Source organism: Oncorhynchus kisutch, linkage group LG6 (genome assembly GCF_002021735.2).
Source record: "Oncorhynchus kisutch isolate 150728-3 linkage group LG6, Okis_V2, whole genome shotgun sequence".
Lineage (NCBI taxonomy): Eukaryota > Metazoa > Chordata > Actinopteri > Salmoniformes > Salmonidae > Oncorhynchus > Oncorhynchus kisutch.
In genome coordinates this window covers 45,003,009-45,242,941 of record NC_034179.2, presented here as the reverse complement: position 1 = coordinate 45,242,941, position 239,933 = coordinate 45,003,009, and the positions used below count along the sequence as shown (strand labels likewise).

At 42.2% G+C, this 239,933-nt stretch overlaps 5 protein-coding genes and 1 pseudogene across 13 annotated transcripts; 3 read left to right on the top strand and 3 right to left on the bottom strand.

Moving 5' to 3' along the window:
• Positions 1–10,855: 10,855 nt before the first annotated feature.
• LOC109892895 (F-BAR and double SH3 domains protein 2) lies at positions 10,856–60,497 on the bottom strand. Its single transcript, XM_031826791.1, has 20 exons — positions 60,210–60,497; positions 53,290–53,387; positions 49,607–49,652; positions 38,368–38,444; positions 37,873–38,017; positions 27,733–27,866; positions 27,446–27,500; positions 27,191–27,319; positions 26,672–26,794; positions 23,769–23,864; positions 19,055–19,171; positions 18,186–18,287; positions 17,405–17,557; positions 16,842–16,967; positions 14,960–15,043; positions 14,440–14,644; positions 13,905–14,149; positions 13,143–13,359; positions 12,689–12,759; positions 10,856–12,577 (listed from the first exon to the last, which is right to left on the bottom strand). Exons 1-20 carry the CDS (start codon positions 60,228–60,230, stop codon positions 12,491–12,493), a joined length of 2,331 nt encoding a protein of 776 aa, XP_031682651.1. The 5' UTR covers positions 60,231–60,497; the 3' UTR covers positions 10,856–12,490.
• A 622-nt stretch (positions 60,498–61,119) lies between these two features.
• On the bottom strand, positions 61,120–158,062 carry LOC109887560 (protein FAM168A). Of its 6 annotated transcripts, none has more exons than XM_031826797.1 (9): positions 157,956–158,062; positions 156,293–156,439; positions 102,821–102,912; positions 85,292–85,369; positions 82,643–82,768; positions 71,312–71,454; positions 70,706–70,883; positions 70,275–70,414; positions 61,120–65,999 (listed from the first exon to the last, which is right to left on the bottom strand). In XM_031826797.1, the coding sequence occupies exons 3-8, from the start codon at positions 102,888–102,890 to the stop codon at positions 70,296–70,298; spliced, it is 714 nt and encodes a 237-aa protein (XP_031682657.1). In that variant the 5' UTR covers positions 102,891–102,912; positions 156,293–156,439; positions 157,956–158,062; the 3' UTR covers positions 61,120–65,999; positions 70,275–70,295. The 6 variants fall into 6 exon arrangements, with proteins under 6 accessions (XP_031682657.1, XP_031682654.1, XP_031682655.1 ...); XM_031826794.1 differs by lacking the exons at positions 156,293–156,439; positions 157,956–158,062 and adding exons at positions 118,100–118,220; positions 130,210–130,558; XM_031826795.1 differs by lacking the exons at positions 156,293–156,439; positions 157,956–158,062 and adding exons at positions 118,100–118,220; positions 119,906–120,069.
• Positions 150,785–156,254, top strand: LOC109891830 (pleckstrin homology domain-containing family B member 1-like). Of its 3 annotated transcripts, none has more exons than XM_031826801.1 (7): positions 150,785–151,010; positions 151,879–152,031; positions 152,169–152,249; positions 152,359–152,461; positions 152,668–152,692; positions 152,874–152,955; positions 153,305–153,726. In XM_031826801.1, exons 1-7 carry the CDS (start codon positions 150,974–150,976, stop codon positions 153,436–153,438), a joined length of 615 nt encoding a protein of 204 aa, XP_031682661.1. In that variant the 5' UTR covers positions 150,785–150,973; the 3' UTR covers positions 153,439–153,726. The 3 variants fall into 3 exon arrangements, with proteins under 3 accessions (XP_031682661.1, XP_031682660.1, XP_031682662.1); XM_031826800.1 differs by having other exon boundaries at positions 150,793–151,010; positions 152,668–152,707; positions 153,305–156,254; XM_031826802.1 differs by lacking the exon at positions 152,169–152,249 and having other exon boundaries at positions 150,803–151,010; positions 152,668–152,707; positions 153,305–156,254.
• A 711-nt stretch (positions 158,063–158,773) lies between the features above and the next one.
• On the top strand, positions 158,774–163,990 carry LOC109892903 (histone H3.3). Its single transcript, XM_020485769.2, has 4 exons — positions 158,774–159,146; positions 161,580–161,722; positions 162,179–162,332; positions 162,478–163,990. Exons 2-4 carry the CDS (start codon positions 161,595–161,597, stop codon positions 162,604–162,606), a joined length of 411 nt encoding a protein of 136 aa, XP_020341358.1. The 5' UTR covers positions 158,774–159,146; positions 161,580–161,594; the 3' UTR covers positions 162,607–163,990.
• Positions 163,991–168,588: 4,598 nt separating this feature from the next.
• Positions 168,589–175,673, bottom strand: LOC109892897 (homeobox protein otx5-like). 2 transcript variants are annotated; one of them, XM_020485764.2, is made up of 3 exons: positions 175,195–175,673; positions 172,298–172,449; positions 168,589–169,968 (listed from the first exon to the last, which is right to left on the bottom strand). In XM_020485764.2, exons 1-3 carry the CDS (start codon positions 175,274–175,276, stop codon positions 169,324–169,326), a joined length of 879 nt encoding a protein of 292 aa, XP_020341353.1. In that variant the 5' UTR covers positions 175,277–175,673; the 3' UTR covers positions 168,589–169,323. The 2 variants fall into 2 exon arrangements, with proteins under 2 accessions (XP_020341353.1, XP_020341352.1); XM_020485763.2 differs by having other exon boundaries at positions 172,298–172,473; positions 175,195–175,660.
• A 13,001-nt stretch (positions 175,674–188,674) lies between these two features.
• LOC109891829 (KICSTOR complex protein kaptin-like) lies at positions 188,675–197,132 on the top strand (annotated as a pseudogene).
• Positions 197,133–239,933: the final 42,801 nt, after the last annotated feature.

Genomic DNA, 239,933 nt, shown 5'->3' with positions numbered 1-239,933 from the left:
TGTACAGTACTAATGCAATTAGTAACATCAGTCACACTACGAAATGCTACCAAATAAACCACAATTCTTTCATAATACTGTATAGTTTCATAGACATATTGTTGCGTTTTTCCTGGTTTGTGCAAAATTGTTAAGAATAATATAAAACCAGTCTGCACCACCAACAAAGTGAATTGGTTGAGTCTTGCGTGTTGGGGGATGGGTAATGTATTGATGCTCAAGTGTAGCCAAATACATTTAAACTACATTTTTCACCATTCCTGACATTTAATCCTAGTAAGAATTCCCTGTCTTAGGTCACTTAGGATCACCACTTTATTTTAAGAATGTGAAATGTCAGAATAATAGTAGAGAATGATTTATTTCAGCTTTTAATTCATTCATCACATTCCCAGTGGGTCAGAAGTAGCATTGCCTTTAAATTGTTTAACTTGGGTCAAACGTTTCGGGTAGCCTTCCACAAGCTTCCCACAATAAGTCTGGAGAATATTGGTCCATTCCTCCTGACAGAGCTGGTGTTTTTGTACTTTTGTACAGGTTTCCTCCAGCATCTTCACAAGGTCCTTTGCTGTTGTTCTGGGATTGATTTGCACTTTTCACACAAGTACAATAATCTCTAGGAGATAGAACGTGTCTCCTTCCTGAGCGGTAAGACGGCTGCGAGGTCCCATGGTGTTTATACTTGCGTACTATTGTTTGAACAGATGAACGTGGTACCTTCAGATGTTTGGAAATTGCTCCCAAGGATGAACCAGACTTGTGGAGGTCTACAATTTATTTTCTGAGTTCTTGGCTGATTTGTTTTGTTCCCATGATGTCAAGCAAAGAGGCACTGAATTTGAAGGTAGTCCTTGAAATACATCCACAAGTACACTTCCAATTGACTGACATGATATCAATTAGCCTATCAGAAGCTTCTAAAGCCATGACATGAATTTTCCAAGCTGTTTAAAAGGCACAGTCAACTTAGTGTTTGTAAACTTCTGACCTAATGGAATTGTGATACAGTGAATTGTAAGTGAAATAATCTGTCTGTAAACAATTGTTGGAAAAATTACTTGTGTCATGCAAAGTAGATGTCCTAACCGACTTGCCAAAACTATAGTTTAACAAGAAATTTGTGGAGTGGTTGAAAAACGAGTTTTCATGATTCCAACCTAAGTGTATGTAAACTTCAGACTTCAACTGTATGTGCGCATTGTGCCTTTTCCATGATTACATTTGTTGATTGTACTACGACTCATGTTGGTTGAGCACTCTCCACCTCTTTCCATTATCAATATTTATATACAGATACTGTAGTAAACTACAGTCTAATTATATTGAAGTTAATTTAATATTCAAATTAACTGCCAAATGCTTCTCCACCCATGTAGGGAGCCTACTCTGTGTGAGATCCAAACACTTAAGACACACCCTCGTCCACTTACCCTCACCTTATGCCCTTGGGGATATCCCCATCGCCATCTTGGAGGGTGGGCCGAATGATTAGTGAAGCAAAGGAAGTTTGCAATGTAAGCCCCTCAGCCCACGTTTTTAGTTGGCTTTGCGAGTGTACAATTATGTTCACTATGGGGCCTGAAACTTCCCATAATTCAATTCTTGACAATTGTACATCCGCTAAAACCGCAAAAACTTAAAAACAACATCAATGGAGAAGTTAACATATAAGTGTAAGTACAAACAAATGCAAATAAGTAGCACATATAAAGCACCCACAAGCTGCCGGTGGCTGAAAACACAATCATCGCAGGATGAACAAGTGACGAATTTCCAGCCAAGGGTGGTCCATTTAAAAATCATTCCTTCTTCCCTCACCCTGCAAGTGTATACTCATCACACGTGTCCACTTAATTTGAGGGCTGAGGGGATAGGGTGTCTTTTAAGTGTTTGGACCGCAACCTCCATTTCAATGAGACCACACATGCTAGGCGGCTTAAACTCTCACGCCCAACTAGGAAAGGTAGGCTACTGAAATTGAATCAGCGAATTCTGTGTGTATAAATGTTTAAAATGTGCTTTTAACACAATAGGGAGGACACCAAATATTTTCATCCCACAGTTGTCTTACCGCCCGCTCCAACCTGCAGCATGAAAAATGCAGACCGCAGTAATGATCTCTGTTGGTCCCTCAGGCATCCCGTGGGATTTCAACTCTAGTGCAGTCAGTACACAACACTATGCTCATCACGTCTTAGCAGGATCAGACAGCCAGGGAAGACCAGTCTACGGAGCTCAGGTGAATTTTGCAGTATATTAACAATATCAGTGAATGGTACAAAGTAGAGGTCGACCGATTATGAGTTTTCAAAGCCGATACCGATTATTGGAGGACCAAAAGTTCTGATTATGAGTTTTCAAAGCCGATACCGATTATTGGAGGACCAAAAAAAAGCAGATACCGATTAAATCAGACAATTTTTAAATATTTTTTATTTGTGATAATGACAATTCCAACAATACTGAATGAACACTTATTTTAACTTAATATAATACATCAATAAAAATCAATTTAGCCTCAAATAAATAATGAAACATGTTCAATTTGGTTTAAATAATGCAAAAACAAAGTGTTGGAGAAGTAAAAGTGCAATATGTGCCATGTAAAAAAGCTAACGTTTGAGTTCCTTGCTCAGAACATGAGAACATATGAAAGTTGGTGGTTCCTTTCAACATGAAACTTCAATGTTTTAGGTTGTAGTTAATTTAGGACGGGCATTCAGCTAGCGGAACCCCACCTCAACATTCCGCTGAAAAGGCAGTGTGTGAAATTCTAAAATATTTTTTATAAATATGTAACTTTCACACATTAACAAGACCAATACAGCAAATGAAAGATAAACATCTTGTTAATCTACCCATGGTGTCCGATTTCAAAAATTATTTACAGCGAAAGCACCACATATGATTGTTAGGTCATAGTCAAGTCACAAAAACGCAGAAATTTCAATCAAATTAATCACTAACCTTTGATGATCTTCATCTGATGACACTCATATGACATCATGTTACACAATACATGTATGTTTTGTTTGATAATGTGCATATTTATATAAAAAAAATCCCAGTTTACATTGGCTTGTTACGTGCAGAAATATTTTGATTCCAAAACATCCGGTGATTTTCCCAGAAATACTCATAATAAACATTGATAAAAGATGCAAGTGTTTTTCACAGAATAAAGATAGACTGATCCTCTATGCAACCGCTGTGCCAGATTTTTTTTAAACTTTACGAAAAAGCATAATCAGACAACGGTGCTCAGTACCTGCTTATAAACAACTAGACAATTCCGCCATCTTGGAGTCAACATTAGTTCGAAAAAACACTATAAATATTCACTTACCTTTTGATAATCTTCATCAGAAGGCACTCCCAGGAATCCCAGTTCGACAATAAATGACTCGTTTGTTCCATATAGCCCATCATTTAACCACCTGTTGTTAGCGTGTTCCGTCCAGTAATCCATCTTCATGGAGGCGGGACCATTTCCTCCATGACAAAAACTCAAACTTCCGTTACAGTTTGTAGAAACAAGTCAAAACATGTCTGCAATCAATCATGAGGATGTTTTTAACAAATATCATTAATAAGGTTCCAACCGGACAATTTCATTGTCTGCATAAAAGCCCTGGAACGAGAGGACACTCTCTCGGGAGCGCGCTTCATGAGACTGAGGCGCCCTGACAGATCACTCACTAAAATGGGTCTCATGAGCCCCTCTTTAATAGTATAATCTTACAACTAGGATGTAAAGACGGTGACATCTAGTGGAAGCCCTGGGAAGTGCAAACACATCCATATCTATCAGGGATTTAAATTGGCTGTATTGAAATTCGACTTCTCACTTCCTGTTTGGATTTCTTCTCAGGTTCTTGCCTGCCATACGAGTTCTGTTATACTCACAGACATCATTCAAACAGTTGTAGAAACTTCAGAGTGTTTTCTATCCAATACTAATAATAATATGCATATATTAGCATCTGGGACAGAGTAGCAGGCGGTTCAGTTTGGGCACTCAAAAAGTGACATATGCTGCCACTTAACCGAACAGGTTAATATAGTATTTATAGGACTATTTCTCTCTATACCATTTATATTTCATATACTTTTGACTATTGGATGTTCTTATAGGCACTATAGTATTGCCAGTTCAACAGTATAGCTTCCGTCCCCTCTCCTCGCCCCTACCTGGACTCAAACCAGGAACAACAGCCACACTTGAAGCAGCATTACCCATCGCTCCACAAAAGCCGCGGCCCTTGCAGAGCAAGGGGAATAACGACTCCAAGTCTCAGAGCGAGTGACGTTTGAAACGCTATTAGAGTGCACCCCGCTAACCATTTCACATCGGGTACACCAGCCGTTAGGCTTGAAGTCATAAACAGCGCTGTGCTTGCGAAGAGCTGCTGGCAAAACGCACTAAAGTGCTGTTTGAATGAATGCTTACGAGCCTGCTGCTGCCTACCATCGCTAAGTCAGACTGCTCTATCACATCATAGACTTAATTACAACATAACACACAGAAATACGAGCCTTTGGTCATTAATATGGTCGAATCCGGAAACTATCATTTAGAAAACAAAACGTTTATTTCAGTGAAATACAGAACCGTTCCGTATTGTATCTAACGGGTGGCATCCTTAAGTCTAAATATTCTTGTTACATTGTACATCCTTCAATGTTATGACATAACTACGTACAATTCTGCCAAATTAGTTCGCAATGAGCCAGGCAGCCCAAACTGCTGCATATACCCTGACTCTGCATGCAATGAACTCAAGAGAAGTGACACAATTTCACCTGGTTAATATTGCCTGCTAACCTGGATTTTTTTATAGCTAAATATGCCGGTTTAAAAATATATACTTCTATGTATTGATGTTAAGAAAGGCATTGGTGTTTAAGGTTAGGTACAGTCGTCCAACGATTGTGCTTTTTTCGCAAATGCGCGTTTGTTAAATCATCCCCCAGCTTTGCATCGATTATATGCAACGCAGGACACGCTAGATAAACTAGAAGGTCATCAACCATGTGTAGTTGTAACTAGTGATTATGATAGATTTTTTTATAAGATCAATTTAATGCTAGCTAGCAACTTACCTTGGCTTCTACTGCATTCGCATAACAGGCTTCCTTGTGGAGTGCAACGAGGCAGGTGGTTATAGCGTTGGACTAGTTAACTGTAAGGTTGCAAGATTGGATCCCCGAGCTGACAAGGTGAAAATCTGTCGTTCTGCCCCTGAACAAGGCAGTTAACCCACCGTTCCTAGGCCGTCATTGAAAATAACAATGTGTTCTTAACTGACTTGCCTAGTTAGATAAAGGTATAAAAAAAACAAAATAAAAATAGGCAAAAATCGACGCCCAAAAATACCGATTTCCGATTGTTATGAAAACTTGAAATCGGCCCTAATTAATCGGTCAACCTCTAGTACAAAGTTCCATCTTGAATTGATGGGTAAACCTAGTCTGGGATATGAGAGTAATGGTAATTTCAATTATTGAACCATTGATTCTATTCTTGGATAATATAATGTATAAATATACACCAAGATAATTCTTTGTCATGCCTAATTTTAGGAGGATCAGATGGTGACAGGTGTCTCAGCAGGGTCAGGCAGCCAGGGAAGACCAGTCTGTGATGGAGGTGAGGTACATTTTTGCAGATACAACACTTTATTCTCTCTGTGCAGCAAACACTGGACAAGCCAGATGTTATTTTAAGGCAGTCTGACAAACCTCCAATGTTGATTTCCAAAATGTGGTTGATAGAGGCTTTTCCAGATGACACAAAACATATCAAACAAAAATGTGAGGAAGACCTGGTAGAAGCTATTGATGATGATGAATGGATACAGATATATTTCAATGCCCAGTCATGTTCATATCATCTCAGACAAAGTACTGCAGTTTAAGACCATCAATAGAATGTACTCTTTGCCAATGAAACGGAATATCATGCACTCAGAGATGTATTTCCTCTGCTGGAGGTGTAAAACACAAAAGGGGACATATATTTGCATATGTTATGGTGTGAAGGCTGGCTGAATTCTAGCAAAGAGTATGTTCTTTAATCCTAGTATGTCTAACGATTCTCCCTTCTCCTGTTTTTGTTTGCTTGGAGATGTTGATACTGGAGACTTATCTGTAGAAACTGTATAACTAAGCATTTATAGCGGCTAAGTAATGCATTGCCATTAATTGGAAGGTTGGTTATCCTCTCACAATGTCACGTTATGTATCACTAGAATTGATTTATTACCAGATTAAGGGTATACTGGGCAACTTTCATACGGTCTGGATGCCTTATTTTGAATAAAGTACGACTAAAGGAGTCTGTATTGACAACATGCCCAGGGGAGATACCTATTTAGCCAAACCCAAGCTGCTGGGCTGCTCAGTCCTGGCCACGGTGGTCTGTCGTGCTATGGGTTGTCTGTACATAAGCATAATAATACAGCCTGTATCACATTTGAACACTTCATCCAACGTGCTTTTACCTTAAGACTTAAAAACAGGTCATGCTAGCTTGAAGTGGTTGGTGAACGCGTTTGGTCAGTAGTGAATAGATACATCTAATTTAGTCTTATATTGTATAAGCTAAAAGCTAACATTTTATTTGATTTTGGATCACAGGTAATATGCTGCAATTACATTTACTTTTATTACTCATCAAGAGAAGGGGAAAGGGAGTTTCTTCAACCAAACCCATCTACAGCCATCTATCCACTCTCCCCCCACATCCCTCCATACAAGTGCCATCTGTCAATGTTACGTAAAAAACCCACTTGAAGCAAATTTAAACATTGAATTAAAGTAATTTAATCAAATAGCAGTTGAACAAGAGTGAGCAAAATTTAGAATTAGGGGGTGCCAACAGCAAAGCAACTCCCCTAATGTATCCTGTAGAGAGAAAGTGCATGTGGCAGTTAAGGGATCATGCAAATTCTATGAGAGGGACTCAGTATTAGAACAAAGTTAACACGTAAATAACTTGATGTGGACAAGCATTCACAGGCAAACAATTTGAAACTGTCTGTCTAAGAGTCATCTATACAGTGCAGTAGGAAAGTATTCAGATCCCCTGACTTATTCCACATTTTATGTTACAGCCTTATTCTAAAATTGATTCAATTAAAACATTACTCATCAATCTACACACAATACCCCATAATGACAAAGAGAAAACACATGTTGAAAATGTTCCAAATCTCTTTTGCTCTCAAAAAAAAGATACCTTATTTACATAACTATTCAGACCCTTTGCTATGAGACTTGAAATTGAGCTCAGGTGCATCCTGTTTCCATTGATCATCCTTGAGATGTTTCTACAACTTGATTGGAGTCAATTCAATTGATTGGACATGACTTGGAAAAGCAAAAACCAAGCCATGAAGTGGAAGGAATTGTCCGTAGAGCACCGAGACAGGATTGTGTCGAGGCACAGATCCGGGGAAGGATACCAAAACATTTCTGCAGCATTGAATGTCCCCAAGAACACAGTGGCCTCCATCAATCTTAAATGGAAGAAGTTTGGAACCACCAAGACTCTTCCCAGAGCTGGCCGTCCTGACAAACTGAGCAATCCTGGGAGCAGGGCCTTGGTCAGGGAGGTGACCGAGAACACAATGGTCAATCTGACAGAGCTCCAGAGTTCCTCTGTGGAGATGGAAGAACCTTCCAGAAGGACAATCATCTCTGCAGCACTCCACTAATCAGGCCTTTGTGGCCAGACGGAAGCCACTCCTCAGTAAAAACACGACAGCCCGCTTGGAGTTTGCCAAAAAGCACCGAAAGACAGACCATGAGAAACAAGATTATCTGGTCTGATGAAACCAAGATTGAACTATTTGGCCTAAATGCCAAGCATCACACAATGTCTGGAGGAAACCTGGCACTATCCATACGGTGAAGCATGGTGGTGGCAGCATCATGCTGTGGGGATGTTTTTCAGCGGCAGGGACTGGGAGACTAGTCAGGATCGAGAGAAAGATGAATGGAGCAAAGTATAGAGATCCTTGATATAAACCTGCTCCAGAGCGCTCAGGACCTCAGACTGGGCTGAAGGTTCACCTTCCAACAGGACAACGACCCCAAGCACACAGCCAAGACAACGCAGGAGTGGCTTCGGGACAAGTCTCTGAATGTCCTTGAGTGGCCCAGCCAGAGCCCGGACTTGAACCTGATTGAACATCTCTGGAGAGACCTGAAAATAGCTGTGCAGAAACGCTCCTCATCTAACATGACAGAGCTTGAGAGGATCTGCAAAGAAGAATGGGAGAAACTTCTCAAATACAGGTGTGCCAAGCTTGTAGCGAGGATGTAATCGCTGCCAAAGGTACATCAACACAGTACTGAGTTAAGTATCTGAATACTTATGTAGATGTTCCTGTTAACATTTATCAGAGAGATATGCTGATTTACAGCCATGGGGCCAGGCTTATTGCTTCGCACCAGGGTGTTGTAGGAGACGGTAGTGCAGGACCATGAGAATATCATGTCCAATGGATAAGGCTGAGTGACTGAACTGTGTGAATGGTCCTGTTGGTTGGGAGAGAGAGAGAGGAGGGAAGAGTCAGTAATCAAGTAATATCAGACTGGCCATGTATCATTAATCATCAGCTCCCCTCCCCCCCCAGACAAGGGGTATACATTCCAAGAAGTAGGCCAATTGTAGTGAGCAGGTAGGATGTTTGAAGTATACCCATAGCAATAAAAAGGCACATTTGAACTTACTGTATCGGCTGATGTAACTACATGAAGTTCATGATTATCTGCTCAGATGCCATACTGTGCCCTTCTCCTGCTGTAACATTCAGGACACACACACCAACTGCTACCCTGTTATTATCTATGCATAGCCACTTTAATAACTCTACCTACATTTACATATTACCTCGACTGGCTGGTGCCTCCGCACATTGGCTCTGTACCGGTACCCTGTATATAGTCTCCCTACTGTTATTTTACTGCTGCTCTTTCACTACTTGTTACTTTTATTTATTATTCATGTTTTTATAACTGCATTGTTGGTTAGGGGCTTGTAAGTAAGCATTTCACTGTAAGGTCTACAGCTGTTGTATTTGGCTAATAAAAGTTGATATATAGCTTCACTGGATATTGTTGCATGTGTAAGCAATAGCAAAGTTAGCGATGCAAAGTGACAGATATTACTGAGTAATAATGAACAGCAGTTACTAAGCACAGCCAGAAGGTCTAGCTAAATTAGCTACAGAAAGAAATGGAGAAATCTCACCTTTCTTCAGCAGGTAGCTCTGGCCTGGCAGCTTAATCTTGTAGCATGTTGAGGGGCTAACTAACTTCTACTTGAACTACTAGTTAGCATCACTATAGCCAGTGATCATGTTGGGCTAGCTAGCCAGCTACTGCAAACCAACTTTGTGCCGATGTAGAGATTGTTCTATTGGCAAGCTATCTTCATGATAAGTTCTGCATTTTAGCTAACATTATCATTTTTATCTTCCTGTCACACAATAAATAATTTGTGCTGTAAACCCCCCCCAAACAACTTGAATATTCTATAAGGGAGTGAGTACTTCCGGGTATGAACAAAACGAAAATCGGAATAAAGTGTTATTTGTTTTGTTATTCCATGTTTTGACCCAATAAAGGAGAAAACAAGTCTATTTCCGAATTTCGTTTTTCAAATTCAGAAACGGGACGTTTTCTTTTTTTTCACGTCGTCTTTTGAATCAATTAACCAATGAATGGTAGATACACAGACCAAACCAGTCTGTCACAATTTTGGTTGTCACTAGTTACCACAGCCACAAAGTCACAAACCACAACTATTTCTACAATTTATCTTATTAATAAGTTTAATATCTAACCTTAAAATATTCATTAAAACAATTTGATTTTTAGTTTATGATCACATACGTGTTTAGCAGATGCTATTGCGGGTGTAGCGAAATGCTTGTGCTTCTAGTTCCCGACAGTGCAGCAATATCTAACAAGTAATATCTAACAATTTCACAACAAATACCTAAATCTAAGTAAAGGAATGTAATTAAGAATATATAAATACATGGACGAGCAATGTCAGAGCGACATAGACTAAGATACAGTAGATAATATAGAATACAGTATACATATGTAAACATTAGTGACATTATAAGTGACTAGTGTTCTATTTATTAAAGTGGCCAATGATTTACGTCTGTATGTTGGCAGCAGCCTCTGTGCTAGTGAATGCTTATTTAGCAGTCTGATGACCTTGAGATAGAAGCTGTTTTTCAATCTCTCAGTCCCAGCTTTGATGCACCTGTACTGACCTCGCCTTCTGGATGATAGCGGGGTGAACAGGCAGTGGCTCGGCTGGTTGTCCTTGATGATCTTTTTGTCTTTCCTGTGACATCGGGTGCTGTAGGTGTCCTGGGGGGCAGGTAGTTTGCCCCCGGTGATGCGTTGTGCAGATCGCACCACCCTCTGGAGAGCCCTGTGGTTGTGGGCGGTGCAGTTGCCGTACCAGGCGGTGATACAGCCCGACAGGATGCTCTCGATTGTTTCATCTATAAAAGTTTGAGGGTTTTAAGAGACAAGCCACATTTCTTCAGCCTCCTGAGGTTGCGCCTTCTTCCCCACACTGTCTGTGTGGATGGACCATTTCAATTTGTACGCTGATGGAACTTACCTTACCACCTTCTCCACCGCTGTCCCATAGATGTGGATAGCGGGGTGCTCGCTCTGTTGTTTCCTGAAGTCCACAATCATCTCCTTTGTTTTGTTGACGTTGAGTGAAAGTTTATAGCCAATGTTGACTTCGTGTCTGTGGCATCTAGTGGAAACCCACGATTATTTTGTGAAATGTTGAATAAAACAGAACAAAATGTGATTTCAGCCAATTTTATTCCATATTTATTTTAACCAAAAAAAATCTTAATATCCAATTAAATAATTTAGATTTTCTGCTATTGCTGCAGAAGCTACATCAGAGTGGGCCGTTTGTTTCTACCGTATCTCTGAAGATACTGAAAATAAATCAGGAACATAATGACAAAAAACGACTTCATGGTTGTGTCAAAGTATTTCACAACCACATGTATTTTTTCAATATAACAGGGTAAACTTCAAAATAAGTTTGACATTCAAATCTCAAGGAGATCAACGAGAACACAGCAACGTGGCTGACAGATTCCTGATTTCCTATGATCAACAATTTATACGTTTCCGTATGTTTTAATCCTTAATGTAAAATTGCTGCACAGCTATCCATCTCAAAGCTCTGTAATCTATTAATATTTAAATGATACAATTAAAAAGCATACATCAAATAAAATCAATCATACCTCCCAACGTAAACAAATATATATTTTTTGGCGACATAAATCAAATGCATTTCACAAGGAGAACAATACTCATACCGATATAGATGGAGCAAAACAAATTAAAGTAGACAAACAATGCAGCAACCACGAGAGAGACCAAGCAGCAATACTGAAAAGAGCATTAACAGAATATCAAAAAAGTGCTTCAGTATTTCAGTCAGTTCACACTTCCTGTAGGGAATTAGGAACTATGGAGTTTCTCTTCCGGGAACTTTAAGGCACGTCTGACTCATGGTCTGACCCAGGAACGCACCGCACAACTGCAAATCACCTTGCGATGCTTTCCGTCTTGAACTGCGACCCAGTCTGCATTCCTGACTGAAAAAACTATTCTCACCAGCAACCATTATTGGCTAGTTTACGCCTAGATTAGTATTGATGACAACATAGTTAGATCCTTGTTTTTACAACAAAAAGTAACAAAAAAATAGTCTACATTTACTCATACATACACTATAGACTGCCCCTGGCAATCTTGAAATGTCCCAAGTTTTAACACAAGGAAGTTGTAGAAATACATTTAGAAGAGTAGTAAATTTACATGTCAGGGGCAGTTTTGTTCTAGTTTCACAGTGTGACCCAGATTTTGCCCTCAATGGGGCTATTCCTATCTTAAACAATTACACCCCTCCAAAATTGCCACTTTTCCCTTGTTTATGAAATGTTGGAAACACTTTTTAAAGACGTATTTCAGGTACAGGAGTGATACCCGCTTTTACCGTGTTGTCAATTTCCCTGAAATGTGCGGAGACAACATTAACACAATCTACCAAGAACCAAACAGAGATCTGGTTTGGAATTTAGCTGTGTTTTAAAAAAAACATTGTGACAGATGTACAATCCTCTCACAAAATTAGTAACACTTTGTTGAATAGTAATCCAATGGCGATATCTTGCTCGAACAACAAGGCAATTGCACAATTATTTGGGTTCTCCGCACCGCACAACGTTTCAGCCCTACTGGCTTTGGACTGTGTGGAGGGAGACAAACCAAATTTCGGGCTACCTCATGGAGCCTCTCCGGTGGGGAGTGGGGATAACCCCTAGTTGGTTCAGGGTCTCTGGAGCCTGTTGTCTCTCCCTGGGGGGGGGGGGGGGTCAGGGACCTGGATCCACCAGGTCTGATCTCGGCGGCGGTGTTACACCAGCGTGATCTCCACTTCCTCCCTCTTCTTCACCTGGCCACGAGGCTGCTGCGGCTTGGGGGGCGGCGGTGCAGCGCGGACCTGTCCATAACATACAAACAAGCTAGGTTATTCCTTTGAGCGCCAAGTGGAACCTCAACAACGAGTCTTTTCAAACCGGACAAGGGTCAGTATCCATACAGTGTGACTTACAGGTCGAATGGTGCCCCCCGCACCACCATCTGTTGGGTACCTGGGGGGCTGGGTGGAGTTCTGGGCAGGACCTGAAGGTGAGGGGGGCAGACAGAGTCATCATCACCACATCTTGGCATATAAATCACAGGGTAGTGACATTGTGCCTTAATGAAAACAACCCAGATGTGTCAAATCTCAGAATGAGGACTCTTAAAATCCATGCTGTTGTTTATTACTTGTCCACGTCCCTACTTTTTTACATGGTCTATTTTGTGTGCATTTATTATGATAAATAACACAGCCTAGTCCCAGATCTGGTTGTGCCGTCTTACCAACTCCTATGCTTGTTGTCATGCCATGGACTATAATACAGCACAAAACAGATCTGGGACCAGGCAATGAATGATATGCATTGCAATAACATTTGAAGTGCAAAATAATAAATAGTCAGCCTTTGAGGAGTGGTTCTTACTTTGCAAGTGGCCTTTGAGTGGTGCGGGCGGTGGCCTATGGTGGCCGTTGATGGAGGGGGGGCGGGGTATGGGGGAGGCGCTGGCACTGGAGGGGCTGGACTGGGGCGAGGGCAGAGTGGGGGTCAGGAGGGGGCTGCTCTGACAGGGGCTGCTATGGAACGGGCCCAGAAGGAAGGGACTCTGTGGAGAGCACTCGGAAAGAGGAGCGGGGGATGCCTGGAAGACAGCGCACACCACAGAATGAAATAAAACAGTAATATATTGATATATTGATACTGTTATAGAGTATCTTTATGACGTATACTGTATGGATGAGAATGTGAGCCGTGAGAACCTTTTTTCTCCATTCATTCACTCATGGATTCATGTGTGTAAATAGATAGATAGAGGACACAACATTGTATCTGTCCCATTATGGCGTCTGTGATAGCATGGGCAGCGCCGTTGAGGCCATCTCCATTTTGTAGTGGTACATTGTCTTCTACTACTTCTATGAGTTGGTAAACAAACTGAAAGAATGCATACTGCCACCTGTAGTGTGTTGTTTGAACAGCTATAAAGCAAAGGTTGGCTCCTGATAAGGAAGGATCATATAATTCCATCCAGGTTAACCCATAGGAAGTCCCACCCAGTTGACTAGTTCAACAAAATGGTGAAAATCCTCAATGGTGCTGCCCATGCTAAAACGGGCTTTTGGGCACTAGTCCTCTATCCATCTGTATGGTAAACAGCTCCTATGGTGATTGCATACATGTGTGTACCTGCGGATTGCTGCTGGCCTCTAAGACGTCGCCATTCTCGCTGTCTCCACCGGCACTACCCGCTGCCAGAAGGTCCTCCACAAGCACAGCAGGGAAGACACCCACGGTGCCATTGAACTCGCCCTCCCAGAAACCGTCATCCTCGTAGGTCTCGCGGCTCAGCACACGGATGATGGCACCCTCAGGGAACGAGAGCTCTTCACCTGTCTGGCCCGCGTAGTCGTACAGGGCCTTGGCGAAGCACACTGAGGGTGGCGACGGGGAGAGAGCAAAGGTGAAAAGGGGAGGTGGAAGAGGGAAGGAGATAGAGGGGAAAGAAATTTTAAAAAGAAATGGTCACAACATCTCAATGACATTGTTTATTCAATGTGGGGCGAATCCTAACTTTGACTTAAATCCAATTTCCTTTCATCTCCCACTGACATCAATGCATGACTATGTGAAAATCGGACTTAAGTGAAGGTCAGGATTCGCCCGTGAGAGAACGTTGAGTCATGCTGCTCCAAACGTTTCGGCCAAATTCACTCTCTCTCACCACCACTGGAATCTCCGTTGGCGATAGGTGTGCCCGGCGTGTGTAGCTCTGACTCGGCCAGCTCGGGCTCGGTAGAGTTACTGGAGGAGTGGGAGCGAGCATCCAGGGCGGCCAGAGACTGGAGCATGCTCATTAGGCTGTTGGACGAGGGCAGCTGCAGGTACTTTTCCGGGACATAGCCCACCTGGCCTGTCTGGTTCCTGGCCTGGAGACAATGTTGGCACACACACACACACACACACACACACACACACACACACACACACACACACACACACACAGGGTTATCGTCAGTGATAGTAGGGCACACTGCAGCAACATGTTTTGTAATGGAAAACAAAACAAAGTTCTTATTGAACAAGTTGAAGTAGTACCTCCCTATTTCAAAAAAGTTCTCCCCCCACTGGACACAACCCCTGATGTGTACAGTAGGAGTATGATATGACTTCAGAGTACCTCTTGCTTTATTCTAGTTAAAACACAAACGGAGGTAGCGTCACTCTTGAAAAGCGCTCTGTACCTTGACCCAGTCCTCCATGTCCCCATCATCGATAACCTCCAGTACCTCCTGTTCCTCGATGGTCAGCTCGTCTGGCTGAGACGCCTGGGAGAGAAGAGAGAGGTCATGTTTCATTACTGCAAGACTGCCCCAGTCAATTCCGTTAATATATTATAGGTTGGAGCTGCGTGCTGCTCACAGGACCTACAGTGGGAAGAACAAGTATTTGATACACAGCCGATTTGGCAGGTTTCCCTACTTACAAAGCATGTAGAGGTCTGTAATTTTTATCATAGGTACACTTCAACGGTGAGAGACGGAATCTAAAACAAAAATCCAGAAAATCACATTGTATGATTTTTAAGTAATTAATTTGCATTTTATTGCATGACATAAGTATTTGATACATCAGAAAAGCAGAACTTAATATTTGGTACAGAAACCTTTATTTGTAATTACAGAGATCATACGTTTCCTGTAGTTCTTGACCAGGTTTGCACACACTGCAGCAGGGATTTTAGCCCACTCCTCCATACAGACCTTCTCCAGATCCTTCAGGTTTCGGGGCTGTCGCTGGGCAGTATGGACTTTCAGCTCCCTCCAAAGATGTTCTATTGGGTTCAGGTCTGGAGACTGGCTAGGCCACTCCAGGACCTTGAGATGCTTCTTACGGAGCCACTCCTTAGTTTCCCTGGCTGTGTGTTTCGGGTCGTTGTCATGCTGGAAGACGCAGCCACGACCCATCTTCAATGCTCTTACTAAGATCCAAGATCTCGCGATACATGGCCCCATCCATCCTCCCCTCAATACGGTGCAGTCGTCCTGTCCCCTTTGCAGAAAAGCATTCCCAAAGAATGATGTTTCCACCTCCATGCTTCACGGTTGGGATGGTGTTCTTGGGGTTGTACTTATCCTTCTTCTTCCTCCAAACACGGCGAGTGGAGTTTAGACCAAAAAGCTCTATTTTTGTCTCATCTGACCACATGACCTTCTCCCATTCCTCCTCTGGATCATCCAGATGGTCATTGGCAAACCTCAGATGGGCCTGGACATGCGCCGGCTTGAGCAGGCGGACCTTGCGTGCGCTGCAGGATTTTAATCCATGACGGCGTAGTGTGTTACTAATGGTTTTCTTTGAGACTGTGGTCCCAGCTCTCTTCAGGTCATTGACCAGGTCCTGCCGTGTAGTTCTGGGCTGATCTCTCACCTTCCTCATGATCATTGATGCCCCACGAGGTGAGATCTTGCATGGAGCTCCAGACAGAGGGTGATTGAACGTCATCTTGAACTTCTTCCATTTTCTAATAATTGTGCCAACAGTTGTTGCCTTCTCACCAAACTGCTTGCCTATTGTCCTGTAGCCCATCCTCGCCTTGTGCAGGTCTACAATTTTACCCCTGATGTCCTTACACAGCTCTCTGGTCTTGGCCATTGTGGAGAGGTTGGAGTCTGTTTGATTGAGTGTGTGTACAGGTGTCTTTTATACAGGTAACAAGTTCAAACAGGTGCAGTTAATACAAGTAATGAGTGGAGAACAGGAGGGCTTCTTAAAGAAAAACTAACAAGTCTGTGAGAGCCAGAATTCTTACTGGTTGGTAGGTGATCAAATACTTATGTCATGCAATAAAATGCAAATTAATTACTTAAAAATCATACAATGTGATTTTCTGGATTTTTGTTTTAGATTCCGTCTCTCACAGTTGAAGTGTACCTATGATAAAAAATTACAGACCTCTACATGCTTTGTAAGTAGGAAAACCTGCAAAATCGGCAGTGTATCAAATACTTGTTCTCCCCACTGTATATGGTACGAGGTACGGTACCATACTGCACCGCATCCAAGGTGCTGAGTTAATTGCCAGCTTAAAGATAATAGGAAAGCACTCTGTGTGTGTGTGGGTACCTTGTATGAGTAGAGCACTTTGCAGGTGAGGGGGTAGTTCCTGAGGGTACTGGAGGGGCTGGAGCTGCTGTCGTCCAACACCTCTCCACTATCTTCATCCTCCTCCCTCTCTAGGTCACCTGTACCCTAAAAACACACACACAGCAAGTTGTAGAGGATCCCTTTGAGCAAGGGAAGCCGCAGAAAACCTGCAGTCACTCGGCCCTCCGTGGAATGAGTTTGAGAAGTGACATAGTGAGAAGGTGGTTTGTAGATCAGTGATCAGTGACTGCAAAATTTGTAGCCTTGTTAAATCATCCTGATCTCGCAAGCTCACATGCTGTTAGCTTGGTTTCACAAGGCTAGTCAATCTCAAAACACAAACACAGCACAGTCTAAGCTAGCACTTTAAGGTTGAGAAACAGTGTCTTAAAGACGCACCTCAGCTCCCTTATGGGATTTACCTGAGACCGGCAAATTCCAATAGGCAGGTATAAAGGGGACAAAATGACAAATCGAGATGCGTTTGTGTGTATGAAATTTTGTCTCGTATTTGAATACATAATGTGTGTTTTGTGACTCACGGAGAGTGAAAGATCATGGGCATTTAGGTTGGCCCACCGCTCGTTCTCCAGCTCCTCCATCACCTGGTTCATGGCGCTCTTCAGCCACGTCTCCACTGTGATACCTGCCTCTCTCAGTAGAGCCAGACGAGCATCTGCCTTCAGCTTCACGGTCTGGAGTTAGTGACATATGAATTTCATGCTTATTTTGTCATATTATGAATTTCATGCTTATTCCCTCCTAATTCCAAGAATCTACGAACTGGGATTTTGCAACCCTAGTAATGACTAATGCTATAATAAAAAGCTCCCTTAGAACTATGTTGGATGTATTCTGCCTTATCCACCAACAGGGGACATCAGAGGCAAGAAAGACTAAGGTGAGACAACCTGCTGGCCCACTGATAAACAAACCTCAGTAAGGGATCACACACACACGTGAGCACTGGTGGAATCATAACCATGGTCTCCTGCTCAGGAAACCAACGTCTCCTTCTTGGGCCAAGGGTGACAGATTTTAAGCCACAGGCAAGGCTACCTCATTGCTCTTGAGTGGCGCAGCGGTCTAAGGCACTGCATCTCAGTGCTAGAGGCAAGACCCTGGTTCGAATCCAGGCTATATCACAACTTGCCGTGATTGGGAGTCCCGTAGGGCGGCACACAATTGGCCCAGCGTTGTCCGGTGTAGGCCGTCATTGAAAATAAGAATTTGTTCTTAACGGACTTGTTGCCTAGTTAAATAAATAAAAAATAAAATCACAACAATCCTACTAAACTTCACTACACACACGCACAAGTTTACCTCTGCTCTCCGCAGGTTCTCCCTGGCCTCCTCCATCTTGAGCTCTAGCTCGCTGCGGTTCTGCTCCGAAAGCCCCTGTTGGGTCCCATAGTCCTCCAGGGCCTGAAAGGTCACAGGTAATAGGTAGAGAACAAACCAATCTTAATGGCTGTGTCTGATATGGCGCCCTATTCCCTGCATAGTACAGTAGGGAATAGGTTTCCATTACAGACAAAACCTATGACAAATCTTAAAAGAAACTACACCACCGCACAATGAAAAGAAGGAACCAAATCACAATCAAAAGCAGGAAATGCTAAAACAATAGAGTAATGAAAATGAGAAACGCTGAAATAATCAAGTAATAAATGGTAGACAACATTACAGTGAATAGAAGAAATTGTAAAACTCTCACAGATAAAGCATGACTCATTTAATATAATTTCAAGTCACGGGGTTGTTAAAGGGCCATGTTACATCCTGGTTTACTGGAAAACACTTGTCAGAGTTTGGCCAAGAACTACCTACATCCGTTATCTTATCACCAAATTTGAACAACAAACCATCAGGCCAGTAGGGCGATGGTTCGAATGTTTCCTAAACGTTATCCCTTCCCTCTGACACAGTGCAAGCACCATAAAACAGATTAATTATTAGTATTTTATATTGGGTTAATGATATCTCCGTGTTGAGTCAGTTGGAAGTGTACTGAAGTTGAACAAATCTGAGCCCGTATTCATAAAGTCTATGAGTCGATGTAATCTTATCTAAAAGGCAGAAAACTTTTCCTAGATCAGCACTCCTACTCTGAGACACGTTGTGAATAGGCGATCCCTCGCTCTCGCTCTTTAAAATTTCCATCCCTTTCTCTTTTCCTCCCTCTCTCTCACCCTCTGACTGTGGATGATGCTCTTGTGTTCTCGTGCCACTCGGGTCGCCCACTTCCGTGCCTCCTTATCCAGACTGTGCTCCTCCACTGTGCCACTCTCCTTCTGCAACTGCCCCACCTAGTGACCAGGGATGATGTATCGGGGAGGAAGAGAGAGAGTTGAATAATAATTGATAATATTCAGCTAAACATATTCAGCATCCGTATCTGTCCGTGCATCTATTAAAATAAGTCAAAAAGACATATATAATATATGGTACATATAAAACAGACATATTCACCTAAATATTTATGGTTGGATATTGGAGCTGATATTTGTTTGAGGGTGAATGTTGGCAAATATTATGAAATTAGATTTTTGAGGAATGAACTCAAGGCGGCATAGTAAAAAACATTCCACTATTGAGGCAGACGAAACAGTGTGTGTTTGTGTCGAAAGGAAAACAACCTAGAGGAAAGCACTTCCTCTATGGATGACCTCACAAGAGGAACACAGCCAATCCACATCCCAATGGGATGAGAGGCAAGGTCTCTAAATCAGGGATGTAAATCAGTACAATGTGAAATGTCTGATATTTGCTCAGGGGTAGGTTGATTCCAATAATATAGGATTAGAAGGCGATCAGAAAAACATAAATTCCAGATTTAAAAATGGAATAATCTTGTTCTTATTTCTCTCCACAACTCATCTACAAGGCCTGAAGTCTCAGTCCAGGCCTCTCTGATGTATAATGGGATATGTTCTGAACACTGCAAAATATAAAGGAATAGAGCTGACACGGTTCTCTAGTCTACATGACCTACAATCATATTCGTTCTACATGATAGACCTATATCAGAACGTTCTGTAACACTAAGTGTTCATTATCCACCAAACAGAAGAAAACGTACTGAAACGGGGAGGGACGTCCCTGGACTTGTCTAATAATCAAACGCTACTTTTTGTTTCCTAATACAAAATGATTTTAAACATTTTCCATTGCACTCGGTAATGGACAGAGATCACTGGCCATCTAATGGACACACGCAACAGGACCACAAAGTTTGGTCTCACCTCTCCTCAGGAGGTGTATAGGTCAACTCCTATGACTGATGAAGACCCCTGGCATGATTCATGCGCACACAGCTGATTAATCTAAGCCCTGACAAAATAATAAACACAGTCCAAATGGCTAAATGTATAATTATGAGTACATTCCGCGAGAGAGCTCTTCGGTCACAATAATATGCGCTTTTATCTATTCTAAAACAGACACCCCTACCATTTGTATTTCAAATATTTGCACATTGTTAAATCACTGTACACAGCTGATAACATTAGAAATGCCTTTATCTTTCAGAAACCTTTGTGTATGCAATATTTAAATCAAATTTTATTGGTCACACAAATAGTTAGCAGATGTTAGTGCGAGTATAGCGAAATGCTTGTGCTTCTAGTTCCGACAGTGCAGTAATATCTAACAATTCCCCAACAACTACCTAATACACACAAATCTAAAGGGGTGAATGAGAATATGTACATATAAATATCTGGATGAGCGATTGCCGAGTGGCATAGGCAAGGTGCCATAAATGGTATAAAATACAGTACAAACATATGAGTAATGTAAGAATTGTAAACATTTTTAAAGTGGCATTGTTTAAAGTGACTAGTGATCCATTTATTAAAGTGACCAGTGATTGGGTCTCAGTGTAGGCAGCAACCTCTGAGTTAGTGATTGCTGTTTACTGTTCATTTCTAGTTTTTGTTTCTTTACATTTTTATGTTTTGAATTACATGTCAATAAAACCCATTTCAATTACATGTCAGTAAAGCCCCTTTGAATTGAGAAAGTGATACCGTGCGAGAAAGAATGAGCCAGAGCAAAAAAGAACAGAAAGCCAGTGAGGGAGCGAGAGAGCGAGAGCCAGCGAGGGAGAGCGAGAGCCAGCGAGGGAGAGCGAGAGCCAGAGCCAGGGAGCGAGAGAGAGAGCGAGAGCCAGCGAGAGAGAGAGCGAGAGCCAGCGAGAGAGAGAGCGAGAGCCAGCGAGAGAGAGAGCGAGAGCCAGCGAGAGAGAGAGAGAGAGCGAGAGCCAGCGAGAGAGAGAGAGAGAGCGAGAGCCAGCGAGAGAGAGAGCGAGAGCCAGCGAGAGCGAGAGCCAGCGAGAGAGAGAGCGAGAGCCAGCGAGGGAGAGAGAGAGAGAGAGCGAGAGCCAGCGAGGGAGAGAGAGAGAGAGAGCGAGAGCCAGCGAGGGAGAGAGAGAGAGAGCGAGAGCCAGCGAGGGAGAGAGAGAGAGCGAGAGCCAGCGAGGGAGAGAGAGAGAGCGAGAGCCAGCGAGGGAGAGAGAGAGAGCGAGAGCCAGCGAGGGAGAGAGAGAGAGCGAGAGCCAGCGAGGGAGAGAGAGAGAGCGAGAGCCAGCGAGGGAGAGAGAGAGAGCGAGAGCCAGCGAGGGAGAGAGAGAGAGCGAGAGCCAGCGAGGGAGAGAGAGAGCGCGAGAGCCCGCGAGGGAGAGAGAGAGAGAGCGAGAGCCCGCGAGGGAGAGAGAGAGCGAGAGCCCGCGAGGGAGAGAGAGAGAGCGAGAGCCAGCGAGGGAGAGAGAGAGCGAGAGCCCGCGAGGGAGAGAGAGAGCGAGAGCCCGCGAGGGAGAAAGAGAGCGAGAGTCAGCGAGGGAGAGAGCGAGGGAGAGAGCGAGAGCCAGCGAGGGAGAGAGCGAGAGCCAGCGAGGGAGAGAGCGAGAGCCAGCGAGGGAGAGCCAGCGAGGGAGAGAGCGAGAGCCAGCGAGGGAGAGAGCGAGCGAGAGCCAGCGAGGGAGAGAGCGAGCGAGAGCCAGCGAGGGAGAGAGCGAGAGCCAGCGAGGGAGAGAGCGAGAGCCAGCGAGGGAGAGAGCGAGAGCCAGCGAGGGAGAGAGCGAGAGCCAGCGAGCCAGAGAGCGAGAGCCAGCGAGCCAGAGAGCGAGAGCCAGCGATCCAGAGAGCGAGAGCCAGCGAGCCAGAGAGCGAGAGCCAGCGAGGGAGAGAGCGAGAGCCAGCGAGGGAGAGAGCGAGAGCCAGCGAGGGAGAGAGCGAGAGCCAGCGAGGGAGAGAGCGAGAGCCAGATACGGATACCTCTGTCACATTGTTTAGGGAGGGGAAAGGGGGGGGTAGGTTTGAGGGAGGTGGAGGGTGCAACTGCATCACTAAATGTTTTCTTTAGGAACAGGCCACCGCTTGTTTCACTACCAACGGAAAACAACGAGGGTCTTGGAGACAAACACCCTCTGCAGGCGGCAGAGGATGCGGAAAAGTGCACTGGTGGGCAGACAGACTGACTGGCAGGCTGGGTCAGTTGAGAACATGTTCCTCTGGGGCTCGCAAACACACCATATACATACACACCATAAACCATACAAACAAACCTGCGTGCAATGAATTGATACGCAAAACAGATTCAAAACTTTGAATTTTTCTATTTAAACTACTATTCAAAATTCTTGCAACTAATAGAATGTTATATATATGGGGGATACAATCTTCCCAGCTCTGCAGATTCTGCTGTGAGGAGGCAGAGTCATTAGATCATTTATTTTGGTATTGTACATATGTAGCTTGTTTTTGGTCACAGGTCCAGGAATGGCTGAAGAATTGCAACATTTGCCTAGAACTAACGCTACAGATAGCAATACTGGGTGATTTGAAAAGCCATAGTCAAATCAATCAATAATATAATTATTATTTTAGCAAAAATGTTTATTTTTAATTTACAATCTGTAGAAGCTATGAAAATAGGAAGGTTCAATTATTTTGTGAAGCATCACAGCACAGTTGAAAAATATATGGCAAATAGAAATCCGAAATGGAAGATGTTGAGAGATAGATGGGAGGGGTTGAATGGAGCTGAAGGGTGGGACTAATAACAAGATAAACATTGTAAAGCATACGGGATCTGTAAAATGTATATTGGTTCGGAACTTTTGTGAAATAGCATAGTTACAAATAGAAATCAAACTGGATAGACATCAGAAATAGAGGAAGGACTAAGAACAAACAAGAGAGCTATTGTAAAGTAGACTGTGTATAAGATGTATAAATTGAAGTTAAAAGCAGAAGTGTTTATTAGTTTACTCCAATTGGGGGATCGGCGGTAGGGTTTGCAGGGAATAATAATAAAGGTATATTTTTTTTTTTAAAGTATGTCTATATAGGTATGTGTATGTATATATGTATGCATGTGTTTATGGATATATATATTTACCCAAAAAATATGGGGGATTGGAAATGCAGACAATTACATTGGAAGCGAACATTCTTTCCGCAATATTAAGCTGATCCACCCCTTAAACATTATTATTTATTTTTTTAACTGCGTGCAACACAAACACACTCACCAAAACACAAGCATTGCATGTAATGGACGTCACTGTCATTTAACAGCTTGCTTCCTCCCTCACAGGTCCACTACTGTGATGGATTTTACAAATCCTAATCCTGTCTCGCAATGCCTTAGCCAGCTACGCCAAAGAAAAGCTAGCAATTCAATGGCATGGGTAGAGGCATTTCAAGTTGAGGAGTGAACCTACAAATTCAACTTGGTTACACATATGCACAAGCATGTACGGTAGAGCAGGTTAGCTAGCCTAGCGGTGAAGAAGGACCAGTGGTTCTACAAGAGGGTAGCTTTAGCATAGCTAGTGTGTAGCGTAGCACTAGCCAACACGTTCCATGAGAGAAGTAGCATTAGCGTAGCACTACTACCCACCGTGTCAGTGTTGATGGGCTGGAAGAGGATGGCTGGGGTACTGTGGAACACTTGGTTCTGCTGTACAAACTGCTGCTGGTGAAAGTCCTGCATCATCTGAAGAGAACACACGAACATACGCAGATGCACACACACATGCAGACCCGCACACATAGCCATTTAGTTAACCTCATAATACAGCACAATAGAAGCAACTGATAATCTGAAAGAGGCATAAAGGGATTAGAATAGATAAAACTCATTATCATGACAGAAGAGGCCTTAAACTCCTTTGACAGTTTATTATGTCATCGGCGAGTGACCACACTGTTCTTATTTAAGCCAGGACCACTGACGGTCAGAGCAGAGCGCAGCATGACCTAAAGTCACAGGGGAGCATTCACGGTCACCTCAAGGGTCATAGGAAGATTACCAGAGAGAGGTCAAAACTATACACCCACACACACAGCCTGCTGTGGCGTCACAGTGAAAGAGGAACTATATGAGTCAGCCGGTAGAAATCTGACCCCTCTGTGGGATCTGGCACCTACAGCTCGCTGCCTCCCTGCATATACACAGTACCAGTCAATAGTTCAGACACACCTACTCATTCCAGGGATTTTCATTATTTTTACTATTTTCTACATTGCAGAATAATAGCGAAGACATCAAAACAATGACATAACAAATATGGAATCATGCAGTGTTCTTCAAAGTAGCCATCCTTTGCCTTGATGACAGCTCTGCACACTATTGACATTCTCTCAACCAGCTTCACAAGGTAGTCACCTAGAAAGCATTTCAATTAACAGGTGTGCCTTGTTAAAAGTTCATTTGTGAAATTTCTTTCCTTCTTAATGCGTTTGAGCCAATCAGTTGTGTTGTGACAAGGTAGAGGTGGGTATACAGAAGATAGCCCTATTTGGTAAAAGACCAAGTCCAAATCATGGCAAGAACAGCTCAAATAAGCAAAGAGAAACAACAGTCCATCATTACTTCAAAGACATGAAGGTTTATCAATCCGGAACATTTCAAGAACTTTGAAGGTTTCTTCAAGTGCAGTCGCAAAAACCATCAAGCGTTGTGTTGAAACTGGCTCTCATGGGGACCGCCATAGGAAAGGAAGACCTAGAGTCACCTCTGTTGCAGAGGATAAGTTCATTAGAGTTACCAGCCTCAGAAATTGCAGCCCAAATAAATGCTTCACAGAGTTTCAAGTAACAGACATCGCAACATCAACTGTTCAGAGAGACTGTGTGAATCAGGTCTTCATGATCAAATTGCTGCAAAGAAACCACTACTAAAATGGAGTTTTTTGGTTCCAACCGCCATGTCTTTGTGAGACGCATAGTAGGTGAACAGATGATCTCTGCATGTGTATTTCCCACCATAAATCATTGAGGAGGAAGTGTGATGGTGTGGGGGTGCTTTGCTGGTGACACTGTCTGTGATTTATTTAGAATTCAAGGAACACTTAACCAGCATGGCTACCACAGCATTCTGCAGCGATACACCATCCCATCTGGTTGGCGCTTAGTGGGACTATCATTTGTTTTTCAACAGGACAATGACCCAACACACCAACAGTCTGTGTAAGGGCTATCTGATCACTCAACCTCAACCCAATTGAGATGGTTTGGGATGAGTTGGACCGCAGAGTGAAGGACAAGCAGCCAACAAGTGCTCAGCATATGGTGGAAACTCCTTCAAGACTGTTGGAAAAACATTCCAGGTGAAGCTGGTTGAGAGAATGCCAAGAGTGTGCAGAGCTGTCATCAAGGCAAAGGTTGACTACTTTGAAGAATCTAAAATATATTTTAATTTGTTTACTACATGATTCCATATGTGTTATTTCAGTTTTGATGTCTTCACTGTTATTCTACAAGGTAGAAAATACTAAAAAGAAAGAAAAACCCTGAATAGGTGTCCAAACTTTTGACTGGTACTGTAGGTTCATGCTGGGTTGAGCGGAAACTAACTGTAAACTACAGTCGGGTTACAGAAACACAAGATGACCCCAAGAGCCCAGGACTAAGATCGCTGAGGGGTAACTGAATAGGTAGGAAGACAACAGCGTATTGGGATAAGTAATCTCTAAATCTTTAAAGCTAGATTCCATAGTTGCTACATACATTTTTGGACTAAAATTATATTATACCCATAGATTTGTCAAGAATATCATTTATAAATGCCTCATGAGCTTTGTTTAATGGTCGTACCCCATCAGAATCCAAAATATAAGCTTGCCTCACTCCACTGTTTGGAAACAACGTAAACAAACACTTGTATAGCTTCAAAACATGGTTAAAGCTATACATTTGATATCATGGAGGGTCAGTTGTTGCATGCATAACTCTCTAGCCCCATCCCTGAGCTTAATAGCAAAACAGGGGTGGGGAGATGCTTTGTTATTGTTTAAATGAACAATTCTAGCTTTAAAAGAAAAATATGGACCTAAACAATGGTATACATGCTAACTTGACCATCTGGGTTTTGAACCTGGGTCTCCTGCACACTGAGCTAAAGCCTAGGCATTAGCTCGGGGGTGTTAATGCAATCCTTCAGCTTTCAGACAAGGTTCTGGACTAACCACCTGTTACATCGACTTCCCAGCATTCTCTGCATAGAAACTCTCTCCCAAAGTAAAAATAAATAAATAGAAAACTCCAATAAAAGCCTGGTTTGTGCTGTATAGCCAATATCATTAGACCATAGGAGTTGGCAAAACAGCACAAACAGATCTCGGTCCAGGCTAGTTCAATGAAGGATAATACCTGGGGCCATTAGTATCAAGCATCTCAAAATTCCCTGTTCAAATTCCATTACCTATACATTTTTTCATCTAAAAGGCAAAACTGATTCTGGATCAGCGCTCCTTCGAGACACTTGACACACAGCTACTGGGCTAGTTTGCGTGCGCTCACCCCGTTGGAGTTCTCCAGGAGGATGTTGAAAGTGTTGTGAACAGCCTGATAGGACTCAAGCTCCATCTGGCACAGAGAGACCAGGTAGTCCTTCACCTGCCCATAGATGCTCCCATCCAGGACCTGAGGAGCGCAGTAAACAGGGAAATAACTTAACTTGTAATTTATCAGTAATGCAGCAATATTTTATTTTACCTTTATTTTACTAGGCAAGTCAGTTAAGAACAAATTCTTATTTTCAATGACGGCCTAGGAACAGTGGGTTAACTGCCTGTTCAGGGGCAGAATGGCAGATTTGTACCTTGTCAGCTCGGGGATTTGAACTTGCAAACTAGTCCAACGCTCTAACCACTAGGCTACCCTAACCCTCCATCTCACACACACGCACACTGGTGGTGGCATTCCAGGTAGCCTGTTTTTGCAGTCATGCTAATTATGACACAGCAATCACCTGAGATGAGGCAACTGCAAAAAAAAAGTACCTGGAATGCCCACATACTTTGTGTGCCAACGCCTCACCTTAATGCACTCGATCAGGTCAGTGTCGTAATAGCGCTGCTGGTGAGCGTTAGCCGCAGCTAGCGTGAGGAGATAGTCATTCCTGGCATGGGTGGCTTTGGAGTTACACTCACTCCTCTTGGCTTTCAGCTGAAAACATGCACGTCAGTAACTTAGTTTGATAGTTGTACTTTTTTTCTCCATTCCCATATGCACTTGAGTTTGTAGTCATGGCCAATTGGCCATACATAAAATGGATTCATTTAATTCTCTCACCTTTACACTTGCCCTCTGCAGACTGGACCTGGATTGGAAGAGACTCAGTTTGGACCTGGACAGAACAGAGGGAGAGATGGAACATATATGTGAACAGAGTCACACAAGACCAATGATTCCCTATAGTCTTTTACATTGTCACTCCTGTACATTCGTGAGGATTGGATAGGTAGCATTACGGCAATAGCTCCACCTTTCCCTCAGATTAGTTACCCATCTGATCCTGTCAAATCTCCACAAGGCCGTAGGGGAAGGATTTTTTAGTTTGTGTGTGTGCGTGCACGTACTTGGCGTCCTGCTCGGCCTTGTCCCTGACGGCCTGGGCCATGGTCTCTGTCTCCTGATACTTCTTCCTGGTCTTAGCCAGCTCCTTCACCGAGTCCTGCAGCTCTGCCTGCACCAGCATCAGCTGGTCAATACACTGGACAAATAACCAGAGGGCATACAGTCAGCTGCTGAGTACACTGGAGAATAGTGCTGAGCAATTAACCAACTTTTCTGGGGTTTTTCTGTTATTAAACAACTAATTGACTGATTTCGGTTCAATTACTTGAATTCCATTTAGACAGACGGCTCAGAGAGGAAGAGGCAAAGTGAGAGGTTTCACTTTGGCCAAGATCTGTCTGAAATAAGCCCAATGCGAAGTCGATTGGCTTAGTTTGGACCTAAGCTTGTCGCCTGCATTCCGGCCTTTGGGACAACAACTCCCATTGTTAGGCGGTAAACGGGAGCATCTCGTCATTATATACAGATCTTTGGACGGATACATTTTACACCTGCTACATTAGGTTAGATACACAGACTGCATAGACCACATGAGAGAGTAATGTACACAATAACAAGAGGGACAGAGACAGTTCGTGAAAGTATGCCGTATCAACTTTGAAGAACTAGTAAAATGATTGTCAGCCAGCTCTGCAGCATAATATGCAGTTTGGCAAAATACGAAGACCGTACAGTATGGGGAGCACATAGGTGTTATATGGCCTGGCTGCCTGCTACTGCCTGAGCAGAGATGATTACTTTAAGGAATGAACAATAATAAAGCCATCAAATAAAAACTAAGTAGCTGAAATATTGCATAGTAATTTCCTATTTTTCTATTGATGTCTACCCAATGTGGACCTGACAGAGACAATGAAATATAATCCATGTTCACTATTTTTGGCTTTGGAATTTCCATTAAAAGCTCTAAAATCAATGTAATGTCATTATCTCATAATGCATTTCATGTTTTAAAAAAATTGTCGCAACCAAAAAACGTGATAATTTGTTAAATAATTTAACCGAAACCTAAATAGACCTAAAAAAGCACTAATAGCTCAGCACTACTGGAGAAACAACCAGAGGACATACAGTCAGCTGGTCAATACACATAGTCAGCTGGCACAGTATGGCTCATGTGGTGAAACATGTCAAATATCCTGACTCATTGCTAATACAGTTACCCGAGCCATGGTTCACTTCCTTCACTCAGACAGTGCAGGACTATCAGGGCGATGACTGGTCAATAGCTTCTACCCCCAGACCATGAATAGCCACTAGGCAGCTACCTGCTCCCCCCACCCTGCAATTACATCTGCGTTCCTGTACATGTGACTAACAACATACCTGGACAAGCATGCCTGTTCCACTGGTAGCCATTCTAAGATGTTTGTACTAAGAATAAATATGATATTCCTATTAGGTCAGTCAGGGTGAACAAGAGGGTGCTAGTTGATGGTAGCCAGCGGAACATGGATAGAGATAAATAGAGAGCAAGTGTTGGCCAAAGCCTGACATACAGTGATCATATGGACAGGGCGGCCATGTGGCCAACTCTTAGCTGATATTGAAGCAAAGCGTCCAGGCTTGGGCATGTTCAGTGGGGCGAAAACGTTTCAAAATGGACTAAAACATGGAGGTAAGGTTTTGCTCCAGTGTGCCAAACTGAACATGACCCAGTATATGAAAAGAGCATACCAAGAAAAACATTGTTTGCTGAAGTGTGAAGGCCCACCTGAACTATGACCAAGTATATATTAATACAGTGTCTTGCAAAAGTATTCAGACCCCCTTGGATGTCTTCACTTTTGTTACAAAGTGGGATTAAAAATGATTTAATTGTATTTTTTTGTTGTCAATTTACACACAATACTCTGTCAGTGGAAGAATTATTATTTAACTAAAATAGTCGTTGCAGAAGTATTCAGCCATTTTGTTTAGGCAAGCCTACATTTGTTTAGAAGACAAATTTGGTATAACAAATCATATAAGTTACATGGACACACTTTTTTGATGACTAACACTTCCTCTGTCCCCCATACATATAACATCTGTAAGGTCCCTCAGTCAAGTATTGAATTTCAAGCATAAATTCAACTACAAACATCAGGGAGCTTTTCGAAAGCCTCAAAGGGCAGTGATTGGTAAATTGATAAAAATAACAAAATCAGACATTGAATCTCTTTAAGCATGGTCAAGGTAATAATTATGCTGTGGAGTATGTATTAAACCACAAAGACACAGAGGTCTTACCATGAGGCCATTGGGGATTTTTAAACAGCTACAGAGTTCAATGGCTGTGATGGGAGAAAACAGAGGATGGATCAACAACATTGTAGTCGACTCCACTCTTAATGACAGAGTGAAAATCTATGGCAAGACTTAAATTGCTGTCTAGTCATGATCCCCAATATGTTGACAGAGCTTAAAGAATGGTTAAAATAATGGGAAAATATTGCACAATGCAGGTGGGCAAAGCTCTTATAGACTTACCCAAGAAGACTCACAGCTGTAATCAATGCCAAAAAGTGTTTCTAACATGTATTCACCCAGGGAGTTGAATATTTATGCAACGACTATATTTTATAGTTATTTCATGGTTATTATTATTTTTTAAATGTTACTATTTTTCCTTCCACTTTGACATTAGAATATTTTGTGTAGATTGTAGACAAAAAAAAGTACAATTCAATAAATTTTAATCCCACTTTGTAACACAATAAATGCAAGGGGTCTGAATACTTTTGCACAGCCCTGTATATACAGTGCATTCGGAAAGTATTCATACCCCTTGACTTTGGGGCGGCAGGTAGCCTAGTGGTTAGAGTGTTGGGCCTGTAACCGAAAGGTTGCTAGATCGAATCCCTGAGCTGTCAAGGTAAAAATGTGTTGTTCTGCCCCTGAACAAGGCAGTTAACCCATTGTTCCTAAGCCGTCATTGTAAATAAGAATTTGTTCGTAACTGACTTGCCTAGTTAAATAAAATATGTCCACATTTTGTTTGATTCATCAAGCTCCGTTCATCAGCCCCTCGATCCTGGCTGTTCTCCCAGTCCCTGCTGAAAAACATCCCCCATCGCAATGCAGCCACCACGCTTCACCGTAGGGATGGTGTCAGGTTTCCTCCAGACGTGATGTTTGGCATTCAGGTCAAAGAGTTCAATATTGTTTTCATCAGACCAGAGAATCTTGTTTCTCATGGTAAGAGTTTTTTATTTAACCTTTATTTAACCAGGTAAGCAAGTTGAGAACAAGTTCTCATTTACAATTGTGACCTGGCCAAGATAAAGCAAAGCAGTTCGACACATACAACGACACAGAGTTACACATGGAGTAAAACAAACATACAGTCAATAATACAGTATAAACAAGTCTATATACGATGTGAGCAAATGAGGTGAGATAAGGGACGTAAAGGCAAAAAAAGGACATGGTGGCAAAGTAAATAGAGTCCTTTAGGTGCCTTTTCAAATCAACTCAAAATGTATTGGTCACATACACGTGTTTACCAGATGTTATTGCGGGTGTAGCGAAATGCTTGTGATTCTAGCTCAGACAGTGCAGTAATATCCAACAGTTTCACAACACAACAACAAAAATACACGTACATCTAAGTCGGGTTGCAAAGGGTCAGAAACTTGTCCTGGAATTTTGGGAATTTTGCATTAATCCATCAAAAAAAGTTAGCTTATCACAGTGAACCTTTTTTTGTGGGATACACATAAGGCAATTCTAGGTCTTGTGGCATATTTTGGTTAAACTATCCCCAATTCAATGGAATTGCAACCCTCTGCATGCACAGTACATTCTTCCATCACATGTACAGCGCACTACTGTGTTATTGACTTGTTAATTGTTTACTCCATGTGTAATGTGAAATAAAATAAATAAAAAACATGTCCAGCTGATTCTCAAGATCTTGCACACTAATGAAATGCTATTGAGCCCAAACTATACACTTTCTGAGCCGAGGACTACATGCTTTCTGGTAAGTTTTGATTACAATACTGAGTGGAGTGAATATAAACTCAGCAAAAAAAGAAATGTCCCCTTTTCAGGACCCTTTTCTGTCAAAGATAATTCGTAAAAATCCATATAACTCCACAGATCTTCATTGTAAAGGGTTTAAACACTGTGTCCTATGCTTGTTCAATGAACCATAAACAATTAATGAACATGCACCTGTGGAACAGTCGTTAAGACACTAACAGCTTACAGACGATAGACAATTAAGGTCACAGTTATGAAAACTTAGGACACTAAAAGAGGCCTTTCTACTGACTCTGAAAAACACCAAAAGAAAGATGCCCAGGGTACCTGCTCATCGGCGTGAACGTGCCTTAGGCATAGTACAAGGAGGCATGAGGACTGCAGATGTAGACTGGGCAATAAATTGCAATGTCCGTACTGTGAGACACCTAAGAGAGTGATACAGGGAGACAGGACGGACAGCTGATCGTCCTCGCAGTGGCAGACCATGTGTAACAACACCTGCACAGGTTCGGTACATCCGAACATCACACCTGCGGGACAGGTACAGGATGGCAACAACAACTGCCAGAGTTACAACAGGAATGCACAGTCCCTCCATCAGTGGTCAGACTGTCCGCAATAGGCTGAGAGAGGCTGGTCTGAGGGCTTGTAGGCCTGTTGTAAGTTAGGTCCCTCACCAGACATCACCGGCAACAATGTCGTCTACGGGCACAAACCCACCGTCGCTGGACCAGACAGGACTGGCAAAAAGTGCTCTTCACTAATGAGTCACGGTTTTGTCTCACCAGGGGTGATGGTCGGATTCGTGTTTATCGTAGAAGGAATGAGCGTTACAGTGAGGCCTGTACTCTGGAGCGGGATCGATTTGGAGGTGGATGGTCCGTCATGGTCTGTGTGTCACAGCAGCATCGGACTGAGCTTGTTGTCATTGCAGGCAATCTCAATGATGTGTGTTACAGGGAAGACATCCCTCATGTGGTACCCTTTCTGCAGGCTCATCCTGACATGACCCTCCAGCATGACAATGCCACCAGCCACACTGCTCGTTCTCTGCATGATTTCCTGCAAGACAGGAATGTCGGTGTTCTGCTATTGCCAGCGAAGAGCCCGGATGTCAATCCCATTGAGCACATCGGGGACCTGTTGGATCGGAGGGTGAGGGCTGTGACCAATCCCCCCAGAAATGTCTGGGAACTTGCAGGTGCCTTGGTGGAAGAGTGGGGTAACATCTCACAGCAAGAACGGGCAAATCTGGTGCAGTCCATGAGGAGGAGATGCACTGCAGTACTTAATGCAGCTGGTGGCCACACCAGATACTGACTGTTACTTTTGATTTTGATCCCCCCTTTGTTCAGGGACACATTATTCCATTTCTGTTAGTCACATGTCTGTGGAACTTGTTCAGTTTGTCGCAGTTGTTGAATTTTATGTTCCTACAAATATTTACACAAGTTTGCTGAAAATAAACGCAGTTGACAGCAAGAGGACGTTTATTTTATATTGCACACATGATTGTGTTAACTAGTAAATAGTAGCCTACAGCAAAGTGTGTTTCAATCATTTTTAACTTGGCACCCATCCCGTTAGCGGGATCATTTTCATCAACACCTGCGGAATTGCAGCGCGTCAAATTCAAATTAAATAACTAAAAATATTTAATTTTTGTGAAATCACAAGTGCAATATAGCAAAACACAGCTTAGCTTGTTGTTGATCCACCTGGCGTGTCAGATTTCAATACAGCTTTTCAGCGAAAGCATAACAAGTGTTTATGTAAGAACATCTCTCTCAGTCGACAAAATATAGCCAAGTAGATTGGTCACGAAATTCAGAAAAGCAATAGATTAAATCGCTTACCTTTGATGATCTTCGGATGTTTGTACTCACGAGACTCCCAGTTACACAATAAATGTTCCTTTTGTTCCATAAAGATTATTTTTATATCCAAAATACCTCCATATGTTTGGCGCATTACGTTCAGAAATCCACAGGCTCGAGCGTTCACGACATCGCAGAAGAAAATTCCAAATAGTATCCGTAATGTCCACAAAAACATGTCAAACGTTGTTTTATAATCAAGCCTCAGGTTGTTTGTAAAATATATAATCAATAATATATCAACTGGGACTGTCGCTTTTTCAATAGGAGAAGGAGAGACAATGGCTGCCCCACTCTGTTGCGCAAGCAAAACTCTGCGAACACCCAGCTATCCACTGACGCGATGTTATCTTTCTCGCTCATTTTTCAAAATAAAAGCCTGAAACTATGTCTAAAGACTGTTGACACCTTGAGGAAGCCACAGGAAAAGGAATCTGGTTAATATCCCTTTAAATGGAGGCAAGGCATCCAATGGAACAGAGAGCTTTCAGGAAAAACAGCACTTCCTGGTTTGATTTTCCTCAGGTTTTCGCCTGCAATATCAGTTCTGTTATACTCACAGACAATATTTTGGAAGTTTGGAAACTTTAGAGTGTATTCTATCCTAATCTGACAATTATATGCATATTCTAGTGGCTGGGCCTGAGAAATAGGCATTTTCAAATGGGTACGTTTTTTTAGCGAAAAAACAAAAATCCTGCCCCCTACACTCAAGACGTTTTATGCTAGTTAGCTTTTGCAAACATGTCGGTTTTTAGCTTGCTTTAGCCAGCTAATTGAGGAGTGTTAAACATGTATGGAAACGGGTGAATTATTTTAAAACATTTATCTTACAAAGGAGTTGTTTAATATAACTGTTTAACGAATTATCTGTACATGGAATTGTAAGTTTCTTTTTACTCATTTTTTTCAAATCTTTACAAGAAAATGGATGCATTCCACTGCAGCTAATGTAGAAAAGCTGTGTACATTCGCAAATACTGTGCCAAGTCATATGTGAAAAATGCAACAAAGATGCAAAATCATCTGGCCAAGTGCCTAAAGTTCCCTCAGCGCTCACAACAAGCAACTTCTGACAAAAGTCCCTCTAAATCTATTCAAGGTGATAATGATGAATCAGACACCTTATCGATAGCAACAGCTCATGGTCCTCCTGGAATCAGAAGGTTGTTTTGACTCAATGGAGGAACGTAGTCAGAGAAATGGTGATGAATGTCTTGCTCAAGTTGTGTATGCAACTGGTTCACCTCTGATGCTCACAGGCAATGTGTATTGAAAGAGATTTCTGAGTATTGTTCGGCCAGCATACACCTCTCCAACCAGACATGCTTTATCTCCTCATTTGCTGGATACAGAGTTCAACAGAGTTAAAGTGAAGGTCAAGCAAATCATAGAGAAAGCAGACTGTATGTGGACAAGGAATAATTAACTGCATCATCTCCACCCCTCAAACAGTATTCTACAAGAGCACAGACACACCGGTCTCTACATTGCGTATGAGCTGAAGGCAGTCATCACTGACCTTGGACCAAAGAAGGTATTTGCACTGGTGACAGACAATGCTGCAAACATGAAGGCTGCTTGGTCTAAAGTGGAGGAGTCCTACCCTCACATCACACCCATTGGCTGTCCTGCTCATGCATTGAATATGCTCCTCAAGGACATCATTGCACTGAAAACAATGGATACACTCTACAAGAGAGCCAAGGAAATTGTTAGTTATGTGAAGGGTCATCACGTTATAGCAGCAATCTACCTCACCAAGCAAAGTGAGAAGAATAAGAGCGCCACATTGAAGCTGCCCAGCAACAGCCGTAGGGGTGGTGTTGTCATCATGTTTGACAGTCTACTGGAGGGGAAAGAGTCTCTCTAAGAAATGGCCATATCACAGTCTGCCGATATGGTCAGCCCCATCAAGAGGATCCTCCTGGATGATGTATTTTGGGAGAGAGTGGTAAGCAGCCCGAAACTCCTGAAACCTATAGCAGTAGCCATTGCATGGATTGAGAGAGACAATTCCATCCTGTCTGCTTGCAGATGTCAGAGAAGAAATCCGTACTGCCCTGCCCACTTCATTGTTGCTCCAAGCAGAGGAAACTGCAGTTCTGAAATACATCAACAAGCATGAAAACTTACATGTTAGACCCCAAGTATGCTGGCAAGAGCATGCTGTCTGGTGCAGAGATTAACAAGGCCTATGGTGTCATCACAACTGTGTCTCGCCACCATGGCCTGGATGAGGGCAAGGTTCTGGGCAGTCTGGCGAACTGGTCCTTGTTTGGGAACACACACACACCAAAGCAAGCAACAGGCTGACCAAAACAAGGGTTGAAAAATTTGGCTTTTTGAGCCCAACAACAAGCCATCCTCAACAAGGTTGGAAAGTGACAGTCAAGATGAGGCCTCAGAGTCTGATGTTCAAGAGGACGACAACAAAAGCTTTAGTTTCTAGACTATCATTTTACAGATGTATGATATAAACGTTTTTGGGAGATGCGATGGATCTTTCAATATTCCCTTTTGTTGTTCAGTGAAATCATCCCATGTGAAGAGTCAACTCATTTCATTAAAGTTAAATGCCTAACTAAAATGTTTTTTTTTGTTATATTGGAAGGATTTAATCATTTGCAATTATGTCTACTTATGATAAGGTAAAAGGTTTATGTTTCTGTCTCCATATGATATGGTAAATATATCCAATGCATTTAAATGGTATTAATATTAATTCCCATATATTCCCACGGAACATTTCCACCTCTAAATATTCCCTATAATGTGCATTCCTAAATCTAAGTAAGGAATGATTTAAGAATATATATAAATGTGTCAAAGCGGCATTGGACTAAGATATGGTGGCATAGTATAGAGTACAGTTTCATTTCCTTAAAGTGGCCAGTGACTCCTAATCTATGTCTACAGACAGCAGCCTCTGATGTACTAGTGATGGCTGTTTAGCAGTCTGATGGCCTTGAGATAGACTGAAAAACAGCTTCTCTCTGTCCCAGCTTTGATGCACCTGTACTGACCTCACCTTATGGATGATAGCGGGGTGAACAGGCAGTGGCTCGGGTGGTTGATGTCCTTGATGATATTTTTGGCCTTCTTCTCCAGGAGGGCGAGAAGTTTGCCCCCGGTACGTTGGGCAGATCGCACCACCCCGACAGCCCGAGAGGATGCTCTCAATTGTGCATCTGTAAAGGTTTGTGAGGGTTTTAGGTGTAAAGCCACATTTCTTTAGCCTCCTGAGGCCTTTCGGCAAACTCCAAGCGGGTTGTCATGTGCCTTTTACTGAAGAGTGGCTTCCGTCTGGCCACTCTACCATAAAGGCCTGATCGGTGGAGTGCTGCAGAGATGGTTTCTCCCATCTCCACAGAGGAACTCTGGAGCTCTGTCAGAGTGACCATCGGGTTCATGGTCACCTCCCTGACCAAGGCCCTTCTCCCGATTGCTCAGTTTGGGCAGGCAGCCATCTCTAGGAAGAGTCTTAGTGGTTCAAAACTTATTCCATTTCAGAATGATGGAGGCCACTACAGACAATTCCTTTGACCTCATGGCTTGGTTTTTGCTGTGACATGCACTGTCAACTGTGGGACCTTATATAGACAAGTGTGTGCCTTTCTAAATCATGTTCAATCAAATGATTTTACCACAGATGGACTCCAAGTTGAAGAAACATCTCAAGGATGATCAATGTATACAGGATGCACATGAGCTCAATTTTGAATCTCTAGGGAGTTTTTCCTACCTACCGTGCTTCTCCATCTGCATTGCTTGCTGTTTGGGGTTTTAGGCTGGGTTTCTGTATTGCACTTTGTGACATCAGCTGATGTAAAAAGGGCTTTATAAATACATGTGATCATAGCAAAGGGTCTGAATACTTATGTAAATAAGGTATCTGTTTATTTGTAATACATATTGAATAATGTAGAAAAACAGTTTTCGCTTGTCATTATGGGGTTTTGTTTGTAGATTGATGGGGAAAATGTTTGATTTAATCCATTTTAGAATAAGGCTGTAAAAAAAAGTTACAGAGGTTTAATACTTTCCAAAATGCAATGTATACACTGGTTTGTATCCAAAGAACAGCCGACTTCTCCTTTAGAAAGCACATATCCTGAACTGCTTCAGTCATTTCAACTCATCAGCTGTATAAATGGAGACATGCGTCAAATAATCTAAACCATGTGAGAGAGCAAGAGGGCGAGCGAGATTGAGGATAGAGGTGGGGGGGGGGGGGGGGGGAGTCTAAACTATGGAAAGCTCAGCAGTGTTGTGGTGATTTGCCTTCCATACCTTCCGGAGCTGCTGCTCCTTCTGCAGCCTGGCAGTCTTGGCAGGGTCCGACACTTGGTTCCTGTAGTTCTCACAGGCCGTGATCCTGGTTTGGCTCACATGCACTATGCCCTCCAGGTATGCCTTCCACAACATGTACATGTTCCTGTGACAACAGACACACAATAGTCAGTGTGAACTGGTAATATCCCTGATATTTTTTTATGTTCATGGTTGTTACGACACAATACAACAACTGTTGGTTCAACCAGTTAATCTTTTGCACAAGAACCTTAATTTAAAAGGCAATGACAATTCGGACATGAGAGGACCTGGACTAAATACAGCACAATATATCAAAGAGTTGAGCAAAAAATGCCAAATAACAATATGTAGCTTTCAATAATAGACACTGATACTGGTAGTACTATTACGGAAGAACACTTGAGAGAATGAGAGAGACATTTCTGACGCTTCTGATACAATAATGGTTCACTCTTTGGCTAGAGGTCTTACCTGTGGTCTGTTGGCTCCTCTGATAGGCTGTCCGGCCATTCCCTCTTCAGGTACTGATTGGCAAGCTTGTGTAGAGCCTGGGAGGGAGGAAGAGGATCGATGACCTTTAATCTCTGAACTCCAGACCCACTTACTGTGCCCTACTTACTGATCTTACAGTTGAAGTCGGAAGTTTACATACACCTTAGCCAAATACATTTAAACTCAGTTTTCACAATTCCTGACATTTAATCCTAGTAAAAATTCCCTGTCTTAGGTCAGTTAGGATCACCACTTTATTTTAAGAATGTGAAATGTCAGAATAATAGTAGAGAGAATTATTTATTATTTCAGCTTTTATTTCTTTGATCACATTCCCAGTGGGTCAGAGGTTTACATACACTCAATTAATATTTGGTAGTATTACCTTTCAATTGTTTAACTTGGGTCAAATGTTTCGGGTAGCCTTCCACAATAAGTTGGGTGAATTTTGACCTATTCCTCCAGACAAAGCAGGTGTAAATGAGTCAGGTATGCAGGCCTGACCTCGCACATGCTTTTTTTTTTTTTTGCCATTTTGCCATAACTTTGGAAGTATGCTTGGGGTCATTGTCCATTTGGAAGACCCATTTGCGACCAAGCTTTAACTTCCTGACTGATGTCTTGAGATGCTGCTTCAATATATCCACATCATTTTCCCCCTCATGATGCCATCTATTTTGTGAAGTGGACCAGTCCCTCGTGCAGCAAAGCACCCCCACAACATGATGCTGCCACCCCCGTGCTTCACGGTTGGGATGGTTTTCTTTGGCGTGCAAGCCTCCCCTTTTCCTCCAAACATAACGATGGTCATTATGGCCAAACAGTTCTATTTTTGTTTCATCAGACATTTCTCCAAAAAGTATGATCTTTGTCCCCATGTGCAGTTGAAAACTGTAGTCTGACTTTTTTATGGCAGCTTTGGAGCAGTGGCTTCTTCCTTGCAGGGCGGCATTTCAGGTTGTCGATAAAGGACTCGTTTTACTGTGGATATAGATACTTTTGTACCTGTTTCCTCCAGTATTTTCACAAGGTCCTTTGCTGTTGTTCTGGAATTGAGTTGCACATTTCGCACCAAAGTACGTTCATCTCTAGGAGACAGAACGCATCTCCTTCCTGAGCGTTAGGACGGCTGCGTGGTTCCATGGTGTTTATACTTGCATACTATTGTGCGTACTATTGTTTGTACAGATAAACGTGGTACCCTAAGGCATTTGGAAATTGCTGAAATCTGATGTCTTGGCTGATTTCATTAGATTTTCCAATGATGTCAAGTAAAGAGGCACTGAGTTTGAATGTAGGCCTTGAAATATATCCACAGGTACACCTCCAATTAACTCTAATGATGTCAATTAGCCTATCAGAATATTCTAAAGCCATGACATTTTCTAGAATTTTCCAAACTGTTTAAAAGGCACAGTCAACTTAGTGTATGTAAACTTCTGTCCCACTGGAATTGTGATACAGTGAATTATAAGTGAAATAATCTGTCTGAAACAATTGTTGGAAAAATGACTTGTGTCATGCACAAAGTAGATGTCCTAACTGACTTGCCAAAACTATAGTTTGTTAACAATTAATTTGTGGAGTGGTTGAAAAACAAGTTTTAATGACTCCAACCTAAGTATGTAAACTTCCGACTTCAACTGTACTTACTGAAATGCTTGTTTTTCGCTTTCCATTACAAAACGTTTTGCTACGGTATGCCCTAATGAACACGACACTAAACCGTAATCTGTATATAGACACCTACGAGCAATGGTCAAAGGAGTGCAGCACAATATAGGGAAGAGATTGCCATTTCAGAAGCAGCCATGGACTCATTCACCTGTACTATGTAGAGCTTTCTGGTTTTCTGTTCTACCTGATAATTAATTATACACACACACACACACACACACACACACACACACACACACACACACACACACACACACACACACACACACACACACACACACACACACACACACACACACACACACACCTCTTGTCCCAGTTCGAAATCAGACCCTGATTAGAGATGAACAATGAAAAAATGCAGTGCAACTGGCTTTGAGGTCCAGAGTTGAGTTAAACCAGAGCAGCACCCCCGGAAATACCGTGGGTCGGCAGTAAGGTTGAGCTTTGAGGAACTGAAATAGCTTTGCAGAGAAAACAAAGAACATACATCTTTACATGTATTTATTTCTGGACTTTAGCATGCGATAGTGATGGGGGGGGACCCCATTACAGTTGACAATATATTATATCGTTTTGACAATATCGCAATATTATTTTCACACTAGTTGGCTGTACCGGCACCAAAACTCCAGTATTTTTCATTCATAGCTTGTTCTCCATCTTGTTAAATAGGGAGCCAATTTGTTTCTAGCACTTTTATTTCCATGACTGATCAAAACTAATTTTCTCATGGCTCTCTCTTGTCCCTCTGCAACAGACATATGGTCAGCAATATGTTTGGAACATCAAATCGCAATTAAATCACAGTATCGAATCGCGAGAGAGAATAGATATCGTAGCGGTGTAACAGTGTTGCTTCAGTCTCTCTCCTCGCCACTACCTGGGCTCGAACCAGGGACCCTCTGCACACAACAATTGACACCCTCGAAGCATCGTTACCTATCGCTCCACAAAAGCCACGGCCCTTGCAGAGCAAGGGAAACAACTACTTCAAGGTTTCAGAGCAAGTGATGTCACCGATTGAAACGCTATTAGTGTGCAGCCCGCTAACTAGCTAGCCATTTCACACCGGTTACATCGGCACCTAAGTATCATGATAATATTGTATCGTAAGGTCTCTCAGAAATTCCCAGCCCTAGTATGCGAGGGGGCATTTGTTTGCAAAAACGTGCACACGCACGCAGGGCTATACAGAGCACATTCTCAGCTGAACAGAAAGACAGGTGATTGGGACTTAAGTTCATGCAGGGCGGTCAGATCCATCTAGCCAACTCCTATGGTCATTGCCATACCAGAACTATTTGAGTTGGCTATACAGCACCAACAGATGGGACCAGGCTAAAGTCAATCCACAAGGGACACACTTTAGGCCCAGTCTCTAAACCCTTTGGTCTCTCTGGGTTCTGGTGTCAAAGCCCCAAACGGCAGAATCTACCACCACAAACCCAGCCATTGTGGGAGTCACAGAGAGTGCAGCCAGCAGGGTGTGAGGGAAGAGGGGATGGCAGGATGGGGTAAGAACAAGGGACAGAGTGTCATTTCATCACTTACTGTGATTTGAATATCAAATCGGGTCATGGCAGCATGCAGGTGTTAAGAGATGAAAAAGAGAGGGTTAGTGAAGAAGAGCCAGAAGGAGGAGGGGTAGGCTAGAGGAAAAGAAGAGTTTCAGAGTCCACTGTGACCCACTTTGATTTAACAGTCTAACTCTAGTCTCTAATTTGGCGCCAAAAAACAGAGGATGCCATTTAACCTGCACAGGCCCAATAAAGACATCTGCTGCTTGTACCAAGGTCCTGTTCATTACGGCAAACGTTTTGAAACATTTTGCAATGGAAAATTAATTTGTATTCTGTTTGTCTCTTTTCCTCCATTTGATGCCAAAGGCACACAACCTAATAGTTCAGAGACCAAAGTAGAAAGCCGAGTGAGAAGAATACTGTTGTATTATCACAACTGTCTGTCATTGAAACATATTGAGAAAGTCATATTGATTGCATGTACCGTCAAACCTCATTGCTGAACAACTATACAGGGTGTGCTCTTGGTGTAAGGGAAAGGTGCCCTTAGACGCTGATTTTGAGTCCGTTTTTCATTCTCCCGACTAATGGTCAAAGGGACAATCTGCCGTTCAAACAATAAAGTGGTCACACCCCACCACTGATTTGGTAAACAGCTGATGGTGCCACTCAAATTCATGGGCAGAGTTATGGATGCGTTCTAGCATGTATTGGCATATTTCAGTTATTGGAACGCATACTCTGAAGTGTGCGTATGCAATAACTACATTCGCTCTTGCGCACCTAAACAACGACATTTTTGAAAACTTTGGCAAAGGGTAAAGTCTACAAAACTTAGTGCACTCGGTTCTTAACAGATTTTAGTTTTGGGGAAAACTGAATTGAGATTAAATGTTTTGGCAATGACAGAAATCCATCTCCTCCCACTGGGCTTCCTCTCATCATCATATTTGGTGGAAATGCAAGTGGAAATGCCAACCGGAATCCCCTGAGCTAGGCAGTTAACCCACTGTTCCCCATGCGCCGAAGACATGGATGAAGGCAGCCCCCCCCCCCCCCCCCCCCCCCCATTGATTCAGAGGGGTTGGGTTAAATTCGGTCTTTGGGCACCAATGTTGTACTGGACTGTCAGTTGACTAACTGTGGCAGTTTGTTGCTCTGCACAATTCACATCAGCCTCCTTTGTCCTCTTTCATCAATGAACCGTTTTTGACCACTGGCCTGCTGTTGGCTGGATGTCCTTTGGGTGGTGGACCATTCTTGATACACACGGGAAACTGTTGAGGGTAATAAACCCAGCAGCGTTGCAGTTCTTGACGCTAGTCTTGGGCCGTATACCGGGGTATAAGGGAAATATCCACGGGATGGTTTTTCAATACCGCCAAAACAACTTATTTTAAAAGTTTTTGAATACTTGTAATTACTTTTTAAGTAAATACCTGCAGTCAACTTGTGCAATACATTACGATATAAAGAAGACTGCGTTCATTTCAATTCCCACATCATTTTTCACGATGAAGCTTACTGGTAGCCGCCATTCGCGTGGTGTTTGCTCACTCACTGTTGTGCAGCATGCTCCAGGTGATCTAATTACTTATAACTATTATGTTAACGGTCTAAAATGTACTAAATGTTCTGCAGTTCTGCGATTTGTTTGCTAATGTAGTAGCTAGTTAGTTATCTAGCTAAGTGGTTAGCTGCTTCCAAAACCAAGCGTCACTTGTTAGCCTAATAGCAGAGAATCCCCTCCTGGATCAAGAGCCTTCCTGTCTAATATTTGTTTTTGTGCGTTGTGAGTAGCATTTTTGAGTTACATGTAAAACTTTGTGCTGGGATGTCTGTCCTGCAAATTGTTTTGGTCAAAGACTGTAGAATTCTCGCAATGCGTTAATTAGCATTTTGTTAACATTCTCTATGGGATATTACATGTACTTGTACATGTACTCAAACCGATGCGCCTGGCACTTACTACCATACCCTGTTCAAAGGCACTAAAATATTTTGTCTTGCCCATTGGCACACATTCTCAATCCATGTCTCAATTGCATCAAGGCTTAAACATCCTTCTTTAACCTGTCTCCTCCCCTTCATCTACACTATATTTAATTAGTGACATCAATAAGGGATCATAGCTTTCACCTGGATTCACCTGGTCAGTCTGTCATGGAAAGAGCAGGTGCTCCTAATGTTTTGTACACTCAGTGTATATTACTGAGTGGGGAACATGTCAAATCAAAATCACACTTTATTTGTCACATTCTTCGTAAACAAAGGTGTGGACGACTTACTGGCCCTTGCAGAAAGAAAAGAGAAATAATAGGAAAGTAAAAGACGTAATATTAAAAGTAATAGATACAATGTGTAATGACTTTGCTATCCTTAAAAAATATATATTTAGGTAGATATGTACATATAACTAGGAATAAAGTGACAGAATAGTAAACAGTAGTAGCACCGTATGTGATGAGTAAAAAAAAGTTATTGCAAAAAAGGGTCAATCCAGATAGTTAACCAGTCAAGTCTATGACATGAGTGGCTGGAGTCTGACCATTTAGAGGGCCTTGCTCGGACACCGGCCCGAGCTGGCAAGGTACAAATCTGTCGTTCTGCCCCTGAACAGGCAGTTAACCAACTGTTACAAGGCCGTCATTGAAAATAAGAATTTGTTCTTAACTGACTTGCCTAGTTAAATAAAAGGTAAAAAAATATATATATATTAAAATAGAGATCCTGGAGATGCTCTCAATGGTGCAGTTATAGAACTATTTGAGGATCTGGCAATGCCAAATATTTTCAGCCTCCTGAGGGGGAAGAGGCGTTGTTGTGCCCTCCTCACGACTATGTTGGTGTGTTTGAACCATGATAGAACCTTAGTGATGTGGACACCGAGGAACTTGAAGCTCTTGACCTGATCTACTACAGCTCCGTCATTGTGAAGGGGGGCGTGCTCGGTCCTCAGTTTCCTGTAGTCCACGATCAGCTCCTTTGTCTTGCTGACGTTGAGGGAAATGTTGTTGTCCTGGCACCACACTGCCAGGTCTCTGACCTCCTCCCTGTAGGCGGTCTCATCATCAGTGATCAGGCCTACCACCATTGCGTCATCGGCAAACTTAATGATGGTATTGGAGTCGTGCAAAGCCACGCAGTCGTGGGTGAACAGGGAGTGCAGAAGGGGACTAAGCATGGCACCCCTGAGGGGTCCCCATGCTGAGGGTCAGTGTGGTGGATGTGTTGTTGTCTCCACTCACCACCTTGGGGCATCCCGACAAGAAGTCCAGCATCCAGTTGCTGAAGGAGATGTTCAGTACCAGGGTCCTTAGCTTAGCGATGAGCTTGGGGGGCACTATTGTGTAAGCTTGGGGAGCACTGAGCTGTAATTAATGAACAGCATTCTCACGTAGATGTTCCTTTTGTCCAAGCTGGAAAAGGCAGTGTTGAATGCAATAGAGATAGCATCATCTGTGGATCTGTTGGGGCGGTATGCAAATTGGATTGGGTCCAGGGTGTCTGGGATGATGGTGTTGATGTGAGCCATGACCAGCCTTTCAAAGCATTTCATGGCTACAGATGTGAGTGCTATGGGGCGACAGACATTTCGTCAGGCTATCTTGGCATTCTTGGGCACAGGGACTATGGTGGTTTTCATGAAACATGTAGGTATTAGACTGTTGGGAGTGTGTGCGTCTGTGGCTGCACTTCACAAAGCGGTTTCATAACTAACGCTACCTGCCCAGTTTCTCTGAACTCACTGTTTGTGACCTGAAGCAGGGTCATATTCACTAAGCAACAAAGGGAAGAAAATAGACTGAAACAGGGATGGACTACCTGGGATCTATTCATTAGCGCACATCGTTGCGAAACATTTTGCAATGAAAAATGAGTTTAGAAAACTAAGTAGGTCCCTCCCAGTTCTGTTCGCTATCATTTGGTTCCTAGTAAGTACACACACACACACACACACACACACACACACACACACACACACACACACACACACACACACACACACAGGATATCAACAGCAGGGCTGCGTGATGACCTTCAACCTCTACTGGGATGCCAGCACATTGCTGTGATGTCCTGAGTGTCTTGGTAAGAGAGAGAGACAATTTCAGAGAGACGAAGACAGCTAATGTCTGCAAGAGTAGCCTTGTAGTATATATTCTTTCAATAAATTTTGTTGGTATAGTCTGGCTAAGTCAATTCCAGTTAAGTGCTGCCCTTCTACATTTAGTAGCCTGTTTAATCATTGATTTGAACAACTGAATGCTAAGTACTTGTGCCTGTGAAGTGTTGGGAACATTGACTGGTTTGAGATCAATTTGTGATAGCTTTCTGATAATTGGCAGATGAGTGTTAGAGGGGGTATTTTTCATCTCCTCTGCTAGGCAATCAAATAGTTATAGTACTCTTCAGTTGCCCCTATTTTTTCAGCGGTGGCGTTGTCATGCGGCGGCGTTGTCACCCAAAACAAAGACGTTCTGCAGAGTTCTTCGAGGAAAGAAAGAGCCAAAGGCTTCACGGCACTCTCTCACTTCAGTATCTTATGTAGTTATTTTCAGATTCTAATTTTTCTCTTTTGGAACTTTGTCAAGTATGTGTGTAATTTCTATCCCTGTTCACTCCTCTCAGTATGTTTTACAGATGCTCCCCACCCAGTGGATGCAACCCTTCTAATCTAGTGTACACTGTGAGCACAACCCATAATTTCCAGACGATGGCTCACCATTCATCGTACTGGGCAATGTCAACCTCCTGGCGCCGACTCATTTCTTTCCACCTCTATTTCCTCTCCTTGCCTTTTTGAACTCACCCTGAACTCCCAGTCGCCTCCCACTCATAATGCAGGGAATATTCTTGACCTCATCTTTACTAGGGGCTGTTCGATGACTGATCTCACAGCAACCCCCATCCAGGTCTCTGATCCCTACTTTTTTTTTTTTCTCTCCCCCTCTCCTCCAACCTTACCCACTCAGCCCCTACCCAGATGGTCATGGCGTCGCAAACTTCGCTCTGTCTCTCCTCCTACCACCCCTCTTCTATCCCATAATCTCTTCCTTCCGCTAAATCGTTCTTCCACCTGCCTCCCGTCTCTGCCTCCTCGACCCTCCCTTTCCGCCTCTGACTCCCACTGTCCCCTTTCCTCCTAGGCGGCTCAACCCTCCCCTCCTGCTCTGTGGCTGAGTGACTCACTGAGTCGTCACAGAACAGGGCAGCAGGCAGCTGAATGACAATTTGGGAAAACGAAACTCCACAAGGACCTAGCATCCCTCCTCTCTACCTTCTCTTCTGTATCCACTTCTAAAAGTGCTTCCTATCACTCTAAATTCCAAGCCTCTGCCTCCAATCCCCATAAACTCTTTTCCACCTTCTCCCTCATTAATTCTCCACCACTTCCCCCCTCTGCAGATGGCTTTGTCAACCACTTTGAAAAAAAGTTTGACAACATCCACTCCTCATTCACTCAGTCTACTGAGTCCAATGGTCCTGCTCACCCAGAACTACCCTACGCCTTGACCTCTTTCTCCCCTCTCTCTCCAGATGAAATACTACAACTAGTGATGTCCAGCCACCCGACAACCTGCCCACTGGACCCCATCCCTCTTCCATACTATATCTGGAGATCTACTCCCATTTCTCACCAACTCATCCCTGACTACTGGCTGCGTTCCCTCTGACTTCAAGATTGCCAGTCGCTCCCCATCACAAGAAACCAACACTCGACCCATCTCATGTAAAAAACTACAGACCAGTTTCCCTTCCAAAACATTTGAATGTGCCATCTCTCTTGTTATCTCTCATTATCCCACTCAGAACGATCTTCTAGATCATAACCAGTCAGGCTTCAATACGGGTCACTCAATGGAGAATGCTCAGCCAAAGTAGACTCTCTCTCCTCTGTTCTCATCGTCCTGGATCTATCCACTGCCATCGACAGGTGTGAACCATCAGATCCACCCCTCTACCCTCTCAGGGCTGGGCGTCTCAGGCTCTGCACACTCCTGAATTGCATCCTGACTGGCAAGACGCTCCTACCAGGTGGAGCGGAGAGAATCTGTGTCTGTACCACATGCCCCTACTACTGGTCTCCCCAGTAGTAGGAGACCAGGCTCGGTTCTAGGCCCTCTTTTCTCTATACACCACGTCACTCGGCTCCGTCATATCCGCTTATGGTCTCTCCTATCATTGCTATGCGGATGACACTTAACTACTTTTCTCATTCCCCCCTTCTGACACCTAGGTGGTGACCCGCATCTCTGCTTGGATGTCAAGCTCAACCTCGGCAAGACGGAGCTGCTCTTCCTGCCCACTCCTTTTCCGGCCTGCCCGCTCCATGACCTCTCCATCATGGTCAACAATTCCACTGGGTCCCTCTCCCAGAGTGCAAAGAACCTTGGCGTGATCCTGGACAACACACTGTCGTTCTGTTAAAACATAAAAGCAGTGATTCACTCCTGCAGATTGACGTTCTACAATATCAGTAGAGTACAACGTTTCCTCACACATAAACCTGCGCAGGTTCTATTCCAGGCACTTGTTATATGGGCTCCCCGCTTGTGCCATCAAACCCCTGCTACTTATTCAGAATGCCACAGCCTGTCTGGTGTTCAACCTTCCCAAGTACTCCCATGCTCCTCCGTATACTCTACTGGCTCCAGCTGAAGCTCGCATTGACTACAAGACCATGGTGCTTGCCTAAAGAACAGCAAGGGGAACTGCTCCTCCCTACCTTCAGGCTATTCTCAAACCATACATCCAAACCTGAGTACTCCGTTCTGCCACCTCTGGTCTCTTTGCCGCCCCACCCCTATGGGAGGTCAGCTCTCGCTCAGCCCTGTCAAAGCTCTTCTGTCCTGGCACCCCAATAATAGAACCAGCTTACTCCTGATGCTAGGACAGCAGAGTCCCTGCCCATCTTCCTGAAAACATCTGAAATCCTACCTCTTCAAAGAGTATCTTAAAGAATACATCTCTTAATGTGTGTGCATCTATAGCAGCTCACAGGATTGGTTTTAGGGCAGATAGAGACAGGCGGCACAACACAGCTACTAGCACAACAACGCTATTCATGAATAGATAATGTGGTGATGGGAATTGTTCAGTGTCCTTCAGCAGGCTCACAGTGTGTGCACGAAATACTTGGTTTTCTTGTGTGGCACCCTGAATCTTTAGCCGACTAGATAGTGTTGGTTGGAGAGTGGGTGTGAGAAAGTGTCTTGGAGGTGACTCTTGATATATAGAAGACTGTAGTACATATGAATGGCATGTGAGAAAGGATATGAATGAAATCCTCAAAATACACCCCCCCCACAAAACTGGCTGGGTAGTGCCTGGTTGGGGTTACTCCCAAGCCAGAACCCTCTTTTAATCACAGTAATGGTTCACATTCAACACGGGGATGCAACGCTAGAATAGACCAAAGCAGGAGCATAGGGGGGTTTTGAAACAGTACATTTATATTCACAGGAAGCTGTGGCCAAAACAACTCCACAACGAGGAAGTGGGCCACACGAAAACGCCACAACTGAGACAGAAGACTTTAGAGCTGACACACATCGCATCGAATGAGGATCTTGTGGTCGTCTGATTTAGGGACCACCCACTGTACCGTATGACTACCAACATTTTCACGAGATTCTACATGTGAAGTAGGTGCGCACTCATTTCGCAAATTATGTTCAGGAGGTGCTAAGTACGCTCGGCCAGCAAATGTGTCTGAGCCCTTAGAGGGGTCCTCTCAGATTGAGGAGTAATCCATCAGACCACAACTGAGCCCTGATCCTCCCAACGACGCCAACCGTAACTATACCCAAACCTCGTATGGTGGCGCAGTTGGTGTCTTTGTGTGTCATTATTGGAAGATTCTTTTTTTGGCGACACAAATAAGACGACAGCAATGCCACAATATAATGTCATCCATATGCAGAAATGAACACGCCTCCAGAGTGATAGAGAGAGCAAACTAAGGATGGATAGAGAGAGCAAACTAAGGATGGAGAGAGAGAGAGAAGACTCACCTGGGCATAGTCCCTCTCTACAGCGGCTTTCTTCTGACTGAATGTCCTACAAGGAACGAAGGTAGAACAGAATTATATACACCATATAATAATTAACTGGGAAAAGAGACTGAATGGACACTACAAGACTATATGAGTTAAGCAATGCATGGTACATTTAGATTCAAAAGCCAATGACATGCTAGGCATCATAACTACATGACCAAGGGTACGGGGACACCTACTCGCCGAACATCTCATTTCAAAATCATGGGCATTAATATGGAGTTCGTTCCCCCTTTGCTGCTATAACAGCCTCCACTCTTCTGGGAAGGCATTCCACTAGATGTGGGAACATTGCTGTGTGGACTTCCATTCAGCCACAAGAGCATTAGTGAGGTTGAGCACTGATGTTGGGCGATTAGATCTGGCTCTCAGTCGGCGTTCCAATTAATCCAAAAGGTGTTTGATGGCGTAGAGGTCAGGGCTCTGTGCAGGCCAGTCAAGTTCTTCCACACTGATCTTGACAAACCATTTCTGTACGGATCTCGCTTTGTGCACGGGGGCACTGTCATGCTGAAACAGGAATGGGCCTTCCCCAAACTGTTGGCACAAAGTGGGCTTCCGAGTGGCGCAGTTGTCTAAGGCACTGCATCTCAGTGCTAGAGGTGTCACTACAGACACCCTTGTTCGAATCCAGGCTGTATCCGGCCATGATTGGGAGTCCCATAGGACGGCGCACAATTGGCCCAGCGTCGTCCGGGTTTGGCCGGTGTAGGCTGTCATTGTAAATAAGAATTTGTTCTTAACAGACTTGCCTAGTTAAATAAAAAATAAAGCACAGAATTGTCTAGAATGTTATTGGCTGCGCTAGCGCTACTGGAACTAAGTGGCCTAATCATGAAAAACAACCATCCAAACTTTACAGTTGGCACTATGCATTGGGGCAGGTAGCGTACTCCTGGCATCTGCCAAACCCAGATCCGTCTGTTGGACTGCCAGATGGTGAAGCTGCCAGAAAATGCGTCCAATGGAATCCAATGGCGGTAAGCTTTACACCACTCCATGACACATGGTGATCTTAGGCTTGTGTGCGGCTGCTTGGCCATGGAAACCCATTTCATGAAGCTCCTGACGAACAGTTCTTGTGCTGATGTTGCTTCAAGAGGCAGTTTGATACTCGGTAATAAGTGTTGCAACCGAGGACAGATGATTTTTACACGCTTCAGCCCTTGGTGGTCCCGTTCTGTGAGCTTGAGTGGCCTACCACTTTGCGGCTGAGCCGTTGTTGCTCCCAGGCGTTTCCACTTCACAATAACAGCACTTACAGTTGACAGGGGCATCTCTACCAGGTCAGAAATGTTATGAACTGACTTGTTGGAAATGTGGCATCCTATGACGGTGCCAAGTCGAAAGTCACTGAGCTCTTCAGCATGGCCAAGGATATTGCATGGCTGTATGCTCAATTTTATACACCTGTCAGCAATGGGTGGCTGAAATAGCCAAATCCACTAATTTGAAGGGGTGTCCACATACTTTTGTATATATAGTGTATCAATCCGATATCTAATGAATGTGATGGCTTGTTAAATAAGTGATAAATTGTGACAAATCGTTTGATTGATCAAAATAGTAGAGTGGTGCATATAACTATGCAGTGTAGACGTGCTGTAATATTTTTACTATTTTATTTTTCTATTTCACTGCTTATCGAGGTCATATTCATTAGGGCATGCAACGAAAAACACTTACAACAGAAAACAAAGATTCAAATGCATTATTGGTTAAAATGTTTTCTTCCATTTGATGTCTAATGAATAATCCCCAGGGTCCCAGTTGTGTTATTGTTTGGAGTCTTTACAGTTCCAGGAGTGAGCAGAGTATGGCACAGCTTGTTCTCTCTCACATGTACAGTTGGAGAACCATAGCGTCTACTGAGCTATGTCCTTCCCTCCACTCTCACAACAAAAATAATCTGAATTTTTTCAGTAACTGTACTTATTTTTCCTCCCGTTCCAGGGCCACTAGTCCCTCCTTTCTCCCGGTCTCTCTCCCTATTCTAGGCTCTGTTCTATTCAACTGAATCCAGGACTTCCTGACAGGCAAACCCCAGGTGGTGAGGATAGACAACAACACCTCTGCCACACTGACCTACAACACAGGGGCCCCCCAGGGGTGCGTGCTCAGCCCCCTCTTGTACACCCACGACTGTGTGGCCATGCACGACTCCAACACCATCATTAAGTTTGCCAATAACATGAACGTGGTGGGCCTTATCCCCGATGGCAACGGGAGCCTAGAGGAAGGTGGTTAGAGCCCTGGTAGAGTGGTGCTAGGAAAAGCCTCTCCCTCAATGTCAGCAAAACCAAGGAGCTGATCATGAACTTCAGGAAACAGCGGATGCAGTGGACGGGGCTGCAGTGGAGAGGGTCAAAAGCATCAAGTTCCTCAACGTGCACACCAGAGGACCTAAAATGGTCCAATCACACCACCACCGTTACAGCGTCTCTTCAACCTCAGGTTACTGAAGAAATGTTGCATGGGCCCTCGGGTCCTCAAGAAGTTCTATAACTGCACAACTGAGAGCATCTTGACTGGCTGGAACACCGCCTGGTACAGCAACTGCACTTCCCTCATCTGGAAGGCTCTACAAAAGGTGGTGCATCACTGGGGGCTTCCTGCGTGTTCCCTACCCTACAGCCTCCTTGATTAGAGGACGAGAGCCTCTGAGTTCTAGGGCCACAGTCAGACACCCTTGCTCGTGAGTCTTCTTTTCTAGCACACGTTCACTGGGCATTTTATAGTAAATTACAGAGTGTGTTAATATTTGTCTGAGTGCTCCAGTATACAGCAAAGCCAAACTGACAAGACAGATCCTTTCCCTCTGCATGGGTCGTGTTCATTAGAGAACATTGATTTAAAAATCTGTGCAATGGAAAACAAAAATGAATTTCTTATTGGAGTCCAGGCAGTCCCTCCCTGTTTCAGTATGTTTGGTACCTAATGAACACATCCCTGCCTCCCTATACTATATCACTGCCTGTCCCTATCATTCTCCCTGTGACATGTTTTTTATTTTATTCTGGTAACATAATCGAAATCAAATCACCATTTGCAGGATTCCTGATTATTCCATCCTGATCCCAGGAATCTTTGGGAATGATGCCACTCTTATTTTAACACTGAAAGTTATTTTTATCCAACTTCGATTTTCCTCCAAGAGTGACTGGCTGAACATTTCTGGCCTGTTCGATCTCTAGGTATTTTTCTTCTCTCTTTGTTATCCTCTCTTTCCCCCCCCCAACAAACTACTTATGGCAGCCAGAACATCTGGAGTGGAGACCCTCCTTGCTTTTCACTTCCAGCTGTTTAGTGTGGGCGGTGCCACCTCACCCAAGCCAAAGAAAAGGAAGCGAAACCCAAGACTACCGCTACATTCCAAATAAACCCTTAGCCTCCCTGCCAGGGTACTTCATATGATAGACATGTACAAAGATCAGATTGGTATTACCAATATGGTAATAGTGGCTAAACCCCCCCCCCCCCCCCCCCATGTAGAATTGTCATTGATTATTTCTCTCCAAGCCTTTCACAACTACGCAAGTGCCTAGGTAGTAGGGGTTGATTTGGAACTGGGGATAGAGACGCAGCCTCAATTGCCATCTACCGGCTCCCTCCACCACCAACTTCCACCCTCCCCTTACTTCAGGTCCTCTAGTAGGTCACACTCCGTCTGGTGTTTGATGTGTAGTCTGCTCATCTGCTCAGCATGAGTATGCTTTAGCTCCTGGGTAACCTTGACCTGAGGGAGAAAAGAAATGTCAGAAGAAATGGACTAGACAACCAAATCCATCTTTTGTATACGGAGAAGAAAGCCGTAAACTCCTAAAAAGTGCACTGAATGTCATAAAAGCACAAATACATTATTTTTAACAGTCGCTGTATATCTGCATGTTTCTGGTTGACGCATTAACAGGGGCAAGTCGTTGAATCGATCAGGGTCATGTTCATTAGGGCACACTGTAGCAAAAACAATTGCAACAGAAAACTTAGCATAACATTTTTAAAATGAAGCCGCTTGCGAGAATGCCAAGAGAGTGCAAAGTTGTCATCAAGGCAAAGGGTGCCTGCTTTGAAGAATCTCAATATAAAATATATTTTGATTTGCTTAACAATTGGTTACTACATGATTCGATGTGTTATTTCCGAGGTGGACCAATTAAAAATCGGCATGGCTGATTAATTAGGGCTGATTTCAAGTTTTCATAACAAATCGGTAATCGGCATTTTTGGACACGGATTATGGCCGATCACATTGCACTCCACGAGGAAACTGCGTGGCAGGCTGACCACCTGTTACGCGAGTGCAGCAAGGAGCCAAGGTAAGTTGCTAGCTAGCATTAAACTTATCTTATAAAAAACAACCTTCACATAATCACTAGCTAAGCTAGTAATGTCATCAACTATGTGTAGTTAACTAGCTTGTCCTGCGTTGCATATAATCAATGCGGTGCCTGTTAATTTATCATCGAATCACAGCCTACTTTGTCAAACGGGTGATGATTTAACAAGCACATTTGCAAAAGAAGCACTGTAGTTGCACCAATGTACCTAACCATAAACATCAATGCCTTACTTAAAATCAATATACAAGTACAGTGCCTTGCGAAAGTATTCGGCCCCCTTGAACTTTGCGACCTTTTGCCACATTTCAGGCTTCAAACATAAAGATATAAAACTTTATTTTTTTGTGAAGAATCAACAACAAGTGGGACACAATCATGAAGTGGAACGACATTTATTGGATAACTTTTTTAACAAATCAAAAACTGAAAAATTGGGCGTGCAAAATTATTCAGCCCCTTTACTTTCAGTGCAGCAAACTCTCTCCAGAAGTTCAGTGAGGATCTCTGAATGACCCAATGTTGACCTAAATGACTAATGATGATAAATACAATCCACCTGTGTGTAATCAAGTCTCCGTATAAATGCACCTGCACTGTGATAGTCTCAGAGGTCCGTTAAAAGCGCAGAGAGCATCATGAAGAACAAGGAACACACCAGGCAGGTCCGAGATACTGTTGTGAAGAAGTTTAAAGCCGGATTTGGATACAAAAAGATTTCCCAAGCGTTAAACATCCCAAGGAGCACTGTGCAAGCAATAATATTGAAATGGAAGGAGTATCAGACCACTGCAAATCTACCAAGACCTGGCCGTCCCTCTAAACTTTCAGCTCATACAAGGAGAAGACTGATCAGAGATGCAGCCAAGAGGCCCATGATCATTCTGGATGAACTGCAGAGATCTACAGCTGAGGTGGGAGACTCTGTCCATAGGACAACAATCAGTCGTATATTGCACAAATCTGGCCTTTATGGAAGAGTGGCAAGAAGAAAGCCATTTCTTAAAGATATCCATAAAAAATGTTGTTTAAAGTTTGCCACAAGCCACCTGGGAGACACACCAAACATGTGGAAGAAGGTGCTCTGGTCAGATGAAACCAAAATTGAACTTTTTGGCAACAATGCAAAACGTTTTGTTTGGCGTAAAAGCAACACAGCTCATCACCCTGAACACACCCTATCCCCACTGTCAAACATGGTGGTGGCAGCATCATGGTTTGGGCCTGCTTTTCTTCAGCAGGGACAGGGAAGATGGTTAAAATTGATGGGAAGATGGATGGAGCCAAATACAGGACCATTCTGGAAGAAAACCTGATGGAGTCTGCAAAAGACCTGAGACTGGGACGGAGATTTGTCTTCCAACAAGACAATGATCCAAAACATAAAGCAAAATCTACAATGGAATGGTTAAAAAATAAACATATCCAGGTGTTAGAATGGCCAAGTCAAAGTCCAGACCTGAATCCAATCGAGAATCTGTGGAAAGAACTGAAAACTGCTGTTCACAAATGCTCTCCATCCAACCTCACTGAGCTCGAGCTGTTTTGCAAGGAGGAATGGGAAAAAATGTCAGTCTCTCGATGTGCAAAACTGATAGAGACATACCCCAAGCGACTTAAATCTGTAATCGCAGCAAAAGGTGGCGCTACAAAGTTTGTTAAAAAAGTTTGAAATATCCAATAAATGTCGTTCCACTTCATGATTGCGTCCCACTTGTTGTTGATTCTTCACAAAAAAATACAGTTTTATATCTTTATGTTTGAAGCCTGAAATGTGGAAAAAGGTCGCAAAGTTCAAGGGGGCCGAATACTTTCGCAAGGCACTGTATATATTTTTAAACCTGCATATTAAGAAATTCATGTTAGCAGGCAATATCAACTAGGGAAATTGTGTCACTTGTCTTGCGTTCAGTGCAAACAGAGTCAGGGTGTATGCATCAGTTTGGGCCGCCTGGCTCGTTGCAAACTAATTTGCCAGAATTTGACATAATTATGACATAACATTGAAGGTTGTGCAATGTAACCGCAATATTTAGACTTATGGATGCCACCCGTTTGATAAAATACAGAACCGTTCCATATTTCACTGAAAGAGTAAACGTTTAGTTTTTTAAATTATAGTTTCCGGATTTGACCATATTAATGTCCAAAGGCTCATATTTCTGTGTTTACTATATTATAATTAAGTCTATGATTTGAAATATCAGTCTGACTGAGCAGTGGTAGGCAGCAGCAGGCTCGTAAGCATTCATTCAAACTTTACTGCGTTTGCCAGCCGCTCTTAGCAATGCTTGATCACAGCGCTGTTTATGACTTCAAATCAAATCAAATTTTATTTGTCACATACACATGGTTAGCAGATGTTAATGCGAGTGTAGCGAAATGCTAGCCCATCAACTCCTGAGATTAGGCTGGCAATACTAAAGTGCCTATTAGAACATTCAAAGGTATATGAAATACAAAATGGTATAGAGAGAAATAGTCGACGCATCATAATTCCTATAATAACTGCAACCAAAATATTTATTTACAGGGAATATTGAACCACCAGCTTTCATATGTTCTGAGCAAGGAACTTAAATGTTAGCTTTTGTACATGGTACATATTGCACTTTTACTTTCTTCTCCAACACTTATTTAAACCAAATTGAACATGTTTCATTATTTACTTGAGGCTAAATAGATTGTATGTATTATATTAAGTTATAAAAGTGTTAATTGTTCATTCAGTATTGTTGTAATTGTCATTATTTCAAATAAATATATATATATATATATATATATATATATATATATATATATATATATATATATATATATATATATATAAAACCCGGTTGATTAATCTGTATGATCTTTTTTTGGTCCTCCAATAAATCGGTCGACCTCTAGTTATTTCATAGTTTTGATGTCTTCACTATTATTCTACAATGTAGAAAACAAGTAAAGCTAAAGAAAAACACTTGAATGAGAAGGTTTCCAAACTTTTGTCAGGTACTGTATTTGTGTGTGTACACACACACACGTTCAGTTTGGGGTCACTTAGAAATGTCCTTGTTTTTTAAAGAAAAGCTCATTTTTTGTCCATTAAAATAACATCAAATTGATCATAAATACAGTGTAGACATTGTTAATGTTGTAAATGATTATTGTAGCTGGAAACGGCTGATTTTTCAATGGAATACCTACATAGGCATTCAGAGGCCCATTATCAGCAACCATCACTCCTGTGTTCCAATGGCATGTTGTGTTAGTTAATCCAAGTTTCATTTTAAGAAGCTAATTGATCATTAGAAAACCCTTTGGCAATTATGTTAGCATAGCTGAAAACTGTTGTTCTGATTAAAGAAGCAATAAAACTGGCGTTTAGACTAGTTGAGTATCTGGCACATCAGCATTTTTGGGTTCGATTACAGGCTCAAAATGGCCAGAAACAAAGACCTTTCTTCTGAAACTCGTCAGTCTATTCTTGTTCTGAGAAATTAAGGCTATTCTATGCGAGAAATTACCTACAAACTAAAGATATCGTAAAAGTACTACTCTCTTCACAGAACAGTGCAAACTGGCTCTAACCAGAATAGAAAAAGGAGTGGGAGGCCCTGGTGAACAACGGAGCAAGAGGACAAGAACATTAGAGTGTCTAGTTTGAGAAACAGACGCCTCACAAGTCCTCAACTGGCAGCTACATTAAATAGTACCCGCAAAACACCAGTCTCAACATCAACAGTGAAGAGTTGACTCCGGGATGTTGACTGTTCTTTCGGCTACCGCTTGGCAAACAGTACCGGAGCTCCCAGTCTAGGTCCAAAAGGCTCCTTAACAGCTTCTACCCTCAAGCCATAAGACTGCTGAAAAGTTAATCAAATGGCTACCCAGACTATTTGCACACTACTGCTACTCGCTCTTTATTATCTATGCATAGTCACGTTACCCCTACCTACATGTACATACTACCTCAACTAACCTGTGTACTTGACTGGCCTGCACAGAGCCCCGACCTCAACCCCATTTAACACCTTTGGGATGAATTGGCACACCGACCGAGAGCCAGGCCTAATCACCCAACATCACCCTATTTTACCTAGATATGATGTGTGTATGTATTGTTATGTAGGCTGTGTGTGGCATTTTTAAATGTATGTAGTTCTGTCCTTGTCTATTAATGTTCTGTATTGTCATGTTCTGTGTGGACCCCAGGAAGAGTAGCTGCAGATTTCACAACAGCTTATTAGGATCCTAATAAAATACGAAATACCAGTGCTCAACCTCACTAATGCTCGTGGCTGAATGGAAGCAGGTCCCCACAGCAATGTTCCAACATCTAGTGGAAAGCCTTCCCAGAAGAGGGGAGGCTGTTATAGCAGCAAAGGGGGAACCAACTCCATATTAATGCCCATAATTTTGAAATGAGATGTTCGACAAGCAGGTGTCATATACTTTTGGTCATGTGGTGTATATTAAATTCAGATTTTCCTACTTCCCACAGCATTGACCTTATGTTATTTTTAGTGCTATATTGAGTAGTGCAGTGTTGGGTTTGGAGCATGCAAGAAAGGAATTTCAATGTACTTGTGCACGTGACATTAAAAACTTGAAACTAATGGTCAGGTCGAACACTATTCAATGATCTCACACGAGCATTAGTTGTCTGACTAACACAGCCGATCATTAGGGGAAAATATACTGAGGCTAAAATAAGGCTATATTCAGACAACTACAAAAACAGGTCAAGTGGTTGATCTAATAGGCCACGGTGTGTTTCTATTTCAGAAAATTAATCATCTGTAGCGCTACCACTGACATCTGAATGGCTTTAGCCTATTCCTCAGCAATTAGTATGCTAAAGCTCCCCTGTTTGTGAGAGAAATGTAATCCATAAACAATCATGAACATAACAATTGGCAAATGTACTGTAACTGTGATAATTCATACACAACATGCAATAATTGCTAAGACTTCAAATTTAATTGAAATAAATGAAGTAGGCCCTGATCTATGGATTTCACATGACTGGGCAAGGGCATAGGCCCACCCACTTGTAAGTCAAGCCCACCCAATTAGAATGTTTTTCCCCACAAACAAGCTTTATTACAGACGCAAATACTCCTCAGGGCCCCCTCAGACAATCTCACAGGTGAAGAAGGCAGATGTGGAGATCCTGGGCTGGCGTGGTGACATGTAGTCTGCGGAGGTGAGGCCAGTTGGACATGCAAAATTCTCTAAAATTGATGTTGGAAGCAGCTTATGGTAGAGAAATGAACATTCAATTATCTGGCAACAGCTCTGGTGGACATTCCTGCAGTCAGCATGCCAATTGCACGTTCCCTCAACGTGAGACATCTGTGGCATTGTGTTGGGACTGCACATTTTAGAATGGCCTTTTAATGTTCCAAGCACAAGATGCACCTGTGTAGTAATCATGCTGTTTAACCAGCTTCTTGATATGCCACACCTGTCAAGTGGATGAAATTCTAACAGGGATGTAAACAAATGTGTGCAAAAAATGAGAATAGCTTTTTTGTGAATATGAAACATTTCTGGGATATTTAATTTCAGCTCATGAAACCAACACTTGTTGCATTCATATTTTTGTCCAGTATAAAATCAGGTTCTATTTCATTAACAACAACTCTTGACTCTAAATAATTTGATATAGTTGAACGTCGACTGTAGGAATTCTAACAGAAGTACAATTTCTTTTCCAAACAGCAAAAGACTTCTGTGTAATGTTTTTGGAACATGATATATAACAGGATTCCCATGTTTGTTGCTGTTTTAGTTACCTTTAATCTTCAGAGGTCTATATTCTGCCATCCAGCACCGCGTTCGCTTGTAACAACTCTCCACTAAGACTGTTACAATGTATGTATATATATATATTTGTATAGTTTAATCCAAGCAAAAGCTACAATTTGGAACCGTATTACATTCGTTTTTTTTTATTGAATTGAGTACCATTTTACCCAGGACATTTCTTAGGCTACTTTGGAACATAATACAAATATTCTAAACTTGAATATTTGTATTATCTAAAACAACTCACTAACCAAAAGGTCGTGTTTGCGTTTGATAAGAACTGACGTTATAACACGTTGTGCCGACCTGGTGGTTGCATATCTTAAAATTGGACTACAACAAAGCGTGCATCTTTCAACAATTAGGCTACATAAGCAACATTCGTCGAAACATTTGCAGAGAAAAGTCAAACCGGGCCAACTCACCTTTCTTGGCGGAGGCTGCATGTTAGAATTTTTACATTGATGTTTTCCCCCCTAACAAATATTGAAGTTAATCCGCAAAAAAACTTGAGATTGTATGTAAATTACAGAATGAGAACCACGCACTGGGTGAATTTAGTCTGGTTCAGGCGGCCATGACGACCCAACTCAACACACCGATGAAGTCCTGATGAAAATCGACTGCCTCCGGGAACATAAAAGCGAAGTTTGCGATACAGCAGGGTTTCCGGTGGAGGAGAGATGGGGGATGGCGGCACACTGAGGAAGTACACGGGATTTTTCGTGGGGATTGCATTGCTTATTGTTGGGAATTTGTGATGTAGACTCACCGTGGCCATGTCCGCTGCATAAACATGGGGATTCGTTGGAGATTAGGTGAATCATATCTGACCACTGCACATCTGTGCGTTTAAATCTATGCTGTGGCCCTCAGAAAAACACCTATTTTATAATTTCCCCTCAATTATCTCAGATTAATATAGAGATTTATTCCTACAGATAAGTGACATGTCAAGGCAAAAGTATACAGATTCAACATGGTTGAGTAAAACAATTTCCAGGTTGTTTTGTACAGGCCTACTATTATGATTATAGGCTACCAGCAGATAGCAGTGCACTGAGTCTGATAATGGGAGAATGCAATTGCATTGCAATTGTGAACAGGGACAGACTTGGACCAGAAATCGGCCCCGGCATTTCCTCAAGGCTCCCACACCGGCTCATTCAATAGCATAGCGGCTGTTAGAAATCTGATGTGTAGTGTATATCTTATCCCTTGAACGTTTGCTTTTTTTTCAGTTTTAACGTCAAAACAATAATTTACAAATCAAGAGAGGCCACAATGTTCCTCTATGATGAATTGGCGCAGGACACAAACACGTAAAAGCTGGGCTTTTTGGGAAATATTTTAATAGTTATTGAATGTTCTACATCATACAGTAAGTATTATACAATTACAAACTTGCCTTGTCACCAGGACCACTATCCGATCCTCATTAGAACAAAAACAGATTTACACTTCATATACACAAGTCTGATGTGGGTCTTTGCTTCAAGAACGTCCCAACCGCATGTTATAAAACGTTCTGCCAGCATTGCTGCAACGTAGTGACAGAACATAGCAAAGACTCTGGGGGCCATTAGTTGGGAAGTAGTTTTAATCTCAAGGTGCTGACTCTTATAAAGTCGGTCTTAAAAATAGATACTCTTTTTGTGAAGACGAGTATACTTCTCTCTCTCGAAATTAGTGTTCAAATCAAAAGTTTGACAAGGCCGAAGTTCATCGTGACCAAAGGAAACAGAAAAGGCATAGGGATTGTTACTCTTTCATGTTCAACATTGGTGGAGCTGCTTGCTTCTCGACCTCCAGGCAATGAGACACCCAGGGCAGCTCCCAGCTCTTAAAATTGCAGACTGAGTTTGCTACGTTGCAGGGATGTTACACATAACATGAAGTGAACAGCGGTGAAACATACTGTAGCAAAAGGAGCTTTGATCCCCGTTTACAAATCTCATGTCTCAATCCACAATCTCTGGACCCATACCCTTTAGCATTTTTTAATAAACATGAATTGTAGTGTAAGGACTTGACTCCAGGCTAGATTTCAGTCTACAGTATTCCCAGTTAGCACATTCGGTTCCCTAGATGTTCAGGGAACATCTGTTTATGGTGTCAGTTAGGTTCTGGGAACATTTCTCGTGTGTTTCAATGCACTGGGCGTTTGAGGGGAAAGGCCAGCGAGTGGGGACTGTATGCCAGTCGTTTCTGACCAGGTTGCCAAATTGTGCCCCTCCCCACATCTGCTCCACTCATCCTACAGACTTGTGTTCTGAAATGCCCCCTGAAGCCCTAAGAGACAACCCACATCAGCTCAACCATAATGATCTTCTATTTTAAGAATAATAAACATCAATCAATCAACAAAACCTTAAATAACACTTATGGTAAAAAGCTCTTAAATTACATACCAGAAATGAAAACTGTATCATTCTTTTAATCCTTTTTTTTTTTTTAACACAGAGGTTATACTCGTAGTACACATGGTTATTTTGGAGGTTTTGAACCTCCAGATATTTAGCACTCAGCATAGCATTCACATACATTTGGGCCTGTGCAACTAGTCATATGCCTTGTTCAGTTCTTGCATCACATTACATGTTCTAGTGAATAGCACTACAAAACAATATTTGTCAATGGTCTCAAAAAAAAGCTGTCTGGTTGTTTGTTTCTTTGCTCTAATGCCCCCCCAAAATGTAGCACAATAAATGTACATTTGAGACTTGTTTTCAATGTTCTTGTTCTATTTGGCTTTGTGATATGCTACTGACAGGGGAAAGTGGAGGTTGGGCAACATTAGCTCTACAACCTGACCAGTGCAATTTTGGGAGGAAATTCACACAGGACTGCATACATGCTTCACACGCACAGACACACACGGACACACTACACGGGAGGTGAGGTGCTGATACCACACTGCCCACTGATAACTCTCCTCACACAGTCAACACACACATCTATACCCCATTCACTAGTGAATGATACTCTATAAATTGTAATATTTTGGGTGCAGGATACCTTTATGTTCTTTTTTTACTGGCGAGGTAACGTGGCATCAAATAAAATAGCATTTTGAATTGTACGTAGTGGTTAACTAATTGTAACAGATTGAAAGAAGCAGTAGCAATTATTCACAACAGATATCTTAAATGTACAGTTGTTTATTGAGACCAAAGAGTACACTATCAAAATGCACTGAACTAAATTAACTCTTAAGAAATCGTAAGATGTCTCTTAAAAGATGAGCTAAGTACCTGTTATTTAGCATAGATTATTACTTTTAGATGTTTGTGCAATACATTTTTTTTACACACTCACATGATAACTGATATGTGATCATGACACAGTAAGCTAGTGCTGAACCATAATAACAGAGTATGGAACTCCTCCTCACAACCCAAGCTGAACTCAACCCAATCTGAACCCTGTTATCCTTGCCAACTCCATTTATAAATTCCAAATGGATCGCTAGCCACTCCTGTGGATCTAGGCGGACTGGGTCAATATACCGTACGTGTTACAGTAAAAGCTTCATCTTGCCTTCTGATTGGCTAGGTAGAAATGTCAGCCATATTGCGTTCACCTATCCCAATCTTCTCAGGTCTGCAGTTGTAGGGACTAGGGAGGGAGTTGAGGCTAGCAGTGTTGGGGTTACTTCCACTAATTCAATTCCCTCTCCCTGTAAATTCCAATAAATACAATTCAAATGCCAGGTCAGTCATTGAATCCAGAGATAATTCAATTCCTCTCAATTCCAATGTTAGGTCAATTCCAATAATTCAATTCATAATTCAATATTATCCCCAAAAATTACAAGTTGAAATGATTCAACACAAATCCTGCAGCCCATTTTTTATACTAAGTGCATTAGTTCCATCAACTAACAAATATTGAATTACAATTCCATAAAATTCCCCAAAAATATTTGTATTCAAATTGAATTCAACAAATTCTCCATTTCATAGTGAATTAAAGAATTTAATTGGAATTTTACATAAAATTGGAATTGAGCCCAACCCTGGGGGCTAGGGTTCGATTTGGAAGTCAACACATGTCCCACACGGACCTCTCCCAACCCAGTGCCCCAGTCATAGGGTTTTTGCCCCACAGACTAAAGGGACATGAAACCATTCAATTTTCTCCCCCCAATTTCCTGTTTCAACAGAAATGTTTCCCTCATACGCATGATTCCCTTCACGATCCTAACTTCCTTCCATGGTGTCTGCCCTGGAAACAATGATGTCCTGGGCCTGTTCTATTAGCTACCCTGAAGGGAGGGAGGGCAGAGGAGGGAGGGCCTAGCAAGGTAGCAGGTTGACCAACATGCAAACAAAATGTTTCCTTTCACTAATTGTATGAGACCTAGGTCCAAAATAAAGTGTTTTTCCACCTGCCATTGTTTAAAAGCATTCACCAGACTGATGAACTAGTTTCAATTGGATGGACTACTCAGAAACATACACATAGAGACCAGATGACAATTCTCTGGAACACAATTCTCTTGGGACACATCTGTGTTGAGGTCAGTCAAGTTTCTAAAACTATTCCCTATATAGTGCCCTACTTTTGACCAGAGCCCTATATTGGTAAGGAATAGGGGACCCTGCACCCCTCACTTCTGCCCTCTCCTGGTCATCTGAGGAACTGATGACACTGATCAGGGGCTAAATCTCTATTAAACATGTAAACATGACATCACATGGGATCTTTATTGCGAATAACACTTATCTCTAGCCTGTGAGATTGATGGGAGGCATGCAGCACAGGGCTATGGGTATTGATACTTGACCACTAAACAATTTAGATGATTTTCTTCCTTTTCCCCCTTGTACTCCTTTCTCCCTCGTTCAAGTCTGCTGTTCTTAAGTGTGTCGGCCAGCTATTGACTTTAAAATCCCTTTTGAATCCTTTGACTTAGCTATCCCTGGTCCTACTGACAATTTGCCTCACCCCTCAAACTCCATGCACCATTGTTGATACGACACTAGAACTGGATTCAGTTCACAACATAGCCTGCAAGGTACGAGGGAGACCCTATCCAGTCATCTATCCATCACATCCTATTCCATCTACACTTTTAAAATGTGTGCGATGTCCTATACATCTGTAATGTATATCTGTGAGCAAGTGTGTCAGTGCGCACCTTACGCATGCCAACTGAAATACCTAAATGCGAGTGCGTTTGCATGTTCGGCAAGCTTTTATGTGTACAAAAGAACTACAAACGCGCACAGGCGCTCGCTGTCACATCAGTATACCTATATATAATATAGTCATGTATAGATATTTCAATTTCTTACTCTACTCTAGTAGACTTACAAGCTAACTATGTCCACTGAACTTACTGAAAATATCCTCTACATGGTGTGTAACTATTATGGTACTTACGGTATTAGTCTTTCTCCTTGTGCAGGGTTTCCCAAAGTCGGTTCCGGGGTCCCCTCTGGGTGCACATTTCATTTTTTGCCCTAGTACTACACAGCTGATTCAAATAATCAAAGCTTGATGATGAGTTGGTTATTTGAATCAGCTGCGTAGTGCTAGGGCAAAAAAACTAAATGTGCACCCAACTTGACTGATATAGTGGGTAAAATATTAAAGAAGCCAAGTTAATGCACTGTTGCTACAAGCTGGAAGACGACCCTTATTATCTTGTGCTGGAAGATGATTGTGTGTGAACGTAAACACAAATGGGAAGGCAAATCAAAAAGGGTGAAAGGAAATTGAGGCGTGACACTTGTACGGTGCTCCCCCCCCCCCCCCCAAGAATGACTGGAAAATAAACGACCGGTACTCGCCTGAAAAAGAATGATTTTTTTTCTCCAACATTAGAATTTGGCAGCATACAAAGACGTGTACATTCTCACGGCGAAGGGACTGGCTTTGCGTCAGAACCAGTGTTCAGAACACAAAAATACACACACACAAACATACAAAATAAGCACAAATGTACTATAAATGTACCATACTGTTGGTCAGTGTGTGTCTGGATTATAAGAGAGAGTCAAAAATCAAATAAACTAATCCCCAAAAAACTGAGGCTGGTCAAAAATAATAAAAACATGAAAAAGCAGCTTTTCCAAATCACAAAAGAATGCATAAAGTGATCCTTGCACTTTAGTTTTTTGTTCTTGCAGACAGACTTGGTGCTTGTATGCCAGGCCTCCTGCACCAATGTAAGACTTGAGTTATTGTGAGTGATATTGACTCCCGATCTGAGGGGAAAGAGGTACAGAGAGAGATGGAGAGGAAGAGAAGTGGAGGGATGGATGGAGAAGAACAATTTCACATGAACAATGTATTATATACAGTGCATTCGGAAAGTATTTAGACCCCTTGACTTTTTCCACATTTTGTTACGTTACACCCTTATTCTAAAATTGATAAAATAGTTATTTTTTTCTCAATCTACACACAATACCCCATAATGACAAAGCAAAAGCCAGATTGTTGAAATTTTTGCTAATTTATTACAAATAAAACACTGAAATAACATTTACATAAGTATTCAGACCCTTTAAATAGTACTTTGTTGAAGCACCTTTGGCAGTGATTACGGCCTTGATTCTTCTTCAGTATGACGCTACAAGCTTGGCACACCTGTATTTTGGAAGTTTCTCCCATTCTTTTCTGCAGATCCTCTCAAGCTCTGTCAGGTTGAATGGGGAGCGTCACTGCAGAGCTATTTTCAGGTCTCTCCAGAGCTGTTTGACAGGGTTTAAGTCATGTCCTGTCCCAGTCTGAGGTCCATGCTTCACCATAGGGATGGTGCCAGGTTTCCTTCAGACGTAATGCTTGGCATTCTGGCCAAAGAGTTCAATCTTGGTTTCATCAGACCAGAGAATCTTGTTCCTCATGGTCTGAGAGTCAGAGTGACATGTGCCTATTACTGAAGAGTGGCTTCCGTCTGGCCACTCTACCATAAAGGCCTGATTGGTGGAGTGCTGCAGAGATGGTTGTCCTTCTGGAAGTTTCTCCCATCTCCACAGAGGAACTGTCCAATCAATTTAATTTACCACAGGTGGTCTCCAATCAAGTTGTAGAAACATCTCAAGGATGATCCATGGAAACAGGATGTACCGGAGCTCAACTTCAAGTCTCATAACAAAGGGTCTGAATAATTTTGTAAATAAGGTATTTCTGTTCATTAGTTTTTATTTATTTGCAAACATTTCTAACCTGTTTTTGGTTTGTCATTATGGGGTATTGTGTGTAAACTGCTGATTTTGTATTTATTTAATACATTTTAGAATAAGGCTGTAACAAACTAAATGTGGGAAAAGTATATACAGTGCATTCGGAAAGTATTCTCTTTTCCCACACTTTTTTTATGTTAGTCTTATTCTAAAATTGAATAATTTTTTGTTCATCATCCATCTACACACAATATCCCATAATGAGAACACAAAAACAGGTTTTTTAGCAATGTTTGCAATAAAAAATTTAAAATAAAGAACAGAAATACCGTATTTACAGTATTTGGACGTTTTGTTATGAGACTCGAAATTGAGCTCAGGTGCATCCTGTTTACATTGATCATCCTTGAGATGTTTCTACAACTTGAACGGAGTCCACCTGTGGTAAATTCAATTGATTGGACATGATATGGAAATTCACACCTGTCCATATAAGGTCCCACAGTTGACAGTGCATGTCAGAGCAAAAACCAAGCCATGAGGTTGAAGGAATTGTCCGTAGAGGGTCGAGACAGGATTGTGTAGAGGCACAAATATGGGGACGGGTACCAAAACATTTCTGGAACATTGAAGGTCCCCAAGAACAGTGACTGGCATCATTCTTAAATGGAAGAAGTTTTGGATCCACCAAGACTCTACCTAGAAATGGTCGTCCGGCCAAACTGAGGAATCGGGGGAGAAGGTCCTTGGTCTGGAAGGTGGCGAACAACCCAATAGTCACTCTGACAGACCTCCAGAGTTCCTCTGTGGAGACAGGAGAATCTTCCAGAAGGACAACCATTTCTGCAGCACTCCACCAAATCAGGCCTTTATGGTAGAGTGGCCAGATAGAAGCCACTCCTCAGTAAAAGGCACATGACAGCCCGCTTGGACTTTACCTAAAGGCACCTAAAGACCATGAGAAACAATATTCTCTGGTCTGACGAAACCGATATTGAACTCTTTGGCCTGAATGGCAAGTGTCACGTCTGGAGGAAACCTCGCACCATCTCTACAGTGAAGCATTGTGGTGGCAGCATCATGCTGTGGGGATGTTTTTCAGCGGCAGGGACCGGGAGACTAGTCAGGATTGAGAGAAAGATGAACGGAGCAAAGTACAGAGAGATCCTTGATGAAAACCTCCTCCAAAACACTCAGGACCTCAGACTGGGGTTCACTGTCCAACAGGAAAACAACCTTAAGCACACAGCCAAGACGACGAAGGAGTGGCTTCGGGACAAGTCTCTGGATGTCCTTGAGGGGCTCAGCCAGAGCCCGGACTTGAACCCGATCGTACATATTTGGAGAGACCTGAAAATGGCAATGCAGTGTTCTACCCATCCAACCTGACATAACTTGAGAGGATCTGCAGAGAAGAACAGGTGTGCCAAGCTTGTAAAGTCATACCAAAGAAGACTCGAGGCTTCAACAAAGTACTGAGAAAAGGGTCTGAACAGTTATGTAAATGTGATATATGTACAGTGGGGCAAAAAAGTATTGTCAGCCACTAATTGTGCAAGTTCTTCCACTTAAAAAGACGAGAGAGGCCTGTAATTTTCATCATAGGTACACTTCAACTATGACAGACAAATAAAAAAATTTAAATCCAGAAAATCACATTGTAGGATTTTTTATGAATTTATTTGCAAATTATGGTGGAAAATAAGTATTTGGTCAATAACAAAAGTTGATCTCAATACTTTGTTATATACCCTTCATGGGCAATGACAGAGGTCAACATTTTTCTGTAAGTCTTCACAAGGTTTTCACACACTGTTGCTGGTATTTTGGCCCATTCCTCCATGCAGATCTCCTCTAGAGCAGTAATGTTTTGGGGCTGTTGCTGGGCAACACGGACTTTCAACTCCCTCCAAAGATTTTCTATGGGGTTGAGATTTGGAGACTGGCTAGGCCACTCCAGGACCTTGAAATGCTTCTTACGAAGCCACTCCTTCGTTGCCCGGGCGGTGTGTTTGGGATCATTGTCATGCTGAAAGACCCAGCCACGTTTCATCTTCAATGCCCTTGCTGATGGACGGAGGTTTTCACTCAAAATCTCACGATACATGGCCCCATTCATTCTTTCCTTTACACGGATCAGTCGTCCTGGTCCCTTTGCAGAAAAACAGCCCCAAAGCATGATGTTTCCATCCCCATGTTTCGCAGTAGGTATGGTGTTCTTTGGATGCAACTCAGCATTCTTTGTCCTCCAAACACGACGAGTTGAGTTTTTACCAAAAAGTTACATTTTGGTTTCATCTGACCATATGACATTCACCCAATCTTCTTCTGGATCATCCAAATGCTCTCCAGCAAACGTCAGACGGGCCTGGACATGTACTGGCTTAAGCAGGGGGACATGTCTGGCACTGCAGGATTTGAGTCACTGGCGGCATAGTGTGTTACTGATGGTAGGCTTTGTTACTTTGGTCCCAGCTCTCTGCAGGTCATTCACTAGGTCCCCCCGTGTGGTTCTGGGATTTTTGCTCACCGTTCTTGTGATAATTTTGACCCCACGGGGTGAGATCTTGCGTGGAGCCCCAGATCGAGGGAGATTATCAGTGGTCTTGTATGTCTTCCATTTCCTAATAATTGCTCTCACAGTTGATTTCTTCAAACCAAGCTGCTTACCTATTGCAGATTCAGTCTTCCCAGCCTGGTGCAGGTCTACAATTTAGTTTCTGGTGTCCTTTGACAGCTATTTGGTCTTGGCCATAGTGGAGTTTGGAGTGTGACTGTTTGAGGTTGTGGACAGGTGTCTTTTATACTGATAACAAGTTCAAACAGGTGCCATTAATACAGGTAACGAGTGGAGGACAGAGGAGCCTCTTAAAAGAAGAAGTTACAGATCTGTGAGAGCCAGAAATCTTGCTTGTTTGTAGGTGACCAAATACTTATTTTCCACCATAATTTGCAAATAAATTCATTAAAAATCCTACAATGTGATTTTCTGGATTTTGTTTCTCATTTTGTCTGTCATAGTTGAAGTGTACCTATGATGAAAATTACAGGCCTCTCTCATCTTTTTAAGTGGGAGAACTTGCACAATTGGTGGCTGACTAAATACTTTTTTGCCCCACTGTATATATACTACACACGTCTATCTATACACACAGTACATGTAATTTACAAAGAAAATATAACATTTGTCTTGCAAATCATTTTCCAAAAGCAAATGTAACAATTACTCAAAAGTAGAGTTATCATAATAAAAAAATCTATACAAAATCTATGCACTTATGCATCAAAGCATCGACCCTTAACTCTCCTAACCATATACTGGGATAACATTGGGTTATAGGAACAGTAACTTACATGAATGGGGTCCAGTGGGGTCTACCAGTGAGGAGGCACATAGCTATACCCAGGCGTCCCCTGGGGCCGGTACGTTGGCAGGGTGACCGGATGCCCACCGATGTGCTGAGTGGCATGCTGAGGCGTGGTCAGCAGAGTACCTGGGCAGAGAGGGTCAATCAGACAGAGGTCACCATGGTAACAATGGACAGACAGTTATCATTAAGGAAACATGCTGGTTGCCGAGTACTGTTATAAAGTTGTTATAAACACAGAGCCTTCACCCCAAACAGAAACATGACTGCAAATTATAGTGAACAATTTTTTTTAGTAGTAGTATTTCCTAGTAGTATTTCCTAGTTATTACCTCCTGATTCCACAAATATTCCAATTGGGATTTCTGGAAAATCTGGGAATTTTTCAACCCTGGTAGTTGAGTGTTGACTTCTTACCAGCAGACATGGCCATGGTTGTGCCGGCTACCATGCCCATGGCCATATGGCCGTTGGAGCGGGGTTGTTGGACGGGGGCAGGGTAGAGGGTGGAGGGGATGCTGTTGGGCTGCACCACTGTTGTGTGGTGGATAACGTGAGGCTGAGCCGCATACATCGGCTGTGTGTAGTACGCACCCTGAGAGAAAGAGAAGAGAAGATAGAAGTGGTTTTTGGAATATTGCCGTGGCAATATTCAATATTGAAGAATGTATGTCATGGCAATAAAGCATCTTGAATTGATCTGAGATAGGGAGCGGGGGGAGAGAGAGAGGAAGAAGGTAGAGAGAGAAGGAGATAATACAATAAAGGAGCGAGAGGGCAAGCGAGAGGGTGGGCAGAGAGAGAGAGAGGATAGGGAGGAAGAGAAAGAAGTGAGAGAAAAGGAACAAAGGGAGAATTGACCTCTTACTTTTATAGCACAGATCATTTTACTCAGCAAGCTAGCCGTCTACTAACAATCCAAAAACAAGTACAGGGAGTAAATCAATCACGTCCTATAGAGGCAGGTAGGCGATATTAACAGACAACCAACCCCAGTGAATAAAGCCCATGTCAGGTCCTTACCTGAGCGTAGAGGTTCTGTTGGGGATAGGCACTTCTGATTGGGTACATGGCTGTCTGGTAGGGGTTAGGGGATGGGGAGTACGGAGGGGGCGCCCCATTGGACTGGCCAGGGGGCACCTTGTAGGGTGTCCCAGCAGTGTATCCTAGATGTGAGAGAAAGTGAGGGGGGGGGGGGGGGGGGTCGAAGAATGTGGGGGGGAAAGCAAGATAGAGAAGAGAGATATCAGGAGGGGAAAGGGAAAGATGCAGAAAGAGAAAGTGAGGGACAGAAAGAGAGAGGGGAAGAAAAGATGGGGTGAGAGACCTAGTTTCAGTTTTCAGATCATTTGTCATTCTCTTGAGATTCAGTGTCTCATTGAAGGAGCAGAACAGTGAGGGCTGTTCTAACACGAAAACATTCTGCCTGCTCCAAAGCGCTGGTTGGGCAACTTTTTTTGTTTTGCGATTACGTACTCACAAAACGTTGTGATATATAATGGTAATGCCCTCTATTGGCCAACATAATCATACATATATATATTTTATAAACAAAATGCTGCTAAAAAAAACATTGGGCTATAGCGCAAAAACACATGCTACAACTGTACGAATCATGAGAGATAATGTTTTTGGAACCCTGGACAGAGACTACTGGTGGAGCTTCAGCATGAAACAAGTTTGTGTGCGTCTGTCTGCATGTAACGATGTGCGCTGAGAGTCGGGAAGCAAGTTCAGGGAGTGAGTGATTTAATCAATAAACAAAACACGAACGACGCACAGACATGAAACAGTAACAATAATGCCTGGGGAAGGAACCAAAGGTAGTGGCATATATAGGGCAGGTAATCAAGGAAGTGATAGAGTCCAGGTGAGTCTGATGATGCGCAGGTGCGCGTAACGATGGTGACAGGTGTGCACCATAATGAGCAGCCTGGTGACCTAGAGGCCAGGGAGGGAGCACACGTGACACTGCATCTGTGTGGCACGCACATAATGGAGAAAAGTGACAGTCAACTGATGAGGAACGGGCTGTTTTACTTTAGTGAGTTAAGTTATAAATCATGGGCTGGATAGAAGCCAAGTCTACTGTCTTCAGAACTGGATAATAATGACTATTTGTTCAATCTCTTGATCTCTCATAAATCTGTGATTGAAAATAGCCAATGTGTCACATGTACTCCCTCTCCGGCCTCTAGTTCATTAGGCTGCTGATTATCCCGCATACCTGTCACCATCGTCTTGCGCACCAGCGCCTCATGACACTCACCTGGACTCCATCACCTCCTTGATTATCTTCCATATATCCGTCACTACCCTTGGTTCTTTCCTCAGGTGTTATTGACTCTGTTTCATGGCGGTGCGTTGTTTGTGTTTCATGGTTTGTTAATTTATTAAAAACACTCACACCCTAAACTTGCTTCCTGACTCTCAGCGCATTCCTTATGCTATGCCTAGGCCTGTAGACGGGTTGGTTGTTTAGCAACAAATCCAATGTGTGCGCAACTACGGGGCAAAACAGACAGGGTTGGCTTAAATTGACAACATGTAAAATATATGGTATCCAACGTTTATTTAAAACATTAAGTTGCACAATGAGCACCTGATTCTCAAATACTTCGTTACAGTTGTTGGATATCTAATTTGAGCCATATTAGCATATACATGACATCAGTGAAAACAACTCAAAACAATTCCTGCTATTAAGAACAAGATGAAACGAGCCACTTTAAATTCCCCACATGGCAGTTTGTCATTGTTGCTAGCTACAGACGGTCTTCTGTCCCATTGAAGCTTGCACATCGTTTCCGTGATGTTCTCAGCTAACCTGTCTAAAAATACAAAAATAATGAGTCTATAAAGTGGCAACTTTAGGACATGGAACTCCGTTAGATTCATTCATTGTTTGATCTGGAGAAAGCCATGGATGAAGTGTAGAGTAGCCTTGTCCAAAATCATTAATAGCCTATCGAATGGAGAGAGAAGGGAATTTAGGCCTATCCTACGTTTATTAAAAGAGCTAGACACAAGATAGTTAACTTCTTGGTGACAGGGGGCAGTATTTTCATGTCCGGATGAAATGCATGCCCAAATTCAACTGCCTGCTACTCATCCCCAGAAGACAAGATATGCATAGTATTAGTAGATTTGGATAGAAAACATTCTGAAGTTTCTAAAACAGTTTGAATCATGTCTGAGTATAACAGAACTTATTTAGCAGGCGAAACCTAGAGGACAAACCATTCAGATATATTTTGAGGTCACTCTTTTCAATAAGTTTTCATTGGGACCTTCTTACAGTTCCTATCGCTTCCACTGGATGTCAACAGTCTTTATATAAATTTGTTGAGGTTATTCCTTTATGTAATGAAGAAGTACGGCCATCTTGAACGAGGGTCACTTGAAGTGTACTGTTAGATAGAGGTGCGTAACCAGAAAGCATGCTACAGTTTGTTTTCTTCCTGTATTGAACACAGATCATCCGGTCTTCAATTTTATCGATTATTTACGTAAAAAAAATACCTAAAGTTGTATTACAAAAGTAGTTTGAAATGTTTTGGCAAAGTTTACAGGCAACTTTTGAGATATTTTGTAGTCACGATGCGCAAGTTGGAACAGGTGTTTTTCTGGATCAAACGTGCCAAATAAATGGACATTTTGGATATATATCGACGGAATTAATCAAACAAAAGGACCATTTGTGATGTTTATGGGACATATTGGAGTGCCAACAAAAGAAGCTCGTCAAAGGTTAAGCATGTATTATATTTTTATTCTGCGTTTTGTGTCACGCCTGCAGGGTTTGATTAATGTTTCCTCTCTTTGTTTATGGAGGTGCTATCCTCAGATAATAGCATCGTTTGCTTTCACATATCCCAGAGAGGTTAAAATATTTTCTGCATATGCATTGTTCTTTCGAAGGCCAAACCCACCACCTGTAACTTATTTTGTACATGATGTTGCTGCTACCGTCTCTTATGACCGAAAAGAGCTTCTGGACATCAGAACAGCAATTTACTCACCTCGAATTGGACTAATCATTTTTCTTTAATGAGTCGGACGGGAAGGATATACCTCAAACACCCAAACAGGCCCTCATCCCAGTCATTCGCTGGAGAAAAACTGAGATTTCGTGGAAAGAGATTATGGTGCCTTGTACTGTTAGCTAACGTTCAATCGCTGGAAAATAAATGGGACGAACTGAAAGCACGTATATCCTACCAGCGGGACATTAAAAACCGTAATATCTTATGTTTCACAGAGTCGTGGCTGAAAGCCGACATCAATAACATACAACTGGCTGGTTATACACTATCGGCAGGATAGAACAGCAGCCTCTGGTAAGACACGGGGCAGGGGCCTGTGCATATTTGTAAACAACAGCTTGTGTACGATATCTAAGAAAGTCTAGAGGTTTTGCTCGTTTGAGGTAGTGTGGTCTACAGCTTATCATGAGATACAGATAAACTCTCTAGGCATCCACAACAAACTAACCTGGTCCAAGCTAGTGATGCACCGCTATGACATTATTGGCTGATACCGATATCCAATATTTTCCTTACCAAATAAACACAATACCGATAAAATATATTTTTTAATTTTAGCAGCCATTTAAGCAATCTAGTACAGTTAAATAGATAACACACACACACATTCACAGCGGTCTAAGGCACTACATCTCAGTGCAAGAGGCGTCACTACGGTCACCGTTTCGAATCCAGGCTGTATCACATCCGGCTGTGATTGGGAGTCCCGTAGGGGTGGTGCACAATTGGCCCAGCGTCGTCCGGGTTTGGCCAAGGTAGGCCGTCATTGTAAATAAGAATTTGTTTTTAACTGACTTGCCTTGTTAAATAAAAGGTTACACACACACACAACAAAAAGTTATTTTGTTGGCATTTACGTATGTCCCCATTACCAGTAAAACATAATCAAACCTATTTCTTTCACTTACTTGCTGTGCTGTTTCGTTGTTAATTTGTTCAGTCGTTTCATTCTCAACCAGGATGTCTCATACTATGGAACGCTGTTTGGGTCTTTGCCTGTCAAATAAGCTTGTTGACCAATCAGGACCTGAATATGACTGCACGTCACATAATAATTTAACGTGTTCATACAATTTTTTACGTAGTTATTACACATTGATTACATTAACATACGTATTTCAATTATCACAACTATTCATCAATACGTACGCTATGATGCTGCTAAAGTTGTCTTGCGCACCTACAGTGCTGGTCATAAAAAGCTCAAGGGTGAAAACAATGTTCTTCCACAAAAACATAGCAAAACGACAATCAGTTTCAGAAGCTATAGTTAGCGAACTAAACTCAGGACATCTTCAAGACCCTGTCTTTCAAAGATAATTCGTAAAATCCCAAAACGTCAGATCTTCATTGTAAAGGGTTTAAACACGGTTTCCCATGATTGTTCAATGAACCATGAACATGCACCTGTGGAACGATCACTAAGACACTAACAGCCTACAGACGGTAGGCAATTAACGTCACAGTTATGAAAACTTAGGACACTAAAGAGTCCTTTCTACTGACTCTGAAAAACACCAAAAGAAAGATGACCAGGGTCCCTGCTCATCTGCGTGACCGTGACTTAGGCATGCTGCAAGGAGGCATGAGGACTGCAGATGTGGCCAGGGCAATAAAGTGCAATGTCTGTACTGTGAGACGCCTAAGACAGAGCTACAAGGAGACAGGACGGACAGCTGACCGTCCTTGCAGTAGCAGACCACGTGTAACAACATGCACAGGGTCGGTACGTTCCGAACATCACACCTACGGGACAGGTACAGGATTGCAACAACAACTGCATGAGTTAAACCAAGAACGCACAATCCCTCCATCAGTGCTCAGACTGTCCACAATAGGCTGAGAGCCTCTGGACTGAGGGCTGTAGGCCTGTTTAAGGCAGGTCCTCACGAGACATCACCGGCAACAACGTCGCCTATGGGCACAAACCCATCGTCGCTGGACCAGACAGGACTGGCAAAAAGTGCTCTTCACTGACGAGTCGCGGTTTGTCACTAGAGGGGTGATGGTCGGATTTACGTTTATCGTTGAGGGAATGAGCGTTACACCGAGGCCTGGAGCGGGATCGATTTGGAGGTGGAGGGTCCGTCATGGTCTGGGGTGGTGTGTCACAGCATCATTGGACTGAGCTTGTTGTCATTGCAGGCAATCTCAACGCTGTGCGTTACAGAGAATACATTCTCCTCCCTTACATGGTACCCTTCCTGCAGGCTCATCCTGACATGACCCTCCAGCATGACAATGCCACCAGCCATACTGTTCGTTCTGTGCGTGATTTCCTGCGAGACGGGAATGTCAGTGTTCTGCCATGGCCAGCGAAGAGCCCGGATCTCAATCCCATTGAGCACATCTGGGACCTGTAGGATCTGAGTGTGAGGGCTAGAGCCATTCATGGCTAGAGCCATGCATGGATGTGTACAGCGCATTCGAAAAGTATTCAGACCCCTTCCATTTTACACATTTTTGTTACGTTACAGCTTTGTTTTTAAATCTCAATCTACACATAATAACCCATAATGACAAAGCGAAAACAGGTTAAAACATTTTGCAAATGTATTAAAAAAAATAAACAAATACCTTATTTACATAAGTATTCAGACCCATTGCTGAGACTCGAAATTGAGCTTAGGTGCATCCTGTTTCCATCGATCACGCTTGAGATGTTTCAACAACTTGATTGGAATCGACCTGTGTTAAATTCTATTGATTGGACATGATCTGTAAAGGCACACACCTGTCTATGTAAGGTTCCAAAGTTGACAGTGCATGTCAGAGCAAACACCAAGCCATGAGGTCGAAAGAATTGCCCATTGATCTTCGAGACAGGATTTTGTTAAGGCACAGATCTGGGGACGGGTACCAAGAAAATGTCTGCAGCATTGAAGGTCCCCAAGAACACAGTGGCCATCATCATTCTTAAATGGAAGAAGTTTGGAACCACTAAGACTCTTCCTAGAGCTGGCTGCCGGGACAAACTGAGAAATCTGGGAGAAGGGCCTTGGTCAGGGAGGTGACCAAGAAGTCGATGGTCACTCTGATAAAGCTCTGGAGTTCTTCTGTGGAGAGGTCAGAAACTTCCAGAAGGACAACCATCTCTGCAGCACTCCACCAATCAGACCTTTATGGTAGAGTGGCCAGACGAAAGCCACTCCTCAGTAACAGGCACATGACAGCCCTCTTGGAGTTTGCCAAAATGCACCTAAAGGACTCTCAGACCTTGAGAAACAAGATTCTCTGGTCTGATGAAACCAAGATTGAACTCTTTGGCCTGAATGCCAAGCGTCAAGTCTGGAGGAAACCATCTGGCACCTGGCACCATCTACAGTGAAGCATTGTGGTGGCAGCATCATGCTGTGGGGATGTTTTTCAGCGGCAGGGACTGGGAGACTAGTCAGGCTGAGGGAAAGATAAATGGAGCAAAGTACAGAGAGATCCTTGATGAAATCCTGAGTGCTCTCAAGCAGGTTATCAGACTGGGGTGAAGGTTCACCTTCCAACAGGACAACAACCCTAAGCACAAAGTCAAGACAATGCAAGAGTGGCTTCGGGACAAGTCTCTGAATGTCCTTGAGTGGCCCAGCCAGAGCCCGGACTTGAACCCAAACTGACATCTCTGGAGAGACCTGAAAATAGCTGTGCAGCAACACTCCCCATCCACCCTGATAGAACTTGAGAGGATCTGCAGAGAAGAATGGTAGAACCTGCCCAAATGTCATACACAAGAAGACTCAAGGCTTCAATCACAGCCAAAGGTGCTTCAACAAAGTACTAAGTAAACGGTCTAAATACTTATGTAAATGTGAAAAATATAATTATAAATACATTTGCAAAAAAAATTACAAAACTGTTTTTGGTTTGTCATTATGGGATATTGTGTGTAATTTGATGGGGGAAAAAACATTTAATTTGTTTTAGAATAAGGCTGTAACAAAACAAAATGTGGAAAAAGTTAAGGGTTTGTTATTGGCATGTCATGCCTAAGGATTTTAACCTTGCCAATGAAAAACATCTTTAGAGTAGTTGGCAATATCAGTGAGTTTTGTGATAAATGAGCCATCTGATTCAATGAATGATGAAGCAGAGTTTGTACTTTTGGCCAAAATGTAATTTAAGGTGCTCCAAAGCTTTTTAACTATCATTCTTCTTATCATGCATCTTTGTTTCATAGTAGTTTCTTCTTATTTTTGTTTAGTCACATGATTTCTCAATTTACAGCATGTTAGCCAATCGGCTGTGCAGCTAGACTTATTTGCCATTCCTTTTCCCTCATCAATCAACCATACAATGTTTCAATTCCTCATCAATCTACAGGGTTTTAACAGTTTTTACAGTAATTGCCTTAATAGGCGCATGCTTATTAGTAACTGGAATAAGCTATTTATTTTGTTAATGTGTCAACTGCAGCGTCTGGTTGCCCCTCGTTACACACCACAGATCTTCCACGTAGGAATCACTACAACACTTATTATATGACCTCTTATACACTATATTAGGCCCAGCCTTTGAAACTTTGGTTTTCCTAGATATGGCTACTATATAATGATCACTAAATCCAATGGATTTGGATACTGCTTTAGAGCAGATTTATGCAGCATTAGTGAAGATGTGATCAATACATGTGGATGATTTTATTCCTGGTAAATACCATGGTAGGTTGACTGATAGATAACCTGAACCAGGTTGCAGGCATGGTTACAGTTTGAAGCTTTTTCTTGAGTGAGCAGCCAGTCAATATTTAGATCACCCAGAAAATATACCTTTGTTGATACCACATATATTATCAAGCCTTTCACACATCTTATCCAGATACTAACTGTTAACACTTGGTGGTCTGTAGCAGCTTCCCACCAGAATGGGCTTTAGGTGAGGCAGGTGAACCTGTAGCCAATTACTTCAACAGCATTTGACATGAGATCCTCTCTAAGCTTTACAGGGTTGAGATCTGGTGACTGTGCCGGCCATGGTATATGGCTTACATATATTTCATGCTCATCAAACCATTCAGTGACCACCCGTGACCTGTGGATGGGGGCATTGTCAACCCTTGGGGGCATAGCCATGCTAGACAAAATAATGGTCTACCCAGCATTTTAATACATGACCCTAAGCATGATGGCATGTTAATTGCTTAATTAACTCAGGAACCACACCTGTGTGGAAGCACCTGCTTTCAATATACTTTGAATCCCTCATTTACTCAAGCGTTTCCATTATTTTGTCAGTTACCTTTGGCAAAAATATATCATTATACAATATACATATAAATGAATTAGTCCATTTGTAGTGAAAGCTTATCTAGACCTAACTTGGGAGATACAAGGTGACTACTCATCTTCTACCATTAACCCCTTTCAATGATACAAAATGATGAGGGCTCAAGACATGTAAATGATGTCATCCATGCATATAAGTGTATGAGGTTATCTAGTCCCTGGACCATGGAGTTGGTCATGCAGAACTACACTACCCACGAACACTTTCTGCTGAGTTTCTACCACAGAGGTAGATATAGGACTCGAGCCCAAAAGCCTGTTTTAGCATGGGCAGAGCCACTGAGTACTTTCACGATTTTGAAGTAGTCAACTGGCTGGGACTTCCTATGGGTTAACTTCTTATGGCTGGGGGCAGTATTGAGTAGCTTGGATGAATAAGGTGCCCAGAGTAAACTGTCTGCTCCTCAGTCCCAGTTGCTAATATATGCATATTATTAGTAGTATTGGATAGAAAACACTGACGTTTCTAAAACTGTTTGAATGATGTCTGTGAGTATAACCAGAACTCATATGGCAGGCAAAAACCTGAGAAAAAAAATCCAAACAGGAAGTGGGAAATCTGAGGCTTGTAGGTTTTCAACTCAGCCCCTATTAAAGATACAGTGGGATATTGGTTGTTGTACATCCTAAGGCTTCCAATAGATGTCAACAGTCTTTAGAAACTTGTTTGAGGCTTCTACTGTGAAGTGAGGCCGAATGAGAGGGGAATGAGTCAGAGGTCTGGCAGAGCGCCACACGCTGGTCACGTGCATTTCACATGAGAGGGAGCTGCGTTCCTTTGCTTTTCTACAGACATAGGAATTCTCCGGTTGGAGCGTTATTGAAGACTTATGATAAAAACATCCTAAAGATAGATTCTATACTTAGTTTGAAATGTTTCTACGACCTGTAATATAATTTTTCGTCCGACGTACGGCTGGACCTGAATGTGCGTTTGGATTTGTGCACTAAACACCCTAACAAAATAAGCTATTTGGACATAAATGATGGACACTATCGTACAAATCAAACATTTATTGTGGAACTGGGATTCCTGGGAGTGCATTCTGATGAAGATCAAAGGTAAGTGAATATTTATAATGTTATTTCTGATTTCTGTTGACTCCAACATGGAGGATATATTTATTTGTTTTCTGAGCGCCGTTCTCAGATTATTGCATGGTTTGCTGTTTCCGTAAAGCTTTTTTGAAATCTGACACAGCGGTTGCATTAAGAAGTATATCTCTAATTCCATTTATAACACTTGTATTTTCAGCAACATTTATGATGAGAATTTCTGTAAATTGATGTGGCTCTCTGCCAAATCACCGGATGTTTTTGGAACTACTGAACGTAACGCGCCAATGTAAACTCAGATTTTTTTTATATAAATATGAACTTTATCAAACAAAACATACATGTATTGTGTAACATGAAGTCCTAGGAGTGTCATCTGATGAAGATTATAAACGGTTAGTGATCAATTTTCTCTCTATTTGTTAGTTTTGTGACTCCTCTCTTTGGCTGGAAAAAATGGCTGTTTTTCTGTGGCTTGGCTCTGACCTAACAATCGTTTGTGGTGCTTTCGCTGTAAAGCCTATTTGAAATCGGACACTGTGGTGTGATTAACAACACGATTACCTTTAAAAAAGGTATAAGATAGTTGTATGTTTTAATTTAATTATGAGATTTCTGTTGTTTTGAATTTGGCACCCTGCACTTTCACTGACTGTTGTCATATCGATCCCGTTAGCGGGATTTCAGCCCTAAGAAGTTTTAAGGAAGGATCACATAATTCCATCCAGGTCCCCCTGAGGCATCAGCCAATGAATTATACTCCATAACTACAGGTGACAAGTAAATTGCCAACCTTGGCTTTATACTTGTTCAAACAACAGACTCTAGATGGCAGTGTGCACCCTTTGTTTGTTTGCCAACGCATAGCAGTAAAATAAAAATGTCTCAATGGCGTGCTGCCCGTGCTGTCACAGACGCCATAAAGGGACAGATATAATGATGTATTGTCTATCTAAGTCTATGGTTTCCATAGACTTGAAGCAGAACCAGCGGTATGAATGCCCAAAGTGTTTTTCATCATGAATCTTGTTCAGAAAACAGCTCTGCAGAGTGGTCACTAGCTGGCAAAGCCACAAAATCTGACTTTAAACCTAACCCGAATCACACTGCTAAACCTAATGCCTAACCATAAATGAAGAGCAAAAACATTATTTTTGCTTTCATTAATTTTTAACAATATATCAAATGTTGACTGTGCAGCTGGCCTTTCTAAGGGGAAATCCCTCAGTTCTTCCCCCAGGACAAGACTCATTACAATAAACCTCAACCTGCTGGGTTTGTTCGACATTGCAGCAGACATGATGCAGTTTTGGTCAATTGTGACTGACTGATCTACAAATAATAATTAGTAGTTATTGTGACGCACGGTAATTTCTATATTTATCAGTCGGTAGTCAACTGCAATGGTGAACATTTCACATGTTAGACAACTTAGCGATGACTAACTACACACAGAATGTTAACCAAAACAAATAATACTCAAAACACCCACAGGCACACACATAACTGTCCGTTCTGGTGGGTGATAGGACACGGATCATTACATTCATGTTAGGACACCACCAAATCACTTTCATGACTGAAACACACATTACCTATCCAACTGAAACATCGTTTCCCTATATGAGAAGAACGTTTGCTGCAGTATCCAGCATCCGTGTTTTATGATACAGCACAGCACAAAACCAAGCATGATGCCAACACACAGCCCCTTCCCCTAAGATGTCACTTGCCCATGTGATTTCACTCACTACCTCACATCTTTCTACGGCCTGTCCTACTCCAAACCTTTTCCTAACCCATTTCCCAACAGCTCAAAAACCCAGTCCAGCATTGAATGTACCCCAGCCATGCCAGCGTGTGCAACATGTGTGTACATACATCTGTGTGTGCGTACAAACGTGTGTGTGTGTCTGTGTGCATACATATAGGATTTGTGTTTGTGTGTGAGTGTGTAGAGTACATAGGGTCATATTTACTGAAAGCTGCGGCTGAGGCCTGGTACTGGCGGCCCTCTGAGCCTGCGTCCATGGCCAGGTCATAGGAGCCCTCTAGGGCCCCTGCAGCACCGGAGGCCTGGGGCCAGCCCTGCTTCACCAGCAGCACTGTCCCAGACACAGACACAGAGAGATTACACACACACACACGCTCACACACACATACAATAGAACACAGAGAGACACAGAAGACAGACATGGATAGATAGTAATAGAACACACACCGCATGCAAATGAACTCACACAAGCACTCACATAGAGAATACACACAGAGTAAACAGTACACATACAGTCACTAGAGAAAGTCTACACACCCCTTGCAGTCTTAACATTTTTCTGCCTTGAAATTATTATTATTTTTAAATGTAACATTATAATTTTCCTACCAATCTATAGAACTTACTCTACATTTTCAAAGTGAAAGAAAAATTATAAAATATTTTCTGGTATTGTAGTGGCAGCATCATGTTATTGGTATGTTTGTCATTGGAAGGAAACTGGAGAGTTTGTTAGGATCAAAATAAATATGAAAGGAGTAAACCCCAGATAAAAAGTTAGAGGAAAATCTGCCTCAGTCTTCGGAATACCTAACCCTGGGATTTTTCAGCGGGAAAATTACAAATGTTTATGCCAAAGTCACACCAGAATGGTGTCGAGTGTTCCTCAATGGTCGAGTCTCAGTCCTGACTTTAACCTGCTTGAAAATCAAAGATAATTTGAATGTTGCTGTGAATCAATGACTCCCAAACAAGTTTACTGAGCTTGAGCAATTTTGACAAAAACAATGGATATATGTTGACCTAAGAGTTTTGCAAAGTTTGTTGAATCGTATTCAAAATGATTTACAGCTGTAATGGCTGCCAAAGGTGCTTCCACCAAGTATTAACTCTGGGGTGTGAAGACATACGCAATCAATACATCTTTGTTTTATAATTTGTATTAATTAGGAAAATGTTGTATAATTTATATTTAACTTTGAAATGTGGAGTACCAACGTACATTGGTAGGAAAACATTTTCAAATACATTTTTAGATTACATTTTAAGGCAGCAAAATGTGAAGACTGTAGACTTTCACTAGAAACTTTATACACACACACAGTACAGAAATAGAGTACATACACAAAGTGTGCACACACAGAGAGTACACACACAGAGAGTACACATATACAGTAGAATACATAACGTTTCACACAATCAACACACACTCCTCTATTGCACAACTTGGGCTTAGTTTTGGACGTATTTTCTTGTGTTTCATGCCTAGTAAACATGACCCAACCCAGTAAAGGCAGTGCTGCACTGCACTGTCGACGACAACATGGCACAGCTGTCACAGCTCTTACTGACCTATTTCACTACACTCTTTGAAGCCCATCAAACCCACTGGAGCTCCAGGAGAAATGCAGTAAAACCACTACACATAACAAATATGGATCACCACCAACCACGACACAAACTACTAGCTACCACAGTTAGGGTCAATTCCATCTCAGTTCAGTCAATTCAGGAAGTAAACTGAAATTTCAGGTACATTTTTTTCTCATAGAGAACCATGGATGAAATTTGAATTCAAATGTACTTACTGAATTTAAAAGGAATTGACCCCAACCCTTGTATCTACACAACCCTTCCCTCTCCATGCACAGGGGTTGAGAGATGCATTACATTGGAACTATATTCATGTGTACTAGCTAGCACAAGGAGGTGATAGAGAGACCTGCTTCTAGACATCTCAATGATAAATAGTATTTCAGTATTTACGATAATAAAAAGCCAATTCAACCCCAGGTTATTTCAGTTTCACTAAGTGACAAACATCTCAAGCCATCATCTAACAACAAAGGGCAAACTTAACCAACAACCATACTAAGGCCTACATCTGAAAATCGTTTATCCAAATAAAACAGAAAATAAATGAGGAATTATCTTATTAACAATCTTTTTTGTGGCCATGGCCAACATGTACTCCCTATGACTTAACACACAGCACACACACACACACACACACTTTGGGAATCTGAACAGAACTTTCTAGAGCACTGTGTGGATGCAATATGAACAAAGCCTCTTTAGCAGCTCTACATAAGAGTACTCAAGGCATTGTGAAGGCTCTGGGGTGAAGTTTCCCGTAGGTACAGGTCTTGGATCAGCATCCCCTCACCTAATCTTAACCATTAGTGGGGAAAATGCCAAACTGATCCAAGATCAGTGTCTAGGGGCAAATTCACCTTTTCCTTCCACGTTCTGAGAAGGTGCCAAGATTAGACACATGACAATGTCTAGATCCCATTCCATGAATACTGTGAATCTGTGGATTGAGACGTTCTGGCGTGCTGCGGGAGTGCTGTGAGTGATGCACTCACGAACGGTGCATGCAGGTGTTCTTACCTTTGAATAGCATGCACCAGCAATCTCATTCATGTAGTGTGTGTTCTATTACGTGTGTATATTCTTACCTGCGGAGATAGAGTGGATTTCTAGTTTGATAAAACTGTGTGTGTGCAGGCTTGTCTGTGCTTATGTGCATGTCTGTGTGTGCTTGCAAGCATGTCTGTGTGTGCTTGCGCGGATGTGTGTTTCCACGGATGTGTGTTTCCGTGCATGTTCATGTGTGCATGTGTGTTCTTACCTTGGGGATAGCCTGGGCTGCCAGTCTGGTAGAGGTTGGGTGTGTAGGTAGGAGCCTGAGGATAACCTGCAGGATAGCCTGAGGACAGAGAACAGAAGCTATTTAGAACATCATCCACTGAGTGTGTGTGTGTGTGTGTGTGTGTGTGTGTGTGTGTGTGTGTGTGTGTGTAGCACGTGTGTGAGTGTGTATATGTACGTGAATGCACATTAGTATACAAGTGAATGTGTGTGTTGTGAGATGGAAGGACAAAGGGAGGACAGCAAAAAGACAGTGTTCCAGAGTGCCTGTGTGGAGGAGAAAAATCTGTTTATTACTCTATGGAGCCTCCATCTCCCCACATCCCTGTCACAGTGATTTACAGCTCTAAACCACCCTCCTGCACCGGATTCATAAAACATATGGATTGGGCAATGTAGTGGATGCAACCCATCCACGTATAATGCTCCAAAGTGGCTCAGTGGTCTAAGGCACTGCATCTCAGCGCTAGAGGCATCACTACAGACCCTGGTTCGATCCCAGGCTGTATCACAACCGACCGTGATCAGGAGTTCCATAGGGCGGTGCACAATTGGCCCAGCGTCGTTAGGGGAAGGTTTGGCCGGAGTAGGCCGTCATTGTAAAATAAGAATTTGTTCTTAACTGACTTGCCTAAGTATATAAAGGTTAAATTAAAAATACACACATTAAGAGAGTATTCAGGTCTGTTGGGTTTTTAGAAAATGAATTAGAATCTTGGCTTTTTCCACTTTCTTCTTATTCTAAAATTGATTAAATTGTTTTTTTATCATAAGCAAACTACACACAGTACCCCATAATGATAAAGCATACATTTTTTGCAAATGTATTAAAAAAACTGAAATATCACATTTACATAAGTATTCAGACCCTTTTACTCAGTACTTTGTTGAAGCCCCTTTGACAGCGATTACAGTAAAAATACTTCTTGGGTATGACGCTACAACATTTTTCATCAAGGATCTCTCTGTACTTTGCTCCGTTCATCTTTCCCTCGATTCTGACTGATCTCCCAGTCCCTGCCACTGAAAACATCCTCACAGCATGATGCTGCCACCACCATGCTTCACTGTAGGGAGGGTGCCAGGTTTCCTCCAGACGTGACGCTTGGAATTCAGGCCAACGAGTTCAATCTTGGTTTCATCAGACCAGAGAATCTTGTATCTCATGGTCTGAGAGTCCTTTAGGTGCCTCTTGGCAAACTCCAAGAGGGTTATCGTGTGCCTGTTACTGAGAAGTGGCTTCTGTTTGGCCACTCTAGCATAAAGGCATGATTGGTGGAGTGCTGCAGAGATGGTTGTCCTTCTGGAAGTTTCTAAACTTCTTCCATTTAAGAATGATGGAGGCCACTCTGTTCTTGGGGACCTTCAGTGCTGGGGATGAGCATGCGCATCTTCAATATGTACCCATTGTTCCTCAGTGCATTTAACTATATGTTATAAGTAAAAGCCTTGGGTAGCGAGTTAAAACCACCCTAAGACTTAGGAAGATGTAAACCTTTCCTTTTTATTCTCTGAATTTTATTCGCCCATATAAAAAAAGTCTTATGACCGAGTATACCTTTTTAAATAATGTCTTCGGTGGGGTAATTGGTAGCACAGAGAAAAAAATAAGAAAAAAAGTTTTATTCCATTTGAATTAGATCTGCTTTCATTTTGTTGAGTAATGGATTAAAGTTCTTTATATATGTGTTGTTTGTTGTCACTTACTAAGCTTTCTAAGTATTTCATATTTTTTTGTGGTCAACTTAAAGGGTTGCTGTAGATCGAGTTATTATTTTTCTCATTGCCATTATTTCTTAATTTTTTCCCCATGTTAATTTTATAACCTGAGGTTTTTTTGTATTCTGAAAATATTTTTTGCAAAGGGGACATTGAGTTTTCAGTATTGGTCAGGTATGTCAGGTGATGCAAATTAGTTTAGTTTAAATTCATGTTTACCAATACTGGTACCTGTTACGTTTGGGGTCTGTCTAATTTTCTGCAACTGGTTCAATACAGTACAAACAGGAGGGGAGACATCCCTGTCTTGTGCCGCTTTGTAAAGCAATATAATAATGTATTATTTGTGTATATTTTTGCTTTAGAACATTTATACAATATTTATTAATTTAGCTGGAAGTTGAAAACTTCAACGTTTTGAATAGAAAAGGCCATTCAAGACGATGTGAAGCCTTTTCTACATCAACAGCCATTATTGATAAATCTATATCCATTTTTTTTGCGTATTGTACGTCTTAAGAATCAGACCAGTTTTTTCAATTTTTGCCTAAAATGACATACCCAAATCTAACTGCCTGTAGCTCAGGACCTGAAGCAAGGATATGCATATTCTTGATGCCATTTGAAAGGAAACGCTTTGAAATTTGTGGAAATGTGAATGTAGGAGAATTAATGTAGGAGAATATAACACATTAGATCTGGTAAAAGCTAATACAAAGAAAAAATCCATGTGTTTCCTATTATTTATTTTTGTTTCAGAATCTTTGAATATCCAGAATCTTTGAATATCCATAATATAATATAGGAGTCTAGACATATTTGATCTTGGCCACGAGATGGCAGAGGTGTGTGTGCAAAGTTTCAGATTGATCCAATGAAGTGTTGCAACACTGCACAATATTTTCTATCAAGTCTGCCTAAAAATGGTCAATTTATACATTTAAGTACATAACTATAGAGAACATACAAAAATTATATGGTAATAAAAAATGTAAGTTTACACACTCCCAGAAATGTCATGCATAATGGATCATTAGCTTATACACTAACTTTCACACATCTAGATGGCCGGGAGGGGTGGGTGTGGAGCCAGAGACAGCAGGGCTTCAAACTGTAGAACCCAGTTCCCAAATTTTATCGAACAAAACTATGCTACATTTTATCTCTGGGACCCTCAGGATGACAAATCAGAGCAAGATTACTGAATGTAAGTACATTATTTACCTTCAGAGGTGAATGTATCAAACCAGTTGCCGTGATTAGTGTTTTGTTGTTGTGCACTCTATACAAACAACAAAATGGACAGTGCAGTTAGATTAACAATAATTTAAGCTTTCTGCCCAGATAAGACATGTCTATGTCCTGGAAAGTTTGCTGTTACTTACAATGTCATTCTAGTCACATTAGCGCACGTTAGCAACAACCATCCCGGTATAGGGACACACCGATCCTACGGAATCCCTAAGGAGGTTTAAACTGGAACATGTTCTTGTATTTGTTTGTACAGCAAGTGTCTATTTTTAATAAACCCAGTTTGATTAATATGTATCAAGTCTGGTAATATTTTTGCCATTCTATTGCTTATAAGCTTTGTTATTATTTTATTGTCACAATGAATTAAACTTATGGGTCTATAAATCAGCAAGGGACTCCAGATTTTCCTGGTTTGAATATAACTGAAATAACTGTTTGATACATGCAACTAGGGAGTACTGAATTAAGTGACGTATGTTGTCATGTGTAAATAAGGTGGCTACATTGTCACAAAATGTTGAATAGATTTCTATGAGAAAGCCATCCATTCCTGGTGCTTTTGTACAGGCAAATGTTTTAACCGTATCTAATATTTCATCCTGGGTGACCTGTATTTAATGATTATTTTTTTGTCTACTGATAGTTACTTCAGAGTTGTTAAGTCTAAGAAGGCTATAGGATCCATCCAACTGCGGTTTAATTCTGATTTATATAAATGTTCATAGAAACTTATTATCAGAAATTATCATTAATCTCATTGTTGTTTCTAATTACCTCTTTTGTATCTCTACAACCCACGCCTCGTCACATTTCTCCCGCCCACACACATCCACTCTCCCATTCATATACACAGACACATACCCACACATACACCCACTCACACCCTCTCGCCTACACACACGCACACACACAGAACAATTGACTTTTGTCTTGTTCGTCCACTCACCCACCCTGTATATGCATATCTGACTCGATAGACTACTTTCCTTTCGAGCAAATCTACTTTTTTAACAACAGATTTAGAGAGAATTTTAGATGTGTTTTTCTGGATATAGTTCAGCTGGCAGCTGCTCTCATTTGCGTCTCCAAGTTGTTCTTTGACTTTTCCTCTAAGGCAAGCCATGGCGTGCTGGGTTCGAGTCTCAGTTTCACTTTACTCACAGATTGGTTCACTGTTGTGAATACAGTGCCTTGCAAAAGTATTCATCCCCATTTGGTGTTTTTCCAATTTTGTTGCATTACAACCTGTAATTTAAATGGATTTTTATTTGGATTTCATGTAATGGACAGACACAAAATAGTCCAAATTGGTGAAGTGAAATGAAAAAAAGTATTTGTTTAAAAGAAAATCCAGAAAATAAAAAACTGAAAAGTGGTGCGTATATATGTATTCACCCCCTTTGCCATGAAGCCCCTAAAAAGATCTGGTGCAACCAATTACCTTCAGAAGTCACATAATTAGTTAAATAAAGTCCACCTGTGTGCAATCTAAGTGTCACATGATCTCAGTATATATACACACCAATTCTGACCAAGGAGCTCTCCAAACAGGTCAGGGACAAAGCTGTGGAGAAGTACAGATCAGGGTTGAGCTATAAAAAAATATCGGAAACTTTGAACATCCCACAGAGCACCATTAAATCCATTATTAAAAAGTGGAAAGGAGGGCATTAATCAGAGAGGCAACAAAGAGACCAAAGATAACCCTGAAGGAGCTGCAAAGCTCCACAGTGGAGATTGGAGTATCTGTCCATAGAACCACTTTATGCCGTACATTCCATAGAACTGGGACTTCCGGAAGAGTGTCAAGAAAAAAGCCATTGCTTAAAGAAAAAAATAAGTAAAAGGCAGGTGGGAGACTCCCCAAACATATGGAAGAAGGTACTCTGTTCAGATGAGACTAAAATGTAGCTTTTTGTCAATCAATGGAAACGCTATGTCTGTCGCAAACTCAACACCCCACCATCCCCACAGTGAAGCATGGTGGTGGCAGCATCATGCTGTGGGGATGTTTTCACTGGCAGGGACTGGGAAACTTGTCAGAATTTAAGGAATGATGGATGGCACTAAATACAGGGAAATTCTTGAGGGAAACCTGTTTCAGTCTTCAGGGGAATTGAGACTGGGACGGAGGTTCACCTTCCATCAGGACACTTGAGTGGTTTAATGGGAAACATTTAAATGTCTTGGAATGGTCTAGTCAAAGCCTAGACCTCAATCCAATTGAGAATCTGTGGTGTGACTTAAAGATTACTGTACACCAGCGGAACCCATCCAGCTGGAGCAGTTTTGCCTTGAAGAATAGGCAAAAATCTCAGTGGCTAGTTGTGCCAACCTTATAGAGAAATACCCCAAGAGACTTGCAGCTGTAATTGCTGCAAAAGGTGTCTCTACAAAGTATTGACTTTGGGGGGTGAATAGAATAGTTATGCACACTCAAGTTTTCAGTTTGTCTTATTCCTTGTTTGTTTGACAATAAAAACATATTTTTCATCTTCAATCATCTGGGTGTTTAATCAAATGATATAAAGACCCCCAAAACATCCATTTTAATTGCAGGTTGTAAGGCAACAAAATAGGAAAAATGCCAAGGGGTTGAATACAAAACTGAATTGGTCCACCCACACAGACAGCGTGGTGAAGGTGGTACAGCAGCGCCTCTTCAACCTCAGGAGGCTGAACAAATTTGGCTCGTCACCAAAAGCACTCAAACAGATGCACAATCGAGAGCATCCTGTCGGGCTGTATCACCGCCTGGTACGGCAACTGCTCCTCCCACAACCGTAAGGCTCTCCAGAGGGTCGTGAGGTCTGCACAACGCATCACCGGGGGCAAACTACCTGCCCTCCAGGACACCTACACCACCCGATGTCACAGGAAGGCCATAAAGATCATCAAGGACATCAACGATCCGAGCCACTGCCTGTTCACCCCGCTATCATCCAGAAGGCGAGGTCAGTACAGGTGCATCAAAGCTGGGACCGAGAGACTGAAAAACAGCTTCTATCTCAAGGCCATCAGACTGTTAAACAGCCACCACGAACATTGAGTGGCTGCTGCCAACATACTGACTCAACTCCAGCCACTTTAATAACGGAAAAATTGATGTAAAAAATATATCACTAGCCACTTTAAACAATGCCACTTTATATAATGTTTACATACCCTACATTACTCATATGTATATACTGTACTCGATACCATCTACTGCCTCTTGCCTATGCCGTTCTGTACCATCACTCATTCATATATCTTTATGTACATATTCTTCATCCCTTTACACTTGTGTGTATAAGGTAGTTGGTGTGAAATTGTTAGGTTAGATTACTCGTTGGTTATTACTGCATTGTCAGAACTAGAAGCACAAGCATTTCGCTACACTCGCATTAACATCTGCTAACCATGTGTATGTGACAAATAAAATTTGATTTGACTTTCGCAAGCCACTGTAACGGACCGCTCAATCTCTCCTGGTTACTTGGATATATATTCATCTATCGGTTTCTTCATATAACCACAATCTTGTCGGTACAAAAAGGAGCTACTCTCTCCCAATACGTCCTATCGAATTGAGATTGTTCTGAGGGCAAAAGGGGGTGCAACTTAATTTTTATTTTTTATTTCACCTTTATTTAACCAGGTAGGCTAGTTGAGAACAAGTTCTCATTTGCAACTGTGACCTGGCCAAGATAAAGCATAGCAGTGTGAACAGACAACACAGAGTTACACATGGAGTAAACAATTAACAAGTCAATAACACAGTAGGAAAAAAAGGGGGAGTCTATATACAATGTGTGCAAAAGGCATGAGGAGGTAGGCGAATAATTACAATTTTGCAGATTAACACTGGAGTGATAAATGATCAGATGGTCATGTACAGGTAGAGATATTGGTGTGCAAAAGAGCAGAAAAGTAAATAAATTAAAACAGTATGGTGATGAGGTAGGTGAAAATGGGTGGGCTATTTACCAATAGACTATGTACAGCTGCAGCGATCGGTTAGCTGCTCAGATAGCTGATGTTTGAAGTTGGTGAGGGAGATAAAAGTCTCCAACTTCAGCAATTTTTGCAATTCGTTCCAGTCACAGGCAGCAGAGTACTGGAACGAAAGGCGGCCAAATGAGGTGTTGGCTTTAGGGATGATCAGTGAGATACACCTGCTGGAGCGCGTGCTACGGATGGGTGTTGCCATCGTGACCAGTGAGCTGAGATAAGGCGGAGCTTTACCTAGCATGGACTTGTAGATGACCTGGAGCCAGTGGGTCTGGCGACGAATATGTAGCGAGGGCCAGCCGACTAGAGCATACAAGTCGCAGTGGTGGGTGGTATAAGGTGCTTTAGTGACAAAACGGATGATGTGATTTGGATTAATCCCCTCTACCACACGGAACCCCACTAATCTACTGACGGAACGCAAGAGGTGGCTAACAACAGACCTCCATCCTATGCTAGCTTGCTACCGATGCCCTGGCTAGCTGTCTAAATCACCAACCAACCTCTCCACTCACCGGACCCTTTTGATCACTCGACTAAGCATGCCTCTCCTTAATGTCAATATGTCTTGTCCATTTCTGTTCTGGTTAGTGTTTATTGGCTTATTTCACTGTAGAGCCTCTAGTCCTGCTCACTATACCTTATCCAACCTATTAGTTCCACCACCCACACATGCAATGACATCTCCTGGTTTCAACGATGTTTCTAGAGACAATATCTCTCTCTTCATCACTCAATACCTAGGTTTACCTCCACTGTATTCACATCCTACCATACATTTGTCTGTACATTATACCTTGATGCTATTTTATCGCCCCCAGAAACCTCCTTTTACTCTATGTTCCAGACGTTCTAGACGACCAATTCTCATAGCTTTTAGCCGTACCCTTATTCTACTCCTCCTATGTTCCTCTGGCGATGTAGAGGTGAATCCAGGCCCTGCAGTGCCTAGCTCCACTCCTATTCCCCAGGCGCTCTCTTTTGACGACTTCTGTAGCCGTAATAGCCTTGGTTTCATGCATGTTAACATTAGAAGCCTCCTCCCTAAGTTTGTTCTATTCACTGCTTTAGCACACTCTGCCAACCCGGATGTTCTAGCTGTGTCTGAATCCTGGCTTAGGAAGACCACCAAAAACTCAGACATTTTAATTCCAAACTACAACATTTTCAGACAAGATAGAACTGCCAAAGGGGGGGGTGTTGCAATCTACTGCAAAGATAGCCTGCAGAGTTCTGTCCTACTATCCAGGTCTGTACCCAAACAATTTGAACTTCTACTTAAAAAAATCCACCTCTCTAAAAACAAGTCTCTCACCGTTGCCGCCTGCTATAGACCACCCTCTGCCCCCAGCTGTGCTCTGGACACCATATGTGAACTGATTGCCCCCCATCTATCTTCAGAGTTCGTGCTGCTAGGCGACCTAAACTGGAACATGCTTAACACCCCAGCCATCCTACAATCTAAACTTGATGCCCTCAATCTCACACAAATTATCAATGAACCTACCAGGTACCTCCCCAAAACCTTAAACACGGGCACCCTCATAGATATCATCCTAACCAACTTCCCCTCTAAATACACCTCTGCTGTCTTCAACCAAGATCTCAGCGATCACTGCCTCATTGCCTGCATCCGTAATGGGTCAGCGGTCAAACGACCTCCACTCATCACTGTAAAACGCTCCCTGAAACACTTCTGCGAGCAGGCCTTTCTAATCGACCTGGCCGGGGTATCCTGGAAGGATATTGATCTCATCCCGTCAGTAGAGGATGCCTGGATATTTTTTTTAAATGCCTTCCTAACCATCTTAAATAAACATGCCCCATTCAAGAAATTTAGAACCAGGAACAGATATAGCCCTTGGTTCTCCCCAGACCTGACTGCCCTTAACCAACACAAAAACATCCTATGGCGTTCTGCGTTAGCATCGAACAGCCCCCGTGATATGCAGCTGTTCAGGGAAGCTAGAAATCATTATACACAGGCAGTTAGAAAAGCCAAGGCTAGCTTTTTCAAGCAGAAATTTGCTTCCTGCAACACTAACTCAAAAAAGTTCTGGGACACTGTAAAGTCCATGGAGAATAAGAACACCTCCTCCCAGCTGCCCACTGCACTGAAGATAGGAAACACTGTCACCACTGATAAATCCACGGCTGGCCATGCTTTCCACCTGGCTACTCCTACCCCGGACAACAGCACTGCACCCCCAACAGCAACTCGCCCAAGCCTTCCCCATTTCTCCTTCTCCCAAATCCATTCAGCTGATGTACTGAAAGAGCTGCAAAATCTGGACCCCTACAAATCAGCCGGGCTAGACAATCTGGACCCTTTCTTTCTAAAATTATCTGCCGAAATTGTTGCCACCCCTATTACTAGCCTGTTCAACCTCTCTTTCGTGTCGTCTGAGATTCCCAAAGATTGGAAAGCAGCTGCGGTCATCCCCCTCTTCAAAGGGGGGGACACTCTTGACCCAAACTGCTACAGACCTATATCTATCCTACCGTGCCTTTCTAAGGTCTTCGAAAGCCAAGTCAACAAACAGATTACCGACCATTTCGAATCTCACCATACCTTCTCTGCTATGCAATCTGGTTTCAGAGCTGGTCATGGGTGCACCTCAGCCACGCTCAAGGTCCTAAACGATATCTTAACCGCCATCGACAAGAAACATTACTGTGCAGCCGTATTCATTGATCTGGCCAAGGCTTTCGACTCTGTCAATCACCATATCCTCATCGGCAGACTCGACAGCCTTGGTTTCTCAAATGATTGCCTCACCTGGTTCACCAACTACTTCTCTGATAGAGTTCAGTGTGTCAAATCGGAGGGTCTGCTGTCCGGACCGCTGGCAGTCTATGGGGGTGCCACAGGGTTCAATTCTTGGACCGACTCTCTTCTCTGTATACATCAATGAGGTCGCTCTTGCTGCTGGTGAGTCCCTGATCCACCTCTACGCAGACGACACCATTCTGTATACTTCCGGCCCTTCTTTGGACACTGTGTTAACAACCCTCCAGGCAAGCTTCAATGCCATACAACTCTCCTTCCGTGGCCTCCAATTGCTCTTAAATACAAGTAAAACTAAATGCATGCTCTTCAACCGATCGCTACCTGCACCTACCCGCCTGTCCAACATCACTACTCTGGACGGCTCTGACTTAGAATACGTGGACAACTACAAATACTTAGGTGTCTGGTTAGACTGTAAACTCTCCTTCCAGACCCATATCAAACATCTCCAATCCAAAGTTAAATCTAGAATTGGCTTCCTATTTCGCAACAAAGCATCCTTCACTCATGCTGCCAAACATACCCTTGTAAAACTGACCATCCTACCAATCCTCGACTTTGGCGATGTCATTTACAAAATAGCCTCCAATAACCTACTCAACAAATTGGATGCAGTCTATCACAGTGCAATCCGTTTTATCACCAAAGCCCCATATACTACCCACCATTGCGACCTGTACGCTCTCGTTGGCTGGCCCTCGCTTCATACTCGTCGCCAAACCCACTGGCTCCATGTCATCTACAAGACCCTGCTAGGTAAAGTCCCCCCTTATCTCAGCTCGCTGGTCACCATAGCATCTCCCACCTGTAGCACACGCTCCAGCAGGTATATCTCTCTAGTCACCCCCAAAACCAATTCTTTCTTTGGCCGCCTCTCCTTCCAGTTCTCTGCTGCCAATGACTGGAACGAACTACAAAAATCTCTGAAACTGGAAACACTTATCTCCCTCACTAGCTTTAAGCACCAACTGTCAGAGCAGCTCACAGATTACTGCACCTGTACATAGCCCACCTATAATTTAGCCCAAACAACTACCTCTTTCCCAACTGTATTTAATTTTTATTTATTTATTTATTTTGCTCCTTTGCACCCCATTATTTTTTATTTCTACTTTGCACATTCTTCCATTGTAAAACTACCATTCCAGTATTTTACTTGCTATATTGTATTTACTTTGCCATCTTGGCCTTTTTTGCCTTTACCTCCCTTCTCACCTCATTTGCTCACATTGTATATAGACTTGTTTATACTGCATTATTGACTGTATGTTTGTTTTTACTCCATGTGTAACTCTGTGTCGTTTTATCTGTCGAACTGCTTTGCTTTATCTTGGCCAGGTCGCAATTGTAAATGAGAACTTGTTCTCAACTTGCCTACCTGGTTAAATAAAGGTAAAATAAAAATAAATTTAAAAAAAATGATTTTCGATTGGAGATGTTTGATATGAGTCTGGAAGGAGAGTTTGCAGTCTAGCCAGACACCTAGGTACTTATAGATGTCCACATATTCAAGGTCGGAACCATCCAGGGTGGTGATGCTAGTCGGGCATGCGGGTGCAGGCAGCGATCGGTTGAAAAGCATGCATTTGGTTTTACTAGCGTTTAAGAGCAGTTGGAGGCCACGGAAGGAGTGTTGTATGGCATTGAAGCTCGTTTGGAGGTTTGATAGCACAGTGTCCAATGACGGGCCGAAATTATATAGAATGGCGTCGTCTGCGTAGAGGTGGATCAGGGAATCGACCCGCAGCAAGAGCAACATCATTGATATATACAGAGAAAAGAGTCGGCCCGAGAATTGAACCCTGTGGCACCCCCATAGAGACTGCCAGAGGACCGGACAGCATGCCCTCCGATTTGACACACTGAGCTCTGTCTGCAAAGTAATTGGTGAACCAGGCAAGGCAGTCATCCGAAAAACCGAGGCTACTGAGTCTGCCGATAAGAATATGGTGATTGACAGAGTCGAAAGCCTTGGCAAGGTCGATGAAGACTGCTGCACAGTACTGTCTTTTATCGATGGCGGTTATGATATCGTTTAGTACCTTGAGTGTGGCTGAGGTGCACCCGTGACCGGCTCGGAAACCAGATTGCACAGCGGAGAAGGTACGGTGGGATTCGAGATGGTCAGTGACCTGTTTGTTAATATTAGGAAGGTGTTCCTTAATGTTTTGTACACTGTGAATAGTGCACTATATACTACGCTAGTAATCTAGGCATAGAAGTGTATTTGGCTGCATCCCAAATGGCACCCTATGCCCTATATAGTCCATTTATTTTTACCAGGGCCCATAGGGCTCTGGTCAAAGCTAGTGCACTATATCATTTGGGATGCATCCAAAGACACTGCAAAGCCGAGATTATAGTATAGTCAAAAAGCAATCAGATGCAAACTAAACTAAAAAGCACACAGCATTTCCCTGTAAGTGGAAAATATGGGGTATGGATGATATATAAAGACAAATATTTACTTGATGGTCGGCGGCCTATAAGCAAAATAAAGGGGTCTGGAATGTGGAGAGAATATGGAAGAAAAGGGACAATATTTATTTAAGGTTAGGCAGACCTATATATTATGAATGTATGCCTTCTCTATGCTATAATGACAGGTGCTATTGATATGACTATGAATTGTACTGATCGCATAGCAATCACACTAAAACAAAGTAGCATATTATTGGAAATAACATAGAATGCAGGAGCAGCCTGTGTGTGTGTGTGTGTCTCAATCCTGAGGCTAAACAACACCTACGCAACCTGATCCGACAGCCCACACGCACGCACAGTCAGAGCCTCAGTATTTATACACACACACACTAATTAGCCCTCGTATTTATGGAACAGTGTGACTGTGGACTAATTGTGAGCAAAAGAGAATCAGCCAGAGACAATTAGAGCAAGAGAGGTAGAGAGAGAGCAGTAGAGAGAGAGCGACACTGAAAGGGAGGGAGGAACTGAGGGAGGAATGGAATAGAGGGAGGGATCCCTACTGTCAGCAGTATCTGAGAACGACAACTGCACTCCCTTGGTCTGCTGTCCCCAGGGGTGTGTGTGTACATGTGTGTCTGTGTATGTGTGTGAGCTCCTGCATATGTACCTCCTGCCTCCCTCCACACAGCATCCATAACACAAGCCTACTGCAACCACTGCAAGCGTCTGTCCTTTCTCTTAACTCCCTGATCAGCTGTAACTTAAGGACGAGCAGCAATGCATTGTGGGTAGGAAGAAGCGACTAGAGAAAAAAAAAACGAGAGCTGAGGGCACCTTTAAAATAATCTCTCTCTTATGAAAGCCAGTGATGTGGTAACAGCCTGGCCTATGAATCACAAGCCAAGTAACCAGCCCTGCCCTCCTGAGCCAGTGGAGGAAAACACCACCAGAGAAATCACATTTCTATTTCCACCTTTCCTGCCCTCCCTTTTTTCACCTTTCTTTGGACATACCATGTGAATTATTATTTTGTTGCACAGACAGCTCATTCGATGCATAGACTCATCCGGTGGTGGATGCACTACTTAGACATGCATATGGTTCATACATCCTAATACAGTATGTGACAGAGGCGGTGACACTGACATTTGGCTTTCGGTGACAAAACAGCCCATTTTGCCAACCAGCCATTAGAGGAGCTTACTAATCATTACCATTCTTACTACAAGGGTTTGTTTTGTAAACAGATCACAATATACCACCACTACACCATTTCCGTACATAGGTTTTCCCCTTCAAAAATCTATTGAAGGCACCCAATCGTTTTATGACCCACATTAGACTGCTTAATGGGGAAAGGGGGAGGAGGGACTAAGAAACTGCAAAGTTTGTATCAGTGGGGACACCTTCAATGCTGCACTGTCCTTGTAAAATGAAAAACTATTAATCTCCATTGTAAACCCAGTCATGGGGATGACAGGAGAGAAAATGGAAAGCAACTGAAATGAATTAAAGCGCAAAAGAGAGTAAGTCAAATTATTGAGTCCGAAATTAAGTAAGTCAAATTATTGAGTCCGAAATTATTGACACCCTTGATAAAGATCAGCAAAAATGACTGTAGAAAATAATTCAATTTACTGAGCTATATTTTATGCTAAAAAAATAGGGAGGTCAAAATGATTGACACCCCTGTTTTTAATACCTCGCCTTGGTAGGATACCGACCTCGCCTTCAAGTTTTTATTTTCACATGCACAAGTGCAGTGAAATGTCTTTCTTGCAAGCTCTTTCCCAGCAATGCAGTAATCAATATCAGTAGTACTATAAAAATACAAAAGTTAAGTAGAACAAAAACACACGAGAAATAGAAGAAAAACACAAGAAAATAAGCAAGCTATATACAGTGTCAGTTCCAGGGTCATTGCCACATTTCAGGCTTCAAACATAAAGATATAAAACTGTATTTTTTTTGTGAAGAATCAACAACAAGTGGGACACAATCATGAAGTGGAACGACATTTATTGGATATTTCAAACTTTAACAAATGAAAAACTGAAAAATTGGGCATGCAAAATTATTCAGCCCCTTTACTTTCAGTGCAGCAAACTCTCTCCAGAAGTTCAGTGAGGATCTCTGAATGATCCAATGTTGACCTAAATGACTAATGATGATATTGCACAAATCTGGGCTTTATGGAAGAGTGGCAAGAAGAAAGCCATTTCTTAAAGATATCCATAAAAAATGTTGTTTAAAGTTTGCCACAAGCCACCTGGGAGACACACCAAACATGTGGAAGAAGGTGCTCTGGTCAGATGAAACCAAAATTGAACTTTTTGGCAACAATGCAAAACGTTATGTTTGGCGTAAAAGCAACACAGCTCATCACCCTGAACATAACATCCCCACTGTCAAACATGGTGGTGGCAGCATCATGGTTTGGGCCTGCTTTTCTTCAGCAGGGACAGGGAAGATGGTTAAAATTGATGGGAAGATGGATGGAGCCAAATACAGGACCATTCTGGAAGAAAACCTGATGGAGTCTGCAAAAGACCTGAGACTGGGACGGAGATTTGTCTTCCAACAAGACAATGATCCAAAACATAAAGCAAAATCTACAATGGAATGGTTCAAAAATAAACATATCCAGGTGTTAGAATGGCCAAGTCAAAGTCCAGACCTGAATCCAATTCGAGAATCTGTGGAAAGAACTGAAAACTGCTGTTCACAAATGCTCTCCATCCAACCTCACTGAGCTCGAGCTGTTTTGCAAGGAGGAATGGGAAAAATGTTCAGTCTCTCGATGTGCAAAACTGATAGAGACATACCCCAAGCGACTTACAGCTGTAATCGCAGCAAAAGGTGGCGCTACAAAGTATTAACTTAAGGGGGCTGAATAATTTTGCACGCCCAATTTTTCAGTTTTTGATTTGTTAAAAAAGTTTGAAATATCCAATAAATGTCGTTCCACTTCATGATTGTGTCCCCACTTGTTGTTGATTCTTCACAAAAAAATACAGTTTTATATCTTTATGTTTGAAGCCTGAAATGTGGCAAAAGGTCGCAAAGTTCAAGGGGGCCGAATACTTTCGCAAGGCACTGTATGTCTTAGTATTCAACCCCCTGAGTCGATACAAGTTAGAATCACCTTTGGCAGCGATTACAGCTGTGAGTCTTTCTGGGTAAGTCTCTAATAGCTTTCCACACATGGCTTGTGCAACATTTGCTCATTATTCTTTTCAAAATTCTTCAAGCTCTGTCAAATTGGTGGTTGATCATTGCTAGACAACCATTTTCAGGTCTTGCCATAGATTTTCTAACAGATTTAAGTCAAAACTAACTCTGACACTCAGGAACTCCATTGTAGATTTGGCCTTGTGTTTTAGGTTATTGTGCTGCTGAAAGGTGGATTCATCTTCCAGTGCCTGGTGGAAAGCAGACTGAACAATGTTTTCCCCTAGGATTTTACCTCTGCTCAGCTCCATTTGGTTTATTTTCTATCCTGAAAAACTCCCCAGTCCTTAACGATTACAAGAACACAATATGGAGAGTGGTACTCAGTAATGTGTTCGTGTTGGATTTGCCCCAAAAGATAACATTTTTTATTACAGACAAAAAAGTGAATTGCTTTGCCACATTTTTTGCAGATGACTTTAGTGCCTTGTTGTAAACAGATGCATGTTTTGGAATATTTTTATTCTGCACAGGCTTCCCGCCTTTCACTCTGTCAATTAGGTTAGTATTGTGGAGTAACCACAATGTTGTTGATCCATCCTCAGTTATCCTATTACAACCATTAAACTCTGCAACTATTTTAAAGTCACCATTGGCCTCATGGTAAAATCCCTGAGCGGTTTCCTTCCTCTCGGGCAACTGAGTTAGGAAGGATGCCTGTATCTTTGTACCCATCTTCCAATAGGTGCCCTTCTTTGCGAGGTATTGGAAAAACTCCCTGGTCTTTGTGGTTGAATCGGTTTGAAATTCACTGCTCGACTGAGGGACCTTACAGATAATTGTATGTGTGGGGTACAGAGATGGGATAGTCATTCAAAAATCATGTTAAACTCTGTTATTGCACACAGAGTGAGTCCATGCAACTTATTATGTTACTTGATAAGCACATTTCTACTCCTGAACTTATTTAGGCATGCAATAACATGACTCAAGAGAGTTCAGCATTCATTTGTAATACATTTGTAAACATTTTTAAAAACATAATTCCACTTTGACATTATGGGCTATTGTGTGTAGGCCAATGATAACAAAAAAAATCTCAATTTATTCAATTTTAAATTCAGGCTGTAACGCAACAAAATGTGCCACAACAATACTTGAAAATCAAAGACCAGTGGTGGGTTTGGTGTCGAAATGACAATGCATAAGCAGAAAATAACCATATACCTACTGTAAAATATGGTGGTGGATCTTTGATTTTCAAATATTGTGGTGGCAACACCATGTTATGGGTATGCTTGTCACCGGAAGGGACTGGGGAGTTTGTCAGGATCAAAAATATGTCTGCTGAAAACCTAACCATGGGATACAGTTATATGTTTCAGTGGGACAATTACACACGCTTTCCAAGAGGTATTGAGTGCTCCTTAATGGTCCAGTCTCAGCCCCGACTTAAATCCTGCTTGAAAATCAGAGACAAGGTTTGAACATTGTTGTCCATCAATGATCCCCAAACAAATTTACTGAGAACATGTTACCGTAAGCGTTGTGCAAGATTGGTAGCATCTGTAATGGCTGTCAAAGGTGCTTGGAGACATGCAAACAATACTGGTCTATTTTTTTTTTAATTATTTGCAAGATTTTCTATCATTTGTCTTTCACTTTGAAATGTGGAATAGGATGTGTAGATCTGAAGGGAAGAAATGTATTCCTATTTTGATGTCATTTTAAGGCAGCTAAATGTGAAGACTATGCAAAGGGTATGTAGACTTTCATTAGCGACTGTGTCTAGAACGTGAGTTTAATCCCTGACGAAGCATTATTGTTTTTATAGATTGAACGGAAAGCCAATGTGTTCCATTGAGCCCATTTCAGCCATTACTGGAGTGTGTTTGAGAGGTCATTACAAACGTTTCCGCTGTCGTTACATTAACGGTAAAAAAATATATATAATAAACCAATGGCACAAGCAAGAGTGGGAAAGTGTCAAATGAAAGCAATCAATCCATCGAGATTTAAATGACAAGTGGATTTTTCACCCCTCAAACACAAGAAATAGGTGGGCGGGGCATGCGCACTCCTACACACATGCATACACACACCGTATTGGTATGGCATTGATGCTGTTATTGCTGATGTTGATTTGGCACTCACCTGCGTATGCTATGTTCTTAGGGTTGCCGTACGGTGTCCCGGGCTGGACAGGACTGTACACAGGATTCATGTTGGAAGATAGTCTACCCTTACTGCAAGGAGAACAGATAGAGAGAGAGAGAGACCGAGAGACAGAGCGAGATATAAACATATGGTGAGAAGAAAGTCATGGCATTCAATGATTATTCATTGAGAATATGCATAAGCTCAGAGGTCTCCATCTTGGAAGTGTTCCATAGCCAGCTTAAAGACATCTGAAATCTGAAAAACTAAAAAGGTACTAAAAACTACCGTTAAACTCACAATATTGTAGCAGGTCTGATTTTGAAAGTTGTTTTTTTCGATGTTCGTGAGAATGCAGCAATTTATTTCCGCAGGATAAAAGTAAATCAGGTAGAAAATGCGAAAGCATACAATACAATTGTTGCTAAATAAAAATGAGTAAAATACAAATATTTCTGTATTGAGTATTATGGTATTTCTGACTGTTTTGAACATCTTCAACAGTCACATAAGAAGACACTAGCACAAACATGACTGACATACTAGAACATTCTTCAACCTGAGCTCATTTGTTTGTAACACTTTTCTCCACCTCTTTCTCAACCTGTTTCCACCACCCATCTCTTTCAGACGCATGCAAGAACTGAACCACACGCACACACATACTCTCCGTCTCTCGACAGCCATTCATATTTAGCTCGTTCAAGATTTCAAAGAAGGTTCGCGAGACTTCTCGTTCTCTCTCTCTCACACACACACAAGTTTGCAGACGACACAACAGTTGCAGGCTTGATTACCAACAATGACAAGACAGCCTATAGGGAGGTGTGTAATGTCAGGAAAAAAAACTCACTCAACATCAACTAAGGAGATGATCATGGACTTCAGGAAACAGCAGAGGGAGCACCCCCCTATCCACATCGACGGGACAGTAGTGGAGAAGTTGGAAAGTTAAAGTTCCTCGGCATACACATCACGGACAAACTGAAATGGTCCACCCACACAGATAGCATGGTGAAGAAGGCGCAATAACGCCTCTTCAACCTCACAACCTCAGGAGGCTAAAGAAATTTGGCTTGTCACCTAAATCCCACAAACTTTTACAGATGCACAATCGAGAGCATCCTGTCGGTCTGCACAACGCATCACCGGAGGGCAAACTACCTGCCCTACAGTACACCCAATTACACAGGAAGAACAAAAAGATCATCAAGGACAACAACCACCCGAGCCACTGCCTGTTCACCCTGCTATCATCCAGAAGGCGAGGTCAGCACAGGTGCATCAAAGCTGCGACCGAGAGACTGAAAATCAGCTTCTATCTCAAGGCCAACAGACTGCTAAACAGCCATCACTAACAGAGAGGCTGCTGCCAGTCCCAGATGCTAATATATGCATATTATTAGTAGTATTGGATAGAAAACACTGAAGTTTCTAAAACTATTTGAATGATGTCTGTGAGTATAACATAACTCATATGGCAGGCAAAAATCTGAGAAAAAATCCAAACAGGAAGTGGGAAATCTGAGGTTTGTAGTTTTTGAACTCACCCCTATCGAATACACAGTGGGATATCGGTTATTTTGCACTTCCTAAGGCTTCCACTAGATGTCAAACACATGTGAGCAACCTGCATTCCATGGCTTTTCTACAGACAATGGAATCCTCCGGTTGGAACATTATTGAACCTTTATGATAACATCCTAAAGATTGATTCTATACTTAGTTTGACAAGTTTCTTCGACCTTTAATATACATTTTTCAACTTTCCGTCCGACTGGATCAGATCGCGCTTTTGGATTTGTTTACCAAACGCCCTAACAAAAGAAGCTATTGGACATAAATGGACATTATCGAACAAAACAAGCGTTTATTGTGGAACTGCGATTCCTGGGAGTGCAATCTGATGAAGAACAAAAAGGTAAGTGAATATTTATAATGCTATTTATGAATAATGTTGACTACCCAACATGGCGGATATTTCTCTGGCTGGTTTGGGCTCTGAGCACCGTTCTCAGATTATGCTTTTCCCGTAAAGTTTTTTTTTAATCTGACCCAGCGGTTGCATTAAGGAGAAGTGTATCTAAAGTTCCATGCATAACACTTGAATTTATCAACAACATTTATAATGAGTATTTCTGTGAAATCATGTGGCTCTCTGCAATATCACTGCATGTTTTGGAACTACTGAACGTAACACGCCAATGTAAAATAAGATTTTTGGATATAAATATGAACTTTACTTTGTATTGTGTAACATGAAGTCCTATGAGTGTCATCTGATGAAGATCATCAAAGGTTAGTGATTAATTTTATGTCTATTTGTGCTTTTTGTGACTCCTCTCTTTGGCTGGAAAAAATGGCTGGGATTTGGTGGTGACCTAACAATCGTTTGTGGAGCTTTCGCTGTAAAGCATTTTTTTAAATCAGACACCGTGGCTGGATTAAAGAGAATTGTATCTTTAAAATGGTACCTAATACTTGTATGTTTGAGAAATTTGATTCATGAGATTTCTGTTGATTTGTATTTGGCGCTAGCGGAACAGGGTTCAAGTCCTAGACAGGATATACGGTAATCATTGCATCTTGCCTATGCTGCACGGCCATCGCTCATCCATATATTATTCCATCCATTTACAATTGTGTGTATAAGGTAGTTGTTGTGAATTAGATATTACTGCTCTGTCGAAACTAGAAGCACCCACATTTCAATCTACTCGCATTAAACATCTGCTAACCATGTGTATGTGACAAAAAACATTTGATTTGACACACACACACACACACACACACACACACACACCTCTCCTCGTTCTAGGAGGCAGTTAACCGCTAGGCTAAGACCATTGGGCAAGTAACCGAAAGGAAGGTCTCTGGTTTGAGTCCCCGAGCTGACTAAGTGAAAAATCTGTCGATGTAGCCTTGAGCAAGGCACTTAACCCTAAGTGCTCCTGTAAGTCGCTCTGGATAAGAGTGTCTGGTTATTGACAAAAATGTATAATGTCCTGTTTGTAACCCAAGCAGCCAGGAGCCTATCCCCAGTCTAGAGGGTATACCAGGAACAAAAAGGACCTCCCTCACATTAGAGAGATCTCTCCTAGTGTGTGTGTGTGTGTGTGTGTGTGTGTGTGTGTGGAATTGAATCAAAGTTGTAAACAGTACAGTGAAATGCTTACTTACAGGCTTTTCCTCAACAATGCAATAATACTAAGTCAGATACAAAAAAATACACGAGAATATGTGTGCACACTTGACGTGTGAGAGAAAATGCCTTCCTCAAGGGATCCATGTGACCTTTCACATGGACCCTGTCACCCTTCCACTCACAGCATGGTTGTATTCATTAGTGAACACCGTAGCAAAACATTTAGAAATGTAAAATGAAAACGAGTGTTTCTTATTGGAATAGTTCAGGTAGTCCCCGTTTCTAACATCTCTATCCAGAACTTAATCGAGCATCTGACACAAATACGCAAGATTTTAGTTCTGAGTGTCTGAGATTACAACCACACATACAAACACATTGAGTCAAGCCAACAAAACAGAAAGCATTTAAATCAAGAGATTTTCTTTGCAGTCACTAAATAATCACGATCAAAATTGGAAACACAATTATCAAGAAGTGCAATATTTTGGGCGCTCTCTCCTTTTTTGTATATGTCACAAAAAATGTCATACACAAATATTTTTTCCTGATATTTTTAATTTATTTTTTTAATTTAAAAAAGTCAGTCCCCCATTGCCTAGATCGTTCCCTATATTGTACATGAATAGAGTCATTTAGAATTCTGTCCACTAGTATTTGGGTAGTTGCCATATAGCCAAAACAAAAGTTTAAAAAATATTTATTCCATAATTAAAGTTTTTTTTATACACCGTTGCAATTAATTTAAAAAAAATCTAATTTAAATGAACCATTTCAGGCATTTAAGCCTTGATTTTGTCCTTTGGTGTGACAATTAATGCTAATATAAAAAGATTCTCAAACAGACAAAAATTTTACTCATTAGCTACTTCTGTTTTTAAATCAGTAATTATATTCTGGAATTTCAGTTGTATAATGAAGATCAAGTAACTTGACAAAACTAGATAAAAAGCTATTTGTTTACTTGTGTATTATGATGATGTCACCTGCCTCATGCTTAAATTTTTTTGGGGTATTTTGTTCAAGGTAACTCTATTTATTGGTGTCACCCCATAGGACATTATGTCATACCGATGGACAATACACAAAAGACAGTCAGAGTTTAAAAGGTTAAAACATAATTAATTACACTTTCAGAAGTTTCAGACCACTGTAAAATGTAACTTCTAAACATCAGAATTAGATCCTCATTAAAGGATTTAAAGCGTACTCATTCGAATTGAAGGGCCTCAAAAGAGTCCTGTATTGTTATTTTTCACCACTATCACCCAGAGTCAGCAGTGGGTAATTTGCGTGCCCGGTGCCTTCCTTGGATGTGGTAGCTCCCTCCCGGAATCTAACTCTGATTCCATTACCCGTGTTCACTATGGCATGCACATAAAGTTGATAGGGCTGATATTGGAAGTAGACGTCAGCGCATCACCGGTCGAGGTTATAGTCACCAAATGCGCCTGTGGTGCCCGCAAGTACCTGCTGCAGTCATCCAATTAACGTTGGAGGAATTAGAGGAACGATAACTAATTTAATAAGCCATTAGCAGTTTCACTGTACCGACCGTGTGTAATAAGAATCGAGTGGCTTAATCTTTGAGACAAGACTGGCAGGATCACTCAGGTAGACCCCCACAACATTGAGTGTTGCAACAAGGCAAAACGGCACAGTCCTCTAGTGATGGAAAAGACCCAAGCACATCCAGTGGGAGGCCCGACAGCCGAAGCCGTGGGAGCAGAGGCACACACTAGATGACTGATAGGGGGCGCTGTGTTGAAGCCACTGTGCCTGCATCTTGGCACTCCACCACTATAGAATTGCATTCATTAATGTCTACATTAGTCTTTGCCATGTTTATTCTATTATTAAAGCCACCTTAATGCATACTTTTAAATTACATAATGTGAGCTAAGAAAAAACAAACATTTTACTTAAAGTATAATTTTTTGAGATTACTAATATATATGTTACTGTCCCCACGACAACAACAAAATACTGAAATACATTTTTCCTTTATACATTTAACTGAAATACTGTAGAATTCCAGTCAATACAATGGAGGACTGCTCCAAATGGAGTGTGCTAATATGGCTGACCAGTGGCTTCAAAGCCTCTCAATGGCCAAACCATAGCATCAGTAATCCAGGGTTTATATACATCATTGGTTCAGACCACATGCTCCACTCATGTCTTCTGTGCCTCCTCAATGCAAGAGAACCCTCCCTATGCAAAGGTGCACAAATGCTGGCTCATTGTTTAATCACAATTCTGTCACACCATGTGGACATTGATTACATTTTGTCCCCAAAATCAATCAGAACTATTTGGAAATATATTGAATAGATTTGGGGACTACTGTTTCTTGAAAATGCTTATGTGTCATAAGAACAAGAGTGGGTGAAGGGAATTGTATTCATGTTGTTTTCACTAACTAACTTTGAATTTAAGTTCCACAACCTTACCTGGGACAGACACACCACTGCTATGGGATTATTTCAGATACTCTTTAAAGGGTAGGGTTTCAGATGTTTTTGGGAAGATGGGGAGGGACTCTGCGGTCCTAGCTTGAGGGGGAAGCGGTTTCCACCATTGTGGTGCCAGGACAGAGAAGAGCTTTGACTGGGCTGAGAGGGAGCTGCTCTCCCATAGGGATGGGAGGGCCAAGAGACCTGATGTGGCATAACGGAGTACTCGGGTTTGGAGTGTAGAGTTTGAGCATAGCCTGAAGGTAGAGAGGGGTAGTTCCTCTTGCTGATTCGTAGGCAAGTACCATGGTCTTATAGTGGACGTGAGCTTCGACTGGAGGCCAGTGGAGAGTGCGGAGGAACAAGGTGACATGGGAGAACATGGGAAGGCTGAACACCAGGCGGGCTGCGGCGTTCAGGATACGTTTCAGGGGTTTGATGGCACAAGCAAGGAGCCAAGCCAACAGCCAGTTGCAGTAGGCCAGCGTGGAGATGTCAAGTGTCTGGATTAAGACCTGTGCAGCTTCCTGTGCGAGGTAGGGTCGTACTCTACGGATGTTGTAGAGCATGAACCTGCAGGAGCGAGTCACTGCTCTGATGTTTGTTTAGCAGAGAATGGTAGGCTGTTGCCCGACGTCACGCCAAGGTTCATTGCACTGTGGAGTTGTCAACCGTGATGGAGAGTATTTCCCTGATGCCAATTAAATTAATAGTTTTGCAAAAGGGTGTAAAGATATGCATTCCAGATACAAAGGCAAGAATTTGGGCAAATGTATTCATGCATTTTGATCATTGTTGTTCTACTGTTGATACTTTGGACCTCAGTTCCAAAAAATGCTTATATGCAATTGAGAAAAATGTAATAACCAAGAAACTGCTGCAGAGACAGAGATATAGAGCAAAAGCAATGGACAGATAGAGGAGTGAAGAGATGGATGGGTTGTGTGTGTGTGTGTGTGTGTGTGCGCGCGCATGCGCTGGGGGAGTTTAAGAGTAATAAACAAATCAATAAGATAAACAATATAAAAAAATAGAGTGAAATACAAAAAGATGACTGAAACAGAATAAAAAGACATGATCACATGATGGCCAGACAGTGGAGCTGGAAAGGTGGAGGAAGAGAGGTGACAGACAGATGAGATAAGGGGATGTTGAAAAAGACATTAGATGAGATGGGATGCTGGATTGATGCATGGACAAGGTGAGAAGAAAAGGTTGATGAACTGAAGGAGGGGTATATTAAAGAGAAAATATTTACAACTGGTTAGGGAAAGTCCAGGACAGCAGACAAACAGAGGTGATAAACCGGACATATACACTCAGGTCCAAAAATATAAAGATGAACAAAGAATGTACAATACAGTTGAAGTCGGAAATTTACATACACCTTAGCCAAATACATTTAAACTCAGTTTCACATTTCCTGACATTTAATCCTAGTAAAAATTCCCTGTCTTTGGTCAGTTAGGATCACCACTTTATTTTAAGAAGGTGAAATGTCAGAATATTAGTAGAACGATTCGTTTCAGCTTTTATTTCTTTCATCACATCCCAGTGGGTCAGAAGTTTACATACACTCAATTAGTATTTGGTAAAATGTACTTTAAATTGTTTAACTTGGGTCAAACATTTTGGGTAGCCTTCCACAAGCTTCCCACAATAAGTTGGGTGAATTTTGGCCCATTCCTCCTGACAGAGCTGGTGTAACTGAGTCAGGTTGGTAGGCTTCCTTGCTCGTATATGCTTTTTCAGTTCTGCCTACAAATTTTCAATATGATTGAGGTCAGGGCTTTGTGATGGCCAATCCAATACCTTGACTTTGTTGTCCTTAAGCCATTTTGCCACAACTTTGGAAGTATGCTTGGGGTCATTGTCCATTTGGAAGACCCATTTGCGACCAAGCTTTAACTTCCTGACTGATATCTTGAGATGTTGCTTCAATATATCCACATCATTTTCCACCTCATGATGCCATCTATTTTGTGAAATGCACCAATCTCTCCAGCAGCATAGCACCCCCACAACATGATGCGGCCACCCACGTGCTTCACGGTTGGGTTAGTGTTCTTCGGCTTGCAAGCCTCCCCCTTTTTCCTCCAAACTTAAAGATGGTCATTATGGCCAAACAGTTCTATTTTTGTTTCAGCAGACATTTCTCCAAAAAAATACAATCTTTTTCCCCATGTACAGTTGCAAACCGTAGCCTGTATTTTCTATGGCAGTTTCGGAGCAGTGGCTTCGTCCTTGCTGAGCGGCCTTTCAGGTTGTTGATATAGGACTTGTTTTACTGTGGATATAGATACTTCTGTACCGGTTTCCTCCAGCATCTTAACAAGGTCCTTTGCTGTAGTTCTGGGATTGATTTGCTCGTCGCACCAAAGTACGTTCATCTCTAGGAGACAGAACACGTCTCCTTCCTGAGCGGTATGACGGCTGAGTGGTCCCATGGTGTCAACGTGTATGTAAACTTCTGACACACTGGAATTGTGATACAGTGAATTATATGTGAAATAATCTGTCTGTAAACAATTGTTGGAAAATTTACTTATGTCATGCACAAAGTAGATGCCAAAACTATAGCTGGTTACCAAGTCAGTTAGGACAAGAAATTTGTGGAATGGTTGAAAAATGACTTTTAATGACTCCAACCTAAGTGTAAGTAAACTTCCAACTTCAACTGTATATATTACAAATACTGACCTGTATTGAATGCTCAAAAAAATTGGAAATATTTTGTACTAAATAAAATTGTTCAGAGATTTTCGCAAGACACCTTGCGAGGATAACGACACAGCCTTTTTCTCAAATTTTTTATGAGCTTGGACACAGAGTGATCTTAGACTATTCCTCCATACAGAATCTTTCCAGATCCTTGAAATCCTTCCTCTGCGCCAATGGACTGCCCTCTTCAAATTTCAATAGTTGACTTTAAGAATGACCCCAGGACCAGTAGAAGCAAAATAGCAACAGAACACCAAAGATCCATGACCAAATACATTTTTATGGGGTTCTTTTCTGCATATGCATCTTTCTTTCGACACAAAACCCACCACTGATGTGCGTGGCCAAAGAGCTCTATTTTCATGTCACCTGACCATAGAACCGGTACCAATCGAAGTGCCAATGCCGTTTAGCAGATTCCAGGCATTTACATTTGTTGGATGACATGTACAGCCTGGCCAAAAGTTTTGAGAATGGAAATAAATATTTGTGTCACAACGTTTGCTGCTTTAGTGTATTTAGATATTTTTGCCAGATGTTACTATGGAATACTGAAGTATAATTACAAGCATTTCATAAGTGTCTAAGGCTTTTATTGACAATTACATGAAGTTGATGCAAAGAGTCAATATTTGTAGTGTTGACCCTTCTTTTTCAAGACCTCTGCAATCCGCCCTGGCATGCTGTCAATTAACTTCTGGGCCACACTGATGGCAGCCCATTCTTGCATAACCAATGCTTGGAGTTTATCAGAATTTGTGGATTTTTTTTGTCCACGCGCCTCATGAGGATTGACCACAAGTTCTCAATGGGATTAAGGTCTGGGGAGTTTCCTGGCTATGGACCCAAATATCAATGTTTTGTTCCCCGAGCCACTTCGTTATCACTTTTGCCTTATGGCAAGGTGCGCCATCATGCTGGAAAAGGCATTGTTCGTCACCAAACTGTTCCTGGATGGTTGGGAGAAGTTGCTCTTGGAGGATGTGTTGGTACCATTCTTAATTCATGGCTGTGTTCTTAGGCAGAATTGTGAGTGAGCCCACTCCCTTGGCAGAGAATCAGCCCTTCTTGACACCAGGCCATGCTCAAAGTCTTTGCCTCACTGTGCGTGCAGATGCTCAGGAATGGCAACAGGCAGGTGTGAGTGCAAGCTCTGTATTGGTGGTGCCCCAATCCCGCAGCAGAATCAACTTTAGGAAACGGTCTTGGCACTTGCTGGACTTTCTTGGGTACCCTGAGGCCTTCTTCACAACAACTGAACCGCTCTCGAAGTTCTTGATGCTCCGATAAATGATTGATTTAGGTGCAATCTTACTGGCAGCAATATCCTTCCCTGTTTCCTTGCAGGTAACCATGATTGACAGAGGAAGAACAATGATTCCAAGCACCACCCTCCTTTTGAAGCTTCCAGTCTGTTATTCGAACTCAATCAGCATGACAGAGTGATCTCCAGCCTTGTCCTCGTCAACACTCGCACCTGTGTTAACAAGAGAATCACTGACATGATGTCCGCTGGTCCATTTGTGGCAGGGCTGAAATGCAGTGGAAATGATTTTGGGGGGATTCAGTTCATTTGCATGGCAAAGAGGGACTTGGAAATGAATCTGATCACTCTTCATAACATTCTGGAGTATATGCAAATTGCCATCATACAAACTGAGGCAGCAGACTGTGAAAATTAATATTTGCGTCATTCTCAAAACATTTGGCCATGACTGTAAATAGATCTTTAGCCACGCACATCAGTGGTGGGTTTGGCATTGAAAGAAAGATACATGCAAACTACCAAGTTAATGCAATATACAGGGAACTCAGAAAGTATTCAGACCCCTCGACTTTCCACATTGTTACATTAGCCTAATTCTAAAATTGCTTAAATAAATAAAAAATCCTCATCTATACACAATACCCCATAATAACAAAGCAAAAACAGGTTTAGACATTTTTGCAAATGTATTACAAAAAACAGAAATACCTTATTTACATAGGTATTCAGACCTTTTGCAATAATACTCAAAATTGAGCTCAGTTGCATCCTGTTTCCATTGATCATCTTTGAGATGTTTCTACAACTTGATTGGAGTCCACCGGTGGTAAATTCAATTGATTGGTCAAGCTTTGGAAAGGCACACACCTGTCTATATAAGGTCCAGCAGTTGACAGTGCATGTCAGAACAAAAACTAAGCCATGATGTCGAAGGAATTGTACGTAGAGCTCCGAGAGAAGATTGGGTCGAGGCACAGATCTGGGGAAAGGTACCAAAAAATGTCTGCAGCAATGACGGTCCCCAAGAACACAGTGGCCTCCATCATTCTTAAATGGAAGAAGTTTGGAACCACCAAGACTCTTCCTAGAGCTGGCCGCCCGGCAAAACTGAGCAATCGGGGGAGAAACCTATGGTCACTCTCACAGAGCTCCAGAATTCCTCTGTGGAAATGGGGAAACATTCCAGAAGGACAACCATCTCTGCAGCCTTCCACTAGTCAGGCATTTATGGTAGAGTGGCCAGACGGAAGCCACTCCTCAGTAAAAGGAGCATGAAAGCCTGCTTGCAGTTTGCCAAAAGGCACCTAAAGACTCTCAGACCATGAGAAACAAAAGGCCTGAATACCAAGCGTCAAGTCTAGAGGAAACCTGGCACTATCCCTACGGTGAAGCATGGGGGTGGCAGCATCATGCTGTGAGGATGTTTTCAGCGACAGGGACGGGGAGACTAGTCAGGATTGAGGGAAAGATGAACAGAGCAAAGAAGAGAGATCCTTGATGAAAACCTGCTCCAGAGCACTCAGGAAATCAGACTGAGGCGAAAGTTCACCTTCCAACAGAACAACAACCCTAAGCACACAGCCAAGACAATGCAGGAGTGGATTCGGGACAAGTCTCAATGTCCTTGAGTGGCCCAAACAGAGCCCGGACTTTAACCCGATTGAACATTTGTGGAGAGACTTGAAAATAGCTGTGCAGTGACGCTCCCCATCCAACCTGACAGAGCTTGAGAGGATCTGCAGAGAAGGGGAGAAACTCCGCAAATACAGGTGTTTGTAGCGTCATACCCAAGAAAACTCAAGGCTGTAATTGCTGCAAAAGGTGCTTCAACAAAGTACTGAGTAAAGGGTCTGAATACTTATGTAAATATTATATTTCAGTTTAAAAAATGTATATACATTTGCAAAAATGTCTAAAAACCTGGTTTTGGTTTGTCATTATGGGGTATTGTGTGTAAAAAAAAACAATTTATTCAAATTTAGAATAAGACTAAGGTAACAAAATGTTGAAAAAGTCAAGAGGTCTGAATATTTTCCTAATGCACTGTAGCTCAGAATTTGTACAATTGATTTCATACAGTCTTATTTGTTCATCTTTATCAAGGTTGCCAATCATTTGACCTGACTGTATACTAAAATTGGCCATATACTACAAATATGGGCTATACAATACGTTGACCATATTTCACAAATATATTTGCCATATTCTACAAATATATTGGTTATATGTTGCACATATACAGTGTACTACACATATAAATCATGCATATTACATAATGTACATATTTTACCTAGCTTGAAACATACAATGATTCCCAGGTACAGCACTGCAGGGCTTCCAAGCTGCTACCCACTCACTGCAGTAAGGCCGGCACCTACCTCAGCCTTCCCTAAATAAACTGGTGGGTTCTTGCTGAGAAAAACAGGCTGCTCTGCTACACACAAAAAGCATCAAGACTGTGGGCTCAGAGGATTCATATGACAGCAGAGTGCCAGCGAATGGCTGTCCAAGTATACACACACAAAATAGCACGGAGACGCTTGAAATCCCTTATGTTTGTTCATACATAACTCATGTATGTTTTGTCCATGTATAGGATTATACTTCACTGTATAACTCAAGGCCTATACTCTGTCCCTGAGTATCAGTTAGAGAGATAGAGGAAGGATGATATACTTACGTTTTCACACAAAACACATGTATGTAGGGTGTCCGGTCAAAACCACTCATTCCAGGGTTTTACTTTATTTTTACATTGTAGAATAATAGTGAAGACATCAAAACTATGAAATAACACATATGGAATCATGTAGTTACCAAAAAAGTGTTAAACAAATTATTCAAGTAGCCATCCTTTGTCTTGATGACAGCGTTGCACATTCTTGGCATTCTCTCAACCAGCTTCATGAGGGAGTCACCTGGAATGCATTTCAATTAACAGGTGTGCCTTGTTAAGTGTATTTGTGCAATTTCTTTCCTTCTTAATGTGTTTTATCCAATCAGTTGTGTTGTGAAAAGGTAGGGTTGGTATACAAAACATAGCCCTATTTGGTAAAAGAAGTCCATATTATGGCAAGAACACCTCAAATAAGTGTAACAGTATAACTTTAGACCGTCCCCTCGCCCATTCCCGGGCGCGAACCAGGGACCCTCTGCACACATCAACATCAGTCACCAACGAAGCATCGTTACCCATCACTCCACAAAAGCCGCGGCCCTTGCAGAGCAAGGGGAACTACTACTTCAAGGGCAAGTGAGCAAGAGCAAGTGACGTCACCGATTGAAACGCTATTTAGCGCGAACACCGCTAACTAGCTAGCCATTTCACATCCGTTACATAAGCAAAGAGAAATGACAGTCCATCATGTCTTAAAGTAATGAAGGTCAGTCAATTCAAGAACTTTGAAAATGTCTTCAAGTGCAGATGCAAAAACTCTCATGAGGACTGCCACAGGAAAGGAAGACCCAGAGTTACCTCTGCTGCAGAGGATACGTTCGTTAGAGTTAACTGCACCACAGATTGCAGCCCAAATAAATGCTTCACAGAGTTCAAGTAAGGGACACATCTCAACATCAACTGTTCAGAGGAGACTGCGTGAATCAGGCCTTCATGGTCAAATTGCTGCAAAGAAACTACTCCTAAAGGACACCAATAATAAGAAGAGACTTGTTTGGGCCAAGAAACACAAGCAATGGACATTAGATCATTGGAAATCTGTCCTTTGGTCTGGTCTGACGAGTCCAAATTTGAGATTTTTGGTTCCAGCCGCTGTGTCTTTGTGAGACACAGAGTAGGTGAACGGATGATCTCCACATGTGTAGTTCCCACCGTGAAGCATGGAGGAGGTGGTGTGATGTGGGGGTGCTTTGCTGGTGGCACTGTCAGTGATTTATTTAGAATTCAAGGCACACTTAACCAGCATGACTACCACAGAATTCTGCAGCGATACGCCATCCCATCTGGTTTACGCTAAGTGGGACTATCATTTGTTTTCAACAGGACAATGACCCAACACACCTCCAGGCTGTGTAAGGTCTATTTGACCAAGAAGGAGGGTGAAGGAATGCTGCATCAGATGGCCTGGCCTCCACAATCACGCGACCTCAACTCAATAGAGATGTTCTGGGATGAGTTGGACCGCCGAGTGAAGGAAATGCAGCCAACAAGTGCTCAGCATATGTGGGAAGTCCTTAAAGACTGTTGGAAAAGCATTCCAGTTGAAGCTGGTTGAGAGAATACCAAGAGTGTGCAAAGCTGTCAAGGCAAAGGGTGGCTACTTTGAAGAATCTAAAATATATTTTGATTTGTTTAACACTTTTGGTTACTACATGATTCCATGTGTTAATTCATAGTGTTGATGTCTTCACTATTATTCTGCAATGTAGAAAATAGTGAAAATAAAGAAAAACCCTTGAATGAGTAGGTGTGTCAACTTGTGACTGGTACTGTACATAAAACTGTGCATAGAGTTTGGGAAATAAAATAATGTCATAGGCAAAAAAACTCAAACACAGAAAAACAAGTAGCGAACATGTCAGGACATCCATCATCCACCCAAGCCTGTGACCGAGTAAATGCAGAAATAAAATTACAATATATTCAGTTAATTCAGTACCAACTCATTTTTGCATATACTGCAGAAGGAAAAAATTATAATACACCATTACATGCTGACCAGACCCGGGCGCGTCGCATGCGCTAGCGTTGCAAAATAAATGTACACATACATGTCATTAAATCATTGCACCCATACTGCTCGCGAGCATCTGCGTAGCCAGGCGCTAAAATACAACTTGGTTCTATTTGTGATGCTTGACACGCTGAAAGTCCTGCCTCTCCCATCTCTTCATTAGTTTTTAGGAGCATATAACCATGTACCATCTCCTCAATGATTTTTAGGAGCATATACCCACGTGGGTGATTGAAAGATGAACTGAGGTCCACACTCCAGTCGGTTGTGGTAATGCACCTTAAAGTTGGTTGCGAACTGCCATATAAAGTCCAAAGAAGAAGCCTGAAGGAGGAGAGATGACTAAAAACGAACTCAGTTGACCATTTTATCTGTGGATTAATTGTCGGAGTAGAGGACCTTGTGCGTTTCAGGTGAAATAACAACCCAATGATTATATCCCAGGACAAATTAACAGCAATATATCCCAGGACAAGTTAACAGCAAGCTAGCAAGCTAAATTGCCATAAATGTTTAATGCATTTCGACCTGATTAATATAATTAGTTTGTTGTTTGTTTTGATATTTCAACCTGCTTGTCCTGATCGCGCCTGGTGTGGGTGGACAAAATCAACTTGCACACGCGCTGTCTGGTCAGCATGTTACACTGTAATATATACATACTGTAAGGACTTACGATGTGGTCATCCATTTTGCAAATTTTGTTTTCATCACTTTCAGATATTCATTTGGTGCCATGTTTGGAGGTCAGCAAGGTCAAAGTTCGTGAACCTCAACCTCACACCTGTAGCCTATTCAGTTAACATTTTCATAACGTTGCAGATAAAAATGTAATGGATAGAGCCGGCACGATTCCCTATTCTACACAATCTATTTCTAGCTCAACGCTCTGTAACGTATTTCCGTTCCTGAACAGACTCTGGGCCATTTCATCACATTGGTAGGGGAGGATGGGGGGGGGGGGGGGTTAAAGCATCGAAGTTGTTCTACACTGACCTCTTCAGGTTCTGAGCACTTTCTGGTTGGTACAAGAAACTGAATTGGTCGGTGGGGTGCCCGCCGGCCATTCTCGGGGCAATGCTAGTGTAGGAGCGGAGGAGGAAATGGCAATGCAAATCTGTGAAAATGAACAAAAGAACCATGATTATAACAGAAGCAGAGAAACTGGGAGAGAGGAAGCAGTGAGAGGGTATGACTGTAGCATAAGCAGAGAGATGGAAGGAGAAAGAGACATTGAGGGGGGAAGGAGAGAGAGAGGGGGAGACAGAAGGGGTAAAGAGAGAGAGGTGGAGAAGGAGTGAGGGAGATAGGTCATGATAATTGAACAGAAGAAGCCAAGGTAGGTCACCTCTAAAGTAGAAGCACAGAGCACACGTAACAGCATGACAGATGCGCAAATGCAAAAAAAACTGTGGGTGGAAGGAAACCAAACAAAGCAATATAATTGAATTTAATGATCCATGACACTTGAAAGCCATGCCACCAGAGTGTATTTAAGCAATAAGACCCGAGGAGGTGTGGTATATGGCCAATATACCATGACTAAGGGCTGTTTTTAAGCCCGACGCAATGCAGAGTGCCTGGATACAGCCCTTAGACGTGGTATATTGGCAAAATACCACAAACCCCAGAGGTCCCTTATTGCTATTATAAACTGGTTACCAACGTAATTAGAGCAGTAAAAATACATGTTTACCCATGATATATGGTCTGATTTACCACATCTGTCAGCCAATCAGTATTCAGGGCTCGAACCACCCAGTTTATAATACTGTGTATTAGAGGTCGACCGATAATGATTTTTCAACGCCAATACCGATTATTGGAGGACCAGAAAAAGCCTATACCAATTAATCAGCCGATTTTTTTGATATTTTATATTATAATATGGTAAAATCTAGAAACGATCTGTCACGTTCTGACCATCGTTCGTGTGTGTTTTCCTTGTTTTAGTGTTGGTCAGGATGTGAGCATTCTGTTGTGTGTCTGGTTTGTCTATTTCTATGTTTGGACTAATATGGTTCTCAATCAGAGGCAGGTGTTAGTCATTGCCTCTGATTGGGAACCATATTTAGGTAGCCTTTTTTGTGTTGGGTTTTGTGGGTGATTGTTCCTGTCTTTGTGGCACCAGATAGGACTGTTTTGGTTTTTTCACGTTTCTTGTTTTGTAGATTGTTGTACTTTCATCTTTATTAAAGGTGTACAAAACTAACTACGCTGCATTTTTGTCCGCCTCTCTTTCCCCAGAAGAAAACCATTACACTATAATTTCAAAAACATTATTATTTCAGTGAAATACGGGACCGTTCCATATTTTATCTAACGGGTGGCATCCCTACGTCTAAATATTCTTGTTATATTGTACATCCTTCAATGTCATGTCATAATTACGTACAATTCTGACAAATTAGTTCGCAATGAGCCAGGCTGCCCAAACTGTTGCATATACCCTGACTCTGCGTGCAATGAAAGCAAGAGAAGTGACACAATTTCACCTAGTTAATATTGCCTGCTAACCTGGATTTCTTTTAGCTAAATATGCAGGTTTAAAAATATATACTTCTGTGTATTGATTTTAAGAAAGGCATTGGTGTTTATGGTTAGGTACAGTCGTCCAACGAGTGTGCTTTTTTCGCAAATGCACTTTTGTTAAATCATCCCCCAGCGTTGCATCGATTATATACAACGCAGGACACGCTAGATAAACTAGTAATAATCATCAACCATGTGTAGTTATAACTAGTGATTATGATTGATTGATTGTTTTTCATAAGATAGGATTAATGCTAGCTAGCAACTTACCTTGGCTTCTACTGCATTCGCGTAACAGGCAGGCTCCTCGTGGAGTGCAATGAGAGGCAGGTGGTTAGAGAGTTGGACTGGTTAACCGTAAGGTTGCAAGATTGAATCCCAGAGCTGACAAGGTAAAAATCTGTCTTTCTGCCCCTGAACAAGGCAGTAAACCCACCGTTCCTAGGCCGTCATTGAAAATAAGAATGTGTTCTTAACTGACTTGCCTAGTAAAATAAAAAGGTGTAAAAAATATCTATTAAAAAATAAAAATAGGCATCCAAAAATACCGATTTCCGATTGTTATGAAAACCTGAAAAATCGGCCCTAATTAAATCGGCCATTCTGATTAATCGGTCGACCTCTACTGTGTATAGCATACATCTACATAGATCTGATCCCATCCAGGATAATACCTTGATATTTAGCACAGCCAGGTTAGAAGGTCAATGTGATGATTTGCACAATTCTGATAGCCTACCTTCAGAACCTCCCAGAATTACTCATTCCTCACCCTATCACCCAGCACCATCTATTGCCTTTTATATTCTCCGTTTAGTAGCACACACCACTGAGAGCAACACTTTAATAGATGTAGAGGAGAGACGACTGGAGTGTAGAACACTATTGCACACCAAGCTCCAGAACTTTGTAGGAGCATTGGGGGAGCGTTGTAGCGTAGCCGTGCATGATTGGAATGCGTTGCAGCCAGGACTACTCTACTCCTGATTGCTGTGGGCTGTCTGTCGCCAGGCCCCATGTATCGAACACAAGAGTGCCTCCCAAGAAGGAGATAATTAATTCTTAACTTCTCTCTCCCTGACGGCAAACAAGTGTTTACCAGCCATGGGAAGCACGACAGAAACTGTTCTAGTTTCCTCAGACGCTGACACTTGGATCAAGGTAAACAAAATGGCAGAGCAAGAGGGAGAGAGTGACTTATGATCGATCGGGTCAAAGCAAACAATGTTTTCCGAGCTCACTCCATAGTTTTTCTTTTTGTTGAGGTCCAGTGCTGAATCCTCAACTATAAGTGATGAGAAATTAGTAGAATTGTAAAGTAGAGATTTGTCTATTTTGACATACCTGGCTGTACCTATGGAGACAAAGCTATGACCCTACAGGTTAAGAGCCGATAGGCATCCTAGGTAGGGCTGTTGTGGTGACCGTATCAACGTCACACCGGCGGTCACAAGTCATGAAGGCTGTCAAATTCCACATTACCATTTAGTCACGGTAATTAGGCTTCTCCAAGCTCTGATGCTGGTCATTAGTAGCCTACCAAATCATCATTAGAGTTTCATCATGCAGCCTTACAATGTATTAAAAATCAATACATATAGCCCAACGTTTGTAGAACAAGTTACATGAATAACTCTAAATTAAGCATATAGGAGTACCTATTTATTGGTTAACCGCATGTGCGCACTCCCTCAAATCGTTTGGAGAAAATATATATTTTATTCAGCTTTGTTCAATTGTATCCGTCATACTATAAAACAACAAAATATTCCATGGAATTCTAAACTTGTCTGATAAATTAACTAGTGTAGCCAACAGCCATTGGGCATAGCCATCACAGTACCTAACATAAGGACAACTATGCTAGGGCTGGGCGATATGACAATATACACTGCTCAAAATAAAGGGAACACTAAAATAACACATCCTAGATCTGAATGAATGAAATATTCTTATTAAATACTTTTTTCTTTACATAGTTGAATGTGCTGACAACAAAATCAAAAATTATCAATGGAAATCTAATTTATCAACCCATGGAGGTCTGGATTTGGAGTCACACTCAAAATTTAAAGTGGAAAACCACACTACAGGCTGATCCAACTTTGATGTAATGTCCTTAAAACAAGTCAAAATGAGGCTCAGTAGTTTGTGTGGCCTCCACGTGCCTGTATGACCTCCCTACAACGCTTGGGCATGCTCCTGATGAGGTGGCGGATGGTCTCCTGAGGGATCTCCTCCCTGACCTGGACTAAAGCGTCGCCAACTCCTGGACAGTCTGTGGTGCAACGTAGAGTTGGTGGATGGAGCGAGACATGATGTCCCAGATGTGCTCAATTGGATTCAGGTCTGGGGAACGGGCGGGCCAGTCCATAGCATCAATACCTTCCTCTTGCAGGAACTGCTGACACCTTCCAGCCACATGAGGTCTAGCATTGTCTTGCATTATGAGGAACCCAGGGCCAACCGCACCAGCATATGGTCTCACAAGGGGTCTGAGGATCTCATCTCGGTACCTAATGGCAGTCAGGCTACCTCTGGCGAGCACATGGAGGGCTGCGCGTCCCCCCAAAGAAAAGCCACCCCACACCATGACTGACCCACCGCCAAACCGGTCATGCTGGAGGATGTTGCAGGCAGCAGAACGTTCTCCACGGCGTCTCCAGACTGTCACGTCTGTCACATGTGCTCAGTGTGAGCTTTCATCTGTGAAGAGCACAGGGCACCAGTGGCAAATTTGCCAATCTTGGTGTTCTCTGGCAAATGCCAAACGTCCTGCATGGTGTTGGGCTGAAAGCACAACCCCCACCATGTGGACGTCGGGCCCTCATACCACCCTCATGGAGTCTGTTTCTGACAGTTTGAGCAGACACATGCACATTTGTGGCCTGCTGGAGGTCAATTTGCAGGGCTCTGGCAGTGCTCCTCCTTGCACAAAGGCGGAGGTAGCGGTCCTGCTGCTGGGTTGTTTCCCTCCTACGGCCTCCTCCACGTCTCCTGATGTACTGGCCTGTCTCCTGGTAGCGCCTCCATGCTCTGGACACTACGCTGACAGACACAGCAAACCTTCTTGCCACAGCTCGCATTGATGTTCCATCCTGGATGAGCTGCACTACCTGAGCCACTTGTGTGGGTTGTAGACTCCGTCTCATGCTACCACTAGAGTGAAAGCACCGCCAGCATTCAAAAGTGACCAAAACATCAGCCAGGAAGCATAGGAACTGAGAAGTGGTCTGTGGTCCCCACCTGCAGAACCACTCCTTTATTGGGGGGTGTCTTGCTAATTGCCTATAATTTCCACCTGTTGTCTATTCCATTTGCACAACAGCATGTGAAATGTGTCAATCAGTGTTGCCTCCTAAGAGTGACAGTTTGATTTCACAGAAGTGTGATTGACTTGGAGTTACATTGTGTTGTTTAAGTGTTTCCTTTATTTTTTTGAGCAGTGTATATATTTTAAGTGTTTTCTATTTACCCATTTCAGATATTCATATTTTGTTACATGCTCAATTGAAAATTTGCACAGGTTCTAAATAAAATAATCAAATATGAGTAAGTACCTTTTCATTTGTTGAAAATAATTCAAAATCTAATAAGAAATAGGCCTTTACAAGTGGTAATTTAAGATAAACTATTTATTCATTGAATTTACAGAAAATGTGCTATATTGTGATATGTATCGTTAACGGGATATGAAATTACCTATAATCAGGATATGAGATTTTGGCCATATCATCCAGCCCTACTCTATGCTATTATTTTCTTCTGAAATAGACATTTTCTTCATATCATGCTTCTTTAAACCCGTCTAAAATATATATTGGATTTATTGTGAAGGTGTAGGCTACATTACAAGTACAGTTGAAGTCGGAAGTTTAGATACACCTTAGCCAAATACATTTAAACTCAGTTTTTCACAATTCCTGACATTTAATCCTAGTAAAAATTCCCTGTCTTAGGTCAGTTAGGATCACCACTTTATTTTAAGAATGTGAAATGCCAGAATAATAGGAGAGAGAATTATTTATTTCAGATGTATTTCTTTCATCACATTCCCAGTGGGTCAGAAGTTTACATACAACCAATTAGTATTTTGTAGCATTGCCATTAAATATGATTGGGGTCATTGTCCATTTGGAAGACCCATTTGTGACCAAGCTTTAACTTCCTCACTGATGTCTTGAGATGTTGCTTCAATATATCCACATCATTTTCCTACCTCATGATGCCATCTATTTTGTGAAGTGCACCAGCCCCTCCTGCAGCAAAGCACCCCCACAACATGATGCTGCCACCCCTGTGCTTCACGGTTGGGATGGTGTTCTTCAGTTTGCAAGCATCCCCCTTTTTCCTCCAAATATAAAGATGGTCATTATGGCCAAACGGTTCTATTTTTGTTTCATCAGACCAGAGGACATTTTCCAAAATACTTATTTTCCACCATAATTTGCAAATAAATTCATTAAAAATCCTACAATGTGATTTTCTGGATTTTTTTCTCATTTTGTCTGTCATAGTTGAAGTGTACCTATGATGAAAATTACAGGCCTCTCTCATTTTTAAGTGGGAGAACTTGCACAATTGGTGGCTGACTAAACACTTTTTTGCCCCACTGTATGTCGATATAGAACTCGTTTTACTGTGGATATAGATACTTTTGTCCCCGTTTCCTCCAGCTTCTTCACAAGGTCCTTTACTGTTGTTCTGGGATTGATTTCCACTTTTCGTACCACAGTACGTTCATCTCTAGGAGACAGAATGCATCTCCTTCCTGAGCGGTATGACAGCTGCGTGGTCCCATGGTGTTTATACTTGCATACTATTGTTTGTACAGAAGAACGTGGTACCTTCAGGCATTTGGAAATTGCTCCCAAGAATGAACCAGACTTGTGGAGGTCTACAATTTGTTTTCTGAGGTCTGGCCTGATTTCTTTTGATTTTCCCATGATGTCAAGCAAAGAGGCACTGAGTTTGAAGGTAAGCCTTGAAATACATCCACAGGTACACTTCCAATTGACTCAAATTATGTCAATGAGCCTATCAGAAGCTTCTAAAGCCATAACATCCTTTTCTGGAATTTTCCAAGCTGTTTAAAGGCACAGTCAACTTAGTGTATGTAAACTTCTGACCCACTGGAATTGTGACACAGTGAATTATAAGTGAAATAATCTGTCTGTAAACAATTGTAAGAAAAATTACTTGTGTCATGCACAAAGTAGATGTCCTAACCGACTTGCCAAATCTATAGTTTGTAAACAAGAAATGTGTGGAGTGGTTGAAAAATGAGTTTTAATGACTCCAACATAAGTGTATGTGAACTTCTGACTTCAACTGTAATTATTAGACTTTTTAAAATGCCTCGAGGCTGTGTGTGTAAGCAAAGAGATGCTAAATGTGTTTATGTTAAATGGTCAATTACCGTGAGACCGACCGTTATTTGCTTGACAATCACCAGCCGGCAAAATGTTGTGACCGCCACAGCCCTAATCCTATGGGCATGTTACGGAGTCATTGTAGACTCGAACACACACCCTTTGGCAGCCTCCTCGACAGGGTTCAGAGGTACAACATTCCAAAAGAACAACTCCGACATTCCATCATTCCACAGGAGGAGGCCTACGGAACAGCAGCGGAGAATTCTGTACACACATTCCAGCAGATCTCCCCCATAGAAAATAACCCTGTGTCTGTCAGCTCCTCAGCTCTGCATCAAAACACAGCACACAAATGAAGGGAGGGGCTCAAATGAACATGTGGAGGTTAGAGGAAGAGAGGAAGACAGGAAAGGAGTGAACACATGACGTCAGCGGTAGAGAGGGGTGAGTTTTTTGTGCCTCCTTTACAGCAAAACAGAGCAGTTACAGGAACTGCAGGGCTGTGGAGAGAGAGAGGGGATTACGATGCATCCGAAATGGCACCCTATTTCCTATATAGTGCACTAGTTTTAACTAGAGCCCGCATAGAACCCGCCAAGGAATCGCAATTTCTCTCTCTCCTCAATTTTGAGAATAGAAACCATCTCAAGATGGCTCTCCTCCCGGAGAAAATTATTCCTCAGCCAGCAGTCAGCCAAGAGACTTCTCTCTTCACTGTGAGCCTGCACGCCTCATAACTTTGAGGTGTGTATGCACACTGAGTATACCAAATATTAGGAATATCTTCCCAATACTGAGTTGCACCCCCTCATTGGGGCATGGACTCAACCCACAGGGATGCTGGCCCATGTCTCCAATGCTTCCCACAGTTGTGTCAAGTTGGCTGGATGTCCTTTGAGTGGTGGATTATTCTTCTTTTTTTTGTTGCCCTTTTTCGTGTTATCCAATTGTTTTAGTAGCTACTATCTTGTCTCATCGCTACAACTCCCGTACGGGCTCGGGAGAGACGAGGGTTGAAAGTAATGCATCCTCCGATGCACAACCCAACCAAGCCGCACTGCTTCTTAACACAGCGCGCATCCAACCCGGAAGCCAACCGCACCACTGTGTCAGAGGAAACACTGTGCACCTAGCAACCTTGGTTAGCGCACACTGCGCCCTGCCCGCCACAGGAGTCGCTGGTGCGCGACGAGACAAGGATATCCCTACCGGCCAAGCCCTGCCTAACCCGGACGACGCTAGGCCAATTGTGCGTCGCCCCTAGGACTTCCGGTCGCGGCCGGTTACGACAGAGTCTGGGCGCGGTTACGACAGTCTGGTGGCACAGCTGGCGCTGCAGTACAGTGCCCTTAACCACTGCGCCACCCGGGAGGCCAGTGGTGGATTATTCTTGATACACACAGGAAATGGTTGAGCGTGAAAAATCAAGCTGCGTTGTAGTTCTTGACACAAACCAGTGCGCCTGGCACCTACTACCATCCCCCGTTCAAATGCACTTAAATGCTTATGTCTTACCCATTCACCTTCTGAATGGCACACATACACAATCCACATCGCAAGGCTTAAAAATCCTTCTTTAACTTGTCTCCTCCCTTTCATCAACACTGATTGGAGTAGATTTTAAAAGTGACATCAATAAGGGATCAGTGTTAGCAGTTGATGTTACCCTTCAATAACACAGACGCCAAAGCAAATCAGGGTGAGAAACATAGGAAATATTCTTACAATAGCTTGCACCTGGATTCACCTGGCCAATCTATGTAAAGGAAAGAGCAGGTGTTTAATGTTTTGTATAGTCAGTGAATGTGTGAGAGAGTGTGTGCACTTTGCGTGTGTTAGAGAGAGAAAGAACTTGTGTGTGTGTGTGTGTGTGTGAGAGTTGCAAATGCAAGTGTTTTTGCCTGCTGTGTGTTTGGGTTGTGCGTGTGACAGTATGCGTGTGTGGAGACTTGTTTCAGCGGCCCAGGGCTACCTAAGGTGAGAGCGAGTTCAGATTCCCTCTGACACATCTGTCCCAGAGGACCGAGCAACGGGCCAATCAGCTTCCTGATGCCGGGTCCAATCCTCCTACTGACCTGACCCCTCCCCTTCACTCTGCGATTGAATTTCCCCTAAGTACAGATTAATGATCAGCTCCCCCTCTTCCAATCTTAACTATAACTATTAGCGGATAAAACTTCAAAGCAACTTTACAGCACTGTGCCTTTCACTACAAACAGCCTGGCCACTGGCCAACAACACATGAATTACAATATACTATGTACGTATCCAGATAAAGGACTTGCAGAAACAACCGTTTTAACATGACATGGTGGAACAGGGTAGGCCTTAGTCATTTTTACATTTGACATTTTAGTCATTTAGCAGATGCTCTTATCCAGAGTGACTTACAGTAGTGAGTGCATTCATTTTCATACTTTTTTTGTATTGGTCCCCCATGGGAATTGAACCCACAACCCTTGCATGCTCAACCAACTGAGCTACACGAGACATTAAACGATTAGTCATTAAACAATGAGAAACGGTGTATCATTAATGAAGAAATCAGCCATTTAGACACATTAAAACAGTAACATGGGAACAAGTGCCTTTCCACAGAGTTTTCATTACATTGGAGCATCTCTACATCGCTGTGGTGTGTTTTGTCTCACTGCCCTCTTGAGCCCGGCAGATCACACAGCAGCACCCGCACTCACAGATGGTGGAGCAGCAGATTCACCTCGCGCGACACAATACTACGCCACAGTGTACACCTGGAACATGTTCTGCAGGCCACAACGAAGTGGAACTGGACCGTTCAGGTAGAAATATGTTATGTAGAACAAACATGCCTCTGACGGGTAGAATAGGGATTCATGTCATTTCTATCTAAAATGTTCCACAATGTTTGCCTATTGAACATGGCTCTGCTGCACTGAAGGATGTCTTCAGGTTCATGACCATGTGGGGCATCATGTTTGATGTGACTTTCAGTCCTGTGGTGAGGACAGCATGAGCCTTTTCACACCAAACTACAAATCCCACAATGCCCTGCATTGCCAATGTGTCTGTTCGCAGTGTCCAGTGCTATCCCAATGCAGTCATCTCTGAGTTTTCATTACATTTTTACAAGTCATCTCTGTAGATTCGCTTTATGGTAGATGTGAAACAAACCACAAAAAAAGCCGTTTGTGACATTGAGACATTAAGCTAGACTAGTCTCAGTGCCTCTGCCCTAGGCCTTGCTGCATGACTCAGTGAGCTTTGGAGATCCCCATCAGCCTCAGGTAAACCAACTAGAAAGACACATACACAGCGTGGAGAGATAAAGTGGGATATAAATAAAACATTTGAAGAAAAAACAGCAAAGAAAAAAATCCTCAACATCCCTGGGGTGCCTTCAAAGACAGAGACAGGGGAATTGTTCAGTTGGTCATAGCCGCGGGCATGTTGGTTCATCACTCTCTCTCGTTCTCCTCTATTGCTCTGCTCAGTCATTATTTTCTCTCGCTCCCTCCCTTGTGTTGTTGGTAAAGGCAGGGAGAGCCCAAGGGGTGATTGTGAAGCACATCCATGGTTTGATAAAGCCAGGAGAGGCAGGAGGAGTGTAGTGGGTTATATCACTGCAGATACAGTACTTGGCAATTGAAAACAACATTGAAAGTAGTTGATATACCCCCAAATCTCTATCTAGCCCTTCCTGTAAGCTACATCAGTTAACTGTAGTATCTGCAAGTATAAGTAACTGCAAGTGTAGCTACCAGTGCACAGTGAAAGGGATAGATCTCAAATACAGATGCTTGCATTTTCTTTACACTAAATCTAAGGCAAGAGACAAGTCTATATGGATTCTGAGGTTTCATCAATCAACATCAACAATATAAAGATGACACTCATGCCAGTCCATCCTGTCCTTCCAGAACAATAAAGGGGTGTTACCAACCAAACACAAGGTGTGCATCCAAAATGGCACCCTATTCCCCTAGCCCAAGGGTGCCATTTCAGATGCACCCCTTGTGTCGTCTTACTAACATCCCCTTAAGGCTCCACATAGGGCTCTAGTCAAACGTAGTGCACTATGTAGGGATAGGGTGCCATTTCAGATGCACAAAGGTGGCAAGCCTACACAGGCCTAAATTATGGTTTTAAAGTCCTAAAGCAAAGGACATTGTCAATAAAGCAACATATTTGGTTTTGTTAACGATTGCTCATCCTCTCTAAAGCAGCAGCAAATGACATCTACATTTTTCAAAATGTGAATTGTTTGGACATGCAACAGGCTATTGGCCAGTGATCTGTTCCTCCAAAATGAAAATCACAACTACAATATTTTTGGTATTATTCTTATTCTCGTTATATTGTAGTGTTATTACAGTATCATTTTTATTATGCATGCTTATATTATGAATATTAGGCGTTTTATTATTATCACTGAACAGTTTAGATTTGATCATAGGCCTATTTTTTTTCACAATTTGCCCACCTAGGCCTATTTCATACTTCATAGCTACTTAAGGGGCTATTTTGCCATCGTACTAGCCTACTTTCCAAAAGCATAATCACCACCGGAAATAGAGAAAAGTAATAACAAAACATTTCCCTGGCAGCTATTGCACGCATAGGTCTACAACACATCAATGAATGTCAGCTCCTGTCCTATATCAAACTGAAATATTGACATGGATTCAGATGATGTGAGAAAGTGAAATAAATAGTTTTCCTTATCTGTCCTCTCTATCATGTGGACGCGGTCCTGAAATAATTACAGCGCTCAGAAATGTACTTGTTTTTTTTTATGTCACACATTCAACGTCCCGACACCATTTTGAGCAGCACGAACCTTTACCAACAGCCGAAATGTTGCTGCATGAGTAGGAAAAATGTATAGCCGGGACAAGAGGTCGGCAGTAATTCCTTTGCACTCACTCTCGGTCCCTGTCATGTTTTACAATGCATCATTTAGATCCAAAGCCGTTGCAACCGCGATAAGGCTACATTGTTGCACACATCAAGCCGCATTGCTACACACAAACACTATTGTCTTGTTTTCTTTGCCCTTGGATCTATGGCGTGCAACGTGTAGCCTAGTTCATCCATCTGTAATATTTTTAACCATGCATGACCATTACATATTTTATATATGCATAGCAAATCTATATATTTACATTCTCAGGGCACATCTGTCTAAAATATTAGATCAAGTTATAATATCAAACTCACCAAATGTCAAAGGGAATTTGTTATCGTGGAGCACCTTGCCTTTAATTATATGCCGAGTTCGGTGTTGTCACTGTTTTCCCTTGATCAGTGCTGGCTGTTTTCTCCAAGGTTTACTTCGGTGGGTTCTCTAAGTAGCGTTTTGGTAACGTCGACATCCACACAAAGTGGGGGGATGGGAATATTGAGAGAGAGAGAGAGCAAAGGAGAGGTATCGGAGTGGCAGTAAAACCACAGAGTTTCTAAACCCAGAGGCGCAACATCGCGATACTTCCGGGAACGCTTGCGAAGCAGACCAAGCAGACCAGGCCGGTGTTTGGGGTTTGTGAAGTAATTTAGATAAGTTATTTTCAAACTGACAAGCTTTCGTCAAAAACAACTTTATATTGAAGGAGAGCCTTGATTTGACAGTCTGCATATGCGCAGTTCAGCGCGAGACGACCGTTAGAGCGGATGACTGTCTATGCGCATGATCTTAGCTAGCCAACGTAGTGTTCCATTTATTCCATTCCATTTAATTATCAGGTAGAACTGAAAACCAGCAGGCTAAGTAGGCTATCTATTGGAAAATCAGTTTCTGTCTTCATATTGTACTGTCTTGGGTAAAACCTTAAACACAATGGGAGGAACTTTTTCTTATAGGTGAATGTCAAACAGGGACCAATTCAGAAGTGTCGCTACCAGAGGAGACTGGTGGGAGGAGCTATAGGAGGACGGGCTCATTGTAATGGCTGGAATGTAATGTAAGTGTATCAAACATATGGAAACAACATGTTTGACTCGGTTCCATTTATTCCATTCTATTTAATTATCAGGTAGAACTGAAAACTAGCAGGCTACGGACCTCGTAGGCTAAGAGTTGAATACCTTTGCTCTATAGAATGAACATGACAATAGCAGGGAGGGTTTCCTATAATAAATATTGGAAATCAAATTGGAGATTTGTGCCAGATGACTTTGCAAAACATACTTGGCATTCCTGCCTTTTGAGCTCTGTTGTGTTTTCACTATTGCCATGGCAATCATGAGTGATGGACATAATAGCACTATAATATGTTTTGTATGCGAATAACAAACAGTGGGAGTCCCACTTTTTTTTGATAGTTTGACTGAGTTTTATAGAATCAGACAAACATGGCAAATCAACAGAAAACCAAATTCTAACCTGTTTTTTTTAAATATTTAACTAGGCAAGTCACCTCACGGCACAACGCCTCTCCCCTATTTGACCTAGATAGTTTGTGTATGTATTGATATGCAGGCTATGTGTACCTTTAAAAAACAACTTTGATGTAGTTCTGTCCTTGAGCTGTTCTTGTCTGTTGATGTTCTGTATGTTTTATGTTTTGTGTGGACCCCAGGAAGAGTCGCTGCCGCTTTTGCAACAGCTAATGGGGATCCTAATAAAATACCCCGAAATACCAAACTCGAACAAAAACTCAAAAGCCTCAGCCCCAGAAAGCTACCAGGAGGTTAAGTAAAGGGACAAAAACATGCAACAGAATTTAGGGCCAAGCTTTACAGTGGCAACTGAAGATAAACACACCAGACAAAGAATCTATTAAGTTACCTTAGCTAGTTTGGTGTAAGGGTTTGATGTGAGGTGAGCTAGCAGCAGGTATAGTGTACATACACTTAGGTTGTAGTCATTAAAACTCGTTTTACAAACAGTCCACAAATTTCTTGTGAAGAAACTATCGTTTTGGCAAATCGGTTAGGACATCTACTTTGTGTATGACACAAGTGATTTTTCCAACAATTGTTTACAGACAGATTATTTCACCTATAATTCACAGTATCACAATTCCAATGGGTCAGAAGTTTACATACACTAAGTTGACTGTACATTTAAACAGCTTGGAAAATTCCAGAAAATTATGCCGTGGCTTTAGAAGCTTCTGATAGGCTAATTGACATAATTTGAGTCAACTGGAGGTGTACCTGTGGATGTATTTCAAGGCCTACCTTCAAACTCAGTACCTTTTTGCTTGACATCATGGGAAAATCAAAAGAAATCAGCCAAGAACTCAGAAATAATTTGTAGACCTCCACATTTCTGGTTCATCCTTGGGAGCTATTTCCAAATGCCTGAAGGTACCACGTTCATCCATACAAACAATAGTACGCAAGTATAAACACCATGGGACCACGGAGCCGTCATACCGCTCAAAAAGGAGGAGCGTTACGTCTCCTAGAGATGTACGTACTTTGGTGCGAAAAGTGCAAATCAATCCCAGAACAACAGCAAAGGACCTTGTGAAGATGCTGGAGGGAACAGGTACAAAAGTATCTATATCTGCTCAGCAAGGAAGAAGCCACTGTTCCAAAACCACCATAAAAAAGCCAGATTATTGTTTGCAACTACACATGTGGACAAAGATCATACTTTTTGGAGAAATGTCCTCTAGTCTTATGAAACAAAAATAGAACAGTTTGGCCATAATGACCATCATTATGTTTGGAGGAAAAAGGGGATGCTTGCAAGCCGAAGAACACCATCCCAACCGTGAAACACGGGGGTGGCAGCATCATGTTGTGGGGGTGCTTTGCTGCAGGAGGGGTTGGTGCACTTCACAAAATAGATGGCATCATGAAGAATGGAAGATTATGTGGATATATTGAAGCAACATCTCAAGACATCAGTCAGGAAGTTAAAGCTTGGTCGCAAATGGGTCTTCCAAATGGACAATGACCCCAAGCATACTTCCAAAGTTATGGCAAAATGGCTTAAGGACAACAAAGTCAAGGTATTGGAATGGTCATCACAAAGCCCTGACCTCAATCCTACAGAAAATTTGTGGTCAGAACTGAAAAAGCATGTGCGAGCAAGGAGGCCTACAAACCTGACTCAGTTACACCAGCTCTGTCAGGAGGAATGGGCCAAAATTCACCCAACTTATTGTGGGAAGCTTGTTGAAGGCTACCCAAAACGATGATGATGAAGAAAATAAAAGCTGAAATAAATCATTCTCTCTACTATTATTCTGACATTTCACATTCTTAAAATAAAGTGGTGATCCTAACTGACCTAAAACAGGGAATTGTGTTACTAGGATTAAATGTCAGGAATTGTGAAAAACTGAGTTTGAATGTATTTGGCTAAGGTGTATGTAACCCTCCGACTTCAACTCTAAGTGTTAATTTGCAGAGAGCACAGTCTTCTAAAATCTATTGACATTTGCAGACCCTGCAGTCTAATTCTGCTTTTATCACCACAAGTAATGTGATAGGCCTGTGCAGTTTACAGAATGACTTGACTTGAGCACTCTTTCCTAGAAGCCATATATTTGATTGCTGTCATAATAATGTCATAACAGGTGACAGCTGATAGTTATTTTACAAGTTGGCTGGTGTTTTACCAAGCAAATTAGCTGAACCACACATTGGTTTGTGTCATCATGATTGTTGAGATAATTGTCAAGACACTAGCTGTCATGAATGTTATTGACACATGATATGTGTTATGTAGCCCCTTTCGACGTGTGCTTTCCAGACAGCTAGAAGTCAGTGTTATTTCGGGCAGGCCAGTGGATTGGGTTAAAGAGGGTCTGTTATCTTAACAGGACAGGAAGTTGGTGGGCTGTGTCTAAAAACACTTACACTCTAAACATAGGGCTACTGTCACCAACATCTGTACCATTGACCACTGATACAATATCCTACAGAACACACTAGTAGAGAAATGCATTTGGTGGGCTATGATGAATGTTGAGGGACTGTCATGTTATGTAATTTAATGTCATGGAACTCAGTGGGTCACTGCTGACTTTGCTGACCATGATCTTCAATACAATAGTGTGTGGTACTGATAGGGGTAGGAATAGGACCATCTAGTGGCCACAGAATGTACAGAGATAAAAAATAGAGTAGTTCAAGGTCAAACCCTGACCAAAAAATGTAAAAGTAGGCTACAAAAATGTAGACTAAAATCATTCCAATCTCGATTAAATCGCTCGGAGAGAAGCTGTCAGCCTGCGCCCCTTTCTCTCACTTTAAGAAAGCAGAGCGCAGAGACAATACCAGACAGTTTGCTTTGCTGGTCAGGTGTTTATTGCTTTGAATTTGAACTAAGCCAGCTGTTTTATGCACTGGTTACTTTCACATTGATGTTGGTATAGGTGGCACATCCAATTGGCTAGGAGAAGATAAGCTTCCCCTAAAGTACATTTTATTAAATGTACCAAAATTAGCTATATCAATTCAAAATGAGCTATATCATTCAAAATACTAGACCAGGGAGCATGATTTGGCCACAGAGAATCATTAGCTTTAGATTGTTTTAAGTGTGTAATTTGGGCAGTGTGTGAAGCATATGGTCTACAAAATAGCTGATTGTTGAGTTGCAGCGGTCAGTGAAAGGCAGTTAAATAGGCCAATTGCAATATTTTACAATACAATCATAAGAAAAACAAAGTTTAGAAAGCAAATGGCTATTGCTGAAAAGAGAAGACAAAGGAAATACTCTAATCTCTCTCCCAATTGACACCAGCAGAGAGGGATTGAGTTACATTATTATCCTAAATTATGACTATGTGATCTACTCATCACATTAGGAATAATAGCCCATCTTAAATTGGTCTAGTAATGCGATGTTAGATGTATGCAATCGTTTATTATAAAGATGCAATTTTATAGTGAAAAAATTGCTTCTCCGAACTTGAAAGTCAAGTGCCGCGCCTATGGATATCGGCATTTGAAGTCAACCTTGTTGTGTCTTGATAGCTGTATTATGCATCTACACTGAACAAAAATATAAACGCAACATGTAAAGTGTTGGTCCCATGTTTCATCAGCTGAAATAAAATATCCCAGAAATGTTCCATACGGACAAAAAGCTTATTTCTCTCAAATGTTGTGTACAAATGTATTTACATCCCTGTTAGTGAGCATTTCTCAATTGCCAAGATAATACATCAACCGCATGATCATTTCCCAGGTGCACCTTGTGCTGGGGACACTAAAAGGCCACTCTTAAATGTGCAGTTTTGTCACACAACACAATGCCACAGATGTCTTAAGTTTTGAGGGAGCTTGCAATTGGCATGCTGACTGCAGGAATGTCCACTAGAGCTGTTGCCAGAGAATGTAATGTTAATTTCTCTACCATAAGCCGCTCCAACATAATATTAGAGAATTTGGCAGTACGTTCAACCGGACTCACAACCGCAGACCACGTACGTGTATGGCGTTCTGTGGGCGAGCGGTTTGCTGATGTCAACATTGTGGACAGAGTTCCCCATGGTGGCAGTGGGGTTATGGTATGGGCAGGTATAAGCTACAGACAATGAATGTCAATTTGAATGCACAAAAATATTGTGACGAGATCCTGAGTGTCACGACTTCCGCCGGAGTTGGTCCCTCTCCTTGTTCGGGCGGTGTTCGGCGTTCGACGTTACCGACCTTCTAGCCATCACTGATCCATTTTTTATTTTCCATTGGATTTGTCTTGTCTTCCTTCACACCTGGTTCCAATCCCATACACATGTTGTGTATTTAACCCTCTGTTTCCCCTCATGTCCTTGTCGGAGATTGTTTTGTTTGTATGTGATGTGCTATTTACTGTAGGTGTGCGACGGGTTTTGTACCCACTTTTTTATTTTGTACATTTTGATTGTTTTGGAGTTTGGTCTGCATTTATTAAACAACTCCGTTTATACCAAGTTTGTTCTCCTGCGCCTGACTTCCCTGCCACCAACACGCACCCCTTACAGAATCTTCAACCCCCTATGGAGTCAGCAGGAGAAGGTACCCCGGTCATGGAGGTGAAGGAGCGCGTCCAGGAGCATGCGTTAATGCTTTACCATCTGGGCGCCACCATGGATCGCGTTGTCCAGACAATGGACCGCTGGGAGAGACAGGGAGTTCTTCCACCGACTCCACCAGCACAACCAGGGTCTATCCTGAGCACCCCTTTCCCGCCTGAACCCAGTGGGATCCGTCTCTCCATGCCACAGGAGTACGACAGCAGTGCTGCCAACTGCCAGGGTTTCCTCCTCCAACTAAACCTCTATCTGGCCACGGTTCACCCAGCTCCATCGGACCATGAGAGGGTGTCCGCCCTCATCTCGTGCCTCACCGGGAAAGCCCTGGAGTGGGCCAACACCGTGTGGAGAGAGGGAGATGCGGCATTGGACCATTTTGAGGAGTTCACCCGCCGTTTCCGGGCATTCTTCGACCACCCGCCCGAGGGAAGAGCGGCGGGTGAGCACCTCTACCATCTGAGGCAGGAGAAGAGGAGCGCCCAGGAGTTTGCCCTGGAGTTTAGGACCCTGGCGGGATGGAACAACAGGGCCCTGATCGACCACTACCGCTGCAGTCTGCGCGAGGACGTCCGGCGGGAGCTGGCCTGCAGAGACACCACCCTCACTTTCGACCAGCTGGTGGACCTGTCCATCTGGCTGGACAACCTGCTGGCTACTCGCGGACGTCCAGATCGGGGTCTGGTGGATCCATCCTCCCGCACCCCCTCTCCGATACCCATGGAGCTGGGAGGGGCGGTGTGCAGGGAGACCGGAGGGGGTTTCCGCTCGTGCACCATCTGTGGCCGCAGAGGTCACACTGCTGGTCGGTGCCGGGTTGGTTCCTCTTGGAATCGAGGCAGCAGGCAGGGCACTCTGGCGTCACCCCAAGTGAGCTGGCACCATTCTCACCCAGAGTCCTCTGTTGCACATATGTTTGTCTGTCACTTTGCCTGAGTTTTCCCCTCATTCCCAGCATAAGGCGCTCGTAGATTTAGGCGCGGCTGAGAATTTAATTGTTCCCGTGGATGTGCCCTTCCCCGTTCATGCCTTAGATAGTCAACCATTAGGGTCAGGGTTAATTAGGGAGGTCACCACTCCTTTGGGCATGGTGACGCAGGGGAGTCACACAGAGAAAATTAGTATTTTCCTTATTGACTCTCCTGCGTTTCCCGTGGTGCTGGGCCTACCCTGGTTAGCTTGTCATAACCCCACTGTTTCTTGGCCACAGAGGACTCACCGGGTGGTCGTGCTCAGGTAGGTGTTTAGGGGTTTCCGTTGGTGCTACTACGGTGGAGAGACCAGACCAGGTCTCCACCGTGCGCATTCCCCCTGAATATGCCGATTTGGCTCTTGCCTTCTCTAAAAAGAAGGTGACTCAATTACCACCTCATCGACGGGGAAATTGTGCGATAGATCTCCTGGTAGACACTGCACTTCCCAGGAGTCACGTGTATCCCCTCTCACAGGCGGAGACGGAGGCTATGGAAACATATGTCTCCGAATCCTTGCGTCAGGGGTACATTCGGTCCTCCACTTCACCCGTCCCCTCGAGTTTATTTTTTGTGAAGGAGGGAGGTCTGCATCCGTGTATTGACTACCGGGGTCTAAATCAGATCACGGTGAGGTTACCCGCTACCGCTCATAGCCACAGTGATAGAGTCAATGCACGGGGCGTGCTTCTTCACCAAACTAGATCTCAGGAGCGCTTACAATCTGGTGCTTATCCGAGAGGGAGACGAGTGGAAGACGGCTTTCAGTACCACCTCTGGGCACTATGAGTACCTCGTCATGCCGTATGGGTTTATGAATGTGCCATCAGTCTTCCAAGCTTTTGTAGATGAGATTTTCAGGGACCTGCACGGGCAGGGTATAGTGGTGTATATTGATGACATTTTGATATACTCCGCTACACGCGCCGGGCATGTGTCCCTGTTGCGCAAAGTGCTTGGTCGCCTGTTGGAGCATGACCTGTACGTCAAGGCTGAGAAATGCCTGTTCTTCCAACAGTCCGTCTCCTTCCTAGGGTATCGCATTTCCACGTCAGGGGTGGAGATAGAGAGTGACCGCATTGCAGCTGTGTGTAATTGGCCGACTCCCACCACGGTTAAGGAGGTGCAGCGATTCTTAGGGTTTGCCAACTACTACCGGAGGTTTATCCAGGGTTTTGGTCAGGTAGCGGCTCCCATTACTTCACTGCTGATGGGGGGCCCGGTGCGCTTGCAGTGGACAGCTGAGGCGGACAGGGCTTTCAGTCACCTGAGGGCTTTGTTTACCTCGGCTCCCGTGCTGGTCCATCCGGATCCCTCTTTGGCGTTCATAGTGGAGGTGGACGAGTCCGAGGCTGGGATAGGAGCTGTGCTCTCTCAGCGCTCGGGTACGACACAGAAGCTCCGCCCTTTTGTGACTTCTTTTCAAAGAAGCTCAGCCCGGCGGAACGAAACTATGACGTGGGTGACCGGGAGTTGTTGGCTGTCGTCAAGGCCCTGAAAGCGTGGAGACATTGGCTTGAGGGGGCTAGACGCCCCTTTCTCATCTGGACTGACCACCGCAATCTGGAGTACATCCGGGCGGCGAGGAGACTGAACCCTCGCCAGGCAAGGTGGGTCATGTCTTTCACCCATTTTGTGTTTACCCTTTCTTACAGACCAGGCTCCCAGAACGTTAAGGCAGACGCATTGTCCCGGCTGTATGACAGAGAGGAGCGGCCCATGGATCCCACTCCCATACTCCCCGCCTCTTGTTTGGTGGAGTCGGTAGTATGGAAGCTGGACGTGGACATTGCGCGGGCGTCACGTGCAGAGCCCACTCCCCCTCAGTGACCAGCTGGGCGTCTGTACGTTCCGTCTGCAGTCCACGATCGGCTGATCTATTGGGCCCATACGTCACCCTCCTCTGGTCATCCTGGGATCGGTCAGACGGTGCGCTGTCTTAGTGAGAGGTTCGTTATACCAAGTTCGTTCTCCTGCGCCTGACTTCCCTGCCACCAACACGCACCCCTTACACTGAGGCCCATTGTGAGGCCCATTTTTTTACGTATCTGTGACCAACATATCTGTATTCCCAGTAATGTGAAATTCATAGATTAGTGCAAAATGAAAATGTAAAAAAATCCCTGTCTTAGGTCAGGTAGGATCACTACCTGAATGTGAAATGTCAAAATAATAGTGGAGAGAATGAGTTATTTTCTTTTATTTAATTCATCACATTCCCAGTAGGTCAGAAGTTTACATACACTCAAGTAGTATTTGGTAGCATTGCCTTTAAATTGTTTAACTTGGGTCAAATGTTTTGGGTTGCCTTCCACAAGCTTCCCACAATAAGTTGGACGAATTTTGTCCCATTCCTCCTGACAGAGATGGTTTTTAACTGAGTCAGGTTTGCAGACCTCCTTGCTCGCACACGCTTTTTCAGTTTTACCCAGACATTTTCTGTAGGATTGAGGTCAGGGCTTTGTGATGGCCATTCCAATACCTTGACTTTGTTGTCCTTAAGCCATTTTGCCACAACTTTGGAAGTATGCTTGGGGTCATTGTCCATTTGGAGACCTATTTCCAACCAAGCTTTAACTTCCTGACTGATGTCTTGAGATGTTGCTTCAATATATCCACATCATTTTCCTACCTCATGATGCCATCTATTTTGTGAAGTGAACCAGTCCCTCCTGCAGCAAAGCACCCCCACAACGTGATGCTGCCACCCCCGTGCTTCACGGTTGGGATGGTGTTCTTCAGCTTGCAAGCGTCCCCCTTTTTCCTCCGAACAAAACGATGGTCATTATGGCCAAACTGTTCTATTTTTGTTTCTTCAGACCAGAGGACATTTCTCCAAAAAGTACGATCTTTGTCCCCATGTGCAGTTGCAAACCGTAGTCTGGCTTTTTTATGGCGGTTGTGGAGCAGTGTCTTCTTCCTTGCTGAGCGGCCTTTCAAGTTATGTCGATATATACTCGTTTTACTGTGGCTATGGATACTTTTCTACCCGTTTCCTCCAGCATCTTCACAAGGTCCTTTGCTGAGAGTGATTTGCAGTTTTCGCACCAAAGTATGTTCATCTCTAGGAGACGCGTCTCCTTCCTAAGCGGTATAACGACTGCGTGGTCCCATGGTGTTTATACTTGCGTACTATTGTTTGTACAGATGAACGTGTGGTACCTTCAGGCATTTGGAAATTGCTCCCAAGGATGAACCAGACATTTTTTCTGAGGTCTTGGCTGATTTCTTTTGATTTTCCCATGATGTCAAGCAAAGAGACACTGAGTTTGAAGGTAGGCCTTGAAATATATCCACAGATACACATCCAATTGACTCAAATGATGTCAATTAGCCTATCAGAAGCTTCTAAAGCCATGACATCATTTTCTGGAATTTTCCAAGCTGTCTACCAACACAGACAGGGCTCTAACTCCTCTAGCTCCACAATGAAATAGGGTGCAGGCCAGGCAGAAGGCTGTTAGCCAGCCTGCCAGCTTAGTGGAGTCTGCCACTAGCACATTCAGTGTAGTCAGCTCAGCAATCCCCATTGAGACCGTGTCTGTGCCTCAACCTGGGTTGGGCAAAACTAAACATGGCTGTGTTCGCCTTAGCAATCTCACTAGGATAAAGAGCTCCTCCATTCCTGTCATTATTGAAAGAGATCGTGATACCTCACATCTCAAAATAGGGCTACTTAATGTTAGATTCCTTACTTCAAAGGCAATTATAGTCAATGGACTAATCACTGATCATAATCTTGATGTGATTGGACTGACTGAAACATGGCTTAAGCCTGATGAATTTACTGTGTTAAATGAGGCCTCACCTCCTGGTTACACTAGTGACCATATCCCCCGTGCATCCCGCAAAGGCGGAGGTGTTGCTAACATTTACAATAGCAAATTTCAATTTACAAAAAAATGACGTTTTCGTCTTTTGAGCTTCTAGTCATGAAATCTATGCAGCCTACTCAATCACTTTTTATAGCTACTGTTTACAGGCCTCCTGGGCCATATACATCACCCTCATTGAATTCCCTGAATTCCTATCGGACCATGTAGTCGTAGCAGATAATATTCTAATTTTTGGGGACTTTAATATTCACATGGAAAAGTCAACAGACCCACTCCAAAAGGCTTTCGGAGCCATCATCGACTCAGTGGGTTTTGTCCAACATGTCTCTGGACTTACTCACTGTCACAGTCATACTCTGGACCTAGTTTTGTCCCATGGAATAAATGTTGTGGATCTTAATGTTTTTCCTCATAATCCTGGACTATCGGACCACCATTTTATTACGTTTGCAATTGCAACAAATAATCTGCTCACACCCTAACCAAGGAGCATCCAAACACAAAGATTCCTTGATGCCCATCCAGACTCCCTCTGCCTACCCAAGGACGTCAGAGGACAAAAATCAGTTAACCACCTAACTGAGGAACTCAATTTATCCTTGCGCAATACCCTAGATGCAGTTGCACCCCTAAAAACTAAAAACATTTCTCATAAGAAACTAGCTCCCTGGTACACAGAAAATACCCGAGCTCTGAAGCAAGCTTCCAGAAAATTGGAACGGAAATGGCGCCACACCAAACTGGAAGTCTTCCGACTAGCTTGGAAAGACAGTACCGTGCAGTATCGAAGAGCCCTTACTGCTGCTCGATCATCCTATTTTTCCAATTTAATTAAGGAAAATAAGAACAATCCTACATTTATTTTTGATACTGTCGCAAAGTTAACTAAAATGCAGCATTCCCCAAGTGAGGATGGCTTTCACTTCAGCATGAATAAATTCATGAACTTCTTTGAGGAAAAAAATCATGATTATTATAAAGCAAATTACGGACTCCTCTTTAAATCTGCGTATTCCTTCAAAGCTCAGTTGTTCTGAGTCTGCACAACTCTGCCAGGACCTAGGATCAATAGAGACACTCAAGTGTTTTAGTGCTATATCACTTGACACAATGATGAAAATAATCATGGCCTCTAAACCTTCAAGCTGCATACTGGACCCTATTCCAACTAAACTACTGAAAGACTTGGCCCTCCTATGTTGAACATAATAAACGGCTCTCTGTCCACTGGATGTGTACCAAACTCACTAAAAGTGGCAGTAATAAAGCCTCTCTTGAAAAAGCCAAACCGTGACCCAGATTTTTTTTTAAAGTATTGGCCTATATCGAATCTTCCAGTCCTCTCAACATTTTTAGAAAAGGCTGTTGCGCAGCAACTCACTGCCTTCCTGAAGACAAACAAGGTATACGAAATGCTTCAGTCTGGTTTTAGACCCCATCATAGCGCTGAGACTGCACTTGTAAAGGTGGTAAATTACCTTTTAATGGCATCAGACCGAGGCTCTGCATCTGTCCTCGTGCTCCTAGACCTTAGTGCTGCTTTTGATACCATCGATCACCACGTTCTTTTGGAGAGATTGGAAACCCAAATTAGTCTACACAGACAAGTTCTGGCCTGGTTTAGATCTTATCTGTCGGAAAGATATCAGTTTGTCTCTGTGAATGGTTTATCCTCTGACAAATCAACTGTACATTTCGGTGTTCCTCAGGGTTCCGTTTTAGGACCACTATTGTTTTCACTATATATTTTACCTCTTGGGGATGTCATTCGAAAACATAATGTTAACTTTCACTGCTATGCGGATGACACACAGCTGTACATTTCAATGAGACATGGTGAAGCCCCAAAATTGCCATCGCTAGAAGCCTGTGTTTCAGACATAAGGAAGTGGATGGCTGCAAACGTTCTACTTTTAAACTCGGACAAAACAGAGATGCTTCTGTTGAATCTGACAATTAACCTTAATGGTTGTACAGTCGTCTCAAATAAAACTGTGAAGGACCTCGGTGTTACTCTGGACCCTGATCTCTCTTTTGACGAACATATCAAGACTGTTTCAAGGACATCTTTTTTCCATCTACGTAACATTGCAAAAATCAGAAACTTTCTGTCTAAAAATGATGCAGAAAAATTTATCCATGCTTTTGTTACTTCTAGGTTAGACTACTGCAATGCTCTACTTTCCGGCTACCCGGATAAATCACTAAATAAACATCAGTTAGTGCTAAATACGGCTGCTAGAATCCTGACTAGAACCCCCAAATTGTATCATATTACTCCAGTGCTAGCCTCCTTACACTGGCTTCCTGTCAAGGCAAGGGATGATTTCAAGGTTTTACTGCTAACCTACAAAGCATTACATGGGCTTGCTCCTACCTATCTCTCTGATTTGGTCCTGCCGTACATACCTACACGTGCGCTACAGTCACAAGACGCAGGCCTCCTAATTGTCCCTAGAATTTCTAAGCAAACAGCTGGAGGCAGGGCTTTCTCCTATAGAGCTCCATTTTTATGGAATGGTCTGCCTACCCATGTGAGAGACGCAAACTCGGTCTCAACCTTTAAGTCTTTACTGAAGACTCATCTCTTCAGTGGGTCATATGATTGAGTGTAGTCTGGCCAAGGAGTGTGAAGGTGAACGGAAAGGCTCTGGAGCAACGAACCACCCTTGCTGTCTCTGCCTGGCCGGTTCCCCTCTTTCCACTGGGATTCTCTGCCTCTAACCCTATTACATGGGCTGAGTCACTGGCTTACTGGTGCTCTTTCATGCCATCCCTAGGAGTGGTGCGTCACTTGAGTGGGTTGAGTCACTGATGTGATCTTCCTGTCTGGGTTGGCGCCCCCCCCTGGGTTGTGCCGTGGCAGAGATCTTTGTGGGCTATACTCAGCCTTGTCTCAGGATGGTAAGTTGGTGGTTGAAGATATCCCTCTAGTGGTGTGGGGCCTGTGCTTTAGCAAAGTGGATGGGGTTATATCCTTCCTGTTTGGCCCTGTCCGGGGGTGTCCTCGGATGGGGCCACAGTGTCTCCTGACCCCTCCTGTCTCAGCCTCCAGTATTTATGCTGCAGTAGTTTATGTGTCGGGGGGCTAGGGTCAGTTTGTTATATCTGGAGTACTTTTCCTGTCTTATCCTGTGTCCTGTGTGAATTTAAGTATGCTCTCTCTAATTCTATCTTTCTATCTTTCTTTCTCTCTCTCAGAGGACCTGAGCCCTAGGACCATGCCTCAGGACTACCTGGCATGATGACTCCTTGCTGTCCCCAGTCCACCTGGCCATGCTGCTGCTCCGGGTTTCAACTGTTCTGCCTGCGGCTATGGACCCCTGACCTGTTCACCGGACGTGCTACCTGTCCCAGACCTATTATTTGACCATGCTGGTAATTTATGAACATTTGAACATCTTGGCCATGTTCTGTTATAATTTCCACCCGGCACAGCCAGAAGAGGACTGGCCACCACTCAAAGCCTGGTTCCTCTCTAGGTTTCTTCCTAGGTTTTGGCCTTTCTAGCCAACGTGCTTCAACACCTGCATTGCTTGCTGTTTGGGGTTTTAGGCTGGGTTTCTGTACAGCACTTTGAGATATCAGCTGATGTACGAAGGGCTATATAAATACATTTGATTTGATTTGAGTTTAAAGGCAAAGTCAACTTAGTGTATGTAAACTTCTGACCCACTGGAATTGTGATTAAGTGAAATAATCTATAAACCATTGTTGAAAAAATTACTTGTGTCATGCACAAAGTAGATGTCCTAACTGACATGCCAAAACTATAGTTTGCTAAACAAGACATTTGTGGAGTGGTTGAAAAATGAGTTTTATAACTAAACAGACTTTTTGGGATATAAAGAAGGATTTGATCTAACAAAACAACCATTCATGTTGTAGCTGGGACCCTTGGGATTGCATACAGAAGAAGATTTTCAAAAGTAAGTGATTATTTAATCGCTATTTGTGATTTTATGAAGCCTGTGCTGGTTGACAAATATGTTGATGTGGGGCGCCGTCCTCAAACAATCGCATGGTATGCTTTCGCTGTAAAGCCTATTGTAAATCGGACAATGCAGTTAGATTAACAAGAGTTTAAGCTTTTAACCGATATAAGATACTTGTATGTTCATAATGTTTAATAATACGATTATTTATTTGAATTGCGCGCCCTCCAATTTCACCGGATGTTGTCGACAGGTGTCCCGCTGACGGGACCCCTATCCCTATAGGCCCAAGACGAAGGCACTTTTATACAACGGGTTACCAATATTCAAATAATGATTGACATGTTTTCATGAAAAACAATAAAACTATTCTAGGTTTGCTACCTAAACCAGCTGATCATTTGTTCTAACGGTTTTGTTCTGTAACTATGGATGTGACCCACTCATTCGTTTTAAATGTTCCGTTGCCATGCTGGCTGGCAATGTTCTTATCCCTTGCTTGCTAGCTAGCCAACTATAGCTAACTTACAGCCACGTCAAGAAGTGCAGCCAGAATAAAAGCAAAGTAGCTGCATTTGCATTTGTTGAAGATGTTTTATAGTGAGATTTATTTGGATACATCCATAACAATGAACGAACGAGACGCGACTTCGCCTGGCGTAGAAAATGTGCTTACTCGTCAGGACACTGTTGTTCAGAGGAGCTAGCCAATAACAAACTAAAGATGGAAAGACAGCAAGCTAGTTGCTCTTCTTTTCATTTGACTTTTTTTCCATTTCTTTGTATATATAAAAAAAATGATGCCAGCTGATTCATGATTTCGACTGGCTGAGAAACGCTGCCTGCATGTCTGTCTCATCCTGACTCGTTCATTACTATAGGACAACTGGAGATCGAATTTGAATATTGAAACAACGTTGCAAGTGACAGACGACAATGTTTATACAATTCTACGCTGTTGAAAACTAAATGTTAGTCTATAAGAAATGTGAGATAATGTCAAGATGCTTTTTATAGTGGATATCAAGTTTATAAATTGCTTGGCTGGGCTGATGAGACAGTGGATTACGCAGTCAGATGGAACAGAGTAAATAGGCATTTTAACGTCATAGATTTAGCCAGTGGTAACTTGTGTCGGCTGGAATGCGGTTTTAACCAATCCGCTAGCGTGTTGTGGAACACACCTTCCTTGTCATTCATTATTTTCCAGAGAACACATAGCTCCTTGTTGATTATCCCTTAAATAATTAATGGCTGAGGAAACTGAATGGCGCTGGAGGAGATGGTTGCCGTTTTAAAGGCTCCTAACCAACTGTGCTATTGTGTGTGTGTCGTTTTGTGTTATTTGTAACTTATTTTGTACATAATGTTTATTCCATTGTCTCTTATGACCGAAAAGAGCTTCTGGATATCAGGACAGTGATTACTAACCTCGTACTGGACAAATATTTTTCTTTAACGAGTCGGACGTGAAGGATTTACTTCAGACACCCGACAAGGCCAACATCCCCGTCATTCGCATGAGAAAGAGATATCGGAGACGTAGGTTGGGGTGCCTTGTAAGGATCCGACGGCGAGTGGATAATCTGCCTCTACCATCAGTCCTATTAGCCAATGTGCAATCATTGGATAAGAAAATAGACGCGCTATGATCACGAATATCCTACCAACAGGACATTAAAAATTGTAATATCTTATGGTTCACCGAGTCGTGGCTGAACGATGACATGGATAAAATATAGCTGGCAGGGTTTACGCTGCATCGGCAAGTCGAACAGCTGCCTCCGGTAAGACAAAGGGTGGCGGTGTGTGTATGTTTGTAAACAACAGCTGATGCTGTTGTTTATCGAATCTAATATTAAGGAAGACTCAAGGTTTTGCTCACCCGAGGAAGAGTATCTCATGATAAGCTGTAGACCACACTATTAACCAAGATAGTTTTCATCTATATTTTTCGTAGCTGTCTATTACTGCCACAAACCGATACTGGCACTAAGTCCGCACTCAATGAGCTAGATAAGGCTATTAAAAACCAGGAAAACGCTACTAGTGGCCGGGGACTAATGCAGGGAAACGTAAATCCGTTTTATCTAATTTCTACCAGCATGTTAAATCTGCAACCAGAGGAAAACAAATCCTAGACCACCTTTACTCCATACACAGAGATGCATACAAAGCTCTCCCTCGCCCTCCATTTGGCAAATCTGACCATAATTCTACCCTCCTGATTTCTGCAAAAACTGAAGCAGGAAGCACCATTTACTTGGTAAATAAAGAAGTGGTCAGATGACGCAGATCCTAAGCTACAGGACTGTTTTGCTAGCACAGACTGGAAGATGTTCCGGGATTCTTCCGATGGCATTGAGTAGTAGAACACATCAGTCGCTGGCTTCATCAATAAGTGCATCAATGACATCGTCCGCACAGTGACAGTACATACGTACATACCCCAACCAGAAGCCATGGATTACAGGCAACATCCGCACAAAGCTAAGGGGTGGAGCTGCCGCTTCCAAGGAGCGGGACTCTAACCCAGACGCTTATAAGAAATCCTGCTATGCCCTCAGACGAACCATCAAACAGGCAAAGCTTCAATACAGGACTAAGATTTAATTGTACTACACTGGCTCCATCGCTCGTCGGATGTTGCAGGGCTTGCAAACTATTACAGACTACAAAGGGAAGCGCTCCAGTGATTACAAGCCTACCAGACAAGCTAAATTACTTATATGCTTGCTTTGAGGCAAGCAACACTGAAGCATTTTTTAAAATTATTATTTAAAAAATATAAAAAAATAAAAACTTTATTTAACTAGGGCTGCAGCCCTGTACAGGGATCAACATCAGCGGAAATTTCAGAGTGACAACTAATAGTACTCGATACAACTCAAACTTTCATTAAAACATACATGCAGGGTACTCAATTAAAGCTACACTCGTTGTGAATCTAGCCAACATGTCAGATTTTTTAAATGCTTTTTGGCAAAAGCATGGGAAGCTATTATCTGATAGCATGCAAACCCCGAAATACCCAAAGGGGACGTAAACAGAATAATTAGCGTAGCCGGCGCTACACAAAACGCAGAAATAAAATATAAAACATTCATTACCTTTGACGAGCTTCTTTGTTGGCACTCCTATATGTCCCATAAACATCACAATTGGGTCTTTTTTTCGATTAAATCCGTCCATGTATACCCAAAATGTCCATTTATGAAGCCCGTCTGATCCATGAAAAAGCACCGTTCCAAAACGCAATGTCATTTTTTTAAATTAAAAAAGTTGCCTATAAACTTTGACAAAACACTTCAAACTACTTTTGTAATCCAACTTTAGGTATTAGTTAACGTTAATAATCGATCAAATTGATCACGGGGCGATCTGTATTCAATAGCAGCACGTTTTGAAATCATGGTCCACATTCTGTCTTTCATAACTTCCTCCGGTGTACCCGAAGACAGGAAGTGCCTATTCCTCATTTCACCAAGGATTAACTTCAATCTAAATGCCAGTACTGGCGACATCGTGTGGAAGCTGTAGGCATTGTAAACTGGACACTATCTATTTTCCCTTGCCATAGACAATACAGAGACTGGCGGAGGGATCTGGCGGAGGACCTTGTGAAGATGCTGGAGGAAATGGGTAGAAAAATGTCTATATCCACAGTAAAACGAGTCCTATATCGACACAACGTGAAAGGCCGCTCAGCAAGGAAGAAGCCACTGCTCCAAAACTGTAATAAAAAAAGCTACGGTGTACAACTGCACATGGGGACACATATCATACTTTTTGGAGAAATGTCCTCTGGTCTGATGAAACAAAAATAGAACTGTTTGGCAATAATGACCATTGTTATGTTTGGAGGAAAAAGAGGGATGCTCGCAAGCCGAAGAACACCATCCCAACCGTGAAGCACGGGGGTGGCAGCATCATGTTGTGGGGGTGCTTTGCTGCAGGAGGGGCTGGTGCACTTCAGTCAGGAAGTTAAAGCTTGGTCGCAAATGCGTCTTCCAAATGGACAATTACCCCAATCATACTTACAAAGTTGTGGCAAAATGGCTTAAGGACAACATTGTCAAGGTATTGGAGTGGCCATCACAAAGCCCTGACTTCAATCCCATAGAAAATTTGTGAGCAGAACTGAAAAAGGGTCTGCAAGCAAGGAGGCCTAGAAACTTGACTCAGTTACACCAGCTCTGTCAGGAGGAATGGGCCGTAATTCACCCAACTTATTGTGGGAAGCTTGTGGAAGGCTACCTGAAACGTTTGACCCAAGTTAAACAATTTAAAGGCAATGCTACCAAATACTAATCACGTGTATGTAAACCTCTGACCCACTGGGACTGTGATGAAAGAAATAAAAGCAGAAATAAATCCTTCTCGCTACTATTTTTCTGACATTTCACATTCTTAATTCAAAGTTGTGATCCTAACTGACCTAAGACAGGGAATTTTTTACTAGGTTTACAAGACTGAGTTGAAATGTATTTGGCTAAGGTGTATGTAAACTTCCGACTTCAACTGTAGACTGTCCTCTCTGCTACCATACGGCAAGCAGTACCGGAGCATCAAGTCTAGGTCCAAAAGGCTTCTTAACAGCTTCTACCCCTAAGCCATAAGACTCGTGAACAACCCCCCTGCTCCATCTTTTACGCTGCTGCTACTCTCTGATTATTATCTATGCATCGTCACTTTAGTTCTACCTCATGTACATATTACCTCAATTACCTCGACTAAACTGTGCCTTCGCACATTGACTCTGTACTGGTAACCCCTGTATATAGCCTCGCTACTGTTATTTTACTGCTGCTCTTTTAGTTTTATTTCTTACTTATCTACTTTCTACCTAACACATTTTTCTTAAAATTGCATTGTTGGATAAAGGGCTTGTAAGAAAGCATTTCACTGGCACATGTAACAAATACAATTTTATTTGATATGTGCTTGTTTTTGCTGTTCTCCAAATAGCATTTTAGAATTTTTAAATAGTGTAGGAATGTAATAAATGAGCTTCAACTTCCAGAAAATTCCTTGCAGTACATGAGCTTCAACTTCCCAAAATTCCCAGTTCCACCATGGCAGGGATGGACTATGTTATAGAGGCATTCATTGTGTAATATTACAGTATGATTAGTAATAATGCATCAATAAATACCTAATGTATGTATACTTCTATAAATACAGTTACTGATATTGTTTCGTACTTCTATAAATACAGTTATTGATATTGTTTTGCAATTTCTAATTGGCTATATCCAGATCATTCTAACCATCTCAAACTCAAACCCTCTATATAACGCACTGACCTGAGGCAGTGTCCATGATACAGGCAACAGAAATGAGGTCATCATTATACCTCCATGGGATTGGCTCACTTGGACAGAATAGACAGTCTTCTAGTAAGGTTTAAAATAGAGCCAAGGTGATTCCCTACTGAATCAATCTGATACGCCTTAGCATTTCCACTGGGTTCACGTCATATAATTGGCATCATGATTTCTTTCTCAGCAGACCCGCATTTCTGCTTGTGAAAATAGTTGGACAGCTTTCATAATGATATTACTACAGTGACTCAAGAATACTTGGGTCACAAGTGCATCTGAGATAAAACTGGAAGCAGAAATGGACTGGCCATAGGGCAGTTTGAGAAAATGCCAGATGGGCTGGTCAAACTTTAGCCCAGTGGTTCGGTCAAAAAAAAATATTATGCAGAAGGACCACTATTTGGCTAATAATGGGGGTTTAAGGAAAAAAGGTTCTCACCAGTGACCCAAAGAAACTGTAACAGTTATCTAATTCATGCAGGGATTAAGGTGTGTTAGTGTGGTATGCCTTTTTCACTACACACTATCAACATATGCAGTAGTCCAATAACCCTAGTTCCTAAAGGCAGATGAGATGATACATAAAATATAAATAGAGGCAAAGCAGAGTAAATAGAGGCGGAAGAAGAGGAGGTGGAGGAGACAGGAAGTGAGAACATTCCAGTCCGAGAGGGAAGAGGTAGATGAGTCAGGAGAAAAGGTGTGGCCAATCCAGGCCCACTAATCCCAAATTATCTAGTTTAGCCCCCGTCTCCGCCCCTCGCTCTCAGATTAGACGTGTGGGCCAGAATCAAAATAAAGGCACCGTAAGTCCCTCTGTCTCTCTGCAGACAGCTCCTCAACCAAGAACAAACTCTCAACATACACAGGACAAACACTCCTGTCACAAACATATTATTTAGGGTGAGGAATTGTGTTGTGGACAGCTCACTGACCGTACCCATGGCTCTACTGAAGTCAGGCTGGCTCTGGAGACAGAGTGAGTACTGTAGCTTCAATGTCTCTCGAATAATGTCATGTTGTAGTCTAACCTAGTGTCTACATGTTTTGGTCTTGGATACAGCCTGATCCTTTACAGGTACTATCTTTACCAAGTATAGACCTCAACAGCTCAACAAAGCATAAGAAGTTGTGTGGGGCACTAGTATAAGAGTGATATCAGCACTATATAGTACACTTTGAAAGACAGGTTAAGTGGCGTGTGAGGTCTGTAGAAATCTTTTCTCCCATTCGCAGTCTATGCCACTCACTCCAAAAACTGTTCTCCCATGTTCTTAAGACTGTTGATGCCATCAAGATCGATTGATTTGGACTTTTAAATAAGATCAGAATCATTCTAGAAGGTGAATGTTACGATGGTTATGAAATTCCAATCCTCACTCTACTTGTGCAGCCTGGCCATAATCTAATGAGCGTTAGCGAATCAGTGACTCACACAGACAGGCCACAAGCCAACCACAACCGCTGGAGAAAAACAACAACGGATTTAGAGCTTCAACCATATAAATAAAAAACACTTAAAATGGCTGTAGGTCTACCCACTACAGAATCATTGACTAAAATGGGTATGTGCTGAATTGAGACAGAATCTGTCTGACGGTGCATTTCAGTTAATGTGAATAAATGAAATAGCTGGAGCATTTCAGTATGTGGATAAATTAAGTAGAGCATTTCAGTTAATGTGGATAAACTAAATACAAGTATACACAGTTGTCAAATTCGACCTGACCGATTGAAAACTAGACATCATAAACTAACCCCAAATCTACTCTACTCCACTTCACACTCCATCTCCCCCTCCCTCTCTCCTTTCCTCCCTCCCTCTCTTCCTTCCTTACTTCCTTCAGCCTCTATCCTAAAACACTGGAAGCTGAATTGGTGTGACCTGTGGATCGATGGAACCCTGGCCTTTTACAAGACGGACAGTAGGCGAGAATTTGAGCACCGAGTGGGCCTCAAGACCAGCTGTGTGAGCGTCAAGTCTGGCCTGGAGTGTGCAGGTGAGGAGGGAGTGTATGGAAAGATTGGGGTGTTCAACAGACAATGGATGCTTCCGAAATGGCAACCTATTCCCTGGGCTTATAGTGCACTACTTTTGACCAGAGTTTCTTGAGACATGCTGTGTTCTTTATTACAGAAAGAACGTGGAGTCCAAATATCTTTATTGACCTACAAAAGATTTGTGCCTTTGCTGTGGACCCAAACAAAGCATTGAAATGTACGGTGTCCATATTAGACTGACACAACACCAGTTTATACTGAGGCTGTCCTAATATGGACACCCTAATAATGTGTGTGTAACCCTATCTGTCTCTGTTGTTGTGCAGGTCTCTCTCCCCCAGAGAACCACCCCAGGGAAAACCTGGTGGTGGTGCAGCTTAGAGACAGTACCACAGTGATCCTGTGTGCCAACAGTGAGGATGAGGCACTGTGAGTCTGTATTCTTTCTCTTTCCCTCACACACACACACACACGCACATGCGTGCACACACACACACACACACACACACACACACACACACACACACACACACACACACTCCCTCGGTTTTACAGTACACATTCTTTATTTCTCTCTCACTCTCTCTCTAATTCTCCCTTCCTTTCTTTCTCATTTTCTCATTCTGTTTTGGCAGAGCGTGGAAATTGACAATTCTAGAGGTGAGACAAAACCCAGTAAGTAACCCAGTATATTTCTACAACGTGCACCACTGAGTACTGTATCAATATATCCCATATCCATATACCCATAGCATACAGTATATGATCAATGTTTATTGGGATGCTCAGAGGACAGTCTTGTTTTATCCCTAGCCTTATCTTATCTTCTCATCCTTTTCAGTTTGTGTATGACCCGTACAACGACTCCTACCCGTCCGTCCCAATGGACGGCCACAACACCATCTACCTGGCTCCTGGATCAGGTAAAGACAACACACCCGAGCTCTGGGTCATATTCATTACTGCACACCGTAGCAAAACTTTTTGCAATAAAAAACTAAACATTGCTTATCACAAGTTCAGGTAGTCCCTCCCAGTTTCAGTCCGTTTTCTTCCGTTTGGTGCCTAGTGAATACGACTGATGTCAGCAAGTAAACAGTGTGAATCTAGCAATCCTTTCCAAGACTCCCTGAAATCAGTTGTTGAGAAAACTATCCTGATTATATCAAATCCGAAAATTCTGATAAACCACACTCATATATTCACCTATGCTCCTGTATACAGTAGTACACCATATATGAAGCATCCTGTCTCACCCTCCATCTCTCTCAGGTACCCACCACATACTGATCCAGAGAGACCCATACGATGGCATAGGAGAACAGGTGGCACTGGGGCTACTGGCGGGAATGGCGGCTGGCGCTGCTATGCGCTCCTTTCTCTGGATGCCCTTCTTTTTCTGCTGATATAGAAGGCCTCTATAAGCAGGGAGGCACGGCTGGGAAACTCCCAGGCTCATATATGTAGGAGTGCTGCTGTAGGCATCACTCCTAAAAGTCTTATTTTCTTGTCATCCTTGAGTAAAAGTAATGATACCTTAATAGAAAAGGACTCAAGTAAAAGCGAAAGTCACCCAGGAAAATACTACTTGAGAAATAGTCTAAAAGTATTTGGTTTTAAATATACTTAAGTATCAAAAGTAAAAGTAAAAGTATAAATTATTTCAAATTCCTTATATTAAGCAAACCAGACTGCACAATTTAAAAAAAATAACTTTTATGGATAGCCAGGGGCATACTCCAAAAAATAAATAGTAAAGTACAGGTATTCCAAAACACTACTTAAGTAATACTTTAAAGTATTTTTACTTAAGTACTTTAGACCACTGCCGTTGCAGAATATGAGTGCACGTGTGTGTGTGTGTGTGTGTGTGTGTGTGTGTGTGTGTGTGTTTGTGTCTGTGTGTGTGTGTGTGTATCATCATTTGTTGTACATTTGTCCTTAATGACATAGGCTAAATTCACACAGCATATTTAGTATGAATGTACAGTACCCGTCAAAAGTTTGGACACACCTACTCATTCCAGGTTTTTACTTTATTTTTACTATTTTCTACATTGTGGAATAATAGTGAAGACATCAAAACTATGAAATAACACATATGGAATCATGTAGTAATCAAAAAAGTGTTAAACAAATCTAAATATATTTTATATTTGAGATTCTTCAAATTAGCCACCCTTTGCCTTGATGACAGCATTGCACACTCTTGTCATTCTCTCAACCAGCTTCATGAGGTAGTCACCTGGAATGCATTTAAATTAACAAGTATGCCTTGTTAAAAGTTAATTTGTGGAATTTCTTTCCTTCTTAATGCGTTTGAACCAATCAGTTGTGTTGTGACAAGGTACGGGTGGTATCCAGAAGGAAGCCCTATTTGGTAAAAGACCAAGTCCATATTATGGCAAGAACAGCTCAAATAAGCAAAGAGAAACAACAGTCCATCATTCCTTTAAGACATGGTCAGTCAATGACAAAAAGTTTCTTCAAGTTTCTTCAAGTGCAATCGCAAAAACCATCAAGCGCTATGTTGAAACTGGCTCTCTCATGAGGACCGCAACAGGAAAGGAAGACCCAGAGTGTCACGCCCTGATCTTAGAGATCCTTTATTCTCTATTTTGGTTAGGTCGAGGTGTGACTAGGGTGGGCTTTCTAGTTTCTTTATTTCTAGGTTGGCTTGGTATGGTTCCCAATCAGAGGCAGCTGTCTATCGTTGTCTCTGATTGGGGATCATATTTAGGCAGCTTTTTCCCACTTGTTTGTGTATAGTTGCCTTGAGCACTGCATAGCGTCACGTTCTTTTTGTTCTTTATTGTTTTTTTTGCCGGTTCACGTAATAAAGATGATGAACCCAAACCACGCTGCTTTTTGGTCAGATTCTTACAACAACGTTCGTGACACAAAGTTACCTCTGCTGCAGAGGATATGTTCATTAGAGTTAACTGCACCTCAGATTGCAGCCCAAATAAATGCTTCACAGAGTTCAACTAACAGACACATCTCAACATCAACTGTTCAGAGGAGACTGCGAGAATCAGGCCTTCATGGTCGAATTGCTTAGAAGAAACCACTACTAAATGACACCACTAAGAAGACGAGACTTGCTTGGGCCAAGAAATAATGTCAATGGACATTAGACCGGTGGAAATCTGCCCTTTAGTCTGAATCCAAATTTGAGATTTTGGTTACAACCACCGTGTGTTTATGAGACACAGAGTAGGTGAACGGAGGATCTCTGCATGTGTGGTTCCCATCGTGAAGCACGGAGGAGTAGGTGGGATGGTGTCGGTGTGCTTGCTGGTGACACTGTGATTTATTTAGAATTCAAGGCACACATAACCAGCATGGCTACCAAAGCATTCTGCAGTGATACACCATCCCATCTGGTTTGTGCTTAGTGGGACTAACATTTGTTTTTCAACAGGACAATGACCCAAACCAGGCTATGTAAGGGCTATTTAACCAAGAAGGAGAGTGATGGATTGCTGCATCAGATGACCTGGCCTCCACAATCACCTAACCTCAACCCAATTGAGATGGTTTGGGATGACTTGGACCGCAGAGCGAAGAGAAAGCAGCCAACAAGTGCTCAGCATATGTGGGAACTCCTTCAAGACTTTTGGAAAAGCATTCCTCATGAAGCTGGTTGAGAGAATGCCAAGAGTGTGCAAACGTGTCATCAAGGCAAAGGGTGGCTACTTTGAATAATCAAAAATATTCAAAATATTTTGATTTTATAACACTTTTTTGGTTACTACTGTACATGATTCCATGTGTGCTATTTCATAGTTGTGATGTCTTCACTATTATTCCACAATGTAGAAAATAGTAAAAAAATAAGGAAAAACCCTTGAATGAGTATTTCATAGTTGTGATGTCTTCACTATTATTCCTCAATGTAGAAAATAGTTTTAAAAAATAAGGAAAAACCCTTGAATGAGTCCAAACTTTTGACTGGTACTCTATATGAAACGTATACGTTATGCAACATATATGAAAAACATAAATGACCCGACCTGCATATTCAGCTGCTTGAGGTTTATGGCACCCCACAGAACCCTTCACTGCAATACTTTTTTAACTTGAAACATTGAGGTGCAAACGCTGATTACATTTATTAACCTTAGATCCTTTACTTAATTTCAGGTACAGTTTTCCATTCACTATGTTTGAGTGCAATGCTGTTGTTACTTTCAAATTGAATAAAATAGTTTCAAAACCATGGCTATGAAAATGTATATAAAATGACAGAATACTTACTTGCATAATCGTAATTCCTATGTGGAATATAAGGCTTTCATGAGAGTGCATCACTGTTGCCTGTATTCAGCCTGTCTGGTGATGGTGTTCCACAGTCCTTCATCTTCTTGGCTTTTCCTCCGTGTCTCTTTAGGGTAGCAGACGTTTCTTTTATGATATAAAGCATAGAGAAATATGTATCAAATACACTCCCCTACTTATATATTTGGACAGTGAAGTTAAAAAGTTTCATTGGTCTCTATACTCCAGCATTTTGGATTTCAGATCAAATGTTTTATATGAGGCGACAGTACAGAATGTCACCTTTTATTTGAGGGTATTTTCATATATATCTGTTTTATAGTTTAGAAATGAATGCATTTGAGGGTGTCATAAGTATTTGAACAAAGTGCATTAAATGTAGTCCAAAGTTTAGAATTTGGTCACATATTCCTAGCATGCAATGACTAAATCAAGCTTGTGACTCTACACATTTGTTGGAAGCATTTGCATTTGGTTTTGGTTGTTTCGGATTATGTTGTGCCCAATAGAAATGTACAGTAAATAATGCATTGGGTGATTTTGGAGTGAATTTTATTGTAAATAAGAATAGAATATGTTTCTGAACACTTCTACATTAATGTGAATGCTACAATGATTACAGATAATAATTCATTACTAATGATGAGTGAGAAAGTTACAGACTCAACTAAGATAATGCTCCCATCATTGCATGATAGGAATATGGGGCCAAATACTAAACTTTTGACTAAATGTAATATACTATAAGTGAATTTCTCCAAATACTTACAGTATGACACCTTCAAATGAGGACTATATACATAAAAGGCTTTCATTTCTACGGTAAAACACATATGTAAGAAAATACCCTCAAATAAAAGGTGACATTTTGTACTGTAGCCATTGTATCTCATATCCAAAATGCTGAGAGACCCGAATTAAAAGGTTTAGCTTCACTGTCCAAATAAATACATAGGGGAATAAATGTATAATTTATTAGACATCAGTTGTAGCCTACACACTTGTCAATCAATCTATGTTGATGTAGTTTTTCTCCAAAACAATATTCACATGATGATGAACTTCAGAGAAGCAGAAGCAAACCATACCACTAGAGGGAGACAGAGCACATGAAACTTACATCTAATGGTTTGCTCCTAGCAGAATTTTGCTAGCCTAAGCGAATGTCTGTGCCTCGCATACTCCCCTGAAAGACCTTCACTTGAAATATTAGAAACAAGAGGCAATATCACTGTTTGTTACAAATATTTACAAATATTTTAAAACTGAATTCAATAGCCTATTAAACTCTGCTTGTTCATGTGGTTTTTAGCGTCGAGTCATAAATCAAGTCTGACCCTTCTACACCATGCCTTTCCACCATAAAAAATAAACCATCCTACAAAATCAAGTGTTGTTTTTTGTTTGAATTAAATGTCAGTGGTTACAACTTCTTAATAACACTGTAATTCAGTGATCCGATTCATCACACACAATGGGAAGGCTGTTGTAAAGCAGACCTACAGTAAGGCAAATTAACATTATTTACTTAATCTCTAAACGATAAAATGATATTTTTTATGAAGCTCTCAAATCAGCCATGATTAATCAACAAAACCTTCAATTATCCTTGATTTTCGCTTTAAATGTCCATGACACTCACTTTGATGGTCAATGACACCAGTCTGTGCCTCTCTCCTTTTTTCTTAACCCTTTCCCAGATTGTGTGGTTGTTTTGTTAGGGTTGCGTCAATTCGAATCTGGTATCTGGATAAGTATGACACTGAGTCACCGATTGTATACTATGTATTGTTTATTAGCTAAGCAATTAGTGGTAAATGCAATTTTCGTATATACGGGCTCTCTGTCACACCTTGCAGGGCAAAACAGAGAACTAACTTGTTCCTGACAAAGATATTATAAATATACTCTTACAGAGGTAGTTCCTGCTTCCGAGCCGGCCTGTCAGAGTAGAGACTGGGCGTGGTTTAGACTCACCCAGCCTATCGTTGATTGTTGGCGCAGAGGCTGGTCCCAGCCCCCTTCAGCGCTTCAGCGGTCAGTCGTTGTAGCTGTGTAGAATATACTGTTATCAGGCACCTGGCTCCTGTTATCTAACAAAAGACTGTTAGTTCTCGCAACACTACGTTCTGAATGTGCCCCCCCAACTCATTGCACAGTTCCTGTCTTCATGTTATTCTGTATTTTTCCATCATGAGAAAGGCCCATGGCCCTGAAACTTAACAATGTCTCAAGTCAGCAATGTTGCATAACACATACATCCACACAAGCCAACAGCAGATAATATTCAATCACATATATGGTAACTGCTATATTGCATAACACAGAATCCTCATAGTTTTGAATATCTTGTATTTGCTTAATAAATTGTTAGCAAACTTTTATATGCCAGCTGATGCCTTATTGCATAATATATGCCTACGTACATGTTTTAGCCTACAAATAAATGTAGGCTGTTGCAGGTACTGCCTCTTTGGCATAGCACAGGCTGTTGGAAAAGCAGACAGATACAACTGTGGTTACTACCATATTCTTTCTTTCACGTCTAATTGATTGAGCACTTTAGGGTATTTCTTATTATATTACTTCACATTGATAGACAATTCACTAGAAAGCAATGGAAATGTTCCTTTCAGGGAAAGATTCAATCATCAGAAAACGGTGTTTACAAAAATGAAACACGTTGCATTATGGGAGTAGAATGATTGACACGGCAGCCATTTTCCTGCTGGACGCCGTGTTCCCACCATTGTGTAAGAGATAGTAAATACTGAAACTGCTAGACAACCATAACATTTATTTCCTTGCGAAAAAACATTTATATTCACGTCAGGTAAGTGGCATATTTTAGCATGTTGTTTTGTCTAAAACACTTAACCACATTTTTATATAAGTTTTAGATTGGTTAAACTTCATTTTATTTCAAAATATCCTTCCATTCCGTCGGTGTAGAAATGGAAAAGCGACTGCCTCGATGCCAGAGGCTTTCTACTTCCACTGGCGGAAGCAGATATACAATTCTGATCCAATTTCATGTATAGTTTTACTTCGCTTGTACGGTGTAAACAAACATTCAAATACAACTCAAAGCAACTTTTTGGATAGCTACAGTTGTCTATTTTGATGTTTTAATACTCGTAGTTCTGATTTTTGCTTTGTTTTTCTTAGATTTTTCAAAGTTCATGTCCCGCTCTTTGCCAGTACATTGGTAGACTATTCGATTGCCTCTTCATCTGCGGCCATAATCTTGCGGTTAGAGGCGGCACAATGGTTTGTGGGCCCATCCCTACGTTCTAAGTAGTGTATCTTGATTGGTCGACAGCGAGAAAAATGCCCACTGGATTGGATGTTTTTCGATAGGCGATCTGCATACTAGTTTGATTGGTTGGGCAGTATCCGAGTGTTCACGGGTAGGATACTGGCCCAGAGAAATAGATTTCAATGACTGGCCCACTGTTGCTGTAGCATTGCAGCTGTTCAGCAAAATAGAAAGTTGTCATAACAGAGTAGTACTCCAGATGGAACCATTTCAATCACAATTTCTCCATAATAGCAACATACTAGTTAGTCTGATTAATCAGGCTGTAATACACAATAAATTGGTATATAAACTTGAGACATTTGTTTACAAAAATAGGGTAAATATCCCTTACAAACCAGAATGTTTCATGAATTTACATTTGTACATGTGGTTTGGCCTTTTGCTGCTCAAAATTTTTGACAAAATATCCACGGGAAAGTATTGTTTACCTGACTTTTTAAGAGAGCTTGTAGGTACAGTGCATTCTGAAAGTATTCAGACGCCTTGACTTTTTCCACATTTTGTTACGTTGCAGCCTTATTCTAAAATGGATTAAATAAATAAGTCATCATCAATCAACACACAATACCCCATAATGACAAAGCGAGACTGTATTTTTAGACATTTTTGCAAATTTATTAGAAATAGAAAAACGGATACCTTAAGTATTCAGACCCTTTGCTATGAGACTCGAAATTAAGCTCAGGTGCATCCTGTTTCTATTGATAATCCTTGAGATGTTTCTACAACTTAATTGGAGTCCACCTGTAGTAAATTAAATTGATTGGACATGATTTGGAAAGGCACACACCTGTCTATATAAGGTACCACAGTTGACAGTGCATGTCAGAGCAAAAACCAAGCTGTGAGGTTGAAAAAATTGTCTGGAGAGCGCTGAGACAGGATTGTGGCAAGGCACAGATCTGGTGAAGGGTAACAAAAATGTCTGCAGCATTAAAGGTCCCCAAGAACATAGTGGCCTCCATCATTCTTAAATGGAAGAAATTTGGAACCACCAAGACTTCCTAGAGCTGGCTCCCCAGCCTGGTTTAATATCCAATACAAAACAAGATTCTCTGCTCTGAGGATACCAAGATTGAACTCTTTGGCCTGAATGCCAAGCGTCACGTCTGGAAGAAACCTTGCACCATCCCTACAGTAAAGCATGGTGGTGGCAGCATTCTACTGTGGGGATGTTTTTCCAGCGGCGGGGACAGGGAAACTACTCAGGATTGAGTAGTTTCCCTAAATGTGTTTTTTATTTTATTTTTTGTTTGCAAATTTGCAAAAATTCCTACATTTTTTTTTTGCTTTGTCATTATGCGTGTAGATTGATAAAGGGTAGAAAACAATAAACATTTAATCCATTTTAGAATAAGGCTGCAAAATAACAAAATGTGGATAAAGTCAAGGGGTCTGAATACTTTGCGAACACGCCCTATATTTGTTTGGGACCTAGGTAAAATTAGTTTTATATATATTTTTTCCATCAGTAGCTATTGAAGCAAGCATGACATGACAAAGAAAATTGTATATTCTGAATCAGGGGAGGATGGAGAACGATCTTTTTTTAATTCAATTTCCAATATAAAACAAACTGCCTAGGTGCTGAACTGAACCATATACCAGCTCTCTAAAAAGTCAGGTTAGCAATACTTTCCTATGGATGTTTTTTCTCATTTTGAGTAGCAGAAGGACAAACCGCACAGACAACTGGTACAGTAAGTTTAAATGTGATCTTATTTAACATTCTGGCTCGTAAGGAACATTTACAAGATTTTCCACACAAATGTATCAGGCTGTATATTCCAATGAATTGTGTATTACAGTCTGATTAATCAGACTAGTACGTTTAACACTTGGGAAAATTATATTTCAATATATTTGCAACTCACAGAATGTCTATAACAAAGCGTTGTTGACACATTCAACATGTTTCCAATGTGGTTTTTCCTGTCTTTCAAGTATAACTAACTCGTCATGGCTCGTACCAAGCAGACCGCCCGTAAATCCACTGGGGGAAAGGCTCCACGTAAGCAGCTGGCCACCAAGGCTGCCCGCAAGAGTGCGCCGTCCACCGGTGGGGTCAAGAAGCCCCATCGTTACAGGTAAAGCATCGGTTCACCCCTAGAAATAAAAGTTTGTGTTCACCATTGAAAGTACACACGTGGATACAGCCCTATTATGACATGTAGAGCTTGTGTAAAACCACACAGGTGCTACCAATCCATATTGTTATGGAAATGACTTGACAATCCTAAGTCCCCATGTGTCCGAAATGCCACCCTATTTCCTATATAGTGCACTACTTTTGACCAGGACACATAGGAAATAGGGGGCCATTTCAGACGCAGACACTGTTTTCAATTAGCCGTTCAACAAGCCTTATAACTAAGCAGTGACTGCTGGTAAACGGTCGACACCATTCAGTGTTTACCATGGCCAGAAACGACCAGGGCAGTAGCATTCAGCATGGGGATATGAGCAGTGAAGTACTATAGTAAAAGAGAAAAGAATATAATGACTTTTTCCCCCTAGTCATACTGACAGTGTGTTGGTTCCAGGCCCGGCACTGTGGCCCTGCGTGAGATCCGTCGGTACCAGAAGTCCACTGAGCTGCTTATCCGCAAGCTGCCCTTCCAGCGCCTGGTGAGGGAGATTGCTCAGGACTTCAAGACCGACCTGCGCTTTCAGAGCGCTGCCATCGGAGCACTTCAGGTCAGTGGCTGTGCGTGAGTGAAGCTCTGTTCCTCCTAACCCAGATCATGTCCTAATTGGCCTATACACATCTCAAAATTCCTATGTTTGTGCTGACCCACTGTTCACCATGCGTGTGTGTGTGTGAAAATGATTCTGTCTACAGGAGGCGAGCGAGGCATACCTGGTGGGTCTGTTTGAGGACACCAACCTGTGCGCCATCCATGCCAAGCGTGTCACCATCATGCCCAAAGACATCCAGCTGGCACGCCGCATCCGTGGAGAGCGTGCTTAGATGCCGCCCTTTCTTTTCTCCAATGTTTCAGCTCTATTCTCTTTTTTTCTTTACCTCTAACTGTCCTCACCTTCACTCTCTCGTTCCCCCCGCCCTTCCATCTCTCTCCTCAGCCCCCTCTCGCTGTATTCTTCTTGGTAGACTTTAGAGTAATGGTGATTATGATGAGATAGAAACGTGTTTGAAAAGTCTCGTCTCTCATAGTTTTTGTCTTCAGCAGATGCTTTAGGGTATCTTTTTTTGTGCATGTAGTAGGAGTCGCTGATCAGACAAATACACACACATGCTTAGAACCATGCATCCTCAGCTCTCCTACAACAAAACCACTCTGATTGACCAGGGGAGATATCAGGCATGTGTGTGTTTTGCGACAGGCGTCGGGTTTCTGCAACACTCACACACACACAGGGGGGCAGACCAGAGGGGTGTTGCCCGGGGCTAGTCTGCTTAAGGGGAGTGGCAACTTCCACAGCAGGGTGCTACTTAAACTAACCCCAGGGCCTCTGCCCTGTCTGCCCACCTCCCATTCTCACCCACTTCCTGCTCCATCCTCTACACCTGATCTGGGGTACTCTCCCCATGCACCCTCCTGCCCACCACAGCCATACCCCTTCCCCGCCTACTCCCCTGATCCCTATCCAGCCCTTCCACACTCTCCTGCCCCTCTAAATTGATGGTTGGGGGGTGGTTGTCTGTGGAGCGCCGTTAGTCTGTTGGTGTGAGAGCTCTGATCAGCCAAGCAAATTGTATTCAAAGGCAAACGAGTATCTCTTCTTGGCTACTTAATTTTTTGTATTATTATTACTATCATTGTGGATATGGTGTCATTAAAAAATATATTTTCTTTTTACAACTGCCAGATGTCAAAATAGGAATAAGGAAGAAAAAAAAAGTGATTGACTTTTTAAGACATGGGAAACTCTTGTTTTTACAGAATTATTTTTAAACCAATCAGGAAGAGCTCTGTTTCATAAGCGAGCTCCTGTTCCAATGGCAGCCACACGGGGCCGATATATACCCAGCCGCCTTCCTATTTCGTTTTTCTCACTATCAGTTTGTCATTATCCATGATGCTACTCTCAATCTCTTTACCTGATCACTGTCTCTTAAGATGAGCATTAGAGTTGTCACATCTGTATAAATTGACTTTGTAGTAGCAAGAGTTACTCTGCACGTTTGGGTTCTTTTCTGTTGCTCTCACGTCTTTAGCTCTGACCATAGAATCTGTCCTTTTCCTCGAAATTTGTGATACACAATATAACCTCATGTTTGTTTTCTTATATTTTTTCTTATTCCTCCAGATTTTCAGATGTTTAAATAAGCTGATGTTTGTATTTTCCAAATTTCTCATATTATGGTGGTAATAAATAGATATCCAAATGGGTGTCTTTGTCCGTTTCCTTTTCTACAAATGTTTCGCTCTTTACTTCTTGTGTGTGTGTGTGTAGTCTAAGAGATGTAGGATTTTGATTGATGAAACATTCCGGTGAGCTACCCATTTTGATTTGAAAGAATATGACTTATAAATGCAACTAGATTACCGATGGGAACCTTTTGATGGGGGTGGGGGCCACAAAAAATCTGAAGTCATTGAGGGGCTGGGGTTGCTCACGTGTCTGTATACCCACATGTGCATCATGCAATTCTACTAATTTTGCTATGGGGTAGAGAGGAAATAACTGTTTTAGAGCTAATTTCCTGTGATTCTACACATTTTGCCATTAACTGGAGAGAAATGCGTGCAGTTTTTAATATATCTGAGTGAGACTGACAGGGCTCCCAAGTGGCGCAGCGGTCTAAGGCACTGCATCTCAGTGCTAGAGGCGTCACTACAGACCCTGGTTTCATTCCAGGCTGTATCACAACCGGCCGTGATTAGGAGTCCCATAGGGTGGTGCACAATTGGCCAAGCGTCGTCCGGTTTAGTGTTTGGCCGGGGTAGGCCGTTATTAAGAATATGTTCTTAACTGACTTGCCTAGTTAAATAAAAACAATCAATGTGGAAACCCTTGGCCGATAATTCAACCATGATTACTCAATTTAGATACCTGGCCGCTAGACTTATTTACCAATCTAAAAAATGTTAACTGACATGGGCTAATTGAGTGACTAGCAGTGACTGACATAAGAGAAACTTGCCGATTCCCCCTCAGCAAACAAAACATTTGGCATGGGTCCTGAGATCCTCAAAAGGTTCTACAGCTGCAACATCGAGAGCATCCTGACCGGTTGCATCACTGCATGGCAATTGCTCGGCCTCCGACCGTAAGGCACTTCAGAGGGTAGTGCTAATGGCCCAGTATATCACTGGGGCAAAGCTGCCTGCCATCCAGGACCTCTACACCAGGTGGTGTCGGAAGAAGGCCCTAAAAATTGTCAAAGACCCCAGCCACCCTAGTCATAGACTGTTCTCTCTACTACCACATGGCAAGCTGTACCGGAGTGCCAAGTCTAGGACAAAAAGGCTTCTCAACAGTTTTTACCCCCAAGCCATAAGACTCTTGAACAGGTAACCAAATGGTTACCCGGACTATTTGCATTGATATACAGCTTGAAATCATGTTTTTGAAAGTAATGTTGCTCTCATGGAATGTCATTCCTAAAGCACAATAGAAACCAATTGCTATTTGCATGTGAATATGCATTGCAATCCTTTGCTCCTTGCTTACACTTTTGTTAGTGGCCCACTCCAAGAGGAATTGTCGAAAATGTGCTATATAGCAGTGAAAGATAGCGATTCCCAAGTTAGATTAGGTTGTCAGAGCTTTGTAAATGTATTTATTTTTGTTACATCATCAGAGATCCGTGTGCGTAGGTAGACATGCCTGTTTTCTTTCCTAGTTCCTCTTACAATGCCTGACCAGAGGGGTAAGAAGTTGAACAGCAGTAGATTTGGCACAGTTTGTACTGCGCTACAGTTCCACCAACTAGTAGGGATATATAGTTGCCAAAAGTTTCCAAACGTGCGGTGGAAAATGAAAATGAGTGTTTCTGAGGTTAAAATAGTATCTCTCTGTTTTGGACTGTTTTTTTCCTTCAGTTTCTTGCTTAGTGAACACGACCCAGGTAGCCTATGTTTATTTCTTCCATTTTTTATTTAACCTTTATTTAAATAGGCAAGTCATCCTCCTACAAGGGCTAGGATAAAAAAAATCGAAATTACATCTCCGTAATCTAGCATGGGTAGGATGGTCATCTGAATCAGGGTTAGTTTGGCAGCTGGGGAAGGTCGTAGGACTTGCCCTAGCTGTGTGTGAAATGTGGTGCCTCTATCACAAAAGGCACAAATTCTCTCAAATTTGATACTAATGAATATCAACCTGGTCCTGCAGAGGTACGGTGGTGTGCAGGGCTTTTCTCCGGCCAACACAGCACCAAAACACCTGGGGTGTATTCATGACGGAAACCATTTACTGTTTAAGAACCAAACGGAGGCAAACAGAGCAAAATTAGAGTTTATTTTGAACACATTCAGGTATGTCCTTCCCCGTTTCATTCCATTTGCTCCCGTTTAAGAAATGTTTTGCAACAGAATCGGTGGAATGTATACCACCCTGATACAGCTAATCAACTCAAGGTCTCGATAAACTCAGATGAATGAAGTAGTTTTGTGCTGGGCTGGAGCTAAAACCTCCATGTCCAGTAGCTCTCCAATGATCACCAGGGTTGGTGACCATTGCTTTACAATTGTTTGTTTTTTTAAAACCGGTTTATACGGGTTTATGTTGTATACATATACCACTTGACCCAATCTTTATTTTGTGAATAGCGTTTATTGTGTGAATAAGTGTTTCTTTGCATTAGGGTACGCACATCTCATCTGAACTAAGTTCTCCATCATTGAGTTAGAGTAGTCATTGGACTCAAAAGTTTAAACTGATGTGGTTGAGTGTTTATGGTCCTTATTCCCTAAAGAGAAAGGAAATGCTATATTTTAAGGGGTCATGATTTGGTGATGTAGGTCTTATGTGTTAAGGGTTTACAGTTTGTGAGTATACTTCAGAGAGAAGGGCACACAATGGGCAACATTTTAAAACTCTTTGCAATGGAAAACAAGAAATCAGGGTTAGTTTTGCAGCTGGGGTATGTAGTAGGACGTTGTTGTTTGTGATGTTGTTTGTGATTGGACAACTCCAGCTAGTCCCTCCCTGTGTGTCTGTTTGGTGGTTAATGAACACGACCCACATTGGGAATGCTGTGTCTCTATATTCACCTTCCCCAAGGTCTGCTGAGTGCTGCTGTCCTTCCTCCATCCCCCACCACATCTGCTCCTTTCAGAGATTACCGGCAACATGTCTGTCTGTCTAAAACTCTCTGTGCTGATGACGGGCAGATTACAACCACACTGCACCCTCTGAGAGAGATTAACCAATCAGGACCCAGACAGAGAGGGCAGGGATTAACCAATCAGATCACAGAGAGGGAGGGCAGAGGGATTAAAGTGTGGGATTAACCCAGCGAGTTGAGTGCGTATGTGGTGTGCGTATTGAGTGCGCTATGGAAAACTCTCCAGTTTCCCTTTTACGTCTCAATGCTATACTCTATTATGTTTGTGTTCAAATGAACTCTTCATCAATTCATCACCCTCCTATGTTATTCACTCGCAACATTGTTAGATAAATATACTTTTGTTCCACTCTGAAAAACAAAGTTATTCTGTTCTATAAATGAATAGGTTTTTAATTTTTAGAGTCCATATTTGTCCAAGTTTAAAGTAACAAATTGTTACTCTGTCACCTAATGAGGAATCTAGTCATCTTCAGATACTGTAAAATATGTTATGGAATCCATCATTTGCAATGTCTAGATTTCAACACACATTTGTAATGAAGATGCCGTATTGGCAAAGATAGGAACATTGCTGCAGAGTAACTCAGTGCCCATCTATTTTATAACACACACGAACACACACACACACATCGCATACACATTGAATACACATATTGTACTCACAAACAAGTATACACCCGCACACAAATGTCCACTTGTGGTCAAATTGCATGGCATGTAACCAGGTCAACTAGGGATTACTGAGTTGTCAGAGTTGTCAGAAGAGGGGGGTGAGGTGGAGTAGTGGGGGTGTGGAGGGAGGCAAAGGGGGATAAGAGGCTGGCAGAGATGAAGGAGAATAGATGGGTTTGAGGGAAGGGGTGGGATACGGCAGGAAGTAAATGTTCTTTGTGTTACCCTGAGGGACGATAGACAATACTTTATGTCACAGATGACAGCCTTGATTGTTCTTTGGACATTGAACAATTTTTGGAAGGAAATAAATAAAGAGGAAGTGATGACATCTCTGAGTCACTCATTTTCCTCTATAGCAGAGTTTGAGCCTGTGTGTTTAAATCAGTTTCTAGTTAAGTCTTTCCCATATAGTATTATCATCAAGGGTGTCCTTCCTTCTTTTTATAGGGTATACTTAGCTTTTTTCAAGGAGAAAGGGAATAATTGAGACCATTGGTAGAGGAGATTGAGAGATATGTAGATGACCGACAAACAGGGAACGAGACTTCGAGAGAGAAGGAAGAGGAAAAGAGGGGGAGAGATAGAGGTAAAGAGAAAAGAGAGAGAGATGGGGGGGGAATGAAGGAGGGAGAGAGATAAGGAAAGAGAGATAGAGGGGGACAGAGGAGTAATCCTGACTAATTCACTTAGGACATTGCTAAAGGGAGGGTAAGAGGATTGGGCCACTCCAGAATCAGATCAGCAAAATTACCTGACAGCAAGACGCACTCGTGGGCCAAGGGGGCAACACAACAGAAACTACACTCACATAATATAACACCTAACAACATGGCCACTTGTTAAGTTCTGGGTCAGTTTTGTACTTCAACTCAACCAATTTAAAATCCGAATAGGGAATACCAATACATGATGTACAGTACATTTGAATGCAAAAAAAACTGAACCCCTTCATATAAATTGTGAAACGAAAATGTCACTCAAACTTGTAATCACAATGACGTTCGTTGGCCATAAATGTAGATTCAAAGTTAGCTTTAATATTTCACACAAAAAAACATAGAAGCCATTTTTTTTCTCCCATCAAAATGTAATAGCAACGATGCTAGCCTAACACCATAGTAACATGTTAGCTCCAATAGCCTAAAAGTAACCAAATTAAGATTTAAATTGTAGCATATATAACAACAACTAAACTCAAATTAACACTGATAGTCTTTCAGAACAAAAAAAGAGAGAGACTAAGAGAGTATTAAAGCCCTGTGAATATGATCTATTGATATGTTTCTTGAAAACAGCAGAAAAAAGAACAGAGGAATGATTGAGTATGCGTGGTTGTATCAATAGAATTCTCTTGAGGATGTCTTTCCATGACAGACCAATCAATGCATCTGAACCATGGCCTGTGTGTTTAAGTCAGTTTCTAGTTGAGTGTCTTTCCATATAGTATGATCCTCAGGGGCATCCTTCCCTTCTACTGTATGAGAAAGTAACTGGACCTGATCTCCTGCATTCACAGTCAGGAGGTATCAATTATATCCCTGCGTCTATCTTCTCCTCTCTCACCTGAATGGAAAACACATTCTACAGGGGTTGTAAAAACCAAGATTACAAACGAGAAACAAAACTTACAAACAAGAAATAACCAAAACAAAGTAATCTGTCAGATTAATTTGATCGTATTTGATCGTGTATCTGGTGAGGGCCTCATTCATTCACAACTCCTCCCACTCTTGTTCTTGTTCTTGTTCTTCTCTACAGCACCTGGAACTTCCACGAATTCTGGTCTTTGTGGTCCAGGCAGTCCATGGTGCTGAAGCCCAGCTTCCACGCCTGCTGGTCTTTGTAGTCCAGGCAGTCGACGGAGGTGAAGCCCAGCGAAGCGGCCGTGCCGTAGCCCTGGGAGGAGAGCGAGGCGGGTGACTGGCTCAGCGAGCCCCCCATGGAGGGCACAGTGATGGGGCTGAGGGCGCCGTTTGCCGACAGCTGTGAGTGCATGGGCGAAAGGTAGGCGCCACAGTCCAAGCCTGTGAAATAGGAGGAGGTGCCGGCGTAGCCCTGGGCGTAGGCCTGAGGCTGGCCGTAGCTCATGGGGTAGGCAGAGGGCCGCTGCATGCAGGGCGCCGAGGAGGCCAGAGGGTCAGGGAGTGGCGAGATGGCTGGGCTCCAGATGGAGATGGGTGCATTGCCAGGGTTGTTGCCGCTAGTGGGCAGTGAGGGGCCTGATGGGTCAGGGGAGGGGCTGTAGGAGCCAGAGGGGTTGTTGGATGAGGGGTCGGGGCCATTGCTGGGTTGGTCCTGGGCCGGTGACGCCTTCTTCTTGGGCGGGCGGGGCTTGGACTGGCCGCTGCTCTGCTGCTGCTGCTGGCGGCACTTGGCACGGCGATTTTTGAACCACACCTGCAGATACCGAGACAGACAAACACAACCCCTTAGAATAGAGAAAGAAAATATGTAGAAATTCTGTGATTGTGAAAGTAAGTTGTTTGGTGGAGGGAAAAGGACATCATGTTACTACATAATTGTTGATATATCTGTCACTATGCCAATGTGCACCTACAGATGTAGGATCTTCATTTGATCACCCTGTTGCAAGAGAACTTTATTGAAATGAAAAAAACTTGTAGTGTATTTGAGGTTTAAGAAGGCTTTACAACTTTAAAACTTGTTGTATATTTGAGGTTTAAAAATGCTTCTGAAGTTGATTTTCCCTTATGAAAATGTATCATTCCCTACAAAAATGTACATTAATTACCATCGAGAGTTCTAAAGGTACTCGCACTCAAATCATGAAAAGGAAGAATCAAAGGAGGCTGATATGCAAAAATAATATACTTTATTTAATCCATGCTTAAATTATATAAATCAGCCTCCTTGGGTTATTCCTTTGTATGGTTTGAGTGCGAGTACCTTTTGAACTCTCGATTGTAATGAATGGACATTTTTGTCAGGGTTGATTCATTTTTTTGTAAGGGAAAAACCTTTTGAACTTGATTTTTTTCTCCTACGCACAACCCACCTTTCTTACTAGCTTGAGAGCAAACCCTCATACTGGCTGTCTACATGAATTATAATCCACATAATATACCGGCTCAACTTAAGATCCTACATCTGTATACTCTGTGATAGTATTTGTGTATCAAAACCATACCAGACAGAACTGTGAGCTAAACTGTCACGAGTGTGGGATGTGTATGTACAGAGCATTTAGTAGGCTACATGTCCTTCTACAGTCTTATATACAATACTGGTGTACAATACTGGTGAATTGTACTCAGAGCATATGCCACTATCTCTTCTTTATATTTTCATATTGGCTACTTTATCTACAGTGCCTTCAGAAAGTATTCATACTCCGACTTATTCCACAATTTGTTGTGCTACAGCTTGAATTCAAAATGGATAAAATATTTTTGCACCCATCTGCACACAATAACCCATGATGACGAAGTGAAAACATGTTTTTAGAACTTTTTGCAAAGTTACTGAAAATGAAATTCAGAAATATCTCATTTACATAAGTATTCATGCCCCTGAGTCAATACATGTTAGAATAATCTTTGGCAGCGATTACAGCTGTGAGTCTTTCTGTGTATGTCTTTAAGAGCTTGGCACACCTGGATTGTTTAATATTTGCACATTATTCTTAAAAAAATTATTCAAGAGTGGTTAAGGGCGCCAGCTGCGCCACCAGAGACTCTGGATTCGCGCCCAGGCTCTGTCGTAACCGGCCGCGACCGGGAGGTCCGTGGGGCGACACACAATTGGCCTAGCGTCGTCTGGGTTAGGGAGGGTTTGGCCGGTAGGGAAATCCTGGTCTCATCACGCACCAGCGACTCCTGTGGCGGGCAGGGCGCAGTGCGCGTTAACCAAGGTTGCCAGGTGCACGGTGTTTCCTCCGACACATTGGTGCGGCTGGCTTCTGGGTTGGATGGCGCTGTGTTAAGAAGCAGTGCGGCTTAGTTGGGTTGTGTATCGGAGGACGCATGACTTTCAACCTTCGTCTCTCCCAAGCCCGTACGGGAGTTGTAGCGATGAGACAAGATAGTAGCTACTAAACAATTGGATACCACGAAATTGGGGAGAAAAAGGGGTCAAATTAAAAATTTAAATAAAAAAAATTCTTCAAGCTCTGTCAATTTGGTTGTTGATCATTGATAGACAGACAATTGCCATAGATTTTCAAGCTGATTTAAGTATAAACTGTAACTAGGCCACTCGGGAACACTCAATTTGTCAGGATGCATGTGATGAAATAGTCTTATTCTGTACAGGCTTCCTTTTCTTCACTCTGTCATTTAGGTTAGTATTGTGGAGTAACTAACTCAGTTTTTTCCTATCACAGCCATGTAACTTTTTTTACAGTCACCATTGGCCTCAAGGTAAAATCCCTGAGCAGTTTCTTTCCTCTCGGGCAGCTGAGTTAGGATGGACGCCTGTATCTATGTAGTGACTGGGTGTATTGATACACCATCCAAAGTGTAATAAATAACTTCACCATGCTCAAAGAGATATTCAATGTCTGCTTATTTTATTTGTACCCATCTACCAATAGATGCCCTTTTTTGCGATGCATTGGAAAACCTCCCTGGTCTTTGTGGTTGAATCTGTGTTTGGAATTCACTGCTCGACTGAGGGACCTTACAGATAATCGTATGTGTGCTGTACAGAGATGAGGTAGTCATGAAAAAATCACGTTAAACATAATTCCATCATCATTAGACTGTACCTGTACACGCGACTCGGGGAGGTTGATCTTGAGGGCCACCTCCTCCCTCATGAAGATGTCGGGGTAGCGGGTCTTGGAGAACATGGCCTCCAGGATATCCAGCTGGTTGCGTGTGAATGTGGTGCGCTCGCGACGCTGCTTCCGCGGGGTGGCTGAGAAATCCAGAGACACAGAGACTGTGTGACAATAATGGTATGATGGAATGGCATTAATGGACAGTAGCACTCCTCAGTGCTCAAAGTGATTGACATTCACATTGCATTTCATTAGGCTGGCAAGTCATACAGTTCATTGGTAAAGGGATGTAGCTATATCTGTTGATAACAGTGGTATTGGTTTCAATATCTATCATGACCACTCTCTATGGTAAAACAAGTCATAGCCTATAGTTTCTATTATCTTTATGGTATGTTGAGATATTCAAATGAATCATAGCAGGTATTAGCCTAGCAATAAAAAAAGGCAAAAAAAGAAAGACACCTATGCTAATGTTGGCTATGTGAAAACTATTAGTTTCCTGACTAGTCTTTCCCCATATATGGGAAGATATAGGTTACACTAAATGGTGATTGTGTGCTAGTTGAAGAAGTGTTACAACTGGTGATGATGGTAATGGCAGATGCAAAAATAGAAATTTTGACACAGAAATGCATAGCCGAATGTAAAGGACTACTCTGACATTTATCCAACCTGGACTATCGACATTGTTTTTGTTTTATTCTCTATTCTTTTCAATTCTCACAATGATTTCATATTTTCTTTTTGAATAGGAATCGCTATTATTTGCTATTAGCCTACCCTTCGTTGAATATTGTCACATGAACAAGTCTCAAAATAATCTATTATTAGTAGTATTGATATTCTTATTGATATTATCATTGATATTCTTATTCTTATTGTTGTTGTAGTTATTATTATTATTATTATGTTATGTTGTTATACATTATTAAAATCTCTACAGGATCGGTGTCCCCCTGTGAGACGGTTGTTAACGTGATTAACATGAGATTGTAAGTAACAAGAAAATGTCCCAGGACATAGACATATCTGATATGGGCAGAAAGCTTAAATTCTTGTTAATCGAACTGCACTATCCAGTTTACAGTAGCCATTACAGTGAAATAATACCATGCAATTGTTTAAGGAGAGTGCACAGTTATGAACTTGAAAATGTATTTATAAACCAATTATGCACATTTGAGCAGACTTGAAACAATATTTTTTTACAGGAATGCAATGGTTCATTGGATCAGTCTAAAACTTTGCACATACACTGCCATCTAGTGGCCAAAATCTACATTGCGCCTAAACTGGAATAATACATTGTGGCCTTTCTCTTGCTTTTCAAAGATGATGGGGAGACCAGAGCTAATGTGTTATATTCTCCTACATTAATTTCACATTTCCACAAACTTCAAAGTGTTTCCTTTCAAATAGTATCAAGAATATGCATATCCTTGATTCAGGTCCTGAGCAACAGGCAGTTAGATTTGGGCATGTCATTTATGTCGAAAATTTAAAAAAAGGGTCCAATCCTTAGGGGCTGAAAAATCCATGGTGCATGGACATAATGCATACACTGCACACTGTTTTAAGCAGCGTCAAGCATGAGCAGCGTCAAGCTTTGGCCAATGTATCCTGAGAAAAAATATAAACGTTAACATGTAAAGTGTTGGTCCCATATTTCATCAGCTGAAATAAAATATCCCAGAAATGTTCCATACGCACAAAAAAGCTTATTTCTCTCAAAATTTGTGCACAAATTTGTTTACATCCCTGTTATGAGCATTTGTCCTTTGCCAATATAATCTATCCACCTGACAGATGTGGAATATCAAGAAGCTGATTAATCAGCATGATCATTACACAGGTGCACCTTGTGCTGGGGACAATAAAAGGCCACTTCAAAATGTGCAGTTTTGTCACACAACACAATGCCACAGATGTCTCAAGTTTTGAGGGAGCGTGCGATTGGCATGCTGACTGCAGGAATGTCCACCAGAGCTGTTGCTAAAGAATTTAATGTTCATTTCTCTACCATAAGCCGCCTCCAACACCATTTTTTGGCAGTACAGACCTCACAAGCTCAGACCACATGTAACCACGCCAGCCCAGGATCTCCACATCCAGCTTCCTCACCTGCGGGATCGTCTGAGACCAGCCACCCTGAGGAGTATTTCTGTCTTTAATAAAGCCCTTTTGTGGGGAAAAACTCCTTCTGATTGGCTGGGCCTGGATCCCCAGTGGGCGGGGCCTGGCTCCCAAGTGGGTGGGCCTATGACCTCACAGGTCCACCTGTGGCTAAGCTCCTGCCCAGTCATGTGAAATCCATAGATTAGGGCCTAATGAATTTATTTGATTAACTGATTTCCTTATATGAATAGTAACTCAGTAAAATCGTTTAAATTGTTGCATGTTGCATTTATATTTTTGTTTTAGTATATATATATATATATATATATATATAAACTGCACCATTGTGTTTATCTCCATTGCCCACGCACTTTCAACATTTAGATAATAAAGAATTTACCACATTTTTTTCAATTTACCAATGTTTTTTCATTTTTCACATTTTTATATATATATATATATATATTTGAAAAATGAAAAAACATTGGTAAATTGAAAAAAATGTGGTAAATTCTTTATTATCTAAATGTTGAAAGTGCGTGGGCAATGGAGATAAACACAATTGTGCAGTTTGAGGCCATGTGGCCGAGAATGATATGTGCGCTGGAGATGGGGGTATGAGCAGGTGGGTCTGGGCATGGGTGATGTTATCGTCGTTTTATGTGTATGTTTTGTGTTGTATTTTTTTTTAAATCAATTCTGACAAAAATAATACAAAAGGAGGTAAATGATAATTAAAAAAAAGGTAATATTATTTTACTCACATGGGTATCCAGCGGTGGTGTGTAGCAGGTCCATCCCAGACATGTTCATGGCGTAATGGGGTTGCTTAATGTAGGACATCATCCTCGCACCGGGTTTTTATGCCTTCTCCCTCACTTGGTCGTCTCTCTGAACAGGCACACACGACTGACTTACTTGGCTATTTCCCACTAGTCCCTCTCCGTCGGTAATGTATTGAAGTTTAGGTCCCGCTCCAAATCGACCTCGCCAAGTGACAAAGGTATCTTGAGATGTCTCAAAGTTATTTGCCTTTCTTTATTTTCCCTCTTACTCTTTCTCACTTGACTTGTCGAAAACACAAAAAAATGCAAAGTGCAACCCTCGTGACAATTGCGCACCGCAGTTTAGGACATAGTAGAGTGCGCGGACACTTATATTTTGGCGCGCCAGGAGCAGGTAAAGAGGTGCGTGCTGCCGGTGAGCGGGGTGATGACACGACACTGACTTATTTTACAGACACGGTGAGCTAATTAAAGGTACCAAGTGGACGCACAGAACCCCCCCCCCCCCCCTCTCTCTCTCTTTCTCGCTCTCTTTTGTCTCTGCCCATCCCACTACACTTCATCGCATCATCTATTAAACTTTTATTCCCAGATACATTTACAAACAATTTTGCAGATAGGTCTACTTTTTCGTAGTAGAAAACGAAATGTGTCACATTAAGATTTTCGCATTCATCACATTTCCATGGAACAAAATAAGCATTTGCTGATGTATACGTCCTGTGCTGATTTATCTTTGCTTAGTAATGGGTTGGGTAACGTTTTTTGTTTTTGTTGAACATATGTATATTTCAAACTATACATACAGGGCTGTAGCAAAAAAAATATATTTAGTAAGTCTACTTTTTCAAATGCGAGGATTTATTAACGACAACTGATAAACATTCGTCCTCTAAACATTTGAAATCAAGACATAATATTATAAATTATACAGCCGAGGACATATTTGGCCTATATTAATATAGTAATTAAAATGACTGAATTGAGTCCATGGTTAATATATTGCATTACTCAAAACGTATATTCCCATTCAATTCTCAAATAAACCTATAATTTTACGTTACAATTTGTAATTATAATTTGAAAATCAATGAGAAATTAGTTCATGTTGGTCCAGAGTCATTTCAATTAGCCTACTTTGGAATCCAATTAAAACGTTGATGTAATCAACTATCCTCTGAACCAACATTTTATTCATAATTTCTTTTGACTTTCAATTTTTTGTGATACGCCGAAAAATATTTCCTATTCGTTTAATTTTGACATGTGTTTTTGCGAGGTTTTCACGGGATTTGTTTCGTAGAGTTATGTTGGCCCAACTAAACTGCATTTTTATTTAGAATATGGTGGACAATAAACATGTTGCCAATAATTTGACTAATTAAGCTAATTAAGCCCTGATTTGCAGTTTTTTTCAGTTGCTTTGGTGCAATTTTCACTAGTATGTGGTAAATGTTCAGAACTTTTACTACAAAAATAAAAACCGATAATCAAAAAGGCAGTTGTTTCAACAGCACATGTTAAATTGACTAAGTACAACACACAAAATCATACGGTCACTTTTCACCAAACTGAATCAGTGCTTCATCTAGAAATAGGCCTACATGTTTCACATTGCAATACATGTTCATATAAAATACTTGCCTTCCACATTACTTGAAATGATCCTCTTCTAATCTGTTAAAATACATTTTACTATGAATTAATCCGAATGCTCTTAATTTATAATAATTTAACCGTTTGGTAATCATATATATTTTAAACTGGATTGTCGATGTATGTCTATAGTGTATAAACATATAAAGTATGATATATACCGTAATGTATTATTATGATGATGATGAATATAGATTTTGCCTGACAGGTCTGGTTTGATGTTATTGCATGCCTCTGTTATTGCATGCCTCAGGAGGGTGGGGCTCATGGGGATTACAATCATACATCTTCTACCTCTATTGTAATCATGTATTGTATTTTACAGTATGGTATTGTACTTATGTATTGTAGTGCTCCTGTACGTGACTCAGTTCGTAAGAGCATGGCACTAGCAACAGCAGAGTTGTCGGGTTTGATTCCTACTGGGGTCACATATGAACATTTGTGGACTCTGTTGTCACTTTGGGTAAAAGTGGCTCGTACGTAAATGGCATATATTACGGTGTTACAGTATTGCATTGGCCAATGCAATTTTAGTAACGCAGTGTTACCTAACTCCCCATCAAAAAAAACGTTATTTTGGATAGGGGATGCATTTGTTACATACAGTACAGTACATATCTGATCTTGTCAATTTCAGATTTAAATTTTGTAAGTGATTATCAATTAAGAGCAGTCATATTAAGCAATAGTAAAATGTATTTTAACAAATGAGTCATATCAAAAGTAATGTGAGCATTGCCTTGTGAAAGGAAATTACTTTATATTAACATGTATTGCAATGTGAAACGTGTATTTCTAGACGAAACACAAATGACATTTGATGAAAAAGTGTCTGCATGGTTTTGTGTGTTGTACTTAGTCAATTGAAAACAACTGTTTTGAAACAACTGCTTTTTTGATGATATGTTTTGAATGTTGTACTAAGAGTTGGGAAAATGTACCACATACTTGTGGAAATTGCACCAAAGTGATTGAAAAAAATCTGGAAAAAAGTTTTGAATATGAAACTTGCTCTGTTATAAGTGTTACCAGTTTGGAGTTTTATTGAAGAGTTTTGAAAATTCACCAGAAACGTGTAAAAATAGCACCAAAACGATTGAACACCACTGTAAACAGGATGGTGATTGTTGCACAATCTTCAATATTTTCTTCTGTTTAATGGTAATTTCAATTATATAACCATTCTCTAAGAATATAACTGATGCTTTATTAGCATATTACAACTTGTAGCCTAAATGTCCAAAATTTATATTTTGTTTTTTTAGCCTGGCTGAAACTCAGGAATGTGGCTTCAACTTTGATTATGAATTGCAACTCAAGGTTTTCAATCAGTTATTGAACAGGTGCATCACACATTAAATTGCTGTTCATCAAATCAAGCCTTTCACACATTCATTGACACATCATCAAAAGATTACAGTGAGCTGTAATAAACCAGTGTAAAAACAAACACACACTCACAGATTCACAAACATCCACACAGCCAATTCGATTTAGCTATAATAATATACTTTATCTGAAAAGTAAGTATCTTATCTCCAAATAAAGTCAGGCAAGAGAGAGCCATCCATTCAGTGGCAGAGGGAGAAAACAAGGATAGAGAGAATGAGCTATCAGCTGATAGAATAAAGAGAAGTATAGACAACTTGGACAGACAGACAAGAAGACAGAATGGCATGTAGGTATAAAGACAGACAGCGAGGTGTTGAGATGTACAGACAGCTGGCAGACAGATAGAAATGAAGAAAATATAGATATATTCTACACATGCAACTCAAAACAATAAAAGTTACAACAAAAATACTTTACATAGACAGAAAAGACAAGTCACTAAACTCATGAAACGAGCGAGATGGAACAACGACCGTATTTTTGTGGACTAACATCATTGATGCCCATGTGTGTGTGTGTGAGTGTGAGTGTGCCAGTGCCAATATGTTGGTCAACAGTTCAAGCTAAGAGAAAATGAACTACGTGGTTGTGGCTTTCGTTAGCTGTCTTTTTGGAGATCAATGTTGACTAATATTTGGACAAAACAATCATTTTAAGGCTGGATATTTTTGTCAAATAAATATTTGGTCAAATCCAATAGTTAACCACTTTTGTTCTAAACTTTTTTGATATTTAATTTTTATTGACAGTCAGCAACTATTCAGTGTCTACATACTGTCTGTCACGTTCTGACCTTTATTTCCTTTGTTTTGACATTATTTAGTATGGTCAGGGCGTGAGTTGGGGTGGGCAGTCTATGTTTGTTTTTCTATGATTTGGGTATTTCTATGTTTCGGCCTAGTATGGTTCTCAATCAGAGGCAGGTGTCATTAGTTGTCTCTGATTGAGAATCATACTTAGGTAGCCTGGGTTTCACTGTGTGTTTGTGGGTGATTGTTCCTGTCTCTGTGTTTGCACCAGATAGGGCTGTTTTAGGTTTTCACGTTTCTTGTTTTGTTAGTCTGTTTATGTGTAGAGTCTTTATTAAAGAACCATGAATAGAAACCACGCTGCATTTTGGTCAGCCTCTCCTTCACCGCAAGAAAACTGTTACACTGTCGCAATACAGATGATTCAGACAGGCAGCTAGATTGTGGAACAGCTGCAGGAGCAATTAGGGAAGTAGAGGAAGAGGACTGAGCCCCCGTAATCCTTGGCCACATGCTGCCACGTGCCGCACCCTTACATGCACACACTCACTCACGCACGCACACACACACACCAAATTACACTACGGTAGAGCTTTGGGACGGAATTGTTGAAGATGGTGCAGTTAGAGAGACAGGGAGATGGAAACAGATTGAGGACAGAGTGAATCAGGTGAGAGAGAGAAACCGAGAGAGTGAGAGGGAGGGAGAGAGAGAGAGAGAGGGAGAGGGACAGGTAGACAGAAGTGATTACAAAGAATCGGCTAAGGCGGTCAAGGAGGAGGATAGGAAAGAGGAGGGGAGGAAAAACACAGGTAAACTCAGAGAGATTGAGAGTAGGGAGAGTTGGAGGGAGGAGGAACAAGGTGGCAGAGGGAAGATGGGGGTGAGGCGGATGGAGGGTGGGAGGGATGGAGAGGGGGAAGCAGGTGAAGGAATAAAGAGGGTGAAGGAGGGTGCGGGCCGTGTCCCCACTGACACACTGCAGTGGTTAATCCAGATTAGAGTGTCTAAAATGGGTCGGCTAAATCTGCTGGCCAGCCAGTAATACAGACTGCTGTCAGTCCCAATCTCTCACACACACACACACACACACACACACACACACACACACACACACACACACACACACACACACACACACACACACACACACACACATCCCTAACCCAGTTGCAATTATATAGCAATTTTTTTGGTAGAGATGGAGACATTAATCCAACATGTAAATTTCTCATTTGTAGACAAACTGTAATTAAAACCAGACTAAGTCATTGGCAGAGATGGAACTATCCAAGCAGAAGATACATCTCCTTCAAATGTTTATATTTGGTTGTTGACAATTCAATATACAGTTTGTCTACAAATGAGTCATTGATATTGTCGGATTCATGTCTCCATTTGAACCAAAAATCTAAATGAAAGAATAGGCCTAATTCTAATCTAATCAAACTTTAAATCCACTTTAAATTAAATTGGATTTAGCCCTATTCTTTAACTTCGATTTTTGAATCCAACATTAAAGATCCTTCATTAACATAATACAAAAAAGTCCCCATCAAAAACCATCAGTTTAATGATTAACTTGAAGATATATTTGAAATCAACCAAAGCTTGAAGTCCTAGGCTTATATGTATTGTCTATTTTTTAAATTTAATCCTGGGTTGAATTGAAACAATAGCTGTTGATGACTTTGCAAATGCTATATAGGCCTAAATAGTATTATTGATGATACATTACTTATAAAGTATGGTTACATTTCATTTGCTCTTTTTAACCTACTCTGATTTCAATAGGAACAGTGATTATATTTAGTTATTAAGTGATCTCTTAATAATCATTCTCATGATAGCACATTGGTAGTGGTCAGTGACAAATATCAAAGCTAAGCAGGCTGGGCTTGGTTAAAACCCTGGTAGTGTTGGTATTTGTTATTTATTAGGATCCCCCATTAGCTGTAGATAGATAATTTTTCAGTAGGATTTGATTTATTAGGATACCCATTAGCCGACACCAATGGCAACAGGTAGTCTTATTTGGGTCCGACATATAACGAAAAATACATTACAGACAAAAGACTCAATTTACATACATTTAAAAACATTATCATGTAATGTAGTGTGTGTGTGTGTGTGTGTGTGTGCATCTATCAGTTACACATACACGTCAGTATATACACACAACAAGTAGGTCACATGGGGGAGAGGCGTTGTGCCATGAGGTGTTGCTTTATTTGTTTTTTAAAAACCAGGTTTGCTGTTCTCTTGCACTATATAACGTGCATTCGGAAAGTATTCAGACTACTTGACTTTTTCCACATTTTGTTACGTTACAGCCTTATTCTAAAATGGATTAAATTGTTTTCCCCCCAATCAATCTACACACAATACCCATAATGGCAAAGCAAAAACAGGTTTTTAGAAATGTTTGCTAATTTATATATATACATATATAAAAATGAAATATCACATTTACATAAGTATTCACAGCATTGTACGAGATCTCCAGTTTCTTAGCAATTTCTCGAATGGAATGGCCTTCATTTGTCAGAACAAAAAACTGACGAGTTTCAGAAGAAAGTACTTTGTTTCTGGACATTTTGAGCCTGTAATCGAACCCACAAATGATGATCCTCCAGATACTCAACTAGTCTAAAGAAGGCCAGTTTTATTACTTCTTTAATCAGAACAACAGTTTTCAGCTGTGCTAACATAATTGCAAAAGGGTTTTCTAATGATCAATTCGCCTTTTAAAATGATAAATTTGGATTAGCTAACACAATGTACCATTAGAACACAGGAGTGATGGTTGCTGATAATGGGCATCTGTACGCCTATGTACATATTCCATAAAAAAACTGCCGTTTCCAGCTACAATAGTCATTTACAACATTAACAATGTCTACACTGTATTTCTGATAAATTTTATGTTATTTTAATGGACAAAAAAATTGAATTTCTTTCAAAAACAAGGACATTTCTAAGTGACCCCAAACTTTTGAACGTTAGTGTATATTTCATTTTTTGCAATACGTTGACAAATTACGTTCAAACAACATTGATTCAACCAGCTTGTGCCCAGTGGCTCTGTCCCTGCATTTGAACCCCAGTTCCCCATGAATTGTAATGTGTGTAATCAATCATTCAATCAATACACTTGAACTACTTTTTATCATTTGATACAGAATAATTAAAGGCACAATCCAGACATTCTCTGCTCCTTGCCTCAACAAGACGAAGAACAAACACAATCGATTTGAGACAAAGTAAAGGAAAACAAAACATGGTGTGTGTTATTCTTTATGTGTGGGTGTGTGTTTCTGTGACAGAGAGTGAGTTGAGTAAGATAGTAATGTGCATACATATGTGTGTGTGTGCATGCCTGCGTGCATTTGTGTGTAAGGTGCATGTGTGTGCATGCTTGTGTGTGTGTGTGTGTGTGCATGGCTGTGTGCATTTGTGTGTAAGGTGCATGTGTGTGCATGCTTGTGTGTGTGTGTGTGTGTGTGTGTGTGTGTGTGTGTGTGTGTGTGTGTGTGTGTGTGTGTGTGTGTGTGTGTGTGTGTGTGTGTGTGTGTGTGTGTGTGTGTGTGTGTGTGTGTGTGTGAGTGCGTGTGTGTGTGCGAGTGCGTGCGAGTGTCTGCAGAGCACACCCTAGCCACTCAACTTACTTTTGAGAGTTAGCATAGTAGAACACATAAGGTGCAATTCTGGAATTTGGTTGTGCATCAGCAGTTTTTCTCTTTTTATGTCAGTCACTGACAATCACTCAATTAGCCCATGTCAGCTAATTTTTTTAGATTGGTATGTTAGCTGACTGGACTATCTAAACTTGTACTAATCATGGTCGAATTAACGACCAGGCACGCAGGGCACTTGCCCAGAGGCCCTGACCTCCAGGGGGCCCCCATTGATTTTATTCGTCACTCTCACTCAAATATCATATTAACATGACATAACTCAGGGCAAGATTATTAGAATATCAGTAAATTAGCTTCAAAACCTGCAAATACTGTCTCTTCACCCCATGGAAAAGGTGCAGAATTACAAGAAATTAGCTGTAAAACTGCACATTTGTCTCTCCACCCCATCGCAAAATGAGTAGAATTGCATGAAAATAAGTTATACAACTGAAACATCTTCTCTCTGCTAACATGGGAAAATGTGTTGAATTGCAGTAAACTTGCTTAAAAACTGCATCACTTTCTCTACGCCCCATGGCAAAATGTGTAGAATTGCAGACAATGTACTTTCTTTCTGTTTTGCTTAGGCCCCCAAAAGGCTAGGGCCGGCTCTCTCTCTCTCTCTATGTGTGTGTGTGTGTGTGTGTTTAGTCAGAGGATGCTATCTTAGGTGACAATGTGGTTGATTGATTACAGTGGACAGTAATCCTGCCTGGAGATTATCCAGGTGGTATTAGGGCAACTGGGAGTGTGGCACAAGCTATTCCTGAACTGGAGAACATAGTCCAACAGGAGATCTCACTGTCTCTACATACAACACACTGTTGTGGAAACTCTTAAACAGGGACATTCAAAGTCAATCTTAAATTAATCATTGTTTATTGTCAGCACGTTGGAGAGGTTCCAACAAACGGGGCAGTCCCGTTAGTTCTCTTATATACTGACAAGTCACATTTGCATGACTTAGCTTATTCATCATTCATGTTTGCTTCATTCCTGTGAAAAACCAATAATGGGTCATGCATGTGACAGACCAATACCTCACAAGGCTTCTTCTCTCTAAGTTGATACCTTGAAACTGTGATATGGTTCTCAAAACCAGGGTCTGGGCGTACTGCCAAATTGCAGATACTGATAGTGAGGATTCGTTCAATAAGTCACTTACAGTAACACAGAAATTGGTTTATAGAAAAGCGCAAACATTGAACACAGAAATGTATAATATATAAATGCACCAACATAAAATTTTGCATCACATTCCGTCCTCTTATCACTTGTGTGATAATAGACATTACATTTTAATGTAGGCATTTAGATTTTAGCTTCTATATCAAAATATTCTATACTCCTATTAAAGTAAGGGAAATCAACACAGAAAATAAACAGACACTTCATAATTCCAAACCCTTCATTCTCAGTTCTCCAAGGCAATTAGTATAGTAATTGTCACGCCCTGACCGTAGATTGCTTTGTATGTTTCTATTTTTGTTTGGTCAGGGTGTGATTTGGGTGGGCATTCTATGTTTGTATGTCTAGCTTTTTGTATTTCTATGTTTCAACCGGGTATGGTTCTCAATCAGGGACAGCTGTCTTTCGTTGTCTCTGATTGGGAATCATACTTAGCTAGCCTGTGTTGCCATCTTAGTTTGTGGGTAGTTCATTTCTGTTTAGTGTTATTCACTTTGCAGGACTGTTTCGGTTTTCCTTTTGTTGTTTTGTTTATTCAGTGTTCAGTGCAATTATTAAAGATGAACACGTACCCTACTGCATTTTGGTCCGATGATTCCTCTTCTTCCAATGAAAGCCGTTACAGAACTACCCACCACAAATGGACCAAGCAGCGGGGTAACAGGGAGCAGAAAGTGTTGGACTCATGGACATGGAAGGAGATATTGGACGGCAAGGGTCCCTGGGCACAGGCTGGGGAATATCGCCGCCCCAAAGAAGAACTGGAGGCAGCTAAAGCTGAGCGGCGGCGATATGAGGTAAGGCAGCGCAACAGGCACGAGAGGCAGCCCCCAAATTTTTTTTTGGGGGGGGGACACGGGGAGATTGGCGGAGTCAGGCGACAGACCTGAGCCAACTCCCCGTGCTTACTGGAAGCAGTGTGGTACTGGTCAAGCACCGTGTTATGCGATGGAGCGCACAGTGTCTCCAGTGCGCGTTCATAGCCCGGAGTGCTATAGGCCAGCCCCCCTGCAATTGCCATGCGAGAGTGGGCATCCAGCCAGGGCGGATTATGCCAGCTCAGTGCGTTTGGTCTCTGGTGCGCAGGGCCGGTCCAGGTTATCCTGCGCCGGCTCTGCGTACTGTGTCTCCGGGGTGTTGGGAGGGTTCAGTTCGCCCTATGCCTGCGCTCCGCTCGTGCCGGGCGAATGTGGGCATTGAGCCTAAGGGAGAGGTGAGATTGGTATGCACCAGATGTCCAGTGCTCCCCCACAGCCCGGTTCGACCTGTGCCTGCACTCTGGAGGGGCCGGGCTTAAGTGGTCATCCAGCCTGGAGGAGTGGTGCCAAGGCTGCGCACTAGAGCTCCAGTGCTCCCCCACAGCCCGGTTCATCCGGTGCCTCCTCCACGCACCAGGCCTCCTGTAGGTCTCCCCAGCCCTGTGGCAGCCCCACGCACCAGGCTGTCTCTCCGTCCTCTCCCTCCAGATTCTCCCTTTACTCCGGAGCTGCCAGAGTCGCCCTTCACTCCGGAGCTGCCAGAGTCGCCCTTCACTCCGGAGCTGCCAGAGTCGCCCTCCTGTCCGGAGCTGCCAGAGTCGCCCTCCTGTCCGGAGCTGCCAGAGTCGCCCTCCTGTCCGGAGCTGCCAGAGTCGCCCTCCTGTCCGGAGCTGCCAGAGTCGCCCTCCTGTCCGGAGGCGCCAGGGTCGCAGCCCCTCAGTCCGGAGGCGCCAGGGTCGCAGCCCCTCAGTCCGGAGACACCCGGGTCGCAGCTCCTCAGTCCGGAGCCGCCAGAGTCGCAGCCCCTCAGTCCAGAGGCGTCCTTCAGTCCAGGGTTGGCGGTGAGGGTCCCCGCTCTAGAGGCATCACCTAAGTGGGCCGAGCCAAAGGTGTAGCGGGGTCCACATTCCTCACCAGAGCCGCCACCGCGGAGTAATGCCCACCCAGACCCTCCCCTGTAGGTTCAGGTTTTGAGGCCAGAGTCTGCACCTTTGGGGGGGGGTACTGTCACGCCCTGACCGTAGATTGCTTTGTATGTTTCTGTTTTTGTTTGGTCAGAGTGTGATTTGGGTGGGCATTCTATATTTGTTTGTCTAGGTTTTTTGTATTTCTATGTTTCGGCCGGGTATGGTTCTCAATCAGGGACAGCTGTCTCTGCTCCTAGTTTCTCTCCATATTCTTCTTCAATTCAATACTCAAGTTCATTATTACTCCGCAAGAACTGCCAATGATCTCACTGACTAATACAGGACAAGACAAAGTCAGTTTTTCATTAAAAACAGACTTCCTTTTTTTCTGGAATTGTCTCCCTGCTTGAATGGCCCCCCTCGAGCACCTATTGGTTCCTGCATGAACGCCTCACCGTCGTTAACAGAACTGTTGGAAAATAGTACCCGTCTGGCAGGGGCAAAGGGCACTGTCTACCAGTCGCCCCTGCCACACGCTAGCACAGAAGGCGAGAGGCTGGGGTGACACCATGAGCTAGCTAACTAGTCAGCTAGCACACAGTGTGGACCCGCCTCCTGCCTTCTGTCTACCGGTCGCTAGCACAGCAGGCGGGAGGCTGGGGCACACTGTGTTGCCTAACTAGCTAGCTTGCTAGTTAGGGACACCATGTGCTAGCTAGCACATGTGATAGATGCTAGCTAGCATCTGCTGTGCTAGCTAGCATCCCCCCCTGCTGTGTACCGGACTAGCTGGCTAAGCTAGCACACAGTGTTGTTCGCTAGCTAGCTATCATTTTCGCCCCCTCCCCTTCTTCGGTGGAGTTTATAGGCGTCCGGCATCCAACGTCATTGTGCATTAACGCCACCTACCTACCTCTTTTCACCCAACTTTAACCTAAGCCAACGTCATGGTGAATTTTTTTGTTGATTTCACGTTGAATTCAGTTAGTTGACAACTCAACCAAATGTAAATGTTTAACTTGCACCTGTGCCCAGTGGGGTGTTTACGAGTGCAATTCACTATGGATGAGGCGACAGTCATCAAGTCTCAGAGCACAAAATGATTCTACCCTATCTTTTCAGTCAGACCTGGATTCGACCTAGAAACCCTCCTGTTCCTTAGGGCCTTACTACATGGGCGCCAAACAACAGGCCAATTGCCAAATGCATTTGGGAATTTGGGCAGAAAATGTTAACATTGATCAACTGAGGCAAAAAGGTCTATGTCAGAGTTTAATTCAATAAGACAAAATCTGCAAAATGGAGAGTAGAAAATAAAGAGAAGGGAGGGCCAGAACAGTACCCTAATGTTTGGGAAATATGTTATGTATGATGATTGTGAGGCACAATACAAATTCGACAGTCATAAGACGGGGACTTCAAATATGGCATGTCAAGGGAACTAGGCTAGGCTATTGTTCAGATGGGTTAAATGGAACAGTAAATGAAATCTGGACACTGACTCCTGGTCTATAACCTCTCACATAGCCTAATAAAATATGAACAAAATTAAGCAGTTCTTGGAAAAATTCTACATCAAATGTACATTTTGGGAACAGGGGTGGAAAAATGTGCTAGGGCCTATCTTTATCAACATCATAACAGCTAGTAGGCTATTTCATCCCCAAAAAATATGCATCGTTTTCACAGCTTTTAGTTCCCTTAAAACTGGTCAAAATGATCTCATTTGGAAATTTTGCATGGAATATATTTCCTGTTTTTTTTGTTGTTGAGCTATTGCATGTTCTCCCCAGTCTGTAAATGTCTTTGCTGCTCAAGAGAAGCAGATATGAAAGATAACTTTACCAATATCACTTAGATTAAAGCATTCTATCGATGTATGACATTTTCTGGTGAGCAAGGGTTTAGGCTCTTTATCAATCCATCAATCAATCAAATGTATTTATAAAGCCCTTTTTTACATCAGCCGATGTCACAAAGTGCTATACAGAAACCCAGCCTATTTAGTATTCTAGGGAAACAAGTAAAGACAGAAGAGCTGAATGTATAGACAAGTTGTCTAACATAGCCTACCAAATTGTCGGAAATATTAAGCAGGAACATAGGTCTATCTAAATTAAGGCTTTAAAAAAGATCCTGCACCCCCTGTCAAAAAATGTACTGAATGTAAAGCGCATGTTATATTTTTGCGGGTGAGGGTCGGGTCAGGTCAGGTCTCAGATTTTCACTTAATCACATATAGTCGGGCCCGTTGTGGATGGTTTATGAACAACTGACCCGCACATCACTAGCACACACACACACACTGATAACCATATTCTAAATGGTTTAAGCCTACTGTCTGATATGGGTTCTTCAAAAAACTCATCATTCATCTCACCTCCACAATATAACAATTGTTTTAATTAGAGATGCTTGACTCACATAGATACATGTAGAAATGTGTCAGGGACTGACTGGTGAACATGGTTGTTACAGTGAGGTGTGCTCTCTGTAAGAAAGACAGTGATTTATTTTATTTTTTATAAACGCCTGCTCAAGAGGAGAGCCCACATCCAATCAGAAGTAATAGGTACTATCCTGTCTTAAAGCCACAAATGAAAACCGTTTGAGGACAGTGAGTCAAATAAGTCAATATATAAACTGAATAAACCAACGGATGACTTCGATTTATATACAACGCCAAGAAATGTGTATGCTTTTTCTTTCGTTGCTTTGGAACATCCACAGACAGGATCATATACTTTTTTATTGAGATTTTGCTGACAGCTAGTGGTTGATTTAACAAATTGCTTTGCAGTGACTGAACTGTGAAGTGAAGTGATTGGTTGAAGAACTCCACGCTGATTTGCTAGAAGTCGTTGACCATTTTACTCGTGGTTCCTCCCACACCCGGATGTTGTGCTTTTCGATTGCTCCTATGCCGGTGATGGGAAGTTGCGAAGTTGCACTAGTTTTGGCAAATACATATGAAATACATGGTATTTACTAGGTCAAGAGCATGCTGCGTGAGGGGAAAGAAGTGTGTCCCTTCGCAGAGGATAGTTTCAGCCGCTTTTTATGTCCCAGAGTAACATATGTACGGACTCTGCTGGCTAGAGAGCAAGAGCTAACGTTACTCACCGCTACTCTGAAAGGCAAAGTTGTCTGTTTCAGGTACCAATACCTCCAACAGAAAATCAGACCTGTTGCTAAAGAAGTACATCTACATACCAGGTGAAGATGAGATAGCTCCGTAATGTATCCTGCTACTGTTGCATTATTGCTACACTGGTGAACTTGGTTGTGACAGCTCTCGGGAAGAAAGAGTGATTTATTTTATTTTTTATAAACGCCTGCCCAAGAGGAGAGCCCACATCCGCTCAGAAGTAATAGGTACTATCCTGTCTTAAAGCCATAAAAGCCATAAAAGTTAATCGACTCATACAAGTTCAAAATGTGCGTGCGTGTGTACAAAATGTGTAACGTCAGTCAACTTGCTAATTAATGTATGTCTGTCTCTTCAGTTGATGCGGAGATTGTATCAACTGATGCTATCAACAAATCCCCACCAAACAGGGGGCTGGTCGTAGGCATAACGTCCATCAAGATATTCTTAAATGCCCTACCCTTCTCCTAGTGAGTGGATTTGTTTATCCAACCCATTTATCCAACCCATACACATATCCTCCATGGTTCATGTTCATTAGGCAACACTGTAGGATAACTGGGAAAAAAGCTTTTCTAATGGGCAAGTTCAGACAGTGCCTCCATGTTTCTATCTGTTTTGGGACATTTTCTTATATTTCTTGACTACTGAACATAATATGACCCTGATCACTTCTCTCTCTCTCTTTGGTAGATGAAAGTGTATTCATCCATCACTGTATCCATAACACTTGTCTTCACTCGTTTCCCCCCAGGACTCTGGTGACAAAGCCACTCTTTTCCTCAACATCTACTGTGACTACAAGCCATGGTCAGAGTTTAACCTGGAGTTCATTGCACATAAGTTATCTGTCACCCGCTGCAGTTGAATCACATAGAAGTTAACACACAATTCCCTTCTGGTATACACGTAGTTCTGCAGGGTTGTGTTAATTAAGAACACCATAGTAAAGTGTTTCAAAATGTAATATGATGGAAAACAAGAGTTTCTTTTCGGACAGTTCAGATAGTACCTCCCCCTTTCACTTTGTTATGAATAATTTTCTTCTGTTTAATGCCTAGTGAACATGATTATAGCCTATTGCTTTGTCTTCTTAGAGAGCTGTCTGAACCTGGAGCTGCAGTTTACCCCCTTCCAGCTTTACCACAAAGAGTAGTATTGTACACACTACTGTGACGCAATCTCAATCGCACTCCACACTGCCCTTTTCCACTATGTGAGAATGCTGTTCATTGACTACAGCTCAGTGTTCAACACCATAGTGCCCACAAAGCTCATCACTAAGCTAAGGACCCTGGGACTAAACACCTCCCTCTGCAACTGGATCCTGGACTTCCTGACGGGCCGCCCCAGGTGGTAAAGGTAGGCAACAACACGTCTGCCACGCTGATCCCCAACACTGGGGCCCCTCAGGGGTGTGTACTTAGTCCCCTCCTGTACTCCCTGTAACACCCATGACTGCGTGGCCAAACACGACTCCAACACCATTAAGTTTGCTGACGACACAACAGTGCTAGGCCTGATCATAGACAATGATGAGACAGCCTATAGGGAGGAAGTCAGAGAACTGGCAGTGTGGTGCCAGGACAACAACCTCTCCCTCAATGTGAGCAAGACAAAGAAGCTGATTGTGGACTACAGGAAAAGGCGGGCCGAACAGGCCCCCGTTAACATCGACGGGGCTGAAGTGGAGCTGGTTGAGAGTTTCAAGTTCCTTGGTGTCCACATCACCAACGAACTTTCAAGGTCTATACACACGAAGACAGTTGTGAAGAGGGCATGACAAAACCTTTTCCCCCACAGGAGACTGAAAAGATTTGGCATGGATTCCCAGATCCTCAGAAGGTTCTACAGCTGCACCATCGAGAGCATCCTGACCGGTTGCATCACCGCCTGGTATGGCATCTGACCGTAAGGCGCTACAGAGGGTAGTGCGTACGGCCCAGTACATCACCGGGGCCAAGCTTCCTGCCATCCAGGACCTACATAATAGGCGGTGTCAGAGGAAAGCCTGTAAAATCGTCAGACCCAAGTCATAGACTATTTTCCCTGCTACTGCACGGCAAGCGGTACCGGAGTGCCAAGTCTAGGACCAAAAGACTCCTTAACGGCTTCTACCCCCAAGCCATAAGACTGCTGAACAATTAATCAAATGGCCACTGGACTATTTACATAAAATGTATTAAAAAAGCCTGGCATGATGATACCATGTTTATCACTTCCTTACATTGTTAATGACATGAATAACAACTCTGCCAGAGTGCAGTGTGGAGATGGATGCAGTGAGACAGTGTTTCTGCTCAGTGGTCATGACCAGTGGATTCATCTTTACAAGGAGGTAAGTCTATGTGCCTGTGTGTGTGTACAGTGAGTTTTGTAATGTTTGGTGTGGGAGACGAGTAAACATCTTTTCTCTCCAATAGAACTCTTCCTTTCACCAATTTGAAGAGCAGCCAGTGGAGACTCATCCCTGAGCTGCCCAGCAAGTTAGTTTGTGTTCCCTCTGTCTGCTGTTGCCTCTCAGCTGGATGTGCTGATTATTCCCGGCGGTCGTCGTCTCTCGGCCAGCTGTCAGAACAGCTGCGTGGGCCTGGTTCTGGTGGACCAGACTGTACCTGGTGAGGATGGCCTATACACAACTTACAAACTACCCCATCAAAAATTGCGCCCCAATTGGTACTTTATTCCATATTTAGTGCTCTACTTTTGACCAGCGTCCATAGGGCTTTGGTTAAAAGTAGTGCACTATATAGGGTTAAGGGTGCCATTTGCGACCTAACCTAACAGTGGCCACCTTGCTCACTCTCTCTTACTATGACTATACATAGCTAGCAAGGTAACAAAGGGGGTACTTTGAGTGGACTATCCATTTCACCAAAAAAAGCAAGGCTGGATGTTTAGCTACATCACTTTGGAATGCATTGAATTCCCGTGTTTGTTTGTTTTTCCATTGTGGTCACCCATCCATCTTGTGTCTGTTTTTACATGCGTCCGCACGGATTAGAGGTTGTGTAGAGTTGGTGGATGTAGCAGGACATTCCCATCTCCACTGTGCTGCTCATCCCTTTGCATTCCAGGGCAGAGCCGGCCGACCCCGACCGGTTTCGGAGAGGCGGGAGTGTACTGTATTTTTGAGCAGCACTGCTATGTCCTTTGACATCTGGGTATGGTTGCGCCCAAATGGCAAGGAATAGGGTGCCATTTGGGACACAACCTATGATTTGCTGATGCATTTCCTTACAAAACTCTGGACATGTTCGAGAGCATCACATCACTACTGCAATCAATCTCAAACACCCACTTGGTTAAATCCCCCGTAAAATCACCTGGTCTGAAATGATTAGATGGGAGGAGAGAGCATTTCGTCAGAACCTCTCCCTAGCCTAACATTGGGCTAGGTGGAGCTATTGGTATATTCAGGGATGCTAACTAGTCACCTTTCGGCGAAATCCGCTGTTTTGAATCCAAAATAGGTGACCTATGTGATTCGTGTAGATCCGATGAGAAAAGTTTGGGCGAGGGGATGACTTTGGATCACTACTGGCTGTATGCGAACGAGTGATGCGTGTTTGTGGCAATACTGGCTGTATCCAAAGCTCAGCCCATCGTTTACATGCGACTGAAGAGAGAAGATGCAACCAATTAGCATCAGCGCGCGCTCTGGAAAGAGAGGAGAGGGGAATGGCAGTTTGCCAGGTACAGCAGCGTGTCTCCTGAACGATAACAAAGAGGTAGGTGAGAAGCCTGACCATGGGTGCGAGAAAGTGATGAAGCGTATTTCATGAGCTGTAACCGAAAAACAACTGACATTTGGAAAGTTTTAGGTGAGGGAGAAAGTGTGGTGGAACAAGTATTGTTACCATTGCTAGTTTGATCGAATTCTCCGTTAGTTAGCCAGAAAAATGTTGAGCAACATTAGCCAACTTCACTGATCAAATAATTGAGTTTATGGTGTGAAAATTTGATGGCTAATGAAGTCAGCTAGCTAACGTTACAACATCAGGTGAGCGAACGTTACTAACCTAACCAATTCGCTCTAGTATTAACTGGTATACGGATCCTTGCCGTTCCTCAAGTTATAACGCGTTAGTAGCTTTCTGGACCCTGGCAATCCGTGAAATGTTAAATAGCTAACGAACTAACTATTATCTGTGAACTAATGTTTTCCCTCTACAGTATGTGGTCAATTTTCAGAATAAGAGAAGTGGGTGAAAATGAGTCGTTACTTGTTAAACGAGTGGATTCAGGGATCAAGTGTAGCTGGAGCTGGGCCTGGCTTAAACTGGATGCCACTATAGAGTTGAAAGGAACACCACATACCTAACCTCTTTCTCACTTTTTCAATACAGTGGATAAAAAGGGGTATGCCAGGTGTACTCTCTGCCTAAAAGAGATCAATTATACCAACAAAGGGTATCGTGCTCTGCTAGCACATTGTAGAACAGATGTCCACAGGCATCTGTAATAATGTGCAGTGTAGCCCAAATATATTGTTTTTGTTGTTTTGAACTTGACAGTTACAGGTGTGAGTGAGGGGTGATTATTTAATTTTTTACTCAGCGAATATTATTTTTGTACACATGCAGCCTTGTGCACTTGATCGATGTCTACTACAGTGGCCACTATAATAGAGAAAAAATAGAAAGCCTGTTTGTTTCATTCTATTTCTACTTCGTTTTTTTCACAAGTGCAATATTTAGATGTGTGTGTTCACAAGCGTTCTATTATAAAGGCTGTCATGGCTAACTGCAATATGAGTGTTTTTTTTCTTTTCTCAAGACTTGAGTGTCATTTGTGGTAAATTCTGGCCCACAAATAACATTGGATTGCTTTCTTTACATTTTTTTAGCTGTGAGTTAGGTTCACGAGACTGATCATGTAGATCATATTCTTTGTTAATTAATTAATTTAGTGCAAAAAAAAAGTTTTACCTTTTTGGCCCCTCACCAGTTTGCATCCCTGTATATTGAACATTCTATGTAGAGGTGGGAGAGAGGGAATGTTTGGTTACACAGACAATCGTTGTGGAACTGTGAAAAATCACAAAAAAATGAAATGTAATAATAGGATTAATTGAGAACAACGACATAAATAATTGTTTCAGAAGTTGATGTCGTTGGTTACAACCTCCTGGTGACCAACACTATAGAGATGGCTGTTGTTTACAGGTCAGTGTCACAGGCCTATTACAGACCTGCCAACATGCACTCATTTTGCGTACCGACTACGCAATTCTCTGTCCATGTACTCAGGTACGAGAGCCGAGTTAAAAGTATGTATGAATGAATAGAGCCTGATTTAAAAAAATAAAATAACAATAAAATTAAAAAATTAAAATTAAAATTCCACTGAGTAAATCTAACATCCCGATTCTCGAGCTGCAACACACAGACATGTGTCAACAGACATGGAGATTAATACATCATTATTCGACGTCGCTACCCCGTGTCTGCCCCTCCTGTTTGTTGTGATGCTGAGTTTGCCGACTGTCATCTGTACGTAAACACGTGGACAAATCCCTTTTCGACTCTGTGTGTTGTGGAAAGGTAAACACAAAATGTTTCAAGCTAATGTTAGCGAACATAAGATGGACATTCAGTGGGCTCTAAAGAGCCAGCAGTTTACTCGCATTTGCTAGTGAAAGAAATTAAATGCAAATGTGCGAGTGTGATATGAACTCAGCAAAAAAAGAAACGTCCCTTTTTCAGGACCCTGCCTTTCAAAGATAATTTGTAAAAATAAATAAATAACTTCACAGATCTTCATTGTAAAGGGTTTAAACACTGTTTCCCATGCTTGTTCAATGAACCATAAACAATGAATGAACATGCACCTGTGGATAGGTCGTTAAGACACTTAACAGCTTACAGGCGGCAGGCAATTAAGGTCACGGTTATGAAAACTTGGAACACCAAAGAGGCCTTTCTACTGACTCTGAAAAACACGAAAAGAAAGATGCCCAGGGTCCCTGTGTGAACGTGCCTTAGGCATGCTGCAAGGAGGCATGAGGACTGCAGACGTGGACAGGGCAATAAATTGCAATGTCCGTACTGTGAGACACCTAAGCAGCACTACAGGGAGACAGGATGGACAGCTGATCGTCCTCGCAGTGGCAGACCACATGTAACAACACCTGCACAGGATCGGTATATCCGTACATCACACCTGCGGGACAGGTACAGGATGGCAACAACAACTGCCCAAGTTACACCAGGAACACACAATCCCTCCATCTGTGCTCAGACTGTCCGCAATAGGCTGAGAGAGGCTGGACTGAGGGCTTGTAGGCCTGTTGTAAAGCAGGTCCTCACCAGACATCACCGGCAACAACGTCACCTATGGGCACAAACCCACTGTTGCTGGACCAGACAGGACTGGCAAAAAGTGCTCTTCACTGACGAGTTGCGGTTTTGTCTCACCAGGGGTGATGGTCGGATTCGCGTTTATCGTTGAAGGAATGAGCGTTACACCGAGGCCTGTACTCTGGAGTGGGATCGATTTGGATGTGGAGTGTCCGTCATGGTCTGGGGCAGTGTGTCACAGCATCATCGGACTGAGCTTGTTGTCATTGCAGGCAATCTCAACGCAGTGCGTTACAGGAAAGACATCCTCCCTCATGTGGTACCCTTCCTGCAGGCTCATCCTGACATGACCCTCCAGCATGAGAATGCCACCAGCCATACTGCTCGTTCTGTGCGTCATTTCCTGCAAGACAGGAATGTCAGTGTTCTGCAATGGCCAGTGAAGAGCCTCGATCTCAATCCCATTGTGCACGTCTGGGACCTGTTGGATCGGAGGGTGAGGGCTAGGGCCATTCCCCCCCAGAAATGTCCGGGAACTTGCAGGTGCCTTAGTGGAAGAGTGGGGTAACATCTCACAGCAAGAACTGGCTAATCTGGTGCAGTCCATGAGGAGGAAGCCACACAATATACTGACTGTTACTGTTGATTTTGACCCTCCCTTTGTTCAGGGACACATTATTCAATTTTTGTTAGTCACATGCCTGTGGAACTTGTTCAGTTCATGTCTCAGTTGTTGAATCTTGTTATGTTCATACAAATATTTACACATGTTAGGTTTGCTGAAAATAAACGCAGTTGACAGTGAGTGGACCTAATTTTTTTTGCTGAGTTTACAATTAATTCTGCTTCCAATTAGTTGTATTTTCCACGTAACATTACAAGGATCACGCAACCTGATAGACTGTAACTGTACGTCACAAAAAGTATAATCAAAAATAAATATAAACATCTTGGTATTAAATGGAGGTGGGAGTTTAGAAGACTGCACGATTGAGAATGAATGAGTGTCTGGTATTGGCTATAGAGGCAATGCTTCTAAAATGCATTTGCATTAGATTTGAGATTTTATCAATTTAGAAAATCTGAAATTATGTATGCCCTACAAAGAAATACAATAGGCACCTTTACATAGGCTGAAACACCTGATTCTTCTAGTGAATAGCGTTTAAATTCCCTTTGTGGTAGCCTACTTAAACTTTGTGTAGCCAGTTTGCAGTCTGTGTTGATGCGATCTTTTGTTTTTATGTTTGCAAAATGATTTAGCTTTTTTAGTGTTGATTAGGAACCGTTTCTAAAAAGCCAATACTTGTGAGCTGGCCCTAGTGATTGGATCTTGTTAGTGACTTTTACCATATGTGTAAAAAGAATGCTGTCAAGATAGAAAGTATTCCAACCTTTTATAGACTTGATTTGGTACAATTCTGACTCATAAACAGCGCGCGCACGAGTATGGTGGGGGAAAGAAAATCCAAATCCAATTTGCTGCGCTCGTCTGGTACTCTTAAAAAGTTGGACAGGGTTGGCAGGACTGCTATTAGATACTAAGAGTACGTTAATATAGAACGCAAACCATTTGAGAGAGGCTAACTAACAGAACATTACCTCAGACATGGAATTAGATGAAAGTCGCACACCCATATCTTATTGCAGTGGTAGAATTCCAGTAATTTGTTGAATAAAGCTTTTTCATGGTCAGTAAGGATATTCTATTTTGTTCGGGTCAGTGTTTTGTGTTCTCTAGGTGGTCCAGGCACTTTCTAGTCTATGGTCACTGTCGGGCCAGTTTTGTTTCTATGGTCAGAATGGTCAGTACATTGTGTTCTCAGGGATGTCCAGGAGTATAGTGTGAGTCGCCTATGTACCTCTGTGTGACCAGAGGGACGCAGTGCGCTGGTCACAGACCTGGACTTTTGATAGGGCTCACAACCGCAGACTACGTGTAACCACGCCAGCTCAGGATCTCCCCGTCTAACTTCTTCACCTGCGGGATCGTCTCAGACCAGCCACCCCAACAGCTGATGAAAGTATTTCAGCTCATGAACGTATTTCAGTCTGTAATAAATCCCTTTTGTGGGTAAAAACGAATTCTTATTGGCTAGGCCTGTTTCCCCAGTGGGTGGGCCTTTTTCCCAAGTGGCTTGGCCTATGCCCTCCCAGACCCATCCATGGCTGCGCCCTTGCCCACTTGTGTGGAATCCATAGATTAGGGCCTAATGAATTTATTTCAATTGACTGATTTCCTTATATGAACTCTAACTCAGTGAACTCGTTGAAATTGTTGCATGTTGCATTTATACTTTTGTTCAGTATATATAATACTGACTGAGACTATGTCCATGTTAAAACCAGGCCTTCAGTGTCTGGTCTGGACGGAGTAAAACCTCTAGCTTACATAAAATTGTTTCATAGCTAAAGATTCCAAGCAGTACATCTCTCCATTATAGCGTAAATCTACATAAATGTGTTCAATTAAAAATCTACTAATGTCTTACAAGATTCCTTACATGAATACAATGCCAAAAAAGATGCAACCCCGTTTGTGTGGTCATTACAAAAAGTACAATTTGAATATATGTTTTTCTTAAACTTCTTCATATAGTGGTTTGCAGGATAATAGTTATGAATAATTTAAAAATAAACTTCCTTAATTTTGTTAATAAGTAGGTACAGTGGGGCAAAAAAGTATTTAGTCAGCCACCAATTGTGCAAGTTCTCCCACTTAAAAAGATGAGAGAGGCCTGTAATTTTCATCATAGGCACACTTCAACTATGACAAACAAAATGAGGGGGAAAAAATCCAGAAAATCACATTGTACGATTTGTAATGAATTTATTTGCAAATTATGGTGGAAAAGAAGTATTTGGTCAATAACAAAAGTTTATCTCAATACTTTGTTAAATACCCTTTGTTGGCAATGACAGAGGTCAAACGTTTTCTGTAAGTCTTCACAAGGTTTTCACACACTGTTGCTGGTATTTTGGCCCATTCCTCTATGCAGATCTCCTCTAGAGCAGTGATGTTTTGGAGCTGTTGCTGGGCAACACGGACTTTCAGCTCCCTCCAAAGATTTTCTATGGGGTTGAGATCTGGAGACTGGCTAGGCCACTCCAGGACCTTGAAATGCTTCTTACGAAGCCACTCCTTCGTTGCCCGGGCGGTGTGTTTGGGATTATTGTCATGCTGAAAGACCCAGCCACTTTTCATCTTCAATGCCCTTGCTGATGGAAGGAGGTTTTCACTCAAAATCTCACGATACATGGCCCCATTCATTCTTTCCTTTACACGGATCAGTCGTCCTGGTCCCTTTGCAGAAAAACAGCCCCAAAGCATGTTTCCACCCCCATGCTTTACAGTAGGTATGGTGTTCTTTGGATGCAACTCAGCATTCTTTGTCCTCCAAACATGACGAGTTGAGTTACCAAAAAGTTATATTTTGGTTTCATCTGACCATATGACATTCTCCCAATCTTCTTCTGGATCATCCGAATGCTCTCTAGCAAAATTCAGACGGGCCTGGACATGTACTGGCTTAAGCAGGGGGACACGTCTGGCACTGCAGGATTTGAGTCCCTGGCGGCGTAGTGTGTTACTGATGGTAGGCTTTGTTACTTTGGTCCCAGCTCTCTGCAGGTCATTCACTAGGTCCCCCGTGTGGTTCTGGGATTTTTGCTCACCGTTTTTGCTCACCACTTGTGATCATTTTGACCCCACGGGGTGAGATCTTGCGTGGAGCCCCAGATCGAGGGAGATTATCAGTGGTCTTCCATTTCCTAATAATTGCTCCCACAGTTGATTTCTTCAAACCAAGCTGCTTACCTATTGCAGATTCAGTCTTCCCAGCCTGCTGCAGGTCTACAATTTTGTTTCTGGTGTCCTTTGACAGCTCTTTGGTCTTGCCCATAGTGGAGTTTGGAGTGTGACTGTTTGAGGTTGTGGACAGGTGTCTTTTATACTGATAACAAGTTCAAACCGGTGCCATTAATACAGGTAACAAGTGGAGGACAGAGGAGCCTCTTAAAGAAGAAGTTACAGGTCTGTGAGAACCAGAAATCTTGCTTGTTTGTAGGTGACCAAATACTTATTTTCCACCATAATTTGCAAATAAATTCATTAAAAATCCTACAATGTGATTTTCTGGATTTATTTTCTCATTTTGTCTGTCATAGTTGAAGTGTACCTATGATGAAAATTACAGGCCTCTCTCATCTTTTTAAGTGGGAGAACTTGCACAATTGGTGGCTGACTAAATACTTTTTTGCCCCACTGTATGTGTGGAAACATCCAAACTTTTCCAACAGGTATTATAGACATTATCAACAAAACCATTCCAATAAGGCATGGCATAAGGTATGGATACAACTTCCTGCTGAAACGAGACACGTATAGCTCTATTGTTGTTGTTGAATGGACTAAAAGAACAACAAATCTTTCCTACTGATGAGTCAACAGGGTTATTCGTAGGTATGTTCTGAGTGTCAGGTCTTGATGCGTTCCAGAATAATAAAGCAACACGTGATGGAATGGCATCTAAAATCATTGAAAAATCTTTAGGTGTTACAAGGATCTTTTAAAGTGATAAGAATTCCTTCTAATTAAGTAAAATACACTCTCCATTTAAAAATTGGCTCACCAATTGGATATTTAAAAAAAAGTATTTTTATACAATATGTCCCAATTATTCCATATATAATATCTGTGTGGATAAAAATGATGCTTATAAATTAAGGGCCATGACAAGAAAATCTCCCGGTGAAAAGCAGAGTTTCACTGGAACTTTGTCAATACTATAATTGCAAACCAACATGAAGTTAAGACCACCAAAAGTAGAGAAGACATGATGAGGAGTAAAGTTCTACATAGTAGTGGGTCTTCTTTGGAATTGTTTTATCCAATTGATCTTAAAAGTATTGTTTAAGGCAGTAATGTCCAGAAAATTCAGCCCACCATACTCATAAGTGTTCATTGCAACACTTTTCGTATTGTAATGGGTACGGTTTCTCCACAGAAAGTTTAAAAGCATCTGGTCTATCTCTGCTTATTTTACTGTCAAGATATAAAGATAGAGCAGCATATGCTAGCCTAGAGAGACCCTCAGTCTTGGTTATTAGGACTTTTCCTTTTAAAAATAAAAAAATTAATAAGAGGGTTAAAATTTAGCAAGCCTCTAGAGTTCTAATCCTTAGTAATGGTTATGCCTAAATATGTAAGCTCTTCTTTCACTGGAATACCATCATATGAGGGTGTCACACAATCTTTGACAGCCATGAGTTCACATTTATTAATGTTAAGACAAAGACCAGATGCTTTAGAAAAGGACTGTATCACATTGATCGATATGGGAATCTGACTAGGGTCTTTCAGAAAAAGTATCATTAGCCAGCTGGTTTATAATAATTTATTTACCAGCTGTGGAAATACCTTGTAAAATACTATAATTGAAATAATTTGTAAGAAGTTGGGTGATTAATAAAAACAGACACGGTGAGATAGTACAACTTTGCCAAATTCCTCTGTTTAACTCAAATCTAGGTGAAGAGCCATGTTTCAGTTTGATAGAGCTGTTACCAATCGTATAGACAGGCTCCTTCTGCTTTTAATCTACAGTTGAAGTCGGAAGTTTACATACACTTCGGTTGGAGTCATTAACATTTGTTTTTCAACCACTCCACAAATGTATTGTTAACAAACTATAGTTTTGGCAAGTCGGTTAGGACATCTACTTTGCGCATGACACAAGTAATTTTTCCAACAATTGTTTACAGACAGATTATTTCACATATAATTCACTGTATCACAATTTCAGTGGGTCAGAAGTCTACATACACTAAGTTGACTGTGCCTTTAAACAGCTTGGAAAATTCCTGAAAAGGATCTCATGGCTTTAGAAGCTTCTGATAGGCTCATTGACATCATTTCAGTCAATTGGAGGTGTACCTGTGGATGTATTTCAAGGCCTACCTTCAAACTCAGTGCCTCGTTGCTTGACATCATGGGAAAATCAAAAGAAATCAGCCAAGACCTCAGAAAAATAATTTTGACTTCCACAAGTCTGGTTCATCCTTGGGAGCAATTTCCAATCACCTGAAGGTACCACGTGCAACTGCACATGGGGACAAAGATCGTACTTTTTGGAGAAATGTTCTCTGGTCTGATGAAACAAAAATAGAACTGTGTGGCCATAATTACCATTGTTATGTTTGGAGGAAAAAGGGGAAGCTTGCAAGCCGCAGAACACCATCCCAACCGTGAAGCACGGGGGTGGCAGCATCATGTTGTGGGAGTGCTTTGCTGAAGGAAGGACTGGTGCACTTCACAAAATAGATGGCATCATGAGGAATGGAAAATGGTGTGGATATATTGAAATAACATCTCAAGACATCAGTCAGGAAGTTAAAGCTTGGTCGCAAATGGGTCTTCCAAATGGACAATGACCCCAAGCATACTAACAAAGTTGTGGCAAAATGGCTTAAGGACAACAAAGTCAAGGTATTGGAGTGGCCGTCACAAAGCGCAGACCTCAATCCCATAGAAAATGTGTGGGCAGAACTGAAAAAGCATGTGCAAGCAAGGAGGCCTATAAACCTGACTCAGTTAAAAAACATCTCTGTCAGGAGGAATGGGCCAAAATTCACCCAACTTATTGTGGGAAGCTTGTGGAAGGCTAACCAAAATGTTTGACCCAAGTTAAAACCTTTTTGGAATAGGGGGCAGCATTTTCACTTTTGGATGAATAGCATGCCCAGAGTGAACTGCCTCCTATTCTGTCCCAGATGCTAATATATGCATATTATTATTAGTATTGGATAGAAAACACTCTGAAGTTTCTAAAACTGTTTGAATGTATGTATGACAGAACTCATATGGCAGGTGAAAACCTGAGAAAAATCCAACCAGGAAATGGGAAATCTGAGGTTTGTAGTTTTTCAAAGCTTGGCCTACCGAATACACAGTGTCTATGGAGTCAAGTTGCACTTCCTACGGCTTCCACTAGATGTCAACCATCTTTAGAAACTTGTTTCAGGCTTCTGCTATAAAGGAGGGGCTCATGAGACCTGTTTGAGTCAGTGGTCTGGCAGAGTGTCTCAGGCTCCTGACGCACGCTCCCGACAGAGTTAGCTCTTGTTCCAGTGCTTTTCTTCAGACATAGGAATTCTCCAGTTGGAACAGTTGTTTTATGTTAAAAACATCCTAAAGATTGATTCCATACATCGTTTGACTTGTTTCTACGACCTGTAACAGAACTTAGTCTGTAACAGAGTTTTTGTCTGGACGAAGTGCTCACGCCTCATGAAGATGGATTACTGGGCTAACAACAAGTGGCTATTTGGACATAAATTATGGACTTTATGGAACAAATCATTTATTGTTGAGCTGGGATTCCTGGGAGTGCCTTCTGATGAAGATCATCAAAGGTAAGTGAATATTTATAGTGTTATTTCTAACTTCTGTTGACTCCAAAATGGCGGATATTTCTCTGGCTGGATTGGGCTCTGAGCGCCGTTCTCAGATTATGCTTTTTCTGTATAGTTTAAAAAAAATCTGACACAGCGGTGGCATTAAGGAGAAGTCTATCTTTAATTCTGTGAATAACACTTGTATATTTTTATCAATGTTTATTATGATTAATATCCAAGATGGCGTAGCAGTAAGTCGTCCTGTCGTGTCGTGTCCCTGTATATTTTGTTTATATTTTGTTTATTTTTCGTTTTTTTACATATTTTTCGTTTTTTACATAGCTATCCCTTTAAAAACATTTTGCTAAACCTAAGCTTCCAAATACGCTGGATCTTCACAACTAGCTATCTAGCTAAACTGCAACCCTGGATGATTACCCCTGGCTAGCGTTTCCACCCACTTAGCTTGAAGCTAGCCCGGCCTGCGCTACCACCGTAGCATACTCCTGAGCTACAATACCCGGGCCCACGACCGGTCTATCGATGTCACCGCATGAAGAGGAATAAACAGACTCACCCCATCGCGACGTCCCCCAAAGGCTAACTCTCTAGCCCTCGCTATCTCCCTGCTTGCTAATTCGGCCTGCTAACTGCTAGCTTGTCCAGCTCCGGTCCGCTAACTGCTACCTTGTCTAGCCCGGGCCTACAAACTGTTAGCTTGTTAGCACAGGCCTGCTAACCGCCTGAATCGCCGCGTCCCAAACGCCCACCGGACCCATATTTACTTTCTATCTCTTTTGACTTTTAATTTGTTTATACCTTCCGGAAACCTGCCTCACCCAATGTGATACGGAATCGCTATTATTTTTTATTTATTTTTAGAACACACTCAAGAACCTCCAGAAGCTAACCAGCTAACTAGCTACAAGCTATTTAGTCATTGTTCGTTTTTTTAACCTGGATAACACTCGCCAGTCCAGCTTCCCTTCCCCATCCACCGCTGCCCCCTGGACACTGATCTCTTGGCTACATAGCTGATGCACGCTGGACTGTCCATAAATCACGGTACTCCATTCTGCTTGTTTGTTTTATCTGTTGGCCCCGTTGCCTAGTCTACGCCATTTTACCTGCTGTTGTTGTGCTAGCTGATTAGCTGTTGTCTCACCTACTGTTTTAGCTAGCTTTCCCAATTCAACACCTGTGATTACTGTATGCCTCGCTGTATGTCTCTCTCAAATGTCAATATGCCTTGTATACTGTTGTTCAGGTTAGTTATCATTGTTTTAGTTCACAATGGAGCACCTAGTTCCACTCTTCATACCCCTGATAACTCCTTTGTCCCACCTCCCACACATGCGGTGACCTCACCCATTACTACCAGCATGTCCAGAGATACAACCTCTCTCATCATCACCCAGTGCCTGGGCTTACCTCCGCTGTACCCGCACCCCACCATACCCCTGTCTGCGCATTATGCCCTGAATATATTCTACCATGCCCAGAAACCTGCTCCTCTTATTCTCTGTCCCCAACGCTCTAGGCGACCAGTTTTGATAGCCTTTAGCCGCACCCTCATACTACTCCTTCTCTGTTCCGCGGGTGATGTGGAGGTAAACCCAGGCCCTGCATGTCCCCAGGCACCCTCATTTGTTGACTTCTGTGTTCGAAAAAGCCTTGGTTTCATGCATGTCAACATCAGAAGCCTCCTCCCTAAGTTTGTCTTACTCACTGCTTTAGCACACTCTGCTAACCCTGATGTCCTTGCTGTGTCTGAATCCTGGCTCAGGAAGGCCACCAAAAATTCAGAGATTTCCATACCCAACTATAACATCTTCCGTCAAGATAGAACTGCCAAAGGGGGAGGAGTTGCAGTTTACTGCAGAGATGGCCTGCAAAGTAATGTCATACTTTCCAGGTCCATACCCAAACAGTTCGAACTACTAATTTTGAAAATTACTCTCTCCAGAAATAAGTCTCTCACGGTTGCCGCCTGCTACCGACCCCCCTCAGCTCCCAGCTGTGCCCTGGACACCATTTGTGAATTGATCGCCCCCCATCTAGCTTCAGAGTTTGTTCTGTTAGGTGACCTAAACTGGGATATGCTTAACACCCCGCCAGTCCTACAATCTAAGCTAGATGCCCTCAATCTCACACAAATCATCAAGGAACCCACCAGGTACAACCCTAACTCTGTAAACAAGGGCACCCTCATAGACGTCATCCTGACCAACTGGCCCTCCAAATACACCTCCGCTGTCTTCAACCAGGATCTCAGCGATCACTGCCTCATTGCCTGTATCTGCTACGGAGCCGCAGTCAAACGACCACCCCTCATCACTGTCAAACGCTCCCTAAAACACTTCTGTGAGCAGGCCTTTCTAATCGACCTGGCCCGGGTATCCTGGAAGGACATTGACCTCATCCCGTCAGTTGAGGATGCCTGGTCATTCTTTAAAAGTAACTTCCTCACCATTTTAGATAAGCATGCTCCGTTCAAAAAATGCAGAACTAAGAACAGATACAGCCCTTGGTTCACCCCAGACCTGACTGCCCTCGACCAGCACAAAAACATCCTGTGGCGGACTGCAATAGCATCGAATAGTCCCCGTGATATGCAACTGTTCAGGGAAGTCCGGAACCAATACACGCAGTCAGTCAGGAAAGCTAAGGCCAGCTTCTTCAGGCAGAAGTTTGCATCCTGTAGCTCCAACTCCAAAAAGTTCTGGGACACTGTGAAGTCCATGGAGAACAAGAGCACCTCCTCCCAGCTGCCCACTGCACTGAGGCTAGGTAACACGGTCACCACTGATAAATCCAAGATTATCGAAAACTTCAATAAGCATTTCTCAACGGCTGGCCATGCCTTCCGCCTGGCTACTTCAACCTCGGCCAACAGCTCCGCCCCCCCCGCAGCTCCTCGCCCAAGCCTCTCCAGGTTCTCCTTTACCCAAATCCAGATAGCAGATGTTCTGAAAGAGCTGCAAAACCTGGACCCGTACAAATCAGCTGGGCTTGACAATCTGGACCCTCTATTTCTGAAACTATCTGCCACCATTGTCGCAACCCCTATTACCAGCCTGTTCAACCTCTCTTTCATCTCGTCTGAGATCCCCAAGGATTGGAAAGCTGCCGCAGTCATCCCCCTCTTCAAAGGGGGAGACACCCTGGACCCAAACTGTTACAGACCTATATCCATCCTGCCCTGCCTATCTAAGGTCTTCGAAAGCCAAGTCAACAAACAGGTCACTGACCATCTCGAATCCCACCGTACCTTCTCCGCTGTGCAATCTGGTTTCCGAGCCGGTCATGGGTGCACCTCAGCCACACTCAAGGTACTAAACGACATCATAACCGCCATCGATAAAAGACAGTACTGTGCAGCCGTCTTCATCGACCTCGCCAAGGCTTTCGACTCTGTCAATCACCATATTCTTATCGGCAGACTCAGTAGCCTCGGTTTTTCGGATGACTGCCTTGCCTGGTTCACCAATTACTTTGCAGACAGAGTTCAGTGTGTCAAATCGGAGGGCATGCTGTCCGGTCCTCTGGCAGTCTCTATGGGGGTGTCACAGGGTTCAATTCTCGGGCCGACTCTTTTCTCTGTGTATATCAATGATGTTGCTCTTGCTGCGGGCGATTCCCTGATCCACCTCTACGCAGACGACACCATTCTATATACTTTCGGCCCGTCTTTGGACACTGTGCTATCTAACCTCCAAACAAGCTTCAATGCCATACAACACTCCTTCCGTGGCCTCCAACTGCTCTTAAACGCTAGTAAAACCAAATGCATGCTTTTCAACCGGTCGCTGCCTGCACCTGCATGCCCGACTAGCATCACCACCCTGGATGGTTCCGACCTAGAATATGTGGACGTCTATAAGTACCTAGGTGTCTGGCTAGACTGCAAACTCTCCTTCCAGACTCATATCAAACATCTCCAATCGAAAATCAAATCAAGAGTCGGCTTTCTATTCCGCAACAAAGCCTCCTTCACTCAAGCCGCCAAGCTTACCCTAGTAAAACTGACTATCCTACCGATCCTCGACTTCGGCGATGTCATCTACAAAATGGCTTCCAACACTCTACTCAGCAAACTGGATGCAGTCTATCACAGTGCCATCCGTTTTGTCACTAAAGCACCTTATACTACCCACCACTGCGACTTGTATGCTCTAGTCGGCTGGCCCTCGCTACATATTCGTCGCCAGACCCACTGGCTCCAGGTCATCTACAAGTCTATGCTAGGTAAAGCTCCGCCTTATCTCAGCTCATTGGTCACGATGGCAACACCCATCCGTAGCACGCGCTCCAGCAGGTGTATCTCACTGATCATCCCTAAAGCCAACACCTCATTTGGCCGCCTTTCGTTCCAGTACTCTGCTGCCTGTGACTGGAACGAATTGCAAAAATCGCTGAAGTTGGAGACTTTCATCTCCCTCACCAACTTCAAACATCAGCTATCTGAGCAGCTAACCGATCGCTGCAGCTGTACATAGTCTATTGGTAAATAGCCCACCCTTTTCACCTACCTCATCCCCGTACTGTTTTTATTTATTTACTTTTCTGCTCTTCTGCACACCAATATCTCTACCTGTACATGACCATCTGATCTTTTATCACTCCAGTGTTAATCTGCAAAATTGTAATTATTTGCCTACCTCCTCATGCCTTTTGCACACATTGTATATAGACCCCCCCTTCGTTTTCTACTGTGTTATTGACTTGTTAATTGTTTACTCCATGTGTAACTCTTTGTTGTATGCTCACACTGCTATGCTTTATCTTGGCCAGGTCGCAGTTGCAAATGAGAACTTGTTCTCAACTAGCCTACCTGGTTAAATAAAGGTGAAATAAAAAAATAAAAAATGATTATTTCTGCAAAATCACCGGATGTTTTGGGATCAAAACATTACTGCACATAACGCGCCAATGTAAACTGAGATTTTTTGATATTAATATTCACATTATTAAACAAAACATACATGTATTGTGTAACATGATGTCCTATGAGTGTCATCTGAAGATCATCAAAGGTTAGTGATTAATTTGATCTATATTTCTGCTTTTTGTGACTCCTATCTTTGGCTGGAAAAATGGCTGTGTTTTTTTGACTTGGCGGTGATCTAACATAATCATATGTTGTGCTTTTGCTGTAAAGCATTTTTGAAATCGGACACGATGGGTAGATTAACAAGAAGTTTCTTTCATTTTCTGTATTGGACTTGTTAATGTGTGAAAGTTACATATTTCTAAAAAATATTTTTGAATTTCGCGCTCTGCCTTTTCAGAGGAATGTTGTCGATGGGTTCCGCTAGCGGAACGCCTGCCCTAGAAAGGTTAAACAATTTAAAGACAATGCTACCAAATACTAATTGAGTGTATGTAAACTTCTGACCCACTGGGAATGTGATGAAATAATTAAAAGCTGAAATAAATCACTCTCTCTACTATTCTGACATTTCAAATTCTTAAAATAAAGTGGTGATCCTAACTGACCTAAAACAGAGAATCTTGTTACTAGGATTAAATGTCAGGAATTGTGAAAAACTGAGTTTAAATGTATTTAGCTAATGTGTATGTAAACTTCCGACTTCAACTGTATGTATATTATCCAGTTTATTTAATATATATATTATCCAGTTTATTTAATCTATATATATTATCCAGTTTATTTAATCTATATATAGTATCCAGTTTATTTCATCTATATCTATTATCCAAATGATTTTATCTATATCCATTATCCAGTTTATTTAATCTATATATTATACAGTTTATTTAATCTATATATATTTTCCAGTTTATTTTGTAACTCAATCAGTTCCATCTTCGCCTCCCCTGTGAAGCCGGCTGTGGACCTCTGAGAAAGGGAAGTTCTCATAATGATCACCTTTTCCTCCTTAGCTCTTCTGGTCTTAGCAAGATTACCACCATATTTTCTAAGGTATTTGGCCTTAAAGAGCTCCCAGTTCATGCAATAAGATTTTTCTTAACAAGCCCTTTCCCAAAACTGTGAGAGCAGCGCTTTAACTTCAAACTTATCTATATCATTATTTAATGATTTAAGGAGCTATTTAGCTTCCAGTAGGACGCTTTACCAGGGGTAAATATCAGGAGTAAATATTAAGTTAAGTTTAAGGGGTAAATATTTTGACAAAAATGTAAATGGCCCTATGGTCTGTGAGGGGAATAGTACAAATATTTGTAGTAACACACATTTGTAGAAACACACGAGCAATACAATTCAATATAAGCCAATAATCTATTCTGGACTGTTTGGAACCTGTTTTGTCACTCCAAGTGAATGATCGTCGGCCGGGAAATCTCTTTCTCCATATATCAGTAAGATCAAACTTGTCCATAAAAAGTATTAAACCCAAATTCTGATTGGCTGGCCTACCTGGTGGACATCTATATTGAGTTATCTATAGCAATGTTAAAGTCCTCTCTATATCAATAATAATGAATTGTGAAATTTAGATAACCAATGAAGTATATGTTTCTCTCCAGATTCAAGCAACTCATCATTCTCATGTTTGATGTTGTACCCGTAGAAGTTTACTGTCTGTAACGGTTCTCTTCTTCCTCCTCTTCTGAAGAGGTGTAGCAGGGATCGGACCAAGACGCAGCATGGTTATAATTCATGTTTGTTTTTAAGAAAGAAAACTATAAGAAAACTATACATGAATAAATGACAAAAAAACAACAAACATGTAAACCCGAAAAAGTCCCGTGTGGTACACACTAACACAGGAGACAACCACCCACAAAACCCAACACAAAACAGGCTACCTAAATATGGTTCCCAATCAGAGACAATGACTAACAGCTGCCTCTGATTGAGAACCATATCAGGCCAAACACAGAAACAGACAAACTAGACACACAACATAGAATGCCCACCCAGCTCACGTCCTGACCAACACTAAAACAAGGAAAACACACAAGAACTATGGTCAGAACGTGACACTGTCATTGTAACTGATCACAAGACAAATAAAGTGACCAAAGGGGTCACAGTGTGTAGAATATTACCACCAAAGGTATTTTTCATTGTAATTGTCTTGTTTTGCACACTTTGTACAAAATAATGAAATGCAGTACTACAGGATATTTCTTAACGTAGCTCTTTATTAGCTAGCTATAACTGGCATGTTCACCTATCGCCAACCAGGATCAAACTGCCCATGACCTAACCATTTGGGTGGTCTTAACCAATCATAGCACAGTATGATATGGCGGTAAAATACATCCAATTACAATTCAGTATGTTTACACATATGAATATTACATCCCCCTTCTTTTAAAACAAAAGAAAAATGTTTACATATTCTAAGCGTTTCTTTTGAATACATGCTCTGTAGTTTGAACTCAAGGTAAGTAACCATTTATATTGCATACTACACCAACTGAATCAACATAGACTCTGAAACAATAATCCAGCATACTGTTACTTTTCAAACAAGGGATTCTCAGCAACTCAGCTTTCACTGTAGAAATAACATCTTAACATTTCAAACAAATACAATACCAAAGCATTTCAAGTGAACTTTCAATAACAAGTTTACAGTCTGGAACTCTTTTAGGGCAGCGATCCGCCTACACCCTTTGACATTTCACAGGTCTAGGACAGCTCTGGGTTTGACCTCTCTTCCTGACCTTGTGCGATATGATGCTGAGCATGCTTCTGTGTCAGTCAACAGTTATTGTGGTGTTGCAGGTAAGAATGGTGTGTGTTTAGTCCATCACATTCTCTTTCAGGGGAACAGTTAATCTCATCAGTGTGTTGTTCTTTTGTGTTCAGTAGGTGACGACGATTTCTGCGGTACACCACTCCTTCTGCGGTGTGGATGTGATATGAACGTTCAGTGTCAGCTGGCTGGATGATGATGAATGCTGGCTTCCAGAGGCCATGCTCCTGGATTCTAACTGATTCTCTGTCGATCAGTGGTGGCAGTGGTCTAGCTGACCTGTCGTAGTATCGCTTTTGTTGTTGTTGTCTCTGCAACGTTTTTCATGCATTTCCTTGCAGCTGACGACCTTAGGTTGTAGCTGCTGGTTGGTGCTGGGAAGGATTGAGCGAAGTCTGCTGCTCATCAATAGCTGGGCTGGGGATTTGAAGTTGTCAACTGGAGTGTTGCGGTATTCAAGGAGACTGAGGTAGGGGTCTCTCTTGTCTGCTTTTGCTTTGTCCATGATTGATTTAGCAATCTGCACCGATTTTTCAGCAAGGCCATTACTTTGAGGATAATGTGGGCTTGTGGTGACATGTGTGAACTCCCATGCTTTTGTGAAGGATTCAAACTCATTTGATTTGTAACAGGGCCCATTGTCAGATATTAAAGTCTATACAATGCCATGCCTGGCAAAGGCTGCTTTCAGCTTGTGTATCACAGCTGCAGATGTGGTGCTGTGAAGCTTGTCGAGTTCGAAGTATCTGCTGTAGTAGTCCACTGTTACGATGTAGTCCTCGTTGTTCCAGGTGAACAGATCGGTTGCCACGGCCTGCCAAGGTCGGTCTGGGATACAGTGAGGTAACATTGGCTCTTTGGTGTTTGAGGGGCGTCGTTCAAGACATATGGCGCATTTACCAACAATGTCCTCTATTTGTTTGCACATTCCGGGACAAAACAAATTGTCCCATGCTCTCTGTTTGCACTTTTCCATGCCCATGTGTCCAGCATGGATCTTTGTCAAAATCTCTTCTCTGAGACTGGTAGGAATAATGATTTTCTCTCCTTTGAAAATTATTCTGTTGATCTGTGATAGTTCATCACGATGGTTCCAGAATCCTGAGACGCTGTGAGGGCATTTTCTCCTCTCCTCAGGCCATCCATCCATCCTGTATGACTTTCCTCAGCTGTGCGAGTTGTGAGTCCTTTTCTGTTTCTGCTTGGATCTCCTTCAGTTTTGTGTCACTAACTGGTAAGTTACTGTACACAGTGTGCACTTGCATGTCCATGCCTTCACTGAGGCTGCTGTCCTTATAGGTAAGAAACTTCCTGGAGAGTGTGTCTGCGACAGGGATGTCTTTGCCTGCACGGTGAGTGATTGTGAAGTCGTATTTTTGTAGTTGAAGGATCATTCTCTGTAGCCTTGGCGGGGCTGCGGCTAATGGATTCCTCATTATTGACTCAAGGGCCTTGTGGTCGGATTCCACAATGACTTGTCGTCCATATGTGTACTGATGGAAACGTTTACATCTGAACAGAATGGCATAGAGCTCCTTTTCGATTTGAGCATAGTTGATTTCACAGTCTGTGAGAGATTTGGAAGCGTAGCCGATGGGCTTTCCTTCTTGCAGTAGCACTGCACCTAGTCCATACTTCGACGCGTCCACTTGGAGTCTGAGCTCTTTGTCGGGGTCGTAGTAGGCAAGGATTGGTCCTGGTTCTCTCGTGATCAAGTCTTTCACATTCTGGAAAGCAATGTCGTGTTGCTTGTCCCAGAGAAACTCACTGGACTGCTTTAGTCTGGGTGCAAACTTGGCTAAGTAGTTGACCATGCGAAGCACTGTTACCAGCTCTGCACGGTTCTTTGGTGGCTCCATTTATTTTATGGCTGAGGTCTTCTGTGGATCTGGCTTGATTCCAGTCGCTGTGAGAAGATGTCCGAAGTAGCTGACCTCTGTAGCGTCGACTGTGCTCTTCTCGGGGTTGAGCCGGACTCCTCTCTCGCGAGACCTTTGCAGCATCGCGCAGAGGTTTTGGTCGTGCTCCTCTTTGGTTCGGCCATAGACAAGGATGTTGTTCACAATTGCCACAACTCTGTCGAGGCCTTCGTACACTTCGTCGATCTTTTGCTGAAACTCGTCTTGTGCTGAGATAGTCCCAAAAGGCAGGCGACGGAACCTATAGCGTCCAAACGGTGTGTTGAATGTTGTGAGCTTAGATGACTCTTCTGTGAGCTTGATAGCCCAGTAGCCTGATCTAGCGTCCATGACACTGAAGTAGTGTGCTCCCGCTAGCTTGTGTGTGATGCCATCTAGCGTCGGTAAAGGATAATGGGGGCATTTGATAGCCTTGTTCAAGTCTCTTGGGTCGAGACATACTCGGAGCTTGCCTGTGCGTGGTTTCTCCACCACCACTAACGCGTCCACCCAGTCAGTCGGTTCAGCACTACAGGATATTTCTTAACGTAGCTCTTTATTAGCTAGCTATAACTGGCATGTTCACGTATCGCCAACCAGGATCAAACTGCCCATGACCTAACCATTTGGGTGGTCTTAACCAATTATAGCACAGTATAATATGGCGGTAAAATGCATCCAATTACAATTCAGTATGTTTACACATATGAATATTACAGTAATGACCTCAGCGGATGTGTTCAGAGCCATGGGGAAGTCAAATATCGTTGCCCCATTGTGACTTCCAGAAGTTGGCATCAGCAGAAATTGAGTGCGACTCCTGAAAAAAACTAAAATCGGTTCGAAGTTGTTTAGCAAATAAAAATAAGGCATTGCGCTTCACATTGTTTCGTAACCCCCTAGCATTAAGATAAACTACAGACAAAGACAAAACAACAAAGATAATATAAAAGTATAAACTTTCGGATGAGTCAAAAACGTAGGAGCAGTGAATATAAGCTCTAAGGAACCGAGATCTTCACCATTTAAGTCAACTTAAAGTGAAAATAGCTGATGCATATGAAAAGTGATCATAAAAAATCTAAAGTACAAAAAAAAAATATATACACATTCCTTTCTCACTTGGAAATAAGTATTAATAAATAAATAGAACAATAACAGTGTAAAGTAATTCAGAGCAGACCTGTATGTCCCTTTAAAACAGTATCTTAGGTACTGTATGCATAAAAAATAAAAGAAGATGCCCTGGCCTGGTGGGTCGTTTTGCTTAATCTCTCACCTGTCAGCGGCAGTGTGGTCTAGGACTACTTGCAGCTTTGAAATAATATTTCCCTCCTCTTGCACTTCAAAGACAACAATAACAACAGCTGCACTTACAGCGACCGAACTGCCGTGGACTTACTGTAGGCTATGTTTATCCTAGAAGATGGCGTGAAGATTACTTAAAAATATATTTTTTTCCTAGGCGAAAATCTTTCAAATGGTTACCTTTTTGATAGGACCGTTCATCAGTGTTACTACTGACTTAAAGGCATTATTTAAAGTCACCTTGACTATTGCGTGTAAATCACGGGCAAGATGACAATTCCTCAACACAAAGGTTTTGAAGTGACAGGAGCGCGCTAATGGATGCAGTTCACTCAATGGATTTTTATATTTAGCTTTCTGTGACGCTCTATCAGCCAACTGCAAGCAGATTCGTGAAGAACAAGCAAGACCGAATGCGCTGTATTGCCTGTTTATTTTGGTGTTCTCAAACAGGAACACGTAAAGACATTTTAAGTCAAAACTGAAAGATTTGGATAATTTTTTAACAACTCTCTTCCATTCATGTGGTGCCAGCGCGAAATTTTCCAACAAACTGGTCGGTTAATGATGGCAGTTGAACATAACGGGATATTCTTGAAACCTCATTATCACAGTCAACAGTACCACATGGAGTCGGTTCCCCCAGACTCTCGTAAACGACCACTAACTCCGACCGAGGAAGACTGTTGTACCAAGCGCACAAACACGGGAGGTAAGACCTAGTGCCTCATAGGCTACATTGTCTGGAGCGTGTGTCAAGCAGTAGGCTAACTCGTATTACAGGGCCTCGGTAAATGTAACTTGTCAACCAGATATATTTGACAGACAGATAACTTAGAAACTTCTTATCTATGACTAATATTTCAGATGTCATAACCATGTAGTTACTGTAGTCTGATGTTTTAATGCATAAGATTCGGCATATACAACTTTTGTAGCCTATGTTTTACAAGCATACTTAAATTTCAAAGCACATTGCATCAATGTATCTAAAATTCATATTGCCTACCAGATTAGCAAAACCGGGTTGAAAATACATCAGTATGATGTCTTTTTATGATTTATTCTGGTAGCAAACTGGTTGAAAAATAAGGGTTTTTACATATTTTTACTGACCAGAGGAGTGTTTCATACCACCACATGACAAATTGGCAGGATTTGGGAGTAACGGATTACATGTAAGGGATTACAAAAAACAAAAACTGTAATCCGTTAAATTATCAGCAAAAATATTGTAATCAGATTATCATACTTTTGAAAAATGAGATAATTACTTCAAGCATTACTTTGAAATTCAGAAAGGATATTTGCGTAAAAAAAATCTTTGACAATTCTGTTTTCTCAATGACATTCAAATCAGCATTGAAAAAAGGCGCAAATTTAAATTTGTTCCACCTGAGCGAGTCTGACCACAAATCAGAGACCACTATGATGACACACCAAATGTGTTTGATCGATCGCGGGAAGAGCGGAGGAATAAGCTTTTGTAGGCTACAGACTAGGTATGCCTTCCAATGGTGTGACTGCTGTCAGCATCCAAAGACTATACAATTTGAATAACCGCTTGGAGGTAAGGATGACAGCAGTGGTGTAGTCTACGGCGATACGGATATCACTTATTATTGATATCTACATAGCGCATTGATGTGAATCACACTGCTGCTCTCTCATTTACCTATTTGCGCCTTACGGATATGGCTGTTCACAAATCCAAATGTGTATTTGAACACAATAATTCAAGAAGTTTAAGCTGCCTATAAATCTTTGTTTTTGAAACCAGTGGACAGCCAGTGGAAAATGCACTCTTGCAACAGCTGCATAGTGCGGATCCCAGCCTATGGAATAAAAGTTAGGCTTTTATTGCTCAATTTAATTCATGCTGATAAAAAAAATCCATAGGCCTAATGGACACATGCTCAAACTCGCACAGTTTTGATAGACTGAAAGGGGCAATCTGTAGTTGCTACATCCATTTTTGGGCTAATAATATATTCATAAATTATTGAAGAATAGAACTTATAAATAAATGCCTCATGAGCTTAGTTCAACTGTCAAACTCGATGAGAACCCAAAATATAAGCTTGCTTTTCTCCAATGTTTGTAAACATTGTAAATGTTAACAAACACTGTATAGCCTCATAACATGGTTACAACAATACTTTTAATGTCATGGATGGTCAGTCCATGCATACATAGCTCTGTCTATTCATCTGAACAGAGGCGGGGCGGCCGTTTTGTCATTGTTACATTTGTGGATTTACCCTTTAAACAGCTGAATATTATCAAGATATCAAAGTGCCACCAACAAAAAGGTACACAATCGGCCTATAGCAAAATCAACATGGCATTCATTTTTCACATGTAAATATCACTTTTCAGTAGTGCTCAAAGCATGCCATTCCATGAGCGCAGCATTTATTTTTCAACTCGAATCAATGAGCCCAATCAGTCCTCCATGACAACAAAATCATAAACAATAGAGTAGGGCTGGCTAATAAGTCCTTAGTTTTGGGGTTATGCTCAGGTAAAACAATTTGGCTAATCTATACTTCCATATTTCCAAGTCCTATTCTTGAAGATCAAGGGGTATAACATTTATCGGAATGACTGGAGGTCTGATAGACTTTGGTTTTTAATGTAAAGATATAATTTAAATATTATATGTAGTAGAAAGCAATGGGTTAGAAGAAGCCTACATAACCAACCCATAAAGTATAATTTAACATCTATTTATGGCCAGCTATGTCAACTTTAACATTGATTTATCCTGCAATAGATGTCGTTCAATTGGTAACATACATTTTAGTCTTCTTCTAATGCCTTTTAAGGGGAAAGTAATCTTAAAGTAACTGAATGTAATCAGATTACGTTACTGAGTTTGGGTAATTCAAAGTCACGTTACTGATTACAATTTTGGACAGGTAACTAGTAACTGTAACAGATTACCTTTAGAAAGTAACCTACCCAATGCTGCAATGTTGTCTTAATTGTGACCTCTATCTGATCAGCTGTTCATAATTCTGATCACTATATTATGTGCTACCGGTATTTTATGTATGGGTCATAGTTAATAAGACCTCACCATAACCTAGTAATGACCACCTGACAACACCTTATTACCTACCGTAAAAACTATTGAAGAGGATATAGTTGGATATTGAAAACATTGTTCATTACATTTATATTTGATTCCATAAGCACCTATCTAAGTTTCAACCTTCAACATACAGTGCCTTCGGAAACTATTCAGACCAATTTACTTTTCCCACATTTTGTAAAAATATATATCCTCATCAATATCCACAGTATACCCCATAATGAAAAAGCAAAAACAGGTTTAAAAATTTACATTTAAACAGAAATACCTTATTTATGTAAGTATTCAGACTTTAAAATTTCAGAATAAAAAAATTGTATGGTTGAGATGGATGAGACAAAATGTATGGCAATTAAGTCTGGCAGCCCAACTGATTGGCAAAACGTACTGCAAATTAAGAAATCATGTGATGAAACTAAAGAAAAAGAAACTACACTATTGAAACAAAGATAAATTATATAAAGAATGATTTGGGGCACCTTAAATGAAATCTTGGGGAAAAAAGCCAACTCGGCTCCTTCATTAATTTAATCAGATGGCTTATTCATCACAAAGCCCACTGACATTGCAAACTACTTTAATAACTTTTTCCATTGGCAAGATAAGCAAACTTAGGGATGACATGCCAGCAACAAACGCTGACACTACACATCCAAGTTATGAAAGACAAGAATTGTACTTTTGAATTCCGCAAAGTCCGTGTGGAAGAGGTGAAAAAAACATTGTCTATCAACAATGACAAGCCACCAGGGTCTGACAATCTAGATGGAAAATGACTGAAGATCATAGCAGACAATATTGCCACTCCTATTTTCCACATCTTCAATGTAAGCCTACTAGAGAGCGTGTGCCTTCAGGCATGGAGGGAAGCTAAAGGCATTCCACTACCTAAGAATAGTAAAGCCCCCTTTACTGGCTCAAATAGCCAACCAATCAGCCTGTTACCAACCTTTAGTAAACTTCTGGAAAAAATGGTGTTTGACCAGATAAAATGTTATTTCACAGCAAACAAATTGACAACAGAATTTATACATGCTTGTAGGGAAGGGCACTCAACAAGCACAGCACCTACACAAATTACTGATGATTGGCTGAGAGAAACTGATGATAAAAATTATTGTGGGGGCTGTCCTGTTAGACTTCAGTGCAGCTTTTGACATTGTTGATAATAGTTTGCTGCTGGAAAAACGTATGTGTTATGGCTTTACACCCCCTGCTATAATGTGGATAAAGAGTTACTTGTCTAACAGAACACAGAGGGTGTTTTTTAATGGAAGCCTCTCAAATATAATCCAGTTAGAATCAGGAATTCCCCAGGGTGGCTGTTTAGGCCCCTTGCTTTTTTCAACTTTTACTAACGACATGCCACTGACTTTGAGTAAAGCCAGAGTGTCTATGTATGCGGATGACTCAACACTATACACATCAGCTACTACAGTGACTGAAATGACTGAAACACTCAACAATGAGCTGCAGTTAATTTCAAAGAATGAATCATTTTAGCCCTAAATATTTCTAAAACTAAAAGCATTGTATTTGGAATGAAACACTCACTAAACCCTAAACCTCAACTATATCTTGTAATAAATAATGTGGAAATTGAGCAAATTGAGATAACTAAACTGTTTGGAGTAACCCTAGATTGTAAACTGTCATGGTCAAAACATATTGATGCAGTAGTGGCTAAGATGGGGAGAAGCCTTTATGTCTATAATAATGTGATGTTCTGCCTTCTTAACAACACTAATAACAAGGCAGGTCCTACAGGCCCTAGTTTTGTCGCACCTTGACTCAGTTGTTCAGTCGTGTGGTCATGTGCCACAAAAAAGGACTTAGGAAAATTGCAATTGGCTCAGAACAGGACAGCACGGCTGGCCCTTGGATGTATACAGAGAGCTAATATTAATAATATGCATGTCAATCTCTCCTGGCTGAAAGTGGAAGAGAGATTGACTTCATCACTACTTTTATTTATGAGAGGTATTGACATGTTGAATGCACCGAACTGTCTGTCTAAACTACTAGCACACAGCTCGGAAACCGATGCATACCCCACAAGACATGCCACAAGAGGTCTCTTCACAGTCCCCAAGTCCAGAACAGACTATGACAGGCACACAGTACTACATAGAGCCATGATTACATGGAACTTTATTCCACATCTAGTAACTGACGCAAGCAGTACAATTTGATTTAAAAAAACACCTTATGGAACAGCCGTCGACTGTGAAGCAACACAAACAATTGGCACAGACACATGCACACACGCACACTATACATACACATGGATTTAGTGCTGTAGATGTGTGGTAGTGGTGGAGTAGGGCACACAGTGTGTTGTGAATTCTGTGAATGTATTGTAATGCTTTTAAAATTGTATAAACTGCCTTAATTTTGCTGGACCCCAGGAAGTGTAGCTGCTGCTTTGGCAGCAATTTAGAAGTGCCGTCTTTATCTTATTAATTATCGTTAATGCTGTTTTTGGTGTGCTTGTCAATGAACATGCACCTTTTCCCCTCCTATCGCTCTTTCTATCTGTGGAACAGCTTGTTGCGTTGTGGCCATAGACATATAATCCATAGAAGGGTTTTGGAACCTTTAACCCTGGCAATTTGACTGTTAAACTCATGGGTACACTAGCAATGGCTGCCTAGCCGTGCCCTCAGAGTATGTGCAGACCAGCTGACTGTTGTGTTTTCAGACATTTTCAATCTCTCCCTAGCTCAGGCTGCTATACCCACCTGCTTCAAGTTGTCCACTATCATCCTGTGCCCAAGAAATGGAAAGTAACCGAACTGAATAACTTCCGACCAGTAGCATTCACTGCCGTCATCATGAAGTGCTTCGAGAGGCTAGTCACCTCCTCCCTCACCGACAACCTCGATCCTCTCCAATTAGCCTCCCGTCCTGAAAGATCCACAAACGACGCAATCACCATTGCACTGCACACTGCCCTTACCCACCTGGACAAAAGGAATGCATATGTGAGGATGCTGTTCATTAACTACAGCTCTGCCTTCAATACCATTGTGCCTTATAAGCGCATTAGAAAGCTAACGGCCCTGGGTCTGAAATCCTCCCTATGCAACTGGGTCCTGGACTTCCTGACAGGCTGCCCCCAGGTGGTGAAGGTAGGCAACATGACCTATTTGACACTGATTCGCAACACGGGGGCTGACAAGGGTGCATCTTCTGTCCCCTCCTGTATTCCGTGTATACCCACGACTGCGTGGCCTCACACAGTTCCAACTCCATCATCAAGTTCGCTGACAACACGACAGTAGTAGGCCTGATTAACAACAATGACGGGACTGTCTACAGGGAGGAGGTAGGCACTCCCTCAACGATAACAAAAGAAAAGAGCTGATTGTGGACTTCAGGAGGAACCAGGCTGGACATGCCCTCATCCTCATCAGTGGGACCGCCGTGGAGATGGTCAATAACTTCAGATTCCTTGGCGTACACATCTCAGAGAAGCTGAAATCATCTAACCACATGGACACTGTAGTGAATGCACGAGATTGACTCTTCAACCTCAGGATGCTGAATAAATTTGGCCTGTCCCGAGGGCTCTCACAGAAGCACCATCGAGAACATACTGTCGAACTGCATCAAATCCAGGTACGGCAACCCACTCCCGCGGACCGCAAGGCTCTTCAGAGGGTGATACGTGCAGCCAAACACACTATTGAGTGCACACTGCCTGCCCTACAGGACACCTACAGCACCAGGTGTTGCAGGAAGGCCAAGAAGATCATCAAGGACCCCAGCCAACCAAGCCATGTCCTGTACTCCCCGCTTCAAATCACTCAGATCCGGGCATAACAGAAGCATCATGGCAAACACTAGCCAATAGTTTCTAATCTCAGACCGCCACTAGTCAGCAGCCAGCTCCCCCTCCCCCTCTACTACTCCCCCTATGGCCCCATTACAAGATACTCAAATTGTCCCTATACCCATCATAAGGTTGCAACAACCTAGCCTATGAATGAAAGTTTACAACGTAGGTGCACAGGTAAAGAGAAATTTGAGTAATAAAGATGACAGACAGTAAGTGACAAATTAGTACTGTCTTGTCTGCATCTAGCTGATCTAGCGTGTAATCATTAGTCCAAAAGTTGCAAGCAATAGTTTGTATTGGTTAATTTCAGCTATGTTTATCCCTGTTTTATTCCGTTTGCTTCTGTTTAAACCTTTTTCCACAGAATCTGTGAAATGGATACACCCCTGATTACACGCAAACACAGTTTACTTTCATAACAGCCACATACAAATCTATGCGCTCTCCTCCTCTCACATTTTCCCTTCACTTGTGAACTTCAGTGCACAACGTATCAGCTTTCTGTGACCAGGTGAAAAAAAACTGTCCAAGCCAAACGGTCATATCCTAACTGCTAACCGCTGCACACAGCCTACATTGTTGTCACCATATTAGCTAACGTCAAGTCAACATAGCTACTAGAATTAACACATTAGTAAACCCGCAACAATCATGCAGTACAGTGTACAGTTATTAAGCAGTCTATCAGTTACACCGGCAGGCCCCGGGGGCAATAAATTAATAAAACCAATACCTTACCTTGACTTGGAAGAGTTCCAGTGTTGGATAGCCAGCTTAGGTACCATAGCATCCCTATCTGTTTGAGCTGGGTGTTTGAGTAGGCTAAACTAGCTAGCTTCATTGGCTAGCTAAGTTAGTGAAAGTGAAACAAATGTGACATATACAGTTGAAGTCGGAAGTTTACATACACCTTAGACAAATACATTTAAACTCAGTTTTCCCTTTGATCCTAGTAAAAAATCCCTGTCTTTGGTCAGTTAGGATCACCACTTTATTTTAAGAATGTGAAATGTCATAATAATAGTAGAGATAATGATTTATTTCAGCTTTTATTTCTTTCATCACATTCCCAATGGGTCAGAAGTTTACATACACTCAATTAGTATTTGGTAGCATTGCCTTTAAATTGTTTCACTTTGGTCAAACATTTCGGGTAGCCTTCCACAAGCTTCCAACAATAAGTTGGGTGAATTTTGTCCCATTCCTCCTGACAGAGCTGGTGTAACTGAGTCAGGTTTCTAGGCCTCCTTGCTCGCACACGCTGTTACAGTTCTGCCCACAAATTTTCTATGGGATTGATGTCAGGGTTTTGTGATGGCCACTCCAATACCTTGACTTTGTTGTCCTTAAGCCATTTTGCCATAACTTTGGAAGTATGCTTGGGGTCATTGTCCATTTGGAAGACCCATTTGCGACCAAGCTTTAACTTCCTGACTGATGTCTTGAGATGTTGCTTCAATATATCAACATAATTTTCCTACCTCATGATGCCATCTATTTTGTGAAGTGCACCAGTCCCTCCTGCAGCAAAGCACCCCCACAACATAATGCTGCCACCCCCATGCTTCACAGTTGGGATGATGATGTTCAGCTTGCAAGCATCCCCCTTTTTCCTACAAACATAATGATGGTCATTATGGCCAAACAGTTCTAATTTTGTTTCATCAGACGAGAGGACATTTCTCCATAAAGTATGATCTTTGTCCCCATGTGCTGTTGCAAACCGTAGTCTGGCTATTTTATGGCGGTTTTGGAGCGGCCTTTCAGGTTATGTGGATATAGGACTTGTTTTACTGTGGATATAGATACATTTGTACCTGTTTCCTCCAGCATCTTCACAAGGTCCTTTGCTGGGATTGATTTGCATTTACATCCACACGTACACCTCCAATTGACTCAAATTATGTCAATTAGCCTATCAGAAGCTTCCAAAGCCATGACATAATTTTCTGGAATTTTCCAAGCTGTTTAAAGGCACAGTCAACTTAGTGTATATAAACTTCTGACCTACTGGAATTGTGGTACAGTGAAATAATCTGTCTGTAAACAATTGTTGGAAAAATGACTTGTGTCATGCACAAAGTGGACGTCCCAACCGACTTGCCAAACTATAGTTTGTTAATAACAAGACATTTGTGGACATTTGTCGAGTTTTAATGACTCCAACCGAAGTGTATGTAAACTTCTGACTTTAACCGTAGGTAGCCCTCTCTCTCTCGTTTCTCCTTAATTTTTGAAGACATTAATTTTGTTCAAAACTATTCAACTATTGTCTTTCTCTCTTTAAAAAAAACTTGGTTTATTAAGTTTTACACACACACACACACACACACACACACACACACACACACACACACACACACACACACACACACACACACACACACACACACACACACACACACACAGACAAGACAACACAAAGCAATATAAATAATATACTCAAATAGAAAAAAATAAAGACAAAAATAAAGAAATACAAATAAAGAAATTGCTTTAAAGATACCATACTTTAGACAAGTTAAACACACCAGGCAGAAGGCTACAAAGGTTAAAGGGCAATCTATAGTACAGGGACAGAGCAAACACCTCACCATTGTTCCTGTAAACAGTCAAGGGCTAAGGGTGGAGAAATGCAACCACTCACAGACAGTCATGGCCACAGACCGACCATCCACTGGACCAAAAATAAAGTTTACAATGCTTTGAAATAAAAAAGAATAGAATGATTATTCATGTAGGCGTGAACAAAATGTAAAAATAACTGGGAAAAACAAGCTCATACTTCAGTGTCTGCCCGGGCAAGATGAACAAGGCATCCACGGGTCACAATCAATAAGCACATGGACCTTAATGCCCCCCCAACAAAAACACAGAGAGAAGCTCCTCCAACCCTTAAGTCACAGGGGGGTCAAATACAGACTTATTTTAGTTTTGATTGGAATGCCATCAGAGGATGGACTGTTTAAAGTAAGACCGGAATGGAGTCCAAGCCTCATTAAACAGTTTGGGGTTCCCACGTGAATTGAATTAAATGTTTTCTAGTTTCAGAGAGCACAACACATCTCTCACCCAATATTTCTAAGATGGGGGAGCTGCCATCTTCCAATTCTGTAGTATTAGCCGTCTAGCTAAAAGAGTTGTATAAGGAACAGTGTCCAACTGGATTCTTGATAGGGGGGTACCTATGGGCAGTACTCCAAAAAGGGCTGTAAGGGGAGACGGATCTATAACAGTGTCATATATATCAGAGAAACATTTAAATATGAATTCCCAGAAACCTGACAGTTTATGACAGCCCCAAAACATATGCAACAGTGTGGCTGGTTCCACTTTACATCTGACACAGGTAGGATCAAAATCAGAGAATATTCTTCCAAGTTTGGCCCCCGACCAGTGGATACGGTGAACCACCTTGAATTGAATGAGGCTGTGTCTAGTGCTAAAAGAGGACGAGTGCACCCTGTGCAGCACAGATAACCAGGCGTCTTCCCCAAGTTCCCATCGAGTCTTTAAAGGCACCAAAGAAGGGTTCTGTAAGTCATGAATGATTGCATATACATCTGAAATTGCGCCCCTAGGAAGCTTGTTCAACACCAAGATGCTCTCTATAGCTGTATTCGCACGCCTATGGGGAAATCCAGGTGTGATAGCTCTGACAAAGTTTCTAGTCTGGAGATAGCGGAAAAAGTGGGATTGGGGGAGATTGAACTTTTCCTGCAGCTGAGAAAAAAAGGCAAATGTATCATCAAAGAATAATTGGGCTAGCGAGGAGAGGCCTAGTGAGTGCCAAATGCCAAAAGCCCCATCATAAGGAAATAAAATGTTCTGATTGATTGGGCCTGATGGAGAAAAGCCTCGGAAGCTAAAGGCTAAACGGAACTGATTCCAAATTTTAAGAGACTGCTTTACAATTGGGTTGACACACCTTTTGCCTAGGGACACTGGGAGAGACGAGCACAACACAGAGGAAAGTGCTGCAGGTTTACACGATTCAGACTCTATCTGGACCCAGAGTGGTCTAGGGCCAGTAGGATCAGTTTGCAGCCAGTACAGGAGGGCTCTGAAATTTGCAGCCCAGTAGTATGTCTGACAATTTGGTAGAGCTAAACCCCCCAATGACCTATGCTTGTCTTTCTCTCTCTTTGAGTCAACTACTTACCACATTTTATACACTGTTGTGCTAGCTAGCTGTAGTTTATACTTTCAGTCTTGATTCATTCCCTGATCCTTTGATTGGGTGGACAACATGTCAGTTCATGCTGTAAGAGCTATGATAGGTTGGCGGATGTCCTCCGGAAGTTGTCATAATTACTGTGTAAGTCTATAGAAAGGGGTGAGAACCATGAGCCTCCTAGGTTTTGTATGTACCCAAAGGAGGACGGAAGCTAGCTGTTCTCCGGCTACACCATAGTGTTACCCTACAGAGTGCTGTTGAGGCTACAGTAGACATTGATTGCAAAACAGTGTGTTTTAATAAATTATTTGGAGATATATGAATATATTAAGAATACTTTTATCTAAAAATGATTAAATTTTTTGTTTCACAATTTTTTATGTTATGGTCCTCCCCTTCCTCCTCTGAGGAGCCTCCACTGGTATATAGTGCTATTTGTATTGTTGTTTTTTATTACCATTTTAACTATTTTATTTCACTTAGTCCTGTATGTTGGGGCTCAAAGCCTAAGATTTTTATTGTACCCTGCAATCACACCTGCAACCCTGTACATATGACTATTATTAAACACTGAATCGGAATCAGTCTTGACTTGAATGAGAACTGCCATCTATGGATTACATGTCTATTGTTGGTTGCGACTGTCAGTTTGCCTTTGGGAAATTTCAAAATCCAATCACTCGAAAAACGTATCGTTTGGGAAGAAAGTGCTGTCCTTACTAAATTTGTAATGTGATGGGTATTTTGTCCCTTTATCTACTTCCCCAGAGTCAGATGAACTTGTGGATACCATTTGTATTTCTGCGTGCAGTTTGAGGGAATTTGCTAACTAGTGTTAGCGCAATGACTGGAAGTCTATGGTAATTGCTATCATGCTAGTAGATACCATTTACACCCAGTCATTGCACTAACACTAGTTAGCATTGGCTCACGAAACTACCTCTAACTTCATTCATACTGGATGCAGAGATATACTAATGGTATCCATGAGTTCGTATGGGGAAGTAGATATTGCTAAAATACTGAAGTATCCATTTAAAATACCCATCCCCTCTTGTGCCTTGTTGTGCCTCTACCTATTTTTTCCCCTTTTTTGCTCTTCTTTTTTGGTGCCCGCTCGTGAAAGGGGTTTCATTCGACTCCATTGAACAACAAGGCAGATTGTATAAAGTCTTACCCTCCAGCAGTCTCTAATAATGGTAACATTGTTGGACCATACATTACTGTTAAACAGTCTGCTACATTAGCTTGTAACACTGTTCAATACATTAGACTAATATCAAAGGGGCTGAAGTCTACATCATCCCATATTACAGTATACTCCATTAGGCCCCATTAACTTCCATTAGCCCCGCTGTGTGTGTGTGTGTGTTGCACCTGGAACTGAGGTGAGTCAGTGAGTATGCCTGGTCTGTGGATGTTCTTCCACCAGCGCAGTTTGTCCTTCTGATTGATGGCCATGAGAGTGTTGTGGAGCTCATTACACACAGCCTTCACACTGGGAGAGAGAAGGAGAGGGGGAGAGAGAAGCGGAATGAGAGATCAGCGCATGACAGAAATTATCATTGAGAGATGAGATAAAGAAACACCAACCACATCCACACACACCCTCCTAGTAACAGTCTGACTTCAGGTGTAGCCTACCTCGCATTGTTGGTGACGTCCATTGCGGATCATTGCTGATCTTCCTGATTGGTCGAAGTAAAAAGATATATCTATTCCACCCATCTAGGCATTTTAAAATAGGAAGTCAATTCGGCTGTTTACAGCTAGCATTAGACAACTAGCTAGGAATTGTAGCTAAGACCTGAATGTCTCTCTGGTTGATAATGTTAACTAGTTGGTCAAAGCAATGTATAGCCAGATATGAGTATTTCTGGCATAGTCATACATAGCTATATAGTTAAATAACTGGCCAGGTTGCTAACATCACAACTTTTAAAAACTAGTTGTGTTCGCTGACAGGAAAAACTACTATTGGCAATGTCAGCTAACAGGATAGCCTCCGGGAGACTTGGGGTGTTATCATTGAGCTGATTCTGTTGCAAAATGTGTCATCTGTTGCAAAATGTCTTGCAACAGAAACCGTTTACTACAAACGCAAATGAGAGTTTCTATGTGAAAAATTCAGGTAGGTCCCTCCCCGTTTCGTTGTGTTTCTTGTTTGCTTCCGTTTGGTTCTAAAGCGGTAAATGGTTTCTCTAATGAATACACCCCTGTCTCTCGAAGCAAAGAGACTACTAACAGGCGGAAGTAATGCTAACGAGCAAGCCTGTAACTAGTTGGTAACGGTTTTGTGTTGCCGAAGGTTGCAAGTTTATGGCTAGCCAGCTAAATAACTTGGCTGGTTTGTTCTCTGTTAATGTTAGCTAGCTAGATAGTTAGATAATTTGCTAGCTAATTTTAGCTAACGGTTCTGTCCACTAATAAGTGATACAATGGAACTAAGCTAAAAATGTATGTACTCAAAATTAAATCCAACTAATTGCAGCATTACCGCAAAAATGGAAGAGGCAAGTAGAAGGGGAATAAAGTAAGGAACGGCCCTGAATTCAAGAGAAACAGACTCCTCACAAGTCCCCAACTGGCAGTTTCATTGACAAAACACCAGTCTCAACGTCAACAGTGAAGAGGCGACTCCGGGATGCTGGCCTTCTAGCCAGAGTTCCTCTGTCCAGTGTCTGTGTTCTTTTGCCCATCTTAATCTTTTATTTTTATTGGCCAGTCTGAGATATGGCTTTTTCTTTGTAACTCTGCCAAGGTCAGCAACCCAGGGTTGCCTCTTCACTGTTGTACTTTTCAATGAAGCTGCCAGTTGAGGACTTGTGAGGCGTCTGTTTCTCAAACTAGACACTCTAATGTACTTGTCCTCTTGGTCAGTTGTGCACTGGGGCCTCCCACTCCTCTTTCTATTCTGGCTAGAGCCAGATTGCGCTGTTCTGTGAAGGGAGTAGTACACAGCGTTGTACGAGCTCTTCAGTTTCTTGGCAATTTTTCGCATGGAATAGCCTTCATTTCTCAGAACAAGAATAGACTGACTAGTTTCAGAAGAAAGTTATTTGTTTCTGGCCATTTTGAGCCTGTAATCGAACCCACAAATGCTGATGCTCCAGATACTCAACTAGTCTAAAGGCCAGTTTTATTGCTTCTTTAATCAGCACTACAGTTTTCAGCTGTGCGAACATAATTGCAAAAGGGTTTTCTAATGATCAATTACCCTTTCAAAATGATAAACTTTGATTAGATAACACAACGTGCCATTGGAACACAGGAGTGATGGTTGCTGATAACGGGCATCTGTACGCCTATGTAGATAATCCATTAAAAAATCTGCCGTTTCCAGCTACAGTAGTCATTTACAACATCAATAATGTCTACACTGTATTTCTGATCAATTTGATGTTATTTTAATGGACAAAAAAGTAGATTTTCTTTCAAAAACAAGGACATTTCTAAATGACCCCAAACTTTTGTGTATACTAGCAAAAAAAGAAACGTCCCTTTTTCAGGACCCTGTCTTTCAAAGAGAATTCGTAAAAATCCAGGTAACTTCACAGATCTTCATTATAAAGAGTTTAAACACTGATTCTCATGAAGAATTAATGAACATGCACCTGTCGAACTGTCTTTAAGACACTAACAGCTTACAGACGGCAGGCAATTAAGGTCACAGTTATGAATACTTAGGACACTAAAGAGGCCTTTCTACTGACTCTGAAAAACACCAAAAGAAAGATGGCCAGGGTCCCTGCTCATCTGTGTGAGCATGCCTTAGGCATGCTGCAAGGAGGCATGAGGGCTGCAGATGTGGCCAGGGCAATAAATTGCAATGTCCGTACTGTGAGACGCCTAAGACAGTGCTACAGGGAGACAGGACGGACAGCTGATCGTCCTCGCAGTTGCAGACTACATTAAACAACACCTGCACAGGATCGGTACATCCGAACATCACACCTACGGGACAGGTACAGGATGGTAACAACAACTGCCCGAGTTACACCAGGAACGCACAATCCCTCCATCAGTGCTCAGACTGTCCGCAATAGGCTGAGAGAGGCTGGACTGAGGGCTTGTAGGCCTGTTGTAACACAGGTCCTCACCAGACATCACCGGCAACAACATTGGCAATTGACACAAACCCACCGTCGCTGGACCAGACAGAACTGGCAAAAAGTGCTCTTCACTGACGAGTTGCGGTTTTGTCTCCCCGGGGGTAATGGTCGGATTCACATTTATCGTCGAAGGAATGAGGCCTGTACTCTGGAGCGGGATCGATTTGGAGGTGGAGTGTCCGTCATGGTCGGACTGAGCTTGTTGTCATTGTAATGCTGTGCGTTACAGGGAAGACATCCTCCTCCCTCATGTGGTACCCTTCCTGCAGGCTCATCCTGACATGACCCTCCAGCATGAGAATGCCACCAGCCGTATTGCGTGATTTCCTGCAAGACAGGAATGTCAATGTTCTGCCATGGCCAGCGAAGAACCCGGACCTCAATCCCATTGTGCACGTCTGGGATTGGAGGGTGAGGGCTAGGGCCAGGGCCATTCCCCCCAGAAATATCCGGGAACTTGCAGGTGCCTTGGTGGAAGAGCGGGGTAACCTCTCACAGCAAGAACTGGCAAATCTGGTGCAGACCGTAAGGAGGAGATGCACAGCAGTACTTAATGCAGCTGGAGGCCAGATAGTGACTGTTACTGTTGATTTTGATCCCCCCCCCCCCTTTGTTCAGGGCCACATTATTAAATATCTGTTAGTCACATGTTTTTGGAACTTGTTCAGTTTATTTCTCAGTTGTTGAATCCTGTTATGTTCATACAAATATTTCTACATGTTAAGTTTGTTGACAGTGAGAGGACGTTTCTTTTTTTGCTGAGTTTATATATATTAAAAAAGTTTTTTGATCTTACATCTATCTATCCATCTATGGCCTTAATCAGTATAAAGGAGAACATGTTGCTTACTTGTTGAGCAAAATCAAATCTGTAATGGATCCTGATGTATTTGCTTGCTGGTTCAGTAGGGGCCACCAGAGACATCTGCAGGTCTTGACAGGTGGTTTTGCAGATAGCAACCATCTTCTGGTAGACAGACCACTCACTGAACAAGCATGAGATGCTGCTCTTGCTTCTTCAGCTTGGCTGACTTAACAGATTCTGGCAGATTGGCAGATCAGAAGACCTCATAGTTGTTCCCATTGCACTGCCAGCACAGGTCTGTCCTGGGCTTGGTGCTTGAGATGTGCAGCAGATTCTTGAAGGAAGACAGCCTGACTACACGTGCCTCTGGAAAATACAGAAATAATGTGAGATCAATAAAAGTAGTGCCATTCATGTTGGAGGTCAATTAAATAATCAAAACATGTTTATGCTTTACATACCAAGTGTTGTCATCAATTTCTTGTGGAGATGCCACACTACTGCTTTTGTCACATGAGATGGCAGCAGCTTTCCACCAAAGTATTTGTCCTGGGTGGTGTTCTGGTAATACTATTGCATTATTCTCTGCGTAGTTGTTGATGAAGCTCACCACTCGCTGCAAGGTCTTGTGCTTCAGGTGTGACCTGTGCTTGCTTTGGCCAGCTCTCTTTTTGATTGGAGGCATTAGACCATTCTCCTTGTATGACTGGTAGAGGAGAGCCAGGCATGTTCTACTGATGCTGAAAGACACATTCCAGGTAAAAATATTTGAGCATTATTATACTATAGATGCGAAACGGCATTCTGAGATAACATCACCACACACAGTTCATAAATGTAATTTTAGCTAGCAAGCCAGCAATCTACTATAAAGTCAGCTGGCTAGCTAACAGCAAGCTTTACTTGGGGTCTTTTGTTTAGACATGTAGATAGCTAGTTTGCCAGCTAAACAATGAACCATAATCCCAATCCATAGAGTACTAGCAATACAAACCGATTGTCATAGCAAGCTAAAGTTAACCAAATAGGTTCAATATTAGCTACAGTTGAAGTCGGAAGTTTACATACACTTAGGTTGGAGTCATTAAAACTAGTTTTTTAACCACTCCACAAATTTCTTGTTAACAAACTATAGTTTTGGCAAGTTGGTTAGGACATCTACTTTATGTATGACACAAGTAATTTTTCACATATAATTCACTGTATCACAATTCCAGTGGGTCAGAAGTTTACATACACTAAGTTGACTGTGCCTTTAAACAGCTTGGAAAATTCCAGAAAAATATGTCATGGCTTTAGAAGTTTCTGATAAGCTAATTGACATCATTTGAGTCAATTGGAGGTGTACCTGTGGATGTATTTCAAGGCCTACCTTCAAACTCAGTGCCCCTTTGCTTGACATCATGGGAAAATCAAAAGAAATCAGCCAATACCCCAGAAAACAAATTGTAGACCTCCACAGGTCTGGTTCATCCCTGGGAACAATTTCCAAATGCCTGAAGGTACCATGTTCACCTGTGCAAACAATAGACCACAAGTATAAACACCATGGGACCACGCAGCTGTCATACTGCTCAGGAAGGAGACGTATTCTGTCTCCTAGAGATGAACGTACTTTGGTGCGAAAATTGCAAATCAATCCCTGAACAACAGCAAAGGACCTTGTGAAGATGCTGGAGGAAACAGGTACAAAAGTTTCTATATCCACAGTAAAACAAGTCCTATATTGACATAACCTGAAAGGCCGCTCAGCAAGGAAGAAGCCACTGCTCCAAAACCGCCGTAAAAAAAGCCAGACTACGGTTTGCAACAGCACATGGGGACAAAGATCATACTTTTTGGAGAAATGTTCTTTGGTCTCATCATACAAAACAAAAAAATCGGAGGGCATGTTGTCCGGTCCTCTGGCAGTCTCTATGGGGGTGCATCAGTGTTCAATTCTCAGGCCGACTCTTTTCTCTGTATATATCAATGATGTTGCTCTTGCTGCGGGCGATTGCCTGATCCACCTCTACGCAGACGACACCATTCTGTATACTTCCGGCCCTTCCTTGGACACTGTGCTATCTAACCTCCAAATGAGCTTCAACGCCATACAACACTCCTTCTGTGGCCTCCAACTGCTCTTAAACGCTAGTAAAACCAAATGCATGCTTTTCAACCGTTCACTGCCTGCACCCGCACGCCCGACTAGCATCACCACCCTGGATGGTTCCGACCTAGAATATGTGGACATCTATAAGTACCTAGGTGTCTGGCTAGACTGTAAACTCTCCTTCCAGACTCATATCAAACATCTCCAATCTAAAAATCAAATCTAGAGTCTGCTTTTTATTCCGCAACAAAGCCTCCTTCACTCACGCCGCCAAACTTACCCTAGTAAAACGGACTATCCTACCGTCATCTACAAAATAGCTTCCAATACTCTACTCAGCAAACTGGATGCAGTTTATCACAGTGCCATCCGTTTTGTTACTAAAGCACCTTATACCACCCACCACTGCGACCTGTATGCTCTAGTCGGCTGGCCCTCGCTACATATTCGTCGTCAGACCCACTGGCTCCAGGTCATCTACAAGTCCATGCTAGGTAAAGCTCCGCCTTATCTCAGTTCACTGGTCACGATGGCAACACCCACCCGTAGCACGCGCTCCAGCAGGTGTATCTCACTGATCATCCATAAAGCCAACACCTCATTTGGCCGCCTTTCGTTCCAGTTCTCTGCTGCCTGTGACTGGAACGAATTGCAAAAATCGCTGAAGTTGGAGACTTTTATCTCCCTCACCAACTTCAAACATCTGCTATCTGAGCAGCTAACCGATCGCTGCAGCTGTACATAGTCTATCGGTAAATAGCCCACCCAATTTACCTACCTCATCCCCATACTGTTTATATTTATTTACTTTTCTGCTATTTTGCACACCAATATCTCTACCTGTACATGACCATCTGATCATTTATCACTCCAGTGTTAATCTGCTAAATTGTAATTATTCGGCTTGCAAGCCGAAGAACACCATCCCAACCTTGAAGCACGGGGGTGGCAGCATCATGTTGTGGGGGTGCTTTGCTGCAGCAGGGACTGGTGCACTTCAGAAAATAGATGGCATCATGAGGTAGGAAAATTACGTGGATATATTGCAGCAACATCTCAAGACATCAGTCAGGAAGTTAAAGCTTGGTCGCAAATGGGTCTTCCAAATGGACAATGACCCCAAGCATACTTCCAAAGTTGTGGCAAAATGGCTTAAGGACAACAAAGTCAAGGTATTGGAGTGGCCATCACAAAGCCCTGACCTCAATTCTATAAGGTGTATGTAAACGTCTGACTTCAACTGTAGCTAACATTAGGTGATAACTGACAATGCAAAATGGTATTCTGAGAAAACATCACTAATGTTACACACAGTTCATACACGTAATGTTAGCTAGCTAGCCAGCCATCTAACGTCAGCTAACATCATGCTTTAATTTGGGGTGTTTGTAATTTAGCTAGCTAGCTAGCCAGCTAAACAACGACAATAATCCCAATCCGTAGAGTAATAGCAATACAAACCGATTGCTAAGCTAAGGACCCTGGGACTGAACACCTCCCTCTGCAACTGGATCCTGGGCATCCAGAAGGGCCGCCCGAGGTGGTAAGGGTAGGTAGCAACACATCCTTGACGCTTATCCTCAACACGGGGTTCCCCAAGGGGTGCGTGCTCTGTCCCCTCCTGTACTCCCTGTTCACTCATGACTGCACGGCCAGGCACGACTCCAACACCATCATCAAGTTTGCAGATGACACAACAGTGTTAGTTCTGATCACCGACAACGATGAGACAGCATATAGGGAGGCGGTCAGAGACCTGGCCGTGTGGTGCCAGGACAACAACCTCTCCCTCAACGTGATCAAGACAAATTAGATGATTGTGGACTACAGGAAAAGGAGGACCGAGCACACCCCCATTCTCATTGATGGGGCTGTAGTGGAGCAGGTTGAGAGCTTCAAGTTCATTGGTGTTCACATCATCATGCTCCAAACACACTAAGACAGTCATAATGAGGGCACAACAAAGCCTATTCCCCTCAGTAGACTGAAAAGATTTGGCATGGGTCCTCAGATCCTCAAAAGGTTCTACAGCTGCACCATCGAGAGCATCCTGACTCATTGCATCACTGCCTGGTATGGCAATTGCTCGGCCTCCGAACGCAAGGCACTACAGAGGGTAGTGTGTACAGCCCAGACATCACTGGGGCCAAGCTTCCTGCCATGCAGGACCTCTATACCAGGCGGTGTCAGAGGAAGGCCTTTGTCAAAGACTCCATCCACCCTAGTCATAAACTATTCTCTCTGCTACCGCACAGCAAGCTGTACCGGAGCGCCAAGTCTAGGCCCAAAAGACTTCTTAACAGCTTCTACAGCTAATCAAAGGGCTACCCAGACCCCTCTTTTACGCTGCTGCTACTCTCTGATTATTATCTATGCATAGTCACTTTAACTCAACCAACATGTACATATTACCTCAATTTCGTCGACTAACCGGTGCCCCCGCACATTGACTCTGTACCCCCTGTATATTGCCCCGATATTGTTTTTTTACTGCTGCAGTATAACCACTTGTTACTTTTATTTTCTCATTTTTCTCATAATATTTATTTAAGTCTTCTTAAAGCATTGTTGGTTAAGGGCATTTCGCTGTGAGGTCTACACCTGTTGTATTCGTAGCATGTGATAAATCCGATTTGATATTTAGATATATCTGAATGTCTAACATCTGTTTGTTGCTACAGAGCCCTGTACAGATTGTGTAAATATATTCTGTGAATCCATATAGGCAGACGAATTTTGAGGATTGATTGAAAAGATCCATATTTATTTTATAGTCCTTTATGGGGCACACTGGCAAAGGTGTTTGGCATGGTGGGCTGTGGAAGATGAGTGCTTGTGGTGAATGGTCTTGTCCCGTCTGCGGTGTACGGCCAGCTGGATAAGACTGCCGGAAGTGGTTTAGGGTTCGTAGACCTTAACCACCTGTCACACTCTGATCTGTTTTACCTACAGTGGGGCAAAAAAGTATTTAGTCAGCCACCAATTGTGCAAGTTCTCCCACTTAAAAAGATGAGAGAGGCCTGTAATTTTCATCATAGGTACACTTCAACTATAACAGACAAAATGAAAAGAAATCCAGAAAATCACATTGTAGGATTTTTTATGAATTTATTTGCAAATTATGGTGGAAAAGAAGTATTTGGTCAATAACAAAAGTTTATCTCAATACTTTGTTATATACCCTTTGTTGGCAATGACAGAGGTCAAACGTTTTCTGTAAGTCTTCACAAGGTTTTCACACACTGTTACTGGTATTTTGGCCGATTCCTCCATGCAGATCTCCTCTAGAGCCGTGATGTTTTGGGGCTGTTGCTGGGCAACACAGACTTTCAACTCCCTCCAAAGATTTTCTATGGGGTTGAGATCTGGAGACTGGCTAGGCCACTCCAGGACCTTGAAATGCTTCTTACGAAGCCACTCCTTCGTTGCCCGGGCGGTGTGTTTGGCATCATTGTCATGCTGAAAGACCCAGCCACTTTTCATCTTCAATGCCCTTGCTGATGGAAGGAGGTTTTCACTCAAAATCTCACGATACATGGCCCCATTCATTCTTTCCTTTACACGGATCAGTCGTCCTGGTCCCTTTGCAGAAAAACAGCCCCGAAGCATGATGAGGTCCCAGCTCTCTGCAGGTCATTCACTAGGTCCCCCCGTGTGGTTCTGGGATTTTTGCTCACCGTTCTTGTGATCATTTTGACCCCACAGGGTGAGATCTTGCGTGGAGCCCCAGATCGAGGGAGATTATCAGTGGTCTTGTATGTCTTCCATTTCCTAATAATTGCTCCCACAGTTGATTTCTTCAAACCAAGGTGCTTACCTATTGCAGATTCAGTCTTCCCAGCCTGGTGCAGGTCTACAATTTTGTTTCTGGTGTACTTTGACAGTTCTTTGGTCTTGGCCATAGTGGAGTTTGGAGTGTGACTGTTTGAGGTTGTGGACAGGTGTCTTTTATACTGATAACAAGTTCAAACAGGTGTCATTAATACAGGTAACGAGAGGACAGAGGAGCCTCTTAAAAAATAAGTTACAGGTCTTTGAGAGCCAGAAATCTTGCTTGTTTGTAGGTGACCAAATACTTATTTTCCACCATAATTTGCAAATAAATTCATTAAAAATCCTACAATGTGATTTTCAGGATTTTTTTCTCATTTTGTCTGTCATAGTTGAAGTGTACCTATGATGAAAATTACAGGCCTCTCTCATCTTTTTAAGTGGGAGAACTTGCACAATTGGTGGCTGACTAAATACTTTTTTGGCCCACTGTATCTTTGTGCTTGTCTCCACACCCCATCAGGTGTCTCCCATCTCCCCTCGTTACCCCATGTGTATTTATACCTGTGTTCTCTGTCTGTTGCCAGTTTGTTTTGTTTGTCAAGCCTACCAGTGGTTTTCCCCTTGCTCCTATCTGTTTCTAGTTCCTGTTTTCTAGTTTTGACCATTCTACCTGCCCTGTGCCTGCCTGCCGTCCTGTACCATGTCCTACCACACTGGATTATTGACCTCTGTCTGCCCTGATCCTGAGACTGCCTACCGTTCTGTACCTTTTGGACTCTGATCTGGATAACTGAACTCTGCCTGCCCTTGACCTGTTGTTTGCCGGCCCCCTGTTCTAGTAATACACTTTTGTTACTTCGACACTGTCTGCATCTGGGTCTTCCCTAAAATGTGATACCACCAACTGTTTTGACCTCTTGCAGAAGATTTACTAGTGCTGCACGTCTCCTGGAGAAGTGGTTGAGTTGTTATAGACATGGTTGAGTTGTTATACTTTTTGTGGAAGGGACGAACATCAACATGCCTTTGTTGGTAAAGGTGTCAACTGATTGGGAGCTAAGTGTTTAGAGACAGACTAGTGTATTGTTAAGGGACAATGATGGACATTGGGAGCTGCGTTTGAGAAGAAAGATCAGTCAACAAAGTGAATGGGCTGGGGGGCTGCAAAAGGCGTGAAAGTCTTTGGAGGGCAGTTCTTACACAGTATGTATTGTTGTGTATGGTAGATAGAGGAGAAATGGTACCTTTCAATTGTTCTCATACACAACAATACATTTACTGTCTCTAAGCATAACCAAAACACCACAACAATCTGCAAAGAGAATGAGGTGGTTGTGTCATTACTGTTGTAGTCTTGATTTTATACCTTTTCAGTGTCCCTTGCTCATTTTTGTCCCAAAATCTTGTTGTGCCCCATAACAGCTGAGAATCAACAAACCAACCATAGACAATTTACACACATTCAGCATTACTACCAACACACAGAGAGCGAGTTAGCTATATTGACAATTCTATTTTGAGTGTTTTCCAGAAAAGGGTGAAATAGATTGCTACCTGATTGAGTTACTATTATTTGCTAACATTAGTCAAAGATAGAACGAACAGACAAGCATGTTTACTCTGCTGAAGGTAGCTACCAGTATGGTGGTGACCTACCATGGCATAGGCAAAATGTATTAAAAGTGTATATCCAAAAGATAGCTAGCTATATGATTTAGCTGATGGCTTTCAGAGTTCAATACAGAACTGTAACTTTTGCTATCTAATTTACCTCGACCAGCTAATAATCGACAAGCTTCCGTTTTGTTGTGAAGGGAGAAAACGATGGTATCACAGCACTTGTCAGCTGTTGTCTAAATGGATTCCCCATCCATTCAGTAGGAAAATTCCTCTGATAATATTTGGTCACCGTAAGCATCATTCTTGATATCTGCAAAACACTGGCAACATCAGGGTAAATCTCTGCTAGGTAGAACGGTGAAAGATAACATTTCCAATGAACTCGTATTTGTCACATGCGCTGAATACAATATTTCACCTTACAGTGAAATTCTTACTTACAAGCCCTTAACCAACATCGCAGTTTTAAGAAAATTGCAGGGCTATATACATGGGGTACTGGAACAGAGTCAATGTGCTGGGGCACCGGTGTCGAGGTAATATGTACATGTAGAAAGAGTTATTATAGCGACGATGCATCAATAATAAACAGAGAGTAGCAGCAGCGTGGATTAGCTGTTCAGGACTCCTATGGCTTGGGGGTAGAAACTGTTTAGAAAACTCTTGGACCTATACTTGGCACTCCGGTACCGCTTGCCGTGCGGTAGCAGAGAGAACAGTCTATGACTAGGGGGGCTGTAGTCTTTGAACATTTTTAGGGCCTTCCTCTGACACTGCCTTGTAGAAAGATCCTGGATGGCAGGAAGCTTAGCCCCGGTGATGTACTGGGCCGTACGCACTACCCTTTGTTGTGCCTTGTGATTGGAGGCCGAGCAGTTGCCATAACAGGCAGTGATGCAACCCGTCAGGATGCTCTCTATGGTGCAGCTGTAGAACCTTTTGAGAAGGACCCATGCCAAGTCTTTTCAGTCTCCTGAGGGGGAATAGGTTTTGTCGTGCCCTCTTCACGACTGTCTTAGTGTGCTTGGACCATGTTAGTTCTTTGGTGATGTGGACACCAAGTAACTCAAAGCTCTCAACCTGCTCCAATACAGTCCCGTCGAGGAGAATGGGGACGTGCTCGTTCCTCCTTTTCCTGTAGTCCACAATCATCTCCTTTGTCTTGATCATGTTGTGGGAGAGGTTGTTGTCCTTTCACCACACGGTCAGGTCTCTGACCTCCTCCCTATACAGTGAAATAACATTTTTGACATGCGTTTTTCTGGATTTATTTGTTGTTATTCTGTCTCTCACTGTTCAAATAAACCTACCATTCAAATTATAGACTGAACATTTCTTTGTCAGTGGGAAAACTTACAAAATCAGCAGGGGATCAAAAACTTCCCCCCCCCTCACTGTATGCTGTGTCATCGTTGTCTGTGATCAGGCCTACCACTGTTGTGTCATCAGCTAACTTAATGATGGTGTTGGAGTCGTGCCTGGCCGTGCAGTCATGAGTGAACAGGAAGTACAGGAGGGGACTGAGCACGTACCTCTGAGGGACCCCGTGTTGAGGATCAGCGTGGCAGATGTGTTGTTACCTACCTTTGCCATCTGGTGCCGGCCCGTCAGGAAGTCGAGGATCCAGTTGCAGAGGGAGGTGTTTCGTCCCAGGGTCCTTAGCTTCGTGATGAGCTTTGAGTGCACTATAGTGTTGAAGGCTGAGCTGTAGTCAATGAAAAGCATTCTCACATAGGTGTTCCTTTTGTCCAGGTGGGAAAGGGCAGTGTGGAGTGCAATAGAGATGTCATCATCTGTGGATCTGTCGGTGCGGGATGTAAATTGGAGTGGTCTAGGGTTTCTGGAATAATGGTGTTGATGTGAGAGATGACCAGCCTTTCAAAGCATTTCATGGCTACAGATCTGAGTGCTACGGGTCGGTAGTCATTTAGGCAGGTTACCTTAGTGTTCTTGGGCACAGGGACTATGGTGGTCTGTTTGAAACATGTTGGTATTACAGACTCAGTCAGTGAAGACACTTGCCAGTTGGTCAGCGCATGCTCGGAGTGCACGTCCTGGTAATCCATCTGGCCTTGTGGATGTTGACCTGTTTAAATGTCTTACTCACATCGGCTGCGGAGAGCGGGATTACACAGTCGTCCGGAACAGCTGATGCTCTCATGCATATTTCAGTGTTACTTGCCTCGAAGCGAGCATAGTTATTTAGCTCGTCTGGTAGGCGCGTGTCACTGGGCAGCTCTCAGCTATGCTTTCCTTTGTAGTCTGTAAATAGTTTTCAAGCCAGTGTAGGACGATTCGATCTTAGACCTGTACTGATGCTTTGCTGTTTGATGGTTTGTCGGAGGGCATAGCGGGATTTCTTATAAGCTCCCGGGTTAGAGTCCCGCTCCTTGAAAGCAGCAGCTCTACCCTTTAGCTCAGTGTGAATGTTGCCTGTAATCCATGGCTTCTGGTTGGGGTATGTACAGTCACTGTGGGGATGACGTCCTCGATGCACTTATTGATAAAGGGAGAGCTTTGTATGTGTCTCTGTGTGTGGAGTAATGTTTGTCTAGATTTTATTTCCCTCTGGTTGCACATTTAACATGCTGATAGAAATTTGGTAAGATGGATTTGAGTTTTCCATACAGGAAAGTCCCCGGCCACTAGGAGCGCCGCCTCTGCATGAGCGTTTTTCTTTTTGCTTATGGCGGAATACAGCTCATTGAGTGTGGTTTTAGTGCCAGCATCGGTCTGTGATATTATGTAGACAGCTACGAAAAATACAGATGATAAACTCTCTAAGTCGATAGTGTGGTCTACAGTTTATCATGATATACTCAGGCAAGCAAAACCTCGAGACTTCCTTAGATATTGTGCACCAGCTGTTGTTTCCATATATGCATAGGCCCCCACCCCA

Coding starts and splice junctions, on each gene's coding strand:
- LOC109892895 (XM_031826791.1), bottom strand. CDS start 60,230: ATGCAGCCTCCGCCAAGAAAG. Junction 38,018..38,367: donor GAGGAGCCAACAGACCACAG/GTAAGACCTCTA, acceptor CTGTTGTCACAG/GAACATGTACATGTTGTGGA. Junction 12,578..12,688: donor CGGGGGGCACCATTCGACCT/GTAAGTCACACT, acceptor TGTTATGGACAG/GTCCGCGCTGCACCGCCGCC.
- LOC109887560 (XM_031826794.1), bottom strand. CDS start 118,170: ATGGCCGGCGGGCACCCCACCGACCAATTCAGTTTCTTGTACCAACCA. Junction 102,913..118,099: donor AGTGCTCAGAACCTGAAGAG/GTCAGTGTAGAA, acceptor TTCTCCTTGCAG/TAAGGGTAGACTATCTTCCA. Junction 70,884..71,311: donor AACAGAACCTCTACGCTCAG/GTAAGGACCTGA, acceptor TCTTTCTCTCAG/GGTGCGTACTACACACAGCC.
- LOC109891830 (XM_031826800.1), top strand. CDS start 150,974: ATGGCTCTACTGAAGTCAGGCTGGCTCTGGAGACAGA. Junction 151,011..151,878: donor AGGCTGGCTCTGGAGACAGA/GTGAGTACTGTA, acceptor TACTTCCTTCAG/CCTCTATCCTAAAACACTGG. Junction 152,250..152,358: donor CCCAAACAAAGCATTGAAAT/GTACGGTGTCCA, acceptor GTTGTTGTGCAG/GTCTCTCTCCCCCAGAGAAC.
- LOC109892903 (XM_020485769.2), top strand. CDS start 161,595: ATGGCTCGTACCAAGCAGACCGCCCGTAAATCCACTGGGGGAAAGGCT. Junction 161,723..162,178: donor AAGAAGCCCCATCGTTACAG/GTAAAGCATCGG, acceptor TGTTGGTTCCAG/GCCCGGCACTGTGGCCCTGC. Junction 162,333..162,477: donor CTGCCATCGGAGCACTTCAG/GTCAGTGGCTGT, acceptor TTCTGTCTACAG/GAGGCGAGCGAGGCATACCT.
- LOC109892897 (XM_020485763.2), bottom strand. CDS start 175,276: ATGATGTCCTACATTAAGCAACCCCATTACGCCATGAACATGTCTGGG. Junction 172,474..175,194: donor CACCACCGCTGGATACCCAT/GTGAGTAAAATA, acceptor ATTGTCACACAG/TCTCTGTGTCTCTGGATTTC. Junction 169,969..172,297: donor TCCCCGAGTCGCGTGTACAG/GTACAGTCTAAT, acceptor CGGTATCTGCAG/GTGTGGTTCAAAAATCGCCG.